Raw genomic sequence first — 284880 nt, forward strand, 5'->3', positions numbered from 1 at the left:
GGCTCACGGGCCCAGTTGCTCCGCGGCATGTGGGATCTTCCCAGACCAGGGCTCGAACCCGTGTCCCCTGCATTGGCAGGCAGATTCTCAACCAGTGCGCCACCAGGGAAGCCCTGTAATTTACATTTTACAGTCAACTCTTCCCCTCTTTACTTCTCCTTTCAGTTTTTTTTTTCTAATTATACCTGAATTTTAAAAATTGCATTTAACCCTTTCACAATTATGGAATAAAGCCGCTGGAGACAGTTCAGGACCTATCCCTCCCTTGAATCACCATGTCATTCAAGGTGGCCCTTTGTGTTTGCAGCCCCTGGATCAGAGCTTCTCAAAGACCAAACGCAAAGGATACCCAGCACTTCTGATGGAAGGACACTCCTCAGCGTGGGTACATGTCCTTCGCAGGTCCACCTGCTGATCAAATTCAGATATTGTCTCAACCCCACAGCCGTCACTCAGGGAAAGATTGTTGAGGTCATAAGAGTTAGATAACTAGTTCCAGTAACACGATTCTGTTTGCTATTTCCTTTCTCCTAAGCCGCAGTCTTGCTGCTGCTTATTCCTGTGACTCTATTCTTTTGCTGGGAAGCCAAGCCATCAGACCAAAACAGACAGATGGAGTTAGGAGACCTGAAGCTCTTCCTCAGCCCCCGGTCTTCCTTCTTGCTCTTCTTCGGCATTTGCAGGATGCTGGACCCAGACGCGCCAAGGAAGCTCTGTGGTCAAGTTCACCAGAGAAAAAAATGTCAAGTTGACCAGATGGACCAAAACGCATTGGTTTAGCTGTCTTTGTACCCTCAGGTGAACAACCTTGTTTCTGCTTCATAGGTTAGTGAGTGAGATTCGGGGGAAGAAGGAGCATTGCCATCACACCAGAGCAGCAACACTTACTCAGCTCTGCCTTCGCAGAAGGTGGCTCTTCTTGGGCTCATAACAAAGACATGTCACAATGCCACCACAAGGCTCAAAGCATGCTTCTTCCTTGTGCTCTTTGTCCTCTGCAGTGATGGGGGAACCCCATCCCTTAACCAGGAAATATTGAAAAATTCAGCATCGCGTGTGTTAGCATATTACTAGGAGGAAGCTAGAAGGGGTGATTAAATGGCTTGGTGGTGAGTCATTGGTAACCCTCTTTGTGAAACAACCTAAATATGGGGCATACTATGATCTCCTTCTATAAAATATGGAATTAGCTATTAAACACATACATTTATTTGAATTCAGGGTTTCACCAAAATCAATGTACTCATGAAATCACTGATGTTTATTGGTTGCCTAATTTTCTAGTATCTGCTAAATGGTTTTGATCTAATAAGGAACTGTAGGGGTCCCTTTGGTTCTGAGTGCTATACACCAGCCCCTAGGAAGCTGCTGGGCTTCATGATAAAAAGAGCTGGAAGTGAATAACAGAGCTGCCATACGAGCTGCCAGCCCTCACCACGCTGAGCTCTACACTGATCGGCCACTTAGTCTGCTCTTCTGCTGTTTCCTTACCCCTCCCCCTCGCCCCCCACCCCATTCCATAGCTACTTTCTCCCTAAGTAATTAATAAATTATTAGTGCATTTTATAGACACATTCCCACTGAGATGTCAGTGACTTATATGTTCCCACAAGCTCCTGCATTTTCATACAGACAATAGGAAAAGGGCAGCACTGAACTGAAAATATGGTACCTAATCCTAGAATGTTAGACATTGGATCAGCTGAGTAAGAGTATATAGTTCTAGAAGTCCTCGACCCTTCGTATTGAATGGAAATTTGGTCTCCACGTACCATTGGTGGATCCTGAAAACAGACAGAACCCTTCAGAAAAAGCACATGAGGAGAAGAGAATTAACTTGACTAAATTATGAGATCAGCTTTATTCCACCCAGGCTGGTGGGGGACACAGGAGAGAGGGTTGATGCCCTTGGACTGTTGGAGGTTGTCAGAATGGCTTTGTTCTCTTGACAGCTCTTCCACTGGACCAGATCCAGACCTGGTCATGAAGAGACAGGATGAGGACCAAGTGGCCCAGATGGTGTTGGAAACAAGAGCATCACATTGAGTTTAGGCCTGATTGGCACTAAAAGTATTCAAAATGAAAATATGGACCCTAATATATTGGGAATATTGTTCACTCTAAAAAAAAAAAAAAAGAGAGAGAGACTTCTGTTAGATTTTAGTGCCCTGAAGACCATTTTGTCCTTCCTGAGAAAATGGATGCTTCCTCTTTTCTGATAATAAAAACAATGTATCTGACTAGCTTCCTCTTTTCATTGCTAGGAAGCTCTGTCCCTAGAGTTACGTTTTAAATTTACAAAACACTGTAACTACCTCATAGGTTTTTATTTACATTCTTTTTCTTAGTTGACTCTCTACTCTTTTTTTTTTTTTATTGGAGTAAAATTGCTTTACAGTGTTGTGTTAGTTTCTGCTGTACAATGAAGTGAATCAGCTATATGTATACCTATATCCCCTCCCTCTTGGACCTCCCTCTCCCCCACCCCCCCATCCCACCGATCTAGGTCGTCACAGAGCACCAAGCTGAGCTCCCTGTGCTATACAGCAGGTTCCCACGAGCTATCTATTTTACACATGGTAGTGTATTTATGTCAAACCTAATCTCCCAGTTCATCCCACCCTCCCTTCCCCCCCCACCATGTCCACATGTCTGTTCTCTATGTTTAGGTCTCTATTCCTGTGACTCTCCACTCTTATAGTTTCCCCTTTTTATAGTTCATGTACATACATATAGTTTATGTATAGAACTTTTATAGTTTATGTTTCTTTATGTCTATTCTAATGTAATTTTATGCATTAGTATTGTAAGCTGCCTCAAATCATTTGTAAGTTATAGAGTGGTTTAAAGTGTCAACTACCTCAAGTCATTGGTAAATGTGGAGTGTCAGCTTTCAAATCGGATGACTCCTTGGAAAGAAACTTATGAAAGAAGTTAGTAAGGTTTAGCACGAGGTTTTCTAAGGACAAAGAACATACCAAAAGCATTTGCCCTGGGCGTGCACACCGTTGCTCTCTTTTGCCCACCCCCATTCCATAGTATTCCACCCAGAAGTCCGAGGTGCCTTTGTCTGGGAAAGTAGCAGGTTGATTCTTCACCCTTGAGTGAGAAAGTGGGAAAAGGAAAAATAATATCTACCTCTCCCCATAACTCACTGGAAAGACCCACCTCTCCCCAGCTGAAATTTATGCATGAAAGGCTACATTCCTTCTGCTTTATGGGCTATGGCCCTGGGTGTCGAGAGGCTGGATGTGAAAGCTTGACAGAGTGGCATCGTGTGACACATGAATCTAGGACAGAAGTGTCCTGCATTTCCCTAGAGCATTCTTCTCCCATTTTCTTCTGTGATTTCTGTGTGCTGGGAGAATCATTAGGTCTTGGGCTCTGAGCTCTTTCCTCTTACCAGGCCTGATAGGGACTTAAGTGGGAGGGAGAGTCAACATAAAGGTATTCCTCTCTTCCTTCTTGAAGGGGGTGTGTTCTGGGCTTGTCTGCCTGCTGGGCAGCAACGTGCTGCAGGATTTGCTGGTGAATCAGTGGCCTGTACGCCTGCCAGCGAGCTCCTGTGGCTCAGATATTACGATTATCTTTCCAAACAGAACAAGAAGTGATTGAGCCACGGTTACACCAGAGGAAGGGCTCCCTGGGGCTGTGATGTGAAGAAGGAATCACAGGTAAGCCCCAAAGCTGTGATTTGATTCCTTAGAATGTGTCTTACTATCATCCTTACTACCTGTTAATCTGAGATGATTTTTCCCCTCCCCATGGGGAAAACTCTGATTTCAATATCCCATTTCCTAAAGAAGGGTAACTAAAGGAACAGAGAGTGGAAAAAACAATGAGCAGATACAACAGAGTTCAGCTTCTCGGTAATTATATAAACCGAGATGTTTGGTGAGTCTCAGACTAGAGGTTTGCTGACTCAAAGCACAGCCTTCTCTCTATCGATTGCAACACGGTAACCCCTATTCTTGGGGGTGTGCCTGGGAGATGGATTGACTGGAATAAAGAAGGCTCGGCCAAGGGTAATTGTTAAAAATGTCAATCTCACGGCTTCCATGAATTAGTCATAGATTTCCCCTAGCCATCTCTTGAAATAAAAATATTCTTGATCAGATCAAGTTTATTTTCACTTTAGGATGAATTAGTTTAAGCTTTGACCTAATTGGTATATTTCCAGGAAGTGCTTCCCAATTTACACTCCTTCCCTAGACTCTAAAAAATCCACAAACTGACCCTTTTAATCCTTTCCTCTGCTCCCTCCCCAAATAAATATAAAAAAAGCGATACACTATATTTTCTGACAGTCCTTGAAAATTAGTCATTTTTCTTTTCCCTTTTCTTCTTTTTCATGAAGAATTAATTTATGCAAACCTGATATTCTATGTCATCCATCCAGGCCAGATACTAAATAATGAGAAGTTACCAAAGGAGGTATAGAAAGAAGGTCAGGGTGGAGAAATGCGGAAAAATGATGACTTTGGCATTTCCATGGAGAAATCCATTAAACTAAACCTGATAATAACACACACAGGCTGGAAATTACAGAGACAAGAGAAGTAACAAAAATAGATAAAAGTACATTCTATAATTTATCAGAGTATGAGCACAAGCCTTTTGTTATGTTCTTAATAAAACCACTATTAGTTATTCAACCATAACCCAAATTTAAGAAGATTGTATATTATATAGCCACATATAGTACTTTATTCAACCATTAACAAGTAACAAACTTTGAGCAAATTATTTAGCTTTTCTTATTCTGGTCACTTGATTTGCAAAATGGTAGCCATGAGCATGAAGCGTTCAAATGAGAGCCTGCCTGTGTTGAGTCTTAGAAACTTGACTTTCAAACACTCCTATTCTGTGCATGACCACAAGTTGATGGAAATTGTTGCCGACAGGCCTCAAAGGTACATATGTCTTGCTTCTCTAAAAAGACAGTGTATTTCTTTATTCCTTTTTAAAAGCAAGGACAGGGTTCCCATCACAGGGTTTATCTCTTGTGGTGCTGAGGGTTAGGCGAGCACAATACTGTGGCATCCATATGCCCTTTGGTGTCATTCATTCCACAATTAAAGGGATACAAATATCCTCCTAGGAAAAGTAAGTGAACACATTCATTCAAACTAGGGTGTCAGTGACATTTTTTAGCACTTTGGCTGGGAGCAAGTGTGAACTGGATGAAGCAAGAGGGTACTGGGTACGGAAGGACATGAGCAGTGGCGGCGGTGTGTCCCCAGGGTGAACGACCCGGAAAGTAGAGGGATGGCATCCCTAGGACAGTGTCACTGAATTCACAGTTTTGCTTACGGCCGCTCCTTAAGAAACCACGTTCTACCCAGTCTAAACATATGTCTCCGCCACTTTCAAAATAGTCTGCCTTGTTCTCTTTCTAAAGGTCTTTAGCAGGGAATACCCATAGCTACATAGAGTGTGTCTGAGCAGAGACGTGCTTACAGGATGTCAAGGTCTCCGTAGTTCTGGACTGGATACACGGTCTTGAGAGCTATGAAAATAATCTTAGGAACCTGGAGGGATGGTGCAAATGATCTAGATCATCCTCTCTCCCATGCCCAGCTGGTTCTAGCCTTGCTGAATTCCACCACTGTAGTACACAGAACCGGGCGGGGCGGGGTGGGCGGACGGGGCCTCTTACCACGCCCCCTCCCCGGCAAGCCACAGATAATCTCATCAAGGCTCCAGCTCAACGGCAGCTGAAAACCTGCGGTCTGGCATGTTGAGGCCAAAAATCCATAAGAATTAATAAGTGTGAAAGTGCCCTGGCATTTCATAGAATTATAGGAAATTTCCCATGCACAGTCGGTTGAAAGAATGAAATGCAAAGAGGTGAACAGCCATGAGGTATGTAGCCCTAAAATGTGCAAAATATAGTTAAATCTTGTTGATGAAGGTTATCTGGTCTTCATCGTGTCTCTGGGTTCTCAGTGAGAACGTCAGTCTTTAATCCCCAGAGGCCCACAAACCATGGAAACGCTAGTGGGGTTTTTTTGTTTTGTTTTAAAGAAAGTCTTTTAAACTAAAGACTTTAAATAAAGTCTTGAAGATAATTTCCTTATCACTTGCTTCTTTCTCATAAGACAAAATTTTTAAAAACCTGATCATAAGAATTCCTTTATTATTAGGGATAGTAAATAGGCATTTACTCTAAATTTGTGGTGTTAGGACAGCTTTGTCACAACAGAACAGATTCACACCTGCAAAGTTTTGGGTAACGAGGTTTTGTATTAAGCAGATTATATTTTCCATGACGACCTTTCACACTTGTGTTTGTACGTTAGCCTAATTTTGCTTAAAGACATTCCTATGCTTAATCTCTTAAGAGAATCGGGCTAATTATTTCTAAGAAGAGAAAGACATATTTCTTAGGCGTATAACACTCTTCTACATTGTCGACCAAGATGCCAATTAAGCAAGTAACTAGCAGAAGAAAAGACACAGATAGCATAGAATTTAAAAAATATTTAGGTTAGAATTTTATTATATGACCATGTGCACCTTTAAAATTGATAAAGAATTTTACAGGTGGTCTTGATAAAGAATGGTTTAGTCAAGAAATGTAGTTAGTGTAACTGGTTATTCATCTGGAGGAAAATGAAAGTAAACCTCTATTTTATACCGCAACCTAAAATAACTCCAGAAGGACTGAGAGTTTAAAAGTATATAACAAACAAATGAACTAACTCACTTAAAGAAGTGTTAGAAGATAATATAGGAGGCTATGTTTACCATCTTTTTATAGAAAAAAAATTCTTAGCATGACCCCAATTTAAAATCCATAGTGGAAAGGATTGACAGAGACACTCATTGACGAATGTCTTAAACTTTTGTGCCGAACAGGACAACGTAAAAAGTTAAAGACCAAAGACAAATGATAAGCACATATTTATAACACGAGTGACAAAGAGCTGATATCCATGCTATGATGAGCTCCTAGAAGCAGTTCTTAAGAAATAGGTGAACATTCCAATAGAGACACTTAGGACAATGACTTAAATAGTCAAGCCAGAAAAAAAAATATATAAATGACCAATAAACATCTGAAAAAATGCTTAATTTTATTAATAATCAAAGGCATAAAAATTAAAGCAATTAGATAAATATTTGCCTGTCAGTTTGGCAAATATTAAAAAGATGTTGGGGCCAGTGTGATGAAACAGGCATTTCTACACCTTACCAGGGACTGTAAATGGTACAAATTAGGAGGGCCATTTGGCCATGTCTATCAAAACTCAAAATGTAATAACCTGGAATTAAAGATGCACAAGACGAAGGTTAACAGAAGGAACATTTGAGGCAGATTATAGGAGTCTAAATAACAAATTTGCCCTGATAATGTGTTAGATTTTTGTCTGTACATAACGTAAAGCCCAGAAGGTTTTTGAGTGTGGATTGGCACGATATTTGCAGGATAGGTAGAATGCCAGGAAACTGGCTTTATTTCTAGAAAAATCATTTGGGGACTATGATTGGAAAATGTGCTTTTAACTATTAGGAAATTATGATGAAAACACTGTTAATATGCTTAGGGAAGCTTAAAGAATGAATGCTTTTTGGTAGATTTGAAACAATTGAGGTTTAGCATTGTGAGCACTGAATGAAAAGTCAGATATTGTTTTACTCTTATTTAAAAATAGATCACGCAAGGACAGTTTGTAACATCTTTAATCTGACCTTTCACCCATGAAGACCCCACAAAGCCTTTTCTGTAGGTTCTTTCCAGTAGGCCTGACGAATTGTGCTTTCTCCCTTGAAGAGCTGAGTTTCCTTGGACACTGGTGACACATTGTTAGGAGGATAGCTTTGAAACATATATTCTTCTTTTTCCTGAATAAAGGAAGCTTAATTGTCAGGAACTCAGATGGGGATCATGTTAATAATCATGACTCTATTAAAATCATGGCCCAAGCAACAAAACGAACTGGGCCCGGAGTCCAAGAGAAATAACAGGTTCTTTGGGGGAGAGAAACTTAAGGAAATAGTCAATACATTCTTTTTATTTAGAATTTAAGTTTACCCTTCTCATTTTACACAAGTGTAAAACCAAAATAATTCCCACTTAATTGCCAAAATAATCAAAGCAATACATATGAAAGCATTTTGTAAATGAGAAAGAATTATCCTATTTCTTCTTATGTAAATATCCCCGCCCTTGAGTGTGGTTCTGGTACTTTTTTCAAGCAAACAGTCCAAGAGGAAGGTCAAATTCTCTGGGCTTTACTGATTGTCAGTAAGCAAATTCGAGTGGGGAAGCTGGGAAACAATGACCTGGGGATTCCAGGAAGGCTGGGTCCCCAGTTGCTAAGCTGAAGTCTTGGCTGAAGAAAGAGCTTGGCACCTTTTCTGGAATGCCGTTAATCACGCTTTAAGGGCTTGGTGGTAACTTGTGTTCTACTGAACCATGAGTGACAGGAGCAAATCCTCAGTTACAGGGGGTTGGAATAGAGCCAACCCTTGAGGCTGGCGGTCAGGCTTTTTACAACAGAATTGAGCTAGACTTGTCTGTGAGTGATAAACTCAACCAGTACACCCGAAACAGTATTGGGTGACGAGCTAAGAATGACAAGTCATTCTGTATCTCTTCTAAGAAACAAAGCAGAGATAAATGAATTAAAAAAAACCAGAATCCTTGTGAGGAGGGAGCAGACAGCTGAGCTAGGCGGACAGCACCAGCAACAGGAGAAATGCTCTCTAGCTGAAGTTCCGATTCGTGGCAAAGGACAGAGGGCCTCGTCAAAAATGTATCTCAATTTTTGGATGGAAAAGAATCAGATAAGAGGCACGGTCACAAACTGGACTCCGAAGGGAGATCCATTCAATGAAACATCGGAGAGTTTAAATAGGGCCCTTGGAACAGAGAGACCCCAGCAACCGGGCAGTTGTTTTCAAAAGTAGGTCTGATCATGGCTCTTGGAGTTTCCCCGAGTGGGTGGCACGAACACCCTGCCTGGGAAATTGGAGGCGCTCAATACACAAGGCTCTCGATACACAAGTGATTGGACAAATCAAAGTTTAGCAGATTGGTAAAGTGTCGCGAGGAAAGGGACAACTTAGCTAAGTAATTCCTTTTGTCTCTTCCAGCCTTATAACTCCGTAGTTCTTAAAAAACCTACCGCTATTCTCAACCGAAGGGCTTAATTCTTATCAGGTTCTCAGCCCATCTCAAAAGATGTTCAGGAATTAGAATAACCAGTATGAGGAGGACACAGGAACAGAGTCCAGTAAAAAAATTTAATCTTTCTAGGCTCGGATGTGATGACTGACAGACACTACTGAAAAGAACAATTACATATACAAATAGAAGCTGGGAAATGGGCATATAATAATGGAATCTGAATGTGAACAGATCTGAGTGCACCCTATTTTCTTGCTTACTTTATAGAAAAGGAAACTGAGTCCAGCAAGTTTTCTTTTTTAACTTTCACAAATTCTAGCAGATAAGGGACAATGCTGAAGTTAGGGTCTAATTCATCTAGGTCTTTTCCCACTAAGTTTATTCAACATGAACACACTAAAAACATGCTGAAATATAAAATATGTGTTTAAAATTTTACTGGGAACACATGTTTGTACAGACACTCACTGAACTTTTAAATAACTTTAGAGTCCTTCCAAAAGAAGTTGGTCTAGCTCATAAAAATTACCAAACCACCAAACATTTTTCCATATATGACACTGGTTATCTTTTCTGTCTCCCACCTATATTCCCACCTGTCTTCTCTACCGTATCTGCCTACTGAAAGGAATGCAAAGAAACTCTTCTCAAAGGCAAATGGCCCAAGGACTCCCATACAAAGGCAGATCCCAATGAAAATGTGACCAAAAACTTATAAAATAAGAGGTAAAATAAAACCAAGATTTTAAAGGTCCTCTGCCTATTAATCAGTTCTATCTGAATCCTGATTTCTTTCAGATCCCAGCTGGAGATCTGTTCTTTCCATTTGTGTGTGTGTGTGTGTGTTATGCATGTGTGCACATGTGAGTCCAAGGCAGAGAGGAGGGTGACAGTTCTACTGGGAATTCTTCTATTTATAGAGGAAGAAACATAACCCCATAAATATTGATGCCAGGAAAACAGCCCAAGAGTTTAACTCTGCCTAAGAATAGAATGTTGCTAAAAATGCTGGAAAATGTAGGTGAGAGCAGTGCCAGTTAAGCACCACTGTTGATAAGGAGACAGCTGTTGATATAAATAAATGATATTTGGATCCATAAATACATAACTGGAAGATTGAGGAGACAATGGGCAGCTGTCTCCAGAGGCGTAATAGCAAATTCTAATGATTGTTCTCTAAAAACTGAAGGACAGGGATTATCAGGAATGAATTCACTTGAATGAATTCAAGGAAGTGAGGGGAGTCCCACCACGGCCACGCCTTCCCATGAATGCCAGGGCCTCCCATGGACGCTGGGGCCAACACAGCTGTAGGTCAGGCATCGCTGGCCCCCAGCTGCACAGAGAGACGTGTGTTGTAAACAAGCACACACACTCTGATGACAAAAACAGCTTCTCGTCTATGGCAAGGGAACATGGATTCTGAGAATTTTTTTTTAAATAATCAGGACCCTTCCAGCTTAGAAGGGACGTGCTGAAAATACCACGGGGTTTGCCTCTAGTGAAGGCGAAGTTAAGTTGGATTTAAGATTACACCTCCTCAACACACACACACACACACACACACAATATTTCTTGACCCTCTTTAGAGTCAGATAACTGAGTTACTGTAAAAATGTATTTTTACTACCTCGAAGCTGGGATCCCTCCATTTATACAGTGCTAGCCATCAACCCAGGAGCACCTTTTATTTGATCAGTTAATTTGACTCAGATTGAAGTCAAATTCTGACACAATCCAACAAGTAACTACAAAAACTGGTGGTGAGATTGAAATGCTAGTCGTACTAATATTAGCAGCTATCGATCATTGAGGCTCACCACCTGTCAGGCGTTGTTCTGAGTCCTCTATATTCAATTACTCATTCAATTCTCCGAAGAACCTCTGAATTAGATACGACTTTCCCCATCTTATAGATGAGCAAACCGAGGCATAGGAAGCCTAAAAATATGTCAAAAGGCGTCCGGTTGATAAACGCCAGGACATGAAGCCTTTGCAGGCTAGCCACAGAGCCTGTTTTGACCCATGCACCTGGAGATAACGATTTTCCTCCTTTTGATTAGTTGTCAAATACAGCCCAGATAAATTTGGATTTCAGAAAAACAGCTGTAATTCTGGACAATGAATAGTGTCCCAAATATTGTGTGGCACATACTTACACTAAAAAATTATTTGTTATTTATCTGAAAGTCAATCTTCCAACCCTACCCCAGAGGGAGCTGAGTGTACCAAGGAAGTAAAGAAAACATTTTGATAAATTTGACGTTTCGTCCCAAACCTCAAAGGAGAATTCAAGTCACAGTATTAGCCTCGGGGCAGAACTCTTTTTCCCTCTCCTAGAAGCGTCTAGAATAACAGCTCTCAAAGCTGTCTGGGGGTCAGCGTCACTTGGGAAGCTTTAATAACACACATGGCTGTGCCTGATCTGCATAAGATTTAGTAGGTTTACTGTGGGATGGGGGCACCATTATTTTCAAATGAGCCCCTAAGTGTTTCCTTGTCTCCTTCCCAGCTCCTCCTCCTCCTTTTTCATAGCCCGGCTATTCATGACTGGCCTATAGACCAATAACTGGGAATCACTGGTCTGAAACCCTGATTATAAGTTCCAGTTTACCATTTCTAGCCAGTCCAAGGAGACAGCCCAGGCTCCACCCTCCAGTGTGGGAAGAAGAGAGAATAAACAGGCTGAGAGGATGAGAGAGTTTCCTCACAATGCTTGGAGCTGTTACCCAGGCCTCCTCACGTTGGGTTTGCAGCCTCAGGCCTGGATGCCACATGCGAGAAAGAGATTTTTCAAAGAGAGAGAGATGGAGAGAAAGAGCCATATGAGGGCCAGGCCTCCCGTTTGGAAGCAGGCCCTGGCACAAGAGAGAGGGTAGATCATGTTAAAAATGGTCCCTGGAAGTGGAGGAAAATTGGGAAAGGGGCTGGAAAGAGCACACGCTCCGTCTGCAATGTGGCTGCACTCCAGGAAGGTACTGGGAAATAAATTTAGCAGGACGTGGCAATTCACCAATAAATAAACAAATAAATATATAAATAAAAACAAATAGAAAATATCCAAAGGGCACAGAAAAAGAAGTTCTATTTCACAAAACTGTTCAGCTATTTTACATATATATAAAATTTTCATTATATGTGAGTGTATATATATATATATATATATATATACATAATACAGATATATACACATTTTATTATGTGTGTATCTATATCCTCATGTTATAAAATATGTTTCTTTCTATGAGGTCAAAAATATTTGAAAAACACCACTCCAGAGCCAAACATCCATCACTTTTGGAAAGCAGAAAGCACAGACCAGAGGGAATAGGGCTCAGAGCAGGTCTGGGGAAGCAAGATGGGGAAGAATGATCTGGAGACTGGACAGCTGCCCAAAGAGAGTTAAAGCAGTCGATTTAGGGGGAGTCTTGGCAGGCAGGTGGGTGGGAGCATGCAAGGACCATTCACTAAGGGGAGAAGGTAAATACAAAACGGGTATGTGTCTCATGGTTTATTTTTCATGCTGCCCTAGAAAGCCCTAGAAAGAATCTCTGCTGACATGTAGGCCACATCTGTGGGAGTCGTTACCCTGTCTCTAATGCCTTTTCTCTTTTCTTTTTTTAATCAATATTTTTTTTAAATTGAAGTATAGTTGATTTACAATGGTGTGTTAAGTTCTGCTGTATAGCAAAGTGATTCAGTTATAGGTATATATACATTCTTTTTAAAAATATTCTTTTCCATTATGGTGTATCCCGGGACATTGAATACAGTCCCCTGTGCTATACAGTAGGACCTTGTTGTTATCCATTCTATACATAAAAGCTTACATCTGCTAATCCCCACCTCTCACTCCATCCTTCCCCACCTGTTCTCTTTTCCTGTAGATCAGAGAGCAAAGCCTGAGGCCGCACTTCTGGGATGGCAGGGCGTGTATGAAGTTTAAAGTGCACCCAGGAAGCAAGGTAAGGGCTGGAGAACCAACCCTGGGCTTCTGTGCTGCTGACCCCAGGCACTTATTCCAATGGTGGGTTATTGAGCTTGGGAATCATAGCTCTTCATCTTTTCCTATGGAGATGTAAAGAGAAAGGGAATTTTATGACCATGACTACGGACTTTTGTCTAAATTATTCTGAGATAACCATGAACTTGAGGACAATTTGTTGCTAACCACATCAACTATGCAGAAGGCCACAGGGAAGTATTCCTTCATGTTCTGTCAATACTGGCCAATGAAACTTTAAAAAAAATTTTGCCAACAAAACCCCACACAACATAAAACGTACCATCTTAGCCATTTTTAAGTGTAAAGTTCAGCAGTGTTAAATATATTCACACTGTTGTGCCACAGATTTCTAGAACTTTTTCTTTTGGCAAAATTGAAACTCTATACCCACTGAATAACAACTCTCCTTTACCCCCTCCTCCCAGTCTCTGTCAACTGCATTCTTCTTTCTATTTCTATGAGTCTGACTTCTTTAGATCCTCATATAAGTGGAATCATATAGTACTTGCCATTTTGTGATTGGCTTATGTCATTTAACATAATGCCCTTAAGGTTCATCCATGTTCATAGCGCGTGACAGAATTTTTTTTTCTTTTTGAAGGCTGAATAATATTCCATGCCTAATAAAACTTCTGGCAATGATGGAAGTGTTCTGTGTCTACACTGCCTAGACACAGTGGTACCCACTGTGGTAACCACATGGTAACCACTAGCCACATGTGGTTATTGAGCACTTGAAATGTGGCTAGTATGACTGAGAAATTGAGTTTTTCATTTCATTTTATTCTAATTAAAATTAAATTTATTCTAATTAAAATTAGACTGTCACATGTGGCTAGTGGCTACTACATTGGACAGAACAGTTCTAACTCGTGATTTTTTTCATTGCCCCCAAATAACCCGTGTGTAAATGATTAAATCTTGTGACCATCACTATGGGCTGAGTTTTGTCTAAATTCTTCTAAGATACCCATGAACTTGAGGACAGTTGGTTGCTAATTACACGAACTATGAAGAAGGAAATTTGCTGGATTGGTTCACTATTATTTTTATGCTGAAATACTCAGAGTCTGTCTTTATATTAATGGTTCTAGGGTCCTTGGTTATTTGAATGCTTGTCTTTACTGAGATGAAAAGAAAACCTCAGTGAAATATAAAAGGCTGGATGTTAAATGCACCCAGCTGCAAAGTTAAGCAAGCCATGATTTTAAAATAGCCTGTGTTGAGTCAAATTTGATCACTTAGATCAAACTTAAACTTAGAAGAGAGTTCTGGAGAAATTTTCTAGTAGGTTTATAAGGAGAAAAATTCACTAGTTCTGCAGTGGGAGTGGAAGTGATGGTGTCTCCGGTGCAAAAAAATAACCAAATGCTCAGGGCTTCTGATGAGCCCAGCTAGGCCTTACCTCCGTGTGCATTTAAAAATTCTGGCTTGAATGACTTGTTTTTGTGCCTCAGCCTTGCATGGCACACACGTCTAGTCACAGACTGTGACTCCAGCTGTTCATGTCCTGTCCAGAACCAGGAGGGGCCAGGGGAAGATGAGAGTTCCTACGCTCTGGCTCTTCTCCTTCTTCATGATCACCGAGGGCTGGAATGGCTTCCTGGGGGTGAGTTTGTGTACGTCCCGTTTTCTTCTCTACCACCCCCCCTCTGTCCTTCTGGCACTTTGAGCGTCCGTCACTCTCTAGGCAACTGCAATGACAAAATTTCATAGACTTGGCATCAGAAGTGCTGGGTTCTTGTCTCAACATTACCAGCATTAGCTGTGTGGCCTTGGATGAGTCACTTCATCTCTTGGAGCTTAGATGACCTGACTGCCAAAACCAGGATCTTGGACTAAGCCATACTGGAGATCTTTTCTAACTCAGCGCATCCTCTCCTATGGCCTCTTTGATGGAGAAAAAGCATATAGATCGACATTAGCAGTCCTTGGCCTCTTCCCTACCTATACTCACTTTCTTTTTTTTTTCTGATAACCTGTTTTTTAATTGAAGTAATAATTTACATATTTTAGTTTAGTTTACATAGTTAATTTACAATGTTGTGTTAGCTTCAGGTATACAGCAAAGTGATTCAGTTATACATATATACATGTATACATATATATATTCTTTTTCAGATTCCTTTCCATTATAGGTTATTATAAGACTTTGAGTATAGTTCCTTGTGCTATACAGTAGGTCCTTGTTGTTTATCTGTTTTATACATAGTAGTGTGTATCTGTTAATCCCAAACTCCTAATTTGTCCCCCACCCCCCTTGCCCCTGTCCCCTCTGGTGACCATAAGTCCGTTCTCTAAGTCTGTGAGTCTGTTTCTGTTTTGTAAGTAAGTTCGTTTGTATCATTGTTTTAGATTCCCCCTGTAAGTGATATCATCTGATATTTGTCCTTCTCTTTCTGACACACTTCCCTTAGTGTGATAATCTCTAGGTCCATCCATGTTGCTGCAAATGGCATTATTTCATTCTTTTTTATGGCTGAGTAATATTCCACACCTATGCCACGTCTTCTTTATCCATTCATCTGTCGATGGACACTTAGGTAGCTTCCATGTCTTGGCTATTGTAAATAGTGCTGCTGTGAACATTGGGGTGTATGTATCTTTTCAGATTAGAGTTTTCTCCGGATATATGCCCAAGAGTGGGATTGCAGGATCATATGGCAACACTATTTTTTAGTTTTTTTAAGGAACCTCCTATTGCTTTCCATAGTGGCTGCACCAATTTACATTCCCACCAACAGTGTAGGAGGGTTCCTTTTTCCCCACACTCTACTCACTTTCTTGATGCTTTCATCTGGGGTCATGGTGTTAATGTTCTCTGCATGCCAATGACTCCAAAATCTGTGTCTCCTTCTCACACCTGTCCCCCAAACTCCACACTCACGTATCTACTACCTACTTGGTATCTCCAGTTGGGTGCCAATATCCCCTCAACACAGTATGTCCAAAATTAAACTCTTGGGTTTTTTCTCACCAAACCTGCCCCTCCTTGCCCATCTCAGCAAATGGTATCACTGTCTCTCCAGTTGCTTAGGCAGAAAACTTATTATTACGCTTGACACTTCTCATAATCCATGTCTAAACCGTTAGATCTTTTTTTCTGGTTTTCTCTTTAAAATATATCCAGACTCCAAACACTTCTCACCAACTCCATGGTTACCATCCTGGTCCACACCTTCATCATCTCTCACCTATATTATTTCGATAGCTCCTGAAATGCTCTCATTGCTTCGGTGCTTGTCTATTCCCAACACGGCCGCAGGATTGAGCCTTCTAAAAAGTGGAGCAGAGCACACCTCTCCTCTGTTCAGAACTCTCCAGTGGGCTCCCATCCCACTCAAACAAAAGCTAAGCCCTTGCCACAGCCCAGAAGGATCTACAGGACCTGCCTCCCCAGAGATACTCTCTGACGTCACTTCCTGCCCCGCCTCCCGGACTCCACTTAGCTACTCTGGCCTTCACGTGCCAGGCATATTCTTATCCCAGGGCCTTTGCACCTGCTCTTCCCTCCTCCTGGGAAGTTCTTTCTCAGGGATCCTCACTTTCCTGCTTCCTTCAGGTTTGTGCTCAAAAGGTGCCTCAGCGATGTCCCGTTTTGCCCCCCTCCCCCACCATCCCTGGCTTGCATTTTAGATCCATGATTGCAGTTTATCTGGGAAATCCAACAAGGCCTTATGAAACACAATATGACCAAGCCTCGCTGTAATTATTCTTTTTTTTTTTTTTCTTCTTAACAGAGTGATGATGGCATCAAAACAAAGCAAGAACTCCTTTTGAATAAGAAAAAGCCTCTAGGTGAGACTCCCTCAGATAGCATGGTACAGCACACACTGGAGCCCAGAGAGCAGGGTTCAAATCCCAGGAGTGCTTCTGATGGGTTTTATGATCTTTGGCACATCGTGAAATACCTCAAATCTGTAAAACGATAATTATAGTAATTCCTCGTGAGGATGAAATAATATAATAAAGGCATAGTATCCTGTCCCATAACCAACCAGTAGCTGCTCCATACTCTTTCTTTCCGTCTTCATCTTGATCTCAATAATGTGATGAATGACACAGACTTCAGTCTAGGAATGAGTTGTGGTCTGAAATTTGATTTGCGGGTCTGATGTTTCAAGCATTGTGTATATTTCCTCCTGGAAACAATGGTACACACAGATGGTGGTTAGATTCCTGGGTCAGTCCTCAAAAGCCTTTTTACGATGCCGTGAATCTGCCATCCAACAATGTGCTAATAGGGCCATAGACCTTACCACATTGTAGCAAGGCTACAATTCTTTGGGAAAATGAAACCAGAATTTCAACTTGGAATGCCATGGAAAGGTAAAAGCACAAGTATACATTGAACTGTTACCAGTGCCAGGGACTATTCTAAGCGTGTTAGATGAATTAAATCCTCACAAAGATCCTCTGAGTTAGGTACAATCGCCATCTTTATTTTACAGATAGTGAAACTGACAAGGCCGGTGGGTAGGTGGGGCAGGATTCAACGCCCAGTCAGTCTGGCTCCAGAACCAGAGCCATTAATCTTTCCCCCCTTCCCCACCTATTACCTGCTTGGGCCACGGGAGTGGATTATCCCCTCAGCTTACATCCCTTGGAGTAAGTCGCAAGGCTGGGACAGAGTTTCCGGCCTTAAGGAGAGCGGGGAGGGGTGAGTTGGTGGCAACTACAACAGGCAGTTGTTACAGTCTCCTGTAAATGTCCTGGGACATGGTGCAGCTTCTGGATTTCCTTCTGAGAAGCCTAGGGATTGATCCAGCTGCTTTTCTTACCTATAAATCTCCCAGCTCCCCCGGACCCTTAAGAAATGGGACAGTCTCATAGAAGCTCCCCATCTCACCTGTGCCTGTAGAAAGCACGGTCCCGTCCTGAGAGATCTAAGGGATTCTAAGAGGTTTCACTGCCGATGATAACAAAATGAGACCCAGGAAAAAAGGATGTTCACCTTTTGCCTCTTTTTCTCTGAGGCCCTTCACATTCTTAGCCTGGGGTCCACAGAGGACCTTGGGAGGATCTTGAGACCCCGTGGAACTTCATACAGAGTTTCATGTGAATGTGCCTAAGTGAATTCTGGGTGGGATTCCTCTTCTCTCCCAGCCCCAAACACCTAATGGCCTCTTCTTAGGGAAACAAAAGGTATTGCTCGGAAACGATAAGGTGGAGGTGAGGGTGCATCAAGGCTCAAGTAAGGTTTGGTTTGGTTTTACTTGTGCATTTCATCTCAGTATCAAACTCAGCTAATTAGTGGAACATTTGTACAGGAGAAGGAAGGGCTCTTTGGAGAGGAAAGAGGGGACTCGGGGTTTTATATCAGAGATACGTCCGGGAGACCAGAGCTGGGGGAGGAGGAAGGGAGAGTGACCAGGACTTTCTCACCTCTTCTCCCTTCAGTCTTGACCCTGAAACTTGACTCTGGATGTGACCTGAGAAGTATGTAAAGTCAGGAGGGCGATGCTGGGGTGGGTCAGAGAGCACATAGCAGCTGGCCTGGCAGAAGTCAGAGGAGAGAGGTGTCTTAGGCACCTGTGGACGGTCTGATGCTTTGCTCGGGATGCTCATTTTTTAGTCCATGTCTGGATGAAGTGACCAAGCCATGTCCGTGACCCTCAGGCTGAATCTGACAATTGCTCCAAGGTCACTTGCTCTGCAGTATCTCCCTCCCAGCCTGAGAAAAGAAGGCTTTGACTGTCTCTCTTTCTCTCTAGGTCCAATCCAGGAATACGAGCTGCTGCTTCAGGTGGCCTATAGAGATTCCAAGGAGAAAAGAGACTTGAAGAACCTTCTGAAGCTTTTGGAGCCTTGCCCTTTTTTTTTACCTGGGCTGGTGAAGATTATCAGAGCAAAGGCCACCACGTGTGAGTCAGTCTCTGGTAACTGGGAGTGGAGATGGGGAAGGTGGTGTGTGAGTCGGGAGAGGTTAGGTTATGCTGGGGAATCAATCCTCCCCCCAATATTTGTGGCTGAAAAGAATAAATGCTTGTAAAAAATATCTGGCCAACAGCACTAATGACCACCACAATGGGGTTAGGAGAAGTTAAATGATTTATCTAAAGCAAGAGTCCTCAGAGTGTGGTACCCAGACCGACAGTAGCAGCAGCATCAGGGAACTTAAAAGAAATGCAGATCCCTGGCTCCATTCCAGACTTACTGAATCATAAACTTTGGGATGAGACCCCTCGCAGAAGATTCTGATGCATGATCGCGTTTGAGGACCATTTACTGCACACCACTGTGCATATTTTCACAACAGTATCTGGTGACTTTGCCCCCCCCTTTTTTTTTTTTGTCTATTGAAAAGGAAAGGTTTTTTAGTGGGAGTTTTAGGTCCAATACAAGCATACAGGATTGGTTAATAAAATTTTTCATCATGACTCTCAACAAAAAGGTCTCTCTGCCTTTGCCATATTGCTAACAGGGACTTTGGGGGAGTGATGCCAGGTGGATGGGAGCCTCCGATAAGACAGTGGACAAATACCATCTAGAACCCTTTAAATAACTCTCAGGTCGACATATCCTCTTCTGCTTCTTTCTCCATTTAAGTGGTACCGACTGGGCACACATCCTTTTTTTGGATGCTAGCCCCAGACATTTGATTTTTGTGTTGGCTGGGTTTCTGATCCAACCTCAGTATCTATTGAGTGGGACGTTTCCTTAACCTTAAACATACTTGTTTCCATCTTGTTTTCATCCTTTATAGCTTTTGGAGAGAAATATCTCTAGCTTTTGGTTCAGATTCTATATCAGAACCAAAGATGAGAACTCAGCCATAGCCAATTTATTAAACAGGTCCCGTGAGACCAAGCTCTATTTTTTGTGCAGACTGTGGCATCCAGAACGGGGTCCTGCGCTGTGCCTGTGACGACGGCTACTCCTGGTTTCCCCCCTCGTGCCTTGATCCCCAGAAATGCTACCTTCACACGGAGGGATCTCTCCAGAGCTGTGATTGTCATCTCAACAACCTCACCCAGAGTGTCCATTTCTGTGAGAGAACAAGTAAGTGTGTAAGGATACCAAGAGGGGAGCTGGGGCCCCTCCCACCTTCACATGTGACAGAGAGAGAAGGACCACTGGGTCTGTGCCCCAGTGTTTCTCTTTGCCTCCCAGAGAAGGGCCAGTGTTTACAGGGAGTTGGAAGGGCAGTGATGACGTACCCTGCTAGGCTTGGCTGGACACAGCGAGAGCTTCGTAAGTGCAGAAAATTCAGAAATGCAAGCTGATGTTTGGGCGCCAACTCAGCCTGGAGGTACATCCAGCTCACCTCGACAATTCTCCGATTCTTCTGAGATTTAGGGAGATTCCCTGAAATTCCAAGTAGGGGAACAGCTTGAGTAAATAACGTTTTTCTTCCCACCTTCTTTTGACTTCTTTGGCCAACATCAATTTCCAGAAAATAAAAATTTAGAGGTGCGCAAGCAGGGAGGGTTACCTCGTGATTATATTGAAAGAAATTCTGTAAATTGCCAACAAATATGTGTGTTGAATGAATTGCCAAAACTAAACAAAAGTTGAAAGTCTAGTTTAGGAGCCAGTGGAAGCTGAGGGAGCTACTGCTGACTTAGGTTGATGTTCAGTGGATGATGGGGTGAGCCAGATGACGTGGGCTCCAACAGCTTGAAGGACTTTTAAGAAATGTCCCCAGAGACTAGTCCAGTTATCTTGAAGCTCCAGATTTTGGTAGAGTGGCGCAAAGAGTGAAGGAGGACCTGAAATAGCCCAGCTTTCCTGGGTCTCCCTGGGTCCCTTTCCCAGAACCACAGCAGTTCAGGTTAAGGTAACACTTATTTATTTATTTATTTTAAGAATTTTATTGAAGTATAGTTGATTTACAATGTTGTGTTTAATTTCTGCTGTACAGCAAAGTGACTCAGTTTTATATACATCTATCTGTCTATCATCTATATATATACTTTTGCATATTCTTTTCCATTATGGGTTATCAAAGGATATTGAATACAGTTCCCTGTGCTATGCGGTAGGACCCGTTGATTATCCATCCTATATATAATAGTTTGCATCTGCTAATCCCAAACTCCTACTCCTTCCCGCCCCAAGTAACACGTATTTATTAAACACCATCTTTATACCCATATCTGGGGCAAATTCTGGGAGGTCACCATGAGGCATTTCTCTTGCTGTCGCTCAATTAGCAAGCTACTTGGGGAGGCCAGGCTGTTAACACATGAAAGAAGACAATGTGATCTCTTCAACAAATTTTGATGAAAGCCTACACTTTGAAAAGTGGTCTAAGTCTGATCCATCTTTGGGGGATACAAAGATGGATCAGACAGGGATTACACTGACAAGGAGCTTCCTAAAGTAGAGTGGGGACGTACATACGTGAGGTGTGTTCACAGATAGATGTGTAGGTGAAGAGGCAGGAAGGGAGGTATGGATAAAGTACTGTAAGAATTTAAAGGAGAGGAAGACTCTTTTCATCTGGGGCCCAGGGAAGGTCTTGCTAAAGAGGCGCATTTAACTAAGTCCTGAATGAAAGATACACAGGATTTGTCCATCCAGAGGTGGGGAAAAACCTGTCCCAGAGGAGAAAAGCACCAGTGATGGGTAAGCAAGGGGTAAGTTGCAGTTAGCAAGTAGTGATTTTTTTTTTTTTTTTTTAATTTTTAAATAGGGACAACGTTTAAGCTCAGGGCCTAGACTGGGATAAGTGACTGCCTTTTATAACCATGTGAGTGGCTACTCATTTACCTGCTTATAAGGTCATCTTGATTATCTCACTTTCCCATTATGTTCCAAATCCACAAAAGAAAATTCCGGTTTTATGGATGCTTCCTATATTACTTTAGGTGAACATTCATCATAAAAAGAAATTGACAAATAAAGAAGAAAAAAAGGAGTTGAAGTGCCACTGTTAAATAGATGGGCTGAATTAGACTTCTGTAATTTTAAGCTATAATATATCAAGTGAGTAATTTTTATCTCTGTAAATTTCTTTTTATTTTCCATAGAGGTTTGGGGTACTTTCAAAATTAATGAAAGATTTACAAAAGACCTTTTGGATTCATCTTCTGCTATATACTCCAAATATACCACTGGAATTGAAATTCAAGTAAGCACCTTTTACTTATTACAAAAGAAATCGTTGGCTAAACATAAGTTCAGATGTTTCCAATTCAACATATTTATTTAACACATATTCTTAATTATTCATTTTCAATGAGTTATTACATAGCAGTTAATCACTCTGCCCATAAGTGATGTACTTTGAACATTTTCTTTCAAGGAGCGTTAAGCAGTTGACTTCTTCCCATTTCTTTAGTGTTTAGTTTTGCTCATTTGTTAGGGTAATATTAAACCAAGCCATCTTGATTATTTTCTTTTTTCTTTTCTTTTTTTTTAAGTACTAAGGATCTTTATTCTCAGGTCTGATATTGAATCTGTGGCTGCGGATAATGTCACTATTTTGAGAATAAAAGGTCCCATTATCTTCATTCTTTGCAAGTCTTCAGCCACAATGTTACACCTTATTCTCATAACAAGATAAGTGAATCAAGCCTTCTTGATTATTTTCTGATTTTTATTTGTCAAAAGAAAGTTTTCATGATCTAAGCTCAATTGTTAACATTTGGGATTTGTTCCTTAAAGAAGCCTCTCTTGTTAGAGGCTAAAGAGAGTTACTGACCACAATTTTGGACTTCACAATGAAGTCACATAAAACTACCTCTACCTAGGATGGTGGTTCAGATGTGGTTCTAACTGAAGACATGCACAAACACTTTGCAGCTAGATTCAGTTTAAGCATCTATTGAAATCAATGGCTTATTTAGGGGAAGGAGAAAATAGATTTTGGGTGAATTTATTATATTATCTGGCCCCCGACCCATCCTCTAGTCTAAGCAGTTCGTTCTACATTCTTTATTAGCAACCTCAAAATTAAATTATATGTGTGTGTGCAGGCGTGTGAGTACATTATGTGTGTGTAATAATTAAATTATAATAATTAAATTATGTGTGTGTGTACATTCTCTGCTATCATTTTAAATGTATTTCTATAACATGCAACTACCTCTCACCATATCTCTTTCCTTTTCTTGGTGCTTCTGTTGGTTATTTATTGTCTGCGACCATTTTTTGCTCAAATGTCTTTCTTGTGCGGGACAAAGATCAACATATTGCTCTTTGCTCTCTTTGTAAAGCTGAAAGAAGCGTACAAAAGTATCCAAGGTTTTGAGTCAGTTCAAGTCACCCAGTTTCGGTAAGTAATACAATGGTCTTAGAAGGGCATCCCTGGAATCATGCACCCGTCCTGCAGGATGCCTCATGCTGTTTCCAAGTGACCTTGACAGAAAATAAGTCAACTGCTCTTTGAAGTAGGATTCTTACTAAAACTGGATAAAAGTCTGTGGTGCTTTAAAAAATCTTGAGGAAAGCCTATATTCTCATTTAAATGCCTTTGCGAATATAAATATTAAATGGCATTCTCGAAGCTATGGATCAGAAACTAGAACTGGAAACCCGCATGGCTTGGAAGGAAGCAGGAGGACGTGGTGTGCATGCATGGGAAGGGGCGAGTGGTGGTGACAAGGGTTGTGGGTTGCGGAGGGATGGGTTTTCTCCTGCCATAAACACAGAGGGTGTGATGTTGTATAACTGGGGGCCAGAAGGGGCTCCTTGGGTAAAATATTATATTTTCGTGTAGATATCATGTATGTACCACAGTTCAAAGCCCAGTAGTAATTGTCTACAGCAAATAAAGAGATATTTAGTAAATTAGCCTTTTGTTTATACTTTAGTTCAAAAGTTATTTGGTTAGTTACCTGTGTGTGTATTGATTACCAGCTATTTATAGTCTGCTTGATAGAGGAAGTGACTTAGGGGTCAGAGAACTTAACTTCTTATATACTTTTTTCACAGCTAAAGAATAGCTATAGGAAATTTTCAGTAACTTTTGCTATAAATATACTGTCCTGGACATTATCCTTTAAGCCCTCTCATGTACCTATAAAAAGGCTCACATGTATAATATTCTTTAAAATTCAGTGCTAGGAAAAACACTGCTTCTTTTTTCTTATATCAAGGTCTATAGAATTAATCTAACTTCTGTTTTTGACTTTGCCGTCATTGAATTCATAGACAGCATTGAAACTCAATCAACAGTTTTGTATTCAATATTCACATGTTTCTTTTCCTTGGTCCTGGTTTTCTATTTATATTTCTAATTTATATTCCATCATATATATATATATATATATATCTTACAAACTGTCTCCAATAATTTATAGACAAAATCACAGTAAAAGTAGACATAAGTCTATAAAATACAACTATTTTGGTTTTACTCTTTACATACATGATCTAAAGTAAATCTTAGTCTCTCACAGTCTCAATTTATTTATCTGTCAAACAGGACTGTTAATACCTGTGGAATTTGATTTAACCTCATTACATAAAATGAAATAATAGAAAAATACTTTTCAAACACTATAGAAGGGCCGTATCAATGAAAAGACATTGTGATCATCACAGCATAAAAGGGTATTTGGGTTTATTTATTGTGAGTTCAATGTAGTTCAATGTTAGTTCAATGTAGTGATTAAGAATTTGAGCTTTAGAGAGCCAGAGGTTCATATCCATCAATTAATAATTAATGACCTGACCCAACTTCTTTAGGACTCAGTTCTCTTATCTATAAAATGAGAATAACCCTAACCCTAACCCTCATGGAGTTGCAGGATTAAATTAATCCATGTTATCTCACTTGCTTTCATAACTTCAAATACCATCTGTATACAGATGGGTTCTAAATTTATTACTTGACCTCAGTCTCTCCCCTAAACTCTGGACTCCAATATCCAATGCCTATTAACATCTCCAGGTGATTTTCTAGTAGGCATGTCAAATGTAACATGTCCAAAATGGGAGTCCTCCAACTGCCCCCCGTCATAAGCTTTCATCTCCTTCTCCCACTGTCTTCCCCATCTCATTTCCAGAGATGCTGTTCTTCTAATTGCACAGACCCAAATCTTAGAGCTCTCCTGTCTTAATTTATTTTACAATAAATTATACTTAATTATTGAAGTATAATTTACATACAGTGATATGCTCAAAACTTAATTGTACAGCTTTATTAGCTTTGACAAACACTAATACACGCCACCTCCTATCAAGACAGACCATTTCCATTATCCCCAAAGTTCCCTTGTGCCCCTTTCCAGCCAATCTCCATGCACATTCCTACCTCCCTACCAGAAATAACCACTGATCTTATTTCTATCACCATAGGTTGGTTTTGCTTATGCTAGAACTTTACCTAAATGGAATCATCTAGTATATAGTTTTTTTGTGTGCCTGGCTTCTTTCACTCAGCCTAAGGCCTTTGAGACTCATCCTTGGCTTTTTGAGTATCAGTGATTCCTTCCTTTTTATTGCCCAGTAATAGTCCATTGTATGAATATACTGCAATTTGTTTTTCAATTCCTTGGGATCGTTCTTGCCTGGTTTCTTTCTCCCACACCCAAAATCTGCTCCGTTAGCAAGTCTTCTGGCTCTATCTTCAAATACAATGTGAAACTGACCAGTTCACTTCTCCCCACACACACTGCTACTCAATCAGTTCAGGGCACCACCCTCTCCTTCCTAACTAGTTTTCCTGTTTCTCTGCTTCCTCCCTTCACCTATTTTCTACACAGCAGCCAGAGTGATGACCTTAAATTATAAATCTGATCATGCCATGCCTTTTCAAAAAGAATAAAACATTTTAATAAAAGATGAAATTCAGATTCAAAGGCCCTATTCCATCTGGCTCCTGGGTACCTCTCGAGGGTCATCTCCTATCCATCTCTCACCTGCTCATTGAATTTTAGTCATGTCAGCCTTGAAGTCTGTCAGACTCACAGGCATTTTCTTGCCTCCAGCCCTTCTCAGGTGCTGGCCATGCTGTACCAATTCTCTTTGCATCACTGGCTGTTTCTTTTCATCCTTCAGGTCTCGGCTTCAAAGACACTCTGCACAGAGAAGCCTTTCCTGACCAGTCTTATCTAAAGTGGGCCTCACGTCTACTTGATATTCTTTTTTTTTTAAAGATCTATATGAAGAAAACTTTATTTTATTTTAAAAGTTTTATTGGTGTATTGTTGATTTACAATGTTGTCTTAGTTTCAGGTGTACAGCAAAGTGAATCAGTTATACATATACATATATCCACCCTTTTTTAGATTCTTTCCCCATATAGGCCATTACAAAGTATTAAGTAGAGTTCCCTGTGCTGTACAGTAGGTCCTTATTAGTTATCTATTTTATATATAGTAGTGTGTATATGTCCATCCCAATCTCCCAATTTATCCCTCCCCCCACCTTACCCTCTGGTAACCATAAGTTTGTTTTCTACATCTGTAACTCTATCCCTGAACTTGTCTCTCATAACACTTAACAAAATTTGGAATTTTATATATATATATATATTTATAATTATGATTATATATATATATATATATATATATATATATATAGTGGTTATTTGTTTCTTACTTGCCTTGCCTTCTCCACTGGCACGTAAGCTCCAAGAAGGCAAAGACCAAATCTGTTTGATCTATTCCCACGGATCCAATGCCATTCCCACACAGAATAAGCCTTGAGTGACTGAATGAATGAATCTCATTTTTCTTTCCACGTCATCATTGTAGAAATGGAAGCATCATTGCTGGGTATGAAGTTGTTGGTTCCAGCAACACATCTGAACTGCTGTCAGGCATTGAGCAGGCGGCGAAGAAGGCTAAGACAGGCCTGCATCAGCTGTTTCCACTAGAAGACAACTCTTTCAGAGTGTTCGGAAAAGGTAACACTGGATTCCCGTCCTCTGTAGGCAAGTAGCTTAGGGGAGCCTAATTAGTAGATTGTATTATATATTGGAGATGTTCCCGAAACAGAATTGTTCTCAGACTGACTTTTAGTAGAAACAAGCAGCTGTTTCTCCTCCCAACCAGGATGAAACTCAATTTCAGCTCACTATTTCAGACTCTTGCTCATGGGTGAGCTGACCTCCAATTCTTAGTGTAAACGTCACACAAGACTGATTCACTGCAGGCGCTGATGGAAATGATTCAGCAATAGTTTCCTGGTATACATGCTGGAAGAGCCCTGGGGCTGATGAAATTCCTAAATCATAACCCAAGGGACCCAGGAAAGAAAGCATTTTTTCCAGGTCATTCACATACACCCAGACACACAAACACACACAGATATACATAGACACACACACCCTACTTCTTTTCTTCAGATGTTTAAAAAATTCTTTACATTCAGCTTTAAACCTCTCTTACCAAGATCTGTGCCACTTTCAACATTTATTCAACAAATATTTACTAAGTGTCCAAAGTGATTAGGCACTTAAGACACAGCAGTGGGGAAAAGAAACAAAAATCATAGCCCTTGTGGTTCTTCCTTTCAAGGCTTCCTCTTCCCAGTCCCAACATGGTAAGAATATATTATGAAAGGCCAGCTGCAAGAGGAACTAGTGGCTGATCACGATGTGAGAAGCCTTTAAAGGGGTACAAAGTAGGACATGTCACCCCCAAATGGCAACTGCTTATCTTTTAACCCTATCATGCCTGCTTTGTCCCATAGTGTCTTGAAGATTTTCTGGTTTTCTAGCATTCCCTTAAAGAGTGAAAATATTTCCTTGGAGGGGTCACACCTTGTCTTATTTTCACCGAATACTTAACTATTTGATAGCCCATTAAGTTCAGATTGTTGGCATAGATCAGACACCTGGAGGGAAAGGGGGCCAGCCTTGGGGAGGGTAGGACATCAGGAAAGAGGAAAAGGGGCTGATGGGGTGAAGCTGGGCATCAAAGACAAACTTCTCCTACTCCTGAATTTTGCCTGGGTTTTGTCTGAAAACATGACTTAAAAAGCAGTGCTTTATGGTTTATAGAGAGTGTCAAAATATTCAGAGACATTTTTCTTCTTTGTTTCCCTTCTTTTCCAGCCCAGTGTAACAGCATAGTCTTTGGATTTGGGTCTAAGAATGATAAGTATACTCTTCCCTGTAGCAGCGGCTACTCCGGAAGCATCACGGCCAGGTGCCAGCCCTCTGGGTGGCATGTCCTCAGGGAGACGTGTGTGCTCTCTGAGCTGGAAGAACTGAAGAAGGTAAAAAAAGCATTTCCACCTTGCAGATTTGCCCTGGTTTTGAGTTTCACAGTGGGTGTCTCCTAGTGAGCATGGCTGGGTGGAAGGTAAAATGTATCAATTTGTCTCATTGGTCAGAAGTCAGTGACATCAGACCCTGGGAAACCCAGGGAGTGTAGGCGTGAGTAGTGAGTCTAGGTAGCAGCCGAGAACCTCAGAAACGTCAGATTGGATGGTTTTGGGGGGAGGGTGCTGCAGAGGTGTGAATCAATGCTGAAGAGAGCTGAAGATGGCAGAACAGCAACTAAGCTGGCCTCAGAAAGCCTGGGAATCAAAGATCCAAGTGAAGGTATAAGTCAGAAGCTATAACCTTAGTACATTTGTCAGAAACCGGGGTAGGGAGTGAGTCAGCCATATAGAATGATAGAACTTCAATGGCTCTCCAGGGCCATGCGCCTTACCAACTTCCTTCTATAGATCAGAAAAGGGGAGACTAAGGGGCTAGTGGTCCCTCTGGTAGCAGTAGTGTTGAACTAGAAACATGGTCACTTGATTTCCAGCCCAGTGCTATGACCTCCACATGATGCTGTCTTAGGAAGTTTCAAGTACTTAAGATGTAGTAGATAGAAAGATGGAAGCAAATGGTGAGGAGTTAAACTCAAGTCGTGGAAGAGGAACTCCAAGACCAGTTCACAGACACTATCCTGCAAATAGTTCATAGTGAGCAGAACTTCAGTCCCAGCCAGAGACCCTGCTTTGGAAGCAGAGAACCCCACAATATTCACCAAGGGACTGTGGAAGGTTTACTGTTCTCTTTCTGGACCTCAGTTTTCTCATCTGTAAACTGGGGAGGGAGATTGGAGCAGATGTCTTCTGAGGTTTATCCTTGTTCTTGCCTTCTTTGGTCCAGTTTCTGGACACGAATCGTAGCTGGGACTAGGTCACCCCAGGGTGTGAGGACAGTCAGATCCCAAGCGCCCTAGGCAGAAAACAGCTCTGTCAGCTGAGAAGAGTAAAAAGGAAAACAGGGGGGATCTGGGATCCTGGGTTGATGTGCTTTGAACAAAGGGAATATCCCTCTTGGCTGCCTTCCAAATTAGCTCAGTGTCGTGGAAGCAGATGGGAGCCTCAAGGAAGAAGTAAAACCCCAAATCCAGTGACCAAGAGTAGCAAAATCTCCACGTATGTCCCTCTAAATCCTCTATAGGGATTTCTCAGCATAGTATAATGGATATAACATAGGATTTAGTGCCAAGTAGACCCTACCTTTCCACTTCCAGCTGGGTACTGTTTGGAAAGTCACTGAATCTCACTGAACATCAGGTTCTGTATAATCAGGGCAACAATTTATATAAAAGTGCTTCTTAGTGAATCTCTTCAAGTTTCAATTTCCTTAATCATAAAATGAAAACAATCATGGTACCTCCTTTAAAGGGTGGTGTTAAAGATGAAATCAGTGAATCCCCAGTAAAACGTTTAGCACGCTGTATGGAAAATAAAAAGCACTGAATGACAGCCATTATATTGTTGTTATCATTGTTATATGATTAACCTACATTATAATGCACCATACAAATGCTGGTTATTCGTGGCCATGAAATCTGATTTAAGTCTGATGAAGCACAAACATTTCATTGCTTTCTAGAACATAACCATTTCTATTCCTAGAATTTCAGTGTGATTGCCAGCAACGCCACTGAGGCAACCGTGTCATCCTTGGTGCAGAATCTTTCAATGGTCATTCAGGAAAACCCATCAACCACAGCCGGGAATCTGGCTTCTGTGGTGTCAATTCTGGGCAATATCTCGTCCCTGTCCCTAGAAAGACACTTCAATGTGTCCATTTCGACAATGGAGGTAAGGTCTGCCTGAGCTTGAATGGCTCACTTTAAATGCTCAATCTTGCAGGAGGAATGGCAGAAGCCCCAGTTGATGGGGTGCTGCTGAAAAGGACCAAAGAGCCATGTAACAGTCTTGATGTGAGCTTCACTGCTTCCTCTGCAGTGTACAAGCAAACCCCGGGATCAATTATGTGAGTTCAAAGTAAGAGGGAGCTGCCTCCAGGCAGACTGCCTGGACAGCATCTGGCTGAGGGGAAAGCGTGAGCCTCTGCCCTGAATGACGCTGAATGACACAGGTGCCAACTTTTTAATATTTAATATTGAGTCGGCAGTTGTTCCTTCCCGTGGCCATAAGCTCTGACTTTAGTATATCATATTTAGTATATTTTAAGAACTCCATTTTTTCGACTGGGGAATTCATGATTTAGTTTGGATATTTAAAAATTAACTTAAAAAATTACTCAAATGAGACATGCTCACTATAAGATATGCAAAAAAACAAAAAGAAAAATAAGTGATATGTAATCTTGTCACCCTAGAATAGCCACTGCTTACATTTTACGTGTCACCTCAGTGCCTAGAAAATTGACAAGTGACACATAGCAGGTACTCAATAAATATTTGTTAAATAAATATCCTTCCAAACACTTTGGATGTGTGCATTTTATATGTTAAAGTGTATAATATTTTACAAAATTGGGTTATATAATGTATACTGTTACATAATCACACAATCCTGCTTAACTGTATATGGTGAACATAACATCAGAGATGACATTAAGTGTGAATAAGTTAAACTCCCTGAATCAAAGATGCTCAGATTTGTTGTTTTTTTTTAAAGTCTGACTATGCATTGTTTACAAGAGACCAACTAAAACAAGATGACACAAAAAGGCTAAAAATAAAATGAAGGACAAAAACAGAGCAGCAAACACAAACAAAAAGAAAGCAGAGGTTGCTGGGGCAATAGGAGAAGCTCACTATGGGATTCGGGCCAGAAGCCACAGAGGGCTCAGTGAGGGTAAGACTCAGCCAGAGGGATAGACGCCCGTAGCAGATGCCTGGGAACCAGACCCGTAAGAGTGAATGAGGGTCCTGGGTGAGAAAACGCTGCCTTTCAGGTATGTTTGGAAAAGGAACCTGGTTTTTGTTGTTGCTATTATTTTTGTTTGTTTGTTTGGCCTTACTGCTTGCGGGATCTTAGTTCCCCAACCAGGGATCGATCCTGGGCCCTCAGCAGTGAAAGCACAGAATCCTAACCACTGAATTGCCAGGGAATTCCTTGAAAAGGAATCGCAAACTGAGACTGACCCTTAAAACCCACAACAATTCAATACTTCCTTGTTGCATGTCCAGTGTTTAAGGATTTTTGCTTTATATTCTCCTCTATTAAAGAAAAGTCATAAGTACAAATGAATTAAAACTTGAACATTCATGACATGAGTTTAGAACTTCTGATATTAGCAAAAATAACATGATATGGGAAAGCAATTACAAGTAACGTCTCACTCTTGGACCCTCAGCCTGAGGAGTCATGCAGTCCCATTTGCCATCTCAGAAGGAAGAAAATGCACACTCTGCAGGATTCTCCTCCTCTACGCCGAAGCCCCAATCCGAGTATGAGTTCCCGGGGGTGATCACACTGGAACTGACATGATTCTGCTGACCCCCATTTCTTAACCCAATGCTTCCACCATGTAGAGCACCAGAGCTGAATTTCATTGCTGAGTTTTAATGTGGTCCTCAACTGAGCCAATTCTCTGGGCAATTTTCCTGAGCTTAAGACTAATGACTATCCACCCGTAGTCCTCTGACCTGTGTACTCAAAATCCAAACTGACTTTCACCCTTGTATTTCAGAATGTCATCAGTATATCTGACCACATCCTTAATTCTGCCTCGGTAACCAACTGGACGGTGTTACTTCAGAAAGAAAAGAATGCCGGATCCCAGTTACTAGCGTCACTGGAAAACATCAGCGTTCTGGTCCCTTCGACAGCTCTGCCTCTGGAATTTTCTCGAGAATTCATTAACTGGAAAGGGATTCCAGCATCCTCAAATCAAAGCAATTTGGGTTACAACTATCAGACTGAAATGTTCCCAAAAAATACCTCCATTCCCATCAGAGGCCATGCATTAATTAGGTCAGACCAATTCCAGGAGCCCCTTCCAGAAACTATCATCAGCATGACCTCCTTGACCCTGGGGAACATTCTACCTGTTACCAAAAATGGAAATGCTCAGGTCAATGGGCCCTTGATATCCATGGTTATCCCAAACTATTCCATCAATGAAATTTTCCTGACTTTTTCCAAGATAGAATCAAATCTGAGCCAGCCTCATTGTGTGTTTTGGGATTTCAACCATTCGCAGTGGAACGATAATGGCTGCCACCTAGTGAATGAAACTCCAGACTCGGTGACGTGTCGCTGTACTCACCTGACCTCCTTCTCCATGCTGATGTCACCCTCTGTCCCCCGTGCCATCGTTCCCGTTGTGAAATGGATCACCTTTGTGGGACTGGGGGTCTCCATCGGAAGTCTCATCTTATGCCTGACCATCGAAGCTCTGTTTTGGAAGCAGGTCAACAAAAGCCAAACCTCACACACGCGTCACATTTGCATGGTGAACATAGCCCTGTGCCTCCTGATCGCAGACATCTGGTTTATTGTTGCTGCCACCGTGGACACCACGGCAAACCCTTCTGGAGTCTGCACAGCTGCAGTGTTCTTTACACACTTTTTCTACCTCTCCTTGTTCTTTTGGATGCTTATGCTCGGCTTCCTGCTGGCTTATCGGGTTATCCTCGTGTTCCACCACGTGGCCACGCCTTTGTTGGTGGCTGTCGGGTTCTGCCTGGGCTATGGGTGTCCTCTCATTATATCCATCATCACCATTGCAGTCACACAACCCAGCAATGGCTATGAAAGGAAAGATGTGTGTTGGCTTAACTGGTCCGATCGGAGCAAACCTCTCTTGGCCTTTGCGGGTCCTGCCCTGACTATTGTGGCTGTGAATTTGGTGGTGGTCCTGTTAGTTTTCACGAAGCTCTGGAGGCCCGCTGTTGGAGAAAGGCTGACTCAGGACAGCAAGGCCACTGTCGTCCGCATGGGGAGGAGCCTCCTCGTTCTGACCCCCCTGCTAGGGCTCACCTGGGGATTTGGCATAGGAACAATGGTTGACAGCCAGAATCAGGCCTGGCATGTTATTTTCGCAGCACTCAATGCATCCCAGGTGAGAGCGATAAGAACAACCTATTACATCATCGGGTAGTTGGAATAATTGTAGAGAATTGAGCATGGGAAGACCATTCTGGGGGCGATCTCATTTCCCTGCCTCTAGCAGGACTATTATAACCCAAATTGCCTGGCAACAGTGAATAGCAAAAAAAAAAAAAAAAAAAAGATCCAGTCTTCCCAACAGTTATTCTCATACTGAAGCAGAATATTAGGCTTCTTCAGTAACCCATTCCAGGGTTTTAAATCTGTTAGAGTTCACATAGCTAACGCTAATCTCTCTTGCCGTTGACCCAGTCCTCTTTGTCTTGTGCTGAAGTCTGTTAAAGCACACAGGGAAAGGGAAATAAATCCAGAGTGCTTTTTGAGTCTGAATGGTGCAAAGGAAGTCCCTAATGTGCCAGAAAGCAGGGCCTGGCCAATGGTAGGCAGCACTGTCTTTGTAAATAAAGTTTTATTGGAACACAGCCATGCCCATTCGTCTACATAGGGTCTGTGGCTGTTTTCCTTACACGGGCAGAACTGAGCAGTTGTGAGAGTCTGGATGACCTGCAAAACCTGAAATATCTACTCTCTGGCTCTTTACAGAAAAAGTTTGCTGAACTCTGCTGCCAAGGATGGGTTTTACATGCCACGATCAGAGAGTGTTCAGAGAGTAGGTGGGCAAAGCAATCCTTAGGTTTTGGTGAATCTGGAAGAGAGCCTTCAGTCTTGGTTCAAGAAATATTTGCTGGGTCTCCTCTGGACAATGACTTAGGGTAGTGGGGGTTAAACGTTTGAGCTCTGGAGTTAAATAGCTCTGGGCTCAAATATGTCATGCTAGCCAACTGTGTGACTGCTAACAAATTATTTAATTTCTCTATACCTTAATTCTCTCGTTTGGTACACAGGGATAATGTTATTACCTGTATCTTAGAGTAAATGTGAAGATTAAATGAGATCAGTTAGCACTTAGTGCAGTGCCTGGCACAGAGTAAGCGCTCAGTAAGTATCTCCTGAATCCAGTTGGTTCTCCACCTACTGCAACAAACCAGGGTACATTTAGGTGGTGGCACAGAGGGCAGTCATGGAGAGCACACACCTAATGGTGACAGGTTTAGGGAACTTCTGTCCAGGGCCCTTGGTGACATGCTGTCTGAACAGGCACCAACTGAGGGTCCTCTGCCTGGGAGGAGGATTTCAAGGTCCAAGAAAGACTCTGCCAAGGGTTACCCAAGGGCTGGATGGACCTGATGGAAAGGATGCTGATATAGTCAACTTCCTCTACTTGGCCTTGGGGTTGGACTTCAGTGACTGCTGACATCATAGATGCTTAGTTAACGTTTGTTTAATGCCTAAAGAAAGACTAAGACATAGAAGCAAATGGAAGTTCTTTGTTTTGGGTTTAGGATGACACAAAGGGGAAAATGATGCTCCACGTGTGTTTCAGACTTTATTCACGCAATAATTTATATGTTCAACCAAAAAAAAAAATATTTGCATACTTTATGTTAATCCAGGCATCGTGGAGTTTACACAGTATCCTTACCTTCAAGGACCCACAGTCAACAGGCGGACAGACAAGGAAATAATTTCAATGTTGGGGGATATAATAGAATAGTAATACATATAAATGCTTTCTTTACTGGAAAAGGAAAAGATAATACATGTGCCTTATTCCTTTTTTTAAGGGCTTTTTCATCTTATGTTTTGGAATGCTCTTGGATAGTAAGGTATGTGTATTCATTTCTCTCTTTCTCCTTTAACCCAGGCATCTAGTCCCTCCCTTTCAGTTCTAGGGCCTTTATTCATATATAAGAAGTTAGACTATGGGTACCTGCATAATAAAATTCTATAATTTCACAAAAGGCAGGTTCAGTCAGGAGACAAAGAAACTAAACACTCATTGCTGGTAATAGAGCTGTAGAGAACTAACCACAACATATAATAAGAACATTGTAGAAAAAAAAGGGGAAACTTGTTTTTACTTTTAAATTATGATTTGGCATAATTAACCAGCAGAAAAACTTTCCTTAGGGGTGAATTCCTTTTTGCTCCTTTACTTAATTTATTCATTCACTTAGAATATGCTGAAAGGTCTATCTATTTGTATGTTTCTAGAATTTTATATAGTAAATATTACATAGCCTCTAACATTAAATAGAATTCCTAATGAAGGATGACCAATGTAAGTAAAAGATAATAGAAAAAAACTTAAACATCTTTCATTATTTTTCCAAGCTTTGAGCAATTCTGCAGAGAGAGGTAAAGACAATAAGCTAATAAATGTAGCCTCTGTTTTAATAAGAAGATAAGGATATTTTATAATTATCATAATTGTTGCACATGCCTCCAAACCCCTGTTTACAAAGAATCAATTTGCCTCCTTCTTGAGTGGACTAAATAATTCCATTGTTTGCACCATTCACTTGATAAGGATACTCTTCACTTCAAAGATAAACTTCGATTTAGCCATTATTGCCAGTTACTAATGTCTAGACTCTGAATTATTATGGTTTTTGGTACTGTTGCTCTTTGTTTCATTCTAGATTTGTTTATAGGTAAAGAAAAGAAATAAAAGAAAAGAAATCCTTTCATCAGATCCACGTGCTTATAGCCTATTAAACGCTTCCGGGAAATACTACTACTAAATAACAATTACACTCTGCAGTTTTGTTCTTGATTTGCCTCTGTATGATTGCCTATGTGTAGTTCCTCACTATTTCTTTTTTGCCCTATAGCTGCGACAGCTGCTACTCAACAAGTTGTCTCCTTTAAGCTTTTGGAACCAAGCATCAAAGGTAATCATCTCCTGCAGCCGTGGAGGCAATTCGTGAAGTTCCAGTTTTGCACTTTTTTACGCAGTTCAACGGCAAGCCCACTTTTGTGTAAACCCCTTGAGTTTCTGTTACGTTATAATCCTGGTATCTGGCACAATGTCCAGCACGTGGTCAATACCCATTAAAGAGCTGCTGAATGAATGAGTGAATGAGTGAATGGATGAATGGATGCGAAGGTGTGGAAAGCTTCAAGGATGCTCAGGTATGGGAGTCTGTGGTGCTCTTGTGAGCAAATACTTTTCAACAGTGTTGCTTGCTATAATCTGACTTGTCTCCCAATATCTAGAATCAGTAGGGTCCTTTTCTCTGCCTGCCTGTCTAGATCTCCTGCAGACCCCTTTTCCTTCTCCAGAAAATCAGAGGGGGAAGTCTTCATTAACTTCTAATATGTAAAATGATCTTTATGAATTTTCTCTTATGCTGGTGTACCTGACTTTGTCCCTTGCGATTTTAGCTCTTCAGTCTACAAACTGACAAGTTTGTATGGAAACAAAGCGTTCTTGTTTTCATTCTTCGCCACAAAAGTGCAATCCATGTAAGGAACAGTATAGTTAGGAACAAAAGTGCTTGCCTCTCGGTGTTGTATTTTTGACGTTAACTCAGACTTTTGTCTTTTAGCAAGACATGGAGGGCCTTTCAGAAAGGGTTCTAAAGCAGAAATTTCTGTGTGTGATAAAAATCAGCTGATTTAAGTGCATGAAAAACTACATGGATATTTAGAGATTTTTAACAAGGGATAATATAACGTTTTGAAATAAAAAAAAAAAAAACAGTGAGGAAATTAGCCTCTGGCATTTTTATAAAATAATTTTCCTGGGTCTGCATTTCATAGGAGAGGGCTGTGAGTTAGGAAGCTGTGACCCAGGAGCTGGCAGACCTGCCCTGTATTTCTGACTCAGTAACCAATTGGCTGTGTGACCTCAGGAAAGTTACTTAGTACCTTTTGGTTTCAATGTTCTCAAGATGTAAAAATTAAGTGTTAGACTAGTACTCAAAGCAGAAGTTCTAATATTCTGTGATTTTGGTTTTATGTCTTGAAGAACTAAAATCCCTTGAACCAGAAAATGTGAAACTAATGAATCATTCTCTACTCTTAAGAAAAGGAGGGAGTTACAGCATGTGTGACTGCATTAAAGTCAAACCCTTAGTTAGTAAAGCAAGACAGGACACTCCCCACCCTACAAAGCAGGAAGTCAGAATTTTTCTCATTGGAAGGCCAAAGAGAGAAAAACACTGAAAAGTAAAATACACCGAAACCAAAAGTAAAGATGCCTGACAGTGGTTTATCTCCCTGTTTTTAATGTAAATTGTTGACCCTTTTCAGAAGGCAGCAGTGGTCAGTGACGGCTTTGCAGCTTCTGGATTTGTACCCCTTCTCCAGTTTCACTTTCAAATTAGGTGACAAAAATGAGATTTTGTTTTCTGGGTAGGTGGCTCATTTGCTTTAAAGTAAATGCACATTTGGCAGAAGAAAAAATGAGTATTTGTAATCTTCTGAGAGAGTTTGAATGAAAAAGCAGGCACCTAAAAGAATACTTTGAATGCCTAAATGACTTGGTTTTCTTTTGTGCAGCAAAACTCATCAGATTCATCTGTCCAACCCAGATTCAAAAAGACTTTCAACCCATTCCAACACAAACGTGAGTTACAACAAACCAAAGGTTCTAAGGGGTAAGGAGAAAGAACGTGAATCCATCATGGGCAACTCACTTTAGAGTCCAATCAAAATTCTTTGAATTTCAGATAAAGTTCAAGTGTCGGAACTTGAAAAAGCATTATTTCCCTCCCAAAATGCCCAACGTCCTCATCCAGAAGCTTTGGGTCCTGTTATCACTGCCACCAACCAGCCTGAGGGCTTTTAATAAATCTCTTTACCTTTTTGGACCTTTGTTCCTCATCAGTAAAAAGAAAAACTAAGAGATCACTAAGTTTCCTTCCAGCAGTAACATTCAGTGATCTCAAACCAATCTCATTCCTCAGCGTCTGAAAATACAGTGCTTCTCTTCTCAAGTGAGAGATGTCTGACAAATGTAAGCTTCTATGGCATTAATAAAATGCTGTACACCCTAACCTCTTCCTAACACTGTCCAGAATTGTAAGGAATTGCATAGGCTTATTTTCATTTTGGTCTTATGCTTGATTCCAACATAGTAGCAATAATTCTTATCCTCTTTTTCCTTTTTTAGGCAACTATGTACTTTCTTATACTGGAGAGTCCTCAAACGACATCACGCTAACTCAGTTTTCATCATCTGAATAAGGCCGGGAACCCTAAAATCAAGGAAAATTTTTTGGAGCAAATTGACATTAGAGCTAAATGTCAGTGAAGAAATGATGCTCAATATTCAATGGATTTTTCTGATTTCGGAGTCTGAGAATATAATAAGGAACTCGCAGCAGTTTCATGACAGCCACCTTTCTCTTCAATTAAATGGAGAGATTTACTTCCATGGGGTTTGATTCAAAGGAATTGCTTCATAAATGTAGAAGATTAGGTTTTTGTCGGAAATTATGTCAGTTGTACTAGCCTCTCACTGCCACAAACTATGGTTTCCTTTTTTCACAAAATAGCATTATTCATGTGACATTTCTAATCATCTGAATTGGAGTAAGGAAATGTCATGAAATCACTTTAGATACATTGATGGATCATGTTCACTTTCTTATAAAAAAGTCACTGGTGAAATTTCCTAGAGAAAAGGCGTTTTCCTCCAAAAACTTCCAGTTGGATTTTATGCTTGTTCTTGTTTTTTAGGTACAGTCACTGAACTTTGAAAGTTAATCAGAAACAAAATGGAAGTGTCCATTTCAGATAGCTTCATAGCCGTTACTTAGGAAGTATAATGCAGTATTTTATATATATATAATGCAGTATTTTTCAGTTTACAAGTCACTTTCATCTGGTCCCCCATCCAATGACGTGAGGTGTCCAGGCAGACCTAGTGCAGAGATGATGAAATAGAGGCTTGGACAGGTGAAGTGACTTCCCAAAGTGAAGCCAGTAAAGGGCACTTTTAGGACTTCTGGTTCCTAGTCCATTTCTACAGCCTCATAACAGCCTTGAAAATTACCTGCAATCCTAAGCAAGCCTTATGAGGTTAGATACAAGATTCATCACTCCCAGAATTCTCTCTATGTAAGAGGAAAGTTGAGGGAGAATTTGGTTGTCAGCATCCAGAAAGACCTTAAAGCACCTGGTTTTCTTTCATAATACACTGTAGGCACTTTTGGAAGTTATTTGCATGTATGGCCGATGCTACTTTTGGATGAGATAGAGAGCAGCAGGGGAAGGCACTATAGGAGGCAACATTTCCCTTCCATACTGCCATCACTCTGGGCTCACCTGAGTTTCAGTCCTGACCACAGTGCCCAGAAGAACTAAGCCCTTTGATTCATCCTTGCTTCCAGAGTCTCCTAAAAATCTGCCGTGGCATTTTTAAAGCAAGTGTTGATTTCTTTCAATAACAATTGCGATGATGATGATGATGGTGGTGGTCAGAAGTCATAAAAGAAGAAGCAACATGTAGAGAGTGCTTACTATGTGTCAGGCATTATTCTAAGTGCTTTGCATCTATTAACTCATGTCATCTTCACAATAAGCTTGTGATGGGGGAATAATACTATCCCTGTTTTACAGCTGCTGAAACTAAGGCACAGAGAGGTGAGATGTGAGCAGGGCAATGTGGATGGCAAATGGCTATGCCAGGGTAGTAGTTATGGAAGTTGAATTACAATAAGAAGAGGGTTATATAAGTCAGCCTAGCAGGATTGGATCTGCTAATTTAATTGTAATTAGAATCCTAGACTCCTTGGTCTGCAAGGGAGCTCAGGCATCATCTAGCTACTATTTTACAAGTAGCCTTGATGTCCTAAGTCTCAGCAGCCTGTGATTACAAAAGTAAGTCAAGTCCACATTTACTGCTATCTGTAGGACTATACTAGTCAGCTCAGACTGCCATAACGGAACATCACAGACCAGTGGTTTAGACAACAGAAATTTATTTTCTCACGGTTCTGGAGTCCAGGAAGTCCAAGTTGAAGCTGCCGTCGGGCTTGTTTTCTAGTGAGACTGCTCTTCTGTCTTGTCTGTGTCCTCACACGGCCTCTTCTCCATGCACATGCAAATAGAGCTCTCTGGTGTCTCCTCCTCTTCTTATAAGGACACCGATCCTATCAGATTAGGGCCCCCCCCTTATCAGCTCATTTCACCTTAATTACTTCCCTACTGACCCTGTCTCCAAATAATCACATTGGCGGTTACAGCTTCGACATATGAATTTTGCAGGGACACTATTCAGTCCATAACAAGTAGCTAGAATTTTTATTTGCCTGTTTAATTGAAATTAGGGTCTTTTGAAAGTGTGTTGGATCACATACCATATATCATGTTTGTCTAACCCACTGACTACATACACATTCAGCTCAGCTCCCTTCCAGAATGCTACTGAAACAACAATAAAAGAATTAAAAAAGGAGAAAGACATTGGAATATTTTCTATGGGTGTGTAAAAAACTGCCACAAACTTAAGGGTTTAAGACAACCTGCATTTATGTTCTCACAGTTTCCCTGGGTCAAGAGTCCAGACACAGCTTAATTGGGTCCTCTGCTCAGGGTCTCACAAGACTGAAGGAGCTAGCTGGTCTACATCTTTATCTGGAGGCTCGACTGGAGAAGAATCCACCTCCAACTCATTCAGTTTATGGGCAGAATTTATTTCCTTGCAGCTGTGGGAAGGAGAACCTTGGCTTTTTGCTGACTATTGGCCAGAGGCTACCTTGGGACACTAGAGGTCACCTACACATCCCTGCCACTGGGATTTTCCAAAATGGCCACTTATGTCATTAAGCCTGCAAGGAGAGTCTCTTAGTCCAGTCTGCTTTTAAGACAGAGTCTTGTACAATATAAGGTAATCAGGGGAGTGACATCCTATAACTTTTTCCATATTCTATCGGCTAGAAGTGAGTCACAAGTCCTGGCCACACTCAAGGGAAGGGGATTTCTAAAGGTGTGAACAGCAGGAGGAAGGGATTACCAGACCTGAACTACTAAGGATAAGGAGAGAGGGAGGAAGCAACAGCAACAGAACGTTGGAAAGCAGGTGGGGTGAGTGCAAACTGACTTAGCTGGCCTAAGAAAGCTAAATATGAAGCCAGAAGCGGGGGCAGCCAAGAAGCAAGCTGCTTTACCCTGCAGAATCCCCCAAGAGACTTGAGACTTGGCAGCACCAGTGTCCGTAAGAAGTGAAGTGAAGGTGGAACTAAACCGTACAGTTGTTCACAGTCAGTTTAGGGAACAGACTCTCAGATGCCTCCCTCACCCCAAGCAACCAAGTAACCATCCCTTCCTCCATCCTAGCAATAGAATATATGGATATGTGGGGAAAAATGGGATTTGGGGACTGAGAGATTCCAGAAGCATTTGAGGGAGAGTTTACCATCTCCAAAACAAAGAGATTCAGTGAAAGTCAACATATAACACCAGCAGCGAGGCTTACCTCCTCCTGGCAAGAGACTGGGATGGTCCTCTCTGGAGAATCTGATCACAAGGAGAAAACACTGAGAGATACTGACTCTGGGTGTTTGCTAATGAAATGTTCACACAGCTCACCCTACAGTGAAGCCAAGAGCCATCATACGCACTTTGTTCACAGACCTTCCAATCAGCTCTTCAATGTCCTACTCTGAAAAGTATAGCCAAACTGTCACAGCCCACTAGGCTCTCTAGGAAAGCACCCAGTATTAAATGCACAAGCCAAAACAAACAGAAAGAGCCAGTATGGTGTCACCTAGAATCCAGTTCTATGAGCTCGACTAGAAGATGAAGGAGAAAACAGAGAAAGGCAGCTTGGGCAGGGGCAGGGGGGTGGGGGGACATGACTAGAAAGAGGGGGGAAGGGCAGGGATCAATACTAACCTCCAACAGAACATTGCCTTTATGAACAGGATGCTATAAAAAGGCATACTGGGGTCACAAAAAGAATCTTTGGAACTAAAAATAGAATAACATAACCACTAAAATACTTCAACTGAGGGGATGGAAGATAAAGTTGAGGCAATGACCTGGAAAATAGAAATAAAAGAAAAAGATGTAAAATGAAAGAGAAAAAAATTAGAGGACTAGACCCAGAATTTCACCATTTGAATAGTAGGATTTTCAGAAAGACAGACTAGAGGAACAAAAGGAAGGGCATCATTCAAGTAATAAATAGAGAACAATTTTTGGTCACATAGGGTCATGAGTTTCTCTACTGAAAAGGCCCACAGAATGCCCAGTATGATAAGTGAAAATAGACCCACAGTTAGACATGCTATCATCTGAATGTTTGTGTCTTCCCCAAATTCATATGTTAGTACCTAGTCTCCAAGGTGATGGTGGTAGGAAGTGGGGTCTTTGGGAAGTGTTTGGGCCATGAGGGTGGATGTTGCATGAATGAGAGTCGGGCTCTTATAAAAGAGGTCTCACAGAGCTCCCCAGCCCTTCCCACCACCCGAGGATGTAGCAAGAAGCCGGACGTCTGCAACCCGGAAGAACCTTCACCAGATCTTGTACTTCCCACCTCCAGAACTGTGATGAATAAGTATTTGTTGCTTATATGGCATCCAGTCTACAGTATTTTTCTATAGCAGCCCAAATGGACTGAGACAACATTATTGTGAAATTTCAGGTCACAGAAGAAAAAAAAAGAAGATGCAAATATTTTCAGAGAGAAAAAGTAGGAATTACCTTAAGGGTCCAAATCAGAATATTATCAGGACTCTTCACAGCAGTAGTATAAGCTAGAAAACAATGGAAAATGTCTTCAAAATGTTGAGGAGAAAAGATTGCAACCTAAAAGCAATTAAGTGTGAGGAAGGATAAAGATAGTTTCAGACGCAGAAATTCTTGACACGTTTTCCTGCAATACTTCCTTTCCCAAAGGTTACTGGGGAACAGACTGCACCAAAGGCAGCAATAAGCCCAGAAAGACTTGGGACACAAGATGCAGTAGAAGAGAGAGAGAGGGGGAACATCTAGGGTGGGAATAAGGGGGTCGCTAGCCAGACAGCAGTCGTGGGGCAGGTCCAGGCTGGACCCACAGGGGAGATTGCTCAGCAAGGTGAAATTGATAGGATACCTGATATACTTGAGTGTTATTTAGAAGAGACCTACACACTTTGAGGTAGGTTGGGGATGGATTTTTCATAAGACCACAGAAATCTAAGCAAGTAAAAAAAAAGTTACACCTAACAGAAATAAAATGTTGTGCAGAAAAAGAAGAGCAATTAAGCATACTACCTGGCTCAGCTATGAATACAGCATACAGAGTGCCAATAACGTGAAATGATTTTGATATAACCAAAATAATAACAATATATTGGGAAGGTGGAGAATAGGAAGTATATTTGAGAGGATGGGAAAAGAGATCTAAATATTCATTCTTTGTTTTTGGAAATCAATAAAACTGAGAAACCAAGAAGTATATAGTCATGTTATTTAGAAACATAGAAATAAATATCAAAAGAATCAACTAAATCAGTTAAAAGAGTTTGTCTCTGAGAAGCAGGGAATTATAGAGTTATTTGACTCTTGAAATCATATCCATGTGACTTCGGTTTAATGTGTGTGTATGTATAATTGGAGACAGCATGGGACATCCTGAAATAGGAAGTCACCTTGATTGATTTGATTGGCCACAAGCTTATGTAGCCTTGGTCAGCTGCTTCAGGTCTTGGAGATGCCTATGAAACATTCAATTTGTAATGTCCAGTAGGCCACTTGGCATACCAATCTATTGTTCAAGGGAAGATCTGGGCTAGAGATACACTCTTAGGGTCTTCACCCTGGAGATTATGGTTAAAGCCATGGGACCAGATGAAATCACGTAGCAGGTACAGGGAAAGAAGTGAGTAGGTCCAAGCATTGAGCTTTGAGGGTACCCCATCATTTAGAAGTAAGGAGAGGAGGAGGATTCAGTAAAGAGGAAGGAGAAGGGCAGCCTGTGAAGTAGGAGGGAAACCAGGACAATGAGACCCAGAAGCAAAGAAAAGCATTTCAAGGAGTTCAAGGACAGCAACTGGGTTAACTACTGATGAGAGTCAAGAAGGATAAAGAGCCCGACTTGCCCATTGCAGTTTGAATGTGAAGATCATTAATGTATGAATATAATAGGCACTCAGAGTAAGAAATTCCACTAGTGGAAAGTTTCACATTGAATACAGAGAACGGAATCGTGTTTAGATGTTGCCATTCCTCATATTGGATAAGCTCTTCCAGATCTGCAACTAGCTATTTTAGAAAGATTAATTTTCTCCCTGTTTTTTTGGATGCTTCCAGAACAAATAGAGGGGCTGAGGGATGGTCATTTTGTCGCACCTAGAATGTTTCCCAGCCTGATGCAGATTTTGGTAAAAGTCCCAAATCTATTTCTTTCTAAATGATTCTTATGAGGAAAGACAATGTGCCTTTTGTTAAGAAGGCAGCAAAACTGTGCTGTACTTACCTTTATTAAACTTCAGGGGGCGGGCTCTGACCAAGAAATAAATCCTGGACAAATTGCTCAAAGCTTAAATACACCTGAGATCCAGCCTGGAATGTGGCGAGGTGAAAGGCGTTTTAATCCAACTACTCTAATTAGGAACAATTTACAGTGTTGTTACTGTGTTTTGTCTAGTAAAAGAGATTAGGGAGCTAAGAACATAATAACTCTGTTTGGGGTTGGGAAACAATATCTCTGTTTCCTGGGTTTAAGCCCAAGGGTGCTGACGAATAGTTGAAGGCTGCTTTTAAGCAAAGCAGGAATTAGCCATGGTTGGCAGGGGATTTTCGCCTGCTAGAAAACCAGTGTTTTATTTAAAATGTAGGTTGTCTTAACAGGATATACCTTGGGTAACTTGGGCAAATGCAAGTTAATTCAAGTATGTGGCACCAAATAGATTGGGGATATTCCTAGATATTTGGATTCATTGTTTACTTTGGGGGAAAATGGTTTGGCAGATTTTGTACAGTTTTGTCATACATGACCTTCCATGAACGAATTACCCTAACTCTTCAGGGCAGAGGGAACAAAACAAAAGAAACATAAAATAGTGACTTCATTCAGAGCAAAGATTTACTAGGTCCTCAAAGATTAATCGGGAAAGATCAGGGCTGCTTGCAATTTATTCCTCAGCCTCTCCTTGCTTCCAGGGCTTGCGTTAGTGTTATGCAGTCCAAGCTCATCATTACTGCTCACTGCACAGCAGGCCAATAAATCAAGAGACAAGGTGTTGGGACAAGGAATAGTGACCTTATTCGGAAAGCCAGCAGACCAAGAGGTTGGTGGCCTGGTGTCCCAAAGACCCATCTTGCCCAGATTTGGGTGCTAGTTTCTTTTATAGAGCCAAGAGGGGAAGGTGAGGATGTAAAGCAAAAAAAATGTTAAGTGTTGCAAATATTTCCTGGTTCCGGCCAGACTCCGGAGGGGATGTGTTGATTTCTTCTTTCCTGCAGCCATTCCTAGGTTGGCCTGGTCAGGATGTTTCCTGTGAGCCAAACAAAGGTATTTTAGCTTAATCCTCAGGCATGGGAGGCAAGGTTCAGCAGGATGGGCCATTATGTATACTTTAAGCCTTAGGCAACATCCCTTTAGTGATTAACTTGTAGCAAAAGCAATAGAATACAAAGATTAAAATAAAAGAGACAGAGTCAATATGGAGTCAGATTTGTTCTTCCCTATTACATTATTGAAAGAAAGGGTAGGAAAGGGAACAGCGGTGACCAAAGCCCTCGGGATTCCAGTTTCTGTGCTAGACTCAGCATAGATCATGCCCTTTAATCCTCAAAGCAACACAGTAAGTTGCATATTACTTTCCCCCTTCTATAGATAAGGAAGCTGGGACTCGGAGAGTTTGGGTAAGCTGCACGCAGCAGGAAGGGTCCAGAGCACTCCACTCTGCCTCACTTCCCTTGTTCAGAAACCCTCCTGGCTTCACTCTATGCAAGCAGCAACCATTCCTAATATTTTGTGAATAGAGATTTATTGCTTTGGGATAAATATTGGACCCTCAGGCTGTACCATGAAGTACTTTATCCAGACACTTGACTCCAGATTCTCCTGATAACCCGGGCAAGGTCAGGGAAGGGTTAGAACTTGAGAAAAGGACAAGTGATGGGGGAAGAGCCCACTGATGACCACAAACTCTTCTGTAATTTGTCTCCATTTCACCTGGCTTGATCCTAAAAAAAAATGTGCCCATGTACATTTCCTTGATGGGCTCCGTGGGGCTTATGTAGAGGGTTCTCTCTGGGATGGAGTCCTTGGGAGGCCCACCTCTAGTTTGCCTCAATCACTTCTCTGTGGGTCAATTTCCCATCGGTAAAACCACAGATCTGCATTAATTAGATAAGCTCAGAGATCCCTTCCAGTCCTGACTTTCTCTGATTCTGTGTCTCCTCATAGGTAACACCCTGGGAGAAGAGAAATTTATCACCAAAGAGTACCAAGTGGGTTTGGCAAGACCTTATCTTGCTGGGTAGGAATCACAGATAAAGCATTGCCAACAGTTACTTTTATGCCAGCCAGATGGGAGGCAACACCCCTCTGGAATTCTGACCTGACACTTGAAACCAGAGCAGAGGAGTGCCCCAGTGTGATGTGTTGCCAAGGGACACATTGCTTTTATGGATAAGGTTTCCTGGTTCTTAGATCTCAGCCATGTCCCCCAGTAGGGCACGGCAAGGCAGCTGTGGATTCCATGACAACACACAGCCAGGCACTGCCAAGAACAACTCTTTGTGGCATGAAAGTTTTGCCTGGTGCTGGTGATAATGTGACTTTGTTTTCCTGAAGTAGGCTGGGTGTGGGGAGCCAGCGCCACCTGTCCTCTATGTCACCTGATGCGGGGAATGTTATGCAGCCCCCCTCCCCATCAGCTTTCAAAGGAATATGGAAGAAGTCACATTCATGGAATCACTTTCAAAATTTATGTTGACAATTTTTTGCATATTAAATTCTGCAAACATGCAGTGCACCTGCCCTGCTTTCTTTTAGACTAGAGCAATGATTCCCAAACTATATCTCCAACCGGCAGCGTCAGCATGACTGGAACTTGTTAGAAATGCCAATTCCTGGACCCCACCCCAGACCTCCTAAATCAGAAGCTCTGGAGTGGTGCCCAGGTAGCGCTGTTTTAACAAGCCCTCCTGGGAATTCTGATGCACACTCAGATTTGGGGACCACCGACTTAGAGAACTCAAAAGGGGAATGTTTCAGGCTGAGGGCAGGAGATTAGGATCTGAATAAACCTTGCCCTGTGCAGGAGGGTAGGGCAGGGAGTGAGGACTTTTTTGTTTCATTTTCTAATGACAACACTTCCGTGAGCCTCAGGAATCAAGACAGTCTTGGTACTGGTGCGAGCAGAGAAGTGTTAATGATCGATGTGTAATGTAACAGAACTGATAAGAAAGAAAAGGGGTTGAGGCCTGGCTCCAACACTTACTAACGGTATTAACTTGATTCCATTCCCAAAGCCCAGTTACTTCATCTGTAAGCTAAGGGTAATAACTCTTTGTAAAGTTATTGTTGGGAGTTCATGAGAGAAGCCTAAAAATTCTCAGCATACTGCCTGGTATTTGGTAAGCCTCCAACAAATACCGGCTATTACTAATATTAATAATGCTGATGTTACTAAAGCAGCATGAATTCTATATGATATTGTCACTGCCCCAAAGTAGTGCACTTAGAGGAAGGATACAATCTTCAAGGTCCAGAGACAAGGGTTCAAATCTCAGTCCTGCTATTGACCACCTTGGACAGGCTATCTTATTTCTAGTTATTTGTTAAAAATCGGAAAGATGACAATTATCTATTGTCATCATGTTCAGGCTTGTTTAATGCCTGAATACTATAGGAGTTCAATACATTTTCTTTTTTCTTCCTCTTCTTTCAGTGGGAAAAGAAACCCAATATTCAAGGGTATGAAGGTCAGTGTGTCAGTGATTTAACCATGCAGAACATTCATATCGGAGCATTCTGTCGAGGTGGCTTACAAAATACTTGTTTAAAGCTGAGGAGAAAGGCTATGGGCAGCTGTGAAGGAGAGAAGGACCCTGGATGTGTATTTCTTTTTCTTGTTCATTATCCTATAGAAAAGTTTAATGACCCTTGACAAGTAGAAAGAAAAATAGTCCAGATCAAAGAAGGCTTTACAGGGAAGAATCCTGAAGACTCACAACCAAAAGAAATGTCTAATTATTTTTCCCTTGTTACTATAAAATAGACTTTAAGAATATCAAAAGCATTACCACAACTTCCGCTTAGGACATTTCCAAATGTACAGGCCTCTCAGGTTCCTAAATTACAATGCCTTTCTAGCCCATCTCTCTTTGCTTTTTGTTTTTTACTTTAACGAAGACTGGTCACCAGCCTCAGATGTCTTTTTCCAGCCCCTCTTCCCTCCTGCCTCTCCCCCGCCCAATGTGGCATTGCAGGTGCTGGGAGGGGTTATGTAGTACAGTCACAGACATTTGGTTGAGTGTCTAAATGAAACAAAGTGTACATTCCAAGTATAGAGCATAAGATGTATAAGAGGTGTGACTCTGAGTGAGTGAGATTGATTCTTTGTTTCCCAAAAAGGAATTTTAACTTTATTCATTTGAGGAAGTTGAGTACCGTGGCAGGAAGTATGGAATCTGGACTCCAAGTTTGCACTGTAGCATAGCTCTTGCACTTAGCCCTGTGTCCTCTGGCAAGTGATTTAGTCCCTCCAAGGCCTCAATTTGCTCAATGGTAAAATTGAGACAGTGATAGGAACTGCCTATAGGGCTGTTGTGAGAAGTATCGATAAATGAAATAACACATGTAGCAAAATTCCTGGAACATAGTATGTGCTCAATATATGTTAGCTATAATCACTTTTAGCTTTTATTTTATTATAAATAAAAAAATACATAAGATAGGATATAAAAATCCATTTCCTTATTTTACTTTTGCCTCCCCAGTACCCCGCCCCCGATTCCCCCACCACACACAGTAAATAATCATTGTTTTTGGAATATATCTTTCAAGACTTTATCCTTCCACACAAATGGGATCCACTTTACATGTGCATGTATTCTCCCTTGTCAGCTCGTGTTCGATGTTTACTTCAAAAAAATCACAGAAGAGATTTGGAAAATTTCTATGAGACTGAACCAGGTATGAAATACAGAGGGAATAGATCTCATAACATTAGAGCTTTGGAGTTATACCTAATTTTCAAAATAAAAACTGCCTTGTTCTACTTGGCTACTGAATTATTCACAAAAAAATGGGTCTGGATACATGTTATTTTCTCAAAAAATTCATACCTTTCTCAAAGTTGCTGATATTGTCATCATAGCAGATATTTAGAAGATTGTGATGCTGGCCCTGAAGGTGGGGAAATGTTAATTCTGCACACACATACCCTTCTTCTCTCATCTCCCTGCCAGCCCAATAATGCTGTAAAGCCCCAAATCAAAGTGTTAACTCGGATTCTCCCTCCAGCGCAGCTGATAAACCCATGGTCATGTGCAAAAATACACTGTAGACACAGAAATGGGCAATGAGTAATTTTGTTCAAGATCTGACATTATCTTGGCAGGGACCAGCAGCTTCTACTGCCAAGAGGTGAGACTTCACTATTGAAGTCCAGCTCTTCCTTTGCAAACGTTTCTTTCGGATAAACAACAGTACATGATAGCATATGGTTCCTACATGTGCTCATTTATCTTACAAGATTCCCAGGGGGAAGAGGGGGAGCAAGCAGACCGGGAGTTAGGGTCCATATGTATCACTTTAAGACATGGGTCTGGCTCCTGGTTGAACAGTTGCCTAGATACAAGTGCATTTTTCTTGTGCCATCACTTAGTGATGTTCATAGTTATCACCTCCACCTTGTCCAGTCCTCTCAGAGCACATCTTATTAAAAATCAGTGCTTTTAGAGTCAACAAGACTTCTATTGCACATCTTCTGTGTTCCAGGTACAATTGTCAATACTAGTTTCTTAACCTAGAAAATGTCACTTAACCCTCCTTATAGTTACCCTTTCGGTACTGTAGATGAAGAAACAGAGACCAAGTTCACCTAGAAAGTGACAAAAGTGAGATTTAAACCCAGGGACTCTCTCACCTCAAAACCCATGTTCTTCCTGCTCCGAAAACTATTCAAGACTCAAGACTCGCCGAAAGGCTGGTGAGGGAGGGATTACCAAGATGCCTTCTGGGATCTATCACATTAGTCTACTTTGGTTAATGTCTTCCTGTCAACCTGTTCATTCAGCCTCAGCAAGAAATGTCATCACTTAGCCACTAACATACTGGCCGTGGACTTCCTGGTTGATGGTTCTACTGGTGGGTCTACCTACATCCTTCACAGTCTGTGCAGCCATTTCAGGCATCAAAACTCCATCCTCACTTCCCCAACCTTAGTGCCCACAATCAATGGAGAGACAAGAAGGTCAAGAAGTTTGAACTACCTCCTAGGAGCATGAGGACGCACTCTCAGGAAGTCACACTTCCAGGCTGAATTTCTTGAATGAGAAGGTAACTGTTGTTCTTCCCCCCAGAGTGGAAAAGTCAAAGACAGGCATTGAGAAGCCCCTAGGAAATCTTCCAGTTTCATTCTCAGCTCATCTCCAAGGGAGATAGGGACAGGGGAGAGCTGTCCAACAAACAACCAAATATGTAAAACAAAGCAAAACAAAACAAAACAAAACCTTTATTGGATGTTGGAGGCATGAGGGGGAGAAAAAAAAGTAAAAAGGAGGGAAAAAAGAAATCACTTCTGTTTCTACTGCTACTGAGAGCACGTTGTGGAGAAATTGCAAAGGGTTCTGTATTCCTAGAAGGAAAACAATGTGCAGACACTGGGGATTACTGTACGGAGGACACTGACCTTCCTCTTTTCTTGAAGAGCTTATGAGACCACACAAGGAAAAAGAGATTTGTACTGGGAGAATCTCTTTACTTTCTTCCATTTGTCAGAAGTAAAATATCAAGGTGGAAAGGAGAGGAAAGGAGAGGAAAGGGCCATCTTCAGAAAAAAACCCAACAACAACCCTGAAATATCACAGTTACCCTTAGTTCTAGGATAAGGAATAAAACATGGTCTCCTTTTTATTTTCATTTTATGAACTCACCATATTTTCTTAGTTGGAGCATTTCCTCCTTCCAAATATATCCTGTAAATCTTGGGACAGATCTTTCCTTTGTATTTAGTTGAAGCTCAGTCAGGGGATTTGACTAGGTTTGGAGCCATCATGCACAATAAACTCTACCATACATATTCAACCCTCAGAGTGTGCAGATGATTCCGGCAAAATTAATAATTGAGTTGTTTGTAAAGGGCTGAACACTTGTGTGACCTTTATTAACATTAGTAGTCATGCAGACTTTGTAGTGAGCAGTCAAACTTCAAGCTTCCAGGCATGGGCAGGGAACAGGTCAGCTTAGAAAAGGACATTTACTCTCACATACTTCTGAAGGGAAGAGAACATTCCTTGAGTTCTTTCACCTTTACTCCAATGGGCAAATGGGCTTGTATTCTTAGCAAACACCACTGAAGACCAACCCATTCAGGAAAACAAACATAACAGTAGCTCTGTAGGTCTGAAATGGTTCTGCTTGGAAGTGTATGAGCCCAGGTCTCACTTTGAGTCTTTCCAAGATTTATTCATCCATTTGACAAAAATCTGTTGGGCACCTACTATGGACCAGACACTGTTCTAGGTATTGGCGATACAGTGGTGAACAAGATGGAGAGATGAGGTTCCTATGTGCCTCTCACCATCCATGTGGGTACAAACCCATCACAAGTCTACAACTTTTCAGCTTGTCTGGTCAGTCTCTCCTAGGCTCTGCTACTTTTCGAGAGGTTATTTTTTATTGATTTGGAATACTTGGGCCCTGTCAATAAATAATCTGATATTCATCTACTTTTATGCTCTACTTCCAAAGGAAAAACTTACCACTCCCCATGTTGTTTCATTCAACCTAGAAAGCCCGCCCACTGTCCCTTCCACCTTTGCAAACCTCCTTGGTTCTTCAAGGTTCAGATGGCAGCCCACGTCCTGCTTGAAAACATTTCTGCTTGCTCCTGCCTGAATCGACTCCCCCCTCCTCTGAATCTTATCGTACTCAAGTAGCCACCAAGATGTTACAGGAGGTATTGATTGCATAGTTTTTCTATCACTTGCTGTTTTTTTATCCCTATTAACTTTGTTTCACCTGCTGGATAATGCATTTCTCACCAGTGAAGACTGTGCTTTATTCTTTGATGATAGCTAACTCATTGGTATTAGACTTGAATATCAATTGCATATATTTGATACATACAATGGAATATTACTCAGCCATAAAAAAGAATGAAATAATGCCACTGGCAGCAACATGGATGGACCTAGAGATTATCATACTGAGTGAAGTAAGTCAGACAGAGAAAGACGACTATTATATGATAATCATTTCTATGTGGAATCTAAAAAATAATACAATTGAACTTATTTACAAAACAGAAACAGATTCACAGACACAGAAAACAAACTTATGGTTACCGAAGAGGAAAGTGGGGGAGAGATAAATTAGGAGTATTGGATTAACAGATACACACTACTATATATAAAATAAACAAGGGCCTACTGTATAGCACAGGGAACTATATCCAATATCATGTAATAACCTATAATGGAAAAGAATCTGAAAAAAATACATATATGACTGAATCACTTTCCTGTACATGTAAAACTAGCACAATATTGTAAATCCACTATACTTCAATAAAAATAAAGAAATGAAATGCATACCTTTGAAGAATACATTTTCATTTGTGAATTAAAAAGCTTTTCACAACATTGTAAATCAACTATACTTGAATAAAATAAATAAAAATTTTTTTTATTGGAGTATAGTTGCTTTACAATGTTGTGTTAGTTTCTGCTGTACAGCGAAGTGAATCATTTACACATATACATATACGTTACAATTTTCTACAGGAAAGCCAGGTGATCAGATAAAAGCTAAATAAGATTTAATTGATTATCCAGATGTTGAAAACATAGAAAAGAAACCACCAGAAGAGTGACCTGCATCTTCTCAATACTAAGCTACTAATTCATGAGCTAATCCTAAGTCAGCAGTTGTTCACAGGCATCTCCCTCTTCATGCAATTTGAAAAATGGGCATCACTGTGGTCAAAATAATTTTGCCTTCTATGTCATTCATTTGTAAATCTGGAGTAAGAAGAAAGTAGCTCTGGGTGTGGGAGAGAAAATATGGCCGGAGGAGATGCAGAAAGTAAAGCTCATTCATTTAATATGACTGTATATTCACCTCAACACAGCGCAATCCAGAGCCACTCACAGCTCCCTGTTTTGTTTTTTAAACACACAAATAAGCACTTCAAGCAGCTTTTTGGTGTTTTCCCATCTCAGTCTCCCCATTGTTTGCCAAGTCCTTCTGGACAAGGCAAAATGAAACGTATTTCCTTCTTGGTGATTGTTTGGTCTGTAGACCTGTGTGTGCGTGTGTTTGTATGTGCACTGCCCAGCTGGTAGGTAGACAGATTTCCCCCACGCCCTTGGCCTTTGAATAGAGCAGAAAGGTGGAGATTGTTTTTTAACTTAGTAATAACAATGCTGTTACGAAGCAATTGAGAAAATACCTAAGGCTGCATCAAAAACAGCTGACTTAGATGTGACACATAGCAGCGGTGATTGTCATTAGAGACAGGGTCAAAGACAATTTTTATGGGTCCTCAGACCAAATGACATTGGGGCAGATTCTGTGTTTGAGGGGGTGGGGCGTGACATCTTATTTCCTGAGTAGGATATGCCAATTTTTTTTCTGTATTTTTATAGTCTTTTTTCAGATGTTATGGTATTTTCCACTTTGCGTGAATGTGTGTGTATACCTGAATATATTGAAGAATATTTTTATAACTTATTTTTTCATTCAATCTTTTATTTGGATGGAAAATAAACTTGTGCTTTATATTTTATTTTGTTTCATTTTGTCTGTTTGTTTTGCTCTGCAACAAATGGCAAAACCAGAAATGGTGCCAGGTGAATGATCGTGAAATCAGTACAGATTAGGTGTGGAAACCTTGGAGTCACTGGAAGCACCTCCTTTAAGTGTCAGTCTTGCTATTCTAATGTCTTGAATAGCAATGAAATATGCCTTTTGAGTATGAGGGTTGGAAGGGGAGCAAGTGGTCAAACTCCAGAGTAAATAGAAGAAAAGAAGCATAATTGGGATTCTGGGTCCATAAGGTGGCAGATGCCTGGGTCACCATCCTAATACTGCACTCTGGGATCTGTGTGTGGCCTGGAAGCTATAGGACCTATGGAGAGAGGTGAGTTCTACTGTGGATGCCCTACTTCTATGGCTCCAGCTAGAGTAACCTCTCATTGATTTTGTAAGTTTCTAGACTGGAATTTGCTGTGGCACTTTGGGTTTTAGGGGGTGAGAGGACACCACTGTCCTATATGGTAGCTTAGCCTTTATATGTTTCCTTCTGTCACCAGATTCCCAGTGTTTTGAGTGTGAGACCACATGGCTCATGCACCTCTATAGCCCCAGCCTTGCACACATTCCATGGGGTTTGTTCAATGAAAGAAGGAATGAAGAATAGATTCTACAGGTGGAGAAACAGAGAATTCTTGCTGAGAAATTCTCTGCTCTCTACAACTGACTTTCCAAAGTGACTTTCCATTCTTTGACTTTAAACATTGCCACAAGTCCTGGTTTGGGGCTAAACGTAATGGGAAAGAAGGAGAGGCTTCTGTTATTCTGTAAGAAAATTCAGAACTTGAACTGGGGAATAAAAAATACATTTCATAGAAACTAAATTTGTGGACAATTTGAAAAATCATTAAAGCAGAATGTAAATATATCATTGGTTAGCTGAAAGACATCTCACACACACACACAATTTAAAAGAAGTACAAAGACTATGCTCTATAAATTTCCCCATGTCATAAGTAACTTTCAAAACATATCTTTAGTGATCTGCATGCTCCTCCATCACGATGTTGGACTATATTTAATTTAACGAATTAAACTCATTTTGGGGGGGCTCTGTAGCAAAGAATTAATCTCACCCAGAGAGAGATCTGGCCTTTGACCTCGGCTACGGGGAGGTATTCTCTTGGCCGTTGGAATGTCCTGCCTGATAAGAATGTCTTTGTTTAACTTGGGGTCTTGTGCTAAACTGGACAGTCTAACGGTGTGATTTATAATGGGCCCTTTAGGCCACACAGCATTTGCCCCACGTGCAGAGGGGCAGGAGACTAAGTAGGATGCACCACACAGTGACACAGGCAGCCGCTCAAGTCTACGCGATTGAGCCCAGTAAACACTCTGGACACCCAAGGATCAGGTGGCCCTCTCTGGGTGGCAATACTCTAGGCATATTGTCACACATTGTTGCAAGGAGACTTCACGCTGTCCATGACTCTACTGGGAGAGGCCAAATGGACACCCCACCTTTGGAATTTTCTGCCCTGTGCACATTTGCCCCTGGCTGATTTTAATGTGCAGTCATTCACTGTAATAAACCATAACCATAAGTATAACAGCTTTCAGTGAGTTCTGTGAATCCTTCTAGCGAATGATCAAATCAGAGGGTGACCTTGAGAACCCCCAACTCTGCAGTTGGCATCAGACATGAGGGTGGTTTTGTGGACTGTACTCCCTAACTTCACAGGAGCATTAATATTTCCCTTTGTTCTAAGTTGTCAATGATTTTAAAATGAAATATGAGTTTAAAATAACATTTTGTAGAATAAAGAAAAATTTATATTACATATACATCATTTGTAATATGCATTAGAAAGGCTAAATGTGTTAAGATATGGCTCTTAGAATTAAGAAAATTAAGCAAATTGTTTCAATTTTTTATAATATAAAATAATATAGTAATGTATAGTATGCACTTGGATATGTATCTTTGATCATTTCTTTACATTAGATTCATAAAAATAGAGTTAATTGGTTGAAAGGCCTGGACATCAAGCTTGAAGGATGTGGAGCTTTGAATGTGCAGCAAGAGATGGGGAAGGAGGGGAAGAGCCTTCCAGGTGAGTCAAAGAGAAGAGGCTGATGCATGGAGACAGGGAGGCCAGTGAGAGAATGATCTGGGCTGAACAGAATGAAAGCTTGGACAGGTGAGTATTTGAGGAAAAGTATTAAGAAGGTAAATCTTCTTATGATAGTGAAGTCATCCAAGATGCTTACAGGCCTGCAAGGCAGGAGAAATTAAGACTTTCAGGCCTTGCAAGAGGCTAGCTGTTGTTGAACCTCATTCCACAAAGGATTTGAGGGAGCTGAAACTCCCATCAAAACCTGTTTAAAAGTTGATCATTCCAGACCATCCAGAGGAAATAGGTAGCAAGCAGATCATTTGTCACATGGACAGAGTCTAGACTCAGAGGCTTCTTAATAAAAGGGTAATTACTAAGACCTCAAAATTCTTATAGTTCTTACACACAACTTGAAACAATGATAGGCTTCCTTCTGAAAAATGATAGTAAGGAAATGGTTCTAAACTTTTCTGTTAATGTGTATTTGCAGGTTAAACCAATACCCATTTATTAACTCACATTCTGTATGTCACGGTCTGGCTTGGCATGGCTGGGCTCTCTGCTCAGGCTGAAATCAAGGTATTGGCTGGATGCATTCTCATCTGGGACTTGGGCCCTTTTCTAAGGAAAAGTACCCATTTTCTTGCTGGCTATTGGCTGGGGCTGCTTTCAGTAACTAGAGACTGTCTCAGTTCCCTGCTCCAGGGACCCCTCCATCTCACACTTCTGATCTCTGACATCCTCTTCTGTTCCAAGTTGAAGACAACTCTCTGCTTTTAAGGGACTCATGTCATTAGGTTAGGTGCACTGGAAAATCTTCCTATCCTAAGGTCAACTGATTATTGACCTCAATTACATCTGCAAAAATCTCTTTTTCCACATGAAATAACCTAATACAGGAGTAACACCAGGGAGTGGAGACCATGGTGTCCTCTCAAAATTCAGCCTACCACAGGATAGACTAGGAGAAGTCTTCAGTCTTCTCTGAAGGAGAAGTCCTTCAGAGAAGGACACTGCAGACAAATGTATAAAGACTGGCAGAGCTTAATTCAGAAGTTCTCAAAGGATAAGCCAGTGATCAGAGTCCCTGAGAAGATCATGAGGTCAGAACTATTTTCAAAATAATATTAAAATACAACTTGCCTTTTTTTACTCTCGTTTTCCCACATGTGGGTCTGTCTAAAGGCTGCATGATGTGTGATACAGCACAGACTGAATACAGAAGCAAACATGAGGGTCCATGTCTCCTATTAAAGAGGTTTGCAAAAATATAAAACAGTGCCACTAGTCACTCAGTTTGTTTTTTTATTTGGAAAGCACGATTTTTTTTCACACACAAAATTTTTTGTTAACATGTAATGGGTTTACTACTGCCATTTAAAATGAATTACTAACCCCAATGTTCAAGCAGCATTATTTACAATTGCCAAGATATGCAAGCAACCTAAATGTCCATCCTTTATGAAGGGATAAAAAAGATGTGTTTTATATATATATATGTGTGTGTTTATATATATATATATATATATATATATATGCACACACACACAATGGAATACTACTCAACCATAAAAAAGAACAAAATTTTGCCATTTGCAGCAATGTGGATGGACTTGGAGGGCATTATACTTAGTGAAATAAGTCAGACAGAGAAAGACAGATACTGCATGATATCACTTATATGCGGAATCTAAAAAACACAACAAACTAGTAAATATAACAAAAAAGAAGCAGACTCACAGATATAGAGAACAAACTAGTGGCTACCAGTCGTGCAGGGGAGGGAAATACAGGGGTGGGGGAGTGGGAGGTACAAGCTATTGAGTGTAAAATATGCTACAAGGATGTACTGTACAACATGGGGCACATAGTCAATATTTTGAAATAACTGTAAAGAAATGAAATGAATTACTAAATATATATACTTTAAATTCTGATTTAATTCCCAATATGGTTAATATTGATAAACATTAACAGCACAATAACAACATAAACACCAAAAAAACAAACACCAACAAAAGCTCTAATTTTTTTTTTTTTTTTTTGCCACTGGTCCAGATTTTTATTAGTAACACCAAAAAGGGTAATTTACTATCCTGAAACAGAGGAAGAAGAAACCAAATCAAACATCTGTCAAGATAAAGTTGAATAAAATCAGGCTCAATGGGGAAAGACTGAGGAACCAAGTCTGAATGAAACACCTACTTTTAAAATATCTACTTTTAAAATATGTAACAATGATTTAGTAAAAATTAATTTTACTTTTATTAATGTACAATAAAAATTTTTAACAATTACCATTTGCTAAATGCTGGCTATATGATTTTTATGTAATCCTTACAACAGTCCTATAAAATCGACCTTAATATCCACTTTTGGGGATATTCTGCAGATACTGAATTAGGATATCACAGAGGGTTTAAAAATTGCTCAAATATATGCAGCTAGTAAACTGTAGAGCTGGAATACAGATTTCTATGAATCCAAATTCAACATACCTTCTTTTAGCTACCTAGCCTGTGACGGTATTTTACTACTTATATTAAATAAACATAATGTCCAGATATGCTCTGGACATTGGGACATTTGAAGGAATAAATACAGGTAAAAGCTCTAATTTTTAATGTAAAGAGTTCCTGAGACTAACTGGTGTGAGAAGTGCTAGTTTCACCAAAAGAAACGTTTTGAGCAAAACTTACTAGGAGAAAATGTATTTTATCACATTGTTTCATTTGGATAGCTAGACTTTTTTTTTTTTCCACTGTTAGCATTATGGGGGAGAAAAAGCTCATTCAAGTGAGTTTTCCATCTGGATGAGGTATTAAATATTTCCTCACTTCATGGGAAGAGAATAAAAATGTCATCAGCAGACTGTATTCTTCCTGGAAGTTGCAACCCTGAGTTCCAAGAAGAGACAGTTGGAACTACATTTGGAACCAAGGTCAAGTCTAAAGTGAGCCTACTTTGGGCTCCTAAGTAACCAGGGAGAAATATATTCTCTTTTCAAGCATGTATGTCCCTTAACCAAGGTCTCACTCTCAGCAAAAGGCTGTCTCCTCTCTAGTTTTCATGCTCATCTCTCTCTCGCTTTTTGACTATATTTCAAAGGATTTGAGAAGTGATAGCTGTGTGAGGCTGTGTGCAGACTACAAGGACATTGAATAAGAAAGTGGTATAGGCTGGTGGTTCCCCCATTGTGTAGGAGTGACAGCATGGTTCAAATACTAGCTTCGTCACTTACTAACTGTGTGACTGACTTTGGGCAAGTATTTAACTTCTCCAAGCCTCAATTAAAATGTACCTATTCACACCAACTATGCTGATGGCGCATAGTTGAATCAGTTTAACTTTGATCGTTAAATGTGTTGCGAACACCCATGTGGCTAGGCTAAGGGCACAAGAAGTGATGCAGGTGGAGTCTGAGGTGTAGGGAGCCTTTACAATCTAGCTGGGAGATTTCCAGATTCTTCTTATTTCCAGATTCTATGCTAATGCCTCCACCTATGTAGGAAGCCTTTTGTAGTGAGGGCAGGCATCCACGATTCTTTCTGATCTTAAACACCAAAGAGGATCCTCCTCTTATATTCCCTGTCTCAGAAAATGTCCCCATCATTTATCTCCTCGGTCCCTCTAGCCACCTTGGGCATTGTCTCAGCTCCTTCAATTTCTCACCATGCTCTCTATCAACCAGTCTACTAGCAAATCCTAAATATTTCTCCCATCTGCCCCCTCCTCTTTATCGCCACTGCATCCACTAGTTCAGAGAAGGACTCTGGAGATGAATGTACAAAGCCCGGCTTGGCTTAAGCCCTGGGTTCTCAAGGCCAGGTCTGGGGATTACCAGTAGTCCCCAAAGTGTCAAGGATTGAAGAACAGTTCAAGGTTGTAATGCTCTCACTTTGTTCCACTGCCCTTTACAGGTGTGTTATACTGTTGTTTCTGCAAATATTTTGTATTATATCAGGACTTTGTGTGATAAAGTCATGTGTAAATCACACAAGCTAATAATTGACTGCAGACCTTTAAGATTTTCACTTTATATTTAAAATTATACTGCTAAAATCATGTTGTTTGAAAGCCCCCTCCCCTCAAACTAAGAATAAGGAAAAATAGCTTTCCTTTTCAAATTTTTACTAAGTCCCCTGTGGACCCATGAATCTATTCTTTTATAACTTACCTTTCTGAGACTGACATGCATATGAAAAATCAATTTTGTGTTGATCGCAGCCATATTTCCTGATGGCGTGGTTACATATTTGCCTTAAAGTTTCAGAGACATAGGAGCAAAGGGTTGAAATAAATGTATCATTTGCCTTCAATGTGAATTGTCCTAGTAAATCTCAAAATGTTTGCTTTCTTGAGGGTGGGACTTAGTTTCATCAGGCAATCCACGTCTTATCAGGAGTTTTCTGTACTTTTGGGTCAAATAAGAGCACTGGAGAAAATAGCCACATTGATGAAATAAGAATGACATTTATGAGGAATGAATTAATTATCCTCCATTAATAATGTGTCATATTTATGGTTTTGCAAAAAGATTAGCTTTAGGGAAAGAGATTACTTCCACTTTTCCCAGGCTCAAGTTTTGTTCTTTCCTTTTTCCTTCCAGAGTACGGAATGTCCCTCAGCATGGAAACAAGCAGACCAGGTAGCCAAAATATCATAGCATATTCTCATTGAAACAAACAGGAAAAAACATGCTTGGAGAGAGTTTTGCTTGTTTGATGTTATGGTGTCTGTTGAGATTTTTCAAACAGAAGTTTTGAAAACAAATGTGTTCCACAGTCTCCTACCTCTGAAAAGCAGTATTTATTCCTTTTTCTACAGGTGTTTTCATTCCCATGAAAACTGAGATATCTTTTTCTGAATCGGCAATTAGATTGTTACCCTTGTATCAAAACTACAATGAGGTACAACCTCACACGGGTTAGAATGGCCATCATTAAAAAGTCTACAAATAACAAATGCTGGAGAGGATGTGGAGAAAAGGGAACACCCGTACACTATTTAATTCAGCAAATTTTTAGTGATACTGTCTGTATATGTGGGATCATGTTAGGGATACGGGGGAGATAAAGAATAGAGAGAAAGACTTTGACTACAGGAAGCTCACAGTTTATAAGGGGAATAAGAGAAGGAATCAGACAAGAACAAAGCAAGAAGAACGTTCTTTCCAGAGGAGACTAGGAGATTCCAAAAGGGAGGTATCCTCTGGTTGGGAGGATCAGTTAAAGCTTCATGGAAGAGGAAGCAACTGAGATTAATTTTGAAGAATGCATAGGATATCCACAAACGAAAATCAGGCTGACATTGTGGAGAATGAATGTGTACCAATGGGTGGATTGACTTGAGCAGGAGAAGAGCATCCAACTTAGAAACCTATTTAAAAGTCTAGACATGTTGTAATGATGGCCCAAAGTAGGGAAGTGTTAGTAGAAACCGAAAGGGGAAGACAGATAGGAGAGACATTGCTAAGATAAGACTGTCGGTGCTTAACAACTGCCATTGATCATGGGGTGAAGGAGAGGAATGAGTGTCCAGCCCAAGGGACGGGAGGAACGGCCATACTATTATCAGAAGGGCTAAACGTGGAAGAAGTGACTTCATTAACACATTTGAAATAGGCTGAAATTCCAATATAGCAGGCAAAATAACTTGAAAGGAGAAAATTTGGTCTTTGCAAATAAATAGAACTACCACTGAAAAAGCTTATAACTTTCGTCTTAGTCCTTCTTGGTAATTTGAATGGTATGACAAAATGGCCTTATCTTCCAAACATATTTATTTACAGATATAAATATTAGACTGGATCCTAAAACACCTAATTAGAGATGTTCTTTAAAATTTTTCTTTTTAAAATTCACAGGCATCTTTGTATGAAAGTTTCTGGGCATTTTAACAAAACAAATAAAACCTATGCCTTCTAACTATGTAATTGGTTTTTATTTTAAATTCAAAAACAGAGTGTTTTGATATTACTGGTGCAAGTTTTATAATCCATTTCTAAGATCAGCTTTGGCCAATGAAGATATTTGTGACTGCGAACTCTTACACTCTCAATAAGAGGAACAAAAATGATATACACAGGAAAAATAGCAATTATTAGAACTGAAAAATAAAGCTGAATAACTGGAAAACAATTCATAGTATTTAATCACTAAAATAGACCACTGGGCATTGGGTGATATTATTAAAAGAATAATATTGTGTCTAATATTTATCCAAGCATAATGTTTTTGTGGCAATAACAGGACAATATTTACAGAAAACAATGGAAAATTTCTAGGTTAAGTGGAAATGATTTCGAAATTTGATGCTAAAATAGCCAAACACAGATTAAAAACACAGATTAAGAAAATAATGAAACAAATGATCAGTATCTAGAATGGAAAATTGTAAAAGGGATTGTTAATCAACAGTAGTAAAATAAGAATACTTAATATATAAAATTTTTAAGAATACATATCTCAAGTCAACTGGATTATATTAGTAATAAAAGTCTTCTTGTATGCCTACATTTATTGTACAAATTATTTAAAACTACTAGATGAAGAAATAAAGAAGTGAACATTTATAAATGTTTCATTGGCTTTTACATTCTTTGTAAAGCTAAGTTTTGGCTTTTGTAAGAAGCTGAAAAAAAAAACTTTTAATTTTAGGCATTGATTTAAAGTTTGCTGAGAATTGTGCTCAGATGAAGAAAAAACACGTTTAAGCCAGAAGAGAACTCAACATAGTTTGAATTTGTTACCAAGAGACAAAATTTCAACTTGTGGATAACAACAGCATTCTATGAACCAATTTAAAGATTATATATGCCATTGTCTATATCTGCCAAAAGGGGGAAAATGGAAGAAACCAATATCAAATTCAGCCATGCAACTATCCTTAAATACGTCATGGCAATGCTAACTGAATGCTGTTAAAGCAGTAAGATTTAATTTAGACAAGATGTCAGATGTATAGCAGAGTTAAGTTAAATAACAGAAGAGTTTCAAATAAACAGCCAACTGTGGTCTTCAGCAGAAAATTAAATTAATTTTGAACGTGAGCTTCCCACGTTATTTTGTTATTTGGAATGAACTTTGTTTATTTGGTATAAGCATTTAAGCAAAACCTTATAAAAAGAAAAGATCAGAGTTTGGCCATTTCACTTTAAAAGGGTTACAATTTTTTTTTAAGGAAAAAGTGTTTTTATAAATCGAAAGAAACTGCATATAACCTGTACAAGTAAAGTGACATTCCAATAAAATATTAGAACAAGGAAACAAAAATGTGTACATGAATATAAAGAAGATTCATGTACAAATAATCCCCAAATGTATTTCTGTAAGGATGATTTCCTGGTCTTTATGGATCATGGCATGCTCCTATTAAAGAGAGGTTTGGGCAAATGCAGCAACATAGTGCTATTTTCAGTTTTCTTTATACTATCCCAGCTTTGAAAAACTTGAAAGAAAAGGCAATTTTAAAACATCATATGGATCTAAATTTTGCCTTGAGATGGCTAAAATCAAAATATATGATAGCAATTTATATGATAAAATATAGAATTTTCTTTGATAATGCTAATTTATCATATGTGATTCTATTATAATATTTGAACAAAATATATAAAATTCCTGATTATTTCTCAATCTAAGCATTTCTTTAAGACATCTATTGGCAATTCTAGTTGCCTCTTCCCCTACAGAGCAAAATTTTCCAAATTTAAATCAATTTATAAAACTACCTAGAAATGATGATGACTCAAGAAAAGTTGTGTGAGGTGACATTATTATTAACATACCAAAATCTTGATAACAACATATTTTGCAATTTTGTGGACATTAAGGCAAGAAAAATAGATTTTATGAAATAAATATATAATTGGAAAGTTACATGTATCTTTATTTTATGAAGCATCCAAACATCCCTGACTGGTCAAGAGAATACCCAGAAATAGGTAATAATAACTTTCAACCATCTTTGATATTTTGCTGTTTTTTCACTCATTTAAAAACCATTGCTCAATATATATTTTTAATATTATCATCGTGATGCATATTTGTCAAGGTAGATAGTTGTTGCATTATTTCTGAACAGTTTGTCAGTGTGTTGATCAGTTTTATGTGTCAACTTGGCCAGGCTAGAGTCCACAGATATTCAATCAAATACTGATGGAGGTATTGCCCTGAAGGTATCTTGTAGATATGATTTACATCTATAATGAGTTGACTTTAAGTAAATGAGTTTATTCTAGATAATCTGGGTGGACTTGATTCTATCAGTAGAAAAGTCTTTAGAGCAGAACTGAGTTTTCCTGAGCAAGAAGAAATTTTGCCTGTGGGCAGGGGCTTCAGCTGGTGCCCGAGTGTTCAGCCCATGCTTCCTGATCGCCTGCCCTACAGCTTCTGGACTCACCTGCCTACCCAACTGCATAAACCAATTTTTCCAATAAATCTCCTAATATACATCTCCATCAGGATCTGTTTCAACAGTGGAATGCTGAATGATACAATTAGCTTAATTGATAATTTTTTAAATATTGGCACACAGAGTATGTGAGTCTCCACATGTCCACTACTCAGCTCTCTAGATGGAGGGACAGGCCTACAAGCATGGTACTTCTCCCCAAAAATGTCTTCTCCAAATCTGACCTGAAATAGCTACCTTTTCTCTTTCCTTATCTTCTCTTTACTGTGTCTGTTCTGTTTTGCCCATTGGTAGGATTTTGACCATTCCATTGAGAATCAAGATATCTTCTCTGACCTCCTCTGTTCTCTAGATTTACCCAGTATTCCCGCGAGCCCAGATGCTGATGGTCCAGGACAAATGCTCCTCAGATGTGAGAGTTGGGGTGGGGGGTGCAGCAAAGCCCCTCGTAAGCTAATATCTTTGACCCTTACTTGTGAATTAGGTACTCCTTAGGCTCTTATTTTTCACCCATAACCATTCAGCTTCTAATACTATTTTGCCTTCCTTGCTACCAATTCTTTTCCAGTGGCCCAAGAAGAATTCATCCTTCTCCTTTCTTTGCTGTCAGCAGCTTCATTTTGACACCTCCAGGACACTTGCATATGGAATTGGGTGAGGCAAGTAAAGGTTTTTGAAGCTCAAATGGCCACCCTTCCCCAGGAGTGTGGGACTCTGGTTGGTGTGGGTCCCTGTTCTCTCAGTGTCTTGCCCACACCTTCCCTTAGTTCTGGTGACTCTTCAGACACTGAGTTTTTTTTTTGTAAAGTAGTTGTTTTGTTTTCCTCCAGTTTTACTGAAATATAGTTGACATACAGCACTGTATACATTTAAAGTGTTCAGCCTAATGATTTGACTTACATACATCATGAAATGATGATCACAACAAGTTTAGTGAACATCCATCATGTCCTAAAGATACAAAATTAAAGAAATAGAAAAAAAATGTTTTCCTGTGAAAAGAACCCTTAGGATTTACTCTCTTAATTTTATATAATCCATACATCAGGGTTAATGATATTTATCATGTTATGCATTATATCCCTAGTACTTATTTATCATATAACTGGAAGTTTGTACCTTTTGACTGCCTGCGTCCAATTCCTCCCTCCCCCCTCCCCCCGGTAACCACAAAGCTGATTTATTTCTCTGTTTGGGTTGGGGGAAGGGGGATGCCTGGGATTTTTGTTGATATCAGGATTTGATCCAGAGTCTCTAATAATGACAAAGGATCATAAGACATAAAATATGGAAGAGTAGGGGCTTCCCTGGTGGCGCAGTGGTTGAGAATCTGCTTGCCAATGCAGGGGATACGGGTTCGAGCCCTGGTCTGGGAAGATCCTACATGCCACGGAGCAACTGGGCCCGTGAGCCACAACTACTGAGCCTGCGCGTCTGGAGCCTGTGCTCCGCAACAAGAGAGGCCGCGACAGTGAGAGGCCCGTGCACCGCGATGAAGAGTGGCCCCCGCTCGCCGCAACTGGAGAAAGCCCTCGCACAGAAACGAAGACCCAACACAGCCAAAATAATAATAATAATAATAAATAAATAGATAAAATTTATTTTAAAAAAAATATATGGAAGAGTCACTGCCTGGATTTCTGCCACCTGTAACTAGGGATGCTTCATTTTGTTCCATATGACAGTAAAAGGAAACCTCTCATGATGATAAATATAAAAGTGTGAAGAGAAATACTAGCACAGTAAGTCCCCTACATACGAACCTTCAAGTTGCAAATTTTCAAAGATGCAAACGTGCATTTCGCATGTCCAATTACATAAGTTAGTTCACGTGTGTGGTGTACATGGTCATGTGCTTGAATCCTCTACAAGTGGTTGTGCTTTTGTGTACTTTACTGTACAGTACTGTATAGAGTACAATAGTACAGAGTCTTTATTTCAAGCCCAGGATGTCCGGAAACAAGCATAAAATCAGCGGTGATGTAGCTGGTACGCTAAGAAGTGCCAGCTGTTGTACTGTACTACTGTACTTTTCAAGGTAATGTACTGTAAGATTAAAAATGTTTATTTTTTGTGTTTGTTTTTGTTTGTGTTTGTTTGTTTTTTATGTATTATTTGTGTGAAAAGTATTTTAAACCTATTACAGTACAGTACTATATAGCCGATTGTGTTAGTTGGGTACCTAGCCTAACTTTGTTGGACTTAATGAACAAATTGGACTTATGAACACGCTCTCAGAACTGAACTAGTTCATGTGTAGGGGACTTATGTATTAAAGAAAAGTGAAGCCAAAAGTTTTCGAGTACAATTCAAAGTGACTAGAATTATCACCCCAAAATATTCATCTCCCTCCTCTATTTAGACCAGTTTCTCTCAAACATCAGACTTCAGTGTTAAAATCTTTTTTATCCAAAATAATTGATTTTCTGCATAATCTTATTACTAAGATTGTACTTAATTTTTGTGCTTATTTTTCTTTGCACATGGACAAATACATAGGCTGCATGGATGGTTTCAAGAAGCCACTGGTTCATTTATTTCTTTTCTTAATTTATTCAGTATTTACTATGAGAGTCAAAAAGTAACTCTATATTTTTAAAGTACAACTAAGTGTCCATGAGTAAGTTACACAACTTCTTTGAGCTTTAGTTTCCTAGCAAAGATGGAAGACCTCATACCCACTTTTCAGAGTTGCTATCAGAATTGAGTGAAATATCATTCAACCTAGTATAGTATCTGGTACATGATAAGTACTCAGAAAATGATAGCATTTTTTCTTGTTGCTGTTGTTATTTTAGAAATTTTGTTTTTGTTAAAAATACATTCTGCATTCCCAAATAAATGACTATGTTTTGGAGTAGAGTTTGTTTGTGACTTCTAAACTGCTTTATCCTCATTTCTATCCTATTTCCACCTGATATGGAAGTATGAGGGGAACAATTGAAATAATAGTAGATAGTAAATTTTTCCAAATGACATTAAAGTTGTATGCAGACTCTGGATGACATTAACATTCTGAGGTTAAAATGTTTCTAAACTTAAATAGTTATGAAATTACTTAATCGCTTAGACTGTGAGCTTCTTGGGTCTCTAGTCTTGGGAACAAAACCTGCTCAGAGGGAGACTGGGCTGGATTTGTCACATCTTTGGTGCTGTTGGAAGGTTTTCTCCCTAAGGTAGCTGGGGATGATTAGGAACAAACACTAAATGAAGAAGATTCTTTGTGATTCTCAGAGGAATCAAGAACATGTTTTTATAAATTCCAGTTGATGTGAAGAATTAAGATCTGGGAACATTGCTGTTTCTGTGAGAAGAAATGACAGCTTATTGAGGCAGAGAGAATGAAAGTTATCCCCTGGGAATGAACTGAGTCATTAGCTTTGTGGCCATTTCAACAACGATAAACCAGAGGAAGTGATTTCAAGCCAGGGCTGCCCACGCCTTGGTGTGAGGGTTTAGTCCAGGGAGATCTTGATGGCAGCTTAGTTTTCCCTACATTTCTCATTCCAGAAAGAAAAGGAGCTGGGGGAGAATACCTCATGTCATTTCCTGAGATGCTCAGTATTTACAGAATACATTTTTTGTAATCTTGGCCCTAGTAAGAGTCAGTATATTCTGGAAATAATACAGAACTCTCAAGACCTTGCTGAATTTTTCTGTGTACTTTCTATCTCCCAGCTTTGGGTTATCTGCAACCATGAAAAAGAGGCTTTCTAAGCTTTCCTAGCCATCGATAGAAACCAGTCGTTGCTTCTCTTTATTCATCTTAAAAGCCATCTGTCCTCATGCCTTTTCTTTCTCTTATTAATTTATTTATTCAATAAGTATGCGGCACAAAGAGGGATACAAAGCTGATTAAAAGATGCAGTCAAGATGCTTACAATATAGAATAAAAGATAAGCCATGCATATGCCAGGAAGATACGATATACAGAGGTGAGGAAGAAAAATAAAATGTTGCTGTTTAAATTGATAAAAGTACAGCAGCCTTCTAAGGGAGTAGCATAAAGATGGAAGCTTATTTTAGAAGATACTTCACTTGGATCATTTTGGAGGTGAAAGCTGAAACCCACTGGGCATTTGGATGAGTGAGTGCAAAACAAAAGGGGAGATGAGTTACTCTGTATCTTGAGGGTGAGAAGAATTAGGAATTTATTCAGCAGTGAGAGGATGGGAAAAGGGAGATGTCAGAGGCTCTGGGAAGGAAGAAGAGCCCAGACATATGAGATAGATAAAGGCTTCAGGAGAACGTTAACCAGGAAAATTCCACGTGGGGTGAGGCAGAGGGACTATAGGACAATGATTCCAGTGATCGATGTAAGTTGTTTTCTGGGTTTTGATATAATTACCCTCTTTCTTTTCTCAGACTGTCAACAAAAAATCTGTTCCACCCAGCAGCCTTATGCTAGTGAGACTCTGGGGAAATGAAGGATTTAGGGTTCAAAGGCAGGAACCAAGAGCTATATGCTGGCAGCAAGCCATTTAGTGCTGGTTTCAGCACAGCCTCCAGTGAGGATGGCTCACAAGAACTCAACTCTCTCCCCCACCTCCTTCTTTGAGGATCCCAGAGGAATGCAGGGTGGGAAGACTGGTGGTGGATTTCCCACAGTGCATGGGATGGAAATTCAAGCCATTCCTTTTGCTATCGTATAGGAAAGGCTGAAATCATACCAAAAGATTGTGTGTTGGGAGAATCAAATAGGTTAATATGTCAAGGGCTTGGCATATAGTAAACTCTCAGTGGGTTTGGAGTATTATTAATTTTATTATTATTTGAACAGCTGGGTTATGAAATCACAAACAGATAATATACAAGACCGGGAAAAGTTACTAAATGGTACAAACAATATGTGTTCTAGAATTTTAGTGATGGGAGAGATTACCTCTGGCATCATTTATCAGGGAAAAGTTTATGGAAGAGCCAGACTTCATGCTGTGCATGTGGACTTATGTGAGACTGAAGGATGACTCCACCTGAAAGCCCAGCTCTTTGCAGAAAGGAAAAGACAAAGCTTCTTGGAGGGAGGGAAGGAGATTCATTTGGGTCTGGAGCCAAGGCTAAGTACAGAAGAGCAGAAGTTACACTGGAAAGGCAGACTGGGCATAGACTGGGAGCGTTTTGAATAGCAATACAAAGAGCAAAGTCTCTTGATAGGTAGCGTGTATATGCAACACAGATGTCATGGACAGATATTTGAGAAGCGAGTATCAAAATCACAGCACTGCCTTAAGGAAATTCACCTGACAGCAGAGTGTCAGTGGCTGGGAGGAGGGAATCCAGGAGAGGAACCGCTGAGGATAGCTTTTTTTTTTGTCATTCAGGCTGGAAGAGATAAATGAAAACATGAAGTGATGGCAGGGAATATGCAAAGAAAGAGACATATGGGAGTGGTCTGTCTAAATCATAATCAGCTGGTTTTGGAAACTGATTTGGGGTTGGGGAAAGGATGGGGGGGCTGGAAAAATAAAGATAGAAGCAAAGTTAATTATCACACCCCAGATCTGAACCTGAAGAATTAGAAGAATGGTGGTGCCAAAAGCAGGACAAAGGATGTGAGATATTTTGGGAAACGCCCTCATTTAAAGAGGAATGAAGAAAAGCCAGATTAGGAGGGAGGAAATGGGAAGTCCTAGGATAGAGACCCCGGGCAGTACAGATGCAGGGAAGGTGAGAGAGGAGTTTCAAGAAAGAATTGGTTGACATGTTAAAAGCTTCAAGTTGAGAAAGAGGAGACTTGAGAAAAGCCCTTGTTAGCCTACAGTCATTGGTGACTTTAAGAGTCAGATTTAGAAAGAGGGATGGATTACTAGCAATTCAGAGAGAGGAGGAAGAGGCTGGGTGATTAACAATTGTTTTGTTTTTTTTTTCATAAGTTTGGTTGAAAACAGAAGGGAAAAGATAGGATGGTAATTCAAGAGTAGGCGGAGTTAACAGAAAGTTTGTTGTTGAAATGTTTTTGGAGTAAGAGGTATGAACACCTTTTTAGGCAAAAGGATAAAGGAGCAAGTAGAATGGGAGAGATTAATATGCTAGAAGAGGATTGTTACAAAGCACGTGTGAGAGGTCAGCTCTCAAGAGCTCAAGTAGGCTACTGGGTTCTGCACATCCTTGTCAAGCAGCTATGAGGATCCAGCTGTATTTTGCAATGGGAATATCTCTTCACTAACGTATTGTGGCCTTCCCCATCAGTCACAGAGAGAGCAGGGAGGATTGGTAGGTCCCCCAGGACCAGTGGCATAGTGGAACGTCAAGGGGGAAAGATACAGGGAAGGCTGACAAAGAGAATATTTAAATAGCTTTGCATGGCATCTGGTTTAATAGGAAGGTAGTTGTAGCTTGAATAGTTGGAAGCTAAGGAAGGAGGTGTAGAAGAAGGGCCTCTTAATGAAGGCAGATGTCCCATGAAAGTGAGGAAGAGGCAGTAAAAGGGTGTGCTCCCCACCAAAAATATTCAAACTTAGAATCATGTATTTTCAAATTAGAGCAGTTCCCGATGGTCACATTGTGGCAGAACATGGCAATTCGCTAAACTGGGATGCAGGTCATTGGCATGGAGGAGCTCAAGGAGGTGAGAGACCAGGGTCTTGAATGTGAGGATGCAGAAATCCCAGAGAACGGTTGCAGAGGAAAGAGTCAAAGCATGAGCTAGATGTCAGCGATCAAGGAACAGTGGAAAAGCAAGTGGTGATGAGTAAGTACGAGGGGGATGGAGGGGAACAAGGAGGGGGAAGGATTTGTGCCCAGGGGCACGGGGTGGGGCAGGTGTGATGACCAGGATTCGACACCCAGGGAGATTGAAAGGGAACTGGGGGCAGAAGCTCCTGAGAAGGGAGAAGGCTTTAAACCCAGACCCACATTGTGTGTGCTGATGGGGCACGGAAATGCCTCAGGGTGACAATCTAGGGTGCAGAGACCCAGGAAGCCCTGCATCACCAGGGGCTGTAACATCATCACAGTAATATCTCCTGGATGATGGGTGATTTCCCTTTCACATCTTTAAAGAGACATGGTCTCTGTTTATTCATCTTTACATCGGAGATGTTGACTAGCAAGGCTGGAAGTGAGTCTGAGACTCACTTACCTCTCATTCCCTACCAGGTAGGAAAGTCAGAGTTTAGAGAAATTTAGGACACATCTCACAAACCCACAGCTTCTTCCTTTATCACTATAACCGCCCCCCCGCAATTTTCTTCAACCCACACTAGTTTGTTGCTAAAACTCCATAGACCAAACCAACCAAACAAATGAAACAGGATTTATGCTCAGAAGCAGAATGCCTAAGTTTAGTTTTTAAAAACAAGTTTCTCTTTACATCATCCAAATAACATGATTTCTCTTTCAAACTTCCTAAGATACATACATACATTTTTAAAGTACGTTGTCTTGGGGAAATTTTTACATGTATTCATGGAGGTTTTACAGGTTCTCTTGTGAACTACATCAAAGAGCAGGTGGTAGACTGATGAGCTGTCAGTAAACATGCAGGTGACTGTGTACCTGAAGGGGGCCCTGAGGACCCTCGAGGTTTTGTTTCACGTGGAAGAAGTGAGAGAATCTGAGATCTAGCCAAGGATAGTACTGCAATTCCATCAAGGGTTGGAGATAATTCTCATTTTCCCAGAGTTCTTTTCCCTTAATTTTTTTCTACCACAGTTGCAGGTGGAGGGTGTGAAAAGAATGTGTCTAGTCTATGACTCAACATGTCTCTATTTTTTAAAATAATATTTTAGTGACTTTTCTTTTTATAAAGACAAACTATAGAGAAAACTCAGCATCTGTATTACATGCCAAACAGAATTAAACTATTAATATTTTGTGAGTTTTCTTTTTTTTTAATACCAAAGACATAGAATAAAATGCAAAATCTTATATCGCCTGCTTAGTCCTATTCCATACCTTCTTTTTCCTGGATTGTATAGTGCATTTTTTCCATTATATATCATTGCGCATATATATTTTTGAAGCTGGCTTTTTTCATTCTGGCCTTTTTTTTTTTTTCACTTAAAAAAATTATCTATCCATGTTGACACATATAGATCTAGTTCACTATTACTGGAAGAATACTAAAATGTTTTATCCATTTCCCTACTGACGCACATATAGGTTTCTTCAGATTCTATTAATAATAATCATGAAATTGAACACTCTTGTATTTTCTCCTTGTATATATAGGCAAGCATTTCTCTCAGATATATAGTAGTATATATCCAGAATTTTGAACTCTCCTAGATACGCCAAATTGCCCTCGCAAATGATTTAAGTAACACGCACTCAGCGGTGTGAGTTCCTAATTGCCCCCCTAAACAGCAGTGTATGAGAATTCCTAGTTCCCCAAAATACTTGGACTTAGCTCTCCCTCCCTTCCTCCCTCCCTCCCTCCCTCCCTTTCTCTCTCTCTCTCCTTCTTTCTTTCTGCCTTAATTTTTCCTAACACCTTAAATTTCCAGGGAAGCATATGACAGTGGTTTTACCTAAGGCGAACATTTATTTTCCAAGAACAATCCTACTGATGTTTCGTGCGTATATTGTCTCCTTGACAGGGTTGATACTATGGAACACACGTTTCCTCTTTATCTCTCAGTGACACAATGAAAGTCATAGAACTCCTTAGGAGTCGCCTCTCAGTGCTCCGTCTTCGATGACAAATGTGATATTAGTATTTGGCAAAGAGAAAACAAGGCTAATGGAACATGACTAATTTCACCTCCAATGTAGGTGGAGCCAAAGCTGGCGGTACTGACTCTCTTTTCAGGAGACACTTCGAGCTTGTGCAGAAAGAGACCCGTGTTTGCAGGAAGTGATCTTTGAGCATCCAGCAGACACACTTGTTCTGTTACTTACCATGATTGTTCATACTTCTCACCATGCCTCCCAAATGAGGAACCATTCTTCTCAGGAAAACATCCAAACTTCCACATTGAGCTCTCAGGTATGTTTTTTTTTTCCCTCAAAATAATGGAATCAATGACAAATTAATTTCAAAAGTGAAAAACAAAACAAAACATAAAAGCTTTTATGTTGACCTGCTTATCTGGATCCAAGAGCATTAAGGAGCAGATTGGATTGATTGACCAGAACATTCCTTAGAAATAAATCGCTTTACATATTTGATATTAAAAAATGTATTTTGCAAATCACATCAATTAAAAACACAACAAATACCAAAATTAAAGAAAAACCAAACCACACAAATATATTGATAGTAAGATATTTCTGGATGGTTGTCTATGTGGTTACAGATTCTGAAAATAACATTTTAAAGAATTATCAAACACCCGAAATGTGTGCCCTTTGTTTATCAAGGTCCTCTTTCCTCCAAGCTACTAGTTTCAATGAGTCCAGCTTTGGCACTTTTTCCTTACCTGGTAAATCCACATCCAGTTACATTTTGTAACATCCCACTTTGGGCTTTGCCTATACTTCTGCCCTTCCCGGAACTCTGTACCCTCTTAATTGTTCAGCTGAGGCAGTTTCTCTATTTACTTTGGTAATCAACATGCTTCATTCTTTCCCTGAGGGAAAAGAGTTCCGCTCCGGCAAACTCCTAACATGACTTAACTGTATTCACTGATTATCACCTGACTTCCGTTAAAAGATCATTATCAAAAGGTGAAATCGTCACTCTCATACAAATATAAAATGAGCATGTGACAAAGTTTTTATTTAACTCCTCTATTAATGAAGGGATGGTAAGACGTTAAAGCTCATTCAAAGACAAATCTCAAGAGCAGACATATTGGTGCAGGCAAATCAGGAACGCTGAACCGAATTGGCTCATAGATGCAAAACTGACTCATAGCCTATAGAGCATTAAAATGCCATGTTTGGGATAGTCATTTCTACAGTGTAAAAATCAACGGTATCTCTACTGGAGAAAGGTAATTTGTGTTTCTATGAACAAGAATCATCTGCATTTCTATCAGTTTCCACATCTTTCAGAATTATAAAACAGCCAGAATAATCAAAGGTATAGACCTCTATAGATTCAGCGCCTCACAAAGGGTCTGCAGACGATACTCAGCGTCCTGTTGACAGGACACCCCGTCATCTTTTTCCACTTTAACGTCTTTCACTATGTTTCTCGACTATTCCATCTTCAGTGGAAGTAACGCCTATTAAGTAGGAACAAAATTGAGACTCCATGAAGAAAATTTAAACCGTTGGTTTAAGGAATATCTTTGCTTTATTATAGATCTCTGCATATCCTAAATTACAATTAACTGCACAAAACTAGATATTCAGAATAACGCACTTTTACCTTATCTTTATAGATGTTAGATTATGCATCTCCACTACTACAGCTCGTGCTCCAATCCGACAGCCTCAGCTGAGGCCTCTCAGCTCAACACAGCCCTTATACATACATGAAGTGACCTTTTGGTTCATAGGAACTATGAGAAATGACCAGAATACACTAATACAGGCTCGGAAATTCTAGCAGGAACATTGTCACAAAGTATTTACAACCGTGAAAAGAAAACTAATTAGGTGACTTTCAAAATGTTTCCAATTCCAAGCAAAACACAGAAGTTAATTTCTGTGTCATCACAACAGCTCTGTGGCACAACCTTCGACCCCCTTCTGCATTTTGGGTTTTAGAAAACACCAGTTTGATTTATCAGGGAGCACAGGAAAGGCACCGGGGAGTCATGGAGGGAACAAGGAGTTTCTAGATGCTTCTAGATGAAACGGTGACCTGGAGAGTCACCCCCCTCCATCCCTCTGTCCCTCTACGCCACAGTTTCCCAGCCTTTGCTGGACCCTGTGTTTCTTCCCACCTCTCCATCTTTACCTGTCCTCCCTTCCCTCCTCCTACATTCCTCCCTCCTCTTTCCCTCTTTCCTCTCCTCTCTCCCACTTGGCATCCCCCCACCCCCTTCTCACCTCCAACCACTTCCCATTTTCCTTCACCCTTTCTTTTAACTTCAGTCCTCCGTCCTCTTGGCATGTCCAGAGCTTCAGTTTCTGAATAGAGGTCATTTTCTACTCATTATACAGTCCCTGTAAGAACAGGGATGGACAGCACATGACAAACTGTGGTGTTTTAATAATAGCCCTGCCGTATTGCCTGTGAAATCGCTCCACTTTGTCTGCCGGAGTTTAAACTGTAAAACCATAACAATCATCTTATGTTTTCCTCTGAGTCATATGTTTTCCCTTTTTCAAAAAGTGGAGAGCTGTAATTAATAGTGCGCTTCCTGCTAATGCTCACCTTACACAAATAACGCCCTCGTGGGTCCTAGGTCTAGGGGTGTAATGCTGAAATAGACGCCGTCCATGACTTTATGGAATTTATCGCCCAGCAGGAGGCGTGGGCAAGTAACAGACCTTCACCACTTCGAGTTATGCGTGTTCCGGGAGAGATAAGCATGGTTGGCTACGGAAGAACACAGAAGGGGCCCAGGAATCAGAAAAGGACTTTCTAGAAGATGTGAAATTCAAAGGATTAGGGGTTGGTAGAGGGCATCCTTCAGAGAGCGAATTCCAGGAGAGGATAGAGGTGGAGATGGAGAGAAGGAAAAGGGGGGGTGAGGAGAGAGAGGGGGAGGTGGGCTTTGAGGTCAGGTGCAAGAGGATAGCCAGTGCTGGTCCTGAAGGGGCTGTGAGCCATGCTCAAGCATTTGGCCTTTATCCTTAGGCTACTGGAAGAGTTTAAGCATGCTGATAATTTCATGAAGACAGCAATGGAGAGGTTGCTCTGACTTCGGGGAAGAGAATGGATGGGGGTGAGGTGGTGGACCAAAAAGCACTGAGGAGACCACTGGTGGGATTTTAACCCAGGGGTGTGTTTGTGGTCTGTACCCGCTCACACCCACAACCCAGCTTTTCGCCCCCCTTTTCTACCAGCTTCTGAGTACATTGCTCTTCAAAGGCTGTCACCCCTCAGAACAAGGTGGCAATAGTCCAGGCCTCTTGATAACACAGCTTGTTAAAACCAACACGCCCACAGTTCCAGCCTGCTTCCTATTGGAACCGAGCAGGACCCTATGGGGCCATCCCAGGGCGGACCCCTCCCCCATGGCCTCTGCTTTAGCTCCTCTCTGCAGTATCCAGATAATCGTATTTCATGCATATTTCCTGAGTTTTTCAGATGCTAAAAACAACCACCAGATGGAAGAAATTAACTACTTGATGATCATGAGCATGTAGCCCCCCGGACCTTCTGGCACCTAATGATTGATAATGTTCACCCCTGTGACGCCAGCCCATCAGAGAATTGTGCACGAGCTGATCACATACCCTGGGACCCCCCTCCCTCATCTGGCCTTTAAAAATGCTTTGCTGAAACCCTTCAGGGAATGTGGGGTTTTGGGGACATAAGCCCCTCGTTCTTCTCGCATGGCCCTGCAAAAAAACCTTTCTCTGCTCCAAACTCCAATGTTTCGGTTTGTTTGGCCTCACTGTGCGTCGGGCACACAACTTGCGTTCGGTGACACAGTGGCAGGATGGGCTTCACAGATGTACCACCTACATAAGCTGCAAACAGCCCTGTGCTCAGAAGGGCCCGCACTTGGTTTAAGGTTCTGCTGTCATCTAGAAATCCTTAATTTCTGAAGGAGTGACCTCACATTTTCATTCTGCACTGAGCCCCACCAGTTATGTAGCGGGGAGTCCTGCTTCTAGCAATCTACGGATGTTTGCCTTCAGAGAATTCTTTAAACCCTAGGGTAAAATGGCCCGAGGACTTGAGGAAGTGTTCCAGAATTAGACACAGACTGTCATCAGCGTTTCCAGAGACAGAGCTGAGAGGGTCTTTGCCTCGGCTGGCAAGCAGACCCTTCTCAGGCCTGTTCCGGCCTGCCTCTTACCAACGGCTCTGCAGCATCGCATCTGGAGTGTGGCCAGAAAATTCTTCAGCTCGGTGGAAGAGGATGAGGACATGCTTGACTTTTGCAGAGTTAAACACTTGGAGAAACTTCAGGAAGAAAGCACTTGGTACAAGGTAAAGCTAGCTGGCCCATCAGCCCCCTGCCTGCTGCCCTGCTAATCCTCACTTCCACGATTCTTAGCATGTTTATTCTCTTCTTGCCAGTGGCCAAAGGACACATTTAAATGTCTTATTTCCTCTGGGGAGCCTGGAGAGAGGCAACAGGCACCTACTACAGGAAATCATGCGGAGAGGATCTCTTATTTAATACGGTTCCCAGATTACTTCCCTTCCCCCAGCCTCCACCCCCCACCTCCAGCCACACCGAGTCACCCAGTTTCTTCCTGCAGCAGAGACTAGACGGCAGTTCACCTCTGCACCCTGAGGTCCCCGTGAGCCGAGGAGCTGAAGTCTGGTCTTGGGCAACCCCACCCTCTCCGCGGCTGTGATTGAAGGGGAGGCCCTTCAGTTTCACCTCCCCAAAGAAGTTCTTGGGAAGCTCTCCAGTACAGGGTTAAATTTCAGGAGGCTGCAAAGCACAGACGAGCAAGGTAGGTTCCTGCACTCTTTTCTTTTGTCTTGTACTGTGAACCAAGCTGTTCTGAAGCATGTGTCCACATGGCTTTTCCAGTTGGCTGCGTGTTTTCAACCTCTGCGTCTGGTTGAGGTTTACTCATTTACAGGATGTGGGGAAAAAGAGTGAGAGGGGAGATGACTCTTGGGGGTTTTGCTTCTGTACATCTTTGGATACAGAATGCCACCCAGAATAGTACCTAGAACACGAAGCTGATTCTTCTTTTCTTTGGAGGGAAATCCCATTAGAAGTTGCATTTTGGGGGCTTCAGTCTATGAGAAAAAAGTTTACCACCTGCCTTTCCTTTTCAACAATGTAGACCCTTCCCTTGATTTTTTTTTTTTTTTTTTTTTTTTACTCCTGTCTGAGTTTTTCCTTTCAGTTAAAGATGCCTTAGAGCTGATAGGGTATTTTCTGACAGGAATATAAACAGGTGTTTCTAATTTCGGGAACCTATGAGTTATAAGAAATCAACAAGCACTGTGTTCAGGACCAGGTGGAATGCCATGTTATTTTCCAGAATTTTCTATGAAACAATTGTTCTTCCTGAAGCTTCCTGAAACTAGATGCAAGTGTCTCTCAAGTGATGGCCGAGAAGGCTGATTTTATTTGCTCTGTTATGATAATTGTCTGCAAGGATGCTGCTCCCCTTAGCTGGCTGCTTTTTCAGTCATTACTGGGGCTAGAGATGACGTGTCCACTGAGACCCAGAGGGGGGTCTAGACTTATTCAAATAACACTACATGCTTCTTTGACTTTTTTTTTTTTGCCTCTTATGCTTTCATTGTTTCATCTTCGTCCTCACAAGCCACCTTTCCTCTGGGAGAAATATTTTATAGCGACTTCATAGAATACCAGTCTACACCTGTTTATTTGAACATTGACTGTTCTTTCCTAACTTTATTTAGTTCAGATGCTCAAAATTTCTTGCCGCTTCTGTATTTTACCCCAGCAGAGTCTCCCTCCATTCCATCCTCCATACCCTGTTACAGGGTTCTTGGGAAAATGCAATTCTGATAATGTCACTCTCTTCAGTGAAATATTTCCATTGCACCCCATTGCTTACAGCCCTGCTTCCTAAAGGGTAGTCCAGGGACCAGCTGCATCAGGCATCATTGGGCAGCTTGTTAGAGATGCAGATTCTCTATCTGCTCCCCAGATTTACTGAATCTGCATTTTAACCAGGTCCCTGGGTGATTCACATGCATTAAAGTTTGTGAAGCCCCAACTTAAGGAAGGTAGACAAGACCTTCAAGGTCTGGACCTTATCATCCGGCCAGCCTTACCTCTCACCCTCTGACTTTCCAGCTGTACCCAATATCTTTCATTTCCCCAATATGAGAGAGCTCTAATGCCTACCTATGTCTGTGTGTGCTGTTCTCTCTGTCCCCGATAATTTCATTCATCTTCTCCACCCAACTACCCACTGCAGCCTGATTTTTCCTCCCCCCTCCCCCATCCACTTCACCTTAAACTAAATGCCCATCAAGTCTGCGATTTTATGGCAACTTAGCGAAGTACTTCTGCCATAGCCCTTAGTACGCTAAATGATCGTTGCTAGGTTTATTATTTTCATCCTTGAGGAGTTACTGGAGATTGACTTCTGAATCCATAACACTTGAACCAATGCCAGGTACATAGCCTTTGCTCAGTGTTTTTGAATTCATGAATGAATGAATGGATGAACAAATGAATGGATACATTGTCTGAAGAGGCCCAAATCATCCCCAGATTGAGGTCTATAGTTTGAAGTCTTCCAAAGAGATTGCCACCCTCTATAATATTTTTCCACACTCTCCTTTATGAGACTTGCTGGATTCATTTTTTTCACCAAATATTTTGAGTACCTACCCTGTGCCATACCTTTTCGAATCTATTTCTTTATGTCGCTGTGAATAGTCTCTCCCAGGAGGTGTTTCTCTATCAGTGCCCCTCATTCGCCACCACTCCAAGTCAGAGACTTACTCATTTTTCAGCAAATAGGTACTGAACACCTTTCCCATACCAGTTACCGTGCTACCTGCTACAAATACGATGACCAACGACACAAATGCGAGCCCTGCCTCCATGCAGCTCCCCATAGAGAAGATGTGCCTTTTATCATCCTCTGTCTTGCTTTTCCTTAGAAAGTCTGAAGGAAAACTGAAAGCCTTATCTTTAACCAAAGCTGGCACATCCAAGTAAAGACAGCAGGAGCTTGAAGGCAGAGTGATTTAGTAGAAAGGAAGCTGGGCTGTGTTTCAGCACCTTGATTTAGTCCAGCACCTGCAATTCCCTAGCCAGGTGACCCTGGGTGGGTCCACATCCATTTGCTGGACCTGGATTTTCTCAGGTGGTGAACAAGATGGAGAATTAGAAGGAAAAGAGGCCCCTGCCTTCATGAGTGTACAGAGAAGATAATATCCAGGGAGCCTCTGCACTCACTTCTGTCATGTTACGTGATGATTTGAAGGGCAGGGCTCTGCCGTTCTCTGGGTCAAACTGGCAAAGAGGAGATCTTAAGGGAGACATTTCATGATTATGCCCATGGGCTCAGCTGTGACATGAATGTTGTCCTTTGGCACCTTCCATCAAACACTATGTGGCAATGGCTTCCAGGGAGCAGCGCCCTGCAGCTTAGAGGAATCCACTTGGTATTCATTGTTGGGTGGAGAGCTGGTTTGAAGTAGGGCAGCTGAGGAGGAAGGCAGTGTCATCCTCAGGCAATCTCTGCTTTTGGAAAGCAGTCAGGAGAAGGGAAGGAAGTAGCTCCACCAAGTAGTGTAGGAAAAATCTGGAAACTTATAGACACAGAGCAAAGAAGGGATCCCTGACCCTCACTGTGGCATAGTTGTAAGGACTCCCTTTCTGATTACACTTGGGTTCTTTCGAATTTGTGTTCATTTCACCTAGAATCAGAGGTTGGGGGCTGGGCATAGTATTCTTTGTCCCCGAGCTTTGCACCCCCATGGGGTGCATGCACAGCTGCGAGGAAACAAATACTTTCTATTTGTTCTCCAGATACAACCACCAGGCTTAGGCTGCAGCACACTCTTTAGGCACTCGCAAGGCTTCACCCTTTCCCTGTCTGAGCCGTCTCTTCCTGCGCCATCATTGTGTGCCGCTTCCCAACGAAATGCCTTCCAAACCTTCTGAGTTCCTTCTTGCTTCCTGTTCCTCGTGCAACTCTTTGCCTCCAAATTTCCTGCATACCCACCTTGTGTATAGTTGCCTCCCAGCAGACAGAGTGTTTTCTGATGGTCATTTCCTAACTCCTCAAGTTAACATTAATCTCTATCAGTAAGCACACCTTGTAGCAACAAAAAAAAGAGGCTCACCTGCATGGGAGGTTTCTAATGACCTACTGCAGATCTTGGGATGTATCGGAGATCAACCTTGCCTGTACCTGACCAACATTTGTTTTTTCATCAGAGGCATGGAGTGGGCTAGAAAGAGGTAGACCCATCTCCTTCAATAAGTGGTTGTATCTCATCAAGTCTTAGATTTGTTTCTGAAAATGCGGATAATATTTACCAAGCAAGGTTGTAGAGAAGATTAATTAGCTTAAGCACCTAGTATGTTGCCTCAAAAAATACATCAGCTCTGAAAAAAGGAGGCTGACCAAGAGAGTGAAAGTGAGAAAATTGTCATGTGCAGAATAGTTGAAAGAACCAGAGGACATTTGAAGTAACAAGTAAGTCTTGCAGCCCATGAAGGTTGCCTTCAAATATTTAAAGATGGCTCAAGGTGGGAAAAGGGGTCAACAGAGGATGGATCAGTGGAAATTATAGGGTAACAGGTCTTAGCTCAACGTACAGAAGGATTTACCCACCATTTGAATTGTCTAAAACTGGGTGAGCTGCCTTGTGGCAGGGTGAACACCCTGTCCTGGGCAGTGTTCCAGCACCTTGGAAGACCATGACCAGGGTGTTCCCAAAGGGATGCCCGTACTGGGTGGAGTCTGGGTGATGACCTCAAGGTCCTTCCCACTCAAAGCTACCAAGAGTCTCATGATGTCAGGGTTCCAGCCCAAGCCACAAAATAAAAGTCTGCAAAAAAAAGCATCAGACGACAGAGTAATTGGGGCTGCCTTTTGACTAGCTAGCCCTACCCATCAGCTGAGATGCTTTTTAAACAGGGTCTTTGCAGCAACAGTCAAAAGGTTGGATTTCCAGGAAAAAGCAAAAAAGAAACGAGAACAATGAGATGGGAAAAGTTCACTCCAAACCGCTCTTCTTGGGTTACTCTTTAACTAGATCGTGGGTTACTTCTTGTGCTGCAAACACATTCCTATTTGATGGAAAATTGCCACATTTTGGTACATTTTCAGCCAAACTGGGATCAAGCAAGTTAACAGCAAGACTCTAAGCTTTGTCCCTGATTTTTTGCTCTATGTATAAAATGAAAACACGACGATATGTCTATGTATTCTTTGCCACCCCGAAATCTAATTTTAAAAAGTGCAAAATAAATGGTTCTACCATCCTCTAAATTATGGGGACTGTGAATGTGGTATTTGACTTTGGGGGGGAGAGGAGAGCTGGCTGCAGCTGGCTGCCTGCTCTGAGTCAAGTTCATCAGCCATTGTTTTCCACCCACCTTTCCTTTTCTGCTAAATGAGCCACATGGTAACAGCCTCTCTGCCTGCTAAGGACCTGGAGGCTTTTACAAAAGGGAGAATTTAGCTTAGGGGGAGAGGGGCCTGCACACATCACTCACTGCTCCAGGTCCCCTCGGAGGCTTTGCTAATGCTTCATCCTTCCAGAACTCAGAAGAACTTTCTGGTCTTGCAGTTTTGGACCCTCACATCTTTTCTGCAGTTGCTTGGGCAGCATCTCCACGTGCTTTTCATTTCTTCCATCTTTGTTTTGAAATCTCAGGGAAAAGAAGCTGTCCTTCTTTCAGTAGAAGTGGATGTCAGCAAATGCTGCATTTTGTCAAATTGAAACAAAACTACAATATATTTTATTCTCCAGGTTTACCCAGGCTCACTTTCTTGAAAACAAAATTTTTAAAAATCCCTTGAAATATAATCAACTATGCAGGACAAAATCACAGAAACCGGTGCAGACCCGCATGTTTATTTTTAGATGCCGGCCCAGCACGGCAAAGCAGCGGTCTAACGTCCAAACTAAGGCCCTGGGAATTTCCTCTAACAAGCCTGTGCTTCCGGGCATTGTCACAGTACAAAGGGCAGCAGGGGGCCTGAGTGCAAAGCTCCGGGTAACCCTGCCCCCATGAAATCTGGAACTTATCGTTCCCTCGGTCTACATGGTACTCAGTGCTGGGGTCACCATGCAGGTCGTCCGGCAGCTCTGCAAATGAGTAGACGTGTATGATTATTCATCTAAAAATATCCCAGAGATCAGTAATGGCATTTCGGAAATAAAGTTTCAGCTTTCTATTTGTAGTTGAGGATCTACTCAACCCTCACCCGTGTCGTGAAGTGGATTCAGGTCTAGCCCAGAAACGGGGTTGTCATGCTAAGATCCTGGGTTAGATTGCAATTAATAAAGGGGTTTTAAAGCATATTATAGTTTTTAAAAAGTATAGATGCATGTACACACAGCGCCAACACACACACACACACACACACAGAGGAAAAGACACCTGAGTCACCTAGATCTTTCCTATTATCCTAGACCAGTTTCTGATCCTTGATTTATCTACAAAATGGATGCAATAAACCTCACATCCTATTAGTTTTGGGAGAAATAAGGTGCAATATTACAAATAAACTGACCCAAACTAGACTTTTGCTCAAAGTTTTGCATTTTGGTCTTAATATGCTTTGAGCTCCTTCCAATAAATTTTTGTAAGAATATTTGCCATCAAGTCTCCAGGGGGTTTTGTTGTTGTTTGGGGGGTTTGCTTTTTTGTTTTTGTTTTGGTTAGGTTTGGTTTTTTTCCTCCTTGCAGAGGAGGAAGCCTAATTTGTTACTTAATGGACACACTTTACTAGGAGAGGTTTCATGCCTTTGTCAAGCGCTCCCCACTCCTGGGAAGGTCACTGCACTATGAGTCAAGGTTGCAATGCTCAGGCTTGCGTCTGGGGGTTACTACGGAAGAGGAAAGGTGGGTCTCAGGTCTGTACACAGTGGTCCATACCCACCCTGTGTGGGGTCTACCATCTGCATCCCAGCAGCCCGCTATGAGGATGGGGCCCTTGCACAATCAGAGACCCCAGGGGCCAGGGGACGTGCACATAGAAACGCCAGCCCTGAGCCTGGACAAGATAGTCGGGCTTTGCCAGCAGGTGGATGGCCAGGCCCCCTCTGGGGTCTGCAGATGCAGGAAAAGCTGTTCTAGCCCTTTGGTGAAAAATGCGCAAATGTTAGTAAAAAAAACACCTTTATGGATTGTTTTGTTTGCAAGTGTTTATTATCAGACACCCCTCAGGGGTTCACAGGGCAGGTCACGTGGGGCCTGGGAATTTCCTTCCACAAAGGCTGTGCTTCCTCTCTTTGTTACTCCTCAAAGGACAAGTGGAAGCATTGCTCCAGATCCTTACTTAACCCTTTCTCCAGTCTGCCTGCCACACTGCAGACAAATCCTGCTGCCAGCCTTTGAAGGAGCAGAAAGATTTCAGACTTGGGTTGTGTGTGGGCACCCACAAGTGCATATGCAGAACAGGCTTTGTGTGTGTGAGAGTGTGTGTGTGTGTGTGTGTGTGTGTGTGTGTTGGTGGAGGAGATAGGCAATAAAGCATAAAACTTACTTTTTTTTTTTTTTTTTTTTAAAGCTCTCATTCAATATCACAGCATACACCCAGTCATTGTTCAGACCAGGTAAAATTTCTGCTTTATTTACCATAATAGACTTTTGTACTAAAAATGCTGACGCAATTTCAGTTCCCTGTCCCCAGGGCGGGATCCCTCTAGAATGATAGTTGCTCTTCCCCTTTGGAGTTGGGCTAAAGCAGGGGCACGATGAGTGGAAAGATCTTTCATGAACCAAGTTCTTTATGGAGCACATGCTACGCACCTGAGCTCCACCAGGAACCGAGGGAAAGTAGAAGTTCTGCCGGCAAGAAAGTGCAAGCACATCTGAATTTTTATACCTAAATCCAGACACACACACTCATGCGTTGTACGGGAGAGCACAAAGCAGCCAGGGAACAGTGTGATCTAAGTCCAGAAATATCAGAAGAGGCACCTGAGCCCTCGTGCTGCTGGAGACGCTAATGATTCCCAGACACATTTCCCCACCCACGCATGGGGGACACACACACGTACGCACGTGCACACACACCTCACTCTCGGGAGACAGCTTTGCCATCTCAGAGGAAATCGCCTCTCACCACCAGCTCCACGAAAGTATCTCCTCCCACACCCATCTCTTCCTCCTCCTTTCCTGCCTCAAGGGAAGAGACGGCCCTTCCCTGCATCCAAAGCTCGGCTCTCACCTTCTCCCACCCTCCCAGTGGCCTCACTACACTCCCCTCTGATTGGCTCTTTCCACTGTCATTTAAATCTGCTTAAGACCTCCTCATGGCAAAACAACCTTTGCCGACCATGCAGCTACTCTTCCATCTTCCTTTCCTCCCCGCCAGGAAATGCATGAAAGAACTGTTGATGACATCCTCGTGTCATCATCAACCATTCACCCAGGAAACCATTCTGTTCTGTCTCCTCATCTGCCCGACCCGCTGGGGCACCTTAGCTGCACCTTGGCACCTTAGTCTTGCCGAGACTCTCACTTCATTGTCTACAACATGTGACCTCATGGACTACCACCTCCTCTGCTCTTGTCCTGCCTTCTGGGATTCCACAGTCTCCTGGCTTCCCAACTACTACTCAGTTTTCTTTGCAGGTTCTTTTCCCTCTGCTGTTCCCTCCACTTCCTGATGGCTGTGATCTGGACCACCTTCCCTTCTCCATCTGCATCACCACCCTGCTGCAATTCATCTCTCTGTCCAGAGTCCTCTTTTCTCCCTTCTCTGTTAAGTAATCTATTGATCATCCAAAGCCTATTTTATTTTTTTATACAGCAGGTTCTTATTCAAAGCTTATTTTACATGCCACCAGATTACTTCCTTTTTACAAGTCTCTCTATCCACGTGCAGATCTGACCTCTCTTCTCGGAATCGTCACAGTCCTTCGTTATAGTGCTTTTTGTATTTGTATTCTCAGTAGTTGTTCCCATGCACTTCTTTCCTAGGACATAGAGATGCCATCTCATTGATCTTTTTATTCCTAGCCTCCAGCACAGCACCTGGCACATTGGGTTTTCGATAAATGTTTGATAAAGAGTTGGGAACATCAGAGTGTCATTTAACAAACAGACATTTTGGTGAACTTATCCCTGAGCTTAAATAACATCTTTACTGTTTGAGGGTAAAAGTATTAGTAAATTTTCATTTAAATATATAATTAAATTAAAAATATAAAAATTATATTTAAATATAATCTTTAAAGTTAAATTACTCGCATTTAGACTACTAACAATATTTCACTTTTCCTTGAAATCAAAATCACAGTTCCGAGCACTTCCTATCTGAGTGTTCAACCTCTGTTTAAAAGCCGAAAGGAATGACAACTTGATTTCATGTTAAATTTATATTTCCCCTCAGGGAAAATGTCTGAATGTGTCCTGAATGACACCGTATTTTCGTGCACCTGAAGTGGGGTTGCCAGGTGGAACAGAGCTAATATTTTGTCAAGGTTTTGCCACTTCACTGTGCAACTGGCATTATGTAAACTTTCCACAGCTGCACCTGCAGGTCCGTTGAAGCCACAGAGATTGATTTGCCGAGTTGTTTGAAGGAGAACCAGGGGGACCCCAGGAGAATCAGCCTGATCACTGAGTCAGGGCTGAATCCACCCAAGGTCCTGTCTCCCGGGAGCACGTAGGGCAGGGATGGGTCTCAGAAGGCAGGGCAGAGGCTCATCCAACCCTGGGCGGTGACAGTATTCTGCATCCTCCCTGGGGCTATGAGGAGAAAATATGAGAACTGCTATTTATGTTGGAAAAGGTCATCCCTTTAAAATCTCTATGTTAGGTTTTTGTAATAATGCATGTAAAATATTAGCACAAAACAACGGAAATTGGCATGTAAAATATGAGAGATACAAAGCATCGTTTGTCCAAGTGTGGTCTAGAGATCACCAAGAGGTGAACGGACTGGGGCACTGGTCATTATGCAAATTGCCAGGCTCTACCTGGATCTATTAAATCAAGCCTGTGGGGGGTAGTGAGGCTGGGGGTGGGAAGGACATTTTATTACCCATCAGTAACAATATTTAGGAAATGCCTGCCAGCTTCTGTTTAGAAAAGTGTCTACACTGGGCCTCCTTACCCTCGGTGCATCCCACCAGGTAGGTTAATGAGTTTGCCATCTGGGCTCATCTTTGCTGCGACATCCTTCCTGCTGAATTTGTAGCCCTTCTCTGGGCCACAAGTTTGGAAGAGAATCCTATACCGCTTTGTACCATCCTTCACACCATCATGTGTTTAACACTGTGTATTTAAATCTTGGCAGCTCGTCTCAGAGCACGAGATAGTATAGAGGCAAGAGCTGGGTTTGGAGTTTGGATTCTGCCTCAAAATTCTTCCATGTGACCTCCAATCTACGTTGTTTTTTAAACGGGGCTTGGCAAGTTGATTAACCTTTCCAAGCCTCCCTCCCTTGAGTGGGAATAGCTAACCAGTTCCCAGATTGTTGTGAAAATTAAATGACATCGTGCACACACAATTTTTTTTAAAGGCACTCAGCACAGACCCTGTGACAGAGTAGTTTCTCAGCAAGAGAGAGCAATTAAAAATAACAACAAATAAACAACAAGCTCCCACTGTATAGCACAGAGGACTATATTCAATAACCTACAATAAACCATAATGGAAAAGAATATAAAAAAAAGAATGTATATATAAATGTATAACTGAATCACTTTGCTGTACAGCAGAAATTAACACATTATAAATCAACTATACTTCAATAAAAAAATAACAACAAAAGTTTCATCAACACCAACCACTGAGGAACAGAGATGAAGTAATTTGTCCAAACTTACATAGCTAGTAAATGGTAGAGCTAGGACATGAACCCAAGTAGTCTGGTGCTAAAGCCCATGCTCTTAACATTTTATAGCACCTCTAATAATGTGCCACCTGGGGAGTCATTCCTAACAGACAGTGATGGAGCACCAGCCTACACTGTGTTAGATGCTAAGCACACAGCAGTAGACAAACAAGGCCTTGCCTTGGCCGTGAATGTGGGGGCTAGGAGAATCATAGGATAGAGGAGGAGCTCACAAATAAACCTTTCTAATGCAGTTCAGGAAATGCCTTGATGGGGGAAGTGAGGGGCAGAGATGTACACAAAACTAGACGGAGTCAAAGCAGATTCTTGCCTGGAATGACCTTGACTGGGGCCTTGAAAGACAATGGGTATTAGACCAATGAAAATGGGGCTAGGTGGCAGTTCTAGGCAGAGGCTGGAGGGCACAGTGCTTGCAGGGCACTGAGGGGCTTCAGAGAGGGGAGAGTAGGAAGAGAAGAAAGTGATGGAGAGAAGTGAAGATGGGTGTGTAGACAGAAGCTATAATTATTCAGGGTTTTAGCTGAAGATAGTTGTATGTCATTTTAGAGAGAGGAGAGACTTTCCACAAACTAATCCAGCAGCTCTCTATCTGCCAGTGTTTCTCTAAATGTAGGCAGAGCTTCTGATTCTACTGGCCTGGACCTGGAGACGAGGTATCAGTACTTTTGCAAAGTGAGAACCACCATGGTAAAAATAATCATGCTATATATCTCAGTGATTAGTAAGCTTTTGTGTGCATCAGAATCACCTCTGAGAATTTGTTTAAACACTGCTGACTGGATCCTACCCCCAGAGTTTTAGATTCTGGAGGTCTGGAGTGGGCTCAAGAATTTGCATTTCTAGGGAATTCCCTGGCGGTCCAGTGGTTAGGACTCCATGATTTCACTGCCAAGGGCCTGGGTTCAATCCGTGGTCAAGGAATTAAAATCTCACAAGCCGAGCGGTGCGGCCAAAAGAAAAAAAAAGAGTTTGCATTTCTAGCAAGTTCCCAGGTGGTGCTAAGGCTGCTGGTCTTTGGCACTTTACAGAGCAGAATCTCCGAGTGTGAAGCCAGGAAGCCAGGAACTTAGGCCATAGTATTTGGGTGATTCTTAAGCTGCACTAAAATCTGAAAACTCCTGTGAGGAATGGTGATTGAAATCTCTTATCTTCTTTGCTGTAATGCTCCTTTAACTTTTAAATATTTCTGTAGCTTAAGAAAATCGCACCCCAATATTCCTGATATTCTGGTTCATTTTGCTCTGTAAATGGTCAAAAAATGGTGACATGTAGGGTTCTTTGGAATTTTAAAAATCAGCCCTTTGAAACGTTTGTTTGCAAAGCAGGAAGTCACTTGCTACCCAGGGCAAACACTCAGGTGGAGGGTTTGTCCCTTTGGAGGCTTTAGCTCTGCAGCTTTTGATCAAGTTTCTCTATGTTGTTTTTTTGTTTTTTGTTTTTTACGTGTGTGTATATATATATATATATATACATGCATCTATTATCTATCATCTATCTATCTATATCTATCTATCTATATAGAGAGACCAAAAGTGTACTGTATCAATGAATACTAGTAATGCCTGCTGCTCTTAAAATATGAAATATTTAGTGATCTAAATTTGATATCTTGGAACAGCAAGCCACTGTGCATGTACTGTACCTGGCCTCCAGTGACCCAGCCTTTAGGTACGTTCTTGAGGCAGAGACAGCACTTGCATTACAGTAAACAAAACAAATAAACAAACAATGAAATCACTACACTCAAAAATTTGTATTGATTCCCTGGATAGTTACTTCCTTAAGTTAGCAATAATCTTAATTAATTTATTAGATTTTATTTATAAATAAGTGAGGAAAAGGTAATCCTTAAAGTTCTTGTGATGTTTAATTTTTTTTGAATTTTTGAATTTTATTTATTTATTTAAATTTTATTTAATTTATTTTTTTATACAGCAGGTTCTTATTAGTCATCAATTTTATGCACATCAGTGTATACATGTCAATCCCAATCTCCCAATTCATCACACCACCATCCCCACCCCCCCACCGCTTTCCCGCCTTGGCGTCTATACGTTTGTTCTCTACATCTGTGTCTCAACTTCTGCCCTGCAAACCGGTTCATCTGTACCATTTGTCTAGGTTCCACATATATGCGTTATTATACGATATTTGTTTTTCTCTTTCTGACTTTTTCACTCTGTATGACAGTCTCTAGATCCTTCCACATCTCAACAAATGACCCAATTTCGTTCCTTTTTATGGCTGAGTAATATTCCATCGTATATATGTACCACATTTTCTTTATCCATTCGTCTGTTGATGGGCATTTAGGTTGCTTCCATGACCTGGCTATTGTAAATAGTGCTGCAATTAACATTGGGGTGCATGTGTCTTTTTGAATTATGGTTTTCTCTGGGTATATGCCTAGTAGTGGGATTGCTGAATCATATGGTAATTTTATTTTTAGTTTTTTAAGGAACTTCCATACTGTTCTCCATAGTGGCTGTATCAATTTACATTCCCACCAACACGCAAGAGGGTTCCCTTTTCTCCACACCCTCTCCAGCATTTGTTGTTTATAAATTTTCTGATGATGGCCATTCTAACTGGTGTGAGGTGATACCTCATTGTAGTTTTGATTTGCATTTCTCTAATAATTAGTGATGTTGAGCAGCTTTTCATGTGCTTCTTGGCCAACTGTATGTCTTCTTTGGAGAAATGTCTATTTAGGTCTTCTGCCCATTTTTGGATTGGGTTGTATGTTTTTTTAATATTGAGCTGCATGAGCTGTTTATATATTTTGGAGATTAATCCTTTGTCCGTTGATTCATTTGCAAATATTTTCTCCCATTCTGAGGGTTGTCTTTTGGTCTTGTTTATGGTTTCCTTTGCTGTGCAAAAGCTTTGAAGTTTCACTAGGTCCCATTTGTTTATTTTTGTTTTTATTTCCATTACTCTAGGAGGTGGATCAAAAAGGATCTTGCTGTGATTTATGTCAAAGAGTGATCTTCCTATGTTTTCCTCTAAGTTTTATAGTGTCTGGTCTTACATTTAGGTCTCTAATCCATTTTGAGTTTATTTTTGTGTATGGTGTTAGGGAGTGTTCTAATTTCATTCTTTTACATGTAGCTGTGCAGTTTTCCCAGCACCACATATTGAAGAGGCTGTCTTTTCTCCATTGTATATCCTTGCCTCCTTTGTCATAGATTAGTTGACCATAGGTGCGTGGGTTTATCTCTGGGCTTTCTATCTTGTTCCATTGATCTATGCTTCTGTTTTTGTGCCAGTACCATATAGTCTTGATTACTGTAGCTTTGTAGTATAGTCTGAAGCCAGGGAGTCTGATTCCTCCAACTCCTTTTTTTCCCTCAAGACTGCTTTGGCTATTCGGGGTCTTTTGTGTCTCCATACAAAATTTAAGATTTTTTGTTCTAGTTCTGTAAAAAATGCCATTGGTAATTTGATAGGGATTGCATTGAATCTGTAGATTGCTTTGGGTAGTATAGTCATTTTCACAATATTGATTCTTCCAATCGAAGAACATGGTATATCTCTCCATGTGTTGGTATCATCTTTAATTTCTTTCATCAGTGTCATACAGTTTTCTGCATACAGGTCTTTTGTCTCCCTAAGTAGGTTTATTCCTAGGTATTTTACTCTTTTTGTTGCAATGGTAAATGGGAGTGTTTCCTTAATTCCTCTTTCAGATTTTTCATCATTAGTGTATAGGAATGCAAGAGATTTCTGTGCATTGATTTTGTATCCTGCAACTTTATCAAATTCATTGATTAGCTCTAGTAGTTTTCTGGTGGCATCTTTAGGATTCTCTATGTATAGTATCATGTCATCTGCAAACAGTGACAGTTTTACTTCTTCTTTTCCAATGTGTATTCCTTTTATTTCTTTTTCTGCTCTGATTGCCATGGCTAGGACTTCCAAAACTATGTTGAATAATAGTGGTGAGAGTGGACATCCTTGTCTTGTTCCTGATGTTAGAGGAAATGCTTTCAGTTTTTCGCCATTGAGAATGATGTTTGCTGTGGGTTTGTCGTATATGGCCTTTATTATGTTGAGGTAGGTTCCTTCTATGCCCACTTTCTGGAGAGTTTTTATCATAAATGGGTGTTGAATTTTGTCAAAAGCTTTTTCTGCATCTATTGAGATGATCATATGGTTTCTATTCTTCAATTTGTTAATATGGTGTATCACATTGATTGTTTTGTGTATATTGAAGAATCCTTGCATCCCTGGGATAAATCCCACTTGATCATGGTGTATGATCCTTTTTATGCGTTGTTGGATTCTGTTTGCTAGTATTTTGTTGAGCATTTTTGCATCTATATTCACCAGTGATATTGGTCTGTAATTTTCTTTTTTTGTAGTATCTTTGTCTGGTTTTGGTATCAGGGTGATGGTGGCCTCATAGAATTAGTTTTGGAGTGTTCCTTCCTCCGCAATTTTTTGTAAGAGTTTGAGAAGGATGGGTGTTAGCTCTTCCCTAAATGTTTGATAGAATTCACCTGTGAAGCCCTCTAGTCCTGGATTTTTGTTTGTTGGAAGATTTTTAATCACAGTTTCAATTTCATTACTTGTGATTGGTCTGTTCATATTTTCTATTTCTTCCTGGTTCAGTCTTGGAAGCTTATACCTTTCTAAGAATTTGTCCATTTCTTCCAGGTTGTCCATTTTATTGGCATAGAGTTGCTTGTAGTAGTCTCTTAGGATGCTTTGTATTTCTGCGGTGTCCGTTGTAACTTCTCCTTTTTCATTTCTAATTTTATTGATTTGGGTCCTCTCCCTCTTTTTCTTGATGAGTCTGCCTAATGGTTTATCAATTTAGTTTATCTTCTCCAAGAACCAGCTTTTAGTTTTATTGATCTTTGCTATTGTTTTCTTTGTTTCTATTTCATTTATTTCTGCTCTGGTCTTTATGATTTCTTTCCTTCAGCTGACTTTCGGTTTTGTTTGTTCTTCTTTCTCTAGTTCCTTTAGGTGTAAGGTTAGATTGTTTATTTGAGATTTTTCTTGTTTCTTGAGGTAGGCTTGTATAGCTATAAACTTCCCTCTTAGAACTGCTTTTGCTGCATCCCATAGGTTTTGGATTGTTGTGTTTTTATTGTCATTTGTCATTAGGTATTTTTTGATTTCCTCTTTGATTTCTTCTGTGATCTCTTGGTTATTTAGTAACGTACTGTTTAGCCTCCATGTGTTTGTGTTTTTTACATTTTTTTCCCTGTAATTCATTTCTAATCTCATAGCATTGTGGTCAGAAAAGATGCTTGATATGATTTCAATTTTCTTAAATTTACTGAGGCTTGATTTGTGACCCAGGATGTGATCTATCCTGGAGAATGTTCCGTGAGCACTTGAGAAGAAAGTGTAATCTGCTGTTTTTGGATGGAACGTCCTATAAATATCAATTAAATCTATCTGGTCTATTGTGTCATTTAAAGCTTCTGTTTCCTTATTTGTTTTCATTTTAGATGATCTGTCCATTGGCATAAGTGAGGTGTTAAAGTCCCCCACTATTATTGTGTTACTGTCGATTTCCTCTTTTATAGCTGTTAGCAGTTGCCTTATGTATTGAGGTGGTCCTATGTTGGGTGCATATGTATTTATAATTGTTATATCTTCTTCTTGGATTGATCCCTTGATCATTATGTAGTGTCCTTCCTTGTCTCTTGTAACATTTTTTATTTTAAAGTCTATTTTATCTGATATGAGTATTGCTACCCCATGGAAATCTTTCGATTTCCATTTGCATGGAATATCTTTTTCAATCCCCTCACTCTGTCTGTATGTGTCCCTAGGTCTGAAGTGGGTCTCTTTTAGACAGCATATATATGGGTCTTGTTTTTGTATCCATTCAACAAGCTTGTGTCTTTTGGTTGGAGAATTTAATCCATTCACTTTTAAGGTAATTATCGATATGTATGTTCCTATTACCATTTTCTTAATATGTTTTGGGTTTGCTTTTGTAGGTCTTTTTCTTCTCTTGTGTTTCCCAGTTAGAGAAGTTCCTTTAGCATTTGTTGTAGAGCTGGTTTGGTGGTGCTGAATTCTCTTAGCTTTTGTTTATCTGTAAAGCTTTTGATTTCTCCTTCGAATCTGAAAGAGATCCTTGCTGGCTAGAGTAATCTTGGTTGTAGTTTCTTCCCTTTCATCATTTTAAGTATATCATGCCACTCCCTTCTGGCTTGTAGAGTTTCTGCTGAGAAATAAGCTGTTAACCTTATGGGAGTTTCCTTGTATGTTATTTGTTGTTTTTCCCTTGCTGCTTTCAATAATTTTTCTTTGTCTTTAATTTTTGCCAATTTGAGTACTATGTGTCTCGGCATGTTTCTCCTCGGGTTTATCCTGTATGGGACTCTCTGCACTTCCTGGGCTTGGGTGGCTATTTCCTTTCCCATGTTAGGGAAGTTTTTGTCTATAATCTCTTCAAATATTTTCTCAGGTCCTTTTTCTCTCTCTCCTACTTCTGGGACCCCTATAATGCCAATGTTGTTGTGTTTAATGTTGTCCCAGAGGTCTCTTAGGCTGTCTTCATTTGTTTTCATTCTTTTTTCTTTATTCTGTTCCACAGCAGTGAATTCCACCGTTCTGTCTTCCAGGTCACTTATCCGTTCTTCTGCCTCAGTTATTCTGCTAGTGATTCCTTCTAGTGTATTTTTCATTTCAGTTATTGTATTGTTCATCTCTGTTTATTTGTCCTTTAATTCTTCTAGGTCTTTGTTAAGCATTTCTTGCATCTTCTCGATCTTTGCCTCCATTCTTTTTCCGAGGTCCTGGATCATCTTCACTATCATTATTCTGAATTCTTTTTCTGGAAGGTTGCCTATCTCCACTTCATTTAGTTGTTTTTCTGGGGTTTTATCTTGTTCCTTCATCTGGTACATAGCCCTCTGCCTTTTCATCTTGTTTATCTTTCTGTGAATGTGGTTTTTGTTCCACAGGCTGCAGGATTATAGTTCTTCTTGCTTCTGCTGTCTGCCCTCTGGTGGATGAGGCTATCTAAGAGGCTTGTGCAACTTTCCTGATGGGAGGGACTGGTCTCTCTATGTTTTTAGAACAACTTGAATCTGAGTCTTGATGGAATGGGCTGTGAATGTGGAAATGTGAGATGTGGAATGTAGATATGTGGGTGTCTTTGAGGGTAGCCATGGCTAAGGCCAACATGTGTCCCAAGGGTTGTTATTTCCTCCTTCATAGATAAGGCAGGAAGAGACTGGGAAACCCAAAGTCACCTAGAACAAGAAAGGAGGGAAAGTATAGATTGGGAAAAAGAATCCTGGATGTTTAATGTTTCCCTTTGCCTATAAAAAACAGAACCCCCCAAAACTACCACTTTTTTAAATGTCATGGTCACAAACTAAATTTCTCACACCAAAGATTTAGAAGAAAATATTCATGTGACCAAATTAACAATCTTTAGTACAAGTGAGTGGTGAATCAAAGCAAGTCTCCCAGGCACAGAAATAACTACAAATCATAAAAATCCAAGTTCCTCTGAGGGTTTTATTACCAGTCTGGTATATTAAACTCTTCTATGTGGAGTATTGAGATGCAAATGCCATTCTGAATATTTGGAAGCATCTCTTTCATCCAAAGTAGAATCAATTCTATTAACTATCTCGGTTTCAAAAAGAAGAAATGGGCTAAATATATGCTTTAAGATTTTTCAGTACTACACAATTTTTCGCCTTCATTTACCAGGAAAATTAATTAGTGGAGTTCCACATTCTATATCCTTACAATAAAATTCAACCTTTACTGAAAGTCACTTTGGAGTTTTGAAACAATGAGGTCAAAGGGAAATTACTAAAAATAATCGGAATGAACTGTGATTGTATGAAAAGGAAATAAGCAGAAAAGTACTTTCATTGAGTCCAAGAAACAATAAAATTTTATTAACTTGCTCTTTCCCCTCATTTGTTTAATTTTCACCTAGGGATTTTAGTGGAAGCCCCCCAAATACACCAGTTTGGTTGTCTAGTTACCCTGTGCCTCCCCAAGCTCACAGGTGCCCAGTGCTCTCACATTTCCTGATGTCTCCCCCACACCTGTGAACTCACCTGGGTTCCAGCCCCAGCTTAGCCCTGCCCGCTCGTGTTCGATCCAAATGCCTGGAGCTTGGCCACTCAGCTGACTATATTATGGGACGATTCCTACACATAGAAAAGAATCACTAGTTAAACGAGGGAAGAGTGGGTCTCTTTTGCTTTGCAGTCATCTGATAAACGGGGGAAGAAAAGGAAAAATAAGGTGAACTTGGGGGAGAGGTAAGGTCCCCTGCAAAGCCCTTTGTGGTGGAACAGGGTGGGTGGTCTCTAGGACAGTACTTCTCAGAGCTTAGTTTGCACAGGAGTCACCCAGAGAGCTTGTTCATAATGATTCTGGACTCCACCCTGAGATTCTGGTGAGAAGGTTGCAGGCAGGACCAGGAAGTCCTGGTCAGTGGACCACGTGGGCTTCTTAAGCATCCTCCCCATGAGAATCACTGGGATCCAGTCCAGGTGCCGATCGGTACCCACCAAGAGGTTCCCTCTTATGGTGGGAAGAGCAGTGGGCCCCAAGGTCTCACCCATGGATCTGAGGTGCAGGGGAGGAGAACAACAAAAAAATAGAGAAATAGATGAGCGTGACTTGGCAGTCAACAGGTGGTGGAGTCTAAGACCAGCAGAAAGGTAGGGCAGGAGAGGAAGATACTTTGAAGGCACCCTGAGTGTTGTCCTTTTTCTAGCAAATAGTTTCCAGAGCAAGTATTGGAATTTGTTCTGCAGGCTTTCCATGGTTGAAGAGTGTACAGGCTTCCCAAACACAGAAAATTAAACTATAAATCATGTTGACTCACAAACTACATGTCATAAAAAACATTTCTGGTTGTCGATAATTCGTACTATCACCTCAGAACTAGGATGGTAACTGGTGGAGGGCACTTTGCTTGGGAAATTGGGATACACATTTGAAGGCTGGCACTGTCATAGGCTGACCTGCTCTGGTTAATACAGATAAGAAAAATTGAGGACCCAGTAGAACACCCAATAACGTGAGATTTGAGCTAGTGAGGCTGGGGAGGGATGGGGCAAGGGTTGGAAAGGGGATTTCCAGTAACTTGTTAGAAAGAGGGGCGTGATGCCACCTCCACCAACACATGTGAATACACACACATACTCCTTACTGCCTTTATGTTTCTACATAGCATTTTTGCTCATCTGGTACATAACTTATTTGTTTGTTGATTGTCAATATTACTGTATCAGTCAAGGCCACACCAGGAAGGAAATCACTCTCAAAGGTTAACTGAAAAGGTGAAGGCATTTTGTCAACAAGCTGCTAGCAGCACCAGGAAGCCCTTGATCACCTCCCGTAGGGCAGGAAGGGCCCAGAAGTTTTGGGTGAGGTGTCAGAGGAGCCTGGCAAGACCTGTGGATGTGGGAGAGGGGGTTCCCCAGAATCCATGGCTGAGGGTGGAGCCCCAAAAGGAGGGGAAGAGTACATCCCTGGCTCCCCTTTCCTCCCATCCTACAATCTCCTGCTGGCATCTCCCGCTCTCCCAGATGACAAGGCACTGCAGGGTGTGGGGTGGGTCCCCCGGGGCACAGAGCAGGGCAGAGAAGGGTGGAGATGAACCGAGAGGCCAGCCAGCACATTCCTCCAGCTGGAATGAAACTCCTCGGGGACAGTTGTGTTAGTTACTGCTTATCTTCAAGGTCTCCATTAGTGTCTGGTGCACAGGTTTTCAACAACATTTGGTGAAGGAATGAATGATGCATGACTTGGAAGAAGAGGCATATTGAAAGAATTCCACAGAATGTGTGATGCAAACCCCACACACTGTCCCTATTATGATACTTAATTCATCCTTGCTCACAATGCTTTCATGCGAAGGGATATTTTGAGGGGCAGGTACAGCAGGAAGACCTGGATGTAAGAATGAGAAGATGCCTGGCATCTGATTATACACATATTATACTAATAAGTTATCAAGAAATTCACTTTGCCCATTTCTTTTTTTTATGTTTTTAAAAAATTTTATATTAGAGTATAGTTGATTTACAATGTTGTGTTAGTTTCATGCCCACTTCTCAGGCTTACTCTGTGAGCAGCCACACTTGATTCACAGTAATAGATGGGCCCCAATGCTGTACATCCAACAGCACAACAGCAGGGGTCTGAAGGTTCATGCTCTGGTTTCTACAGACGCTAGAGGCATGGGAGGGTTCACCCCCAGCCAACCTTACCCCAGGCAGGACAGATAGGCCTAGGACATGGGCTGCTCTGGTTCTATCTTCGCCAACTCAGAAGGTCTGAGGCTGAGCTTTACAGACTTTCTGTAAAATGGGGATGACAATCGTCCCCCCCTTTCAGAGATGTGAGGCCCAGCTGGGTCCTGACCCACTGCCTGGCAGTGTATAAACACTTAGTAGTAGCCTTAAGGATTGTTTCTTGTCTCTGCTCCTGGGAGAGGCGTGGGACATGCGGCAGAGGCTCTGTTTTCTGCGCTGGATCCTTGATCAGGGAGAGGGTCAGGAGGGAACAGGATAGCCTGTCCTGGAGGAGGTTTTGCCCAATCTCCAAAGCAGGGCTTCCTGCTTCCTTCCTTCGGGATTAAGTGGAGCGAAAGCTGGTTTCCCTTCTGACCCCCAGTCAGCACCACACACACACTTTTTTTTTTTTCCCGGTGGCTTAGGGTGGCTTAGAAGTGTGCTGAGAAAGAGACTGTGCTGTTCTTCCTTCCCCAGGGTCAGGGAGATGTTTCCAGAGGGAGCTGAAATGAGGAGCAGGTGGGGGACTCTGGGAAGATGAGCTTCCCTTGGAGAAGATGGGCAATGCCTTTAGAGTCTGGGGGTTCACGTGGTCTTCCTTTGCCAAGGGCTCGCCTCCACTTACATTTGCTGGTGGCAAGTCCTTCCTCCACGCTCTTCGGGTCTGTATCACTAAAATGACTGCTCCAAGTTAAAACAGAGGAGGCTGATAAAGAGAGAATGAGCTACCCTTTGACACCAAGGTCTCCTGTGGTTGCATGACAAGCTCACAAGAAACACTCTGGAATCCGGGGCACGAGGGTGGGTGGTGGGGAAATGTCCCCCTGGGTGCAGGCAATAAGGTGGTACATGTCTGGAGAGAACTTAAAATCAATAATAAAACCAACTAAAAGTCTTTTTTTTTTTTTTTAAATGATCACCATGCAGTGGCAATTCCAAACAATGTCAGTGACAAAATACTCTTCCAAAAAAAACTTTTGTTGGTCTAAGTTCTAAACAATTGCTGTCATCGCGGGTGAGTTTCAGTAATAGAATCTAAGCTGCTAGTTATCATATTTGGATTACTTATTTTTTATTAATTTTTGTCAGAGTATAGTTGCTTTACAATGTTGTGTTAATTTCTGCTGTACAGCAAAGTGAATCAGCCATACGTATACATATATCCCCTCTTTTTTGGATTTCCTTCCCATTTAGGTCACCACAGAGCATTGAGTAGAGTTCCCTGTGCTATACAGTAGGTTCTCATTAGTTATCTATACATGTATAGATGTAGTGTATATATGTCACATGTAGTGTACATGTAATGTATATATGTCAATCCCAATCTCCCAATTCATCCCACCCCCCTCCCCCCCCGTATCCATATGTCTGTTCTCTACGTCTGTGTCTCTATTTCTGCTTTGCAAATAAGTTCATCTGTATCATTTTTCTAGATTCCACATATATTTAATAAAGACTGTGTTCTACATAGAAGTTAATTCAGAAAACTCAGTCATATACTGGCTCCTGGCACAGAGGGACTCCACTACATGTTCTTGTTCCAAGAATAAGTTACTAATGGTTTGGAACTGTCTGAGGTTGCTTGAAGTGACTCTATCCCCTGGAGCATGACATATCCCTGCATTTGAACAGTAGGCTAAAAATAAGTAATATTAGCACAGTAATTGTATAGACAAATAAACGGAACAAGAGTTGCTTCAATTCTGTCATTCTATGGGACTTCATAGAGTTTTGATTTGTGTTTAAAATTGAAAACAGTGAAGGAGAGTACTACCCGCACGGTGTACTCTTTTTATTTGACAACTACACATTTTAGCTCACACCTTAATGTTTTACTGAAAATTAATATTTAAGTGAAAATTTTTTCTCTTTTTTAGTTGTTTTAAATCTAAAGAATTAATCAAGAAAATAAGGACCATCACTGAAAATAATGTTCTCATATAAAAGAGGGTAGAGTTAATAAAAAATCTGGTCCAGATGTCAAATATACTAGATGCTTCCATCGTCCAGAATTATGAGTGCAGGCTGTTGCCTTCTTCAATCGGATTTTACAATGCAGAGAAGTGTGTGTGTGAGAGAGAGAGAGAGAGAAAGACAGACAGACAGAGAGAGACAGAGAGAGGGAGGTGTACACGTGCATGTGTGCGCCCGTGTGCATGTGTGTATTCATGGGTTTAGGGAACAAATTTTCACTCTTTGTCGTTACATGATTCCTGGGAAATTTTATGATGTCAACCATAGAAGTATACTTAAATATTGCTCCTGTTAGTATACATAAGTATCCCTGATCAGGCATTTGATGTATAAGGTGATTCTGGCACTTAAGAAGGGACAATATGGGAACATTTCTCATGTAGACCAGTAAGTGATCCAAGGGCTGGAGCTCATTCATAAGAGTGCCCTTGTTTAGTGAGGGTCCAGCCGGTTCAAATAAAGAGTCCCAGGAAGAGGCATGTGTGTGAATATCCCACTGGGTAAAGCACAAAGTCCAGATCTCACTGACCCTAAGTAAAATGGAAAATGGAACAACATTTGAGGAATTCAGGAAAAGACTAAAAATATCAATATATGTTGTTTTCCCTCTATTAATGTTCCAGGTCAGACAAGGTAAACTGAAGGGGTGTGGTCCTGGAATCACCATGTAATTGTTAATAGGTAGCTATGTTTTGTGTACTATGCATCAGGTCTAAAAATAGTTCAGTGGTCCCAAGAGGCCAGCTTTAAATTATAGGTGGTGATGTAGTTAGGAATGGTCTTGAACTTGGAAACCTGGACTTATTGCTCTGGGATAGGTCGTGGAACTGTGGGGAGCTGGGCAACTTCCATGCATCACAGTGACAGTTTGCACAGTGCTGGGCCATTGCCAAGGGCTGTAGCAGCCACTGTGAACACCTTTCCCTTCATCTCTTAACTCCATCTGTCCCTGAAACACTCAAAAGGTACAAGCTAGAATGCAGGGCAACTAAACTTTGGGTTCACCAACTTGATCACCAAGCACACTGGAAGGTCAGACAGGGTCTCAAGAGTTTGCCGTCATGGTATGAGATGGAACAGACCAGTGAATAAAGGAGATTCCAAAGAGATGGGTTATGCACAACTTAGATTTTGGGAGACAGAATTTCATAAAACTATGGGTAGGGCACTCGAAGTGAACAACTAATGCTTTTCCTAATATTAAAACAAGCAAGTTGTTTTGAACAGGAGCTAGTTTACTGAGTAATATGTGTAGTATCTGGAAAGTGTGTGCCTTACCATTTTCTTTAAAAGAGATTCGCTTCAGGTAAAATAAAAAGTGGTGCTCGTGGTCTAACAAGGTCTTGCTAATGATGGAATAGCTCATTTCCCCAGGGCTCAATCACAAGCCATCTGGTTTTCCAGCATTCCACATCTCTAGGCTTTTAAAAGCACATTCTTCCTGCTCCCCAAGTAGCTGAACTTCAGAAATGTTGATTAATTTCCATTTGTGCTTCATTTTCCATTCTCACCACTGTTCTCCCAACTTTATGCTTCTCCTCAGCGAGCTTATTTTAGGCCCCTTCTTGGGGCTGGAGTTCAGAACCATTGTTGTTCACAAACACAGGCATCAGCCCAACCTTTTCCGAGTTCTTTCTCAAACAAATGTTGTCATTGTGCCTGACAGTATGTATTCTTGAAAGAGCATTTTAAAAAGAATACATCATGGCTCTGAAGAACTGAGGGAAGTGGTGGTGGAGGGACCCCACTGTTAAGACATGAAGCAGGAGCCATGGAGCAGGGACTCAGGAGGGAGGTGGGATGTGTCCCTGGGGGACGGGGGGTGGCCATCTTTAGCACAGGGATGGCCTTCGCTGGTTGACCAGAAGGTGATATTGACCTAGTAGTGTTACCTTTGTATTGTAGGTCTTGGGAAATTTATTGAGCACCTCTTATGTGCTGGGGATTTCTAGCTCTACCTTAGAAGTTATTTTTACTCTTTGGCTAAGATGGTGGAATACCTCCCCATCTATGTAGGGGGACTCCTGCAACCCTACTGGGGGGGCCTTGGTGGGCATGGTGTGTTAGCAGCCAAAACCACGCCGTGACCGTGTCCTTGAAAGCACTGGATTCTCCTGACGGTATAGACATCCTAGCCCCTGAAAAAGGGATGAGCCGTAAAACAAAATCTCCCCTTGATTCAGTCATTAAAAATGTATTCGTTGAATACCTACTATGTTCCTTGTCACAGCTACGCAGTATTTTCATATTTTCTATTATAATCTCACCTCCAAATTAGTTATTTTAACTAATAATTTAAAAAACTAATAGTTAAAAAAATAGGTTTTAAGTGATCAGTTCTTGAGTGTCCATTTTTCTTTCTTAACTACATTATCTTAAGTTCATGGACGTCACATGAATAAAATTTGGTGGTGGGTCCACAAACTTGAATGGGAAAAATATATCTTTATTTTTACTAACCTCTAATTGCAATTTAGGATTTCCTTTAATTAGGAACCTAGGTAACAAGCCACAGCAGTATTAGCAGTACCTATGACTTTGTCACCAATAGAAATCGCAGATATTTTGGTATCACATTACTATGTTTCAGACCCTCAAAAATCTAGTTTATTCCCATCACCACATGAAATGTGTGATAGTTATTAAAGCTGCCTCATTAAATCTTTTAATTGAATAAATTAAGAAAGAAGTAAATATATTACTAAGTCACATCGTTTTAATATTTTGGTAACTATATTTCAATATAATTATTTTCTCTTGTAATCCTATGTATTTTGTTCTATACATTTAAAAGCATTATTCTGAGAAGGAATCATAGTCTTCACCAGATGGCCAAAAGGGTCCATGCCCCAAAATCTTTTTTTTTTTTAATCCTACAGTCCTTTCATCCAGGGCCAGGGAGATACAAACTGTTTCAGTCTTTATATGTCTAGAAATATCTTTACTTTGTCCTCATCCGTGAATGTTTTTTCAAGTGTGGAACCAGGTGAGGCCACTCTGGAAGAAAGTACAGGTAGAAAAGGATGGTGGGACCATGGACAAGACTTGGGGCAGACTAAATTTAGAGGGCAGGTAGAGAAAGAAAGGGCACCAAGGGGATTGAGAGGTGGGAGGAACCCGTGGGGTAGGAGGAACATCAGAAGACTGGATGCCACAGAAGCCTGAAAAAAATGGGATTTCAAGGAGGCAGGAGCAGCCAACTCTGTCATATGGTGCTGCAGGGTCAAGGAGGATGAGAACAGAAAATGGACCATTGACCATGGTGATGTGGAAACCATGGTGACTGTCATGAGAGTCGCTAGCGCAGAACTAGGGAAGGAAGATGGAGTTGACTGACTTGGGAGCCAAACAAGAGGGGTGAAGAAGTGGAGACAGAGTCAATGTATTCAGCTCTTTGGTCAAGAGTTGCTGTAAAGGGGAGCAGAAAAATATTGCAGTTAATGAGGAAAGAGACAGATCTCAAAGGTTTTTCAAGAGAGATTCTAGAGCATGTTTGTGTGCTACTGGGACTGATCCAGTGCTGAAGATGAAAGAGGAAATGGCACCCAGAGCCGAGTGGAGGAAGAGGCAGGTCGTTGGCAGGAGCAGGGCTGAGTCATCCTCTCAAACCAGAGGGCAGAAAGGGCAGTTCAGGTGCAAGAGTGTGGGAAGTTTGCACATAGGAAGATGAGCATTTGATTGATTCTGTTTTCTCAATGAAGTAGGAGGCAAGACTACAGCCAAGAGTGAGGAGAGAAGAGAAGATGTGAAATGGTGACTTTGAGGAGTGAGAAAACTAACATAAATAAGAAGGTTGTCGGGCCATGTGACTGTAGCAATTCCACCAACAATTAGCAGGATAATTTTAATAAAAAGCTGTTTGTCTGCTCTCAGGCACAGATAAGAACTGCTCTCTGAAATACTCCCCCTTTCCACTATCCCCCACTTCTCTCTAACCCCATTGTCCTCTTTTTAAAAAACTTTTTATTGGAGTGTAGTTGATTTACAATGTTGTGTTAGTTTCAGGTGTACAGCGAAGTGAATCTGTTATACATGTACATATACATAAATCCACTCTTTTTTAGATTCTTTTCCCATATAGGCCACTACAGAGTTCTGAGCAGAATTCCTGTGCTCTGCAGTTGATCCTTATTAGTTATTTATTTTATATATTGTAGTGTGTATATTGTCAATCCCAGCCTCTCAATTTATCCCTCCCCCCTTACCCAATTGCCTTCTTGTTACTAAAACCTCTTTGATGACTTAAACTAATTCATACTTATATGCAACTCATTGGAAATGGACAATATGTCCACCTTTCAAAGGCATTTGAGTCAGAGCAGAGGTTGTTCCTTCACTTAAAGCAATTTGTCTCTAAAAGTGTAAGTTTAGGAATTAGAGGCAGGTGGACATAGGTTTTTCTATTGCTTCTCAAATCCTCCCACAGAGGTGACAGTCTACACTGCTGATGTTACCTGGCGCCATATTTTTCAGACCACTATGGTGCCCTTCACTACACTTTCAGTTCAGCTGTATCCTAATACAATAGAAAGAATCATTTAACATTCTTTCTTGAAAGAATATAGGCATTGGGATAATTTATTTAGAGCATCATTTCTGGCACTAATTAAATTGTGGACCAAGCATCATAAAGAAAAGACTACAGGTTTAACACAAGTTTAATACTGTCTCTCTCTACTCAGAAATCATCTTAGGCATTAGATATAGGGATCAACCCCTTACCTGTACCTGGGGAATTGTCTTAATTTAGAGGTAAGAAGAAAGGGTATCTGAGTATCCAGAGGGGGTTGGGGCAGGCGCCAAGGCACAATGTTAAGAGTCCTGCCTGGGAAGGCAGGAGATACCAATTCTAATTCTGGTTCTGACACTAATGGGTGTTGTGACCTTGGTGAAGCCTCTCAACTCCCTCTAGCATGGTCGCTAGAATGAATGATCACCAGGTCCCCTTGACTCTCAAATCCTGTGATTCTGATTTTTCTCTTGGCATGTATGACTCTTCAGCTCATATTTGTCTGGTGGTTTTAGCATCATGGCTATTCACTCATTGACTTGATAAATTCTGAGGAAGTCACCTCTCCAATCAAAGGCAAAAATGGGGGAACCTTTGTTTTGGTGGCAGAGGAAGTGTTGAGGCCCTGAAAACAGTAAAGAGCCAGGGAATCTGGATGGAAAGTGCCCTTATGGGGACTAGGGTCTGCCGGATGTTAGCAGATGCCCTCACTGCTGCCTGAGGCATATGATACCTGCCGATGCGGAGCACCTGCACCCAGGACACACAGTGAAGGAGCACAAGTTAGAAGAGGAGTGACCACCCGTGTTCATGTACAAAGGAACTTGCACACTTGAGACCAGATGCAGCTTCCTTCAAAATAGCTTCCTTCCCAGACAAAGACAAGAAGGAATGCCCATGTCCTCAAATACCTAGCTCTTCTCCATGTTGCTGAAAGTGAGGGTAGTGGGGATGGGGGCGGGAATAAAGGAGGACGAGTCAATGACATATGTGGTCCATCAATAACTCTGACATCCATGTGCATCAAGGCTGCAGCATGTGGCTGACATATGGGCAACAGTATGCACTTCCTGCTACATGGATGGGATAGTGGGTCACCTGTAAGAGCCAAAGGTGGAATCTAAAAGCTAGGGATGATTGCCAGGCCATTGATGGTCAACCCTGCATAAGAAAAGGTCAACAAAGGCCAAGAGAAGGCTGTTGATGACACCTCTACAGATCTGTGTCCTGAATCTGTCTCCACTTTCCCATATGCTGTCTCTCCCTCTTCCAAGAAAAGGCAGGGAAGGTAGTCTTGGCAGTGGTCCAAAACAGGACTTCACTTGGAGGTTGCTTTGGATTTCTGACCAAAGCTACGACCATCACGGGAGACTTAAGAGGGTGGGTAGAATATGGCAGTCAACTGTATTCAATTGGTCCAAAAGATGGAAAGCTCTGGGATCTACCACAGCAAAATAATTTACGTATCTGAAAGATACTTACGCCAAGAAGGCATAATAAATCTGTCTATTGGTGGAATGGATCCAGTAACAGCAAGTGCAAATAAAACCTGAGAGGCCACAGCTGAGTACAAATATGACCAACTCCATTTAGCAGAGTCTCTGCCAAGATATACACACAAAAGATAAGAATAAGACCATTTGTATACCATAAAACCGCCCAATTTTCTGTCGGTTTCTTCCTTGCATAAGGACAGGTCAGTGCCAGAGGGGAATTTTCCTGGCCTCGTTATAGAAATAACAAAGGAAAGCCGACCCTGAGTCACACTGGGTCAAAAGCGTTACCAACATCTGGTTGTGGATTAAAAAAAAACAAACAGGGCCTACCCTGCCAAGACGTGGAGGTGTGAGTGTTTTACAAGTAGAATAATTATGGACTTTGGTGTATACTTCTGCTGTGTATATACTAGCATCGTGGCATTCTTACCTTTGCTTACATGTTACACTTTCAAATACGCTTCTTTAATGAACCAAATAGGCATCTCTCCCCTCAGGGAGCTTACACCCTAGTGGAGGGTTAGAAGGTGGAGACAGCCAATAAAATAAATAAGTACATTATAGTGTATTAGAGGTGATATGTGATATGGAAAAAATTCATCAGGGAAGGGGGTTGGGAGGACTGAAGTGTGACATATGGTGGTCAGGGAAGGCCTCACTAAGGAAGCAATGTTTGAGCAAAGGTGGGAATGAGGTGAGGGAGTGAGACACGAGGATACCTGGGCTAAGAGCATCCAGGCAGAGAGAATGGCCAGTGCCAAGACTCTGGGATGGAACAAGCTGGCTCACAGGAAAGCCAGCATGGCTGGAGCAACGTGGAAAGAAGGAGAGGAATTAAGGGAGGATATGGTGGGAGGAGCAAGGCTGCCAATGGTGTAGACCTTACAGGCCACTGAAAAGACTTTCACCTTGACTGTGTGAGATGAGAGCACGGCTGAGCACAGGTGGACATTACATAGCTTATATCTTATGAAGACCATTTTAACTGCAGTCTTACACAGAGACCAATTAGAGGTAATGATGATCATCCAGGCAAGAGGTAATGATGGTTTGATGAGAGTGATAGCAGTGGAAGGGGTAAGAAATACCCAACCACGCGTGTATTTTGAAGGTAGACAGGATTTGTTGACAGATTAAATATAAAGTGTGCAAGGGAGGACTCAAGGATGAGTCTTAGAGTTTTGGTCTGGCTAACCTGGAAGAATGGAGATGGGCTTTACTGAGATGGGAGAGACTGTTGGAAAAGCTAGCTTGGGAGGGAGGATCAGGAGTTTCATTGCGGACGTGTTCAGTCTGAGAGCCTATTGAAGATCCAAGTGGATTTATCAAGTGAGAAGTTGGATATACTGGTCAGGAGTGCAGGAGTGAGGTCTGTGATTGAGGTAGATGTTTGGAAGTCATCAGCACAAAGATTTAAACCACAAAACTGGTAGAGATCACCTGGGGAATAAGTGTCAACAGAGAAGAGTTCCAAAGACTGAGCCATGGGACATGCCAATGTTAAGAGGACAACCCAACAATGGAATGAGATGAAGCAGTTTCCTTTTGTTTGCCTTTTTAAAAAAATTTTACTAGAGTATAGTTGACTTACAATATTGAGTTAGCTTCAGGTGTACAGCAAAGTGATTCAGTTGTACAAATACATATATTCATTCTTTTTCAGATTCTTTTCCCATATAGGTTATTACAAAATATTGAGTAGAGTTCCCTGTGCTATGCAGTAGGTCCTTGTTGGTTATCTATCTTATATATAGTAGTGTGCATATGTTAATGCCAAGCTCCTAATTTATCCCTCCCTCCCCACATTTCCCCTTTGGTAACCATAAGTTTGTTTTTGAAATCTGTGAATCTGTTTCTGTTTTGTAAATAAGTTCATTTGTATCATTTTTTAAATTAGATTCCACATATGAGTGATATCATATAATATTTGTCTTTCTTTGTCTGACTTACTTCACTTAGTATGATAACCTCTAGGTCCATCCATGTTGCTGCAAATGGCATCATTTCATTCTTTTTTTATGGCTGAGTAATATTCTATTGTATATATGTACCACATCTTCTTTATTCGTTCCTCTGTCACTGGACATTTAGGTTGCTTCCATGGCTTGGCTATTGCAAATAGTGCTGCAGTGAACATTGGGGTGCATGTATCTTTTCAAATTATGGTTGTCTCCAGATACACGCCCAAGAGTGGGATTGCTGGACCATATGGTAGTCCTTTTGTTTGCTTTTATGGATCACCTAGGACATGCCAGCACCGAGTGAGGAGCTGGGCATACGATAAATAAGACGGGGCCCGGCCCTCAAGGCACTTACAGTCAATGAATTAAGCATTAAAATGATCATTTGAGTGCAGTCTGGTCCCTGCAGAAAGACACATACCTGATAGTTTGGGGTCAGGGAGAAGAAACACATGGCCCAGCCGGGGAGAGCTAGGAGGGTCCTTGGAAGAAATAACATCTGCAATTTAACTGGACATTAAAAGTTAGCCAGATGAAGAAGGGGGAAGGGCAGAGGCGTGACACAGCCTGGAGCATGCTGGGAAAGACACATTTATTTGGTGCTGACATTTCTGCCTGAGCAAATAGCTCTGTCTCCAATGAGGTTATCCCCTCAAGTCCTAAGAGACGCCTCATACTAACGCAAACATAGATTAACACGACTAGTGAATTAGTTACGCAGGCTGCACCATCGCAGTCTGGTTGAAGTCTGGGTTCAATTTGCCACCCACTACAACATCTTAGAACTCAGGAGAAGGGCTCCGTCCCAGCCAACGACAGGGCAGCTGTAGCTGCGACAGGGCAAAGTCTTCCCATCAGCAGTGAATTCTGGGTTGCAGACGAGACCATATGGTGGTCCCGTTTTCTATTTGTCTTTGTTTTCGTTGTAAAGTGAGTGCCACGAGCACAGAGTGTTCCTAGCAACAAACAGGACGATGGATGAGAGAGGAATTGCTCTTCAGTGAGGCAAAGGGACAGCCGCCTTGACAGCGCCCTGTCTCGTGTCAGAGTTGATGGCGTCCCACAAACCAACGCAAACAGGGAAAAGACAGCGCTTTCAAAGAAGCGTTAACCCAGGAGCTGACTGACAGCAGGGCGTTTTTTAAGGCAACATGCATCCGAGTCAAGGTCCCCCACGTCGTCACTCTTTCTTGAAGTATCAAGGTCTGCAAGCTTTCCTCTCCTGGGGTGGGCGAACTCTGCCACCAGACATTCAGTTCTCTCTTACAATTACTTTCCAAAGCCGTCAGCCTGCCAAGTTATTTTAGTGTCCTTTACCCCCATGATAATGTACACGTTCCTCCTACATTTTCTTCATTCCTTCCAACACAGCTGGTGTCATTCATCTACATCTATACTAATCCACTCAAGATACCCCCAAAGGAACCACATCTCATGACAAACACAAGAAGGTATATTTTAGAGGCACCTTCAAAGTGCCAGTCTGTGCGGAACCAGAGGCAAAGCCAGCAGAAAACAAAGGCAAAGACGGTACCAAATCCCTACATGATATTACAACAAAAACCTCTTTTCTGCAGAAATAACAATAGCTAACACACATGCTCACTAAGTGCCAGGCACTGTTATAAGCCTTTATACATGTATGGAACTCAGTTAATCTTCCCAACAACCCTGAGGTAGGTCTTATTATTACTCTAATTTTACAGATGAGAAAACTGAGGTACAGAAAGATCAAATAACCTGTTAAGTTTCTGAGGAGCTACTAGTGGGCAGATCTGGTGTCCACACGCTTAACCCCAGGCTACTTTGCGTTTTCAAGACTCAGGTGTTTTCTACTACTTAAATTTAATATCATAAGTTTTTAGTGTAAAAAAGAATCTGGAATGTCTTTGTCCATTTCGTATAGAAAAAGTCAATACCACAAATATTTAGCATAAGAAATTTGGAATACATTTGACCCTTGAACAACGTAGGGGTTAAGGGCACCCACCCCCGCGCACTCAAAAATCTGTGTATAACGTTACAATCAGCGCTCCGTATCCTGGTTCCACATACAAGGAGTCAACCAGATAACTGTGGATCGTGTCATACAGTCATGTGTAGTTAGTGAAAAAAATCGGCGTGTAAGTAGACCCACGCACTTCAAACACACGTTGTTCAAGGATCAACTGTATTCTAAAATATGATTTAAGCTATTTGGCTCTGTGTGTATGTGTCTTAATATTCTTCTTATTTATTTATTTACTTATTGGTCAAGGGTAGTATGTTATTTATTTTTTATAGAATTACTTTTTAAATTGAAGTATAGTTGATTACTATGTTTTTTAAAAATGTATTTAAATTTATTTTGAAATAGAAATTCACAGTTCTTGTTTGTGGGTAAGATTAGGCCATGTTTTCTTATCTATAGGGATGTTATTTTGCTTCTTATTCTTTTTTTAAAAATTTTTATTGGAGTATAGTTGCTTTACAATGTTGTGTTAGTTTCTGCTGTACAGCAAAGTGAATCAACTGTATGTATACATATATCCCCTCTTTTTTGGATTTCCTTCCCATTTATGTCACCACAGAGCACTGAGGAAAGTTCCCTGTGCAATACAGTAGGTTCTCATTAGTTACCTATTTTATATATAGTAGTGTGTATACGTCAATCCCTATTCCCAATTCATCCCACCCTTCCTTCCCCCCTTGACAACCGTAAGTTTGTTTTCTACATCTGTGACTCTATTTCTGCTTTGCAAATAAGTTCATCTGTATCATTTTTCTAGATTCCACATGTAAGCAATATTATATGATATTTGTTTTTCTCTTTCTGACTTACTTCACTCTGTATGACAGTGAGTATTTTCTATAGAATCAAAAGATTTATTTTTCATAGTGATTCACACTTTACTATACGTAATGCCATTAAAACTGGATTAAATAATAAGGCCCTTTACTGTGCCACTGACAGTAAATCCAGAGGTAAAGTACATCCACAAACGTGCCACATGTCCAAGCACACCCAGGGCTCAGCAAGGAGAATGACATCACTGTGTTTTAAACCTATTACAATGCACCCCCTGAGCACAGCCAGGCCCAGGCTGGCAGCAGGGAGGAAGTGGAGGGTAAGCTCTCAGGGGGCAACCAACAACGTCTTCCACAATGGCATGGAGTGGGCTGGAGGATACAATTGAGAATCAGTACCGAGAAGTAGAATAATAATATTTTGAAGTTTCATCTTCTTTTTGCCAAAATACTTCACCATTGTCCCCAGCCTGAGTACGACTGGTGGTTGCTGACTTGCCTTCGGGGCGATAGCGCTGGCTGGAAAGGAAGGCTGGCAAGGAGGGAGGGAGACGGTGTGGGACAGGGAAGGCCCGTGAGCTTGGAGGATTCGAGCCCAGGTCTCCAGTTCTGGAGCTCTTCCTCTATGCCAGTCTTTTACCAGAGCCTATATAATATACGGCTTCAGCAGTATTATTATTCCACTTTCACACATAATAAAACTGAGTCTCAGTGAGGTCTCATAACGTGTCCAAGGCCACAGAAATAGGAATCAGTGGCCCTATGGTTTGAATCCCTACAGTCTGACTCTGGGGTCCCGGCACTGACACACAGTCCTGACACTAGGAGGGTTTCTTTCAATGCGGTCTGGGGACGGCCTGCGTCAGACTTAATGGAGCACTTACAATGCAGATTCCTGGGCTCTAGGACAGCCATTCATCAGACTTCCTGTGGGCAGCGTTTTAGAGTAGGAAATTGAAGATCATTCCCCACACTGAAGTTTAAGAACAATTAGATGACCACCTATTACTTCCCATCTGTGTTCTGACCTTGGGCAAGTCACTGTTTCTCTTTGGACCTCAGTTTCCTCCCTTGTAAAAAGAGGATGAGTAAGGTCACTTTCGGCTCAAGAACTCTGATTCTGATTCTAATTCATTTTTAAAAAAATTTTTATTGGAGTATAGTTGCTTTGCAATGTTGTGTTAGTTTCTGCTGTACAGCAAAGTGAATCAGCTATACGTATACGTATATCCCCTCTTTTTTGGATTTTCTTCCTGTTTAGGTCACCACAGAGCATTGAGTAGAGTTCCCTGTGCTATGCAGTAGGTTCTCACTGGCTATCTATTTTATACGTAGTGATTCTAATTCATTTTAAACCCAACCACCTGACTGCAGCCTGCCAACCTGCCTTTTTCCAGGTATCTCCTTATCTTTAAACATTAGTGTTATTGAGATGATATTTTAAGTGTTACAGAATTTGTAGTTAGATGCACAAATATTCATAGAGTTTCCCTGGAAATCTGGATGCCCCTGAATGTGACATATTTGAAGTGCAACCCTCCCTTAAGCCCAGGGCTAGGACTAAACAACCTCACTAGGTCTTCTCATATTCAAGATTTTTTTAATCTCTTATTTCTTAGTGCCACTAGAAATGAAACTCATTGATAATTTTAATTTCCCTTCTGAAAACACAATCTCATTTAGTGGACATCTTTCAAAGGTTTAAACCAGGCATCCTACACCGGCCATGAGCTCGAACACATTTGGGGTTCTCTCTGGTTTCATTTTCTGAACTTTTTCTTGGAGAAAGGGAAGCAAAAACTAGGGCATTGGCCAAACAAGTCCGGCCACTCAGTGAATAGGTTTCCAGATAAGAATGACCTGAAAGACTTCCCATGGGCGTGAGGGAAATCGCATACGCCATCCAGGGAAGAGGACCAGGAAATCACTTCTTGTTTTCAAACAGCGGCTAGCCATCGGGGATGACCCTGTGAGGCTCGGGGGACCACGGCAGGAAGGCACTGGTCAGCAGCGAGACTAAGCTCAGCTTGGAGCTGCCGGACCTGCCTGAGCCCTCCCGATGAGTCCTGTTTGACTCTCCCTTCACCGAGCATGAGGCTGTGGGGTGAATGGCCTCGTAGTGGAGACCTGGAAGTTTGTTAGACGTCTGATCAGAGCAGGAGCCGGCCTGGGACAACGGTGCTGGGCAGGTAACAGGCATTTCTCCTAATGGGGGTCTGTCTCCCTTTGTAGCAAGACCTCAGGGGCAGCTAGGTCACTCTGACACTCCTTTAAGGCATCTTTCAGTTACGACCCTCTGCCTGATTTTCTTTTCTGTAGCTGTGACATGTATGTTGGGAGCACAAAGCATGTCTGGTCAAGGGCATTTTGCATGCAGGCTGTTGGTTACGTTGGTGAGACTGCGTTTAGGGAGACTGAGTGTCAGGCAGTGAGCTGGGATGCTTTTAGGATTTCCTCTAAAATAAAAAAAGCTTTCCTTTTCTTTTTCTTTCTTTTTAATGAGTTATCCCATCCCTGAGCCAGAAAATACCGTAAAGACCAGAGCATTTTTGAATTGCTATGTGAGTGTTTCCATGCCAGGCAGCAGGGGAGGCTACCCCGAGTGTAGCAGGAGGGGCACGGGTATCCTCAGGACCCAGGCAGTCCTGGGAATGTGAAATGTAAGATGCTGCCCCACCCAGACTGAGGGGAAAGGGGTTTGCAAGTCAGCGCTGGGAAGGATGTCAAGAAAAGTGCTGGGATCAAGAGCAGGCAGGCTTGTCTCGAGTGTTCTAGAAGGAAGGAAATGCCGTATGATGTGTGGTTTGCTTAAACCATTTTTTTTTTTAACATCTTTATTGGAGTATAATTGCTTTACAACGTGTTAGTTTCTGCCGTACAACAAAGTGAATCAGCTATACGTGCACGTATATCCTCATATCCCCCCCTCTTGCGTCTCCTTCCCACCCTCCCTATCCCACCCCTCTAGGTGGACACAAAGCACGGAGCTGTTCTCCCTGTGCTATGAGGCTGCTTCCCACTAGCTATTTTACACTCATGCTAATCTCTCACTTCGTCCCAGCTTACCCTTCCCCCTCCCCGTGTCCTCAAGTTCATTCTCTATGTCTGCGTCTTTATTCTTGTCCTGCCCCTAGGTTCTTCAGAACCTTTTTTTTTTCTAGATTCCATATATATGTGTTAGCATATGGTATTTGTTTTTCTCTTTCTGACTTACTTCACTCTGTATGACAGACTCTAGGTCCATCCACCTCACTACAAATAACTCAATTTTGTTTCTTTTTATGGCTGAGTAATATTCTGTTGTATATATGTGCCACATCTTCTTTATCCATTCATCTGTCGATGGACATTTAGGTTGCTTCCATATCCTGGCCATTGTAAATAGAGCTGCAATGAACACTGTGGTACATGACTCTTTCTGAATTATGGTTTTCTCAGGGTATATGCCCAGTAGTGGGATTGCTGTGTCATATGGTAGTTCTATTTTTAGTTTTTTAAGGAACCTCCATACTGTTCTCCATGGTGGTTGCATCAACTTACATTCCCACCAGCAGTGCAAGAGGGATCCCTTTTCTCCACACCCTCTCCAGCATTTGTTGTTTGTAGATTTTTTGAGGGTGGCCATTCTGACCAGTGTGAGGTGATACCTCACTGTAGTTTTGATTTGCATTTCTCTAATGATGAGTGATGTTGGGCGTCCTTTCATGTGTTTGCTGGCAATCTGTGTATCTTCTGTGGAGGAATGTCTATGTAGGTCTTCTGCCCATGTTTGGGTTTAAACCATGTTTTCTTGTACTTTGTAGAAAGCCAGGCCACACCACTTCACTGCAGCCCAGTTTTTCCCTTCATAAAGGGCTAATGTTTGGGGCCTTTCATTTTTGAATTACGCAAGTAATGCATGACTATATTCGTACTATAATAGACTATGGCTAACAATTTTTCAAGCCCCGCACACCCGATATGCATTAGTTTTTTCCCCTCCCCAATGTTATCCCATCAGTTGTTTGCTGTGTATATTACCAGTTAAATGACTTATTTTTCTGTCTTCCCAGCTCTTAGGACAAGTCAGGGCACGTAGGAGTACAAGAAATTCTCATTGTCAGAGCCATGTATTGGTCTTTAACAATACCTTCCTCTCACTGGAAAGAAAAAATAATACATGGGGAATGTGAACAGCTCTTTTAATATTTAGAAAAGTTTGAAAGAGTTTTATTCATTTTCAGCATTATTATTTTTGTGTTGGTTTTGGCTTTGGCAACTAATAGTATTCATAACAATTTCCCAGGGATTAAATTCTAGATTTTTCAACTAGTAGTTTGGGCTTCTCTCCTGAAGGCCATCAAAGGCATTCTGTTCTGGAAAATAAAAGAAAAGAAAATTAACCGGATAGATAGATGGATGGATGGATGGATAGATAGATAGATAGATGATAGCTAGTCAGCTAGATTAAGTGGTTGGCTCTGGGAAAATGGGGAGAGCGTGGGAGAGATTCCCTTTTTATTTAATGGATGATAGTTGGGTTTAACAGTTGGGTTCATTTTCTATTTCTTTTGGCTTTCTGTAAAAAGGTGGCCTTTTATTTTTTTCCTTCCATACATTATTATGAGACAAGTGAATAAGAAAAAAACACTGTGAACAAGTCGGTATGGGTCATGGAGAGAGGATCTGGAATGAAGTTGCATGAGCAATGTCAAGTCCAAGAATAATCACAAAATACTTTCAGTTGCTATTTGGCATTTTCTTGCCCTTCCCAAGGTTTCTCTACCCCAAACTAGAGGGCCAGTTGGCCCTGCTGATTTTGGACATTCTCTGGTGCTTTCTTGACCATCCTGTTAAATTCGCCTGCCTTGACTCTTTCTCGGGGTAATTCAATTAATCATTTCACCCTGCTGCACAGTGCTAGCCCCTGATAGAGACCTCCTCATCCTTCACCATGTCATAGGTAAAGCAGGTAGCTTGTTCCCATTTTATGGAATACAAAAATGAGAGGCTCAGAGGTTTCGTTGTTTGCTCAGCATCTCTCAATTAGTCTTTTGGGGGCACTGAAATAAGAAGAAGCCCAGATCTCTACCTTTCCAACATAAGGATAAAAGTCATGTGGAATAGAGAATGAATGTGATTGGCTAGATTCTATCAACTTGGTAGCAACATGGATTCCCAGTTGTGCTGGAAGTCTGTAGACAGATTAAGCTATTGCCTGGTCCAGATTTTAGCAGATTCTAATGCCTGCTGTCCATTGGTATCACCCCCAGAAACTTAACAAAAAGAAAACGATGCCCAGACACTTCCCTGGAACAACTGAGTCAGAATCTCTGGGGAAAGGGCTCGGGCATGGTTTTTTGTTTGGTTCGTTTGTTTTTAAACCTCCAAAGTGATTCTGTTATGCAGTGAGGGTTGAGAACCACTGAGTCCAAACTGTAAGAGATAAAGTCTAAATTGAGAAGCAGAAGTGATACCGCTTCATGGAGCCGAGAAGTTGGGGCCAGAAGTGCCGGCAGCTGTGAACATCATGTATTAGGATTCTGGCGGCTCCTATATATGAGAGGAACAACCCCCTCTCATGTCTGCAGGTGAGAATGAAGAGGCATCTCCATTCCCCAGACAATGGCACTGCCTTTCAAGTTTAAATCAGAACAACCCCACTGGCTTCCCTGCAGATTCAATGGCTCCCTGTTACTTGCAGAGTTTACAAGATCAGATGAAATGTTCTAGGTAAACAGGACGTGCTCTTCTACCGCCAAATGACTACGGGGGTGGGGGTCATCTATTCTACTCAATGTCATTTTAACATGTGTCTCATTTCCCAGAAAAAGAAATACTAATTATCCTTTGCATGATCCGTCACTTTCTGGATTGATCTATAGATGGATAGACAATAATTCAGAGCTGTTTGTTTTTTTTTAATAGATTTTATTTATTTACTTATTTATTTTTGGCTGCGTTGGGTCTTCGTTGCTGCGCGCGGGCTTTTCTGTAGTTGTGGTGAGCGGGTGCTACTCTTCGTGGCGGTGCCTGGGCCTCTCATTGCAGTGGCTTCTCTTGTTGCAGAGCCCGGGCTCTAGGTGCGCAGGATTCAGTAGTTGTGACATACGGGCTCAGCAGTTGTGGCTCATGGGTTAGTTGCTTCGCGGCATGTGGGATCTTCCTGCACCAGGGATCAAACCTGTGTCCCCTGCATTGGCAGGCGGATTCTTAACCACTGAACCACCAGGGAATCCCCAGAGCTGTATTTTAATCAGAAGATGTGTCCCTAGAAACTTCCTCGCCGACATTTCTCAGTATAATCCAAATTAGTATCACTCATCGCTGTAATCTTTGTCTCCTTTATAAGGAGTACTGGGTGGGGGGGGGGCACTCAGCCTCAGTTTCCCCAGGTCCTGAGAGTTTCAACACAGAGTAGGTGCTGCAGGAAGGCTTGTTGGGTTAAATATCTGTGTTGACTGTGGAGGCGCTATGAATTCACACGTTATTTACCAGCTCAGCATTTCAACTCATGTTGTCTGATTCTAGTGATGATGGTTAAAATAACTGGAGTCTTGCTTATTTCCTAAAAGATAATCACAAAGGTGAAACCTTTAAAGTCACAGCTTAGTGGAAGCATTTACGTTGATAGGTGTGCAAAGAGCTGTGGAATTACAAAGACAGAGAATCCTTTCCTTTAATCAGCTTATACTCAGAATGGGAGGCAAGGCACAGGCCTTGGGAATTTTAATAATAACAGGTAATATTTACTGAGTACTTATTATGTGCCAGGCACTGTGTTCAGTGCTTTACAAAGACTGTTAAGTCATATAGTTATTCCAATAATCCAATACCTCAGGTACTATTATAATACCTACTGTATAGACAAAAGGACACACAATTTAAAATAAGTTGCCCGAGGCACACAAAGCTGGCAAGTAGTGAAGTTGGGATTCCAGCTCAGGCGGTCTGACTTACCAGTCCAGAGACCTAATTACTATGCTGTGCTCCAAAAACCACAATAGTGCTGCAAAAAAATCCAAATGCCAGGGCCAGCAGAGTAGCGGAGGAGAGAAATGTAGTGTATTCCAAAGAATGATGTATCTCTCGAAAAGACAAGAAAAGAGGCATGTGCTATAAAGGGTAAGAGCTCAGATTCGGCAACAGAGTTGGCTACATACTGTGTGACTTGGGGTGTGTGATTTAATTTACCGAAGTCTCAGTTTCTCCATCAGTAAAATGGGGATATTGCTACTTCAAACAATATAGGATTTAAGGATTAAATGAGCCTAGTACATGCAGAGCGCTTAGTCTAATGCCAGCATAAAGCGAGGGCTTGATAAATGATAGCAATTGTTGTTACTAAGGGAATAAGCAAGACCTGAAATAATGAGTAAATCTCAGAAGGGAGGACTGGGTCATTTCAGCTGCCAAGAATAGTGTGAGAAGAAGCTAAGAGGTAGCAATCCATTCAACCAATATTTGTTGTTCATATTTAGGACACATTTTGCAAAAAATGGTACAATAAAAGCTTGTGAGTAGGTCAGGCTGTTCTGTATCCAAGTGTCATGGAAGAAAAATGTAGCAGGGCTGGGGTTTCCTTAGGTGGCGGTGACCATGCTTGCCAGGTGAATTAGCCCAAATATTCTCTGGGCATTTGAGAATGTTCAGAGTACTTGAATGTGGTACAGTAGCAGTCTGTGAAAAATAGTGTTCTAGGCAAATGAATCAGCTGATGGTACTGGATATTGGACAGGGAGGAAAGGAGGGAGGGTTCAGGAGATTGCTGCAGTCATCCCGGTGATAGTGATAATGACGAGATAGTAATGTCCACACCAATTTGGAGGCCGAGGAAAAGAAAACATGGCAGTGGAGGTATTTACAGGACTTAGCAAATGGTGGAATTGCTCCTCCCACTCCTGCCCTGGATTCTTGTAACCAGGAATACCTGTGGGGTTGTGAGTCTGTGAAACTGAAAAATGAAGCCAGCAGCTGGCAAACCTGGGAAGAGGTGGGTTAGGAGAGAAGAGACACATTAGTTCTGGATGAGCTGAATTTAGACCCAGGTGGAAATAGTCCAGTTGGAAAGATGCTCCTAATATTTAGCAAAGAGATCAAGGTGGAAATAAAGTTTGGGGACTTTTCATGTAAATTAATAATTAAAACTATAGATGTGGACAAGCTCCCTAAGAGAAAGGGTGTCAAGGGAGATCATCCAAGGACCCAAGGGAGGTTTGGAGGGCCTACAGTGAGACAGTGTAGGATGAGGAGGATGGAATCATAGGAGGAGAGAAAGGAGCAAAGACTGGAGCGAGGAGAGACCCCAGGGGAAAAGAGGGGACTGTGAAGGAGGAGGTATTAAGTGTGGTCAGAAACCAACAAGAAACCAGGGAGGACGAGCGCTAGTGAAGAATGTCACACTTTAGAAAATACTTTTTTTTTTTTTTAAACATCTTTATTGGAGTATAATTGCTTTACAGTGGTGTGTTAGTTTCTGCTTTATAACAAAGTGAATCAGCTATACATATACATATGTCCCCATATCTCTTCCCTCTTGCGTCTCCCTCCCTCCCACCCTCCCTATCCCACCCCTCTAGGTGGTCACAAAGCACTGAGCTGATCTCCCTGTGCTATGCGGCTGCTTCCCACTAGCTATCTATTTTACGTTTGGTAGTGTATATATGTCCATGCCACTCTCTCACTTTGTCCCAGCTTACCCTTTAGAAAATACTTTTCATAATAAGGTGAGGACTAAAGTCAGACTATCCAGATTAAGGAAATTTTGGAATGGCCGTGACTTCTCAGGCTACTGTATTTGGGGGGGAAAAATAATACTTTTTTCATTTTAAGTAGCACACTTACATACATTATTCTTAAAGTCTAACAAAATGGAAATTTAAGAGAAGTGAAGTCAATGGCTAGGGACACCAATGCCTCATGTCAGAGATATGGAGTGAATGGGGGCTGGGAAAGGAAGGAACACAGAGGGCTAAGATGGCCCTGCCGAACATTAAAATGTTGGAATAATTGCAACCACAAGGTAGACAAATAACTGCTGCCCCGGGGCCCCTGGAGTGTCCGAGTGCCCCCTCCCACCTCTGCCTCGGTCACCCAGTTGCTTGCCTTGGACCCTTGCACAGACCTCCCCACTAACTGGCAATGAGGGCCCTGAGGCCCCTCCTCTTGCAGCGACCAGGGACTGCTCTGCTTGGGCCACTATTGTTGTCATTAGAATACTCAGTATTATTTTGAATCTCACCTCGTAAAGAGTAGAACCACAGAACTGTAAAGGTTTGGACCAACACCCAAGCCCCCTGAGGCTCTATACAGCCTGGCAGCCAACCCCAGGGCCACCCTCCATGGCAGTCGAAATGCATTGTTTTGCCAGGGCTTAGGGAAACCCCTCCATGTGGTAAATGAAAGTAGCAAGATGGTTGAGATAAGAGCAGAGTTAGGAACTTAATGTTTTCATGGAGATGGCAATCTCTTGCTCAAAGGTTAAAATCCTCCAGTGATTTATAAGGAAAGAAGGATAAAAGGTTATCAATGCCACACACATGTGCAGTGTGTTTTAGAAAACTTGACCCCATTGTGTACAAACAAATGTTCCTCTGTAATCTGATAGGACTGAGCTACCCTGACACAATGCTACTGCAGGACTTTATTTTAAGGCAAAGGAAAATTAAATAGAAAAAAAAAAATTTCAAGGCAGTTCTTTCATTGGTATTGTGTTTCGTGTTTGTGTTAAATAAATATTTAGCTTATAGTTCTGCATGTGTGACGGATGAATCATCTCATTAGATAAGGTCAGCAAAGGTAAGTTTTATCACTTCTGTGTTTGAAAATACAGATCTGTGAAGGCGGGCTCTTAAAGTAGTCCTTGAGGACTTTTAATCTGCACTTCTGCAATTCGGGAGGGAGGTTATTGATGACATCCTGTCTTAATTGCAACCCTGAGCAAAGAATAATAATCTCAGTCAAATTTGCAATGGAAGTCCTGAAATTTCGTACTACCATTCATCATCTGCCATCAAGAGGAACTCTGCTTTGAATTATTCTCTAGTAGTAGTATAATATAGTATGTGCCCCAGAACATAGGGAACAGGGCATAGGAAGATATACCATTGGCTTTTTCAAAGGATACAATACCTGTCCAGTTAGTCACACACAGGCCAAGGGTTAGTAAGATGCATGGCTTCCCCTGTTAGTGTCCTAGCATGCAATGCAATTCTTCCTTTCTTAAAAAGAAAGCCACGCATATAACATCACCTTCTGTGCATGACACGGAAACCAAGCAGTTTACCTATGGGAAGAATCGCTACTCTCTCTCCTCCACTTTTTAACCAAATATCTTGAGTTTTATGTGCCCACCATATTCACAAGTCCTGACCTCCCATTTATAGCTGAACAGAGCAGGGAATCTCCAACCAGGAGGAAGTCGTTTGCCTGAGCATTAAAGGGTGGATAGAATTTGAATCTGTGGTGATTATGTTGAGGCGAAGGGACAGGAAAAAAAAGGGAGATCAAGAAACCAAGTAAATGATGACAGGATTACTTTGGTTTTGCCAAACACTAAAAGATAGTTTGACCATAATAACTACCCTTCCCCACTCCCAGGATTAAGTCTCAAAGATTAATGTTCATATTATTACTTTTGCATGAACACTGGGAAATCTCTTGCACTATTTTAAATCATGAAAAAGCAACCAGCTACAGTAGTGAAAATATGATAGATGCTTATGAAATAAGCCAGCTCCAGGTCACGAGGGCCTTCAGCATCAGCAAAAGCCATTGCCTTTGTTCCGAAAGCAGCTGGGAGCTGAACAGAGGTAACACATGAGAAGAGCACTTCCAGAAGGTCAATCTTGCATCTACATAGGTGATGGGCAGAGAGGAAAAGAATCCAGCCATCGCAGTGGTGCACGTGAGGGGCAGTGAAGGCCTGGACTGTGTAGTCAACCAGAGATGGGAGAGATAAGTGCAAGAGATAGTTTTGATTAGGCTCAGAAGCCTAAGTGAGGTTACAATGGATTTGAAATAATTGTGAGAAATTTTAGACTCTTTGAACAGTATTGGGACCTTCAGAGGCCAATTCCTCCACCCCAAATTTGAAATCACCAGGGACCATCAGCTCCCTGGCTTTGCTGAAAAGAAAACTGAGACTCAGAGAGGTGAAGTGACTTGCCCCAGTTCACGAACCAATCAGTGCCAAAGTGAGGCTAGAATTCAGTTGCCTGGTCTAAGGTCCATATAAAGAAAGTTTTTCATTTATTCTTATTGATATCCCACTGAGAAGATCTCATAGGCCAAATGGTACCTTTTCCCAATGGAATAGATTGCAAAATTTATAATTTTGTCATCACCACATATCAACTGTGCAATCTTGGCGAGCTACTCAGCCTTCTAACCTTCCATTTCCATTTTTAAATATGGAATAATTAGGGATAATTTAGTGGTATCACAGGATCATTGAGTGGGTTAAATGACATAATCCTTGGAGAGAGCTTAGCACCATGCCTGAAACAGATCCAGTAAATGACAGGGATCTATCACCATCAGCATCACCATCAGCATCACCATCATCATCAGCATCATCATCACCATCAGCAGCATCATCACCATCAGCATCATCGCCATCATCAGCAGCATCATCATCACCATCAGCAGCATCATCACCATCAGCAGCATCATCACCATCATCAGCAGCATCATCATCACCATCAGCAGCATCATCACCATCAGCATCATCACCATCATCATCGCTGATAATTATTCTCCACCATCCTATCACAAACAACTTGTCTGACTGTAGGACAACATTATTATCTATTGATAGAATTTTAAGAATCCTTGGTTGAGCTCTTCAGTCCTGACTGATTCAACCCCTAGCTGCCTTTGAGACACATAGCCCTTGCCAGGCCCTACTTTTCTCATCTAAAAAACTAAGAGGTGTGTGTGTGTGTGTGCATGTGTGTGTGTGTGTTAGTGTGTGTGTGTGTGTGTGTTTGTAGAGGGCTGGCCAGAGTGCTTGAACTAGAGATGAATTCTCATTTGTCTTTCAGTTTTAAACTGTGTATGTTTTATGCTCTATTCAGACACACCAATAATCCATTTTTCAATTTTCATAAAAACATTGCCAGAATAAATAGTAAATACTGGGCAGCAGACCAGAGGGCCACACTCACACTTTTTGAGTGATAAAAAATAAAAAGATGTATCATTTTTATTGAATCCTATATTAGTTTGCTAGGAGCACTGTCATAAAGTCCTGCAGATTGGGTAGCTTAAGCAACAGAAGTTTATTTTCTCACAATTCCGGAGCTTGGAGGTCCGAAATCAAGGTGTTGGCAGAATTGGTTTCTTCAGAAGCCTCTCTCCTTGGCTTGTAGATGCTGTCTTCCTCTGGTGTCTTCATGTGGTCATTCCTCTGCATGGGTCTGTGTCCTAATCTCCTCCTCTTATATGGTCACTGGTCATATTGGATTAGGGCCCCACCCATATGACCTCATTTTGACGCAATGACTTCTTTAAAGACCCTGTCTCCAAACAAGGTCACATTCTGAGCTGCTGGGGGGTTGGAATTCAACATATTAATTTTGGAGGACACAACTCAGCCCTTAACAAATGCAGCTGTGACCAGGCATTTTTGTGCTTCGTGGGCACGATCTCTAATCTTTACAACAATGCTGCAAAGCGGGTACTGTGATCCCCATTATTCACATCAGGAAACTGAGGCTCCATGGGGTTAAGTGTCTCACCAACAGTTACTAAGTGATGGAGCTGGAATCAGAACATAGGCCCGTTTTGCATCAAAGCTAGTGCTCTTTCCGCTACAGTCTATTATAGGAAGGAGAGAATCACTGGACCCCTAATGTCATTACATTCATTTTCTTTCCAAGTCAGAGCAAAAAATAGCTCTGCCTTCTCTGTTGATGGTGATTGCTCAGGAGAACAATGCACTCCCAGGGACCGTGGCTGAGCCTTCATCACAGTGGTTGGACAAGCTGACCAAGGCAACGTCCACAAGGAGTTCAAGGGACAGCTAAACATCGCCCTTTGGGCTGCTTTGTTCCCTTTAAACAGAGACAAGGGCCTCTGCTTGTGCTCTTCTCCTTTGCCTGGGATTCTCTTTTCTTGCCCCGTTATACATTAAAGCATTGCCCATCCTTCAGGGTCTGGCTGGCGACCTCGGTCACTCCCAAACTCACCCAACTTCCCCCTGTCCAACTTCGTCCAGTCATCTCATCCCTTCACACTGCAGTTCACTTTGGAGACAGGCCAAGTTGGGGGCGATTGTCACTCTGTTACTTACTAGCTGGGTGGCCTGGGTCAGTTCGGTAACCTCTCTGAGAGCCTTCACGTTCTCATCTATGAATTAGGATTAAAACACCTACCTCACAGGCTTATTGTGAGAGGCAAATTAAATGAATGAACATATTAATTGCACTGAGGGCTGTGCCTGGTACCTAGTAGGCATTTAGTAAATAGCGTCTTTTAAGCTTACATTTTTTCTTCCAGTTTCTGTTTCATGCCTTCCCGATGAGATTGAGAACTTCTTAGGGACAAGGACCATGTCAATTCATGAATGCGTAGCACGAATTTAGGCCTACAGAAAGTTCTCAATGTTTGTTGGTTCGTAATTGTGCACCATGATTGATTCTACGTGAGATATATAATACAACCTCAAATAACAGACTTGGCTGCTTAATTGCATCAAAAACTATTGGGTAGATCACATTTGAGTCCATACTCCCATGGAACCATTCATTCATCCACCATTGATTGACTGCCTCCTAAATGCATCCCCCTTAAGATTCTGTTTCTACATAGTTTCTTTAGTAGACAGAGGACTATAGGCTGGTGATGGAAAGTGACAGGAGTGTGGATAGAGCAATGGGATGCTGAAAACGTGGACCTGCAGACCTCAAACCTCCCTCTGCATCAGAAACAGCTGGGACAGATACAGATGCTCAGCTCCCTACCCTGCCAGAAATGTTAATTCAATTGGTCTGGCATGATATTAAAACAACAAATAAACCAATGAAAAGAGGAAAAAAAAAAGAGAAATTCCCCCAGGTGCTTGTTCTGATGTGCAGCCAGGGGTAAGAACCATTTAAGCAGATGATGCTCAAATACTCCAGGGAACTTCCTTCCAGGGTGGTGGTACCCAGGCGATGTTAAGGGGAGGGGCTGTGCTCAGGGAGCAAGCCAGGGGCAGAACCCTGGACTGCAGGAAGGACGAGGCACCTGGGCAGAGGCTGATCAAATGTGGGCTTGCTTTCACCTATTGCCTTCCTTCTCCCCAGGAGGAGCCAAGGAGAGTATCGAGGCTGGGGTCCCCAGGGGAGAGGGGCCGAGAACACCAGAGAGCACAGGAGGGCGGAGCTGTGTAGAGCTTAGGAAATCATTTCCAGAATGAGTCTCACGTTCTGAAATCTTTTAAGAGGCAGATTTCTGCCTCTGCTTGTCTCTGAAATCATTTCCAGAACGAGTCTCACGATTGCCCTATTTATACGGAGCTTGGAATCATAAATTGATGATGACATTGGGTCATCAGACCACACAGATGTGGCCATTTCAAGAACAGGCTTCTAAACTTGCAAGGTGTACAAGCCTCTTGACTCCTCCTCCCACCCCTTCGATCAAATCGCGGCAGCTCAGGGCTAATGAAGGGTTTCCTGGAAACCAGTTGATTTGAAGCACTGGTTGTTTCGAAGATTTGGGAGAACTGTTCCCTGATGTGTTTCAGGTCAGTTTCACAATGAATGTTCCTGGTGCACATCCCTCCAAAAGAGAATGTTGTTAAAGACTGCTCCAAGGAACCCAGACCCTCGTCCTCCAAGTGCAGTGATGCTGAGAATCCTGGCGACTTCTTCCCAGCATATGAGGCATATGATGTCAGGGTGCTTGATTTCCCTCCCCCTCTCTTCTAACTTCACAGACAGGAAAACAGAGTCTGAGGAGCCAGGAAGTTGCTCATCACCCCAGGGTTACTACTGAGGATGAGGTCATATCTCCCAGCTTTTTCTAAGATACAGCAGGCTCATATAGGTTGGTGAGTTTTAGTAGACAGTGTCCAGCATTTATAATTTAAAAGGAGAAAGAAATTGGAAATGACATCAGATATTTTTCTTTCTCTTTCTGCCTCTGCTTGTCTCTGAGTTTCTTAGTTGTGGTCTGCCATTTACTCCAGGAATTTGGAATAAATATAAACTTCTCAGGGATTTGCAATTAAAGGGGCCCTACTGAAGATATATTGCCTTGATGTGGGGTGCTACTCTGGGCTTTTCGTTGGATGGATTTAGATTCTCTTCCCTGTTAGCCAAGTTAAACAGCCTCCATTAGCTTCCTCACTGATGAGAACAGCTGGACGGTTACTGAGATGTTATTGATATAGGTGAGAATAGTGTGTCTTCAGAAGGCTCTCCCCAAACATGGCAGGAGCCCTAAAAACTGAACTGATCTTCAGCTGGTATCACTGTTCAGATTGGTCAGGCTCGCGCCATATTGGTTGTCAAATATTTCTCATATTACCTCTCCCTCAAAATGATGGCCTTCTTCTTTCAAGTGGTGGACCCGCCCTTCACCCTTACCATGTAACTGATGACTGTATGTAGCTGTTATCTCTCTTCTGTATCCAGAGAACATCCCCTCCCCACAGTTCTTCCTACATCTGTATTTCTACTGAATTGTGATTTTGTGGCCACAAAATAGGTCAACAGAGAAAAGGATGTCAATTTCATCAAGAACTATGTCCAGGGAGGTTGGGGGAAGATGGGGACAGTGGACAGTATTGGACAGTGGCTATTATACAAAAGGACCAGACATGACCATTTAGGTTGTGACCATTTATTTGGTCATTATCATGACCAAGATAATCCTTGCTAACTGTGACAAAGGCCAACATTGGGAAACGAGAGAAAGATGTGGAGTCAGCTTGAATTCCTTTAATACCTGAGTCCCTCCACGGCTGTCACGTACTAAGGGAGGCTCATTAACTATTCAGTTACTAACTCTCGTCTCCTTGCCTCAAAATGGAACCAGCCAATACAGTGCACTAAGTCAATGCCTAAAAAGATTAAATTCCCTCCAAAATACCCGATTCATCCCCAAAACAGCTGTTCTCCCCAGGCTAAATCAGCCTGCTCCACACTCACAAAAGCCTACTCCCTTCAACAAGGAATGAGTGGTTATGTTTTCCCTGCAGTAGATGCATCTGGTCTTAAATATATATTCCTGTTACCCAAATTGCAAAGCATTTTCCAAAAGCCATTGCGTTGTAGAATTTTAAAAATGTATTTGATTGCCAGGGCCTTATTCTTCCTTCTTTTCCACTGGGGAAGAGAAAGAGGAGGCAGTGACAGCTGGTGATTGAAACACAATCCTCCCTGGCATGTAAGTCTTGGCTATCTCTCCATGTGTTATCCTGGCCAGGTCCCCTGGTGCCCCCGGCAACGCCTGGACCAAGGGCTGTCCTTCTTGATGGCTGCCCTCTGGATTCCACTAAGGTCAGGGTGAAACCATTGCAGCCGGCATCCCTGGAGCTCTGCATGGCTTTTAGTCACATCTGAGCCTCAGAGAAGTCTGCGAGAGAATTAGAGGAGGTCTAAGCATCCCCATTTCATAGATGAGCAAACTGGATGCAGAGAAGTGTCAAGGATGCAATTAGTTTGTAGTCATCCTGGATCCTAACCCATATCTCCTTAGTCAAGTATTCTTTTCACAAAAACACATGGACATAAAAATGTCAGTAAGGACAGGAATCTACACAAAGTAGTGTGTCGTGGTCCTCAGACCCATGAGAGGTGGGATTATTCCACGTGATACTCTAACTTTCAAATGCAACAATGATTAATCTGGTCGCTGAAAAACTTTGTTTTCGTTACCAGCATTGCAAAGAGATAGCTATTAAAAATCAATATATTGAGATATATTATATATCAATATTCCATATTATACACTCTAAAAATCTCTAAAATACAGCTTGTATTTTTATGACTAAGTCCAGGATTTTTCATACTAATGGGTCATAGCCCATTAATGTGGGTCATAAAGTCAATGTAATGGTTTCCTGCCAGAATTAAAAGAAAAAAATAGTGTAAGATAATAGAATAGAATTGAAAATATCAGAGTGTTTTGCACATAGCAAAGGAAAGTACTGTTCTCTGAATCCTTTTGTTCATATGCTATGTACTGAACCACAAGGTTAAAAGTATTTTGTACTGAGTAGTGTTTCCCTTTTTCTTGCTTTCCCTCTCTTTCCTCTTTCTCCTTTCTCTTTCCTTCTCTCTCTCCTTCTCTATGTCTCTAGGAAAGGTACCCAAACATCTGCCATCTTTGTCCTGTTTGCAGGTACCATCCCCAGCCCTCCCAACCCCCATCCTTCCTAACATCATCCTTCCCTCACCCGGGGTCTGGAGCAGACACTGTTCTCTACAGTTGATGTATTTATGCTCTTTCCTTTCTCCCCTTCACCGAAAAGGTCCTTTTGTAGTGCAAACTTTGAGACAGGGTTTGCTAGTTCTTTCTGGGGTTGATAAATGAATTACTGTATCTCTAAACCATCTTATTTCCATTTCAGGCAAGGCAACTCAAACTTGAAGACATGAAATCCCCGAGGAGAACCACTTTGTGCTTCATGATTATTGTGATTGTTTCTTCCCAAGCTACACTGAACTTGAATTTAGAGTCTATTGTTTATCCTTCGGTGAGTAAATCCTGCTGTAAATGTCTGCTGTGAGTAAATGTCTGCTGTATTTTCCCTGTCACATTTTTCTGATTTCCTGGGAATGTCACAGACGGAAATTGCTTTAAACAAATGTTTAGGGTCTTTGAGAAAATGTCACAAATGGTGGGAGGGGGTGGTGAACATAAATGGATGTTAAGGTATCTACTGGGCTACAACTTGCCACACTCTGAAATCAGTGATAGTGTCAAGGGAACATCCTCCTGGCTTCCCTCCTTAATGAATTTGCCACTTCTAGGCCTGAAGCTCTACCCTGTGAAACTGACAACAACACCTATAAAGCAGATTTTGAGGACTGAGCGGGACCTATGTTCTCAAAGGATTCACTTGAACACGAGCATCAGACTACAACACATTTCAAAAGGTGTTAATTTGTGTCTGTGTTATAATCACAGACTGATATAGTTGAAAGGGCCATAGATATCATCCAAGCTTTTTGCTAACAAATTAGCCAGGTCGTTTACCTTTGGGAAGTTAATGGGAGTTTAGCTTAACTCAAGAGGGTGATAAGTACCCCCTTGTTCCTTGTGGGAGTCCTTGGGATCTTCTTTCCTTAGGCTACTCCATGCACCAGAGACAGGACGTGTTACTGGTTATGAAATCTCACGAGACTGATGTGATTCTCTCTGTGTCTCAGTTTTCTCATCTGTAAAATGATGAAAATAAGAGTATTGATTTACTCATCTTTATGAGAATTAAATTAGTTAATATTTATAAGATGCCTTAGAACTGTGCCTGATACATTTTTTCAACATCTTTATTGGAGTATAATTGCTTTACAGTGTTGTGTTAGCTTCTGCCATACAACAAAGTGAATCAGCTATCTGTGCACATATATCCCCATATCCCCTCCCTCTTGCGTCTCCCTCCCACCCTCCCTATCCCACCCCTCTAGGTGGTCACAAAGCACCGAGCTGATCTCCCTGTGCTATGCGGCTGCTTCCCACTAGCTATCTATTTTACATTCATGCCACTCTCTCCCTTCATCCCAGCTTACCCTTCCCCCTCCCTGTGCCCTCAAGTCCATTCTCTATGTCTGCATCTTTATTCCTGTCCTGCCCCAGTTTCGTCAGAACCATTTATTTTTAAATTCCATATATATGTGTTAGCATATGGTATTTGTTTTTCTCTTTCTGACTTACTTCACTCTGTATGACAGACTCTAGGTCCATCCACCTCACTATAAATAACTCAATTTTGTTTCCTTTTATGGCTGAGTAATATTCCATTGTATATATGTGCCACATCTTCTTTATCCATTTATCTGTCAATGGACACTTAGGTTGCTTCCATGTCCTGGCTGTTGTAAATAATGCTGCAATGAACATTGTGGTACATGACTCTTTCTGAATTATGGTTTTCTCAGGGTATATGCCCAGTAGTGGGATTGCTGGTTCATATGGTAGTTATATTTTTAGTTTTTTAAGGAACCTCCATACTGTTCTCCATAGTGGCTGTATCAATTTACATTCCCATCAGCAGTGCAAGAGGGTTCTCTTTTCTCCACACCCTCTACAGCATTTATTGTTTGTAGAATTTTTGGTGATGGCCATTCTGACCAGTGTGAGGTGATACCTCATTGTAATTTTGATTTGCATTTCTCTAATGATTACTGATGTTGAGCATCCTTTCATGCATTTGTTGGCCATCTGTATATCTTCTTTGGAGAAATGTCTATTTAGGTCTTCTGCCCATTTTCGGATTGGGTTGTTTGTTTTTTTGATATTGAGCTGCATGAGCTGCTTGTAAATTTTGGAGATTAATCTTTTGTCAGTTGCTTCATTTGCAAATATTTTCTCCCATTCTGAGGGTTGTCTTTTCGTCTGGTTTATGGTTTCCTTTGCTGTGCAAAAGCTTTGAAGTTTCATTAAGTCCCATTTGTTTATTTTTGTTTTTATTTCCATTTCTCTAGGAGGTGGATCAAAAAGGATCTTGCTGTGATTTATGTCATAGAGTGTTCTGCCTATGTTTTCCTCTAAGAGTTTTATAGTGTCTGACCTTACGTTTAGGTCTTTAATCCATTTGGAGTTTATTTTTGTGTATGGTGTTAGGGAGTGTTCTCATTTCATTCTTTTACATGTAGCTGTCCAGTTTTCCCAGCACCACTTATTGAAGAGGCTGTCTTTTCTCCATTGTATATTCTTGCCTCCTTTATCAAAGATAAGGTGACCATACATGCGTGGGTTTATCTCTGGGCTTTCTATCCTGTTCCATTGATCTATATTTCTGTTTTTGTGCCAGTACCATACTATCTGGATTACTGTAGCTTTGTATAGTCTGAAGTCAGGGAGCCTGATTCCTCCAGCTCCGCTTTTCTTTCTCAAGATTGCTTTGGCTATGCGGGGTCTTTTGGGTTTCCATACAAATTGTGAAATGTTTTGTTCTAGTTCTGTGAAAAATGCCATTGGTAGTTTGATAGGGATTGCATTGAATCTGTAGACTGCTTTGTGTAGTATAGTCATTTTCACAATGTTGATTCTTCCAATCCAAGAACATGGTATATCTCTCCATCTGTTTGTATCATCTTTAATTTCTTTCATCAGTGTCTTATAGTTTTCTGCATACAGGTCTTTTGTCTCCTTAGGTAGGTTTATTCCTAGGTATTTTATTCTTCTTGTTGCAATGGTAAATGGATGTGGTTCCTTAATTTCTCTATCAGATTTTTCATCATTAGTGTATAGGAATGCAAGAGATTTCTGTGCATTAATTTTGTATCCTGCTACTTTACCAGATTCATTGATTAGCTCTAGTAGTTTTCTGGTAACATCTTTAGAATTCTCTATGTATAGTATCATGTCATCTGCAAACAGTGACAGTTTTACTTGTTCTTTTCCAATTTGTATTCCTATTATTTCTTTTTGTTCTCTGATTGCTGTGGCTAAAACTTTCAAAAGTATGTTGAATAATAGTGGTGAGAGTGGGCAACCTTGTCTTGTTCCTGATCTTAGTGGAAATGATTTCAGTTTTTCACCATTGAGAATGATGTTGGCTGTGCGTTTGTCATTTATGGCCCTTATTATGTTAAGGTAAGTTCCCTCTATGCCTACTTTCTGGAGAGTTTTTATCATAAATGGGTGTTGGATGTTGTCAAAAGCTTTTTCTACATCTATTGAGATGATCATATGGTTTTTCTCCTTCAATTTGTTAATATGGTTTATCACATTGATTGATTTGCATATATTGAAGAATCCCTGCATTCCTGGGATAAACCCCACTTGATCATGGTGTATGATCCTTTTAATGTGCTGTTGGATTCTGTTTGCTAGTATTTTGTTGAGGATTTTTGCATCTATGTTCATCAGTGATATTGGCCTGTAGTTTTCTTTTTTTGTGACATCTTTGTCTGGTTTTGGTATCAGGGTGATGGTGGCCTCGTAGAATGAGTTTGGGAGTGTTCCTCCCTCTGCTATATTTTGGAAGAGTTTGAGAAGGATGGGTGTTAGCTCTTCTCTAAATGTTTGATAGAATTCGCCTGTGAAGCCATCTGGTCCTGGACTTTTGTTTGTTGGAAGATTTTTAATCACAGTCGCAATTTCATTGCTTGTGATTGGTCTGTTTATATTTTCTATTTCTTTCTGGTTCAGTCTTGGAAAGTTGTGCTTTTCTAAGAATGTGTCCATTTCTTCCAGGTTGTCCATTTTATTGGCATATAGTTGCTTGTAGTAATCTCTCATGATCCTTTGTATTTCTGCAGTGTCAGTTGTTACTTCTCCTTTTTCATTTCTAATTCTATTGATTTGAGTCCTCCCTTTTTTTCTTGATGAGTCTGGCTAATGGTTTATCAATTTTGTTTATCTTCTCAAAGAACCAGCTTTTAGTTTTATTGATCTTTGCTATTGTTTCCTTCATTTCTTTTTCATTTATTTCTGATCTGATCTTTATGATTTCTTTCCTTCTGCTAACTTTGGGGTTTTTTTTGTTGTTGTTTTTTTTTCTCTAATTGCTTTAGTTGTAATGTTACGTTGTTTATTTGAGATGTTTCTTGTTTCTTGAGGTAGGATTGTAATGCTATAAACTTCCCTCTTAGAACTGCTTTTGATGCATCCCATAGGTTTTGGGTCGTTGTGTTTTCATTGTCATTTGTTTCTAGGTACTTTTTGATTTCCTCTTTGATTTCTTCATTGATCTCTTGGTTATTTCATAACGTATTGTTTAGCCTCCGTGGGTTTGTATTTTTTACAGTTTTTTTCCCTGTAATTGATATCTAGTCTCATAGCGTTGTGGTCAGAGAAGATACTTGATACAATTTCAATTTTCTTAAATTTACCAAGGCTTGATTTGTGACCCAAGATATGATCTATCCTGGAGAATGTTCCATGAACACTTGAGAAGAAAGTGTATTCTGTTGTTTTTGGATGGAATGTCCTATAAATATCAGTTAAGTCCATCTTGTTTAATGTGTCATTTAAAGCTTGTGTTTCCTTATTTATTTTCATTTTGGATGATCTGTCCATTGGTAAAGTGGGGTGTTAAAGTCCCCTACTATTATTGTGTTTCTGTCAGTGTCCCCTTTTATGGCTCTTAGCATTTGCTTTATGTATTGAGGTGCTCCTATGTTGGGTGCATAAATATTTACAATTGTTATATCTTCTTCTTGGATTGATCCCTTGATCATTATGTAGTGTCCTTCTTTGTCTCTTGTAATAGTCTTTATTTTAAAGTCTATTCTGTCTGATATGAGAATTGCTACTCCAGCTTAGTTTTGATTTCCATTTGCATGGAATATCTTTTTCCGCCCCCTCGCTTTCAGTCTGTATGCATCCTTAGGTCTGAAGTGGGTCTCTTGTAGACAGCATATATGCGGGTCTTGTTTTTTTGGGGGGAATTATTTATTTATTTATTTATTTATGGCTGTGTTGGGTCTTCGTTTCTGTGCGAGGGCTTTCTCTAGTTGTGGCAAGTGGGGGCCACTCTTCATCGCGGTGCGCGGGCCTCTCACTATGGCGGCCTCTCTTGTTGCGGAGCACAGGCTCCAGACGCGCAGGCTCAGTAGTTGTGGCTCACGGGCCCAGTTGCTCCGCGGCATGTGGGATCTTCCCAGACCAGGGCTCGAACCTGTGTCCTCTGCATTGGCAGGCAGATTCTCAACCACTGCGCCACCAGGGAAGCCCCGCGGGTCTTGTTTTTGTATCCATTCAGCCAGTCTACGTCTTTTGGTTGGAGCATTTAATCCATATACATTTAAAGTAATTATCGATATGTATGTTCCTATTACCATTTTCTTAATTATTTTGTGTTTGTTATTGTAGGTCTTTTCCTCCTCTTGTATTTCCTGCCTAGAGAAGTTCCTTTAGCAGTTGTTATAAAGCTGGTTTGGTGGTGCTGAATTCTCTTAGCTTTTGCTTGTCTGTAAAGGTTTTAATTTATCCATCAAATCTGAATGAGATCCTTGCTGGGTAGAGTCATCTTAGTTGTAGGTTTTTCTCCTTCATCACTTTAAATATGTCCTGCCACTACCTTCTGGCTTGCAGAGTTTCTGCTGAAAGATCAGCTGTTAACTTTATGGGGATTCCCTTGTATGTTATTTGTTGCTTTTCCCTTGCTGCTTTTAATATTTTTCCTTGTACTTAATTTTTGATAGTTTGATTAATATGTGTCTTGGAGTGTTTCTCCTTGGATTTATCCTGTATGGGACTCTCTGAGTTTCCTGGACTTGATTATTTCCTTTCCTGTATTAGGGAAGTTTTCAACTATAATCTCTTCAAATATTTTCTCAGTCCCTTTCTTTTTCTCTTCTTCTTCTGAGACTCCAACATAATTCGAATGTTGGTGCGTTTAATGTTGTCCCAGGGGTCTCTGAGACTGTCCTCAATTCTTTTCATTTTTTTTCTCTATTCTGCTCTGTGGTAGTTATTTCCACTATTTTATCTTCCAGGTCACTTATCCGTTCTTCTGCCTCAGTTATTCTGCTATTGATTCCTTCTAGAGAATTTTTAATTTCATTTATTGTGTTTTTCATCATTGTTTGTTTGCTCTTTAGTTCTTCTAGGTCTTTGTTAAATGTTTCTTGTATTTTCTCCATTCTATTTCTAAGATTTTGGATCATGTTTACTGTCATTATTCTGAATTCTTTTTCAGGTAGACTGCCTATTTCCTCTTCACTTGTTTGGTCTGGTGGGTTTTTACCTTGCTCCTTCATCTGCTGCGTATTTCTGTGTCTTCTCATTTTGCTTAACTTACTGTGTTTGGGGTCTCCTTTTCACAGGCTGCAGGTTCGTAGTTCCCATTGTTTTTGGTGTCTGTCCCCAGTGGCTAAGGTTGGTTCAGTGGCTTGTGTAGGCTTCCTGGTGGAGGGGACTTGTGCCTGTGTTCTGGTGGATGAGGCTGGATCTTGTCTTTCTGGTGGGCAGGACCACGTCCGGGGGTGTGTTTTGGGGTGTTTGGGAACTTAGTATGATTTTAGGCCACCTCTCTGCTAATGGTTGGGGTTGTGTTCCTGTCTTGCTAGTTGTTTGGCATGGGGAGTCCAGCACTGGAGCTTGCTGGTCGCTGAGTGGAGCTGGGTCTTAGCGTTGAGACGGAGGTCTCTAGGAGAGCTCTTGACAATTAATATTACGTGGGGCCAGGAGGTCTCTGGTGGACCAATGTCCTGAGCTCAGCTCTCCCACCTCAGAGGCTCAGGCCTGACACCTGGCCAGAGCACCAAGACCCTGTCAGCCACACAGTTTTTAATTCTTCTGATTTCCCACAGCTCTACTTCCCATCTGTGATTCAGCCAGTCTCACAGCTGCTAGTGTTGGAGGCTCTCCTGCAGAGGCGGGGGGTGGCTGTGGCTCACTGCGGGGACAAGACACTGGCAGCAGAAGTTCTGGGAAGTACTCTTTGGTGTGAGGCCTCCCGTAGTCCCGATAATATAGTTTTTACTTCTGCGGTAAATCTTTTCAGCAGCAGTGAGCAGAGCCAGGAATACGCTTGGTCAACAAAATAATGTTGAACACAGTCCTCTTAAAATCTGACTGCAGCATCAATAAAAGTAAAAGTATAATGATGGAGCAGAAAAGGAAATTATAAAACAGAATTTTGGAGACAAGAAGACAAATAGTCAACCAGCAATCAGATTGGAAAACTCAGGAAAGCTGAATCTTAAGCCAACAGTGGAGAAAGCTAGCTTAATATTCATCAAAATGTCCAAGAATTGATGAAACTCTCTGAAAGTGGGGCATGAAGAGAATGCTGATACAAGGAGACTGGTTGAAGGATGTGTGAAAAGTGGTGGGGTCCCTATATCCCCTCTCCCATGCCATGCACCTGGGCAAGTTGCCCTTCCTCCACCCTGGCAGAAGTCTGGAAGTTTATTCTCTGGAGAGGGTAAAATGCAGGGTCCCTTTATCTGATACACTCGAATATAGTCACAGATGTATTCTTCCAGAAGCAGAAACACTCACGACTGACTCACACAGGTTACATGAGATTTTCTCCAACAGGCATTCGGAAAAAAAGAAAAGAAATAAGAGTCCTGACCGCCCTCCATCCACTGGCCCAGTAAACTCCTTGTGCCTGATACATGTTTAAAAAGGCTCTATCGGTGTTTGCTATTATGATTTCTCCTCTTGTAATAGTATTTTTTTCTACTGACTTTTAAAAATACTTTAGTGCTACTTTATCCAGTCTGTCACTATTGTTAGAGCTTCGCTGGTAGATTTTACCATGATAAAATGTCTCTTTTTGCCCTGTTTGGTACTTTTCAATTTTAATTCTTTGTCTTATATTCCAATGGTCAGTTCTGTTTTTTTTTTTTTTTTTTTTTTTTTTTTTTTTTTTCTCATTGTTGATCCAGTAATTTCACTTCTTTTTTTTTTTTTTTTTTTAAATTTTATTTATTTATGGCTGTGTTGGGTCTTAGTTCCTGTGCGAGGGCTTTCTCCAGTTGTGGCAAGTGGGGGCCACTCTTCATCGCAGTGCGCGGGCCTCTCACTATCGCGGCCTCTCTTGTTGCGGAGCACAGGCTCCAGACGCGCAGGCTCAGCAGTTGTGGCTCACGGGCCCAGCTGCTCCGCGGCATGTGGGATCTTCCGGGACCAGGGCTCGAACCCGTGTCCCCTGCATTGGCAGGCGGATTCTTAACCACTGCGCCACCAGGGAAGCCCCCAGTTCTGTTTTTTATTTGTGTTTACCTGATCTTTGTTCTTTATTTTTTGTTTAGCTTTCAGTATGTTCCTTTGTTTTACTGGTTCTCTTATAAACAAGGAATGTTTGAGGTTCTTTTTTTTTAATCTGACTGTGATTTGGGGAGTATAATTTATTCACATTTGATGTCATATTTAAAATGCTTGCTCTTACTTTCAGGATGTTGTTTTATGAGTTTATGCATTTCCTTCCTCTCTTCTGTTTTTGTGTCTTTCTTTGTTTGGACCTAGGTTTTGTCTTTTTTGTTTCTCTCATGACTTGGGAGGTATACTTTGTATGTCTTCTTCCAAACTCTGATATGCAAGATACAGCCCATGCAATCATATGCAGCAGCTTGCTCTTATAAATAGAGGAGGGAAACATTACTTTTCCTGTGAGTTTGCACAGTCAGTACAGAGCTCTACTTACCCCAAGCATGTGGGGAGAAAGCTGGAGCCTGAAGTGACCTCAGCAATGGGGTCAGCCTTACCTCTGTTCCAGAGTTTCCCAGTGTTCCTAGCTGCTGCAGTGCCCTCCCACTGGGCCAGCTCGGCCCTCATCACAGCATCCTTAACAAAGCCCCTCCATCTGCCTCGTGGCCCAGGCTGATCAGGGGATAGGCCTCCCAGGACTGCGGGTGGAACTTTAAATTTGTCTTCCTGAAAGCTCCCACCACCATGCCAAAAGGCCCCAATTGTCCCCCCTAGATCTGCCTTCAAGATATAATGTCTTCATCCAGCCTAGAGGCTGAAGACCTCCATTGGAGAGGTGCCCTTGAACCTGCCTTATCAGCTCATGCTGCCCTAAGCTGCCACTCAGCTCCCACTTCTACCATTTTAAAAGCAACATGGGGTGATGAGCTTTTAAAAAAAACTGTGGTAAATACAAAATTTACCATCGTCACCATTTTTAAGTGTATAGTTCAGTAGTGTTAAATATATTCACATTTTTGTGCAGCCAATCTGCAGAACCATCTTGCAAAACTGAAACTCTGTATCCAGTAAACAATACCTCCCTAGCTCTGCACCCCCTAGTTCCTGGAACTCACTGTTCTACTTTCTGTCTCTGTGATTTTGGCTACTCCAAGTACCTCATACAAGTGGAATCATACAGTATTTGTCTTTTCATGACTGCCTTATTTCACTTAGAATAATGTCCTAAAAATATATCTATGTTGTAGTATGCATCACAATTTCTTTCCTTTCTTAAGTCTGAATATGGATCCATTGTATGTATACCCTACTTTGATGATCCATTTATCCATCAAATGGATCGTATGGTAGTTTTTTTAAAATTAATTAATTTATGTATTTATTTTTGGCTGTGTTGGGTCTTCGTTGCTGCTCGCAGGCTTTCTCTAGTTGTGGCGAGCGGGGGCTACTCTTCGTTGCGGTGCGCGGGCTTCTTATTGCGGAGCATGGGCTCCAGGCGAGCGGGCTTCAGTCGTTGTAGCACGAGGGCTCAGTAGTTGTGGCCCGTGGGCTCTAGAGCACAGGCTCAGTAGTTGTGGCACACGGGCTTCGTTGCTCCGTGGCATATGGGATCTTCCCAGACCAGGGCTCAAACGTGTGTCCCCTGCATTGGCAGGTGGATTCTTAACCACTGCGCCACCAGGGAAGCCCCTAAAAAAGCAGTTTTCTTCACCCGATTCTAGACCTGCTAAATCGGATTAGGGGAGGGAGGGAGGTGATCTTTATGCTCACAAAGATTTGAAATGCTCTGCACGAGAGGATTGAAACGTACCTTGATTTTAACCCACAACTGCTGGCAGCAAGTCCTTAATTTTTTAACACCCCTGGAAAATGGGAGAAATGAAACCTCAGCTTGGGAGAGCTTCCCAAAGGTGACCACCAGTAGTCACCTTCTCCTGGGCTGAGTTCCCCAGCAGCAAGCCATGAAGAGTAGACAGAGAAAGCTTCCCGGTGGCTCCCCTTCCCCACCCCCAAGCCCCAGGGAGGATGGAGGCAGCAAGGCAGCGGAAGAACCTTTCCTTCTGCCCAGGCACAGAGCCAGAGAAAGCTCCAGGGCAAGCCACGCAGGAACCAGCCCTATACATTGACTTTGTTATTTCTTGGTTTCTGCACATTTCGGTAGACCTGAAATAATCTCATTGCAAACGAAGCAGCACCCTGGGCTTTGGAAATTCTAATCATCAGCCATCATTCCTCTGTTCATTTCTTCAAGAACATTTGTGAACTCTCAGGTCCCTCCACAGTTCCTGTGAATGTGAATACTAGTCGTTGAAAAGAAGGAGGGGGTAGAGGAGACAATAGAGAAAGAAAGAGAAAAGGCACTAGTTAAGAGATACTGGGTCACCGAGAGGAACCCAGTTCCCCCACAGTTTCTGGGGTATCTCCTGATAAGACGATGCCATGCCTACGTGGATAAGCGCAAACTTAGGATGCAGGCTAGCTGGGTTTGAGTCCTGATTCTGCCATTTCAAGGCTGTGTGACCTTAGGCAAGTTATTTGACCTCTCTGCGCCTGTGTTTTCTCATCCGTGAAATACAGATAATAACGGTATCTATGCCTTAGATTGTCATGAGGATTAAATAAATAAGCACACACCAAGTACTTAACAGTGCCTGGCACAGGGTGTTGAAGAAGTCTTAGGAATTATTATTTTTGTTATCATTATGATGTGAGATAACTAGGAAAAAATGGTAGAGACCACAGATGGCAGAGCTCTCTCTCTCTCGGGTGGTGTTCATTGGTGTGTGGGGTTCATGGTAAAGCACACACCCTGGAGGGCAGGGGTTATCTGGCTCTTCTACTGAGACTTAAGGAAGTTTGGATTGGGAAACACATCATAGGAAAATTCACTTGGAAGCAGGGATGTGCTAGGAGCCCCATATCAGGTCAAGGTAAGGTTATAAGCTACGGAGTTGGCAGTGAACTCAGCAGCAAAGCCAATCAATGTCAGTTCTTAAACAAAGAAGCCACATGATGACAGTAGATGAGCTTTATGGAGATGAAGCAAGTGGCAGTATGCAAATAGGGGGGGTCCATGTAAATGGTGCCCCCAGAACAGCGTGATGCCCTGTCCCAGAATGGCACTTACTCTGTCACCAAAACTATTCTAGTGTTTTACATTGATTAATCATTTGCTCCTCACAACAACCTCATGAAGTAAGCTATTTTTATCCCTCTAGTTTAGGTGAGTACTGAGGCACTGAGAGGTTAAGTAACTTGCCCACGGTCACACAGCCATTTTATGGCAGAGTTAGGATTTGAATTCAATTTCTGCAGAGTCCTTATGCTTAATTATTGTACTATATGATCTAACTAACATTTATTAAGAGCTTACTATGTTCCACGTTGCGGTTGGCTTATTTCTCATAACAATTCTATCAGGCCAGCACTATTATTATTCCATTTTACAGAAAAGAAAACTGAGGCTCAGAGAGGACGAGTAACTTCCTCAAGGTCGCGTAGCTAGTAAGGGCCTGTACCCAGGCATTCTGGCTCTAGAGCTGGCTCTCAAAGCCCCCGCCTCAGAAGGCAACCATCGAACCATCTAGGAGAAAAAGGGCCAGAGGAGGAGAAAATAATTTCTAAGCGTGCACAATCTAAACAGCCCTAATGCTGCAGAAATATTGCGGTGGGGACAGGCTGAGTGTGGAGGAGAGGTCGTGAGACTCGTCTAAAAGGTCATGCGAATGACTCAGGGTTCAAGTCTCAGTACAGTGGAGGACAGCACCATTTATATTTCTTGACAAGCCTCAGGCTGCAGGAACTCTGAGAAACTCAGATAGGCTGATTTCTTCCGCTCCTGCATCTAGAGACTGGTCTATAAAAAGTCGATGCCCAGATCATACCACAGAGACGAATCCATTTCATTTCCCCGACCCTTCAATCACCGGTTGCCCGCCATCCCCGGGGCACAAGATGCTGACCCGGAATCTGCAGCCCTACCCTCAGCTTGAACATCCCGGGGCACGTGAACAGAGAACCATCGTGAAAAGACGTCTCTAACACTCACTGACTATTTTCTAAAATGTTCTTTCAGCTTCTCCGTGAACACGAACTAGCAGGGGAGGACCCAGTAAGGCAAAAACGAGCCGGTATGTAACCCTTTGCTTGGCCATTTTTCTAGTAAATCCCATCAAATGACATTTGTTGTAACTTTCTGAAACACTGGGATCCACATAATTCAGTCTCTGAGCGTCTCAGGGTTCAATTTCTAGAAGTAACTGCAAAGGAACTGCATTCTCTATCAAATGACATTAAAGGGATCTTATCAGCACATTCAAGGCTCGTGTCCTTTCCCATCACCTCTCCTCAGAGCCTGAAGATTTCCCCGAGGCCCCTTCCTTCAGCTGCCCTCCACCACCACCAAAAAGCCTGCTTCTCTCTTCTCAACCCAGCAGCCTTGCCTTTTTTCTTTTTTCTTTTCTCTTAACCTCGTCTCCTCTCACTCAGCACTTTATTTTGTGGATCAATTGAATCGCTAGACCCAAGTCCTTTTCTGCCTGTCACTCCAGTTTCCCACTGAATTCCAAAGAAGCTGTCTGGAAAACACAGGCCTCTGCCCTTTGGAGGGTTGGGGGCAGGTGAGAGCTGTGAGCACCTGCATGCTGGTCCTCAGTGTCTCCTCCCTCGTGTGGGACCCTGAGCAGGTGGGTGCATCCGGAGGCTGCGTTTTCCAAGGACCAGCTCCTTCTTCCACCACAGCAACGTTGCAGAAGCATCAAGCTGATTTTCTCATTTCCCTGCAGAAAATCCTTCAAGGGCTGCCGATTGCTTTGGAGATAAAATCTGATTATCCGCTCACTGGACCCTATGTGCTTTCCCACTCACTGTCCTCCTGCTGCTTTTCACAGAGTCTGTATCCCACCCACCCCACTGCCCTTTGCTTGTCTGGGGGACTCAATTCACATAGGCTCCTGCCCTGGAAGGTCTTCCATCAATTCCCCAGACAGGGAGGGTCTGTTTTCCTGGGTTCCCCTTACCCACAATACATCCTCGTAGCCCAACATTTATCCCAATGCATTGTAATTCTTTTGCTTCCTGTTTGCCACTCCCAGGAGACACGAGCTCCCTTGAACCCTCTTCCTCTCTGCAGCCTGGCATGTAGCCCAGTGTCCCAAAAGATGAGTGAACAAATAAAGAGAAGGCGTGTCTCTGTCATAGCCGCCCCTGTGTGAGTTCAGAGGATATGTTCCTTTTTGCTAAGAGTCTGCTGGCTTCGTGGCTGGGCCAACCGTCTAGAAACTTCTTCACTTGTAACATTGGGACTGAATCCTTTTCCAGGCGTGTTGGGACTTGGTCTGTTCAGTCTGGTGGTCTAAAAGAGACTTTAGGCTGCCAGAGGGAGCAGGCTTGCCCCGAGGGCAGGATAAAGGCGTCCGGTAGAGCCCTTTACAGGGCCATAACAAGATCAGCCTGCTGCCCCGTGCGTGAAATGAGAATTCAACCATATTGTATTAAGCTCTTGAAATGCTCGCCGCAAGTTCATACCATTGGTCCTCTCTCTTTCCCTTCCTTCCCTTTTTTTTCTATTTTAACCTTGTTTTATATCCCTGTGGGATCCTCACTTGCCCTCCTCTCCTTCCCTAAAGTGATCTACAGCACAGACTGTACTTCCTGTGCTTTAAAACAAACATTATCACCTCTACCCCCTCCCTGACAACCCCTTGAACCCTCCCACCCCCATGACAGGAACAGGACCAGAGATGTCCCCACTCAATATTTTGAAAGACTTTCCTTCTTAAAATCAAACCACTTGAGCTAATTTCCAGCTCCAGGTTCTGTCAGCTTCTTCCAGGGTTCAGGCTGCCACCTGCCTCGGGACCAGGTTGGTGACCCTACACCTGGAAAAGTAACATCTTTCTGCACTTCCTGGCCTAGCTATTTATGATCCTTAGTGACAGCATGAGAGGTTAGCCCTCAGAGAGGAAACCACTTCCACTTCTAATGATTTGACATTCCAAAATTTTTCCAGACGTGCTTTCATTAAAAACAGTCACGATGATGATAAATCACCATGAAAACATGTTTTCCATTTTTTATACATGGTTTGGGCCTCTAGGGTCACTTTGGAAGTGTTAATGACTCAACCCATCATCTGCAGAAGAGGGATTGGCCTTGGTACTTGTACAAAATCACTGGAGTAAGAACTGGTCATGGAAAAGCCCAGGCACTAGGCCTCAGATACTCAGAATATAAGTTGCAATTAAGAGCATCGCTCTCCAGGAAAACTAGGAAAGCAAGCAATAGGAAGGTTACATTCAGCAGATGGCACACAGAAGTGTCTGTGTTCTGGAACCTTCATGCCAGAAAGGGACAAACAAAGTTTCCAAGAGAAAGAGAATTCTCAAAAGGAACTTCCTTTTGAGGCACTGGACCAACTCTTTAGAGCTTTAAAGTTTGATCCTTTAAAGGTAGGATCAATACTCACATTTATTCTCAGAGCTATGGACTTCTTCCTCTACCACATATTATGTATCACAAATATATCACACACATCCAAACACACACACATATATATACATACATACAAATATACAAATATATTTTTACTGTACAGGGTTGTTGAGAGGATTAAATAATATTATGTACTTATTTTTTAAATGTTAATATAGTTATCTGGGGGGTTATTTGATGTTTTTATTTGTTTTAATGGTTTTTAAAATTAAAAACAAATTTAATTGATTGATTTATAAAAATATTGCATTTGACAGAGCCTGAAATATCCCTGGCACAGAGAAGGTTTTGTAGCACTACTGAAGGCAGGAGGTTGGATGCCACAATATTAGCATTTTAGGAAAACTATTTCAAAACTCTGTGGGGGCAGAGAAACCTTCACCAAAAACTCGGAGGCCAGAGGCAAGAAGAGTATGAACCTGCTTGTTAGTGGCTATTGGGGAGCAGAGGGAAATAAGCATCCGTCAAAGCCTCCAGAATTCTGTCCTGATTCCACCAGGAAGTGGATTCTATACCAGCCGAGAGGCTGGCACAGAGAAGGCATTGGTGGAAGTCATCTGAGGTGAAAATTTGCCAGATGGTTACGGTTGAAGGAATTAGGTGAAGAGGTTAGTGCCGGGAGACCAGCAAGGATGCTCAGCAATGTGGACCGTCATCGGCCCTGGTACCTGGAATGACGTTAGGAAAGGAACATGGCGAACGCTTGTGAGAGACATTTTGAGAATTGGGTCAAAAGGACTTGGGGACAGACTTGACATGGGGGTGACAGGAGGGATGATCTATATGATACTTGGGGGTGCACAGACCCGGGTGACTGGGGAGGTGGAGGCCACAGGTAGAAGCCGGAGCTGGAATGAAAATCTTATTTTGGAAGTACAACAGTCAGTGGGAAATTTAGTCTTAAGGGCGATCTTCACAGGGGACTGAAAGCAGAAGTTTCTTGGGAATTCCCTGGGGGTCCAGTGATTAAGGCTCCATGCTTCCACTGCAGGGGGCACGGGTTCGATCCCTAGTTGGGGAATTAAGATCCTGCATGCTGCATGGTGCGGCCAAAAATAAATGAAGTGCCGGGATGGACTGATTTTAAAGCTTTTTTTTTTTTAAAAAAAGAGGCTTCTTAGGTTGGAAGTAACGCAAATGTGTCCTCAGCATCAATTATGAAGTTCCCCATGTCAGATTTCTGAGCTTAACTGGGAACGTGTCTTGGGTCCTGGGCTGAAGAGTCCCCACTGGTTCTTCTTCTTTGGTTTCAAAAGGAATGGCTGGTAGGAGAAAGGGAGACCCAGGATGTCCTAAGCCCGAGCTGGAGGCACTTAACATCTTCACAGATTCAGTGAGAGCAAGGTTCCTACCAGATTGGGTTGCCAGCTGCCAGCTCGGATATCCTGACCTTTCTGCAGACCTGCAGCCCGGCCGGGTGTGCTGTCTCTTTTTGATCCGTGTTCAGGAAATGCTGTGCATTCTCCAGGTTGAGGAACAGATTTGGGGATTTTCCTGGCTTTAATCTTTCTTATGATAACTTGTGGCATTTCGTGCTCTGAGCAGGCAGTAATGGTGGCAAAGTAAGAAGAGAAGGCTGGTGCTCTCTGCCTGGTGGGGATTTTTTTTGCTTACCTATCTCAAAAGTGAGACCTGATTGACTGGAAGAGAATTAGGTTTAGTTGACCTACCAGCAGATGGCTGCATAGATGATAATCCTTTCACTTATTATGATCAGTATTATTATTTCTACACGCTGTTTCAGAATGGCTATTATATGCCAGGCAATTTGCTGGGGGTCTTCATACCCCGACTCCTTAACAACAAATTCTGCAGAGAAAATAGTACTCCTAATTTACAGGTGAGCAAAGCATGGCTCACAGGGGTTCAGTAGCCTCCCAGGTGAGAGGGCATTTACCCCAGCTCTCTCTGGCTCCAAGTCCTAGCTCATAGTTAAGAGTCAGAGTTTTCAACATGACTTTCTGGATCTTGCCTGTGAGATTCCGTGCCATGATTTTTTTTTTTTTTTTTTAGCAAAGAAGTGTTTTTAATATTTAATTAGTATACATTTATTAAGCACCTATTGGGCACAAAAAACATAAAACATGCTGACTGCTGCTATCAACTTTTAATCTGGTTGTAAGGATAGGATATGCACGCACCATAAGTTAAATTCAAAGTTTGTAATATCAAAAGCAAAGTCATCCCATACCGGGAGCCTGAAAAAGGCAAAGCTACTGCCTAGAAAATGGTAGGAGCTACAGAGAGATAGATCTGGGCTCAATGTAAGTTTCTAACAGAACTAACTAAAGGTGGGTTGGATCGTCTTATATGGAGGTGAGTTTCATGTCATGCAAGGTATTTAAGCCAATCTGAATAAGCACCTAGCAGGAGAGTTTATAGAGGGCATCATGCCATCTGATGAGTGGTTACCCAAGATGATCTTTAAAATACTCAAACAACTTCACGATGCCTTGATTCTGTGAGTCCTCAGGTCACTGAGCATGCATAGGCTCAGAGAGTGACCAGGAAAGAATTGATTGAGGTTGAGGCATGAAAGAAGGAGCAGAGATGGGACAGAAGAAGGGAGGGAGGAGGGAGCTCCAGGCAGAGGGAATACGAGGAGATTAATGACGGTCTGGGGCTTTTTCTTACGCATATATTGCAGAAGGAAACTGCGTTCTCTCTAACCACATTTAGAGGAAGTTTACGCAGCTGTGATTCTTGGAGCAGTTTTGTTGAGTGAGGGGCACTAGCATCACTTTACATGGGGCTGACTTTGATGATTTGGGTGTATGATGAGCTAGTAGAATTGATTCTTTTCTCCAGGCCTGACAGCCCATTGTTTTATGCCACAGTGCTGCCCTCCCTCTCCCCCATCCATGCCTGCCCCCAAGACCATAGCCTGGGGTTCTGGCAGTTTTCCTCTGTGTGAACAAACCTTTCAAAACCTAAAGGGAGAACAGGATCTTTGACTCTCTGCTGACAAAGGTACAGCAGATCCAGATGATGCTGCCAAGTTGGTACCTACGAGAGCATGTCAAGAAAAAAGCAGAGCAGCTAGCTTTTAATATTTACCTGCTACAGGACTAAGGGGGAGAAACGAGAGCCAAATCTTCAGTGATAAAGACGCATGGGCCCCTTTGGTCAAGAGAAAACCACACGAACCTCATTTCTCCTGAGTGATGTCAGCAGGCTTCACTCTCTTGCAGGTGAGAGATTCATTTATACATTGACTTAGGCCCCAACTTCTGAGAAGCCATAGTTCCCAGTAGAGTGGCCAGGCAAAAATAGTCTTGTTTGCTTAAACAGCTGTGATGAAGACCCAGAACTGCTTGTCACAGTTTGTGGCCAACTTTCCAGAAATGTCTCTTTAAGATAAGTGCAGTGTGGCGGGCAGTGATTAATGGGAAAGGAGAGGGGAAATCCTGGTTGGTTTGTGCCTCCCAGGCCAGGGATAGGCCTGCGTCTGTGACACTGATGACCCCTGGAATGTGCTACCTTCCACTGGGGCATCGGTAAGTCAGAAGAACTCAGACAAACAACACCAGGGCGAAGGAGCCCGAGGCAAAGAGAACACATTGAACTGTCTGGAATCAGGTGGTCCAGAGGCAGCAGAGAAGCATGGAAGGGCCTCTAAAATACACACTTACACAGAGCGGGAGGAACCGTCCTGCTCCTCCTGGATCCCTTGTAGCCTGGGGCAAGCCCACCAGCATCACTTTCCGAAGCTCTGAAGTCCTCAGGTTTGGAGGAGGTGAGGTAGACAGGGCGTGGCCTTTCGACCCCAAATCTTGGGCCCCTGACCCCACCCTACACAAGTCATACTGATCTTGAGCATCTGGGCTTCTTCCCTTCTCAGATGCTCTCCCTGGGCATTGCAGGGACCGGAGGCCCAGTGGTGTTTCTGTGTTCTGCTTGCCCGTAACACCATGATGCTTTGGGTTCAGGGCCAAGCCAATGGTCACTGGTAGGTCCAGCCAAGCTATCTCTGTCTTTGAAGTTATTAATTACTGCATGCCCACCCCACCTCCAAAACATCCTTTATTCTCTTTTCCTGAGGAACACATGGCACCATTAGGGGAGAAATGATTCTATCAGTCACACTGTCAGAGTGAGGTAATGGAAAGAACCCCGTTCTAGAAGTCCAGAGACCCAAGTTCTGGGCCTGTGGATGCCACCAGCAGTCAGCAGGAGCTGGGGCAAGTCATTTACTCTTTGGGGGAGTCATTCTTCTCATGCCTGAAAGCAGAGACTTCTGGGACTAACTTATAAAGATCCTACTTTGACTCACCTGGGTTGAGGCTCCACAATATCTGTGTGTGTAGAATCCCTACGCGTGGATAATCACCGGTCAGGAGTGGGGACCACTGGAATAGATGATTTCCAAGGGCAAGCCTGTAGCCTTCTGAGTTACTATGGTGTTTTTGAGCCTGTTTTTAAGAATTGACCATTTTTCAAGAAGACATTTCTTTCTCTATTAAATGTCCCCCATCCTTATCAGTCTCTATGGAAGACTGATGCTCGGACCGTGGGCTATTCTAAAACCCCCTTAGAAGTTGTCAAGAACATAAAAGGTGGCTGAGGGGAAGGGGGTCTTAGAGGCTGGTGCTTTAATTAATATTTGCACAAATGCCATAGACTAGAACTCGCTAAAGTCACAGGAACTGTCCTCTTAGTGGTATTTTAAGCTTTTGGCTCAGCTCCTTGTAGGATCTCAGCGGAAGAACCACCTTGGCTTCAGTGGGGAATGATGACATCCAGGAAGCACCATGTGCTTTTCAGGCACACTGCTCATTCTCCAATTACGTCTGTAAAGAGCGGAGAGAGGTGGGCTCAGGGATGGGTGATACTAACGACCCTCAGGCAGGCATTGAAATCATGCTGGGATCAGACCCTGGGAGGCAATAATGCAGGTGATGGAGTGGGTGCTACGGGATTGTTACTGACCTCACTCATCTCAAAAGCAGCCACCGTCCAGGAAATCCTGTTTACATTCATTCCTGCGAGGAGAGTAGACTGACCACAGCAAAGAGGATCCTGGAGCTTCTGAATCCTCTGGAGGGTATAAACATTGCTGCATTACTTTTCAGGAAAAAGAATGTGCTCTAAAACAGACCCTATAAATATCATGCAGCCGCCCTCCTTGCAAATGTTCCCAGCAGGACACATACTATGTCTAGGGTTAGGATCACTCAGATTAAGATTAGCAGTCCTTCCAGGAAGCTTGTTTGCATCACAGAACCGTTTGCAAATCAGAAAGAAAACAGGAAATTTCAAGCAATGCCATAATATCGTGACAAACTGAGATTCCGCACTGGGTTTTAAAAGTCACTGTGTTCTACTTGTAAATACATTTTTATAAGGAGGAAACATACCTTAAGATGCATTCCTAATTTTAAGAAAATGTGCACAGACATTTTTTAATTACAAGTTAATTACAGCAAGTTGAAGGATGCCAAAATGAAATAATTCTCAACAAGGTTGATAAGTAAAACCAAACTCCTAGGCAAACATAGTTTACAGCTGTAAGTGGACAAATATTACCATTTTCTACAATAAACATTTATCAGTTGGAGTTTCACATAGTAAACTTACTCCATTTTAGTGTTTCTCATAAATAATCCTTGGAATATTTAAAACAAATCTGGTGATATTATGGGGGAAATTCTTTGTCTTTTTAGAAAACAGACATAGAATTTTAATGTTATGGTTTTATATATATACATATATATATGTATATATATGTATTGTACTTCCAGATTTTACTTATATTTTAAAGTAAAAGTCTTGCAGGTATTCACTAATCTTTTCCTTATTTGACTGACAAGATAAAATAAGCCACAGCTTGTCTTCTCAAGGCATCTGTATTAAAAATTCTCCTATTTTTTGAAGGTTCTTCATTAGTTACTAACCAAGCCCATGGCTTCTGCTCCAGTTATATATTTCAACCAGGAATGAGCCAAAGATTCTGGCCATGACAGAAAGGTGAATCTGTGACTCAATTCAGAAATCGCAGGTTTATCAAGAATTGATTGGACATGAATTTATTATGTGCTGGGCTCCATGCCAGATGGAGTGGGTAAGGCCATGAGAAGTGAAAGAAGCAGTTCCCGCCCTTGAGAACTTAAAACCAACAGCCCAGACATGATGTAATAGTGGTAATTATGCAGGAACATTCCAATAGATCTATTGTCTGGCTTGCCTGGATTGGGAGGCAGACGCATCTAGAATGCCAGCCGGGCAACCAGTCTTGAGACAATTTGGAAGACCAATGAATTGCTGAAGATCTCTTTTATTTTAATTTCCAATTTGCCAATTTTGCTTTCGTTGAGTACCTAGCACGTGCTGGACACCAGAGATACAGAGTAAGAACAAAGAGCCCACGCTGTGCACACAGGCTAAGAGCGAAGGGAATTAACTACATGACTTTTCCCAGAGGTCTTCAAGCCGTGTGTGCATCCTTCAGTTCTCAAAATACATGCATGACCATTGAATGGTGTCAGAAACGTACTGACTCATCCTGGTGAGTCAGGACCGGGGCTTTTATTGTCTAGACGGTTGCCAAGCCTCCCTGCTGGGTCTCCCTGCTTCCATTCGCGTCCCATTCGAGTCCATTCTCCACACAGTCACCCTTGGCCTTGGACACCAAGGGAGGTGTGGGAATGGAGAGGACGGACAAGTCCTGAGCTTGGCCTGTGAAGCTCTCAAATGGCCAGAGACCACAGCGCTGATACAAGCTACATCTGTTTCCTTTCTCCTCTAATATAGCAGAGTCGTAGAGAGGAAGAATCATGAAGGGAGGGCTTGGTGGTGATCAGTAAACAAACTTCTTTTTCTCTAAAAAAGTTCATTAGAAATTCTTAAAGGCTGATGTGTCCGGCATCCACATGTCCCCGTCATTAGCTTTTTTTTTTTTTTAATTTTAATTTCTATATTTATTTATTTATTTAACCGCACCACACTGTATGCAGGATCTTAGTTCCCCGACCAGGGATCGAACCACCCCCCTGCAGTGGAAGTGCGGAGCCCTAACCACTGGACCCCAGGGGATTCCCAAGAAACTTCTGCTTTTTGTTTTATATTGGAGTCTAGTTGATTTACAATGCTGTGTTAGTTTCAGGTGTACAGCAAAGTGATTCAGTTATACATGTACATATATCTATTGTTTTTCAGATTCTTTTCCTCTATAGGTTATCACAGAATACTGAGCAGAGTTCCCTGTGCTCCACAGTAGGTCCTTGTTGTTTATCTATCTTATATATAGTAGTGTGCATCTGTTCATCCCAACCACCTAATTAAAACGTCATTGGCTTTAAGCGCTGAAAGGTCCATCATGTTCTCTCTCTGCCCGCCACAGTGAGTTCTCACAGCCTTCGTATGCTTTCGTTCCAGTTGTCATGAGCAGTCCTGCAGCCCAAGAGTTCACTGTTGATGTTGAGGTCAGTTTTGAAGATGCCTCCTTCCTGGAGCTTAGCAAAGCTTACTTGAATAACCTCAGTTTTCCAGTTCAAGGGGATGACACTGACCCAGCTACCAACATTTTGAGCATCGAGGTGACAACAGGTGGGTAAAAGACACATTGCTTGAAATAGGAGGATTGGGCCAATCAGGAGAAACGTTGCTCTGAGCTCCTTCCTTTTAGAGGGGGATGTGGGGTGTGGAGGGGGGTAGCCTGGGAAGAGTTGACCTCAGAGAGGAGGCAATGGGATGGCTGGGTAAGGAAGATTAGACTTACTGACCATGATACTCATATCTAAGCACCCCAAATTTTCTCCGTTCCCCTCTTCCTGTGCCTCCCCCACCCACTCTTCCAACAGCTTACCTTATGATCCTTTCAAGAAAGGCATGTTTTTGATCAAATTTTTTTAATTGGAGTATAGTTGATTTACAGTGTTAGTTTCCACTGTACAGCAAAGTGAGTCAGTTATACATACACATATAGCCACTCTTTTTTTAGATTCTATTCCCATATCGGTCATTACAAAGCACTGAATAGAGTTTCCTGTGCTATTCAGTAGGTTCTTATTGGTTATCTGAAAGGCATTTTTAATCACAGTACACAAAACTGAGGATTTTTAAGGCCAATGTGTATCAAGCACTAAATGCGGTTAGGTGGTCCAGGGGTGGTCGCTTTTGCCATCCTCTTAAGGCACATTTGTATTTTACATGGGAGTCAAAAGTTCTGCTAATACCACCTCCACATCCATCTCAAAAATAAGTAAATGAAAAACAACAACAAAAATAAAACAACCAAAAAAATGCTTTTCACGTCAGCGGGAGAGAGATTTTGACAAAGGGGATCTTGTTGGTTCCCTTCGAATTACCCCCGGCCAATGTTCACCACACTCACTAGCAGCCTTGACTTCCTCCATCGCTTTTGCTTCTGCTTCACCCCCTCCTGCTGCTGGAGCACAAGACGGGAGCGATGTCCAAGGATTCCGGGGGACTTGGTTGTCCCTCCTATTTCAGGAACAATTATTTGATGGCTTTCCTTTGGGTGGTCACTCTGTGGGCCTTTGCCTAGATGCCCACCTGCAGAAAAAACAGCTCATAGTGATGTGGCTTTAGTCCAGTTTTAGACATAAATTCCAAGCCCTCTGTTTTCAGAGCATTTTTCAATGTCAATTTTTAATGGGATTGGAGTCTGTTTGGGCTGTTCACATTTGACTTGAAATGTAAAAGGCACAAGTTTAGAATTTTTACTTACACTCTATATTTGTTATCTATTGCTGCGTAATAAATTACCCCCAAACTTAGCATCTTAAAACAACAAACTCGGAATTCCGTGGCGATCCAGTGGTTAGGACTCCGCGCTTTCACTGCCGAGGGCCCGGATTTGATCCCAGGTTGGGAAACAAAGATCCCACAAGCCGCACAGCATGGCCAAAAAAGAAACCAAAACAAAACAAACAAAAAGCAACAAATGTTTATTATGTCACACAGTTTCTGAGGGCCAAACATCCAGGAAGAGCTTAGCTGGATGGCATTGGCTCTGGGGTCTCTCATGAGGTGGTAGTCAAGCCGTCAGCCAGAGTTGCAATCATCTGAAGGCTCAACTGAGCCTGGAAAACCCACTTTCAGGCTCACGCATGCGGTTGTTGGCAGCCCTCAGCTCCTCACTAGCTATTGGCTAGAGACCTCAGTTCCTAATCATGTGGGCCTCCCTATGACATGTCCTCATGCAATGCAGCTGGCTTCCCCCAGAGCAAGTGATCAGAGAGAGAGAGAGCGAGCATAGCCAAGAGGGAAGCCACAGTGTCTTTTATAACCTAATCTCAGAAGTGATGCACCACCACTTCTTTCTATATTCTCTTGGGCACACAGACCAACGCTAGTACAACATGAGAGGGAGTTATAAAAGGGTGTGAGTACCCAGAGGCAGGGATGGGTGGTGCCATCTTGGAGGCTGGCTGCCATACTCTCTAGTCCGGGAATCTGTTTAGCACTTCATCATTGTAGGCAGCCCCTGGGATAGTCAGAGCTGTCATCTTTTAGGTGGCCGTGCCTAACAGCAAGGTGACATGTACGGGAGTCATGAGAATCTCATGCAGTACTACTGAACTTCCCAGAAGGGCAATATGGAGTGGAGTTAGGGTTTCCTACAGGTATAAATACTTGTCATCTATAAACACAAAGGCGGTAACTACCTTTTCTCTCCTCATTGTTCTGGTTGATGACAGTCTGCAGACCTACTGGAAATGAAATCTGGTGCTCCTGTGAGAAAGACTATAAGTGGCCTCAGGAGAGGTGCCTCCACAATCTCACTTGTCAAGGGCATGATGGCTCCCCTTCAGGGCATCATTGCAGTTGCCTTAAGGGACTGCCTCCCAAGGGACCTTTTTGCCAACTCCAGGGAGGTAAGTAACTGCTCACTGAATGTTTGTTTGTTGAGTGGCTATTTGATATCAACTCAACCAAATGCTTCTCTGTCCTGTGTGTACTCAGATGCTGACATGGGATTTTTAAAATATTGCCCTGTGTTCTTCAGCAGATATTACCCTGCGAATGTCGGTCAGACTCAATGTGGGCTTTCAAGAAGAACTCAGGAACTCTTCCTCTGCCCTCTATAGGTCCTACAAGACTGACTTGGAAACAGCGGTGGGTTTTGGTCCCAGGAGGCTCTTAACCAACAGACTCTGAGCTGAACTGAATCTATTGCATTTACAGTGGGTCGTTTGCTTGAATCTGTCAGAATTTATGAATGTGAATGTTGACATTATTTCTATACCTCTGGGATGATGAATTAAGAAGCGCTCAAATCAGACAGTGTTCAGGGGATGATTTGACATCATCTTGACCTATAGGTGGAACTTCTTCCCAGGATAGAATTGATTCACATAAAATTTGGTGGCATCAACTCACAGAAACCTACTAAAAGGTCCAAGAAGCTGGTCTAAAAGCACCAGATGGTACATTTCTATTCATCTTCACACATCACATGGGTGAAACCCCTAACATCTTTTGTGCAGACCAGCCCAAGTCTGGCACAGAGGATTCCACACCACTCTACACTGGAGGTCCCAAGGCATTCACACTTAAGGCAGATTTAAATTTACTCATGTAGATAGGTTCATTTGTGTCATATTGTAGATTCCACATAACAGAAACAGACTCACAGACCTAGAGAACAGACTTGTGGTTGCCAAGGGGGAGTGGGGGAAGGGGAGGGATGGATCGGGAGTGTGGGGTTAGCAGATGCAAACTATTATATATAGGATGGATAAACAACAAGGTCCTACTGTACAGCACAGGGAACTATATTCAATATCCTGTGATAAACCACAATGAAAAGAATATTAAAAAGAATGTATACATATGTAAATTTACTCATGCAAAAAAAGAGGATATTCTCTCATTGTAAACTGTGTGCCAGACACTATTCTAAGTGCTTTACATTGGATTAATTCATCTAAACCTAAATGCTTTGCTTGAGTCAATTCATTTGGAATAGATCTTCTCAACTGGTGTGGTACAAATTGCTACAGGTGGGCTGAGGTAATGACTCCCCTTAACTCTCTGGGCAGCCAACCCTCTGCCTCAAGCCAGGAGCAGCCTCCTGCTTACCCAGTCAAATATTGCCATTGTTCATGGGCGCCATGATGAAACTCTGATACAGAAGAGCTGTAGGATATCTGATTTGCATATCCAACATGTAATAGTTCTGCACAGCATGAGAATCCTCCTCATGCACACACATGACACACTAAAGTATACACTTTTGAGGAAAAAAGGAGAATTACAGATTAATCTTTGGATCCCACCCATCCAGCTACTTAACACAGCACTTTGCACATGGCATCCGCCCTGTAAATATGACTTGATTCAAATTGAATTTCCTGTGGGCTTGGAATTCAGGGAAACAAAATGAAGTAAAAACATCAGTAAAAACCACATTGGCTCAACCAAAGCTGTGATATGTTAAGTGAGGGATCCGATCCGGCAGTGTGGCAGCTGCAAGAAGGCACCTCGAAGATTTCCAACTACAGGAAATGCAACTGACTGAGGGCCCCGGCTGCTGCCGCGTGGCAGTGCTTGCTGCCTGCTGCTAGTGAATGAGCAGGGCAGGTCTGTCTAGCAAACGTGGGACTCCTTTGAAGGCTGTACTGAACCTTCCCAGGCTCAGTCTAGGATGATTTCATCCAGCCTCCCCTCCTGTCCAATTTCACTCGGGTCTGATGGCTCTCCCTGCCTTCCCCACTGCCTTCCCATTTTTTTCCCCTAGGCATTTCCCGAAGTAAATTTTTTGCACATTTACTCTGGTGTTTGCTTCCTGGAGAACCCAGAATGACCTAGGTAGATAGGAATTACTTCTTCAAAGATCTGCCAGGGCTAGCGCTAACAAAATGTACAGGAGAGCATTTTACCCAGGGTGATAAGAAATAGACACTTTTTTACTCTGTTTCAAATTGTTGACCCGTCTCTCAGTGGACCTTGATCCATGACACTTGTCTTGCTTTATTTTCCAGTTCCGGGAGGGTTACAGTATTTTACCAGGCTTCAAATTGGTGACAGTGACAGAGTTCAGGTAAGAATGCTATAACTGGGTCATTTTTATCCAATGGCAGATACCAAAACGTTAGTGAAAAAGCAAAAGCCCGTTAGAAGGGCACCATCTGGGATGCCCGATGGGAGCAGTCCGGTAAAGGTGAAGACAATATCAGATTTCCAGGCCTTAAAGTGAAAGGAAATACTAAGAACAGCAGCTCACTCCTTAGAGATGTACCTACTTAGAAGGAAGGTGAGAAAAAGACTTGTGTTCATTCTATGCACGCAAGAATTTTGCAAACAAAGATGTGGGATACGTTTGCCATCTAGGGAAGTCAGAAATACAAAAATGAAATAAAGTCATGCATGCAATGATGCCTTTATTAAAAACAGTTAACCAGCTAGCCATGGCCACAGAGTTGCACACTGTCATGTGAATGCACCCCTGTGGAGTTAGGCACCGGGCAGCCCTGAGTGTGTTTGCACAGTGTTTCAAAAAGTTAGTTGCCAATTAAAAAATGAAGAATGTTTACAGAAACATTGAGGACTTTGGCTTCACTGGGTATTCAGCATAGCTGGTAACCTGGGCCAGCAAACTGTGTGACAACAGTCTCTACCTTGTGGCTTATATCCTTTGACCCACTTGTAGGATTCAATTCGCTCCGCCCCATCTGGCTATCCCAGTCATTGATGTTACCCATCCGCAGACATTTGAGGGTTCGAGCCCTGCCTCAGGCTTTCAGCTAGAGCTTAGAAACGGGTTGGATTTCAGTGGACCCTTGAAGATAAAGTCCCCGGGCTCTTCCTGCCATTTTGTTTTCTTATGCAAATAAACCATAAGGATCTAGACTCTTCCAACTCACTTACTGCTTTACTGAACTGAGTGGTCTCCATCCAGGCCTGGCAGTGTGGTTGTGGTGTATGAAGTCACGACAACAGCAGCATCACCTGAATTAATGCGCAAAGCAAACGAGCAGGTAACACAGAACCTCAATCAGACCTACAAGATGGACAGCAGTTCCTTCCAGGTTACTTACAGCAGTAAGTAGAGCATCGCTACATTTTTCCAATATGTAGATTCTACTTAGATATGGTAACAGCATTTATCATGATGCTTAAACCTGGGAAATCACATTACAGTGTCCTCCGTGGAGAGAGACTCTCCAGTTCCTGGCATAGAGGTTTGGTGCCTTCTCCCCATCTTAGGCCAGTTCAGAGCCTCCTTACACTGCTAATATCACTGCGACTGGGGAAGGGGTTGGCGGGGGGGGTGTCCCAGGAGGGAGAAATTTTACAAGGGGGCCACAGAGCCATCTGGGTTTATGGAGTTTTTTAAATTAACAGACCCCAAACATCCAAAAAAGTAGAACTAACGTCGTGGTGGTGGAAGTGGGGGATATTCATGAAATGCATTGATATTGACTAGGGGGACCGTTGTTACTTTAGAGCAGTAGTTCTCAAAGTGTGGCCTCCAGACCAGCGGCATCGGTACCATCTGGGTACTTGTTAGAAAAGCAAATTCTTGGGGCCACCCCAGACCAACCTGGGCCAATCTGTGTTTCGGCAAGCCCTCCAGGTGGTTCTGATGCATGGAAAGTTTGAGAAACACTGCTTTGGATCAGATGTAGCAGTGGTAAGAGTCCTGGTATTGTAGATGTTCTCCCTCGTTTGACAAATGGGGTATAGAGTTGAGCTCTGTTGTGAAATTAGGTGGGTGGATCGATTGTTACTTGGGGGATAGAAAGGGGAGCCAACTGAGCAGAGATTTGGTGGACCAGCACTGGCCAGTAGGTGTTCTGTCTGACTCAGGTCCGTGGTTCCAGAGTGAAGGTGACTCCCCTTTGGAACAACACAGGTCACCATGGGGAGGGCACTGCAGGGATTGTCTGAGGCACAGCTGGAAGGAAAAGTGCCCCTTCTCAGGAGTCAGACCATCCTTACAACAGGTTCATACTCTTTTTCTTTACATTCGCTGCTAATATTTTTAGGCATCGGATCATTTTTAAAAATAAAATATTGAAAGGGATATACACAACGGTAAGAAAGTGCTACAACATAAGAAAGAGAAAAACAGCAAGATAAAAATTCAGAATGAATAAGGCAGCAACCACATAGATGAAAACTGAAAAATTCAAGGCAGGGAAATAAGTGGCCTCCAGGTGCGGACTCACATGGAAGTAATCCCAGCATCGCCACCCACTTCCTGACCCCTAACGCCACCCCACCAACCGGCAGATGCTTTGGCCTGAAAAAATTTTTTTCTTTATGGTTCTGAGGGCACAGGAGACTAGCAAGCTCTAGCATACATGAGCTTCAATTATGATGACTCTTTTCCCAAAATTTCAATTGTGCTGAATATAGTCAGCCATTTACAGGAATAAGTATCCAGCACTTTTCCTGATCGGTGGCTGACAGTCAGTCCAAAACCACAAAAGTGCTCTAGTGTCTGTGGCTTATTCTTCCAAAGAGCCATGAAGTTGTTGTGAATGACACTCGATGCCCCTTTTTGCGAGAGAATCTACATTCATCTCTGTCCTTGATATGCACAGCCTTAGACCAATGACCATGAACTATGTCACATGCAACTCCACCCCCCGGGAGCTTAAATACCAGCCTGCTCTCCATAGGGTTAGTGGGGTTTATCCAGAATACAAGTATCCAAAAAAGTCAAGTAGCTGAGTAGGTTTGTTTGTTTGTTTTTTTTTGGCCGCGCAGCATGTGGGACCCTAGTTCCCCGACCAGGTATCGAACCTACGCCCCCTGCATTGGAAACGCAGAGTATTAACCACTGGACCACCAGGGAAGTCCCTGGGTGGGTTTTTCTTAAATTATAATTTTATCTGGTGGCAGGAGTAAGGGGTGCAGGGGAGAGGAAGAGAAAAAGAAAGAAAAATGCTGAATGAGTGAGGTGGTATCAGGAAATTATTTTTAAGTCCATCTTCATGAAACAGGAAAGGCACATGGCAATCTTCAGAATAGTCCCTTTTATTTTGCCATATATTAATCCTCTGGTGATGTTTGATCAATCAGCAGGGTCCCTTAACCAGAACACCCCTTTCTTTAATCACTCCCAATATATTTATGATCAGTTCCATATAACCATGGAAAACCGGCAGTTTTCCTGATCATTGTAATTAGCAATGGTACTCATGAAAAGCGGGCACTGTTATTGTATCTTGTCTATGTTAAACCCAGTGTGTTAGACATTTTTCATCTTCATACATCCTGTGAGGAAGATACTATTATCACCATTTTACAAGTGAGGAAATGGAGGCTTAGATTTAAATCATTTGCTCAAGGCCACATAGTAAGTAACATAAGTTTGTGTGCCTTCCTGGTCAGTTCATTACAAGAAATATTCACAGATGGCCTTGCTTCCTAATAGTTGAATGTGATTTTCTGAAATCTTATTTTATCCAGGAGCCTTAAAAACGGGATAAGAAATATTTAGATACCTTGATATTTTGACCAGAACATCATAGCACCCTAAATTAATTGTACGGTATTTTAGTCCCATGTTTACAGTACGAACAGGGTGTGGTGTGAGCAAACCAAAAGAACCATCCAAAAGAGGAATTGCCAAACCTCCTTCCCCAGCTCCTCTGATTTTCTCAACACATGGAGCTCATGAAGGACATAGCACAGCTTAGAGGGAAAAATCTGCATGTTGTGTAAACAAGGGACAGCCATAAAAACACACACAAAAATAGCAAATACTGTGTTTTCATTTCTGTCTGTGAATGACTTAATACCAGGGTTCCCCAGAATTTTACTGTGAAAACAATGAGAATAGTTACTATTCCTCAAAATCACCTCCCGTGGTAGTGCTCACTGCTCCTATTTTCCAGACAAGGGAGCTGAGGCTCAGAGATGCTAAGCAAGTTCCCCAGGGCCACACAGCTATGCCTGGTACAGAACCAGGATTCAAATACAGACATGTGTATCCAATAAGCTCCCACTCTTATGGGCCCATGGGTGTTGGGTCTTTAAAAACATTCTTATTTCCCAAGCATACTTTATTGTAAAAAATTAATTTATTTTCCCACTCTTAATTCATCAAAGACACAGGACAGAGCTTTCAGTCAGCATGAGGTATCAGTTATCAGTAAGAAGCAGTTGATATCTTTCAAATCAGTAGCAAAGAAACTTGATGTTTAGGTTAGCTGGGGTGGCTTTTTCATAAGGAAATGTGCAATTTTCTACCAGACTATTTAAAAATTTTTTTGCATTTTTATTTTATTTTATAAATTTTATTGAAGTATAGTTGATTTACAATGTTGTGTTAATTTTTTTTGTACAGCAAAGTGGTTCAGTTATACATATATATTACACATTCTTTTTCATATTCTTTTCCATTATGGTTTATTACAGGATATTAAATATAGTTCCCCGCACTATACAGTAAGACCTTGATGTTTATCCATCCTGTATAGAATAGTTTGCATTTGCTAACCCCAAACTCCCAGTCCATCCCTCCCCTCCCCCACTCCCCCTTGGCAACCACAAGTCTGTTCTCTAGGTCTGTGACAGACTATTTGAAATATTGAAAATAGCTTTGGGATCCCCATTAGTACCACTGAGGACTGTTAAGTGTGCAAAGATCCCAAACTGGGAACCATGTCCCTAGTAGCTGGCAGACTGTCACTCTGGGGCCTCAGATCCCAGCTGCCCAGGGATGGAGTGAGGAAGATGCGTTGCCTCATTCATCGCCATGGAGACCTCTTGAAAACCCCAGTGGTGGTGGTATTCAGGGAGTAGCATTAATTCCATTTATTTGCTTTGGGACCCTAATACCTTTTGTTTGGGTTTCCAGATGAAACGAAGCTCTCCATCACCCCAGAAATCATCCTTGAAGGGGATACAGTAACTCTGATGTGTGAGAACGAAGTTTTGTCCTCCAACGTATCCTGGCAGCACGTGGAAACAGGCTTCGACATCCAGAACAGCAGCAGATTCTCCATCTACACCTACGTGCTCAACAACATGACCTCCGTGTCTCGCCTCACCATTTACAACATCACTCAGGATGACGCGGGTGGGTTGCCATCCAGTAACCAGGGTGAGGGAAGGAATGAAGGGCTAAGAAAGAATCAAACCATGGTGGTGTGTGTAGATAGCCTTTTCCTCTTCAAAAAGAAGTCAGCAAGCTCAACTTTTCAAAACTGAAAATTAATCCCATGACGAATGAGCCAAGCAAATTTAGCCTTGGGAGACAAATATAATTTTCCACATTTACTGAAGCTTATGAGTTGGAACCTAAGATAAAAAGTAGACTCCTTTTTTTAACATTATAAAAAAATTTAGAAGAGCCTTGTTGAGGTAGAATTGACATATAATAAGTTGTACATATGTGAAGTGTATAATTTAATAAGTTTTGACATGTGTGTACACCCAAACAACTATCACCACAATCAAGGTAGTGAACATATGGGTCCCTGCTCTCCCCCTCCCCATTTTCTTGTCCTCTGTTTTAATCCCTCCCACTTGTCCCTCCCCAGCAACCACAGAAGCATAAGTTTTATACCTGACATTCTAGAATTTAATAGCCCCATCGTAACCCAGATGTCAACAGGAGCATCTCTTTTTCTCTGAATGAGAAACTGGGCTGCAGACACATGGGTTCTATCATATGTTTGTTGACTCTGACCTGCCACAGAGTTAAATAGAATGCCAAAATTATCCACGAGCTCCTAATTCTCCAAGGTTTTCCCATTTTCCCTTTCTACCTCTGAAGCATCCCCACACTTTTTTTCTTACTAGCGAGGACTCAGATTTCTGCTCTTTGCTGAGAACAGCTCTCTACTCTTTTACCTTATGGCATCAGAAATACCTGCCTTGACCTTCTGCACTTCCTGAATGTTCCTTTAGGGTTGTGTAGACCAAGTCTCAGATGCTTTTGAAAGTGATGTTTCATGAAGTACCATCATGACACATGAGATGAGGCTATCATTCTTCTAAGGAAATAGACATATGTAATAGTAATAATAAATGCCTTTGTGTATTTGATACAGGTGAATATATTTGCAAACTGACATTAGATATTTTTGAATATGGGTCCAGAAAAAAAATAGATGTTACATCCATCCAGATTTTGGCAACTGAAGACATGAAGGTGATGTGTGACAACAATCCTGTGTCTTTGAGCTGCTGCAGTGAGATGACGGTGAATTGGAGTCAAGTTGAATGGAAGCAAGAGGGGACTATAAACATTCCAGGTGAGACTGTTAGAAGCCCTTTCCCAAACAGGTTTTTACCTCTTGGCCAAGTGAAAATAGGAGATGCTGTCAGTGAAAGAGCAAATGTCAGGTGGCTGGGTTTTTTTCCAGACTGAAAAAGTATGAGGTTTGATGCCAGCTCCCGCTTAGCCATTCTAAAACAAAATTCCCAAAATATATACACACAGGTTTCATGCTTGGGTTGTAGACAAGATTCTGGCAGAGAAGACCCAAGAGGGAGTGACAGGATGATGTAGGTCCGTGGTGTCTTGCCTACAGACAAGACAAGCTTGTCCCCACTGCCCTCTCCTTTCCCTCTTCAGCAAAGAGCCAAGGATGAGGTCATTGGCTTTGCTTTGGGGTCTGACTCTGAGTCTCATTCCTGTGTCTCTCCTCTTGGTGCCTGTCCTTCCCACTTCTCTGCCTTTGTAACCACGTCTCTTTCTGTATTATCTGACTCCATGCCTCTGGTTTTATATCTCTCTCTGTCAACCTGTGTGTCTCTCAACCAATGTCAATTTCCGATCCTGTTTGCAGATCTGAGATCTCACTGGAAATTCCCCACCTTCCAGTTTATACTGGTGAATGATAAGAAGAAGAAGAAATTAAAATAGCATTGGTGATTCTGTTTTGTATACTAGTTTATGATCAACCAATTTTTAAAAGATATGTTATCACTTTTAATCCCGTTTAAACTTGACCACAAGTTTGAAGCTGGCATTTTTTTGCCTCCCATTTTCAAATAAGGAAATCGAGGTTCAAATTAAATGACTTATCCAAGGTTGTCATAATTAGGAAAAGAAAAGAATTGGGACTCACCTTGTTTCACAGCCTTTGCCTTGGTCAAACTATATCACACATGCCTGGTGAGCCAGCACTAGAGTGAGTTGATCAGGCAGAATTTGTATTGAAACAGAAGACTGTTTTCTGCCTAGAAACCTCACATAACAAGATCCAATCTTTCCCTTAAGAAATGACAGTATTATTTGCTCACCTTTTTTACTAAAAAATCCTTAAAGCAAAATGTGGCTTTACCCATGAAATACATCAGTGTGGTGGAGCTTTTATTTTATAAAGCCATTGCTATCAGACATTATTAAATCATAAATAAAATAAGGATCAATTTGGATGTAACGTTTTCTGAGCACATCTAGTTTGAAAAGCACATTTGTTTTCTACCTTAAAGTGCTCCAGAGAATGGGAAAAGCATCTGGTAACTGTTGAACATGTTGACATATGGTCCATTTAGTCACTTCCCTAATTTTTAAGGAAGAGGAGGTGTAGGCATCCTGGAGGAACTGCCAGATGGGAGAAGGACCTTGCACAGTTCCCGGAGTACTGACTTAGACGCTTTCAACTGTGAGAGGTGAAAAGCCTCGCCATCCGGCAAAGGAACCAGGAAGTCTGCTGTGCAGATGCTCAGGAACCTCTCTGTGGCCACCCCTGCTACAGACATTCATAAGGCCCAGGGTGGGCTGAACCGACCGGCAGAACAATGGATTTCCTGCCACAGGGCTGGCCGCCAGGGGACGGCAGGGTTGTTTCTCTGATGAATTTAGCCCCTGCTTTCAACACCCTGCCCTCCTTCCGCCTCCCTTGCGGTCCCCTCTCTGCGGCAGTCTTTCTCCAAATTCCACCAGTTCTTTTATCACCCGTTTTTCCAGCTCAGCAGAAAGCAGTCTAGCTAGTTAATTCACCCCAAAGCATCTAGAAGTGAATGTATTACATCTTCTCAGATACGGTTGCACTGGATTTTCAAAGCACTTCTGGCAAAGGATAAGACAGAAAGGAAGTAATCTGCAGTGACAGAATTTCTAGCTTTTAGAAGGCGGTCTTTTTCGAATAGAGAGGGCTTTCTGGGGCTATTTCAAATCATGGGACATGGGTTGATGATATAAACGGTAATGGTAACAGAAGTAATAGTATTAATAGTACTACTACTAGTAGTAGAAATAACAGAGGTACTAATAGTCATTAGTGCAGCTTCTAGTTTGCCTGTACTTAGCACTAGCTTTGCCTGTACGGGAAGGTACAGACCACTTGGGGAAATTTAAAGGCAACAGCGTTTGTATTCTCACCGTAGCTCTTGTTATGTGATGATGAAAAAATAACAGAGTCTAATTCCCTCTTTGACAGAACAGTTTCCAGACGAGTTCGTCAACTTCTTCTTTGCCCTGCCTACCATGCTCCCTGGGCCCATGGTCACGCAGAGTATGCATAAGAGATTTGAGTTTTTACAAGAGGGTGTAAAGTCAGCTCTCTTGGCTGACTGTCAGGGTGTAGATGACCACATGGAAGAGCTCCCTGAGTGACTCATGGTGGGGAGACAGGCTCAAACGCCACGGTCTCCCTTCTTGTGTCTTTTCTTCCCAATGACCCCACTGACATTTTTAATTGTGTGTTATTATTTATGCTTCTGTGCCATCTGAAATGTTATGTTTGTAGCCCAGTAGGGCATAAGTAAGAGATAAGTGAGGCTTTTTTTTTTCTTTATTGAGTAGAAATCAGTCTTGTGGCCTTCAAGTCACATTATAAAGGGCCGCTAGAAACAGGCCTGCCTCGGGGGCTGAGGCGAGACCTAGAGAAGCAGCTAGAAGTGGCAAACAGCCCCGTCAGAGGCGGCCTCTTCCAGCCTGGCTGCCCCTGAGGGTGCCCACAGTTGTTTTTTGAAAAAGACCAGCTGTCAAGGTTCCACCTGAGAGCCACTCATTCATAGTCTCCACGTTTGGGCTCCAGGCAATTTAATTTTCTTCAGTTTCACAGGAGATGTTATTGTGAGAACCACGGATTTCATCCCATCCCTCATGTTACGCATGAGGAGACTGAGGCTTTCCGTGAGCTGCCCACCATCTCCCCGAGAGCACCAAGGGTTCCCCTCCTCACCCACCGCTCTCTCTCCTCCCCCTCCACGCCTGTCTCTGTGTTCCTAATGATGCCGTAGACAAATCTGATTTTAAATAGTGATTTCTCTACTTGTAGGAATGCACACAAAATTGGGCTTAAAAAAGGAAAAAGAAAAAAAAGAACTTGAGCCCAGTCTTCTACTTTAGAAAAATTAGCCTTACAACCCGTGCTTTCCAATAAGATAGAATCTGATCCTCAAGAGCTGTCATTCCAGCTCTGCCCTCTTCCTGCTGCAGAGCAAGTTGGGTCATCCTGACTCTGAGAACTTCCATCTTTTTTTTCTTTTTTTCTTTTTTTTTGGCTGCGCCGCACGGCTTGCGGGATCTTAGTTCCCTGACCAGGGATTGAACCTGGGCAGCGGCAACGAGAGCACTGAATCCTAACCACTAGATCGCCAGGGAAGTCCCAGACCTTCATCTTTTAAATAGTGACAATGGTACCCACTTTGCGAGACTTTTGAGAGGAGAAAAAAAAAGAAGATAAATGTCAACAGTTAAAACAGAGTTGCATACTTTGCATCTGCCACAATAACTGCTTTCTGGTAAGGATGAAAGCTTTGCAAACCATGCCTTCACGTATCCTCAGTGTCGTGAGAAATTTTCACTGGATATTATTTAACCTTGAGCAGCAAACTTGTAACTGCCTACCAGCTCTACTCCAGAAAACAGAGCGCGAACTTATAGGCTGCATTCAGTAACTTCCATTGTTCTGCAGTCAAGGGAGAGGAAAGATAAAGGATGGAGTGAGGTCCTGGAGGAATGTAGGTTTTCCAAAAATAAGTAGAGGGGTGAGCCTTGGAGCTGAAAGGGACATTTGTACCTATGAACTAGGAGGTAATTTACTCAAGGTGGGAAATCAGTTTGGTATTCTGAACAACCATTTTGGGGACTGGGGAGAAAAACTGGTGACTTATCAATCAAAATATTTTAAATATCATTGATCATCCAGCCAAGGCTGGATGGAGTTCATCAGAAGGGTTTTTTTTTTCTTTAATTTTTGGAAGATTGCCAGTGTTTGAAGAATGCCTGGCAGAAGTACATGGCAGAAGGCAGGGTTGGAGGAGAGAGAGTGAAGGAACAGGAGTAGAAAAAATGGCCAAGAGGCTGTTATAGAGCCACAGGCAGGATGTGAGGATGGCTTGGAGGGCACAGCATCTTGGGAATGGAAAGGAAGATAGGGAAGAGCAGCTATCCTGAAGGGTAAATTGCTGTTACCCTGAGAAAGCATGACGTTGAAGCTTCCACTAAAACATATATACTAATAAGAAGGAAAAAGTTATGAAAACAGGTCTCAAATGAGATGAATATCAGAGGTCCATGTCCTGTTTCTTCCTCCTTTCAACAATAATAATAGTCAAAATAATCTGACATTTTTTTCCTTCCAGTTGAAGTCATATCCAAACACATGGCTTCTTTTTTTATTTTTCACACTCCAACTACCATCATGAAGGGTCTTTGTTAGGGGTCGGCCCCAGCCAGGCACTGTTCTAAGTGTTTACCCAGTAACTCCTTTTACCTGACTACAATCCCAGGTCACAGCGGTTATTATTTATTCTCATTTTACATCTGGAGAAACTGAGGCACAGAGTGATTTAGTGACTTTCCCAGTAGTAACACCCTGCTGGTAAGTAGTAAAGTTGGAATCTGCAGCCGGGCCACCTGGATCCTGAGGTGGCAGGGCTAACTATTACACCATCCTGCCTCTCCATTCAAAGAGAAGAAATCGAATGAAATAAGAATTCTTTTTCACTGATTTGGCTTCTTTGTTACCAAATCAGACAGTCAGCCAACTGTGACAGTAAAAGAACCTCTTATGTTGTTGCAGGAAGCCCTGAAACAGACACAGACTCTGGCTGCAGCAGATATACCCTCACGGCCGATGGCACTCAGTGTCCGAGCGGATTGTCTGGAACCACAGTGGTCTACACGTGTGAGTTCATCAGCGCCCACGGAGCCAGAGGCAGTAAAGACATAAAAGTGACATTCACCTCTGTGGGTAAGGACTCTTTTTTGCCTTGCACTTCAAACTAAGGGCTGCCAATCAGCTGGGAATATCCATGAGCAGTAAAGCAGGGCCTTCCATGGTAGTGAGAGTGTGATTGGGGTCAACGACATAATGGGATTTCCATCTCTGCCATTTAAATTCTTATGAAGTCTTTTAAAGCAGGAAGGGTAGGGGTAAGAAACAGCGGTTGCAGGGAAGGAACAGCCTGCATTGTACTAGAAATACAGAAAGTGGATGGGAAGTAGGGTTTCACACTCAGATTAGCCACTGAATGAGGATAACACCGCTAATTTCCCACTTTTTCCTCCCATAATCCCATTCTCCCTCCCTTGAATTCCAATAGCCTGGCTCACTCCCCACCATCCTTCACCCCCTCTTCCTCTCCCATTTCATCTTTTCCAGAGAGAATGCTGCAGGAAGATTTAAGAGTCTGGCATTTTGTGATTATTTTACAGTTGTAACAAGTGGGTTTTAAAAAATATTTTAAGTAATTCTAGGCCTCTTAAAAGTATCATTTCTTCTGCTCATATCATAAAGCATTATGACTTCATCCCTATCTGCCAAAATGGGGCAGACAAACGTGTGTTTCTACCCACCCATCGTACAAAAACAAACTATTATATTTCGATAAATCCTCAGTTCCGCCTTCTGAACAATTTGGAGAAAGGACTGAGATAAACATACTTGTTACTCTTGTTTCCATTTTCTGCTATCGTGACTTAGCACTTTGACAAAGATCCAGATTCGATTTATCTGAAACATTATTGCTATAGAAAAGTTCAGGGTCTTTTGAGGTATTTGCGGTTTTCTAGAGTGAGAGCAGTTATACTCTGCAAGTTTTAACTCAGAGAGTTGTGTTGATTTTGTGGGCTTTTGGCTGTCTCAGGGATATGCTTAGTCTTCGCTGAAAACCACTGGTCTGGTAGTTTGATTCTCATCTGAGAATCAAGAGAACCAGATTGAGGCTTCCATGCGCCTTTTCCTTTCCACCCTCAGAAACAACTCAGCCTTAGAAAACCATCTCAAGATCCTTATAGCCAGGGAGGGCAACATGAGGGGCATATGAATCCCTTCTCTGTGACTTTGGGGCTGCATCTGAACATTTGAATACCAACTTCTGGAGGGTACTATGGAAAGCCCTGATTTCTTTTGTTTATGACTAAGAATAAGATTTCACACTGATTGGAAAAGCTGGCCAGCATCTGTGGGCTCAAGGTATGACATTGTTCACGTAGAGAAGACAGAGTGAATGGCATTTTGAAATGACAGCTATGCTCAAAGACGAGTAGAAAGAGAACCAGAGGCAAAACCAGTGGAATGTTCATAGAAGCTTTTATATTTATAAGGGTCTTGTTAACAGTTTCAGTGACTAGTTCCTTACGAACTTACAAGGAAATTCTCAGAAATAGGAGTAAATAGGGACTTAAATTAGGGTGCCTGTACTTCCCAGCCCAGGTATAATTATTTGGGCAGTAAACGCTGTGATCCCTGTACTTAACATGTAATTCCAAAAACCACTCGTCTGCTTAGAAAGCACTGGCTGGGTACTGGACCCAGTGCTAATGCTGGGGATGTGAAGACACAGATGAGAGGGTCCTACTCTTAAGGGGCTCACATTTTTATGGAGAAGAGATACAGAAGAAAGAAATTAAAATACAGTATGGTATTTTTGGAAGTTATTTTAAAAGAGTAGAGAATGATGTGGTTATAAGAACTGAGGCATTGAGTCCCCCTTGAGGTGCCTGGAAAAGGTTGGAGGGGAGTTTGGGTTAAGTCAACACCGTAGTTTACAACCTTTTGCCCTGCTGATCATTAGGAGATAATTCCAGCCACAAAGGGGAAGTGCACGAGTTCCCAAGGCATGTGATGGAAATGGGTACAGTTCAGAGCACCACCGAGAACAGCCTAGAAACAAGTAAAGCTCCGGAGCAGCAAGGTACCAATCCCGCATTGACCCAAGTAGAATCAGGACAGCCCATGCTTTCTGTCTCTATGTGAAATTTCACTCAGGTGTTGATGTCACCAGAAAGACTAAACACTTTACTTGTTATTTGTTTTCTTTTGTCTGTTTTGTTTGCATCCTTTTAGCCAACCTAAAAATAACCCTGGACCCAATTTCTGTTTCTGAGGGACAAAGCTTTTCTATAAAGTGCATCAGTGATGTGAGTGACTATGATGAAGTGTACTGGAACACTTCTGCTGGAATTAAAATATACAAAAGGTTTTATACCACGAGGAGGTATCCTAATGGAGCAGAGTCGGTGCTGACAGTCAAGACCTCGACCAGGGAGTGGAACGGTGAGTGAAAGCCCGGATACTCTGGACCCTGATGCCTGGACCCCTGGAAACACACTGTAATCATTACCATCCATGGAGGGCCTGCCCTGGGCCATGCTTGTGCCAGCCACTCTATATGATATATGTACTCACACTAAATGCAACAGCCTTCTGGGGGAAGATGTCACTATTCCCATTTTACAGATGTGCAAAGTGAGCCTAGGTTTCCACAACTTAAGCTGTAGAGCCAGGATTAGAACTAGTCTCTTTGAGTCTAGAGTCTGTGCTTTGACATTAAGAGGAATTTTTTTTTATTGAAGCATAGTTAATTTACAATGTTGTATTAGTTTCAAGTGTACAGCAAGGTGATTCAGTTTTATACACACACACACACACACACACACATATATACTTTTTTAGATTCTTTTCCATTATATGTTATTACAAGATATTGAGTATAGTACCCTGTGCTATACAGTAGGTCCTTGTTGTTCATCTATCTTATATACAATAAGTCCCCTACACATGACCGAGTTCCGTTCTGAGAGCGCACTCGTAAGTCCAATTTGTTCATAAGTCCAACAGAGTTAAGCCTAGGTACCCAACTAACACAATCAGTTATATAGTACTGTACTGTAATAGGTTTGTAATACTTTTCACACAAAAAATACATAAAAAACACAAAAAATAAAGAAAACATTTTTAATCTTACAGTACGGTACCTTGAAAAGTACAGTAGTACAGTACAATAGCTGGCATACAGGGGCAAGTTCGCATCTTTGAAAGTTCACAACTTAAAAGTTCGTATGTAGGGGACTTACTGTATTAGTGATTTGTATATGTTAATTCCAAACTCTTAAGAGGATTGTTTTTCTAAAGTATTTTTACCAGACTCTTGTGTTTCACCCAACTGAGGTATAAAAATTCTGCCTAAAGATTTTGTATGCCTGGTTCCAAAGGGGGAAAAAACACATTTTTTTTCCCTACTTATCCCTAGACATTGTTTAGGTTGGGAGGAAATGCAAATTTTTGAAAGAAAAGGGAATTTGATAGAATTGCTTCAATAATAGCTGACATTTCTTGAGCTGTTGCTATGTGATAGATATTGTTTTAAGTAGTTAAGTGTATGAATTAATTTAAAACAATAAACCTAGAGGAGAGTGCTATTATTTTCTCCATTTCACAGATGAGAAAACTGAGGCCCAGTGAGGTTAAGGAAACTACCTGAGGTTATACATCTAGTAGACAGCAAAGTCAAAGGGAAACAGAGACTGTGTTGCTACAGAGGCCAACTCTTAACTACTCTATTCTAAAGCTTTCATTCATTATAAGCTTAATCAGTCCAGATCCTGTGAGTTCTTTACTTTTTCATATAAGACCTAGGCAATATTGTAGAAATAACTACTTATTATCTGGCTGGACTTGGTAGATACAATCAGGAAATGGGAGTATTTTTCTCCTGTGCTGAACTCACGCAGGTGAGTTGCTCTGCCCAACTGACCTTTCCTACTATCAGGCAATAACTTAGGAAGAGCTGTGGCTGGTCCCGTCACACTGAACTATTAAACAGTCTCAGACTCAGGTGCTAAAAATCATCTATTCTCATCTAAATCACCTACACTTTTATTTTCTATTCAATGTAAATTTCCCCTCCCTCCCAATGGGAATCAGAAAGCGTTTCCTCTCTGTTCTTGTTCTACGTGTTTTCCCTCTGGCTAGCAGCTACTCTGGCTCCTCCAGAGTCAGGGCAAAGAGAAGGAATGTCAGGAACATTGAAAGGTCCTACTTAACTGTAGATGCCGTTATAATCTTCCACTGTCCCGATGACAGCTGATCCAATGGTGGTTCATCCTCTGATGGGCTCTGGTGTGAAGTCCAACAGGAAAAGTTCCTTTCATGAAGCTCAACCCAAGCCCTGTCCGCAGTCCACTCTGCTTCACCAAGCACTGGGCATGCAGGCAACTCCTGCTGCAGCCTTCTCTCTTCACTCCTGCAAAGTCGGCCCGCTCTCCTCTTTAGACTTTTCTAGATAAGAGTCAGACATCTAATCTCAGAGTCCACAGACCAAGCTCTCCCAAGAACTCGCAGTCAACCTCTCTCCCTCCCTCCCTGCTCCCTCCCCACATTCCTTAGTGGTGCCATGAGGTCCCAGACCAGAGGCACCTACTCCCTTAAAGATGGGGAGAGGGAGCCTCGCAAGACCACAGCGCTCCATCTCCCTCTCACTGGCAACTTTCTTCAAAGAACTCCCCAGCCCAGCACACACCAAAATTCGCATTCCGCCGCCCCTGCAACCCCGATTAAAGAAAGAGCCTTGGAGTAGGTATTGTGAACCAGATTTGAAACTCAATTCCACCCCCAACAGGCTATATGACTCTGGATACGCCACTTGATTTTATTCGAAAGTAAGTGAATATTTAGGTGGCGATGAGTCAGCCCTTCAAATGCATAGCGAACCCAGGAGGGGAACCGATGGAGCATTTTCTAGTCCAGGGCCCCGGGTGGCGGCGGGGGGGGGGGGGGGGGTGCTGTGCCTGTGCCCGTGCCCCAGGCTTGACAAGGAAAACCAAGCCTCTTCTCAACTTTCTCAGCAAATGTCTTTTCGGAGCGATGACTTCGTTCCATCTCCTCTTGGCTTCCTTCCACTCAGGAACCTATCACTGCATATTTCGATACAAGAATTCATACAGTGTCATGGCCAAAGATGTCACCGTCCACCCGCTGCCCCTAGAGCCCGATATCATGGTTGATCCTTTGGAAGCTGTCATTCCATGCACAAGCTCCCGTCACATCAAGTGCTGCATTGAGGAAGACAGAGACTACAAGGTCATTTTCCAAGCTGGTTCCTCGTCCTTTCCGGCTGGTAAGATGCCCACTGCTGAATTGTAAGGACACATGATTCCGTATATGTGGAGTCTAAACATTTACTCTTAAAATAGGGGTAAAGAGACAGAGGAATTGCTTCAGAGACATAACGTAACAGAGGGCAGCCCATGAGGCTTTATTGCCTTCTATTTTGCTATGTGACCAGTGGCTCATTGGTTTGTGACAAAATCTTGAGAGTCTGTGAGGGTGGAGCCCACTGTTTTTAGTGACAGCTGTTGAAGACAGTATTAAGTTACCGTCACAAGCCTTCTACGCGCTCAGTATAGTAGACTCGATATTCTGATCACCCCTCCCTCTATACTATGAGTCAGCATGCAATAAAAGTATGGCAAAAATCCTTTTAAATGCACAGTTGAGCAGGCAGGAGAGTAAGAGAAATAACCAAGGGTCAAAAACATAGAAGAAAAGAAAAATAGAGGTGATGCTTTAGCTAATTCTGGAGTTTCCCTGAGGGCATCTGCCAATATCAGAAACCTCAGAATTCTGAATTTGAATTTTAAGGCTCTGAAGTGTATGAAAGAAAAGGGCTTGCTCCCAACACAGTAACTAAGGCAACCCACCACATCAGCACAATGTCAGGACACTCAGACAATGACATGCTCAGTAAAAGAAGAAGCTAGAAAAACAAAATTCATCTGCCAGAGTTAAGAGCTTGGCCTCAGTGCTGGGTGGGCAAAAATTTCCCCTGAGAAGTATAACTGTCCTGCCTTCATTCAGGTTTGGGGCTTGAGTTTATACTACCTATGTGGTCCAATAACTCCAAGCTGAGGAGTAATCAACTTAAAGTAGCCCATTGGTAGCACTCAGTGGTACCTGGGCAAAAAATTTAAATCCTCTCTGGTAGAATGTACCCTCCATCCAGATCCCTCAGGATTCCTGTAGATTAAGGTCAACCAAATATGAACTCACAACCGCAAATCGTAATGCATGGACACCTTCACGAGGGATTTATAAGCTCATTCATACTTCCAAGGACTGTTCTTTGGGACCTATGCTTAATACAAAACATAACAGTAGGCAATGAAAAGGAGATGAAAGAAGTGGGGCATATATATCAATATCTAGAAGGGCATATGTTGTAAAAGACAATACATAGAGCATTAAATATACAAAATGAACACTACAGATAGAAAGAACAATGGAAGTTCAGAAAAATGGGGATCCCCTAAAGACAGGACAATTTAGAGAAGGCTGCATGGTAGGGGGGATATGAAATCAATCTGGGTACCGAGCTATTTAAGCGTTTTAACATTCTTGTTCAACACGCAGGCATTCACTGCTTTCTTTGTGTCAAATACTGAGCTAGGCACTGGGAGATGCAAAGATAAATAAGACCAGGTATCTTCTCTCCAAGAACTTAGGGTCTGGTGGAGGAGACAGATCTGTAAAAAGATGACCTCTAAACCTATGCGGCAAAAGCAGGATAGGATAAAGGCACAGAACATGATGGGATTTCGCTAGGTAGAGGGAGGTTGAGAAAGCATTCTGATTGTCCGGAACTGGGTGGGCACAGATTTGGAGCCATGAATGGTGGAGGTAAGGTTTTGGCTAGCACACATGCCAATGTGGGCTTACTTACTTCTAGGCTAGAGGCATTTTGAAAACCACATTAAAATGAATGTGGCACATTCTTGGGAAAAGTTTGGACAAGTTTATCCACATTGGATGATTTTAACAAAATTTGTGCTTTGAATACTAATGTTTTGACTTCATTCTTTCATTGTACCTTAGCAAAAGAAGTTAATGGAAAGCAAGTGTGCTACAAACACCATTTCGTGGCAAACTCAATTTCCTGTCCAGAAAATATGGATGTGTTTTGTCACATTACCAATACCGCTAATAATTCAGTCCGGAGCCCATCTATGAAGCTTAATCTGGTTCCTGGTGAGAGCATTTTAAATTATTTTAAAATGTTATAGTCACGAGCAGGGATTCATGTATTCATTCACTCCCTCATTCATCCATCAATAGATATATGTTAATCACTTTCACGTAGCAAGCCTTGAGCTAAGCATGGGGCTTTGAAAAGCAATAAGCTATGTTTCTTGGCCTCAAGCCTAGGGGAGAGATAAATGTGATTTTAAAATGTTATCACATATAATGTGGTAGATTCTAAACTAGAGACAGTTGTGGGTGGCTAGAAGAGGCTGCCCGGTTTAACTCTGCTAGTGATTAGGTGGGGAGAAATTGATCAAGAAAGCCTTGCAGATGAAGCCATATTTCCGTAGATAAAAAGAATCAGAAACTGTGTAAAAAGAGTTATGTAAAAAGAATCAGAAACGATCTGTCCCATCCTTTGTCATCACTGAGCCAATATCCCCCTAAATACTATTTTCAAGGTAAAAGGTCGTGATTTGTGGAGCCATCTCTGTAATAACCCATACTGAAGAGCTCTCCTCAGTAGCAACAGAGGGGCAAGTGGGTAAAAGATGCTCCTGGGCTTGCATCATAAGCAATCCCCTCCCCCCAGAAATCTTCTCTCTGATAGAACCCGTGATGTCTGTAGGATCCATGGCTCTGTTACCAAGCTTGTTTGAGTTTACTGAGGGATTTGAGGTCCTTCTCACATCTCTTGGTATCTGAGCCCTAGACAACAAAGTAGGAAGCAATTTAGAGCTCCCTACCTCTCTGAGTCACGGTCCTCTGGACCCCACCAAGCACACCTCTTCCAGGGGGCCGCCAAAGTCATTTCTCCACTGTCCCCCCATCTTAGCCTAGGCATCATCATGTTTTATTCACTTACCTTTGTTCTGCTCTTCTGTCTTCATACCAAGTCTGATTCCTCTTCTTTTTCCTAATAGAACATTACTTAGGTATTCCAAGATTTTACACAATGGCTAAGAACTCAATTCATGCTAAATTTAAAAGATGATGAGAAGGGGGGTCTGCTCATCAGAGAGTCAGGGTCCCCTGGAGACTAGAGATTCTGCAATAAATGCCATTTTCCCATTCAAGTCTGTCTTGAGTAGAGGTAAAGAAAAGTCATCCTTAAGGGAAACCAGAAGGAATAAATGCTTAGGAATATTGCCCAGAATATTCAGGTCATGGGTGCCTGGAATTCCTACCACTAATTATATCCTTGGATTAAGGTGGTGCTTCTCAAACTTGGCTGCACCCTAGAATCACCGGGGAAGCTTAAAAAACTGCTGATGCCTGAATTCCAGCCCAAGAGGTTTTGATCTACTTGGGCTGGAGTGAGCCTGGACATTGGTATTTTCCAAGCTCCTCTGGCGATTCTAATACACCAGAGTTGAGAATCCCTTGGATTAAGTCATTATGTCCCTAAGACCCTTGTTAACCTGCCTATCTTTTATCTGGATGAGTACACATCAAGCTCTCATTATTTTCCATGGCTTAGATTTTACAGACATCAGAGAGAAGATTCCTGGAGGTCAGAGGTGGGAATGAGGCATTGAGGAAATAAATTCTGTTAGAAAAAGCCAGCGCAGATTAGAATCGGATTTGCATGGAAAGCACTAAGGGGCTTTAGAAAATCAGGGGCAAAATAAAGAAACTGGGCAACTCCGAAAAGGTCACTAAAAGGAAAAAAGGAGATGAGTTCAAAGATCAAAACTCTACCTAAGCCTGACCCTATTTCCACTATCTTTTCTCCTCTTTTCAATTGTTCTTTTTATGTCCATTTTTCCAATGCAGGGGAGAACGTCACATGCCAAGATCCTATCATAGGTGTTGGGGAACCCGGAAAAGTCATCCAGAAGCTTTGCCAGTTCTCGAATGTTCCCAGAATCCCTGGGAGTCCCATTGGGGGGATCATAACTTACAGATGTGTGGGCTCCCAGTGGAAGGTCAAGAAAAACAACTGCATCTCCGCCCCAATAAATACTCTGCTGCAGCTGGCTGAGGTGATTCTTAAACCCTTGACTCCGAACTCTTGGTGGGGAAATGTGTCTAGCTGATTCTATTTCTCAGCACTTAGGAAAATGAGCTTTGAGCTGCTTTGTGTTGCTCTCAAAGCTATACTTATTTAATTGCAAAGAAGATGCAACCCTAGAAATGCTGATATTTTGCTTGAATCCAAATATGGAGGCAGCGAAATACGTGTTCTGCTCTAGGACCAGCTGTACAGCTTCACCTTGACTTCTTAATACCTTGTTTCCATTACCGCCAAGATGGAAGTCGTGTTATCCCCTCTAACTGCTCTCCTTTGAAGAATTTTTATATCAAGCTAATAGCGCTAATCTTTTCAGAAAGGGGAGCAACACAAAAAGTAAGGTTCATCAGTCAAAAAAAAATAGTTTGGGCTTTACGTTTTTACAAGTCTGAGATTTCCTTAATCCTTAGAGGTAAACTATAGTTATAGAAAGGCCTAGCTGACCTCTCTTACCTAGAATAGAGGTTACTGCCATGTGGTAGGAAAAACATGTTTCACTTCATCAAAATAAATATAAATTACCTCTCATACTTAAGTTGCTGAAAGTTCGAGACTCCTAAAATTCCATGAGTTGCAATAAATGAGGCAATTAGTGGGGTTATAGCTCATGGTAATATCTTCAGACCATGAGCTATATTTGGAGCTAACATCTGGTTAGCTCCAAATCCTCGCATCCTGGGAAGAAGGACTGAGAAAAAGGGGTGATATTGGTTTGCATTTTATCTAATTATCTCTTGTCTTACATCAAACTCATTAAAATACCGACTATGTATAAAGCATTATTATAGGTGTTATCAGCGTAAAGAGGCCAAATCAGAACTTGACCTCTGATTGGATACGGAATGTAGATGTTATATATGTATTAATTTGGGCTAGGATAATCAGGAAGTTCTGCTTGAAAAACTTGGCATCTGAGTTAGACCTTGATGGGTAAAGCATCAGGAATATAAACTATCCCAATTGAGGAAGATAGAAATTATAATTTGAACTCAACATTGGGCCCTGGTCCCAATTCTAGATACTACATACCCTTTTAATGGAAAGGGGGCATGCTGACCTATCATGCTCCGTCTAATTTATCCATTCAACATATGTTATTGAATACCTACTACATACAAAGTTAAATGACTATGTTAGGGGTTATGGGATATGAGAAGGATATAAAGAAATGCAACACATGGTTCCCATTGTTAAGGAGCTTATCATTTAATGGGAGAGAGATTGAAATTAGAACACAGGATGACACCGGTAGAGAGGTCACAAATGTAAATTCTGTTAAGTAAAACAAATACTTCTGCATTCAGAGGAAGAAACTCCCCTGGGTTAGAACACTCATCAAAGTTCTTTATGGAGAAGACCAACTTTTAGTTCATTCTTTAATTATAGTGAGGAGTCAGATAGTTAGAAAACACAAATGTGATCATTATAGATAAGGTGACCATATAGTTTATCATCCAAACCAGGATACTTTTTGCTTTTTGGTTTTTTTGTTTGTGTGTGTGTGTGTTTGTTTTATTGAAGTATAGTTAATTTACAATGTTGTGTTAGGGAAAAGAATCTAAAAAAGAATATTTCAGATTCTTTTCCCTTATAGGTTATTACAGGATATTGAGTATAGTTCCCTGTGCTATACAGTAGGTCCTTGTTGGTCCTAATTTTCCCTCCCCCCCTTTCCCCTTTGGTAACCTTAAGTTTGATTTCTATGTATATGGGTCTATTTCTGTTTTGTATATAAGTTCACTTGTATCATTTTTGAAAATAAAAGAGGGCACTATTTATAATTACACTGGGACATCAGATATAAACCAGAACTGTCCCAGGAAATTTGGGATAGAAACCACTCTCATGGTCAGCGAGGTAAGTGATGAGAAAAAGCAGAGTGGCAAATGTGCTTTCATCCAGACAATCAAGTGACAATTTTATGCAACTTTAATCTAGTTCTCTAGCAATCATATCTACTTCCCTTCCTTTTTCTTTTCAACTAGTCATCAGGTTGACATATACTCTACTGTTCCCCCTCTGTGTGTGAGGTCTCGTGTAATATTCCATTCTGAAGAGCAAGCACAGTTTAAGAGATAAGTACATTACCTTATGGGATGTACTTATGAGAATGGAGGAATCAAAAAGGAAACTCAGATGTGAGAGATTTTTGTCATGGATGTATCAGCAGTATTTGATGACTGATGGGCAAGTTTTTTGGTTTTTGTCTGTCTGTGTCGGCTTTTGTTTTACTAGGCTTTGATGAAGAGCCCCTCTCAGGATGCGAAGCTCCCTTCATACCTAAAGAATCTTTCCATTAGCACAAACCAGGTGAAACTTGAAGTCAACTCATTTCCTGGGAGCCTGGGGGCCATTATTAACATCCTTGATTTGCTCTCAACAGTTCCAACCAAAGTGAATTCAGAAATGATGATGGTGAGTTTGCTTAAGCCTTGCAGGAGTTTGGGGTCTTGTCTTTTCATCCCTCAGGACTTGGGGTCAAGGAACATAACTTCTCTCCATTGCAACTTCTTCTCTGTCTTTTCCCGAGCAACGCTTTGCCAGCTCTGGCTTTTAGCATATCAGTGAATATTTTCAGTGTACATTTTGGGATCTTAAGAAGATTTCTTTAGAGAAGGTCTGTTTTAGTTTCTTCATTAAAAGAGAATGAAGTCTTACCTGCTTTCTAAGAAAACTAGGAATGAAAGGTTTTCAGAATATGTACGAGGTGGGATTCTCAATGGTCTCTCACAAAACATGATCTTTGAAGCAATCAGCGTTCTGAGAGGAAAGAGAATTCACCCACCAGAGTTCAAATGAAGAGACTTTAATGAAGGGATACTTACGGAGGTAAAACCAGGAATTTAAAAAAAAAAAGGTGTCAGGCACCCAGAGACGAGCTACATTTAGAAGCCCTTACTACCCTGAGGACTAATGCAGAAAGGAGAGGAAATAGTGCACCCATAGCCTTGGAGGAGGGATCACTGAGCAGGAGTTACAGTATTGGAAGTAGGTAACTATCACCAAAGGTGTGCTGAGAGTGAAATGAAGGTGCAGTGGGTAGCAGGAAAAATATATCTCAGCTTCTTTCTTCGCTCACCCTCTCATCTCCTGCCGATGCTTCTCATTGGCCAAACCCAACCAGAGGTAACTGGCAAGCAGTTTGGGTACCAGGAGTCCAAGGAGCTTATACAGATTTCCTAGCGCTGCTGTAACAAACTGCCTCATTCTAACCTCTGACTTTGTCTTCACATGACCTTCTCTTCTTCTCCATTTACCTTCTCCTCTTCTGTCTCTTATCAAGATACTTGGATTTAGGGCCCATTTAGGTAATCCAGGATGATTTTTCTCTCAAGATCCTTAATTACATCTACAAAGACCCTTTCTCCAAATAAGGTTTTCTCCAAATAAGGGCCACCATTCAACTAACTGCAGGGTTCATCATTTCAGAGAACAGAACAAGGCAAAGAAGGGCAGAGAGAAAAATCCATTTCTCTCCATGGAGAGAAGCCACAAATGACAATTCCAAGTTTATGGGAGAGAGAATCAAAATGTTGAGCTAAAAAGAAAGATGCCTTTAACAACAGTCCCATGGCTTATTTGATGCGCAGCATTTGAGAGGGTCTTCTGAGACTACCTCACCCTTGCTGGTGAGATACCACCCACCCAAAAGCCTTTACGGGCTTGAGATTTAAAATAAAATAAAACAATTAATAAATATCTCTGTCAGCCTGCTGAGTCGACCTTAGTGAGAGGTGGGGGTAGTTCTCACCGTCACGACTGCTAAATGTTTAGTAAGTCTCGCAGTTGTGAGGACCCATCCCCTGCTAATTCCCTCCATAAGAAGGTGGATCACAGTACTCCACAGCCTGTGATGCTACATTTTTCTCTTCTCTTTTCTTCCTCCTTGTACCCACTTAACCAGTTTCCAGGGAGATGTTCTCTTTTTTCTCTCTTATGATTGAAAACATTCGGTTGGTTTGATCCCATGCCTTGTCAATTACAGCACGTCCTCTCCACGGTCAACGTCATCCTCGGCAAACCCGTTTTGAATACCTGGATGACATCACAACAGCAAAAGACCAATCAGAGCTCACAGTTATTGCATTCAGTGGAAAGATTTTCCCGAGCCTTACGGTCAGAAGATAGCACCATCTCCCAACCTAATGTTCAGATGAAGAGCATGGTCATAAAATCTGGCCACCCCAAATCCTATACACAGAGCTTTGTTTTCTTAGACTCTGACCTCTGGGGCAATGTGACCATTAATGAATGCCAGCTGGAACACCTGCAGCCGGATTCATTTATCGTCACCGTGGCTTTCCCAACTCTCAAAACCATCCTGGCCCAGGATGTTCCAGGAAAGACTTTTGCAAACAGCTTAGTGATGACAACCACTGTCAGCCAGAATATAACCACGCCATTCAGGATTTCGATGACTTTCAAAAACAACAACCCTTCGGGCGGGGTACCAAGGTGTGTCTTCTGGAACTTCAACCTCGCCAACCACAGAGGGGGGTGGGACAGCAGTGGGTGTTATGTTAAAGAAGTCACCGAGGACAGCGTGTCCTGCAGCTGTGACCACCTCACATCATTCTCCATCCTCATGTCCCCTGATTCCCCAGACCCTGATTCTCTCCTGAAAATACTACTGGATATCATTTCCTACATCGGGCTGTGCTTTTCCATCTTGAGCTTGGCAGCCTGCCTCGCTGTGGAAGCCGTGGTGTGGAAATCGGTCACCAAGAACCGGACTTCCTCCATGCGCCACATCTGCATCGTGAACATTGCCGCCTCCCTTCTGGTCGCCGACGTCTGGTTCATCGTGGCCGCCGCCATCCACAACTACCGCTACCCACTCAACAGGACGGCCTGTGTGGCCGCCACCTTCTTCGTCCACTTCTCCTACCTCAGCGTCTTCTTCTGGATGCTGACTCTGGGCCTCATGCTCTTCTACCGCCTGGTTTTCATCCTGCATGACACGAGCAAGTCCATTCAGAAGGCTATTGCGTTTTCTCTCGGCTACGGTTGCCCTCTGGTCATCTCCGTCATCACGGTGGGGGCCACCCAGCCCCGGGAGGTCTACACAAGGAAAAATGCTTGTTGGCTCAACTGGGAGGATACCAAGGCCCTGCTGGCCTTCGTTATCCCAGCACTGATCATCGTGGTGGTCAACGTGACCATCACGGTCGTGGTCATCACCAAGATCCTGAGACCTTCCATCGGGGACAAGCCAAGCAAGCAGGAAAAAAGTAGCCTGTTCCAGATCACCAAGAGCATTGGGGTCCTCACACCGCTCTTGGGGCTCACCTGGGGTTTCGGTCTCGCCACCGTGTTCCAGGGGAGCAATGCTGTGTTCCATATTGTATTTACCCTCCTCAATGCCTTCCAGGTACGTTCTGCAGGGCAGTGCTCTCAGGAAGGATCTATAATGATAGAAACACAAACAGGGGTAGGAACGGGGAAGGACTTTTGTTCATAGGAGGCCCTAGCCCTAAAGAACGGTAATGACAAGAACTCAATGAAATAGAAAGGGCACATTCCTCTGTTCCCATGGAACCTCATGCCTCTTATCGCCTGCATTATAATTTAGTTGCATATGCACCTCTCTTCTAAATGCCCTGGTAATACAAATAGGAGGAAAGTCCCTTCCCTACACTGGATTTTGCTATTTATCTAACATTATCTTGATGCCGTTTATTATCTCCTAAATGAAAATACCACCATTAAACCAAACAATCTCTCCAGTTAATTTCCACAAGCATTAAATGAGCTCTGCCTTGGTGAGGTCAGGGGCAGCATCTGTCTTATTTATCAATACATTCCTAGTGCCTGCAAAGACCTTGGCACAGCCTAGGTGTTCGGTAACCATTTGGCAAATGAAATGAATGCTCTGTACCACATAATGGGTTCTCAGGAAACATTTTTCTGAAGGATGAAAGAATGAATGCTCTATGTAAGGTAGACATTTTGCTCCTTTATGTGAAAATGAAAAAGACATTCTCTTTGCTCTCCAGCCGCACGTAACTATAATACAAGCCACATTGTTAGGAGAGCTTTAGCAGAGGTACAGACAACAAGCCTTTGGAGCACAAGGAAGGGGATGCTTAATTCTGATTCAACCAGTAGATCAGTGGTAGGCCTAGGTCCCCATGAGCTGGTGAGGATCCAGGGCATCTGGAGGTGATGTCAAGACATTGCCCTAGATGCTAATGCCAAGACCATGCAAATCCTAACTTCTGCTACTGGGTCCATGGCTCCAAACTCTAAGGCTCATGTCTAATGATGTTTATAATATGCCTTGACTAGAAGGGACTGATTATTCCACCTCATGCCCTATGTTCTCATCACAACTACATGAGGGCTACTGTAGACATAAGACGTATGTTTAATAACATAACCAGCAGGATCTCCAGCGCACAATTGGGTGGAAATAGGGAAATTGAAAATATCCTTATGACATTATAACATCAAAGGTCCCTTGGTGTGGACCTACTACATCAGTGTCATCTACTGGGCCATAAATGCAGATGTGGAAAGAGGTAGTACAAACTCTATGGCAGGTGAACAATACTTCCTATTTTGCTAGACTAGAATATGATTAATATAATTAATATGATTAAAATGCACTTCTTCCCAATTCTTTTTTCAGGGATTATTCATTTTACTCTTTGGATGCCTCTGGGATCAGAAGGTAAGAACAGTGACAGTCATGATCCTAGAAAAGTCTAAATTGCAGTGACATGTTGAGTTGACAATGGCTTCTTTTAAATGATGCAGGTACAGGAAGCCTTGCTGAATAAGTTTTCACTGTCGAGGTGGTCTTCACAGCACTCAAAGGTAAATACTTCCTTTGTAGAGACTTTCACAAACCCCTCTCTCTCCACTACCAATTATAACATAGATTATTCCACTGTGTTTGCTTCTTACCTGATTCTGCCTATTAAACATAGTCATGGAACGGAACTAGCATTAAGATGCTGTCCCCACATCTTTAAATAGAGGTTACAAATAGCACAGATAATATCAACTGGAGTTTAAAACCAAATTTCAATGAGAAGCACTCTTCTGGGGAAACTCAAGGCCATAAAGAACAAAATTTGAAGAATAATGATGAATAGAATTTTCTGTAGTTCATCTTGGAAAATAACTATTGCGCTTAAATATATTTGTTTTCATATGTCAGAAGATAATAAACCCTATCAAACAGTAAAAAATGTATTTGGAAGCTATTTCCCTAATACTGGTGGTGATATTACAGTGTTTCAAAAGGTGGCTCCCCTGCTTAATTTGTCTGAAATAGAAATTCATGTTCATCCAGGCTCTCTCCTTAAAGTGAGATGAAAGATGCAGTCAGTGACCACTAGCAGGCAGCAAACGAATCATCCTACAGATAAAAACTGGGCCTTGGTCTAACACGTTTGCTTTGTAATTCTTTTTTTATTTTCTAGTCAACATCCCTAGGTTCATCTACTCCTGTATTTTCTATGAGTTCTCCAATATCAAGAAGATTTAACAATTTGTTTGGTAAAACAGGTACGTGCTGACCTCTAGATGTTTCCTGGGTTGACCTAAACATATTTGCCCTGGGGGGAATCTCACACCCCTACTGTCCCACTGCCCACTTCATGGCATTGACCCATAATGGCCTTATTTGGGGCAGAGGTTAAATACTTGCTTATATTTTCCCAAACAACCAAGAGGTTGGTACAGAGGGCAATTGCCTTCAACCTGTGGAGACCTCTCCATAAAAACTGTATCCACCATAAAACTGGGAACTGTAAATTGCTGGCCTGGTCAAACACGGAGTTCTCTTCTATTCCTGTTATATAAGAATAGGTAGGTCATGTTTATGCGTTACAGTGCAGCGAAGAATATATTTAGAGAATCCTACCATAGGATCCCATGCTGTGAGTTTCATTTCCCTTTTTTTTCCCTTTTCTTTTTTTAGAGTGTGCTTCTTTTACACATCGACATTTATAAAACTGTGCATACATATGAGGGATCACCCAAGTTAGCTGTTCTATTAGGGGCATGGCGCAGTGAACATTTCCTCCTTGTAGACATAAGATAAAGAATGTTAAGGACTTTGGGCAGTGGGTCTCAGCTATTCTGGCAAGCTGAAACTCCTGTCCCATGTCACCACCACCTCCTCCCCTTTGGAAAATAGGCACCAGACTTCCTTTCAGCTCCTCAAAACTGAACAAATCTCACAAATGAAGAAATGTATCAAATGTATCAAAAGCCTTCCTGACTAAGGCTTTTCATATAAAGCAAATTTTGAGAATGCCTATTAATTATTGAAACTCCAGAGAACTCAGTGTTTTGAGCTTCATTTTGATGCATTACTCATGAAACTGGAGGACCTTCACTTTTGATTGGACCTGTTGTGAAATGATCAAATCTCCAGGGTATGTTAGAACGATTCCCTTTGGCCAGCACTGTCCCTGGATCATGTTTACCATTTGCATGAAAGCAAGAACAGTGAAAACTCTATGAAACGATTCCACAGAATCAGAATTATGCAATATGTAAGGTCAATAAAATGTGTTCATTGTTTCTGAACCAGTCAGATCAAGAGTTGGGGTCTTGTTCCCGAGGTCCCGGGGCCTGAGAGCCCTGGCCACTGCCACTCAACCTTTCAGGGTCATTAATGCAGATCCAGGTTGGCCTACTTGAGGGTTCCATAATCACTGTAACTTTGGTTTGTGTTGTCAGCAGCGACAAAGGGCCCCCCAGGCAATGAAGGAAACCTTGTTAGCCGTGGCAGTCCGCCCATCTGATGGTAGGGTGGGCACTGTGTCGCTTCCCCTGCCCAACACACAGCCCCTACCGTCTCCGTGTTCAGTCCCCACCCCCCTGCTGACAGGAGCCTGTGCAGTAGCTCGCGGGCCACCCGCCCTGCTACACACATCCTCAGCACTTTTGTTGGCATTCTCTGACTCCTGCTGCTTTTTCAGTCCTGCCTTTTCTTCTCCTGTAATTTTCTCTGTTCTTTCCTTTTCTCCCTTTCCCCAGCTCAGCCCCCAGGCCCCTCCCAAGAGCTTCCCAAAGTCACACCAACCCAAAGGGACCAGGGATATTCCCTCCCACGGATGCCCCCAGGCCAGTGCATGTGGTGGCATGCAGAGGGCTGCCCCTGTCGCAATCTCCCTGTCTTTTGTAGAAATCTGGCTGCTGGTATGATGTGAAATAGTTAGTGCTTGTCTTGTCGGCTGCCACGCATGCTTGAGAACAGCTTTGTTTGTTCTCCAGGACTTCTGGGTCTGGGGAGGAGGGCAGGCATGTGTTCCTATCCAGGCATGGCCTGAGCTTACCTGGCTCCTGGAGTAGAGAGCCCCCTGGGCGGTTAGCAGAGGTTCACACCCCAGTAATCATGAAGACTTGGCCTTCCCCTGAGCTGCTGTTCTGTTTTTCAGGAACATACAATGTTTCCACCCCGGAAATAACCAGCTCATCCCTGGAAAACACATCCAGTGCTTATTCATTGCTCAATTAAGAACAGGAAAATCCAGCCCATGGAACCTCTTGGGGAACAGTGGACGGTCTCTGAAAAAGAGATCCTTTCCAAGCCATGGATAAAATGTTTTCTCCGCAGGCTTCTGGGAGCAGATGCTGAAGAGACTTTTTCATTAGGGAAGGGGCTTTCTTTTGTAAATACAGACTAAAAGGAATTGTTACATTTATGTTGCAGCCCTACCCCCACCCCTCGTGTGATACCGAATGTGTATAGTATTTAAGTGAAACTCAAGCCAACTTCTCTGTCTATATTGTAAAATAGAATTTCAGAGACATTTTTACTTTTCACACCCTGGGCCCAAAGATAAGCTTTGATTAAAATAATAAGTGAAAGGCTAGGACCTAGGAAATACTTCAGTGAATTCTAGGAAGGAAGGAAGGAAGGCAAGAAGAAAGGAAGAAAGAAGGGAGGGATGGAGGAAACTAGAAGGAAAAGAAAAAAATAGAGAAGAACAACATAAGGACCACATTTTAAGATTTCCATGTTAATGACCTAATACAATTACTGCTCAGGTGCTGCAACACTGAAAATTCAAAAATGACTCCAAAATGGAAATTGAAAATTAGCTGTGGAGAAACTTCAATATCTTCCTGGTATTTCCTTAGTTAAGAGGGACCAAAAAAAAACAAAGGCAATGAAAAAATTAGGGAGGAAATTATATCAAAGATGCTTTCAAGTGGATGATAATATTTACAAGAAATTCATGGAAGAAGATATGATTCTCCTGATGCTAAACACATACATATATGCTACTGTATGTTAAGGCTGGAGCTAAGTGGAATGAATAGACAGAGAAAGTGTGATGACCATGCTTTATTAGATCACAGCAGACCAACTGCTGATTACACTTTTATAGTTTAGCAGAAAAGCCTTATGTTTTGCTTTGTTCCACTTTTTGAAAGCAAAAAATATATATTTTTATATCCATTCATTTCCAAATGTGATATACTGCACTGAAATACAGAACCCCCCTCAACTGTCATATATTTAACAGCTTTAACCAGGTACTTTTCTGTGCATGATAGAATAGATTTTAATGACCTTACAGCATTGTATATTATTATTGTTGTAGTTACTGTGGATTTAGGGGCCCTGGGTGTGTTGTATAGCTCTCTATGTATTAATTCTTTCAGTTCCTAAGTTCCTAGACCAATATACATTAAGAGTTTTCTACTGTCTAATTTGTGTTTATTCCAACCACCTGGAAATCTTCTAGAAAGAAATTTTACAACCGGCTAGTCTGTGCTCCTGATGACACTTTACCTTGATGAACAGATGGTGAAGATTGTTTGTGAATTATGTGCATGTGTGTATTTTGCTTGTGTGTGTGCATTTCATAAAAATACAAAGATTACAATAGCATCCTTATCAAAGTTAACCATGTAATGCCGCGGAGCAACGAAGCCCCTGTGCCACAACTACTGAGCCCACGTGCCCTAGAGCCCATGCTGCACAACAAGAGAAGCCACCGCAGTGAGAAGCCCGCGCACCGCAACGAAGAGTAGCCCCCGCTCGCCACAACTAGAGAAAGCCCGCGCGCAGCAACAAAGACCCAACGCAGCCAAAATAAATTAATTAATTAAAAAAAAAAATGTTAACCATGTACTGTAGCCACAGCAACCATACATTCCAAATCAAAGTCGGATCCCAGGGAGACAGTGAAACAGAATAAAAATGTGGGGCTTCTCTGAAAATGTGGGTTGTGTGGTCTTCATAAGGACAAATTTAAATGGGTCCAACCACCAGGAAGAAAGGCCAAAAAGAGTCCGAGATTCAGCAACCATTTATTTATTGAGGTTCGAAAGAGTATTCTGTAAATGTTTTAACTCTTTAAAATCCCTTCCATTTATTTTAAATTTTAAATTCTATTTTCATCTCTCTTTTCTTTATGGAGAGGGGGAGGTGAGACAGAAGTCCTAATGTTTCAAGGAAATGAACTCTTTTTTCATACATATTCACAAACGACGCAGACATCTATGCCCACATTTGCCTGCAAATTGTCACATCATTATCCCAGCTGAATAGTTCATTATTTAAAGTCCCTAAAGGACATGATTGTCAGGCTTAAAATTTTTCAGGGAATGATCAACTTTGGGCAGAGTTTGGTACTTAGAAGACAGACCCAGAGGTTAGGTTGGGGGATCAACTGAATTAGGTTTAGCCATTAGGGAAAGAACGGCTTTGCTGATTTGGTTTCTGGGGTTCTATCAGTGAGGACTGAGGCAGGGTTAGACCGTATGTTAGCATGGCCCCGTTGATGTGATCGGCCAAGGAAAGCACAGCACACTGGAGGCTGTGGGTCTCATGTTCAAAACCACAAAGGGACAAGAAACACTGACCTTCCACCCACTTCTGTAGGGATCCTTTGGGAATCATTGTGTTTGACTTTGTGAAGGGGACCTCTGTAATGACAGGAACCGCCGGCAGGGCTTCCCAGGATGTGGATCTGGCTCTCTGCCCACGTTCATTAACATGGGGGGTGGGGGCGCGTTCATTTACCCCCAACACACACACACACACACACAACAGAGGTGTGCATGTACCTCCCACCTTTCCAGTCACAGCGCCGGATCCAAATTCCAGGAAAGCTATACGAACAGAACATTGGAGAAATACAGTAAATGCTGGGTTTCTGTTCAACTGCAGGACACATAGTTCAGCCACTGCTCTTTGCCAAGAAGATCCTAAAATAAGCAACAGAATTCAAAATTGTAAAAAAGAGTGGTCCGTGAATCTGTAAATTACATGAAAGCAGGAGCTGTGCTTGGCCCCAGGGTCACCAGTTCTCAATCAGCAACGATTCCGAGGCTTTTCACAGCAGATTTCCGAGGCAAGGGAGAACATGGGCTCTGGTTTTGATACAAAGTGAGATATGGGGTCAACTTCACTTGGAAAGTGGGCAATCCTTCCCCACGTCCCTGAAATCTCTCAGTGTATAAAGTCGGTTCCATGGGCCAAAACCTTCTTGCATTAAGGGATGTTCTATTAAGTCAGTTTCTTGCAAAGGGATCTGTGCTAATGCTTCAGAGGTTGTGAGGTTGGAGCATTCACCAATGAGCAATGACTATAAACTACAGAAATATTCTAAGCCCTGTATAATATTCTAAGTCCAGTGTAACACATCATCTCTTGAATGAGTCATGTATCTGCCATCCTCCTCCCCATGCCTTACCGTTTACTTGGAGAAAGAGGTAAATACAGGTCCATGGGGATTTCAGGATGTAGGTTGCTAAGGCCAGAAATTAAGAAACACTGTGGGAAGTCATAGCCCTTTGTGGTTTGTCTAGGGACCTTCAGAGAGGTTGGAAGACTGAAAAAAAAGTTTCATGGAGATGAGAAAGATTATAGCAACCAGCAAGAACAGAGGTGGGGGAAGGAGTTATTCTGAGGCGAGTGGAACAGAAAGTCACAACCATTTGAGAAGACAAAAGGAAACAAGTGTGGTCATAGAAATGCCATGTAGGTGGAATGCATTTTATTTGTGGCAGGTGAAGGTGATGTCAAATGGGGCTCTGCATCCCTAAGAGAAAGTCAATAACCCAAGCCAACAGAACTCTGATTCCCTGAGTGTCCAAAATAAAGGAGGGGCTTTCAGTGGATCTGCCTCTCTCACGTATTTTTTGAACGTCAGTGAAAATAGTGTCTCATCATTTCAAAGATGTTAGCTTTGAAATGAGATGCTATAGGTTTCTAAATTATGACTTGGGATTTTCAGTCATGTCTTAATAGCATGCCAGCATATAGCTCTGTGTCTTTTCTGTGCTTGTAACAATAAAAATCTAACAAGATCGAGTGAAGTTTTCTTTGTATAAATTATCTGTGCTCTTGGAATAGGCTACTGCTGTTGTTTCAGGCTTCCCCACGTCCACAAGAATTTAATTCCATCTTCTCCAGTGAATGGTCACATCTATTCTCCAGGTATGGGGGCGAGGGTGAGGGGTGTCAGAAGTTCACAGCTGAGCTCAGTTGGCTGGCAGAGCTGATGTCTTTCCTCACACCATCTACACTCCCACTCAGCATGGGGAGTCCAGAAGCTTAAGAGGCTTTAAACAGGGGACCTGGAAGTAATGCTTTCAGGACCTGACTGTCTGGGAGACAAATAAACAAATGTCTGTTCTGACATTTGGATGTGGTTTGGTTGGAATTTTCATGGACAGCCAAAAACAGAGCCCCATGGGTTCTATTAGCAATAGATATTTCTGCAACACGGTCCTGTATTTCCTATATTAGTTTTCTACTGCTTTGTAACATATTACTGCAAACTTAGAAGCTGAAAACCACACCCATTTGTTATCACGCAGTTTCTGGGCATGGCTTAACCTGGTCCTCTGCTCAGGGTCTCACCAGGCTGAACTCAAGTTGCTGGCCAGGGCTGCGGTCTCATCTGAAAGCTGGGGTCCTCCTCTGAGCTCAGTGATTGCTTGGCAGAATTTTATTCTTTGTAGTTAATAGGACTGAGGTCCTTAGCTCCTGGAGGCATCCTACCATCCCCTGCCATGTGGTCTTCTCCCAAAAAGGCAGTTTGCTTCTTCAAAGTCAACAGAACAACTTCTATGCTGCTTTGAATCTCTGTGACTTCTTCAGTCTCTGATCTCCAGACCCTCTTTTAAAGGACTCACCTGATTAGGTCTGGCCCACCCACGATAATCTCCCTTGAGATTAACCCAAAGCCAGGTGATTAAGGACCTTAATTACATCTGCAAAATTCCTTCACCTTTGCCCTGTGATGTAATCTACTCATGGGAGTGATATCTCATCAGAGTCACAGGTCCTGCTCTCAGTCCAGGGGAGAAGATGATACAAGCTATTTCTTCAGATTGTTTAAAAAAACAAAGTTAGGGATTTCCCTGGCGGCACAGCGGTTAAGAATCCGCCTGCCAATGCAGGCGACATGGGTTCGAGCCCTGGTCCAGGAAGATCCCACATGCCACGGAGCAACTAAAGCTGTGTGCCACAACTACTGAGCCTGTGCTCTAGAGCCCGTGAGCCACAACTACTGAGCCTGCGTGCCACAACTACTGAAGCCCGCGCACCTAGAGCCCGTGCTCCACAACAAGAGAAGCCACTGCAGTGAGAAGCCCACGCACCACAACAAAGAGTAACCCCCGCTCGCCACAACTAGAGAAAACCCAAGCACAGCAACGAAGACCAAACACAGCCAAAAATAATTAATTTAAAAAAAGTTAAGGACCCAGCCCTGCTCTGTAGAATCTGTATGAGGCTTAAGCTGCAGATATGTGACTTGCAAACTTTCCTTTATCCATAAGCGTAATCACACTGAGAAGGGTCTCTCTGGCAGTATCAGTAATAAGGCTTGTGTGCTGCAAATATGTCAACGTTATTCTGTCTGCTGAATATGCAAATGTGACAGAAGGCACCCTTCCCAAGGGGATGGCTTCCAGCTGTGTGGAAGTTCAGGGGAAGTGCCGCATGGGAAAGCTTGATTTGTCCAGATGAAAAGAGGCACACAGCTCCGTAGCAGACAGCCTTCCCCACGCGGTGTGCGTCTGGTGTGGCAGGTAGAGAGAGCCCAGGAGCTCTAATGTACTCAGTCTAATGTACGTTTGACATTTAGGCCAACAGGGCAGAGATCTGAGCACACAGGTGCTGGCCTGTTCTCTAAGCTTTTGTTCATCTGACCTCCCACTCCTTAAAAACCAAGTCAAAATGCTCCTGCTATGCTGGGCACTTCTCATCCTTCAAGTCCCCCACCCCCAATGAAGTGCTGCCACCTGCAGCCCGTGCCTGGAACTGGAAAAGTTTTCATACCTCAGGAGACGCATCCATCTCTCATGGGGTTAACCTGCCATCACATTCTTGCATGGGTCACAGTACTCTGTCTGGAATTTTCTGCTCTTTTGCCCTGATGTTTTCCTTTCCTTTTTTTTTTTTTTTTTTGTGGGTGTGGATATTTTTACATTTATTTTTTGGCTGCACCTAACGGCACGCAGGATCTTAGTTCCCCGACAAGGCATGGAACCCGTGCCCCCTGCACTGGAAACATGTCATGGTCCAGCCATAACCACTGGACCGCCAGGGAATTCCCTGCCCTGATGTTTTTCTTTGTAAGATAATGTATACATCATTTAAAAAGGAAGATGTTTAGTTTTGTATTTTGAAGAACTTTCCCCCTGGCTTTATGAAGTTTATTCATATAAACAGGAAGAAAAGCATGCTTCCTACGAATACATTATGTGAAAAGGAATGCAGCTGTCTTTGAACTATTCAGGAATGCTGGGAGAGCTGCACGGTCTGGTAGAATGATAAGTCACGTGTATTTTACATTTTTTAGGAGCCACTTTACAAAAAGTAAATTGATAAAATGAATTGCAGTAATACATTTGACTTAACCCAACAGATCTAAAATCTTAACATTTCAAGATGTAATTTATGTAAACTTCTTAATGAGATATTTTACATTCCTTTTTTTTTTTAAATACTAAGTGTTCATAATCTAGTGTGTGTTTTACACCACAAGTGCCCAGCACATTTCCAGGGCTAAGGAGCCACATGTATCTAGAAGCTACTACATCGGGAAACACATATTTAAAGCATAAATCAGAGATAAATGCGTTCTGCTATTCTGCTTCCTTTCTCTATATGAACAGCAGGGTAGGAAAATGAATTTAAAACAGGCCTGTACCACATCATCCGGGCTGGTCTTTGCAGAGATGCTTACACATATGGGAGGTGGAGGGGGCATAAATCCGTAAGGCCCCAAATACTTCTCTTCCATATAACTCCTGCTCCTCCAAGCTGACCTGAAAGCCACACTGTTATAAACTGTCCTTGGAGATTACTCCAAGGGGTATCAGCCCCAGAAAATTGCAGCCTCGCATGTTTCCCAGAAAGGAGGAAGGACCGGGAGATCCGCATCAGCCTTCTTTCTTGGAGGACGAGCTTACTGTCTCATTGGTGTGGCGTAGCAGAAAGAACACGGCTCCTGGACAAGAAAGACACCTTTCCTCACTCCCCTGGGCCTTTCACTAAAGTTCTCTGGTCCTTGGTTTGCTCATCTGAAAAATAGGGATCATTCTAATTACCTCTCAAGGCTGTTGTCAGGCCCCAAAACCATAGTTTATAGGAACATGTTTTGGAAACTAAGTATCATGCAAATAATAGATTATTTCCATTATTTCTTTGAAAGGCAGAGAGAGGCTGACCACAGGGGAGCTTTGGGGAGGGGACAGTAAGCTCTGATGACCCTAGTGAGAGTCCAGGGGCATTCTAAGCCTGGGTGTCGAGGGTCATCAGGAGAGCTCTGAATTAGGATGGGTAGGGCACGCTTCATCTGGTACCCATGAGGGAGTGAGATGGCACTCAACAAATGGTTGACTTTGAAGATTTCCTTCAAGCTAATCCAATATGTGACAAGATGATTTTTCTTAAGAGGCCCAAAGCACACATGCAGGTTGGCAGTCTTTGGACAATGTTGCCCCAAGACATGCCTTTACATTGACCTTCTGTGCTTCCCAAAAGGGTCCAGTGCCTCTTCTGGAGTCCCGGGCGTGACTCAGCCCCTGGCACACACAGCCCAGTGGGCATATATTGGGCCTCTGTTGCCCAACAGTGTAGGGAGGACCATCAGAGGCCCAGGCCTGCCCCACGACCCCAGGTGCCTTCAGAACCTTCCTGCAGGTGGGGACCCACTGGAGCTCAACTTCCAGCTGTGACTACTTCAGGGCCCTTTGAGCTCAGGTCCCAGAGGATGAAAGTCTGGGGAAGTGGGAGAGCCTGTGATGAGTGGGTCCCCAGGGGAGGCCTGCTCTGAGCACTGTCTCCCCAGCATCAAATGGGCCCACGTGGCAGACTTCAGGCGCCCTTCCTCCCAGGAGAAGCAGCATCGCTCACAGACCACCTGCCCCTCTGGAGGCTCATTGCAAACCATCCCTTATCTCTGCCGGTGTCAAGCAGTGGCCAAGAGAAGAGAATGGAATTGCCCCCTGGGCCAGGCCTGTGACATAGCACCCCCCCCCGAGTACCCCCATCCGTGGTACTGAAAGAGTGAGGTGATGATGAAGCCCCTGATTACTTCCCATTTACCAACCTCACCACCCCACCTTTCCTTATGTCCTGGTAGACAGATGTCTAAGTTTATCCTCTGGCACATTCTAGAGAGGAAACAATTTTCATGACTCTATTCTTAGTGAATATGGAGCAGACAGAAAAAGAAAGAAGAAAAGATGGGCACGATTACTAAAGCCCGCCCTGTGCCAGACCCCTGTTCCTTGTCTCCGAATACTATTTTCCCATGTGGGCTGTGTGTGGTCTACACATCTTGTCTTGTCTATTTTCAGCATAATGATCTAGACATCTATTCTTTCCGTTTCACCTGTAAACTTTGAGATGAAGAGCTGAAAGTTCATGAGTGTTCCCCCTGCAAGAATGGGCCAAGGATGGGGGTTACTCAACTCCGTTCCCACCCCAGGGTTTTTATTTTTTAATGCAGAGCCAAGTCCCAAAGGAAGTATGCTGGTGACTATTAGAAACTAAATAGAACAAACCCAGGAGTCCAGAAAAAAAAAAAAAAAAGGCTTTTCTCAGCATGAAAAGAAACAGGAACTGATTGGGCAAGTCCTGGGCAGACTGCTGTCACAGCCCACTTCCCAGGATCCAGGGATGACTCCGGGCCCCGCCTTCTTGGGAACTAATTTTAATGGGTACCATCCTCGGTCCTCCATCCTGCCAAATAGTCCCAACCTCCAGCAGCGGTGGCAAGAGGCGTTTGGTTTTGATTAACCGAGGAAATTCGTACATCCCTTTACTGCTTTTCTGGAACTGTGAGCGCTTCCCATGCCCAGAGGCACTCTGCTCACAGCTGTCCTGGTCAGGGCAGTCCTGACGGGATGGCCAGCTGGGCTGATGAGTGACAGTTGGCCTCCAAGCTCCGGCTCCTCCCCAGCGGCCCGCCAGCTTCTCCTGAGGCTTGATCGCCACCTGGTGGTCATTAGAGGAAGCGCCTCCCTGAGCCCCTTGACAGAACCTCAAAGCTACTGTGGACCCGTGGATGAGAGCCTGGAGGGCAGCGTGCAGAGGACAAATAACTCGAGACTGTGAACAGAATGACAGAAACTAAGCACGAAAGAATCACTCTCTGTCCCCACCTCCTAACACTTCTATATCAATATTATGATCCTTGCAGGAGGAAAAGAAATGATGTAGAAAGAGATGCCAAGGTATGGGGAGAGCCAGCATTCCAGGCACATAGTTCCAGTAGGTGTGATGGGCTTTACTGGCAGGTGTACATTCCTGCGAGATACTAGCCAGGATAGCTCCCTCCTTCTGTTTTTTCTCCTTCCTCACGGACAGAATCTTATTTATAGATCTAAAGGCAAAGCTAAAAGCAGCCCCAGAAATCACCCAGTCACCCCATTCCAGACAGGAGTGTGGAAGGTAGTTTGAGAAATAAAAATGGGTGCCTTCCATGCTTCACAGGACCTTCACACTTGCCCATCAATGCACCTTCAAGAGGATGAGCCACATCCCTTTCATTCACCCACAGAAACCTACTGCTGGGCTGGGCTTTCATTTTCAATCTGTGTTGAATCCGCAGCTGTCCTAGGGCTAGTGACACGCCAGCCAGCAGCTGGTTTAAGTTTCTAGTCTAGCCTCCAGACACACGATGAAGAGGAGGCTGCAGGCTCTGCCAGCTGAAGTGTGATCCAAGAAGATTCAGGAGAAGTAAACAGTACCACTGCCGAAAGGGCTGGCCCTTAGGGCAGAGGGGCAAGCTGACCTGGCCTTGCATAAGAGGCAGATGACTTCTGACTGCGGGAGAGTGTCATATGCCTGGGATATTACTCATACCCTCAGGATAGCTCTCAGCCTTTCTCCCTTACATGGGACACCCCTCTAACAGAAAACAAAATCACAAGGAGAGATGAGGCTTAACATGTGCCAGGCTCCAGGAGAGGGACACAGCAAATGACATGAAATTTACCCTCCACTGAAAATGGCTGTTAACTATCTATGTTAAGTAACATTTGAGTTCTTGCCATGTGTTTGGTGCTGTCCTAGAATCTCATTTAAGCTTGACAACAACCCCTTCTAGGGTTGAGTAAATATTCTTTTTCTCTTTATTTTACAGATGAATAAACTAAGCACAGAGAGGTTAATCCCTTGCCCAGGGTCACACAGTTCAGGAATGGTAGAGTCAGGTGTTGAATGCAGAATGTCTGACCTAGAATGTGTGCACGTCACCACCACACTCTGCTGCTTCCCTGTGATGCACGCAGACTCCCATGGCAGGGAGAGCTCTGAGCACAGAAAATGAGAGAGCGACAACGTGGTGACAGAAAGGATGGAGAAGTTAAGGCATCTTCAACCTTAATCCTGCTTTATAATTTCATCTCAGGGCAGCCCAGAGCATAATGACCAGTGTTCTGGGCAAACATGGAACTACTTCCTTTTCTGGTCTCTGATGGAGCATGAAAGGATGCCAGCTATGTTGCTTTATTGAAGGTAGAGCTGCTCCGCCGTGGGAAATAGCTACATTGACCCTGGATGAAGCCATGAAATGGAGCTTTTGACTTTGCCACATGTTGCCCTGTCAGTAACCCAACTCCTAAGTGTGTGTGGCCCACAGTCTGCCCTTACCTGTCTGGGGGAATCTATCAAAGCACCTCCATACCATCCAGACATTTTTAGCTTATGTCCCAGTGTTCTCAGAACCACATTAGCTGGCAGATATTTTAGGGCAATAATTAATTTTAATCCATCCACAAATAACTTAAATTTCATAAAGGCCTCTCAGACACACCAACACAAAGGCATGTTAGCAATTTGGGGCCAGTTATGCCTTCTGGCTCTCTTCAAATTACATGCCATAGGACATGGCTTATACTTTGCAGTTCTACTTTGTTTCTTATATTTATCTCTTTCAGATTTCATAATAACTCTCAAATAAGAAGCCAATACTTGGAAATGATAAAAGATTTATCTAAAGACACAGATAATTAGAACCAATTTAAAAAAAAAAGAAAGTAGATCCTCCATTAGCCAACTGGTCGACTCCCCAAAGGGAGCAGCTTGACCGTACCTGCCATTTTAATCTTTACTCTTCATGCAAAAGAGTTTCCATGGGGTTCCACTGACCAGTGGTACTATTTTTATTCTTGCCACAGACAGAGCAAGCATTCTCAGAATGCTGGATGCCATTTAGACACATAGGAGGAAAATACGATTTCCTAGGGATGAAGTGTATTCCCGAGGCTGTGTCTGAACACACGTGGACCAACTGACATTGGTCCTAATCAACTTGGCTACATCGTGATTTCCCGTGTGATGGGCAGACTGAAGCAGCAGCTGATTTGCTACTTGGATTATTTGAATTCTCAGCTTCCGTTTGCAGCGTGAACACATTGTGTTGTTCGTTAGTGTTGACTGACAGCCGATTTGGTTGCGTAAAAGTGGTGGGGAAGAGCTTGCGTTCTGGAGCCAAACTTTCTGCTTTCCAATGGTCAGCCCAGTATGTCTTAGCTTTGTGACCTTGGGTAAAGTCTCTTGTGACTCTGTTTCCACAACACAAAAGGGGATAATAACTGGGCAGGTCTAACAGATTATTGTGAAGAGTTGCTTCTTATAAAGCCCCCAGAAGAGTATCTGGCACACAGTGACTGTTGAATGAATTTAGCCAGGATTATTTTGTATCAAACTGTGTGTATGTGTTTAGAAATTATACACACACAGGAGAGAGAACCCAGATTTAGATACAATCTCTACTCAGGATCCAAATACATACACCCTCCACATTTTTGCATTTAATTCATCATTAGGAGTTTTTGAAAGTAACCCTGAAGATACTTGACATCCAAAATCATCATTTTGCCAAGGTCTGACTTTAAAATCATGCCCATTATGAAGCCAGAAAGGAAGAATAAGTCACTGAGCAAATAAGGGAGACTGATTAACTCACCAGCATATGCATCTCAATTCAAGTTTATAATCTTAATGTAATATAAGATTTTATTTAATCCTTAGACTCATCCCCGTTATTTCCTCTCTTTACAGATGAGCCAATTATGTGCTGCAGCAGTTGAGTCACTTAAAGAGCTCTCTGTTACAAATAATGAAACCACAACTCAAACTAGTTGAAGCGGGCATGGACATTTATTAGCTCCTGTAACTGGGGAAGATACTGGATTGGTACACCTTCAGGCTCAGCTGGATTCAGGGGCTCAAACAATGCTCTCAGAGTTCTTTTTCTCCCTTTGTGGCTTTGTCTCCCTCTGTGTGTTTATTTCATTCCAAGACAGATCTTCGAGGAAAGAAATCTATGGGGCCTATGAACCAGAAACTCAGATCTAAAAGGAAGAGAAACTCTTTTCTTCCCCATCAGTACATGTGTCTACAGCAGAGCAAGGAATTGTGATTGACTTAGCCTGAGTCATGTGCCGACCCCATAGAAACCATCTTAACCATGCGGACTACGTTTTCTGTGAGCAACACAGATTCAAAATAATGGCCACTTAAAATTCAAGTTTATTTCTCTAGCCACAAAAGCATGTAGGTAAGCAGTCCAAGACTGGTATGGTGGGCTCGGATCCACGCAGTTCTCAGGGATTCAGTACTTCCTGTCTTTTTGTTCTGCCCTTCCCAGGGTACCACATAGCCCCACATGGCAGCATAAAGAACAGGGTGGGGGAAGCATGAGACATTTTCAGACTTTCAAACTACTCTGATTCAGCCCCACTACATAAGACCAAGGAATCCAAGTACCCGCATACAGAGAGGGCTTCCCAGTTTTTCACATTGCTCATCTAAATCCCAAATCCCACACTGCCTAAGGATGTGATATGCTTATTTCTCTATCCACCTCCCCATGACAGATGCCTACTCATCCATCAACACCTCAACTCCTCAAAAGAATAAAGTATCTGCTAATCCTCCTGGTATGATGGAGAACTTCAGGCTCAGAGAAAAGCTAATACACTGTCTGGTCTATGATGAGCCAGATTCCTAATCAATCATGCAATCAACAGGGATGACCATACATCAACAGTGGAGATGAATCAAGATGGTGGGTATGGTGCTGGTGCTGAGAAATATGTTTTACCCTCAGCCTGGTACCTCCTTGTCATTGTTTTAGCAGTTTTCATTTCTAATACTAGATCAAAATTCTAAGTTACCCTTGAAATTTGGGCTTCTGCTTCCTTCAGAGAGAACTCAGGTGTACAGGAAATGTTGTCCTCTGTTTAGGATGGGGCCTCTCCTCTGAGCTGGACCAGATCTAAGCCAGGCATGGCCCAGAGCACATTTCCTTCTAATAAAACAAAAGAAAAACAATAGCAGCAACCACAGTGCCTGGAGCTCCCTTCTAAGGAAAGACACAGGGGTGTGGAGGGAACACCTTCTCCAACCCCAGCCTGAAAGTCAGTTGCGGATTTGCAGGGCTGTGAAGCATGTAGAGAAGCAAAGCTGGAGGTTATTTCCAATTTGGTCTTTGGAGATGAAGACTGGCTGGGTGGCCAGGTAGCTTCTCATCTACTCCGAAAATTAAACAGCACACTTTGCATATATTTTTAACTCTACCTTCTTATCCATAATCCCATTTTATTACTCTTTAACCCTGTAGATGTTAAAGTGGGCTGGGAGGAGGTAGTCAACTATTACTTCCGTTTGACAGATTAGGAAACAAAGACCAAGAGCATGAGTGATTTTACAATTGCAGAGCTGGTTAGATGGCCCATCCAGGCCTGCAGCCAGGGAGCCTGATGTCCAGACCTCTTTTCTATCCACTAAAGCAGCAGTTCTCAGCATCAGCATCACCTGGGAACCTGCTAGAAGTGCAAATTCTTAGACCCTACCCCAGATCTACTGAATCAGAAATTCTCGGGGTGGTGCCTACGATCTGTGTTTTAACCAGCTCTCCAGGGGATACTGTTGCACCTCAGGCTGGAGAGTCAGTGCTGGGAGTCGAGGTTTCACCTGCTCCAAACTCTTCTCACACCTTTGCGTTAAAGGAACTCTTCTTAACCCCTCGCGTTTGTTTCCAGAGTGGTCATGAAGTATGTACTTAGAAAGCTGGTAACCTAAAGCCTGGACCATTCAGGCTCCTTGAAATATTTAAGTAAACTTCTAGAGCCAGCTCTCTGTGGGGCTTGTGCTGATTGGGGATGGAAACCTCAGCTTTCCTTCTTACTTGATCTCTCTTGGAACTGTCTTGCCTCGGATAGTTTTGTTTCCTAGGAACCACGGAAAGAAAGTGTGTCTACAAATACTTCCTTTACATTCTCTTCTACCTGATACTTTCAATTTGTTAATAATTTTGTACACGAACAGTATATAAATATACTTTATTTTTAAAATATTTTATTTATTTATTTATTTATTTTTATTTTTGGCTCCGTTGGGTCTTAGTTGAGGCACGCGGAATCTTCGTTGCAGTGCGCGGGCTTCTCTCTAGTTGTGGTGCGTGGGTTCCAGAGTGCATGGGCTCTGTAGCTGTGGCGCATGGGCTCAGTAGTTGCAGCACGTGGGCTTAGTTGCCCCGCGGCATGTGGGATCTTAGTTCCCCGACCAGGGATCGCACCCGCATCCCCTGCATTGGAAGGCGGATTCTTTACCACTGGACCACCAGGGAAGTCCCTTAAAATGTAATTTAAAATTTTAAAAGATCTGAGAAAGAGGTTTTGGATGATTCTCCCCCTCCATACACACACACACACACACACACACACACAAATTCACATGCAATTCTGGACCCCTTGAAGGTACTGACGAAATAGTTATTGAATTTATTAAAGACTTTCCCTTAGAATCAGAGGAGGAAAGTAAATGCTGCTGCTAGGAGGAATCTTTATTTGAAATTCTTTAATGCACAAGACCCTAAAAGAATAATAAACCTATTGTGTCTGATGGAAAACAGGTATTTGAGTGTTTGATTCTAGTACAAAAAACATATGCGTTTCATTGTATACATCTTACTTGCAGTAGAAAGGAGAGAGTTTCTATATCTTAGTTATTCATTCAATTACTGGCTCATTTATTCGTTTTTACTGAGTGACCATGCATGCCAGGCCAGGCAGACCCCCAGGCACTGGGCTAACACAGTAAAGGTGGGTCTGCCCACGTAGAGCTTATGGTCTACGGGAAAGACAGTCTGTTAAACAAGGGATTTACAACTAAGGGATAAGAGCGTCATCATAGGACACACTAGATACATTTGGAACACAGAGCAGGGTAACAGAACCATGTGAGGGTGGGGACAGGAAAACCATAAGGGTCACACAAGAGGCTGGAGGCAAAGCAAGGCCGATAGAAGCTGCCCCAAACTGCAATGAGCACGGGAAGGAAAGGGTGGGCCCAAGGGCAGGAGGTGCTTCTACAGCCTAGCTGATGTCAACGGGCATCACTGCCTGGCCTTTGGCGAAGGATGGAGATGATGGTGAAGGTCAAGAAAACCATGCTGGCCGTGCCTCCGATCATCAGGCCCAGGAGGCTGCCGTGCACCTGCATGGCCTGACATCGCTCCCCAGTGTAGAAGAAGGCGTGACCAGAGACGCACCTGGGGAGACAGGACACAGGGGCATGTGGGAACGACCTGAGCCCCAAGGGCTTCCTGACAACAAGACCAACACAGCAACAATGGCAGGGGACACTCAGCAGTTACACGCACCTGGCCTCGTTCAAAGTGCTTTATGCAAGTCAATTAATTTAATCCTGGAACCCTTTGAGGCGGTGGTTATTACCAGGCCATTCTCATCATCCTTATCTTACAGAAAAGTTAGATAATTTGCTCAAAGCCATGCAGTTAGTAAGTGTCTCACTCTTGAAGTTTAATCTCTGAAGGTCTGTCTCCTGACCCTGTCCTCTTGGCTACCATATGCAAAGTTCAGGAGGAAGGTTTGGGACACTTAAAGAATGTGTTTTCTGACACACAATAGTGACGGTTCAGCAAACACCACCAACGGATGCTGAGATTAGTGGGTGAGGGTTTGAGGAAAGGCAAGATGTCTGCATGGTCTCCGAGTGTCTCTCCCAAGACATGTGTTAATTAAAGTGTGAGGAATGGTAACTTCTCAGGAGAGAGGGCTGGCAGACACCCTCTTGGCCAGAGGACAAGGTTAACATCACCGGTAATAACACATATTGACATCTGGTACCCCTCACATGACACACTGAGAGGGTCATATCACGTCTTGGTTCTTCTTACCCAAAATGTACAACCTCAATATAACCATGAGAAGACATCAGATAAACTCAAATTGAGGAACAATTTGTAAAGTACTGATCAACGCTCTTCAAAAGTATCAAGATAATGAAAGACAAGACCAAGGACCCGCTCAGGATTGAAGGAGCTAAGGAGACATGAAAACTAAATGGAACACGGGGTCCTGAATTGGATCCTGGAACAGAAAAAGTGTATTGGTGGAAAAACTGGGGAAATCTGGATAAGGTGTGTCGTTTAGTTAATACTATTTTTAATAATATTTACCTGTGTTAATGCTCATTTCTTGCCTTTGCTAATGTACGATGGTTATGTAAGATGTTGACTTTAGGGTATGGGGAACTCTGTTGCATTTTTGAAATGTATCTGTAAATCTAAAATTATTTCAAAATAAAAGTTTAAAAAGGAAAGAACAAAGTAGAGATCAAAAAGAGCTGAGAAGAAATGTAGGTGTTTTGAGCCAAGCAGACCGGCTCCCACATCTGCTACTATTCTATCAAATGAAACTGATGCTTCTGTCATCACATACATCCTTTGATGAAATATTTTATGTGAATAACAAACATTTTAAAAAGAACTATTAAATATAGCAAACTGTGCAGACAGACAGACCTGGATTGCAAGTCTAAGCTCCAGCATTTACCATCTGGGTAATTTCAGACAAATTACTTACTTCTCTAAGCTTCAAATTTCTTATGCCCTAAACGGGGATAAGAAGGGCCTTTATGTCACAGGGTGGCTGTGAGGAATAATTTAGATCATGAATACATACTGCTTGGGGGAGCACGTGACACATAGCAAGCAGCCCCCAAATGTCAGATATTCTTATTATTATTGAAAACATAAACATGATAATAGTACAATTGAACTAATGGACAATAGAAATAATCATTAATAACAATAATAACATTTGCAGTCAGGGAAGGTTTAAGCTTGGTCCTGAGTCCCTGTGGTGGAGCCTTGATGCTATAAGCTCTGGGTCGGGACTTCCCTGGTGGTGCAGTGGATAAGACTCCACGCTCCCATTGCAGGGGGCCCAGGTTTGGGCCCACATGCATGCCACTAGATCCCAGGGGGCCCAGGTTTGATCCCTGGTCAGGGAACTAGATCCCACATGCATGCCACTAAGAGTTCGCATGCCATAACTAAGGAGTCTGCAAGCTTCAACTAAGGAGCCCACCTCCCACAACTAAGACCCGGTACAACCAAATAAATATATAAATAAATAAATATTAAAAAAAAAAAAAAAGCTCTGGGTCATTTTTGAGCCCTGCAGTGGAGTTCAAAATTCCAACAACATTCAAGGTGCTGTTGACAATGTCCCAGAGGTAGCAAGGGGATACACGTGAAGAGACAGGAGATTTGGGACTCTTCTGCTCTGGCAGGACCCCTGCTCTGTCCTCTGATTCCAGGCACAGCTTTGTGGAGTCAAGGACCGACACGGTTGACCATCTGATGGCGTGGATGCCCTGACCTGAGAACTGTGCCTTTTAGCAGGGTAAGCAGACATAGGGCTCCCCTCTGCCGACACACACCTACCGCCCCAGGCCACAGAGCCTACCTGCAGCTTGCCATCCCCTTCACGTTCACACAGATGCCTTCGTTTTGACAAGGGTTCGGGTCACATGGGTCTCTGAAGTACTGTGGCCAGTTGTGGTCCTCCATGGGGCCTGTGTTGTCCACCGACCGCTTCTGTCGGCTGCGCTGCCCCTGGTCCAGGCTGCCCAGTAGGGCTTTCTCTAAGGAGGCCTTTCCCGAACCTTCTTCTGAAGCCGGCTGCTCCTGGCCTTGGAGAACGAGGCTTTGGGGGATCAACCTGCTGTCTTTAATGCGAACTTCAGTCTGGTTAAGGTGGGTGATATCTCGAGGAAAGAGACAAAGGGTGGTGAGGAAGATATATGATTAAATCTGACAACAATTCACTTCCACTCCTGGAGAAAGCTCCCTGGGCTGCCTCTCCCCTTCTTGGTCATCACCTTTAGTGACATAGAAAAGTGGCTTTGAATCCAGCAGATTTTCATAATGCCAGCTATTTTATAGATTGATTATTTTTTATTGAAGTATAGTTGACTTAAAATATTATATTAGTTTTAAGGTGTATAAATAGTTATTTGACATTTTTATAGATTACACTTCATACAAAGTTATTATAAAATATTGACTATATTCCCTGTGCTGTACATTACATCTTCGTAACTTATTTCATACATAGTAGTTTGTACCTCTTAATCCCCTGCCCCTATTTTGTCCCTACCCCTACCCCTTTCCCCTCTGGTAACCACTAGTTTGTTCTCTGTATCTGTGGGTCTGTTTTCTTTGTTCATTTGCTTTGTTTTTCAGATTCCACATGTAAGCAAAAACATACAGTATTTGCGTTTATCTATCTGACTTATTTCACGAAGCATAATGCCCCTCAGGTCCATCCATGTTGTCGCACATGGCAAGATTTCATTCTTTTTTTGCTATGTTTATGTTTAAAGTAGTCCAATCATGCTTTTATTTATTTAACTTGAGAAGAGAAGCATAAAGTGAGTATGGATAGACTGATTGAAACTAAATTGAAGTCAGCAAACTGTCACATTTGATAAGTTATACAAAAAGGTGACACTAAAATTTTAGTTTCTCCCCAGGACAGTTAAAATCAAGATGGGAGTCCTTGAATAAAAGAGTAAAATGTGGTTCTCTTAGAGCACATCTTTTTTTTTTTTTTTTAACCTAGTTCCCCCAAAAGATCCCCACCTTCCATGAGATGCTTTTAAAAATCCATGTAAAGTCAATAGAACACCCAGAACATAGAATTATTTATTCAGGAAAACCAGCAAAATACCTTCAAAGTCCACAAACATTATAAGGTCGTCATTTTTAAGGAAACTCCTCCTTTTCAGCATTTGGTGGGAGATGATAGCATCCCAGCCCCAGTCGATGCTTCTAAAACAGGCACAGCTGTTGTCATAGGACCCCATGACAGATGGCCTGTCCCAGATGACGGAGCCATTTATTGCTGCAAAGTTACAGGTTACAGAAAAATCACGTTATCGCTTTACTTTTCACTTTCCATTTGTCTTTTTTTTTTTTTTTTAATGCTATTCTTGTCTGCTTACATTCTTTTTATGTATGTATGTATGTATGTATGTATGGCTGTGTTGGGTCTTCACTTCTGCGCGAGGGCTTTCCCTAGTTGCGGCAAGTGGGGGCCACTCTTCATCGCGGTGCGCGGGCCTCCCACGATCGCGGCCCCCCGCTGCCGAGCACAGGCTCCAGACGCGCAGGCTCAGCAATTGTGGCTCACGGGCCGAGTTGCTCCGCGGCATGTGGGATCCTCCCAGACCAGGGCTCGAACCCGCGTCCCCTGCACCGGCAGGCAGATTCTCAACCACTGCGCCACCAGGGAAGCCCAACCAAAATTTTTGAAGCAGCTGCTAGATGCCTGGCCCTGTTTGGAGTTCAGCAGTGATCAAGACAGGAAGAGTCCTGCTTTCATGAACCATGTAGTGGGGAGGAGAGACAGGTGCAACTTGGGTGAGGGATTTCACCTTGCTGGGCCTCTGTTTTCTCATCTGGCACAAGGTGGCCATCCCTGGTTTCACATCAACATGATCTCAGGCACAAACCTCCTTGTTTTTCCATTTTGTCTTTAAGTTACTTGCTGAAACAACCGGCCCGCGGTCCCCAGGACTGCTGCGGCTTCGGCCGCCGGGGCCCCTCCAGAGCCGGCCGCCGAGGCCCCTCCAGAGCCGGCAGCCTCAGTGAGGCCGCCCTCCCCTCGGGCTCCGGGGCACTTCAGTGACGGCGGAGGGAAGAGACCCCGAGCCGGGAGTTCCAGCTCTGCGGAAACGCGGGCTCCGTTCTGGGCGAGGAGGTGGGACCGCTCTGCCCCGAGGCCTTCTGGGAGGGAGGGCGGCGCCGGGGGAGGAGCCGCCTGGAGCCTCCAGGAGCCCTTCAGGGGGTCCTGGAGGGGCGGCCCGGCCTGGGGGCCCCGCCCACTGTGGCCGCAGCCCAGGCCTTTTTCCTGGAATCCTTGGCTAGTCCCTATCTTTTCCAGGCGCCACTCCCCTTCACCTGCTGGTGGACGCTTTGGCCAGGTAGACCGGCAGCAGCCACGGGTAGACGGCGGGCTCGGCCCCCACGGGCCTCCATTTGTCTTTAATGAGTATAGAGAGCTTTGTTTTTATTGAAGTATAGTTGATTTACAATGTGTTAATTTCTGCTGTACGGCAAAGTGATTCCGTTATATGTATATATACATTTTTTTTTACTATTCTTTTCCATTATGGTTTATCATAGGATATTGAATATAGTTCTCTGTGCTGTACAGTAGGACCTTGTTGTTTACCCATAAGAGCTTTGTTAATCAGAAAAAATGCGTTGGAAAAAAATCAGGTTATTTACTCTTTCCAGGACAATTAAAACTGAGAATTGGGAGGGGGGTGGAGCAGAGAACCACCCCTGTGGAGGGCCACTGTCCACTACTGAGTGACTTCTCAATGAAGGGGAAGAGAGAGCTATAGCTTCTTCCTTTTAAGGCTTAAGTCTCTTCTTTTGAAAAAAAAAAAAAAATAGTTTGCCCATTCCTTTATTCATGCAAGTTTGTTTCATGGACATACTGACAATGAGTAATATTTTAGGACTCAGTGCATTAGTCCTGCACAGAGCCTTGCAAATTCTGAGTATTTGATAAATGATTACCTGGGTCTGTCTTCTCGGACTGAGCTCAGTGAGGCAGGGACTGCCTAGTTTGCTTGTACTCTAAGGAGCTGGCAGAGAGCTTGGCACCTTGCAAGCCCTTACTTAGATGTTTGTTGGATGAATTCAGGAAAGAGAGAGAGAGATAAGATGATGCTGAAAATTTTCACTTACATAGAAAACAAACTTCTGGTTACCAAAGCGGAAAGGGGGTGGGAGGGATAAATTAGGAGTTTGGGATCAGCAGATACAAACTACTGTATATAAAATAGATAAACAACAAAGTCCTACTGAATGGCACAAGGAACTGTATTCAACAGCCTGTAATAAACCATAATGGAAAAGAATATGAAAAAGAATATATATGTATATCTGAATCACTTTTCTGTACACCAGAAACTAACACAACATTGTAAATCAACTACACTTCAATGAAAGAAAAAAGAAACAAGAACATTTTAACTTAATGCTCCAACATGACATTGCTGTAGATGTGCCCAAGAAGGAAATGCGAGGGGAAAGTTAATCTCTCCTATACAGATGAAAACTGTGTCTGTTGGCCCTTCCAGGTGGAGGGGCGGGTCTTCTAACCACCTACCTGTAGATGTCTGGGACTTGGAGGTAGTGAACACCATGCTGGAGGACATTCTCTTCCTGACATCGGGTTCCTGGTCAAGTATTGTCATTATCACCTGTCTGTTCTCCACTGGCCACTCCAGGACAGCATCATTCTCTCCACTACACAGATGAAAGGCAAGTCCCAAGTACCCAGAGCTCCCGGAGCTCGTTCTGCCATGAGGGTACAAGGTCAACCCCAAACCGTAGCCCTCTGAATTGTAGAATCGAGGGCTCTGAAGCTTGTCCCCTTTAACCGTGTTCTGCAGGACTTGAGAGAATTTCCGGACCGTCCAAACCCCTGCGGGGCATGGGGTTTCTGTCAAAGTGATGTCATCCAGGTAAATTCCCCCACTCGAGTTCTGGGGGTCACCCTTTGTGCCCTGGAAAAGGTAGCGAAACTTCTTTTCCTCTCTTAGTGTAACATGGGCAATTTTCCAATTTTGGTCAAAATCTCCTGAGGACAGAGAATAAAATTGGTGACAACTGTGACCAACATTTTTGGAGCACTTACTTGGAGCCTCGTACTGTGGCAGGTGCTTTACATGAACGATCTCATGTAATCTTCACAACAAACACAGGAGAGAAGAACTGCTATAAACTTGTTAAGGAACTTTTCCAAAGTCACATATCTAGTATGGGAAAATAGCTAAAAAAGAAAAAAAAAAAAAAAAAAGACACACTCTGATTTATCATAAAAGTCTTAATCATGCATCTGTTTTCCATTATTATTCCATTCTGCAGGTTCTGGGCTTTCCCCTGGGTTTGTTGGTATAAATGCACCCCACCCCCTTAATGTTAGCACTGAATGCACAAGTATTGGGCTGAACCATATAAAACAGACCTTTGATAAGTCAAAAGTCAAACAATGGCAATTTCATATGTCCATATTTACAGTCCTTGGTAACACAGCAAATTCTCAACTCTTAAAGGGCACCTAGCTGTCATCCCTCTATTTGATAAAGATGCTCTGTAAATTTCAGCCAGAAAAGTGAACCCCTCAAAACCATGATTTGTAGCATTCTCTACCCACAGAGTGACCTGGGTAGAGACAATTTGGGCCCCCGTTCTTCTGAGTAGCCTTTACTAAGGAAACCTCCACCCTTCAAGAACAGCAGCTTCTTCTAGAAGTACACAAAGAATGTTTCCTTTATCTCATTTTAATTGAGAAATTCTTTGTTGAATGGAAAACTAGAAAAACACGTCTCTCCTTTTCTATTTATGAACGAACCGCCACCACAATAAAAGAATGTAAGTACTTAGCTTTTATAACCCTGGATCTTGATTTTCAGCCAGATTACTCTCACAACCAACTAACTACCTTAGCATTTTAAGGTTTTCATGATCTTCTTATAGAAATACGTAAAGTATCACTAAGGAATATATAAGTGATTTTAGTGAAGTTAATGTATACAAGTCGCTTGCTTGCCACCAACTTCACAAGTAGGTTTCAAGTTACCTCAGTGTATTAAATAATGGTATCATTCCGTTTGCTGAAACAGATGCAGAAACACTTATGGTCCACTATTTAACCACTTCTCTCCAGCAGCATCAATTCCCGCTTCCCTTTTACCTTCCAATCTCCACCTTTGAATCACCAATTTTCTCTATTCTGGCTTTCTCCAAAGCTCTAGTGAAAACTAGATTTTTATATTCTGATTGGCCTTCTTTTTCCTTTCCCTGATTGGCCTCTTACAATAGTATATGTCAACCTCACCTGAACCCGAAATTTCTGAATGGTTAAAACATCCATTGAGTGGTTAAAACATGCCAGGCATTATGCATTTCAAAGAGGCAGAAGGGAGGTGGAGGAAAGGAAGGAAGAGGAGACAGAGGAGGAGGAGTGGGAGGAATGACGAGGGGGAGGAGGATGAAAAGGGAGAGGGAGGGGAAGGAGGAGAAACAGCACAATCCCCAATATGAAGCCCAATCAGTCCTCGCAGGATGCCTTTAAGTACCTTGAAAGGTCTTCACCTTGACCAGCTTGCGAATGTTGCCCGTACTGTCATCCCTCTTGACCCAGACGATGAGTCTATCTGAAGGACTTCCTGTCGTTTTATAGAAAAACTGCAGGCATTGCTGCTTCCTCTTTGGGTAAAGAATCCGAGACTCCAACAGGGCTGCCTCCTCTGCTATCCCCAAGCTGGTATTGAAGTACATGAAGTAGCCGGCACCTATGGAGAGAGGACCCTAAAGTCCCATCTCTGGCCACAAATACCCCAGGGTGCCCTCAGCCCAGGCAAAGTGAAACAGTGAGCAACAGCCATCGTCCAGGCAACAAAGGCTAGAACTCTTCTGGGGAAAATAAAAAGGTTGTTTGTCGGTAAATATTCTGTCTGTCTCCACGGACAGAATTGCTGGTCAAAGTCACAGCTCTCCACTGCCTCTTTTGATTGCCTTTGTTCCCAAGGTTGTGAAATGTACACCTCTGACTTAAGGAAATACAGGCTTTAAGCAAAGTTTATGGAATTTAGTGTCTGTGAGATGAATTCCATTTTCTTCATTAACTTCGTTGTTTAGAGATTCATTCCAAGGAAAAGAGCTGGCCTCCTAGCTGTATAAGAAACTGTGGGATTCAAAGTTTTAGGAATTGGATTTTAAATATTCACAATGAGAAGGGTTCAGTTTCACCCTTTTGTAGCCTAATAACTGGGTGTACTATCAGTGGTAAAGAATCACCTTTACTGTGTCCTAAGAAGGGGCATTCAAGGCATATTAGGGACCAACTGAGGATTTCTCCTGAATGTAAAGAAAGCCTTGGAAGAACACTAAAAATGAGGGGATAAAGGGTCTACATTTATGCCAGAGGCTGGGTTTGCCCAACTCACGTATTGCAAAATTCTCTTCCCCAAAACAAGCAGGTGGCTAAACAAATACATCACTTGGAAAACCAGCACACTTTTTCAAAGTCAAGGGCAATGAACAATTCTTGCATATAAAGAAGTCATCTAAACTTACTCCAATACTCAACCTCTTACCAAATGCTCCACTCAAAACATTTCATCAAGTAAAAATGAAGTGAGCATCTACAGTTCCAGGTACTTTGACAATATGAGTCCCTGCCTCACCCTGCCTCACATATGGGACATGAGCAAGGATGTTTAAATAAGCTTTCCACAAAGCTGAAAAATACCATAATGTCTTTAATATATCATCAGGGTAAATTATATTCGCCGGTATGTTCTTCTCAATACTTTACCTTACTAGCCTTAGACTTTTGTGTCGTGAATTGCTGAGGGCTTGGGTTAAGGTAAATAAGAGCTCACAGGGCTAAGAAGGTCTCCTGGTGATCCTTGCTCAGGAATTCCACCAGGTGAGGTCAGAAGTATGAAGTGCAAGTCCAATAACTCAAACTGAGGAGTCAGGAGACCTGAATTCTTGCCCTAGAGCTGCCACTAACTGGGTATTCATTCATCTCTCTGGGATTCAAGTGGGAAGTGGCTTCTATCCTTCGAGCTCTTTGAGTCTATGCATCTACCTGAATAAGGCAGTGCTCTCTAGCAGAGGAAACCCCGTCCCATTATGTGCCTCCTGTGGAAGAAGCATAATGGCTGGTCAAGTTAACCTGAGCTGGTCAAGTTAACCTTTTCTAGTTACTTCTCTGGGCTGTGGTCCTTTCCTTTCCTACTAAAATGCTAGAATATTCTTTCAACAGATTCCTCTCACACGGAGATCACCTTTCTGTTTAGCTGGAACTTGCACATTAGCCTAGCAGCAAGCCCACAGGAGAGATTAGATTAGAGGCTATGATGGAAATTTAAAGAGAACTTCAGGCGTAGATCACCCTTTGGAAACTGGAGATTATATGTTTAATAATCTGATGTGTAACAGAGACTTTCGCCCTTTGCCAAGGCGCGAGGAAAAGTGGCAATTGTTGATAACCTCTGACATTCACCCTGTGGCCTGGCATCTGGGTGATAAGTTGGGTCTCTTCTGTGAAGGAACTCCTAGCAACTCTCACACAGGCATGGACTAAGGGACTTGATGATAGTCCAGTCTTTAAAAGGCTATTATAATCTATAACCTCACCTGCTTCCAAATAGGGTTGGTACAATTTCAATGACAAGCACATAATAAAAGGGTGTTAAGATAGAAATTGAAAAATAAGTAGAACCTCTGGAGAGAAAGGGATGATGGGGGAAAAAAGTAGGGAGTAAGGCTGCTGGTCTGCCTTTGAAGATTCTATATGCATTATCTCCTTACATGCTCGCTGTGAAGGATCAATAGCTTAATGGTCAGAGAGGCTTACAAAAAGCCAAGAGACTTAAACAGCAACAACAACAAAAAGAACTACCTGGGGTCACCATTAGCAAGTGCTGGAGCCAGATTTTAAACCCGGGTCTCTCCTGACTTTATGTCTTTTTCACTGCACAAACCATGTACCGGAACTATCTGAAGCTGTTATCCAATATGGCAGCTACCAAACATATATGGCAATTGAGTACTTGAACTGTGGCCAGTCCAAAGTGAGATGTGCTGTAAGGATAAAATATACACCAGATTTCAAATACCTACTGTAAAAAAGTGTGAAGTATCTCATTAATAGTTTTTATATTGATTGCACATTGAAATGTTAAGATTTTGGATATATGGGGTTAAGTATATTACTAAAGAGAATTTCCCTTGTTTCTTTTTTATGTGACTGTTAGAAAATTTTACATTACATATGTGGTGTGCACTGCAGTTCCACTGGAGGACACTGCTGTTAGAGACATTGCCCTAATTTACAAAGTAATATATATATATATTTGGCTGCACTGGGTCTTTGTTGCTGCCCGCAGGCTTTCTCTAGTTGTGGCGAGCGGGGGCTATTCTTTGTTACAGTGTGCAGGCTTCTCATTGCAGTGGCCCCTCTTGTTGAGGAGCAAGGGCTCTACACACGCAGGCTTCAGTAGTTGTGGCACACGGGCTCAGTAGTTGTGGCTTGTGGGCTCTAGAGCACAAGCTCAGTAGTTGTGGCACATGGGCTTCGTTGCTCCGCGGCATGTGGGATTTTCCCAGACCAGGGATAGAACCCGTGTCCCCTGCATTGGCAGGCTAATTCCTAACCACAGCACCACCAGGGAAGTCCCACAAAGTCATATATTTTTTAAAATTAAAAAAAAATTTTATTGAAGTATAGTTGATTTACAGTGTCGTGTTAGTTTTAGGTATACAGCACAGTGATTCAGATAGATAGAGATATATACAGATATATAGAGAGATATAGATATTCTTTTTCAGACTCTTTTCCCTTATAGGTTATTACAAAATATTGAGTAGAGTTTCCTGTGTTACACACACTATATATAAACTAGATAACCAACAAGTACAAAGTCATATCAACCATTATGTCTGTATCAGTTTTGTCATCGCTTAAATGAACCCTTCTTTTGCATGCCCAGAACCTGGATGCTTTTAATTGCGTTAATAATAAGGATATGAGAAATGGTTTTTGTCCCCATTCAGAGTTCCAGGTTTGATAACTAGCCTTCCAACTGAGGCCAAACATGCTGGCTGCCATTTCCCCTTGAACCTGGTGAACCTCCTCAATGTACTTCCTTGCTGCCTTCACTGACCTGTGCATTGTCCCACCAAGGTGTGATCCGCTTGTCCAGGCTGAGTGCTGTCCTCATGGACCCAGTCAGCATCATTGCTGGTACTCTGAATCATCCCACAAATGTTTGCCTTCTCAAAATCACAGTGGTCCAAAAGGGTGTGAGTTGTGGCTGCAAATGATATTTTTGTCACCTGGTTAAAAATTTAAGGCCTCTCATGTCAAATACCTAATGACTTAGGCTACTAAGATGTCATTGTTTAGCAGGATCATGAGCCTTTCGTTGTCTTGATTTTTCTCAGTTGTAAATCCTACCGTCATGCATTAGATAGCAGAACCTGCCAACACAGACGCAGCCCTACACACTTCACAGAGTCAAATTTTAAAAAGGCTTAACAGCATGCTTTTCTGTAAATGCCAACCATCGACTCCTTTAGATCAAGAATGAGGTACCTATTATGCTGGGCTTTGTTCTTAGTAGATCTTCTCTACATACGTATTGAACAGGATTAAAGAATGTGTCTCTGAAGACCAGTGGGGCCATTTTAGAAAACATCCCATCTCTGAGCATTAGAGGACTCCAGGAACCACTAACCTGGACAAAGAATTTAAGATACAAAATACTTTCAAGCCTATAACTATCTTAGGCTTTACATAAGGATGCACCCTTCAAAGGGAAGCTGAAGGAGTTGGACAATTCCAGCTCCTTACATTGGTCCAATATTTTCACTTTACAGAACACAAACACATAATTGATTTTCATAACCATCTTGTGAGGTAGGTGTTACAATTTTTTCTAAGGGTAGGGAAACTAATGTCCTTAATGAAATGGACAGATTAACAAAATTAACACAAAGGAAAATGTACAGGAAACCCGTAAGGTCAGGGGGTTTACCCAGTCCTCAGGCCCAGAGGTACTCACTGCAGTTGTACATTCGGTTCAGCCTCTCCAGATCGATAGCACTGAAATCCAGGCGCTGCCCAATGATGGAGTTAAACTCAGGGATCTTGGCTGTGATGGTGGGGACACTAGCACTCTTGTTAAATGAGAAAGGCTCATAGTGCATCAAAGATTCGTAATCATAGGGTGTGTTGAGGTCTGTGACGATTTTGTCATCGTAGATGTTAAAGTTGTGCTGATAACCTGTCAGGGAGGGAATCCACAGGCCCTGATCAGTCATGTCATTTCCCCATCCTACCCTCTTTGACTAGATACTCAAGAAGAGACCAAAATAAGGGGGGGGGGCAGAATAATGCATCTTTGATTTAAATATATACACATATTTAACATATTTTATAATTTGCACAATGTATATAAAATTAATATATATTAATTTTTACTAATAACATTGTAACGTACTAATATATTATATAATAGTACATACAATTATTATAATGGATATTAAAATACATGTTATAATTAATAATAAATATATACATATTATTAAATATGTGCATAATATATACATATATTATAATGTAAATGTAATGTAAATATACAATGCATGTTATTAAATGTATATTTAAATCAAAGATTCATTTTTATGCATGTAAATAAATAAATAAAGGTGTGTGTGTATGTATGAGGCTTTAAGAAAGAGAAGATAAGATATCAGAGTGGAGGCAGATATTCCTCATGGTAGGAAAAGGAATTTTTGAATTCAGGAAAATATTCAGGATTGATTCATCTTGCTAACAGCCAAGTACCTCATCCACCAAGAGCTGTACCTGGCCAGCTCTCCAACAATTTAGGAAAAAAGAAATCTAAGGGGCAGAAGGAAAGTTTAGCAGCTGGCGAGAAAGTGGCATCCTGTCAATCAAGGCTCACACTCTCCTGTTCTAGAAATTGCCCCATGGTGAGAAAAACAAAATTGGAAGAAAACTGACTTTGCTTTCAAAATAGAAAATGAAAATATTTTAAATGAGATTAGCATAAGTAAGAGAATGTGAAATGCTGAAATGTGAAATGCTGAAATGAGAAACCACCCAGATACTCTTTTAATCCAGCAGCCATCAGGAATTTACTGGTTCAGCTGCAATAATGGGAAGTTCACAGGTTTTTAATTCCCTTCTTAGGGAGTGATAGAAAAACTGAATGAGAATACTCATAACTCTCCCAGTCAAAACTTCCCACCTTCATCATCTCCTTCTCCCTTTCTAGCTTCCCATCCAACTGTTTTTAATAATTGGAAGAAAATGTGACCAACTTTCAAAGACTTCAACTCAGGTACACTCAGGATTGGAGAAGTGTGGTACAGCCTGGCAGTGGTCCCCAGATACTTTTGGAAAAGCCCATGAACCCCTTTGATCAAAACTTGTTTTAACTATAAAACGACAATACTGATGTTACATCCTCCCAACTCACAGGGGTTTTATGGGGACTTAATCCAAGAGGGATCGAAGCATTTCAAAGGTGGGACAGAACTGCAAGAAATAAATAACCCAAACAGGGAAGGAGGAAAGTCATTCCTTCCAGAGCACGTTGTCCTAGGATGGCCGTTAAGGGGGTAAAATTATAAAAAGCATCAAGGTGGTGTGAGGACTTGGGCGTGGGTCTGGGATCTCCTGGTGACTCTCAGTGGTATCTTAAGCAAGGCACTTTCAATTCACTGGCTGTTTTCCTTAACTTGCAATAAAATCATCAGGTTAGAATAGATCGTTTTATTCTTTATTATCCAAGGATACTTATCAGAATGCTTTACCAAATAAATGTTTTTAATACATTTTAAAATTAAACTCAACACATTTTTGTCATGCCTACTATTTACTGGGAGCTGTGCTAGGTGGGTGGTGGCCCCTGGCAGTGACTAGGACAGGCATGGTCCTTCAGGGAACTCACAGCCAAGAGCTTAAAGAGGAAGTGATCTTGTAAACCAGAGCTCATGGGCAAAACTTTTGTGTAAAGGGTCAGATACAAAATACTTTTGGCTTTGCAAGATGTATGGCCTCTGTCACAACTACTCAACTCTGCTGTTATAGCACAAAACCAGCCATAGGCAGTATGTAAACAAATGGCCATGGCTATGTTCCAATAAAGCTTTATTTACAAAAGCAAACAGATATGGCCCACAGACTGTAGTTTGTAGACCCCTGCTAGACCTCAGAAGTGTTTTGCTTAATAAAAGGAAACAGATCCAGAAAACACAATTCTGACTTCAGAAATAGAGATGGATTTGGGGAGAGAACTATATATATTGCCAATAGAGTATCTTCCTAGGTTAAATAATAAGATTACCATCAACTGAAGATGAGATGCAATAAAGTCATAAATTACCCTGAGCAATAATACTGTCCTTGCTTATGATCTAAATTGGATTTGATGTCTCATTTGAGAAGAGTTCTCCAGTGACTGCAAGCAGTTTAGATATACGAAATTACACCTAATGAAAACACAGACAGGAAATGAGCAAACATGGTGAGTCATTTATGCTCAACCCAAAGCTGAGCATGTCTGCAAATTATCCATGTAAGTGTGCAGGCTCCCTCTGAGAAAGGGGACCTCATATGGTCTAAAACTATCTTAAAAGCACCGAGCATTGTGTTCTTCAAGACTTAAAAAGGCGAATGTTTTCTGCTTCCTCATGTCATTTTCAGCAGAGTTAAGTACATAAGAGAAAGTAAGAAATTCAGGCCTCTAGCAAATACAGACAAAGTCTAATGGTGTCCGGAGCCTCACAAGCAGAGATTCGGTCCTTTGATCTGCACTCTCCTGTCGCATCTACACAGACCCAGATATAAGGCAATTACCCCTGGGAGACAAATATACTGTTTTTGATCTATTATTTCATACTTGGGTGAATACTCTCTAGAACTTCTCTAGATTGTACCGGGGGACAAAGAAGAATATTACTTGGCCTCTAGCTCAGTGGTTGAATGGTAGGATGGGTGGGAGTATATGTGTGGGTCCAATCCTGGTAACAGATTAGGCTTGTACAAACCACATAGTTTCCTCTCCTCCCACCAGTACTCTACATTCATGAAATATCAGAATAGGAGGTGCCGGGAGGGACACAGATTGAGAAACCCCAGAGGTGATTTTGATAGGATTAGCCATCTGTACCCCTGCCTCCTGTGAGATCCATGGTTACAGCTTACTCCAAAACGAGCTAGTTCTGGCAGAAGTCTTTTGGAGACTGATATTTAATTTTAAAGTATGGCCAGTTCTTCCAAGTCCCTAAAATTATTAGAGACGCACTGCCATCTGTGAACTCATATGTTAAATTGGGATCTAAATGAAACAGATAATTACAAGGCAATGATTTGCCTCATGAAAACCATGTGTGGTCATAGTTAAGGCACTTCCAATACATTAAAGTTTCATTAAGCTATCACTGCCAAAAATAATGCTTTTCCTCTTCCTGAACTAATTCCTAATCAAAAACGAGGTGTTGGGACTTCCCTGGTGGTCCTGTGGTTAAGATTTCACCTTCCAATGCAGGGGGTGCAGGTTTGATCCCTGGTCAGGGAGCTAAGATCCCACACGCCTCACGGCCAAAAAAACCAAAACATAAAACAGAAGCAATATTGTAACAAATTCAATAAAGATTTTAAAATCAAAAGAATCTTTTAAAAAAAACTAGGTGTTTTCAGAAACACAGCATGGAATTTTCTCCCCCACCCATTGGGAAACTGAGTTATAACATTTTCAGCAGAATTGTTAGAATAACTGCATAATAATATGTGAAATAAAACTGTGTTATCCTTTACTGTGTTATCCTTTATGGGCTGGGGGCAGAAGGAAAGAGGTGCTTAGAAAGGAGAAAGAAAAGACTTGTACATTTTGATTAATCAGAAAAACTATTAGCTAGAATTAACACAATTGGGAGTGCAAATTCAGATAAAAGGTGGTTTTGTTTTGTTTTGTTTTTTGCTGTAGTTGTTTTGTTTTTAAACACCTATTGTTGATTTGGTAAAGCACCAAAAAAATTCTGGAGTATGTCTTAGGATTATCATACAGTCAACTAAACCTCATATAGCTTTCTAGAGCTACACGAGATTTCACATGCAGAAAAAGGACCCTGACATCCTCAGAGACCTAATTCATTTTACTCACTAAGACAGGAGAATAGAATTTTAGATAGATTTTCAACAAAAACACTGAAACAAAGCAAGAGCTTTTGATTATCAGTTAACCCTACATTTAGTTAACCACCATTCACCTTTCCCTGAGACACTTATATGGGATCAGTTGTGATCAGATGAGCACAGTCTACAGGAGAGGTCATATTTTGTGTTCCTTCTGGAGAAACTGAAGCTCCCATTCACGCACAGGTTTGGCCTGGTCATCCCAGGGTTGGGCTGAGCAAGTGATAAAGATAATAGCACCTTGGGTTCATACACACCTGGAAGAATTTCATCCCACCAGATGTTCACATAATCATCCCGGTCCATCCTTGACTGCTCATGGTAGAACCCCAGAGCATGCAGGATCTCATGTTCAATGATGGCCTTATAGTCACATCCCTGGCCAATGGAAAGGTTCTGTCCTACGTGTCGGTTGCCAACCTCAGACCAGCACCTTTAAAGAGAAGAAAGACATTTTCTTCTAGAGAATTCTTAAGCAGCTGTAATTCATAGGATTCCAAAACACAAATTAGGTTAGGTTTGAAGAAAGTTAGGTTTGATTTCAAAAAGAAACTATTAATAGTATTCTCATCAACATAGGGCACTGGTGAAAAAAGCAACATTCCCTGGAGAGAATATTATGCAGGCTTTAAAAGTGACAGGCCATTATAAAAGTGGCCATTTTTTAAAGTGATAGGCCATTATAAAAGTATGCCTACATACTCAGAGGCAAATCAATCCTGATAATGCATCAGGTAAAAAGAAGTAAAAATTGGCATTTTTCTTCACCTTCACAAACCCATGGGGCAGTCCAAAGAACAGCACTATTGCTTTTATACCACAAAGCTGTCTCTGAGCAGTGGCTGTGGTTGATTTACATCTTCTCCTTTACATTTTCATGACTTTTCAAATTTCCTATAATGAGCAGGCATATATTTTATGATCATAAAAAAGAACCTCATTAAAAATGCAAGCTAATCAAGTTCATTTCTTGGGGTATTACCCAATCTGCAGCATTATAACCACACACAGCAGGTGGCCTAACTTATGTCTGAAGGGCTCCAGGCAAGAAGGACCTATAAATTCCCTCAGAAAATAGTGGACTCAGGAACTGCTAGCAGATACTCTAAATTCCTCGTGTGCAGCCTCTTTCCCTCTTTTTCCCAATTATTTTTGTCTTTTCTCGTAAATCTGATTTTCCACCTCAACAAGGATCTATACCTTAACCAACACTCAACAGAATAAGAGATTTGACAATAGTTTAAATGCTACCAGTGAATTGTGATTTCCTTGGTGACAATCACATTAAATTACCTGCCATTGTTTTCCCAAGATTGCTAACATCATATAAGTTCAAATGCTAATAGGCTTGATTTCTACTCCAAGATGGATCTTAGTTATTTTCTAACAACTTTATTAAGGTATAATTTACATACCCTAAAATTCACCAATCTTAAGTGTACAATTCAACGATCTTTAGTTAATGTACTGAGTTGTGCAAACATCACCATTATCACCTTGCCTGACGGTAGCATTTTATTACCAATTCAGAGTTTACTCGGCAAAATATCCACAGTCCAGAGGAAACATTTATTATTTATCTTTTTTTAACATCTCTCCCCAGAAGAAAGGTGTAAGTTGCAAAATACCATAACTCCACCACTCTGTAAATCTTTGACCTTGTCCTTCTGAAAGAGCCCAGTTAACCTAGAGCTTCAGAGGACCAGGATCCTGAAGGGTTTGGGGCACTTTGGGCCAGCCCCTTTCCTGGACCCTCTTCCTCCCTTTTCCTCTCCCCTAACTTAAATGTAATAGAGACATCTCCCGACCACAGGCAATAAGAGTCTCCCAAATTCGGGTTTTCCCTCTCTTTCCACCTCCCATTTGTCCTTCCCTTTCCTCTGCCTCTACATCCTTCTCCTTTCTTCATCTCTCTGACACTCAGCTTGGTTCTTCCTGATGCTTCACTTCACACTATGTTAGAGGTCCTGCTTCTGCAGTCACCATAGCGTACTAGAACTATTCACTTGTTATTACTCCACCACCCCTACTTGCCAAGCTTACACATTTTGAGGTCTAAGACTCTTCTCGAGAAGCTAAAGCATGTGCTAACTTCCTTCTTTATGTCTGTTATCCATCCATGATTAACAAAATCCCCACCTTCAGAACTAGACGACCAAATCCAGGCAACACCTAGAGGCCATGTTGGGAACCGCAGTGTGAAGAGACACCTCCAGCTGGGCCTTGAAGACACAGACCTACAGAGTCACGGCAGATGGTGGCTTTGCTTCCCAATTTCATCTACCTCAGACTGGTTGACATAAACACCGCTGAAGACAAAAGTCTTCTTTCTTGATATACCATTTATTTCTTCTTAGAAATAAGTAACTCTCAAAAGCAAATCTACATCTAGAACTTTTCAAAGAGGTCCAGCCATCAGAGTACTATAATTTAAAACAGTGCCATCAAAAGGATGCATTTTATACTTTAATAAACCTGACTTTAAAAAAAAAAAAGGACTGTAATTTAAAACATAACGTCAACCCAGGAAAAGAACTGAGATGAGTCTCCCTGGTTCCCCGAGGTATCCAAACAATTCATTCTCTACAGAGCACATTAAAAATGTGCTGCCACTTTAAAAAATTCACAGTGAAAGATTTGATTTTGCTTTTAGTTTCTTTCCAATTTCTGCTTTTAGCCTTTGAAAGAGATGTGTCACTTTTTATAATCAAAGGACGTGTGATTTTCACACTCTTGTAAAATTTCATACTAACCCATTAAATTTCTGAAAGATGATGTATGAGCTCTCTCCTTCATAGGGCTTGAAATCCACACAGGACTTGAGGCGGAACATTTCAAAGGCATAGAGAATAGCTCCTTTGGCATTCAGTGCTGCAGAAATCAATAAAAATATCAATGAGCCTTAGCTAGCTCTTGGATAATATATATAACCTATAAACATAGAAAATCATGCCACCACATGAAATCCGCTGGGGTCCATGACAGATTTTTTTTTTATATAGTAAATAGATTCCTTGAAAACTAAAACTGACAAATTATTTGTGGATATAAACACTAAGTGCATATGTTAAATACATAATGTATATATATCTACAAAATAAGAATACACTTACGTATGTGTGGCTGAACAAAATCATAACTTCCCCACTTTCTCTCTTTTCTTATCCCCCATTTAAGCAGAAGTTCTGAGTACCTTCCCTCAGGAGAGCCACATGGCAGAGCACAAGACAGAGGTGATTCAAGCGATTTCTGTCTTCTGGATAAAGTACTTTGGAGAGCATTGAGAAAGGGGTTCCTTCCCCCAATCTAAAAAGACACCACCTCTGTAAGGTTTATGGCTTCTGAAAGCATAAGAAGTACGTGTAATATTTACGCTGCTTCCCTGTAGGACCCCCAAGAGATGGCAAGCCTAGACAGGCAGCTCTGCAGGCAGCCTTAGAAAAGATTTCTGTAACCCAAGTTTGGAACCAAAGCAGCAGAAGTCTTATGGACCTATAGATGCCTATTAGTAACCTTTGTGGATCAATGACCAAAGATCAAATGTCATTCCTTTTGCCTAATCTGCACGTGTACATACCTTGGTATTGCATAAGACAAGGATGGGTGGGAGAGAAAGATACTCCAAAGGAAAGGAGATTGTTTCTTACTGTGTGTGTGTGTGTGTGTGTGCGCGTGTGTGTGTGTGTGGTTTTTAATCCCATCAACTTGTTGGAGGTAGGTCTCTAAGTTACAACTTAAGCTAAGTTCTATAAAATTAAATTATAGTCTTGCACATTTGATTTTTGGCATTCTCTCAAAGAGTTTATAATTCTTGGCAGTTTACCACATACTTATCTCATATTTTTCTGGCCCTTATTTAATAAACTACTGAGTTGGAGACTCCGCCACTCAGATGTCATAAAATCATATTAAGGTCATTAAAGAAAGTCATTGGAATAATTAGTAAATTAATTGTGGAAACAGCACACACAACAACAGCAAGAGCATGCATTAAAACTATTGGACAATGTTCACGGACTTTTACCTATTCTTACTGAGAAACATCTATAATTTGAAGATATGTACCTAAGACAGCTTGGTTGTTACAAAAGTATAAGGAAAAAAGTTTGATTATAATGAAAGTCACACTTTCTATAAGATTGTGTTGCTTTTGTTATCTTCAAGCCAAATAGTGGAAACACTGAGAGTGGTTGATTTAAAAATCACATCTCTTCTGCCTTCCCTACATCTGAGTAGGTTGTGAAAGGGGAATTAAGCAACTCTGTAATAATTTTGTAAAAACTGTCCTGACATCATGCAAAAGAAAAAAATGGAAATAAAGCCCACTTGAAGTCTCCTTCTTCACCATAAAGCCAACCCTGAGTGCACGTCTTCTGAAAACCACACTTGACGTTTTGTGTGTTGTCTTTATGTAGGTGGTTTCCTCTCCTTAGGACACTGAGAGAAAGGACCTTATCCTTTGCCTCATTGTTTCCTAGTTCCCAGTTCTTTACTCTGCCCTGACATGGTAGGTTTTACATGGATCTGTCTTGAACAATCATGTTAGTTTTGAAAACCACTAGTTCTTTTTATCCCTGGATCAAATAATACGAGAAGAGTTAATTTCAGATACCAATGACTACATATTGGAGGATTAGCATAGGAAAGCTAACTATATTTGGTTTAAGAATCCTTTGAGAGGGGAAAAGTGGGGGGAAGGAATAAATTAGGAATTTGGGAGTAACATATACACACTACTGTATACAAAAATAGATAAACAACAAGGACCTACTGTATAGCACAGGGAACTATACTCAATATTTTGTAATAACTTATATGGGAAAAGAATCTGAAAAAGATTCTTTTTACATATATATATAAAATGAAATCACTTTTCTGTACAACTGAGACTAACACAACATTGTAAATCAACTATACTTCAGTAAAAATAAATAATTTTTTTTAAAAAAGAATCCTTTGAGAGAGTTTTTCATTCTGATAATAGGGGAGGAATTTGAATCTGAATAACCCTCCCACAGATAACAATTATAAACTTTAGGAAAAATTAAGAAAGGAAACTCTTTGAAAGGAAACTCTTTAGGCACTGGAAAATGCCTAAAATGGGCAGAAACTGAAGGAGAGTTTATTCTTGAAAGAAGGAAATGTCATTGGTTAAGATTCCGATTGATACAACTTTGTACATGAGAGCATGGCTTAATATAAATATTTATAAATATAAATATATAAGTATTTGAACAATACCAACAAACACCTTGACCTATTTGACACTGATAGGCTAATATGACCTAAAACTGTAGAATACAGGTTCTTTTCAAGTGCACATGGAATATCACCAAGCTAGATCATAAAATAGATCACAAAACATATCTCAGTAAATTTCAAAAGATTGAAATCTTAGGGAACTGGTTCTCTGACCTCAAAAAAATAAACTGGAAATCAATAATAGAATATCTAGAAAAATTCCAAATATTTGGAAAATTTAAAACACACTTTTAATTGACCCATGGTTTTAAAATATCACAACTGAAATTAGAAAATATCTAAACTAAATTTGAATAAAGATACAACATATCAAAATATGAGGAAAGTAGTAAAAACAGTGCTTCAAATAAAATTTATAGCTTTAGATGTCATATTATAGCATTGTATTTTATTAGGAAAACCAAGAGTTAAAAATATGATACAAATTTCCACCTTAAATGTAAAAAAAGAAGGGCAAATTAAGCCTGAAAAAAATAGAAGAAAGGAAATCATAAAGACAAGAGCAGAAAGCAAGAAAATAAAGAGTAGAGAAGCAAGAGAAAATTAAAAGTCAAAAGTTGGTTCTTTGAAAGGATTAAGAAAATCAATACACTGCTTTTAAAAAAGAAGGCAAGTCACAGACTGGGAGAAAATATTCATCATATATACCTGACATAATTTATCTATAATATAGAAAGTTCTACAAATAATGAAAAGACCAACAATATAATTTTAAAAATCATGAAAGAGTTGGACAGGCACTTCATAAAAAAAGATATGTAAATAGTCAATAGCACATGAAAATGTGCTAAATATTATTAGTCATTAGGGAAACTCAACTTAAAATCACAGTGAGATCCCATTTCACAACCACTAGAATGGCAACAATTACAAAGATTAACTCCACCTATGTTAGTGATAAGGTGGGGCAAATGGGACACAGATATTGCTGGTGAGAATGAAAAATGTCACAGCCAATTTGAAAGACTGTTTGGCATTATCCTATAAAGTTAAACATATATTTACCATAGGATCAAGCAATGCTATTCCTAGACATTTACCCAAGATAAATAAAAAACACATATCCACGCAGACTTGTACAAGAATAATCACAGCAGCTTTCTTCACGATAGACTCCAAACTTGAAACACCCTCACATCCATCAACAGAAAAATGGATAAACAGTTGCAATATATTCAGACAAAGGAATACTACTGAGTAATGAAAAAGAATTAACTACTGGCCCACCACAATACAGAAAAATTTAAACATGGTAAGCAAAATAAGCCAGATACAAAAGAGGACATACTTTGAGATTCCAGTTATCTGCAAATCAGTTGTAAATCAGGTAAAACTAATCTATAGGGGAAAAAATGAGAATGGTAGTTGTCTCTTGGGGAGTGGAGGTGGGGATTGGCTGGAAAAGAGCACAGGGGAACTTTCTAGAGTATTGGAAGTGTGGGTTGCATAAGTCTATGCATTTCTCAAAAGCCTGGTTTGTGTATTTCACGCTACGTAAATTTAACTTTAATAAAGGAATTTATACAAATGTCAAACTCTAATTAGAATGTTTTGCTTTTTGCAATGGTATGAGCCCAGGCACCTGAACTCCTTTTTTAACTTGAAGGTGATTCTCATGTGATGTTACTTGAGAGCCACCACTCTATCCTCACAGCTGCTACCTTATTTCAGGCCACCTGTCTTCAGTTTTGCTGTCTATTCATCTGTCACCTACCTTGCAGCTAAGGAGACCTTGCTACTCAAGGTGTGACCAGGGGACACACCTTGAGTAGCTGAATCTGGCATGTAAGAGATTCAGTAAGTACGTCTATGTCTTAATGGGAAGGTGGTGGCACAGGTGAGACAAGTAGGAAGAAAAATCGTCATGGGGAAGAAAATCCATTTTAAAATGAATGTTTCTTAAATCATGTCCCAGTAAATAGGGATACTCCTTGAATCTCCAAGTGCACTGTCAAACACTGGGGAAAAACAACTCAGCTCAATTTTCCATAAACTAACTGAGAACAACAGCACTTGTTACTATGTAGCTTTTCTCCAGAAAAGGCATGGGAGGCAGCACTGATAAAGAGTGATGGAAAATTCTTGAACCATAATCTATGTCTCCCGAGAAGGGGAGCAGCACAGCAGCTCATTAAGACAGAGTAACATTGTCCTAGCTTCCCCTCTCCTCTTGAATCTTCCCCATCCACAGAGGATGGGCCTCCCAGACAGGCATTGCATCATGGTGGCTGCTGAGCTGTCAGTCAGCGGCTTGATGTCAGCCAGTGTCCACACGTGGCTTCTAATATTTATTTATTTCCACCAATTACTACTTTCAACAATGAACAAAATGCAACTGATTTCAGTCCTTTATATTAAGAGAGAGTAAAGAACAGAAATTTTTAATACAGAGGAACGAGGACAATGAACATATGAAATATAGTCTTTTCTACTTCTCAAAAGTGTGACATGTTTGTCTTGCAACAGAAAGGGAAGAAATCAACATGTTGAAACTAGTATCCTGGTACCATATTTAGATTCACCTAAACAAACTGTTATTGCAAATGCACATTTTTCATTGCTATGATGTCAAATTATATTTCATTTTTGTTCTTCGTGTTGCTCCTGGTCTGATTAACATGTTAGTGTGTTCTGCATTTTAAAAATCATTATTTGATACTCTGTATCTCAGACTGGTTACGCAGCATGCGTTCAGATGTAATGTCATGCCTCTCATACCGTGAGATAAAGAACTGTCAGAGCTTAGAAACCCTCTTATACGTTGGCAGTTACTCCAAGTCTGAAGCTGATGATCAGGAGGAGAGGTGAGAGAGAAGAATTCAACTCAAAGCTCCTAATGAAGAACAATTAATATTACCCAGACTGTCGGCCAGGATGTAAGGGATGGGGAACTTCCACCTGGTGTTGGGGTCTCTCAGGCCATTTCTGGAATTCTGCAGAAACAAAGGCAAAGGTGACTGGACGGCTGGTCTCCTTGGCTTCCCCCTTCTCTAAACTCTCACACCACAAACAATCTGTCACACAATTCAAACAGTTTAGTCAATTTGTCTTCTGATTATATTGTAAAAACAATAGAAGTTCATTATAGACATTTTAGAAAATTCCAGAGAAATTTTTAAGAACCAAATAAAGGAGACCTACAATTCCTCAAACCTGAAATAGCCACTTTCAATATGGTGGTTTATTTCCTTCTCTCTCATGCTTCACTTATTAGGAAAATTGGATGGACAAACAATTTAATAATTATAGACTCTTTTGTACTGTTCGCTAATGTTTTCGTCTGTTTTTGTTTACCAGCAACCACAGTGGAAGTCTTTGTGGGTACAGATTATAGATGAGATTCTTTCATCTCAGTGGCTGGACACAGAGCAGAAACTCACCATCCTATGACACAGCCAGTCCTGGGGGGAATGTTATTGTGTCCCTAGCAGATACTCACCGGTAGAAAAATGTCCCCCTGAAAGAGGTCCAAGCCTGCAGCTAGACATGGATTTTAGAAAAAGAAATATTTGAGTGAGAATTACTAAAAGGCATCTCTCAAAATAAAGTGAATCTTTTCTATTGTAAGTCTTTAGTTGTTAATCTTTATGTGGTGAAACTCTTTTGAAACAATGCAGAAATTTCTTCTAATTGAACAAATGTAAATAGCCAATAAATATCAGATATTGTCACATTCTCTATTGTCATTTTTGGAACAAGAAACCTAGAGGGCATTATGCTTAGTGAAATAAGTCAGACAGAGAGAGACAAGTACTCTATGCTATCACTTATATGTGGAATCTAAAAAATAAACGAGTGAATATAACAAAACAGAAATAGACATAGAGAACAAACTAGTGGTTACCAGTGGCAATAGGGAAGGGGGTTGGGAAGGGCAAGATAGGGGTAGAAGATTAAGAGGTACAAACTACAATGTATAAAATAAATAAACTACAAGGATATATTATACATCACAGAGAATATAGTCAATATTTTATAATAACTATAAATGGAGTATATCTATGAAAATATTGAATCACTCTGTTGTACACCTGAAACTAATATTATGGTGTAAATCAACTATACTTCAATAAAAAAAGAAAAGAAATCTTGTCCAAGCATCTTAAAAAGTAAGAGACAAGTTAGAAGGAATCTTTTTGGTCATTGACTTCAAAACTCTCACACTTTGGGGGTCGAAATGGGACTCCCTGAGACAGGAAATGAGGTACCAGGTGGTGAGCAGCTGAGTGAGCTATAGAATTTCTGACTTCCCGTCCAGGGTCCTTGCTGCTATTGTACTATCCTTCTTCCCCATCCTAGCTAAATGGATTGATTTTGCTCTTCCCCATGAAAAAACAATGGTGCCCTCCAAAGCCAAGCTCAGGGTGCTGCCCTGATAATAAAGAAGACCTGGCAAATATGGGTAGATCCATTCAAAACCATAGCTCCAAACATCTGCTGTCAGGACCTTAGCAGAATATACTTTCTCCCTGATGGCATTGGCCTCAGAGTGTTTCTGAAAGTAAGATCCTTAAAAGGGAAGATCCTGGTGGGGAAACTAAGGGCATTTAAAAGAATGTCACTTCTTATTACAGCCCTAAAGTTTGACAAGCAGCCTTCCCTTGAAAACACAGACTACTTCGGACAGAATCATCAGATCATACTTCATTCTGAGAACAGCCCCTGATTTACAGCTGGAAAATCAAACTAGAGGGCAATTACCACAACCTCACATGGAAACAGGGATCTCATTTGGCAAAGATTACAGCTCATTCAGGAGCTGGGTTCAGGCTCTGTAATGACACCGTGGAGGTGTTATTATGAGGTGGCTTCCTGGTTGTGCTTGTTAATGACTAACTAAGGCTGCCCCTGCATCACTCCTTTCCTCATGCACATATTTCCTAGATTTGCTTAACCTCAGGACCCTAACCTAGTCGTATAACAGCACAATTAAACAACAACAAACAGCAGTGATGCCACTGCCTCACAGGCAGCAGGACCCAGGTTTTGAATTGCCTTTTCAGTAGGGCTACTATGGTCTGGTCCATCCATACTCTTGCCTAGGTTGGTCCTGAGCAAAATTATGCATTCCTTGACCCCTGGCCTGGATGAGGGAAGGCCTCTTCCAGAGCAATGTGAAGAAGCCTACTGGGACCTTGGCCCCAAGGGCTGGTCAGCATGGATGGGGTCACAGAGGAGTGAGAGAGTGCAGTAGGAGAATTTCACGAAGAAGTACAGATCCATTGAAAGCAAGCCCCAGCCTGTTCACTACTCAGTTTGTTTATGTAGCATATACTTATTAAGTGCCTAATGTGTCCTACGTATTGTTCTAGATGCTGGGGATATAGCGGAGAACAAAACAAAGCACTCGGGGAGATGACATTCTTGATTGGAGAGGAAGGGGATACAAAGAAATAAATAAATGTAAAGTATGGCTGATGGTGAAAAGCATAATTGAAAAAAAACCCCATGAAACGGAGTAAGAAGGAAAAGAGTGCTGAGGTGAAGGAGGGTTGATATTCATAAATGGTGGTCAGGGAAGGCCTGCCTGAGGAGGTGGCATTTAAGCAGAAATCTAGTGGAGTGGGGAGTGAAGGAAGGGAACTGAAGGCAGAGGCAACAGCAAATAGAAACATCCTGAAAAGCCTTGATGGTTTAGAGCAGCCTTAATAGGTGGGAAATAAATCTAATCTCACTGGTGTTGAATCCTCTGGGGGATTCTGATGCTAAAGTTTGAGAAGCACTGCTCTAAAACCTCAAGGCTTTCCTGCCTCAGGACCTTTAAGATACAGCAGATCCTCTGAATTACAGACACCTTGACTGCCTGACTTTAAAGAGAGATCGTTTGATGCCTGGCTCTGAAGTCTTGAGACCCATTCACCCATTTACTTTCCTCAGTGATTTCTACTTTGCCCCTGCAGTCATTCTCAAGGTTTTCCAACTAAATATCACCTAGACTGGCTTCCCTGTAAATGGGACAAAGCCAGAGGAATTTACCCCTAAGGTATGGGATTTTTTAGTTTTACATTCTTCATATAGGACTGAGCTATTAAGCTATGAGTCAAAAGACTGGGAGGTGAGCTCTACCACTGCCATCTGTGATCTTGGGTGAGTCAACTTGACCCAAAGGAGCCTCCTGTTCCTTCCTGCAAAATGAAAATAGCACTCACCCCATTACAGAATTTGACAAATAAATATGCAATTGGATATGAAAGCTTTTGTAAACTATAAGGTACTTATGATGATGAATATGGAACCTCTGTTTCCCACCAATTCTAACCAAAGATACCCAGAATGTCGCGGCTTCTCCCTCATTTTAGAGACAGGATGAGAGAGAAAAGAGAGACGATTACTTGGCATCTCTCTCCTCTCAGTAATGGACGAGACCAATGGATTTCTTCAAGGAATGTTTTTGTGGACAAGATGTCGAAACAGACACTTTACACTCTTCTCCAAGTCCCAAGCAAACAGTTGTTAGTGAATATGATGGGCCAGTAAAGGGACTGGGGTTTTTTCCCCACTAAATATAACCAAAGGCATGTTCCTTACATTTTTCTTTAGCAAGCAAAATAATCATCCATTTTCCCTTCTTTTTTTCTTTTTTCAAAATGAAAACTGGAAGAATAAATTTTTTACCAACAAAAATCTTGTTATATATTTCTAGATCCACTGAGCACTCACTAGTTCTAGAAAATTTGGTCTAACCATTATTCTCGTTCCACGTCCATTTTCAGAAACTCTGCAAATTCTAACGAGGCACAAATGAACAGTTCTCTCCTAAAGTTACCCAATACCATATTATGAAGATTAAGAGATTTTCAGCAATTCTATCACAGGATTTTAAATTATTTAAAGGCATTAATGATGGCAGAAATTACACCCACCTAAATTGATTTCTGAAATATCCTTCTGTTCATCAAACTCTCCATCATGTACTGTTAAAAGTGGGGGAAAAAATTGTTACCAGTCTTGCTGAACAAAAGAGAGAAAGTTCAGAAAACACTCTATGCATTTCAGTTAGTCCTTACCATTTCCTTTAGAAAGATGCTTAATCTGAAAAGAAATAAAGATACGGTAAATGGATAACATATACTACAATGAATATTTCTAAATACCATGAAGAGCAGAACCTACTTACCGATACAGCTGCTATGTGGGCAAAAAACAAGATGAAAGAGAGAATGCAAGCAGATCTCGTCCAAATCATTTTTGCAAGTGAACAGATTTTAGCAAAGACGCCTTGTGATAAGTACTTGGACCTTGCTCTGGCTGTTATATTGGAAACTTTGACCCTTACATATGTTCTGTAGCATTGAAGTCGTCAAAGAAAACGTCTTTGCCCCATTTGAGGACAGATACTAAGTTTAACAGAAAAGCTCAGGTTCCAGAGACCAGGTAAAAGTTTGAAAAAGTTAATATTGAGATAAGCATATACAAATAAATGACATTCCTATACACTAGCAATAACTGTTCATACAATATAGTAGGTAAAAGATCCATTTCACAATAGAAATAAAAATAATCTATAAAATGATCATAAATTACTTAAATCTAATAAAAATGAACTAGAGTTATATGTAAATGTTATAAAGCAATTATCAAAAAATAAAAGAGCTATCTATACACACATATACATATATATTTATATATATGAGATATTCATTGATGGGAAGACAGTATAATAAAGATGGTCATTATTTTGATATTAGTCTATAAATTCAATGTTATTCTAATAAAAATCTTTTTTAAAAATTTTAATTGAAGTAGAGTTGATTTACAATGTCATGTTAGTTTCAAGTGTACACCACAGTGATTCAGTTACACATATTTTTGGATTCTTTTCCGATATAGGTTATTACAAAATATTGAGTAGAGACCCTATGCTATACAGTAGGTCCTTGTTGGTTATCTATTTTATATATAGTAATGTGTATATGTTAATCCCAACCTCCCATCTTTCCCTCCTTCCCTTTTCCCCTTTGGTAACCGTAAGTTTGTTTTCTATGTCTGTGAGTCTCTTTCTGTTTTGTAAATAAGTTCAATGTATCTTTTTTGTTTTAGATTCCACATATAAGCAATATCATATCATATTTGTCTCTCTCTGTCTGGCTTATTTCACTTAGTATGATAATCTCTAGGTGCATCCATGTTGCTGCAAATAGCATTATTTCATTCTTTTTTATGGCTGAGTAATATTCCATTATATATATATATATTATATATATATATATACATACACACACACACACACACACACACACACATACATACCACATCTTCTTTATCCATTCATCTGTCGATGGATATTTAGGTTGCTTCCATCCAGATGAGCTTTTATCTTTCCCTTCCTTCTTAGTCTTATCTGCACAATATACACTAATGGTGACTTTGGAATCAGATGGATAAGAAATTGAGTTCCACATCTACCACCGACCAGGTGTGGCATTTTGAGCATCCACTTTCCATGTGTAAAAAAAAGAGTGGTACCTACTTCACGGGTCGAATGTAGGGATTCAATGAGACAACAAGTGCAAACCACAGGTACCAGAAACATAGGAAGCACTCAGTAAACTATAGCTCTTTCTATCCACGTACACAGCCTCCTGGCAAAAGTCAGGCAGTAAGGACACTGCTCAGCACCCGCTTTGCTCAGTGGAACCTCGGAGTGGGAGCATAGGTCTTCAGCAGATACAGTTTGTCCCTGGTAAGTTTCTTTTTATGATCTTCATTGGAGGTGTTAATTAGTTACCAGTTATCTGCAACCCCAGGCATTTCTTGCCCCAGGGTGTCAAGTGAGCAAGGCTGGAACCTCAAGCCTTAGGTTTGAAGGGCTTATGGCTTTGCAGTGAAAAAATAGATTATGCACTCCACGGGGCAAGGTCCATGTTTTATTTTCTGTATCTGCCCTGGTGCCTGGCATATAGTAGGCAATTGGTGATTGCATTGGGTGAAATACAGTAAAACAGCACTTTTCGAAGGTATTGGATGTAGTGATGTGTTTTGAGCTCAGTGAGGGCATTTTACAAATTGACCAGTTGAGAAAGCAGAGTGAAGACTGGAAGAAGAAAGCCATCGGCAGGTGGAAAGAGGGAAAACCCTCCCCTAAGCGTTGTCAGACTCACTCCAGCCTCCTGAAGTCCAGGCCAGACTTGCTCGGGACTGACGTAGGAGGCTGGCAGCGTCCTCTCACCCCAAACCCTTCTCAGGAGTGTCCTCTGCCCTCTGCTTCCTCCACTTTCTACCCTCTTTCTAGATGCCTGTTCCTTCTGCTTCACTCACAGAACTCTGCCCTCGGCTGTTAATCTCTAACACAACTGCCTTTGTTCTTCCTCCAGGCAATCAGCCTATTCACCGGGTCTCAAAGAGGAAGAGTTGGCAAATTTTTTCTGAAAAGGTCAAAGAATAAATATTTTAGGCTTTGCAGGCCAAGTGGTCTCTGTAGTGACTATTGAACACTGCTGTTGCAGCTGGAAAGCAGCCACAGACATTAGCGTAAAGGAATGAGCATGGCTGCATCCCAATAAAACTTTATTGACAAAAACAGGTAAAGGGGCATAACTTACTGACCCCTGAGTTTTAGACAATTGACTGCCTCCTCAAGAGGGTGGAGATGGAGATGGTGATAACACTTATAAAAGAAACAGCAGTAGCAGCAGCTGACATGCACACAGTTTTTACTGTGGGCTGGGTACCCTTCCAAGGATCTAAAGTGCAATTACTCACTAAATCTTGACAATAATTCTATGAAGTCGGCAGTATCTATCCCATTTTATAGATTGAGAAACTATATATATACAATAGAATATTACTCAGCCACAAAAAGAATGAAATAATGCCATTTGCAGCAACATGGATGGACCTAGAGATTATCATACTAAGTGAAGTAAGCCAGACAGAGAAAGACAAATGCCATATGATATTGCTCATATGCGAAATCTAAGAAAAATAAAGACACAAATGAACTTATTTACAAAACAGAAATAGACCCGCAGACATAGAAAACAGACTTACGGTTACCAAAGGGAAAAGGGGTTGGGAGGGATAAATTGGGAGTTTGGGATTAACATATATACACTACTATATATAAAATAAACTACAAGGACCTACTGTATAGCACAGGGAACTATACTCAATATTTTACAACCTATAAGGGAAAAGAATCTGAAAAAGAATATATGTATATGTATAACTGAATCACTGTGCTGTATACCTGAAACTAACACAACACTGTAAATCAACTATACTTCAATGAAAAAAAATTAAGAAATCTGCCCAACATCACACAGCTCCTAGAGATGCTCCTGAAATTCCACCTGAATTTTTTAGAGAGCTTTCCCTACCTCAGCCTGAACCCTGGCAGCTCGGGGGTGAGGCCTTCACTATCAAGTTGTAGCAGACTCAGCCGCATACACCCCAGAGCTCCACCTCCAACAGTTTACTAAGAAGACTTTGCTTTTTAGGGAAGCAGTTCCCAAGCTATAGAGTTTTTCAAAAATCCCCTGGAAAGCTTGTTAAAGTACAGATTCCTGGGCCTGGGATAGGGAAATTCTGATGCAGGTCAGAGGGTGAGAACCAGGAATCTGCATTTTTAGCATGCACCTCCATGATTCCGAGGCCGGTAGTCTGTGGAATACACTTTGATAAACAGGGGTCTAGAGAATTTCTGTTAACTGGATGCTTCCACTCAGAGTGTGGTTATTAGGTAGCTTCCCCTGGTTCCCTTTTTATAAGAAAAATCAAAAGATCAAAGCAGCCTCCAGTTTTCTAGTGGGGACATATCAGATATTAAGATTTAGAGATTTTCAATGCAGAAAGAAATCCACTTCAAGAACACCCACAGGAACAACCTCTCTGGGGTATAGCTCAAGAACCCACATTTTTAACAAGCATGAAGGTGAACCCTGTATGGAAAATGTGAGACCCACTGACCTTTACAGCAGCTCTGTTTGGGGCTGTACGGAGACCAATCCGAGCGGACCTCTTTGGAGAACCAAGCAGAGACTTCTTCCTCTCCTGGGCACTGAGATCCCTGATAAGCTACTCTCCACGTCCAGGTGGACATTCAGTGGGCTTTGATTTCAGCTTTTCCTCCTCTATAGGATCTAAAGAATACATCATCACCCATCTTTTATGGGGTGGGGAAGAATCAGACAAGAGGCTTACTCCATTTCTTCCCCAATTCCCTTCTTATTTTTTTGAGCCCTCATAGAGTACTTGAAATTGAAGCAGACTCAGATGAGAGCTCCAAGAGTGCCCGCTGATTTCAGGAAAAGTCTCTAACCTCTGCTAATTACAAGGGTTATCACCATCCAAGATGCCAAGTTGGACCATGGCATCTGGGAGGAGAGACTAAACATTGAATTGTTTCATCAACAGTTTAATCAACAATTCCCTTGAATTGTTGATTCAAGGGAAGATACAAAGCAGGGAGGGATAAATTGGGAGATTGGAATGGACATATACACACTACTATATATAAAACAGATAACTAGGGCTTCCCTGGTGGTGCAGTGGTTGAGAATCTGCCTGCCAATGCAGGGGACACGGGTGTCGAGCCCTGGTCTGGGAAGATCCCACATGCCGCGGAGCAACTGGGCCCGTGAGCCACAACTACTGAGCCTGCGCGTCTGGAGCCTGTGCCCCGCAGCAAGAGAGGCCGCGACAGTGAGAGGCCCGAGCACCGCGATGAAGAGTGGCGCCCGCTTGCCGCAACTAGAGAAAGCCCTCGCACAGAAACGAAGACCCAACACAGCCAAAAAAATAATAAACAAATAAATAAATAAATAAATTTAAAAAAACAGATAACTAATAAGAACTTACTGTACCGCACAGGGAACTCTATTCAATAGTCTGTAATGACCTATATGGGAAAAGAATCTAAAAAGGAGTGGATATATGTATATGTATAACTGATTCACTTTGCTGTACAGCAGAAAGTAACAAAACATTGTAAATCAACTACACTCCAAAAAAAAATTTTTTTGAATAAAAATAAAGGGAAGACGCAATTGGGATGGGCTTTTCTCTGAAAGGAGACATGATTCTAAAGAGGAAGAGGTCTAGACGTTATCTACTGTCAAAAGACAAAACTAAAACAATATGTAATGAGTTTGATGCCCTTTATTGAAGGGGAAATAATCCCTGGGCTGTGGGAGTAGAAGGCCTCACAAGCAGTGAGGCACTTTTCCCAAGGGATTTGGGGCAGGAGCAAGTTTTATAAAGAGTTCGAAGAAGCAGTCAGGAAACAGGGCATGAGTGGCTGGGGTTGCATATCTGACCTAATTTAGAAAGATCAAGCGACGAGGAAATAAGTGTAGACCCCGGAGGTGGCTTGGCATTTGGGGCTTGGCTGAATGGATTTTCCGCGTTTACCATCAAGCAGAGCACTTACAAGAACATAGAAGTTTGGTTTGCTGACATGTCACCCTGGGCAGCAAGGGCTCCATCTTGAGCCTAGAAATTTATTTCAACACCACTGTCCCTGAAGTTAGGGTACAAGAAAACAGGCTAAAATTGCAAAAAGGACACAATTGTTGGATGCAAAGTCCTTCCTGATCATCTGAGGATTCCGAAGTGTTTCAAGGAGGCAGACAGTGTTAGTCACAGAGAATAATGCCAGAGATACAAGCTAGGGGGGAGGCAAGTGTGGACAGATGAAATTATTCAGAAAGAGATGATGTTGGAGAAGAAATAGGTGGCGCCTGGCTTGGGGATTTTTCTTTGTCCTGGGAAGTCATTCAGTTTTGAGGTCATCTAATGGAAGCAAGATGATGGTAAGTCCTATGTTTAACTTGATCCAGAGAACAAGGGGATCAGCCCTCTGAGAAAACAAATGGGAATTGTAATCCCATTTCCCTTTGAAAACCGCAAAACTGTGTTTGGTACAGCTGATTCTTTTATGCAAGTGGCCAGCAGGTCCATTCAGGCCCAACTGCATTATCTGCCACTTCAACTGGAATCTGATTTAGCACCAGGGGAAGGTAAGAGGAGGGCCTGTGTGGGAGGCATTATTGGAAATTCCAAGGATGATTGGTCAAAGTCAATCAGGAGACTTCCTGAATTAGGAACAGGTCTGTTTATATTCATAGGCTGAATCAAATTTTTAAACATAAGTTGATATTCTCATTACTAATGGGGAAGATTACAGTGGCAGCCATTTTCCAAAGCAATGCCAACTAATGAGAACAGCTTTGCACAGACACGCCAGCAAGAATGTCAGCCACTGATGCCCTGTAAATAAGTGGGCTAAAGGACCACACACCAGGAAAGGAAGAAAACTACCCACACCTCGGTTTTACAGTTGAATTTCTGGGAAGAGGAGTTTGTAATACCTTACAAAGTTCCCCACCTTGAATGGTATTTCTTGTTATTCAAGTAATAGCAATGATTATGATAACAGCCAGATGACTTTTTAGGCACTTATTACCTGGCAGGCACTGTGTAAAATGCTTTACATAGGCTATTTCATTTAATTCTCATAACTATCCCATAAGGAAAGAATTGTTGCCCTCATTTTATAAAAGGTTGAGCTCAGAGAGGTTATATATAGTACCCAGAACCTGAAAAGCCTCAAAATAGAGAAATTAGTTTAATGCTGTGTTTCTCTTTCTAGGGCAGTTTCTATTCTCAGTTGCTTAGTTAAACACCAACATGCTGTGTTCATTCATTCATTTGTTCATCTATTCATTCATCCATAAAGTTATTACTGGGTGCATCCTCTGTGCCAGGCATTGTGTCAGGCATTGAGGAAACAGTTGTGAACCAGACAAACACTGTCCTTACCCTCAAGGAGCTTAGACACAGGTGAACACCATGGGGAGGCAAGCATTTACCAGCATTTTACTAGATTCCCAAGTAAAGATGCCTCAACGGGTAAGCAGATAAACAAATTGTGATATATTCACAGATCACTATAGGACACTGTCACCAAGGAATGTTACTGCACAATTAAAAAGAATCGTAGGGACTTCCTTGGTGGCACAGTGGTTAAGAATCTGCCTGCCAATGCAGGGGACACGGGTTCGAGCCCTGGTCCGGGAAGATCCCACATGCCGCGGAGCAACTAAGCCCGTGCACCACAACTACTGAGCCTGTGCTCTAGAGCCCGCGAGCCACAACTACTGAGCCCACACGCCGCATCTACTGAAGCCTGCGTGCCTGGAGCCCGTGCTCCATAGCAAGAGAAGCCACCATAATGAGAAGCCCGCGCACCGCAACAAAGAGTAGCCCCCGCTCACCACAACTAGAGAAAGCCCTCAGGCAGCAACAAAGACCCAACACAGCCAAAAATAAATAAATAAATAAATTTATTTAAAAAAAAAAATTGTACTATGGGTGCATACAGCAACATGAATAAATCTCCAAAGCATTATGCTAAGAGAAAGATGCCAGATATGAACCATATGCTGTGGGATTCCACTTATATAAAATACTAGAAAAGGCAAAACTATCGTAAAAGAATCCAAATCAGCAGTTGCCAGGGGCCAAAGGTTGGGAATAGAAAGAGACTGACTACAAAGGGCAAAAGGGAACATTTGGGGATAACAAAAATATTCTATGTCTTGATTATGTTGGTGGTTATGCAGCTTTATAAATTTGTCAAAACTCAAGAAACTGTACTCTAAAATTGGTGAATTTTATTGCAGACAAGTTACATCTCAGTAAAGCTGACTTAAAACAATCAGGGTCCTGGGGTCCTCTTCCCACCCCTTCTGCTTACATACCAGAAGACATCAGGCAAAACACTGAAACTGTGTTTCGGTTTATTCTTTTATAATATGGGGCTCATAAGACCTGTTCTGCCTCTTTAATTACTAAGTCAAGAGAATTTCAAATGTGCAGGAGAAAGGCTTTACAGTGTATCAAATCCCATGTAAGTATGAAATTTAATTGTTCTTGTTCCCTCACTGAAAACTATTCTATCTGGATTCTCAGAGGCCTAGAGTAAGTTTAATTTGATAGGTTTCATGACATTTGGGGTTTTGATCTTCTTATAAGAAGGGCAGCCTCAGAGGCTGTGACGGGGCTTTAGTGTCCTGGGTCAGCATGTTTCAGAGGAGAACCAGCCATCTGTTTTGGATTTGGACCATCAAGTGGCTGAGCGGATGGAAACATCTTCTGAAGTTTTTTGCCAATGACCACACATCCCTACATCATGAGCAAATCCATGTCCCCTGCCTGGCTGGATGAGAGACAAATGCTGAGGGTGGATCCAGGGAGCCTGGTCACAGAACAAAACAAGCAGTTGATGGTTGGCTGTATGGTCAGAAAAGCTCCTTGATCCTCATCCAGGGATTTATCGCTTTAGTGCTGACTATTTTCCTAAGAAGCAGAAACGTTCTCTTTCCAATTCTGAATGCAGTTCTCATGCCACCAATTTTTATTTTATTTTATTTTACTTTATTTAGTTTACACTGTTCACAGTAAGAAGGAACGTGAGTAGCACAGAAAATCCAGCTTTGGCATATGACCCATCCAGCTGGTATTCAATCCAGTTACCAAAATTCTCTTGGTCCCATGCTGGATGCTGAGGAGAAAACAAGAAGAATATTGCATATTCTTTGTCCTCAAGGCCTTTAAATGTAACTTTTCCTGACAGTTAAGCCTCTTCATATAGTGGGTAAGGAAAACAAAAACATTTGGAACATGAAAAGATGTCCATTATGAAACATTTAATAATTAAACTATTTTAAAATATGAAAAAGAAAAAAAATCACCACCGATCGCACTCTTGACATATAGTCTGTTTCCTTCCAGTTTCTTACTATTTATATATGCATATTTTATAATAATATAAAATTTTATCCACTGACATATTGGCCACCAGTGCTCTCAAGCAGTCATTGAGTTGGAATGACATTTATTTTTTCTAAATTATTCTTCTCTAGAATGTTCATTTGTGCTCAATCCTCCCCCAGCAAATATTCACCAATGCAGAGCCCCACCAAAAACATGGGGGTCCCTGGATGCCTCAGCTTTTTAAAGGATCATGTCTATTAAGTTTTTCTATATTCATAATTAATACTTATTCAATGCAAAAAGTTGAAAGACACAGTAGGAAAATGCTAACTTTAATCCCACCACCAAAAATAACCACTGCTAGCATCTTGGTATATGTCTTAGATTTTCCCCCATGCTTATTTTTCTTTATAAGAATGTTAGTTACATTAGGTTTATAGACTGGCTTATAAATGTTTCCCCATGTCAATAGATATTCCTCAACAACACACTTCTCAGTGGCTCCATATAATTCCATTGAGTGGATGGATGGGATGTAACCAGCCAAGCCTGTGCTTTGTGTGGAGGTTATTTTCAGTTGATTCTTCTGATCACAGGCAATGTGGCAATAAATATCCTTGCATTTGCGATTGCATGTACTTTCAGCTATTGCCTTAGAACAAATTCCAATAAGTAGAATTGCTGAGTCGGAGTGTACGGAGTAGTTTTACGTTTTTAAAGGAATATAATTACTAAAGATCTCCAATTTTCCCACCCTGTAAAAGCATGTCACAGAAAGGTGAAGGTAGTTTGAACTCCTTTAGCCAAAGACTCTGAGAATGCAGGAGTTAACTCTTAAAGAGGGAAGCAAAGTAATTGTGCTATGGTTTGGAGGCTTAACAAAAGGCAACACAATAGTGAGGGATATTAGGACTCATAACATGGGCAAAGCAATGTCCATTCTTATTCTTTGTTAAATGCTGTGATACAAGTAATAATACATTTACCAAGAGCAGAAAATGTGTTTCCTGTAGTAGACCCTTCCAATGGGATAATGGCTATGAACACAATAGACATGGCAGGTATCTTAAGGGACAAAGAAATTCACCTTGTATTACCTGTAGCTGCAACCAGAACAGAGCCAGTTTTTAGCATCATTAAATCACTTAATCTTCACTCAAGCCCTTTGATGTATGTTAGGGTTGACTGTGCCTGGTCCCCCCATCAAATTCATGTGGTGAAGCCCTAACCGCCAGTGTGGCTGTATTTGAGGATGGGGTCACTAAAGAAGTCATTAAGGTTAAATAAGGTCATAGGGGTGGGGCCCTGATCCCATAAGAAGAGACACCACGGAGCCCACTTTCTTGCTCTCTGTATGCATGCGTTAAGGGAAGGCCAGGTGAGAAGAGAGCAGGAAGACAGCCATCTACAAGCCAGGAAGAGGGCTCTCACCAGAAACGGAATTTGTTAGAACAGTGATCTTAGACTTTCCAGCCTCCATTACTGTGAGAAAATAAATTTCTGTTCTTTAAGCCATCCAATCTGAGGTATTTTACTATAGCAGCCCAAGTAGGCTAATACCCCACGGAGACTATCATCATCACCTATGTTATAGATGAGAAAACGTCGAGAAAAATTAATAAGTTGTACAAGGTCACACAGTAAACAGTAACCAGCTTTTAAATCCACCTCTGTCTGATGCCCATGTTCTATCTGCTTTATCCCTTTGACTCTCCAGTAGGAAAAATTGGTGACTATCCTTCAAGTGTGATTTGAGACACTCTATGCAGCCCTTTTAGGACCCAAAACATGTCCTTAATCAACTGCTTCTGTTCCTGAAAGACCACCATTGTTCCAAAGTCTCCTCTCTTTTTTGCCCCCCTCCTATGAAATTCTGAAACCCCTAAATAGAATAATATTTTAGCCAAGGAATCTGACATGTAGCCCCCTCTCCAAAGGTACAGCCCACCTGAAATTTTAGAACATGTGTCCAATTATCTAGACTCAATAAGGAGACCAACCAGGCCTGATCAGTTTGCCCACCAATGCAATCATATTACAAACAAACGTCAAACAAGGAGGCTTGAATCAATAAGTGGTCATCATTAAAACTAAATGTAATTATTATATAATTTAGAGCTACTTAATTCTGTTGTAATTACATCTTAAAATTCTGTTGTAATTACAGGCATGATGAAAGTTTACTAACAAAACTAAAACAAAGAACAAAGTCTCCATTATGTCCTTGACTTTTTCTTTTTTGAGTCTCCTCAACACTAGCAAGCCAGGCACAGACTTTCTCAAATGCCCTTGTCGTCAATTAAATATCCATGCAGACATACACACTCACAAAAGATTTCAGACTATACGTCCTGATCCTAAAAACATGTAGACAACTTATCTATTAACTTTTTCAGCCATTCTTTACTCAAAGAAACCCCTACCTCAGTTACAATACACCCAACTGCCCCAAAGTAGAAACTTGGGAACCATCTTTGCCTCTTCTCCCTTATAGCAATCAATTTCAGTAAGTTCTGTGGATTCAGCCTCATAACCAACTCTCGAAACCATCCGCTTCACACTCTTCCCACCCCATCACAGGTTAGCATCACTAATCCCTTCTAAACTGGATCAGCCTCCTAAGTACCCCCCCACCCCCATTCACTTAATCTAGGGTGAGAAACTTCAAGAATGTTTAAGGACTGCAGAACAGTAAGACATTACTAAAAATTTTCTTTTTTTATATTTGCCATACTACAAGTATCTCTATGTGATCTTTTATGTTAATGCTGTCTTCATGAAGTGTCTTAAATTCTTAGCAGGACTTCAGATTTGTGATGCTTTATGATTTGAGGACAAGTCACTAACTTCTTGGAGCTTTGGTTTCCTTATCTGTAATACCTTGATGATTAACATCTCAAATTCTAAGGTTCTATGATGTCTTGAAGAAACTTACCAACCACTTCTAAGATGTTTTTTGCTTTCATAGGGATTCAGTGTGTACATTGGTGGGGCTAGTGCAGGGTCCCCAACCCCCGGGGACCGGTTCCTGTTAGGAACCCGGCAGCACAGCAGGAGGTGAGCAGCGGACGAGCGAGTGAAGCTTCATCTGCGGCTCCCCATCGCTCCACATCGCTCCCCATCGCTCCCCATCGCTGGCATTACCGCCTGAACCATCCCCCCCCGCCCCCGCTCCGGCCCCCGTCCATGGAAACATTGTCTTCCACAAAACCGATCCCTGGTGCCAAAAATGTTGGGGACTGCTGGGCTAGTGTATTTAGACTGTTTTATACTTCCTGGCTGAAATCTGTCCCTTTGGTATTACATGGTCCACAAGAGGGCGCCCACTTTCTAGCAAATTGGACATTATAGCCTTGGCTTCACAGAAATCTTATTCTTAAATCTCAGAGAAACTCCAGCAAGCACAAGATGACAAGCAATTTACAATGCACGTGTAACTTATTTAGATATTTCAAATGATAATTGTTAGTAAAAATAGATTTCAATTTAGAAACATGAATGTCCTCACAAATGGGATGAATTTGTGATTTTACCCATGATGTTGGAGTGATGAAATATGTAAAATTCGTATGAAGCTAGGCTTGAAGTTCTATTCAACGCTATAGAGAATCCCCAATTCCTTAACTTACCAACTTCTTACTCAATGGTCGTGCCTCCCAGTTATTTTTGCTTGATCTACCTCAGAGGGTTGTTGTGGAGATTAACTCAAAGTATATGAAAATAACTTGAACTAGTACCTAAATGTAGGCTACTGTTATTAGACAGGAGTTTATTGCTGAAAAATCAGGACTTGGGGTGTGTGTTAATTATCTAAATTATAATTAGATTTTTTAGGAGAAAAAAGGCCAAATGAAATCATAAAAGATTCAGTTTTTCTTCTTGAAATGTATTTATTTGAAATTCTCATCAAATAAAAGAAAGATGCTCACGTCAATAGCATGTTTGCTGTCAGCAAAATCATCCTTTTTATGCTTTTTATGGTGATTATCAAAATAAGGCCATTGGGTCAAACATTCCCATTATAAAAATGATTCAAGGCAAAATTCTTTACAAAAACAGCAAAAATCTTTTGGAGAACAACTAAGCAATTTTGAAGGGAGATTCTTTCAAACATTTAGAGAAGTTGATTCAAAGATGCTCACTTATGGGGTTTAGGTAAATTATAATGGGGTTTGGTGATGGAGAGTGGTGATGATGAAGGGGGTGGGGTAAAACTGACAGGGAAAAGGCAGGGGAAGAGAAAGGAATTGGGGGATTTAGTGGAGGGGGGTGGAGAGAGGATGGACAAATTGATAGTCAAAGGGACCCTGCGGGCAGGCAGACATTAGGTCAGCACCTCAGACACCAAAGAGCAGCTGCCAGGCAAACCAGACACCAGAAGGACTTAAAATACCTCATCAAAGGCAAAGCAGCCACTCAGGAGGCTGGTCAGGGCATCAGGAGAAGATGTGAGAGAAGACATTCACAAGGACTTCTTATATGAGGTTATAGAATTAGTAGAAAGAACATGGGCTTCTTCCATATGGGTTTGAGTGACTTTGAGAACATGAATTAATGTCTCTGAGGCTGTTTCTTCAACTGTAAAATGAGGATAATGATTCCTACCTCTCAGTGTTGCTGTAAGGATTTAATAAATTAATACAGAGAAAGCCACACATGGGAAGTACTACAAAAGCATCATCAGGATGTTCCTACCTTCTCTTCATCATCATTTTTATATTCATCATTATCACTATCATCATCATCAATATCATTGTCATCACAGTTTTTCTTCTAAGGCCTGATGATGGAAGCCCCGAGGTAGATGTACCTAGTTAAGGCTTGTATGCCGTCCCATGCATGAAAACAAACTTAAAACCAAAACTCTGATAAAGTACAATAACATACACCAACCCTGTGGCCAAGCAATTCTACTCCTATGTATTTACCAAAAAGAAATGAAAATATGAGTAAATAAAAAGTCATGTACCCAATATTTATTGCAGGTTTGTTTTTCTTTTTTTTCTTTTTTTTTTTTTTTGTAGTAGGAGCATTTAACATTAGGTCTATCCTTTTCACAAAATGTTAAGTGCACAAAACAGTATTGTTAACCACAGGCACGATGTTGTGCAATAGATCTCTGGAACTTAATCATCTTGCATAAATAAAATTTAATTCCCATGAAATAGCAACTTCTGATTTCCCCTTTCCCCCAGCTCCTGACAACTACCAATCCACTTTCCACTTCTATGAGTTTGACTGTTTTATATACCTCATATAAGCATAATCATGCATTATTTGTCTTTCTGTGATGGGTTTATTTCATGTAGCATTATGTGCTCCAGTTTCATCCATTTTGTTGCATATTGCAGGATTTCCTTCCTGTTTAAGGCTGAATAATATTTCACTGTGTGTATACACTACAGTTTCTTTATCCATTCATCTGTCGATGGACATTTAGGTTGTTTCCATATCTTTAGTTATTGTGAATAATGGTTCACTGCAGTTTTAATCATAATGGCCTCAAACTGGAAGCAACTCAAATGTCCATCAAGTGGTGAATTAATTTAAAAATTGTGCTATATTCATCCAGGGAACAAACTACAGATGCAATCGATAACATAGATGAACCTCAAGCACATTGTATTGAATGAAAGAAGCCAGACACTAAGGAATGAATACTAATGATTTACTTAGATGAAGTTCAGGAATAGGCCAAACTAATTCATGGTAAACAGGAGTCAGAACAGAGGTCAGCCGGGCGGGGTGGGGGGGAAGGGGATGGTAGAGATTGACTGGAAAGGGGTCTGGGGGAACTATCTTAGGCTGTAGGAATATTCTAATCCTATTTGGGGTGGACATTTCACAGGTATACACGTTAAAGTGCTCTTGTAAGCTTTGTGCATTTGATGTATGTAAATTAAACCCCAATACCATTTTAGTTCTTTGGAAAAATAAGACAAAACAAATCAAAACAAACAAACAAAAAAAATCAAAACAAACAAGACCATGATATTTAACGAGCCCAAATGAGCTCACAAAACAAAGCCGAGCTACCAAGATATACTGGAGACCGCACACACAGAGATAGCTTCCCTGGCAAAGAGACAGAAGCGATGAATAAAGTAAGAGCAACTTTCCAGAAGAGCAGTCACATGCAAAGCCATTCAGAAAAATAATCAGCTGACAGAGGCCACCCGGCAAAGTCTTCCCTCTGTGACAGCCGAATTGTCATCAGGCATAATCAAGGTCTGTGAAAAGGGTTGGAGGGGCACATCCTGAGAATCTGTGTATTTTCTATTAAAGTGTCTATTAACTTGTCTATTCACCCTGCAGCAAGGTCCTCTGCTCGCCCTGCAAAGTATGTCCATAATCTGCCCACTTTTCATGGCCTTTGCTGTGGCCACTGCAACCCAAGCCACCATCCTCTCTAGCTGGTTATGACAATAAGCTCAGTTAATGTGTCCCAGCTTCCACCCTCCCCCTCTGCAGCCTGTTCTCAGCACGGTAGCCAGAGAGACGTGGTTCACACTCCCCAGTGGTTTTCCATGATCCTTTAAGAGAAATGCCCGATTCTCACCTTGGCCCCCAAGGTCTATGTGAACCTGCTGCTGCCCACCTCTCCAACCACAGCTCCTTGCCTGGGGTCCCCCCACCCCACTCTGTGCTCCAGACACAGTGGCTTCTTACCATAGCTTCGACATTCTCATCTTGTCCCAGGCGCAGGGTTTTCTAGTTGTGCCTGGAATGATCCTTCTCCACAGCTTCTTGCTTTGACTTCACTGAGGTCACTGCTCTGATGGCCTCTACTTGGAGGTACCTTCCCTGACTCCCCTTTACAAAATGACACCTCCAGCTACCACCTTTCCTATTAACCCAGATGATGGCTCATTTTTTATGTCAACTTGTTTAGGCCAAGGGGGTGCTGAGATTTTTGGTCAAGCATTATTCTGGGTCTTCCTGTGAGGGTGTTTTGGGATGAAATTGACATTTAAATCCCTATATTGAGTAAAGCAGACTGCCCTCCCTAATGTGGGTGGGCATCATCCAATCAGTTGAAGGCCTGAACAGAATAAAAGGCTGAGTCTCCGCCAGGTAAGAGAGGATTCTCATGCCTATTGACAGAGAGAGAGGGAGAGAGAGGGAGAGAAAGGGAGAGGGAAAGAGGAATCTTCTATCAGTTCTGTTTCTGTGGAAAACACTGACTAATACAACTTGCTTAGTTTTTCCCACAGCACCTATCACCATCTGATACACTGTCTATTTCTGAGTTTATTTGTTTATTGCCTATCCCCCTCATGTAAGTTCATGAGGGCAGGAACTTTGTTTTATTCTCTGCTGTATTTCTACTGCCCAGCACATAGTAGGTGCTCAGTAAACGCTGAACAAATTGTTCTATTTGAAAGGCTGTCTAAGAAAACACAAAAGGCTTTCTCTCACAGCACCAGACAACTACAGTGGGGATCCTCCACTTTTGTTATTCATGAGAAACCATAGGGACCTTTTAGAGATTTGATTTTGTGCTTTTAAAATATGATTTTGAGAAGAGGTCTATAAGCATCACCAGGCAACCAAAGGAGTCCAAGGTACGAAAAGGTTAAGAACTTACCCTGCTCAAGGAAAATGGCTTGAGGGCAGGAATGACATCTTGCTCGTCAGTCACAGCACTTAACACAGTTCAGAGGCTCAATACATATTTATTGAGCAGAGGAAGGGATGGGGCCCCTGGGTGAGCCCAACAGTTCACAGTGGCTGAGCATGGCCTTCGCGCCAGACGCCCTGTGAAACGCTGCCCACGCCTCTGGCACTTAATTGTCACAGTAACAATCTTTTGAAGACAGAACATTATTCTCCTCAACTCACAGATGAGAAGTTTAGAGACGTTAAGTTTCCAAGGTTAAACACCTCACAGATCCATCTGACCGGGAATCCCAAGTTCTTATCCACTGGGCTCCTCTTCCCTGGGCTATGCCAGCACTTTCCCAGCTGGTCTTCCTGCCTGTGTTCTTGCCCTGCTCCAATCCATTTGCAGTGCCACTAGCTCACCCCACCCCGGCCTGAAGCCCCTCTGAGGCTTCTTGACATCATCCAGGTGCCATCCCACGGCCAACTGTGAGCTGCCTTCATTTACCCTCCAGGGAGCCCCCTCCCCACCCCGTGGTCACCCCTTTCACAGCCCATCTTCACTTGTTATTGTTTTGGGTTAACTTCCTGCCTTCCTAGCTAGACAGGATCTAGTCTGTTTTGCTCATTTAAGGCAAGCACCTCACATAGTGCCTGGGCCATGTTGATCATTAAGTGATGGATCCAATCTATGAGTAATAAAGATACGATTGTCTACTGTGAAGAATCCATCTATCTATTTTCTATGAAATGTCTAGAAAAGGTAAATCTATAGAGAAAGACCGTCATGTTTGCTGGGAGTGGGAGTGTGGAGTGACAGCCTACTGGGTAGGAGGGATCTCTTGGGTGTGATGAAAATGTTCTAAAATTCTTAAAATCATTGAATTTTACATTTATAGTGAGAGCACTTTATGACATGTACATTATACCTCAATAAAATTGTTAACAACAACAACAACGAAAAACACCTAGTGTTGGCTAGCAAAGAATCAGCCAGTTCCAGAGATTTCTCTGATGGCAGGAAAGATACCCCCAAATTGTATGTAGCTTAACATTTTTGTAAAAGCAATATGCAGCATCAAAATTCACTGTTTCATAGGAAACCTTAACTTCTCAGTGGAAGGTATTTCACTACTTTGGATTCTTCAGGATCTGTGATCAAGTTTCATGGCGAGAGATAAAGAAGCCCACAGTCACATGATCATGAGAATTCCAGTACCGAACATTGAAAAAGAAATCTTTGTGGCTTAGTTTGCTCGAAAAGCAGCACGATGTGCAGAAGTAGGAAGATGAGAGTAGAAGTTGTTTCTCCAATTTCGGAGCCCTTGGGGCAAAGTTGCTAAACAGTCACATGGCTCTTAGAGGGTAGAAGGTCTCTGATTTCTCTTCTGCAAATTTAGCAAGAGTTTGGAGCTTGGTAGGCAAACATGGAAGAACATAGGTGGAAATAGGCGGGCCTGGACCCCAGTCATATTCCAGGAAGGAGCCGCTTCTTTGTCCTGATCTGGTCAAATGAGATGGGGCAAGAGATAGCTTGCCCAGGGGCTGTGGCTGGACCTGGAGTTGCCACACGCCATGCTCTGGTCCCCAAACAGAAAAATCACGGTACTTCTCAGGCTCAAGGTCCATGGAGAGCTCAAGGCTGGCTGCCCCAAAGCCCCTTGATCCTATGGAATCTAGGACTGCCTGAGGGTGGGGGTCAGAGCAGCAAAGCCAGCGGGGGAGAAAGTTCCACTTCTCCAGCTCTGGGTTGTCTCTTGCTGGGTGTTTGCTCTTTGGCACTAGAATCATTGGTGATACCTGATGGCCATGTAGTTGGTCTGCATCATTTTATAAGATGGAAGAAACAAGCCTTCTCAGGAGGAAGATTGATTCAATGACAGAGTACTAGACTGGAACACGGAAGACCTGAATTCAAAGGCTAGAGCTACAACTAATCAGCTGTGTGACATTGGGAAAATCAGTTTTCCTCTCTGACCACCTGACTGTCCATTTGTAAAATGAGGGGTTTGGGTTAGATGGATTTGAAGGTCCTTTTGACTCTGATACTAAGAATATTAATGACTCGAATTTCCTAATCATGGTGCCAGGGATACTTGCATTTATTCCTTAGAGGCAGATATAGTTTTCACTGTTTATGAATAAGGAAACTAGGGATAAGGCAGGCTAACGGAACTGCTCGAGTTCAAAGTGCTTGGAAGCTGAATTGCTTGGACTTGCCCAGCTCTGTCTACACTGGGTCCTAAACCCCAACTACACAGCAGAGTGTGAGGGAATGTTCCTCATTCCCTGGCTTGGGGGCACCACAGACATTTCCAGAGGCCACTCGCTGCTACAGAAAAGCTGTAGTTTTTTCCCCCAATGTTATATCTAGAAAACTTTTTAATATACAGAAAATTAAAAGAAATTTACAGAGAACACTCTTATGCCTATTTTCTGCTAGCTCTTATTGATCACTTTGTCACCTCTCCAGCCATCTAGTCATCCCTCTGTCCTTCCATCAAGCCATCTTATTTTTTGTGGAATCCTTTGGTTTTGATTAATTTTGAGAAAGGTTGCTCCTGTCAAGTTCTCTCAGTTCTTTCTCCCTGGTCATATACCATTTAATCATTACAAGAGCGAATGCAAAAGAAATTGGAGAGAACACCTTCTACTCTCTACATCATCTTCCTGTTGCTACACATCATGCTAGTCTTTGAGCCAACTAAGCCACGAAGATTTCCTTTTTAATGTTTTGTACTGGGATTCCCATGACCCTGTGACTCTGGGCTCCTTTATCCTGCCTTACAGATGAAGAAACAGGCTCATAAAAGTTAGCAGCTGGCTGAGTGTCACTTAGCTGGGAAGCACTGGAGCCCAAGCCTCTCTGGGGCTAAAGCCTTGACTCTTACCCCTATGCTCTCATACCCTCTGACATGGCACTTTTCCAAAACATAAGCATTATGCTTTCACTTTAACCGATCTTCATTTATTTCCACTGGGGATTTTCTCCGTAGGCAATTAACAGCTTTTATAGCCAAACGAGACAAAACAAAAACAACTCAGGGTTCATTCACTCAGTTATGACACGATATTCAAACATGGTATCTTAAAAGAGAATAATAAATTATATGGCCCTTCTCTCATAAAGTTTAATATTTATAGTTTGGTTTTGTGTGTGTGTGTGTATGTGTGTGTGTACTTGTGTGTATTCCGTAATAGCTGTTGCTTTTACAAACCAATGCCTTTGGAACTCAGTTCACAAGCTTGGCTGTTTCTTTTTTATTTCTTTTTGCTTGCTTGTCATGCTCTTGAAATGGAAAAAGAAGTTTCATCAGGGTGCATCAGGGTAAGTGTCGGCACTGGTGTGATATGGGATTGTTCAGATTATTCAGCGTGGATCTCAAGACCCAAGCTTATTATCCTCAACCTATCAGCTCAGCTCAAACAGGTACACAAATTCTGTTGCCAACCTGATTGAGTAGTGGGGTGACATTATGCTATGTGAAATAAGCCAGTCACAGAAGGACAAATACTGCATGATTCCATTTATATTCCATTTATAAAACAGCCAAACTCACAGAAGTGGAGGGTGTCTAGCAGAGGCAGCAGGAACCAGGGCCCAGTGTGCAGAGGCAGGGTAGCACCATGGATGTGTGGCCAGGCTGTGGACCTGGATTAAGTCCAAGGTCCAGCTCTGGCCGCTGCTAGTTATATGGCCTGGGAAAATTACCTAACCTCCCTCAAACCATATGTCCTCACTTATAGTAACATCTGCCTCACAGAATTATTGACTGGGACACAGTAACATGCCTGGCACACACGGTATAGATTACCAGGCAGTGAGCAGTCCAGCTTGACAGGCACCAGGGGTCTCTAAGGATGACAATTCAGAAGTGAGCTTAGATTACAGGCTTGGGATCAGATAACAAACATTCTATTCTTCTTCATAATTTTGATTTCTGTATTAACTCCATTTTAAAGTCTGTCTTTTCTCTGAATATGGTAGCCCCATATAAATAGTATTATTCTTGATCAAGTGACTTTAAGAGTCTCCTTACTGAGAGATTTTTTTTTTAACATCTTTATTGGAGTATAATTGCTTTACAATGGTGTGTTAGTTTCTGCTTTATAACAAAGTGAATCAGTTATACATATACATATGTTCCCATATCTCTTCCCTCTTGCATCTCCCTCCCTCCCACTGAGAGATTTTTTAATCCACAGTTTAGTCAGTTTACCTTCTGAATTTGCCATCTCTTTACTTAATTACAAAAATGTTTGCGGGGGGAGGGATTCAGGAGTCAAGATATTATTGTCTCCCAAGGCAATATTGCAATAATCAAAGAAGATGAACTGAATGATCATTTCAAGTATTATGGGATAATTCAGTGTGAAATATGGGATCTGGTTAACTCATTTTTTTTGTTGGATGTTTTTGTCTTCACCCACGAAGTTTCTCTTTTCAGGGCTTTTAAGTGAACGTTGCCTGCCAACAGAGTGTACAGGACAGAAACAGAAAACAAAGTGTTGGCCTGAATTCATAAGGTCAAGGACGAAAGTCAGAACACTGGTAAGAAAAAACTTTAGCAATGTTTTTGGCTGAACCCAAGCTATTTGGGACCTTCTCTCTCAAGCAATGCCAAATAATTGATGTTGTAAAAAAAAATAAATCCCACAAACCTCTTTGATATCATACATACCAAACAATAAGATTGTTGACTGCATTTTTCCTGTTTTATTTCATGAAGATACACCCTGAGTGCTCTGTTCTGGGGTACAGTCCTTGGAATCTGTTCAGTAAATACTGATTTTTAAAAATAAGATATATAAATTTTCCATGGCCAAGAAAAGATTTCCATGTAATTTAAAGACCCTTAAACGTGGAAAGCATTGTACTAAGTGCTTGACGTGAGTTATCTCATTTAATTCTCCCCACAATGCTATGATATAGACACTCTATCTTCCCCCAAGTTACAGAAGGGGAAACCAGAGAAGTTAAGCAACCTGTCTGACATCTCTAACCCTGAAGGGTTAAAGCTCCATCCAATCCAGGCAGGCTTTAAAGGTTTTATGAGCATCAGCCAAGTGGTTTAGGGCAAGTCACTCAACCTCTCAGAAGTTTAGTTTGTGATGTTAACTGGGTACAATGATACCTGCCTTGCAGGTGTGTCATACAGATTAGATATAATATAGTACATGTAAAGTGCTTAGTACAGGATCTGCATCACAACAAATTCTTCATACAAGGAAGTTATTTTGGTGTCCTCTTTCTGTTGTTCTTATAAGCTATACAAAAACTAATGGGACAAGAAATATATTCCTTCTCCTAATGCCTCGATGAGGGTAACAATGAAAGGAGGACTCAGTGAGGACACTGGGAGGCCGTGGGTTATGGACCCTGTGAAGGACCCTAAGAACACTTACTGCAGTTTGGCCCAGGTCTGTCCAGCCAATGGAAGATGGGCTATTCTCTGTGCCATGATACTAGGCAGAGGGGGTATTTATGGACTGAACACTGGAGAGCCTCACTCAACCTATAAAAGGCATCCTTCCTGGATGCCTTTGGGATTCTCAGGGAAAAACTGAGCTCACGCCTATAGTAATACAATAGCCATTACATGGACCAGGTACAGAGTGCTGATGCCAGCATGTTACACATTGTCTCATCCACACAGAACCCAGGAAGTAAGGATTATTTTGCTTATTTCATAGGTGAGGATACAAACCTAAGTCTATTTGACTCATAAGCCCATGATCTTAAAATACTGTGTTTATGAAGAAAGGCTGGTTGTAAGGGGAAAACAACCAATTCAACGTGCTGTAAGCAAAAGGGGAAATCTCATTATGAAAGTGGTATCTCACAGATTTCCTGAGAAAGGAGCCAGAACTGGAAACTAGGAAGTTGTGGGCTTGTGCGATCTCTCCCTCCCTCCCTCCCTCCCTCCCTCCCTCCCAATCTCTCTCTCTCTCTCTCTCCTCATCTTTTCCTTCTCTTTCTAGAACACCCCTCTACCCTTCCTCAACCCTATTATAGAACTAGCTACTCCACACTTCTGAGGTTATATGCTATTGGTCCATGCTCTCATGAAGACTTCAAGTTCCCAGGAGAAGAATTTTTTTTTAAATTCTTTTTCTTTTTTTATTATCCATGTGGGGTGTGAAAGCTGAAGAAGGGCCACAGAAATTCGTGAGTTCAGCCTACTCTTACGTCGGAGTCCTGTGTACCCCTGAAAGCTGCTTAGGCGTCTGTTTAGACGTCTCAGGGCAGCCGGCTTTATTGTGGGAGTCCTGGCTGTTAAAATACCCTCCCTTTTACTACTCCCACCTCTATTAATTCCCCTGCACGGGTCCCCCGCTGGCTGAGGGAGCAGGTCCGGCCCCAGGGTCTCCCCGTCCCTCCCATCCCAGCCTCTGGCCCATGAGCTCTAGTCATCAATGTTCCTCTGAAAATGGACACCCAGACCAGATCCAGACCAGATCTGGCCACCCTCCATGTCTGACCTCCAGGCCAGATTTCAGTGCCATTTGGTCAGCCCAGCACCTGGTGGCCAGTGCCCGGAAGGACAAATTGCCCCAGAGGAAGAGCCACCGGGGGTCACTCAGGGGACAAAGGCAATGATGAAGGGCGAAGCGCGAGTGAAGATGCGTAAGGACCCCGGGAGGGTCCCAGCTGAGATGCCAGGTGCAGAACCTACAGGTCCCTCCCCTCTGGACTCAGCTCAGAGTCACAGGTCCTGAGATGGCCTTTCTGAGGGCGTGTGGCCAGAGCCGAGGGTGGAGGGGAAACTGTGAAAAGGGGGCTCCTTGAGGGGGCTGAGGTCTCTGAATCGGCAGGTGGCTTAGTGAGGGGAATGGGGACCCAGTGAGGGAGGAGGCTTATCTGTGGGTGGACCATCAGTGAGGGGCCCCCATGAGAAGACAAGGCTCAATATGAGTGATGAAGGGGAAAACTATAGGTCTTTTTTTATTTTTGCCAACGTGGGGGGCTCAGTGGTGCAGCCTGGGCCCTTTTCCACACACTCCCACCCCTCCCCCTCCCTCCTCTTCCCCCTTCTCCCTCCCCCTTTCCCCTTTCCCTTCTCCCTTGGCCCACAAGCCTCTGCATGGGCTATGGTGGGTGGTGGGGGAGAAGTGTGAACTTGCAGAGAGCATGGAAGCTCTGCACAGAGGTCAAGGGCAACGTGTGTGTGAGGGTGAGTCAGGACGGAAGTCGGAGACCCCCACGTCCCCTGAGTTTAGCCTCATCCCCCAGAACCGGCGGGCCCAGGGTCTCCCCCTTCATACTCCCAGGAGAAGATGTTTATTGGTCCAGCTGGAGTTGTTGCCACTGGTTGAGGACTGATTGAAGGATGGCAAGCAGGAACCATCCCTGTGAATTGCAGGGACTAGAGAAAGGAAACTGATGCTCGGGATGGATAAACACTAGACAAGGCATCCTCCACACCTATACTGCTTTCCTATAAGATGCTCAAGCATTTATTCATTTCAGAAAATTCAACTAAACATGACCTGTATTAACATAAGCCTTGAGGAGTGTGTAATTAAGATGATGTTTGGTGCCTAAACACATGGATTTAGGCAGAAAAATTAGTAAACCTAGAAAGTGCCATTTCAAGTACACTAGGCCAGCTGCCTGGCAGAGGCCCTAACTATTGTCTGGTTTCTACTGTAGTGCCGTCTGATGGGGGGACAAAGCAAGCCACCTACATATTTTAAAAACTCTACTAGCCACATTTTTTAAAAAACTGAAAGGAAAAAGGTAGAATTCATGTTAGTAATATATTTTATTTAACCCAATAGCCAAAATATTATCATTTCAATATGTAATCAATATTATTAATGAGCTATTTTACATTTTTTGTTCTAAGTCTTCAAAATATGATATGCATTTTATATTTATAGCATACCTTAATTTGGATGCAATATTTTCATTGGAAATATCTGATCTGTATTTAGATTTCCTAAAATATACAGTTGATCAAGTAGAGTTGCAATTACGTGTTCCATTATTTTATGCTAGCTCTCATTATTAAGTGGAATAAAATTAATTTAAGGTTTTTATTTCTCACTGAGCTAATCTATTGTCCAAATTGTTTCTCCTGTGTAGAAAGGATCATTGGTAAAAATGGCCCTGCTGAGACTGTGGGCTTCTACCCCAAGCAAAAAAAAAAAAAAAGCTGGAACCTCAGAGCTACATCTCTTCACCCCTTTGCTTGGTCTATGTGACAACAGGTAAATTTTTTTTCATAGATTAACTGACCTGAGAATGTTGGAAATTTTTGAGATTTTGTTGTTATAATACTTTTTTTTTTTTTTTCATTGAAACAACCAAGTTTCCTTAGGAGAAGCTTTTTCTTTGCTCCTGACATTCTATAATTGCATATAGGGGTTCAGAAGATGCTGGCAGTTCAAATCACTGGTGACAAAATGCAAGCAGCTGACGTTTGTCCCCTCTTGGTAATACTTAGGGACAGCAGGTATGGGCAAGGAAGAGACAGCCCATGTAGAGAGTCCCCAGGCCAGACTTCCAGACTGAACAACAGGTCAGGAGCTATCGGTAGAAGCCATGTGGGTAATTAATGATCTAGGAGTAAAATCATGTCAGGACAACACACACCTAACAACATCTAGTCTGGTGCCAAGGAAAGTCTCGTGCCAGAAAACCCAGCTCCAGTTCCTGGGATGCCAGCCTTCTCATACTCTCCTCTCCTTGGTATTGCTGAGCCTGGTGGGGCCTCGAGTCTTATTCTTTTTCTTATTAGTGTTTTGTTTTGAGGAAGGAAGAGACAGCTCCAGCTCCCTCTTCTTGGCATCCCAGCCTTCATCCCGCTGATCGAGCTGCAGCCCCTTCTGCTTGGTGGCCTGGCGGTGGTCCCGGCACTGGGGCTCAGCCCTAGGAGAGGGGAACCAGCTCTCAACCCCCAACCCCCGTGGACTGGACAGCCTGCCCGGCCTGCAGAGGGGCCTCTCCTCTGCCCTCTGCATGCGGCCTGGGCACCTCCGCCGTCCAGTCGAGGAGAAAGGCGGCCAAGTTCAAGCATTTCCAAGTGTACCCTTAGGGAGGTCTCAGACACTAAAGAAACTCCTTTGAGGTGGAGAAAAACAGGGTGCCCGGGTGGGATGTCCATAGAATCAAAGACAAGCACATAGTTTGAAGTGCTTGTCAGTTTTAATGACAGTGGCTGCACCACTGAGCCCCCCCTACTCATTTTTAAAGTGCTCACATCCACAGAGCAACCTGCGTATTATGGGGAGGCTGTTTTCCTTCATTTATTTTTTAATTGCATTTTTTCCTAATTATAAAAGGTATGTCTGTTCATTGTAGGAAAATTTAAAGTACAGAAACAGGTAGGGAAGAAAATAAAAATTATAATCACGTATGTATTGTATGTATAGATGGATTTATGTAAAGAATAGTTAGATGATATATATAGATAGATGATAGCTACAGAGTCTTAGAACAGGTGATAAATGGAGAAATAGAGGAATCGATCATCATACACACACGGACGATGGGAAGCATACAAAAACACTGTTTTGTATATGAGGCCCAAGGTGAGTATGTGACTTGCTTAAGGACACCGGTGAAAGCCCATTCATGGAGATAAGATTTGAGCCAGTATGAGGACAAATGAAATTTGAGAGGATAAATGATCATACAGGCAGGACAAACAGTATTGTAAGTGCAAAGCATGATAAAAAGCACAGTTCATTCAGAGGACAGCAAACCTGCTTGTTGCTCAGCCTTTGTGCCCCCAACAAGCTGCAAGTGACCTCTCCATATTCAGACCACAAAGCCTCCCTCCTCTGACCTGCTCTTTTGACCCTTGTCACTTTCTATCTTGTATTAGTGTTATTTATGTAAACAAGTTCTCTCCTCTCCCAGACAGGGAGCTTCTTGGTGTTCAGCACTGTACCTGAAGTATCTTTAAATCCTTTCCAGTATCTAGTTCAATGCCATGCACGTAGTAGGGCTCAAAAATATTTGTTTTTGTTTAAATTTTATTGAAGTATAGTTGATTTACAATGCTGTGTTAAATTTCTGCTGAAAAATATTTGTTGAACGAGAGATTTACTACTCAAGAGAGGCTGAATCAAAAGTTGGATTGTTCCACTAGGATACCTAGGATATTCCGAAAATTGTCAAATACTGTCTAAGCTTCTTTTGAAATTCTTCTACATCCTTCCCTTCATCATCCTAGTCCAGGATCTCACCTACTTGCAACATGAAGGATTAAGAAATTCCTTACGTGATCTCCTTGCCTGCGGTCTAAGTGTGTCAAATCCAACCTGCACAGCTTCACTGCCACCTCTTCCGCTACAGGAGTAACCTGGCTAAAGCCTTTGTTTCATCTTGTCAATCCCCTGAGGAGTTCACACTCATCTTCTTGCCCAGCTCACTGTGGTCGCGCACCCACTCAGCCTTATTCTCCACTTCTCTCCAGCGTAAATGCTCTGCTCTGCCAGGCCACTCATCCCTCCACTGTCTCTCCACCTCCTCACATCCACACGCAACCTATGCCCATTTCCAACTTGGTACCTTCACTCCAAATCAAGAAGATTTCTCCCTCCTTCATTAGCCAGGTCTTAGTTATATTTTAGGGTCCAGATTAATTTCCCCTTAACCAGGATTCCTTCCCTTTAAGTCCTCTCTCTAACTGTCACAAGGGAAGTTCCTCATAGGAGATGATGAATAGAAATGACTTACACGCGATGTGGTTGACCTTTGTTGTATTTGTCTGCTCAGCACTGCCTGCCCACTTTTCCTGGTAATAACACTCACTCCACATTATTTGGAGGAATCCCTCCTCCTCCACTTCAGTTATGCTGGGGCTGTGTATCACATTCAGCCACCCACTGGTTACTAGGGAGGGGCTGAGATTACTCAGAGAAATTCAGTAAAGGAGAGCCAAGGATAGGTCCCTGAAGAATGCTAGCATCTAAAAGGCATGCAAGAATAGGAGCTTAGAAAAATCGTGAGAAGAAATGGTCAGCTAGTAGGAGAACCAGAAGACAGGAGCAGCAGATAAAACAAGAGAGAAGAGTTATCAAATACCAGATTAAGTGGAGGTAAGATGTGCATTGAGAAGAGGCCATTAATTTAGCAGCAAGGATCTCCGTGGATGAGAGCTGATTCAGTACAATGATGGGGGAAGAAGTCTGAAGAGTGGATGAGGAAGTAGAGACAATTATATAGATGACCTTTCAAGTAGCTTAGAAATGTAGCGAAGAAGAAAGACATAGCAGACATTAGAAGGGCCTCTAACTCTTTGTGTGTTTGTTTAATAAGGTCTGTTTGAGTATGTTCATGAGGCAAAGAGAAGGGAAGGGAAGGAATAGAAAAAACTTAAAAATACAGGAGAGAGCATGAAAGATGCAACAAAGAATGTGGGAATGATGATCGAGTAGGAGACATAAAGGATTGGATGAAGGGTCTATATGGAGGGATAATACTTCCCACAGAAGGCTGAACAGGAAGGCAACAAGGAACAGATGTAGATGTATATATGATACGTAGGTTTGAGAGGTGTGAAGACGTATACCCATGGTTTCAATATTCTCTGTGAAGTAGAAGGCACATCCTCTGAGGGACGGGCTGAGGTGTGATCGGAACTTGAAATTGTCACTGATGGAGAAGAACAGGAAGAGATGGCTAGAGTGTTCTAAGGGCTCAGCTGGAGATAGAAACCTTAGAACTTCTGGTGTTAACCACCTACTTATCTGTGGGCTTAGCAGACCAAGAACAGGAGTGGAGAAGACAGAGACCAACCCAAGGCTGGGAATTCTGGATTATATGCTACAGAAGGACCAAGGGGTGGAAAGTTAAAAATAGTGGAAACAGGGTGAAAGAAGCAGTGTATCATGGTGTTGCAAACAAAAGAAGAGAAAAGAGTGTTTTGCTCACCATCTAATTCTAAAAAGATTAACCTGCTGCAATCACTGATGCACAGTGCACTCTGTGCTTCAGACAGAAGAGATTAAGGTGATGAATGAACTTCTCTGTGCTTCTGACAGGAAATTAAAGATCATAACAGGATGGTCTGTGCTTTGGACAAGCAGGCTCCTTAGTTAGATGTATCTCAGGAAGAATTTTAATGAACCCAGCTTCTTGTATCTTCCCATACATAGAAAAGCACTATAATTATTAACCTGAGACATCTGTTCTTTGTGATGAGCAGTCATCTTTTGCCAAGATGTATGCTTGACTGCATGTATTCCTAAGCCCCAAAAATCATATATAAACTAGCCTTGCCCCCCACCTCTTGAGAGCAGTTTCTAAGAGCTACTGAGAGGCTGTCTCCCGAGCTCAAGTCCTCAGTAAGACCCTGAATAAAACTGAACTCACAACTCTCACTTTGTGCATTTTGCTTTCAGCCCACAGTGTCCAGATGGCAGACAGATGGAAGATAGTGAAACCTTCAGGCAGGTGATAGGTGGGAGGGAAAGAAGTTGAATGAGAAGAGTTCTTGCACTCAAATACCTGTGTGATGATCCAGGAACTGGGAAAATGAAGAAAGGGAGCTATGGTCACATGGTGGTATGTTAGAGTCTTAGAGAGTCCAGCAAACAGTGTTGCTGATGCTGAGGTCCATAATGGTTGGAGGTTATTGAATGTAGGGGATGATGGCAGGACTGGGGAGAAGACAGAGTCTTGGAGCCAGGACCCAAGGTTCTGCCTCTACTCCCCAAATCTTCTTAATTATGATTTTGAATATTATTAATGTGGAACACCACTTTTAAGAGAAAGTCTCATGGGTTACTTCTACAGATGACTGATCTCATCATAGGCAAAGATTTTACTAGTTTAACTTTCCGAAGATAACTTTATTTTCAAGAAGGGCATTTCGCTATCACCCCCCCTTCCCAAATGAACTGCCCCACAGATAGATTTGCTATAGATCTCATTTTGGTTTTCAAGCAATGCTGCCCTCACTCGTTACTTTACTATCGCTTGTATGAATTACTTATTAACACAACCAGATTATAGGTTCCTAAATTTCATCTCCGTCCCTCCAAGAGCCGTAACTTTCAGGTACATAATTGATACTTAATTCTATTTGAATGCTTGGTTGAGAGAAAAAATTAACAAATGTTAGAAAAGTTCTTATCTTTGGTGAGTGTGTGAGTAGGAGATTCACAGATAAATAGGCATTTTAAAAGGCAGAAGGGCCCTTATGGATGATAGCCTAATTCACCTGCTTCATTTTAAATATGAGGAAACTGAGGGTCAGGAAAGAGACTTAACTTGCCCAAGGTCACACAGCTGGCTTGAATACCTTTCAGGAATCTGAAGGGGGGCGGGGGTCCATGAATCTTGTACCATGTCCCATTTTCAAATTTGTGCCCCACCACTCTTATCTGAGATAGTTTTTGTATAATCTAAAACAATCATTATAATGATTATATACTATATTATTAAAATTATAACAATCATGTGTAATTATAATAATGTATAAGTTTGAAACAATAGATTTTTCCAGAAAAATCATATAATATTTTTTATTAATTAACTGCCTGACATACCTCTCTAATTTTTATTTTCTGTAAGGTAATGAGGACTTTTTAAAAACTGAAGTATAGTTGATTTACAATGTTGTATCAGTTTCTGGTATACAGCAAGGTGATTCAGTTTTATATTACATATAAGAATATATATATTCTTTTTCAGATTCTTTTTCCCTTATAGGTTATTATAAGATACTGAATATAGTACTGTGCTATACAGTAGGACCTTGTTGTTTATCTATTTTATATATAGTAGTGTGTCTCTGTTAATCCCAAACAATAGATTTTAATAATCTAAATAATCTAAAACAATATAGTTTCCACCCCAAACTAGCCATTTCAGTGAAAAATTGGTAAAAACAACGCAAACAACAGTTGGTTGGATTTCCTCGTTTCATCTTCATCAACCTGAGACCACTGAGTTGGCAAAGACCTTGGTCACTGGCTCCTCTTTCTCTGCCCTTTATAGCTGGAAATAAAGGAAACTTACTGCTCCAGGAATGCTACACAGGCTTTCTGCCCATAGATCTGTGCGATCCTCTTTGGTGTGTCTCCAAAGAAGTCAGGGGCGTCAATGGCGGCGTGCAGGGCATGGAGAGTTTTGAGCACGTTCAGATGGCCCGATTCAGCTGCGAAATGAGCGGGGGTCCAGCCCACATCAGTTACCAGGCAGGGCCTGGCCCCGTGTTCTATCAGGAGCTGCAGCACCTCCCTGTGTCCTTAGATGTCCCAAGAAGAAACAAGAGGTTAGGATGAAAGTGTCTCTGCTGGACCAAGGCCAGAGCTAGCCTAGGTGGCACAAAAGAGGGGGAGACGTTTGCCCTTGAGGTCCCTCCAGTTTCCTAGCATCAACCCCTCCTCCTTTCTCCCTCTTCTTACCAGGCACTCAGCACCCCACTCTTACCCCGTGGCTCCCACTCTCAGTCTGAGCCCTCCAAGGATTCCCTCTGTTCCTTCCAGGACACCCCCCTCTCCTGTCCATTCTTGCAGACCCTGCCCAGGAATCTTGCTTTTTCTTCCAAGTCACTCTACCCTGACCTGTGCTAACACCCCCAAGGCTCGCTCTGCTTTCGGCAGTCTCAATGCCGACCGCAAAACCAAATATTTGACAACGACGTGGATGCACTTTGAGGGCATTATCCTAAGTGAAATAAGTCAGACAGAGAAAGACAAATATCATATGATCTCACTATATATAGAATCTAAAAACAAAAAAACTGAGCTCATAGATACAGAGAACAGATTCGTGGTTGCTGTGGGTGGGTGCAAGATGGGTGAAGGTACAAAAGGTACAAACTTCTAGTTATAAAATAAATGTCATGAGGATGTAATGTACAGCATGGTGACTATTGTTAATAATACTGTATTGCATATTTGAAAGTTGCTAGGAGAGTAGATCTTAAAAGTTATCACAAGGAAAACAATTTGTAACTATGTATGGTGGCAGATGTTAACTAGACTTACTGTGGTATTTCACAATATATACAAAAATTGAATCATTATGCTATATACCTAAAACTGATATTATGTTGTATGTCAATTACATCTCAATAAAAAATACTTTAAGTCCCACTTACATGAAAGCTAGCACAGATTAATAGCACAGGTTTTCTCGTCAGAGAGATGTGGGCTTATACCTGACAATAAATACCGCTTGCTAACCATGGCATCCCAGATGAGAAACAAACATCCGAGGTTCAGTTTCCTCATTTACAAATTAAGGATATATTCATCTACCTTACTGAGTTCTTGTGAAGCACAAAAGGATCACAGGCGTAAAGTACACAGCCTAGCATATAGCAAATGTTCACTGACAGGTGCTTTAGCATAGCTCCCATCACTTTGTACTGGAAAATTCTCCCAACTGATTTCTCTGCAGCCAGGCTTGCTTCCCACCAACCGATTCGCCATACGGGAGTCAAAACAAATTTTTAAAAAGCAAAGTTGACTGTAATACTTTCCTAACATCCTTCAATGGTGTTCTATGGCTGAAGGTCTTGACAAGCCCCTTGGCTGAGTTTTTGCCACAATCCTCCTCCAGTTCTATAACTGAGCCTTGTTTGGCGTGCCCCAGCCATGAACAGGACAAAGTTCCTGTCCTGCCCTCAAGAGGGCAGAAGGCTAACATTAATTGAGAGTCACTACGTGCTAGGCAGTGCACATTCGCTATCTTACTGAATCCTCACCACAAGATTCCAAGGCAGCATTACTGCTCTCATCATACAGATGAATAGACTAAGGCCTGGAGACGTTAAATAACTTGCCTAAGGTGCTACAACTAATAAGTGGAGGTGCCAGGATTGTAATGGCCCCCATTCATTCATCTGGCTCCCAAGAAAGGTTCTTTCTACTACCCCACACCGACTGCCCACTGGGAACCTCGTGAACAGCGGTCTCGAAGGGATGGATCTACGTAGGCATTGCCTACTCACCCTTGATCGCAGCCCAGTGAAGCGGGGTTCGGTCATTCCAATCCACATCCTTGTAGTTTGGGTCACAGAGACCTTTCTTCAAAATCTTTTTCACTGAATTGTAGTCCCCAGCAGCTACAGCTTGGTGGAGTTTTGTCATGTCGGACAGTTTGGTCAATTCCATGACCGAAAAAAAAACTGTGGGAAAAGCATGCCACTTAGGAAATTCTCTGCAACACTTTATTCCTAGGGAGTGATTCCATAGGGTTCCTGATTGTTTACTTTCTTTCTTACCTCATACCTTTGCATCCAGGGTTGCTTCATGTGTATGCCCTGCTGAGTGTGTATTTGGATCTTAGCTACTGTGGTCAGTGCTTGCCAATCCCCTATCCCAAAACTATCAATGGTTCCTTTCTGCCTATAGGATTACAGGCTAAGCTCATGGGCTGACATTTGCTAATTGGCCTCAAACCTCTTCCCAGTACTACTTCCCACTCCTACTCAAAAGTGCTAGCAGTGTGACTCTCAGTTGTGTAATTCTGTGCCTTATCTTTCTCATCTAAAGAATGGATATAACTAGCCAGGGTCTTTTGAGAATACAAGGACAATCCACGTGAGCAGTTTATACTGGATACAGAGCAGGTACCCCATGGAAATTAAATATTATCGCTACACTAATTCAGGAGATGGACAAGATGAAAACATACAAATAAAATGGCTAAAAATTGTTTACAACATTAAGACACAAACCAACAGTTCTCAAACTACAGTCTATAGATATTTAGAACTCCCTGGGACCCTTTTGGGGGATCCATGAGGTCAAAGCTATTTTCATTATAATATTAAAATGTGATTGGTCCTGTTCCCTGTGCTGATAATTGGTCTGATGGTTCAAAAACAATGATGTAGAAAACCGCTGGTGCCTTAGCACAAAGCGAGGCAATGCCACCAAACACCTAGCAGTCAAGGTATTCTTCACCACCACACACACAGAGTTTCTGTTTTTGTTTTTGTTTTTGTTTTAAGGCTAAATTTAGTAAAGAAATTAAAGCAGTAAGAATTATTTATATTAAATTCTGACCCCTGATTACGTGACTTCGTAGAAGTGTTTTTATCATATTGTATAACGAAATGTGTCAACATTTGGAAAGTCTGCATAACTCCATGAATCAATATTTTTTATATGACAAGTGTATGACGTTACCAAATCATGCATGGGTAAAGAGATCTATTCAAGACAGGCCAATGAGTTTTAGTGAAATAGAATATGAAAAGTACATTGCGATCGTTTCAGATTCCAACTATCCTTTAAAGCCCTACCACTTGTCCAATTCTGGTGTAGCATCAAAGAAGAATTTCCACAATTATCTGAAAAGGCTATAAAATATTCTTCTTTTTTCCAACTTTATATATGGGTAAAACCAGATTTTCTTTATATACTTCAACCAAAACAACAAGCTGAATGCAGAAACAGATATGAGAATCCAGCTGTCTTCTATTAAGCAACATAGAAGAGATTTGACCAAAAAAAAAAAAAAAACTAAAACAATGCCACTCTTCTCACATATTTTGTTTTAGAAAATATACTTATTTTCATAAAACTATTATTTATGTTATTGTGTATTAGGTTTATTACAACTTTTGTAAATGAATCAAGAAACATTTTAAATTTTTCTCAGTTTTAATATCAAATAGGGTAAATACTGATAGCTATAATCCACATCAAAAAAAGCTCTCTGGGGTTCACAGTAATTTTTAAGAGTAAAGGAGTCCCAAGACTCAAAAGTTTGAGACTTATTGATATAAACAAATAAGGGGCTGAGACAGAAAGGAAAAGAACAAGGAGAGAGTCACTTGAGGTGAGGCCATGGGGAACGTCTCTCTGATCTCAACATGTGAGGTCTCAAGAAGAGGTTGGAGTCAACCATACAAAATGTGGCCTAGCAGCAGCAGCAACCAGGAATTTGTTAGAAATGCAAATTATTGGGCCCCAACTTGGACCTACAATATTAGAAACTGGGGTGGTGAGGGAGCAGTCAGTGTCATAGTAAGCCTTCCAGGTGAGTCTGATGTACGGGAAAAGCAAGGAGAGAGAGACCTTCAAGATGGCGGAGGAGTAAGACGTGGAGATCACCTTCCTCCACACAAATACATCAGAAATACAGCTACATGTGGAACAACTCCTACAGAACACCTACTGAACGCTGGCAGAAGACCTCAGACTTCCCAAAAGGCAAGAAACTCCCCATGTACCTGGGTAGGGCAAAAGAAAAAAGAAAAAACAGAGACAAAAGAATAGGGACGGGACCTGCACAACTGGGAGGGAGCTGTGAAGGAGGAAAGGTTTCCACACACTAGGAAGCCCCTTTGCGGGTGGAGACTGTGGGTGGCGGAGGGGGGAAGCTTCGGAGCCACGGAGGAGAGCGCAGCAACAGGGGTGCGGAGGGCAAAGCGGAGAGATTCCCGCTCAGAGGATCGGGGCCGGCTGGCTCTCACCAGCCCGAGAGGCTTGTCTGCTCACCCACCGGGGCAGGCGGGGGCTGGGAACTGAGGATCGGGCTTCGGAGGTCAGATCCCAGGGAGAGGACTGGGGTTGGCTGCGTGAACACAGCCTGAAGGGCCTAGTGCACCACAGGTAAATGGGAGGGATTCTGGGAAAAAGTCTGGACCTGCCTAAGAGGCAAGAGACCATTGTTGTGGGGTGCACGAGGAGAGGGGATGCAGAGCACCACCTAAACGAGCTCCAGAGATGGGCGCGAGCCGCGGCTATCAGCGTGGACCCCAGAGATGGGCATGAGACGCTAAGGTTGCTGCTGCCGCCACCAAGAAGCCTGTGTGCAAGCACAGGTCACTATCCACACCTTCCCTCCCGGGAGCCTGTGCAGCCCGCCACTGCCGGGGTCCTGTGATCCAGGGACAACTTCCCTGGGAGAACGCACGGCGTGCCTCAGGCTGGTGCAACATCACACTGGCCTCTGCCACCGCAAGCTCGCCCCTCATTCCGTACCCCTCCCTCCCCCCAGCCTGAGTGAGCCAAAGCCCCCTAATCAGCTGTTCCTTTAACCCCGTCCTGTCTGGGTGGGGAACAGGAGCCCTCAGGCGACCTACACACAGAAATGGGGACAAATCCAAAGCTGAACCCCAGGAGCTGAGCGAACAAAGAAGAGAAAGGGAAATTTCGCCCAGCAGCCTCAGGAGCAGGGGATTAAATCTCCACAATCAACTTGATGTACCTTGCATCACTGGAATACCTGAATAAATAACAAATTATCCCAAAATTGAGGTGATGGACTTTGGGAGCAACTGTAGACTTGGGCTTTGCTTTCTGCTTCTAATTTGTTTCTGGTTTTATGTTTATCTTAGTTTAGTATTTAGAGTTTATTATCATTGGTAGATTTGTTTATTGATTTGGTTGCTCTCCTCCTTTTTTTTTTATGTATAGATATATATACTTTTTTCCTTTTTCTCTTTCTGTGAGTGTGTATGTGTATGCTTCTTTGTTTGATTTTCTCTGTATAGCTTTGCTTTTACCATTTGTCCAAGGGTTCTGTCTGTCCGTTTTTTGTTGTTGTTATTGTTTTTAGTATAGTTTCTAGCACTTGTTATCATTGGTGGATTTGTGTTTTGATTTGGTTACTCTCTTCTTTCTTTTTTTATTACTTTTTAATTTTTAATAATTTTTTCTATTTTAATAACTTTATTTTATTTTATTTTTTCTTTCTTTCTTTCTTTTTTTTCTCCCTTTTCTTCTAAGCCATGTGGCTGACAGGGTCTTGGTACTCCAGCGGGGTCAGGCCTGTGCCCCTGAGGTGAGAGAGCCGAGTTTAGGACATTGGTCCACCGGAGACCTCCCAGCTCCACATAATATCAAATGACAAAAGCTCTCCCAGATATCTCCATCTCAACGCTAAGACCCAGCTCCGCTCGACGACCAGCAAGCTACAGTGCTGGACACACTACGCCAAACAACTAGCAAGACAGGAACACAACCCCACCCATTAGCAGAGAGGCTGCCTAAAATCATAATAAGGTCACAGACACCCCAAAACACACCACCGGACGCAGTCCTGCCCGCCAGAAAGACAAGATCCAGCCTCATCCACCAGAATACAGGCACCAGTCCCCTCCACCAGGAAGCCTACACAAACCACTAAACCAACCTTAGTCACTGGGGGCAGACATCAAAAAAAGCAGGAACTACGAACCTGCAGCCTGTGAAAAGGAGACCCCAAACACAGTAAGTTAAGCAAAATGAGAAGACAGAGAAACACACAGCAGATGAAGGTTAAAACCCACCAGACCAAACAAATGAAGAGGAAATAGGCAGTCTACCTGAAAAAGAATTCAGAGTAATGATTATCCAAGATCTTGGAAATAGAATGGAGAAAATACAAGAAATGTTTAACAAGGACCTAAAACAACTAAAGAGCAAACAAGCAATGATGAACAACACAGTAAATGAAATTTAAAATATTCTAGAAGGATTCAGTAGCAGAATAAATGAGGTGAAGAACGGATAAGGGACCTGGAAGATAAAATAGTGAAAATAACTACTGCAGAGCAGAATAAAGAAAAAAGAATGAAAAGAATTGAGAACAGTCTCAGAGACCTCTGGGACAACATTAAACACACCAGCATTTGAATATAGGGGTCCCAGAAGAAGAAGAGAAAAAGAAAGGGACTGAGAAAATATTTGAAGAGATTATAGTTGAAAACTTCCCTAATATGGGAAAGGAAATAGTCAATCAAGTCCAGGAAGTTCAGACAGTCCCATGCAGGATAAATCCAAGGAGAAACATGCCAAGACACATATTAATCAAACTATCAAAAATTTAAAAAAAGGAAAAATATTAAAAGCAGCAAGGGAAAAACAACAAATAACATACAAGGGAATCCCCATAAGGTTAACAACTGATCTGTCAGGAGAAACTCTGCAAGCCAGAAGGGAGTGGCAAGACATATTTAAAGTGAGGAAAGGGAAAAACCTATAACCAAGATTACTCTACCCAGCAAGGATCTCATTCAGATTCAACAGAGAAATTAAAAACTTTACAGACAAGCAAAAGCTAAGAGAATTCAGCACCACCAAACCAGCTTTACAACAAACGCTAAAGGAACTTCTCCAGGCAGGAAACACAAGAGAAGGAAAAGACCTACAATAACAAACCGAAAACAATTAAGAAAATGGTAATAAGAACATACATATCGAAAACTACCCTAAATATAAATGGATTAAATGCTCCAACTGAAAGACATAGACTGGCTGAATGGATACAAAAACAAGACCCGTATATATGCTGTCTATAAGAGACCCACTTCAGACCTAGGGACACATACAGACTGAAAGTGAGGGGATGGAAAAAGATATTCCACGCAAATGGAAATCAAAAGAAAGCTGGGGTAACAATTCTCATATCAGACAAAATAGACTTTAAAACAAAAACTACTACAAGAGACAAAGAAGGACACTACATAATGATCAAGGGATCAATCCAAGAAGAAGATATAATAATTGTAAATATTTATGCACCCAACATAGGAGCACCTCAATACATAAAGCAAATGCTAAGAGCCATAAAAGGGGAAATCAACAGTAACACAATCATAGTAGGGGACTTTAACACCCCACTTTCACCAATGGACAGATCATCCAAAATGAAAACAAATAAGGAAACACAAGTTTTAAATGATACATTAAACAACATGGACTTAATTGATATTTATAGGACACTCCACCCCAAAACAACAGAAAACACTTTCTTCTCAAGTGCTCATGGAACATTCTCCAGGATAGATCATATCTTGGGTCACAAACAAGCCTTGGTAAATGTAATAAAATTGAAATCATATCAAGTATCTTTTCCGACCACAACGCTATGAGACTAGATATCAATTACAGGAAAAAATCTGTAAAAAATACAAACACATGGGGGCTAAACAATACACTACTAAAAACCAAGAGATCACTGAAGAAATCAAAGAGGAAATCAAAAAATACCTAGAAACAAATGACAATGAAAACAGGATGACCCAAAACCTATGGGATGCAGCAAAAGCAGTTCTAAGAGGGAAGTTTATAGCAATACAATCCTACCTCAAGAAACAAGAAACATCTCAAATAAACAACCTAACCTTACACCTCAAGCAGTCAGAGAAAGAAGAAGAAGAACAACAAAAAATGCCAAAGTTAGCAAAAGGAAAGAAATCATAAAGATCAGATCAGAAATAAATGAAAAAGAAATGAAGGAAACAATAACAAAGATCAATAGAACTAAAACATTGTTCTTTGAGAAGATAAAAATTGATAAACCATTAGCCAGACTCATCAAGAAAAAAGGGAGAAGACTCAAATCAATAGAATTAGAAATGAAAAAGGGAAGTAACAACTGACAGTGCAGAAATACAGAGGATCATGAGAGATTCTACAAGAAATTATATGCCAATAAAATGGACAACCTGGAAGAAATGGACAAATTCTTAGAAAAGCACAACCTTCCGAGACTGAACCAGGAAGAAATAGAAAATATAAACAGACCAATCACAAGCAATGAAATTGAGACTGTGATTAAAAATCTTCCAACAAACAAAAGCCCAGGACAAGATGGCTTCACAGGCGAATTCTATCAAATATTTAGAGAAGAGCTAACACCTATTCTTCTCAAACTCTTCCAAAATATAGCAGAGGGAGAAACACTCCCAAACTCATTCTACGAGGCCACCATCACCCTGATACCAAAACCAGACAAAGATGTCACAAAGAATGAAAACTAGAGGCCAATATCACTGACGAACATAGATGCAAAAATCCTCAACAAAATACTAGCAAACAGAATCCAACAGCATATTAAAAGGATCATACAACATGACCAAGTGGGGTTTATCCCAGGAATGCAAAGATTCCTCAATATATGCAAATCAATCAATGTGATAAACCATGTTAACAAACTGAAGGAGAAAAACCATATGATCATCTCAATAGATGTAGAAAAAGCTTTCAACAAAATTCAACACGCATTTATGAAAAAAACCCTCCAGAAAGTAGGCATAGAGGGAACTTAGCTCAACATAATAAAGGGCATATATGACAAACCCACAGCCAACATCGCTCTCAATGGTGAAAAACTGAAACCATTTCCACTAAGATCAGGAACAAGACAAGGTTGTCCACTCTCACCACTATTATTCAACATACTTTTGGAAATTTTAGCCACAGCAATCAGAGAAAAAAAAAGAAATAAAAGGAATCCAAATCAGAAAAGAAGAAGTAAAGCTGTCACTGTTTGCAGATGACATGCTACTATACATAGAGAATCCTAAAGATGCTACCAGAAAACTACTAGAGCTAATCAATGAATTTGGTAAAGTAGCAGGATACAAAATTAATGCACAGAAATCTCTTGCATTCCTATACACTAATGATGAAAAATCTGAAAGAGAAATTAAGGAAACACTCCCACTTACCATTGCAACAAAAAGAATAAAATACCTAGGAATAAACCTACCTAAGGAGGCAAAAGATCTGTATGCAGAAAACTATAAGACACTGATGAAAGTAATTAAAGATGACACAAACAGATGGAGAGATATACCATGTTCTTGGATTGGAAGAATCAACTTTGTGAAAATGACTATACTCCCCAAAGCAATCTACAGTTTCAATGCAATCCTTATCAAACTACCAATAGCATTTTTCACAGAACTAGAACAAAAAATTTCACAATTTGTATGGAAACACAAAAGACCCTGAATATCCAAAGCTGTCTTGAGAAAGAAAAACAGAGCTGGAGGAATCAGGCTCCCAGACTCCAGACTATACTACAAAGCTCCAGTAAACCTTTAGGCAGGTTTATGCAGAAATCAACCCCATTTGTTTTGCAATTGAGTTCATACCAAGGATATTCCACAACTTCTCATGGGGAAGTTGCAATTCAAGTAGAAGTTTTCAATGGAATACAAACAGAAGATTTTTCCAAAAAAAAATATGTACAGTGCCAATAAGGATATGAAAAGATGCCCAGCATCATTAGTCATTAGGGAAATGCAAATCAAAACCACAGTGAGACACCATTTCACAACCACTAGGATAACTATAATTTAAAAGACAAATAATAACAAGTGTGAGGATGTGGAGAAACTGGGACCCTCATACACTGTGTTGGGAATATAAAATGGTGCAGCCACTTTGGAAAGCAGTTTGATAATTCTTCAAAAGGTTAAACATGGAGTTATCATACGACCAGTAACCCCACTCTTAGGAGTAAACCTAAAAGAAGTGAAAACATATGTCCACACAAAAACTTGTACACACATGTTTATAGCAGCACATTACTCAATAGCCAAAAAGTGGAAACAACTCAAATGTCCATTAACAGATGAATGCATAAATAAAATACGGGATATTCATACAATGGAATAGTATTTGATAGTAAAAAAATGAGGAACTGATACATGCTACAACATGCATGAGCCTTGAAAACATGCTAAGTGAAAGAAGCCAGTCACAAAAGACCACATATTGAAAGATTCCATTTATGTGAAATGTCCAGAATAGGCAAAGCTATAGAGATAGAATGTAAATTATTGGTGGCCTAGGACTGGGATGAGTTGGGGGTGGGAAGTGAGCTAAGGAGCATAGGATTTCTTTCTGGGGCAATGAAATGTTCTAAAATTAGGTAGTGGAGGGTGATGCTTTCACAACTTTGAATATACTAAAAACCACTGAACTGTGTACTTTAAAGAGATGAATTTTATGGTATGTGAGTTATATCTCAATAAAGCTGTTTACAAATCAATGATACTATTAATTAGAAGCTTTCTTACAAAAATTTATTTGTAGAAAACAGATACAATTCACTAGCCTACCACTAACTACGAAAATTTAGCAAAACTTCCTACACTAGAATCCATGTAAATTTGATTAAGTGCACTTGAATTTCCATCTTTCTTATGACAGGTGTCTCAGTGTAAAAACTGGCCAGTAAATATAAGTTGTAATAAATATGAATGATCTATAATAACTGCAGTAAAGATCTAAAGACAGAGGAAATGTAAAAATACTTACTGTCTTTTGAAATCTGCGGCGCTCAGTGTTGCAAGGGAGTCCTAGCTGCCTACCTTGTTGTGTTCACACCATGGAAACTGATCCCGCCCGCCTCATTAAAGCCTGCCAATCAACGTCAGCCTCACAAGGTGGGGACCGTCTAGGGGCGGGGACTGCTCCTCTGCTTGCCCTGATGCTGTTCAGCAATTCCATTCTGCTTCTGTGGTCCAAGAGGGGTCTTTAACAGGTTCTTCTGGAACAGCATTTGATTTAAAAATATGAAAATGTTAAAAACAATCGCCAGTCCCCAAGACACCACGAAGGAGGTAAGCTGTTTGTTAACCCCCGTGGAGTGATGGAAACAGCGTGCGCCCCTCACGTTCAGAACCCGCTATGAGATCTCAGGCAAAGCCCTTAACTTTGCTGAGCCTCTTTTTTTCTCATCAATCAAATGAAGTTTTAACACCTTTCTCATAAGGCTATGAGAGATGAGTAGCTGAAATAATTTATAAAGCACCCCGCACAGGGTGGAGGAAGGAACAGGGGGAGGGAAGGAGGAAAACTTTAGGTGCTTCCGTCTTGCTTCCTCTTTTTGCTCCCTTAGTCTAAGCAGCTGGTATCTTAACGATGATGCTGGTCTAAGAGACCTTCTCCCTCCCTCCCTCCTTTCCCTCCTCCCTCCTTTCCCTCCTCCCTTCCTTCCTTCCTTCCTTTCTTCCTTCATTCCTTCCTCTTCCTTCTCCTCTTCTTCCTCTCCCTCCCTAACCCCCACTTTCATTCCTTCTCCCTCTTTTCTTTTTTTCCTTTTTCCTTGTATTTCTCTCCATTCTTTCTTCCCACCTGTATTTACTGAGTGTCTTATATCTGCCAGACACTATGCTGGGCCCTCTGGAGAACAGGGCACTCACTCTTCCTGTCTTCTTTGAGCTTAGAGTTCATAGAAAAAGACAGACAATAAGGAAGAAAACAAATAAATGTCTACATGTAAAATTACAACTTGTATAAGTCCCATGAACAAACAATGTGCAATGGCAGAGAATAACAGGAGAGGAGGTGATGGTGGAGGTCCTGAGAGGGTGACCTCTGCGTTGAGACTTGGCATAAAAGAAGAGGCCAGGAGCTGGGGAAAGTGTTCCAGGCAGAAGAAAGGAAACAGCTTGGCCTAAGTGAGGAATAAAGAAAAGGAGGATGCAGCTGGTCTATGGGGTGTGGGGCAAGAAGAAAAGACGAGTTTCATATAGGCAAGGGCTATATCATTCAGGGTCTTCTACAGTATGTCAAGGAGTTTGGGTTTTTTCCAAGTACAAGGAGAAGTCACTGAATGGTTTTAAGCCAGGAACAAGATGGTGCAATTTATATGTTTTGAAAAGTAACTTTGGCTTCTACATGGAGAACAAGGCTAAAGGGACACAAGGTTGAAAGCAGGAAGACCACCAAGGGGGCTACTGCCCAAGTCTAGGCAAGAAAGGAAAGTGGCTTGTGTATTTGGCAGTGGAGATGATGGAGAGAAGAGAATGAATGAAATAAAAAATTATTTAGGAGGTAATATTAACAGGACTTGTCAATGAATTAGACATGAGCAGTGGGGGAAATGGAGGAATCAAGGATGATCCTTGGGTTTCTGGTTTAATCGACTTGGTGGGAAGGCGGTGATGTTTGGTGGTGTGGTGGTGACCAGGGAGGGCCAAGTCTGGGTAGTAGAAAGGTAGTTTAAATTAAATGTTCCAGTTTGAATGTGTTAACTTTGAGATACTTGTAACACATCCAAATATCAAATAGGAGTCCAGAGTTCTGTAACTTTAGGGCTAAAGATACACATTTGGGTGTTGTCAGCATATAGTTGATGTTTAAAGGTATAGGTCTATGTAAGATAAGATTAAGGATAGCAGGTACAGAGAGACCATCATTCTGAGATCTGGTAGCCAAGGAACAACTATTGAAGGAGATTAAGAAGCACTGCCAGGGAGGCAGGAGGAAAATCAGGAGAACATAGCTTCACAGAAGCTAAAGTAGAGTGTGGTTGGAAGGAGTAATGATAAACCACGTCAAAGAGGGCAGAAGTTTAATGAATGCCTGCACCTGGGCCTGGGAAGGTGAGAGTCAGGTTCCATTTGTGACTTCTGGATCATATGTTCCCTTCCTCCTATAACCATCTTGTAGGAGCTTCCATGGGGTCTTCTAGGCAGGGAGCAGGACCTCAGTTGACATCTGGGATCATCCCTAGGGTCAGGAGAAGAAGGATGTGCTGGGTCTAGGATTCCAGCACTGCTGCTGATCAGCACAAGCTGGAAATGTGTGCCGATGCAGCGTGAGACTTATGAATGCTTGCCAGGTAGGATTTCCAGGTTGGCTGTGTTTTCTCTAAGGTGATATTTCGCCATCGTGTGTCCTTCAGAGACACAGCTGTGGTTCTGATCTCAGTCTCTCCTGGTCCTGTACAACTTGAATGTGGGTCTTTGTAGCTCCATCATATGCTGACTTTTGGATGGGCTTCTATAAGGGATTTGTATTACTGTCTTGGTACCAGGTACCCCTTCTACTGAGTAGCGTTTGTCCATATATTTCATCTTTTCTACCATCTCCTGTGGACCTGCCTCTGGCTCAACTCCCTTGAGGAAGTCTCTTCCATTTTCCCCATCAGATCCACTCTTCGCTACTCATTACCCCAGGAGGCTTACCTGTATGGACAGTACTCATGGGCTCCTGTGCCCTCTAGCTTCCAGTTGGCTCTGGCCAATTTCCAGCAGGAGATTGGAGGGTGGATGGAAAGTGGGGTTGGAATATTTGGTCCCTTGGTTTCCTGCCTGGAGTTTGCTTCAGCAGTCACAGCTTCTGTCAGGTGGGCTTCTCCACAGAGTTACCAGGTCCCAGTAATTTCTTTTTCCTCTTGCTCCTTCAGGTCCATGGGTGGTAAGAGGCGCTGCACTATGCCCTGTGGGGTTCCTTAAATCCTGCTCTCACTTTTGGAAACAGTCACTTTATCAAACACTCACCAAATAATCCAGTTTGAGGATGCCACATACTTCCTGTCAGAATCCAGACCAAAAAAGTAGGAATTCTACAAGCAATGGATAAGCCCCAGCATGGAGGCCAGAATGGTTTAGTGTAAAGTGAGTTGAACACAAGAGACCTAAATGAAAAGGAGTTTGAGGCCAGATCCTGGAAGGCCACAAATGCCACTTCAGGGTATCTGGACTTTATTTCTCCCTGCGCACAATGGGAAATGTTGACAGTTTCTGAATGGGGAAGTAAGATAATTAAAAGTCCATTATTTTTAGGGAAGTAATTTTGCCACAAGAAGGTATAATGTTTTCTGGGGTGAGGGACACCCATGGAAGAGGGAGAAAGAGTTAGAAGGCAATAAAAATCCATATATTTTGACAGAGAAAATATGTTTCTAGGGATTTATCACAAAGAAATAATTAAAAACATGCACAAAAATTTAACTGCAAGGATATTCACTGAAGTGCTATTTTAAAAATTACAAATTATAAATAACCCAGTTTTCTAAGAAAAAACCCAGATTTCCACTATAAAGGAAAATAATATACAGACTTTTAAAATGATACTGTAGATGTATATTTATTGGCTTGGTGAAAAGTTAGTATTATACAGCTAAGTTAAAATAGAATATTACTGATTGCGATTGTACCCCTCCTACCGTCTCATTGCAGCTTCTCCTTTGTCTTTGGATGTGGGTGTCATTTTTGTCCCTCCCATCAGGAAACCTGCACAATCCTCTTAGATAGCCTCATCCACCAGAGGGCAGACAGCAGAAGCAAGAAGAACTACAATCCTGCAGCCTGTGGAACAAAAACCACATTCACAGAAAGATAGACAAGATGAAAAGGTAGAGGGCTATGTACCAGATGAAGGAACAAGATAAAACCCCAGAAAAACAACTAAATGAAGTGGAGATAGGCAACTTTCCAGAAAAAGAATTCAGAATAATGATAGTGAAGATAATCCAGGACCTCGGAAAAAGAATGGAGGCAAAGATCGAGAAGATGCAAGAAATGTTTAACAAAGACCTAGAAGAATTAAAGAACAAACAAACAGAGATGAGCAATACAATAACTGAAATTAAAACTACACTAGAAGGAATCAATAGCAGAATAACTGAGGCAGAAGAACGGATAAATGTCCTGGAAGACAGAATGGTGGAATTCACTGCTGTGGAACAGAATAAAGAAAAAAGAATGAAAAGAAATGAAGCCAGCCTAAGAGACCTCTGGGACAACATTAAACACAACAACATTCGCATTATAGGGGTCCCAGAAGGAGAAGAGAGAGAGAGAGGACCCAAGAAAATATTTGAAGAGATTATAGTTGAAAACTTCCCTAACATGGGAAAGAAAATAGCCACCCAAGTCCAGGAAGCACAGAGAGTCCCATACAGGATAAACCCAAGCAGAAACATGCCAAGACACATAGTAATCAAATTGGCAAAAATTAAAGACAAAGAAAAATTATTGAAAGCAGCAAGGGAAAAACGACAAATAACATACAAGGGAACTCCCATAAGGTTAACAGCTGATTTCTCAGCAGAAACTCTACAAGCCAGAAGGGAGTGGCATGATATACTTAAAGTGATGATAGGAAGAACCTACAACCAAGATTACTCTACCTGTCAAGGATCTCATTCAGATTCCATGGAGAAATCAAAAGCTTTACAGACAAGCAAAAGCTAACAGAATTCAGCACCACCAAACCAGCTCTACAACAAATGCTAAAGGAACTTCTCTAAGTGGGAAACACAAGAGAAGAAAAGGACCTACAAAAACAAATGCCAAACAATTAAGAAAATGGTAATAGGCACATGCATATCAAAAATTACCTTAAACGTGAATGGATTAAATGCTCCAACCAAAAGACACAAGCTTCCTGAAGGGATACAAAAACAAGACCCAAATATATGCTGTCTACAAGAGACCCACTTCAGACCTAGGGACACATACAGACTGAAAGTGAGGGGATGGAAAAAGAGATTCCATGCAAATGGAAATCAAAAGAAAGCTGGAGTAGCAATAGTCATATCAGATAAAGTAGACTTTAAAATAAAGAATGTTGCAAGAGACAAGGAAGGACACTACATAATGATCAAGGGATCAATCCAAGAAGAGGATATAACAATTATAAATATATATGCACCCAACATAGGAGCACCTCAATACATAAGGCAAATGCTAACAGCTATAAAAGAGGAAATCAACAGTAACACAATAATAGTGGCGGACTTTAACACCTCACCTACACCAATGGACAGATCATCCAAACAGAAAATTAATAAGGAAAAACAAGCTTTAAATGACACAATAGACCAGATAGATTTAATTCATACTTATAGGACATTCCATCCAAAAACAGCAGATTACACTTTCTTCTCAAGTGCACATGGAACATATTCCAGGATAGATCACATCTTGGGTCACAAATCCAGCCTCAGTAAATTTAAGAAAATTGAAATCATATCAAGGATGTTTTCTGACCACAATGCTATGAGATTAGAAATGAATTAAAGGAAAGAAACGTAAAAAACACAAACACATGGAGGCTAAACAATACATTACTAAATAACCAAGAGATCACTGAAAAAATCAAAGAGGAAATCAAAAAATACCTAGAGGCAAATGACAATGAAAACACGACGATCCAAAACCTATGGGATGCAGCAAAAGCAGTACCAAGAGGGAAGTTTATAGCTATACAAGCCTACCTCAAGAAACAAGAAAAATCTCAAATAAACAATCTAACCTTACACCTAAAGGAACTAGAGAAAGAAGAACAAACAAAACCCAAAGTTAGCAGAAGGAAAGAAATCATAAAGATCAGAGCAGAAATAAATGAAATAGAAACAAAGAAAACAATAGCAAAGATCAATAAAACTAAAAGTTGGCCCTTTTAGAAGATAAACAAAATTGATAAACCATTAGCCAGATTCATCAAGAAAAAGAGGGAGAGGACTCAAATCAATAAAATTAGAAATGAAAAAGGAGAAGTTACAACAGACACCGCAGGAATACAAAGCATCCTAAGAGACTACTACAAGCAACTCTATGCCAATAAAATGGACAACCTGGAAGAAATGGACAAATTCTTACAAAGGTATACCCTTCCAAGACTGAACCAGGAAAAAATAGAAAATATGAACAGACCAATCACAAGTTATGAAATGGAAACTGTGATTAAAAATCTTCCAACAAACAAAAGTCCAGGACCAGAGGGCTTCACAGGTGAATTCTGTCAAACATTTAGAGAAGAGCTCACACCCATCCTTCTCAAACTCTTCCAAAAAATTGCAGAGGCAGGAACACTCTCAAACTCATTGTACAAGGTCACCATCACCCTGACACCAAAACCAGACAAAGATACCACAAAAAAAGAAAATTACAGACCAATATCAGTGATAAATATAGATGCAAAAATCCTCAACAAAATACTAGCAAACAGAATCCAACAACACATTAAAAGGATCATACAGCATGATCAAGTGGGATTTAACCCAGGGATGCAAGGATTCCTCAATAAACGAAAATCAAACAATGTGATACACCAGATTAACAAATTGAAGATGAAAAACCATATGATCCTCTCAATAGATGCCAAAAAAACTTTTGACAAAATTCAACACCCATTTATGATAAAAACTCTCCAGAAAGTGGGCACAGAGGGAACCTACCTCAACATAATAAAGGCCATATAGGACAAACCCACAGCAAACATCATTCTCAATGGTGAAAAACTGAAAGCATTTCCTCTACGATCAGGAACAATAAAGGATGTCCACTCTCACCACTATTATTCAACATAGTTTTGGAAGTCCTAGTCACGGCAATCAGGGAAGTAAAAGAAATAAAAGGAACACAAATTGGAAAAGAACAAGTAAAACTGTCACTGTTTACAGATGACATGATACTATACATAGAGAATCCTAAAAATGCCACCGGAAAACTACAAGAGCTAATCAATGAATTTGGTAAAGTTGCAGGATACAAAATTAATGCACAGAAATCTCTTGCATTCCTATACACTAATGATGAAAAATCTGAAAGAGTAATTAAGGAAACACCCCCATTTACCACTGCAACAAAAAGAATAAAATACCTAGGAATAAACCTACCTAGGGAGACAAAAGACCTGTATGCAGAAAACTATAAGACACTGATGAAAGAAATTAAAGATGATACCAACAGATGGAGAGATATACCATGCTCTTGGACTGGGAGAATCAGTCTTGTGAAAATGACTGTACTACCCAAAGCAATCTACAGATTCAATGCAATCCCTATCAAACTACCAATGGCCTTTTTTCCAGAACTAGAACAAAAAATCTTAAAATATGTATGGAGACACAAAAGACCCCAAATAGCCAAAGCAGTCTTGAGGGAAAAAAGCGGAGCTGGAGAAATCAGACTCCCTGACTTCAGACTATACTACAAAGCTACAGTAATCAAGACTATATGGTATGGCACAAAAACAGAAATATAGATCAATGGAACAAGATGGAAAGCCCAGAGATAAACTCACACACCTATGGTCAACTAATCTATGACAAAGGAGGCAAGGGTATACAATGGAGAAAAGACAGTCTCTTCAATAAGTGGTGCTGGGAAAACTGGACAGCTACATGCAAAAGAATGAAATTAGAACACTCCCTAACACCATACACAAAAATAAACTCAAAATGGATTAGAGACCTAAATGTAAGAGTGGACACTATAAAACTCTTAGAGGAAAACATGGGAAGAACACTCTTTGACATAAATCACAGCAAGGTCTTTTTTGACCCACCTCCTAGAGTAATGGAAATAAAAACAAAAATAAACAAATGGGACCTAATGAAACTTAAAAGCTTTTGCACAGGAAAGGAAACCATAAACAAGATGAAAAGACAACCCTCAGAATGGGAGAAAATATTTGCAAACAAATCAATGGACAAAGGCTTAATCTCCAAAATATATAAACAGCCCATGCAGCTCAATATTAAAAAAACAAACAACCCAATCCAAAAATGGGCAGAAGACCTAAATAGACATTTCTCCAAAGAAGACATGCAGATGGCCAAGAGGCACATGAAAAGCTGCTCAACATCACTAATTATTAGAGAAACGCAAATCAAACTACAATGAGGTATCACCTCACACCAGTTAGAACGGGCATCATCAGAAAATCTACAAACAACAAATGTTGGAGAGGGTGTGGAGAAAAGGGAACCCTCTATGCGCTGGTGGTGGGAATGTAAATTGATACAGCCACTATGGAAAACAGTATGGAGGTTCCTTAAAAAACTAAAAATAGAATTACCATATGATCCAGCAATCCCACTACTGGGCATATACCCAGAGAAAACCGTAATTCTAAAAGATACATGCACCCCAGTGTTCACTGCAGCACTATTTACAATAGCCAGGTCATTGAAGCAACCTAAATGCCCATCAACAGACGACTGGATAAAGAAGATGTGGTACATATATACAATGGAATATTACTCAGCCATAAAAGGAACTAAATTGGGTCATTTGTTGAGACATGGAAGGATCTAGAGACTGTCATACAGAGTGAAGTAAGCCAGAAAGAGAAAAACAAATATCGTATATTAATGCATATATGTGGAACCTAGAAAAATGGTACAGATGAACCAGTTTGCAGGGCAGAAATTGAGACACAGATGTAGAGAACATACGTATGGACACCAAGGGGGGAAAGCCGCGGGGGGTGGGGTGGGGGTGGGGGTGGGGGTGTGATGAATTGGGAGATTGGGATTGACATGTATACACTGATGTGCATAAAATTGATGACTAATAAGAACCTGCTGTATAAAAAAAATAAAATAAAGTTCAAAAATTCAAAAAAAGAATATTACAAAAATGAGCAATAATTTAGTTTATATGTATGTACTTGTTTACATGGGGAAAAGCTTAAAAGAACATACTTTGAATTTAGATTAGTTGAATGAGCACTTGTAACTCACAGAAACAAAAGAAACATTTTGTAATTGTCACGGGTAGAGCTTTTAAGGACCTTGATTAGCTGTGGTAACAGTAGGAATGGGAAGGAGAAAATGGATGACACTGTGAGTGTAGAATCAAATAACTTGGCAACCGAATAAAGGAGCCAGGTAACTGTGAATCACAGTGCCACCAGGTGCCTTGGACTTAGCACAAAGCCTCCTACATCTTGATTGGGGTTAGTAGCAGTGTTATCAATGACTCAGGCAAGGAAAAATGTCCTGGAGACCGGTTTGGCAAGTCAGATCTTAGAGTCCAATTACTGAATGAATACAAAAGCCGGTTGTGACATCCACAGTTCCAAGAGTCCATAAGTAAACCAAGTCTACAGAAGGCATTAAGAGCTGCCAAGGAGGAATGAAGCCTAAGCCTGGCATTGGATGATGACTTTTGGAATTGGCTAAAATACTGAATAAAAGATTCTTCATCCCTTCTCCACTTTTGAAACTTAGAAGCATGGCCATCTGGGACCTGCCATCCTCTGGAAGTGCTTCACCTCTGAGGTCTTGTGTTTCAGATTCCATTCTCGATCATGACCTTCTACCACCCCACTTCCATCACGCTGCCTCAGGGTAGTTTCTTCCATCCCACTCAAATCACCAATATTTTTCAGTTCTTCCTGGTTATTCATGTTACGTATATGTATAGTCATATAGATATGAAGTCTCTTTCCCATAGCTGTGTGAGTATATATGTGTGTGTAGTATAGTAATATGGACATGAAATCTCTTTCTCATAGGTGTATGTGTATATATACATATGTGTGTATTGATGTATAGATATATAGGTACATATCTATATATCAGGGGCTCATTCTGCTTGCCAAATACTGTTCTAAGCAATTTACATGCATTATCTCTTTTAATGCTCACTGAGCCCTTGTGATATAGATGATATTATTATTTCTATTTCACAGATTAGGAAACTGAGGGGTTTAAAGTCTGTGTAAATTGCCCAGGGCCTTAGAGCCAGTAAAGGTAGAACTGGATTCGAGCCCAGGTCTGTCTGACTCAGCCCTCTTAATTATCACATTTACCTCTGGAAAAGTATCTGGAAGACATATACTAAGTTGTTAAATAACTACTTAATGAGGTTGGGGTTATGGCGGAACCCTCGTATTCTATATTTTTCTCCTTTGTTTTGTTTGGATTTCCATCTAAAAATTCTATCTTTTTCCGTTAATGACAATTCCCTCATTTTTCACTGCCTCTGGCCAGTCTGCTCTCCCAGTTTCCAACCCCAGATAGCCCTCCTCTGTGGTCTAGTTCCTGGACTGGCAAACATGGCCAGGGAAAGCACATCACCAGACAGACTGAATCCATGACTAAGGAGTGGATTCCAGTCACCATGGGACTCAGAAAGCTTCAAACATCCTCAGGCAGTTCTCATTGCCATTCCCCAGATTTTCACTCTCCTCATGCTTTCTTTCACTCAAACTATAGCCATATGTCTTTTCTTTTCCATAAAATGTCTTAAAAGTAGTCAACACATATTATCTTTGTACCCTTTATTCCTTACTGACTCCCTGCCTTCACCCCTCTATTATACTCAAACTGGTCTTAGGTGTCACCAATGCCTTCCTGATTGGGAAATCCCACAGCCCTTGCTTTAGGCAATTCTATTTAATCAACAGTGTCGATCATATTTTTAAAACTCCTTTCTCTCTTGACTTCTGTAAAACTTCTCTCTCCCATTTTCTATCCTCACTTTGACCAACCTCACAATTTCATTCACGACCTCCTCTTCCTCTTACCTTCCATGAATGCGACTGTTCTTTAGAATTTTTTCTACTTCTACCCTGTCTAAATACTCTCCATACCAATTCCATGCACTCTCAGTATTTTTATCTCTAAATAAATGACTTCTGCCCAGGTCTCTATATTGAGCTTCAGACCTGTATAACTAACCGCTCAGTGTGGTGGCTCACTAGAGGGGAGAAAAATCACATTTTGTAGTATTTGCTGAATTCAAGCCACCCACATGAAGTCACTGCAGAGAGAGCTGGAAAATGTGCACAGTGGCTGTCTCGAGCAGGGATAAGTTGACTTCACACACCACTTGGTACCCAAGGGCAAAGGGTCTCAAACTATTTTTTTGACATACTGCAGAAAATAGCTTTTATGTCAGTTACATATATATGCTATGGAAATCAAATTCTATGCAACAACACTAAATTTTACCATGTGTGATGCACTTTAAAAGTTGTCATGTTCCATTTCATTAAAAAATATTTGTACCCACTCACCAAGTAGATTTCATAAGCCATCAGTGGTTCAAGACCCACAATTTATAAACATCATCCTCGGGTCTTTCAAACTCAGTATACACAGAATTGTGTTTATGATCCCACTTCTACAACCTGTTCCTTTTCCCTAAGTTCCTGTGTCAGTCAATGGCTCCATCATCTACCTGGTTTCCCCAGCTAGAAATCTCACGGCCATTTTGGACTCATCCCTCTGCTTTAGCCCTCATGGCCATTTCTGCCTTGTTCATATCTCTCAAGTAGACCTTCCAATCTCAGTCCCCACTGTCACTAACCTGTTTTATATCACCTTTCACCTAATAGTCTCCTAATTCATCCCCTGCTTTTGGTTTCTCCAATCTCAACTTATCTTTTTTCAGTTCAAAGCCATCTTCTAAAAATAAGTAATGCTACTGCTCTGCTTAAAAACTTTGATGGTTCCCCATTGCCCCAAAATATTTCTTATTCATTCAGAAAACATCTATTGGGCAACTACTGTGGGCCAGGCTCTGTATTGGACACAGGGGAACAAAAATGCCATGGTTCCTATCTGTATACCTGATGCCCTTGTCACAGTGGAGGACTGGACATCACCAAGGTGTATCCTTCACTTCTAGGCTCTGGTGCCTTGGCTCATGCAGTCCCACATTCTGTGGGATGCCTCCCTCTTCCTTCTAGATGAACTCCTACTCATTCTTGAAAGCCTCTGTCTTGGCGAAGCCTTCCTTTTCACAAGTTCCTATTCAAAAATTTTAAATATTTAATCAATGTAATCATGCCCATATCCCAAATAGTTAAATAGTACTGAAGTGCTAAAAGGGAGAAGCCAGAGTCTCCCACCTCAACTCACCCCAACCCCAGCCCAATTCCCCAAAGGTAATCACTCTTAATGATTTTCCTTTTTAGATATCTGGTGATCTCCATGTTTCCAAAATAATATGCTATATTATTATTTCTTGGTGTATCATCCTAGGCACTGTCTATCTAATTTCTACTAGGAGAGTGAGCATTTAGCTCACATCCATCCTGGTCCTATCTTTTCTCTTCTCTAACCCTCCTAATAGAGTTACATCTGTCTACTCAGGCCCTCCACTACATCTCTCCTCTGCAAATTCACTGTGCATCCAGACCTTTACTTTTTGTTCTACTAACTATGGACATTATCTCTTTTGACTCTCGACTTTTTCCAAAATGAGACCCTTAGTAACTCAACCTTTTTTCCACCCTAGTAGGCCTCACTTCTACCTCCTTCTACCTACTTACCTATAGGTACTTCTACATTTAAAAAATCAATCATATTTACATTCTCCTGTATAATCATAGTTCATTCTTCTTTGGCTTGTTTAAAAGGTGTTTCTAAGAGTTGAAAACCAATAAGCATGTTTGCACTATTAGACTAGGTGAATGTTGTTTTCGATGGTCTAGTGGAATACTCGGATCATACTTTCTTCTCTGGGCCTTTCAGAGAAGTATATTTTTAGATTTCAGGTTTAATGGCGTCTCCACCCAATAGCTCAAAATCAATCCATTTTAAATTATATCACACTTACATCATGCCTTTCCTGGACATTTTCCCTCTTGGAGTTTCTAGTTTTAACTTTAATTGTTTTTAATTTTAAATTTAAGTAATTTAATCTTTTAATTTTTTCTTTTGCATTCTGTTACCTTCTAAGGGCCTCGAGGGTTTCCAAGTTCCCAATCATACTTTGAATTTTATAGAATCCCATTGTTTCTTCCAGCTTCATTACTTTAATCAGGTTGGGTTAGTTTCCAGGCCGCCACCCCGGGGGTTTCCCTCCTCGTCTGGCTTGGAGCCTCTTTTCCTTGGATCCTGTGCAGTGAGTGAATGACTTTCACTTCCACCCCTTCCAAGGAGAATTAATAACTCACTTCTCAGAAACCCCACAGTCCTATATTTACCTACAAGGGCTCACTTGCTATGGTGTGATTTCCTTAGCCTCCAGGGATGGATAGTCATCCTTGAAATGGTACCTAACATACAGCTTGCCCTCAATAAACACTATTTGAAAACACTATTGAGCACATTATTACTATTTATTCCAAAATCTTGATTGAGGACAGAGTCATCAGTTTTTTTCATGTTAAAGAGTATAGAAGCACTTCTATATTGATGGGAAATGGGAGTAAGAATTAAGAGATAAGAAACAGGTCAACAAAGAATCAATTTATAAACACAAGTACCTTATTTTTTTCACCACATCAAAACAAAAACAAAGCCCATATCAGATCCACCTTATAATCTGTATGTCTACGTTGACCTGCCATCCTTCGGAATGTGAGGCCCATTCTTTATTCATTTCACTGGACTAGGGTTGCCAGAAAAATTACAGGAAGCCCAGTTAAATTTGAATTTCAAATAAACAACACATAATTTTGAGTATAAGTAGGTTCCAAATATTGTATGGAACCTACTTATACTAAAACCTTTTTGTCGTTTGTCTGAAATTCAAATTTAGCTGGGTGTCCTGTATTTCATTTGCTAAATCTGGCAACCCTACACTGGGGACCTTCTCAGGACATTAACCTGCTAAATGCCAACCAGTCTGACATCCTCAGAGAGAGTGATCTGATTACAATGGGAGGAAGCACAGAGCTGGCATGGAAAGAAAGAGAGAAAATATTTCATACTTGCCTTCAAGACCTGCTTTCAAAGCCCACCACCTGTTTAGGTGTGATGATGAATTTTCTGATTGTGTCTTCTGAATCTTCATCCTGTCTTAAGGTTAAAGGGAGGAAGTCCTTAGAGACCTCTTACGTAGGGTATCATGTACCCTTTTAGATTAATATTCTGGGGCAATTTGTTTCATAGGCGGTTATCCCAGGAAGTACAGGAAATTGTCATTAGGCTGAGATAGTTTAAATTTTCACCTATTGTCAGGTTTAAATAAGTCACTGCTTCTTTAAAGATAATACTATTAGATAGCACTGTGTATGCTCTGTCCTAAGCACTTCACATACATTTGCATTTCATTCTCACAAGGTGCCTCTGACTAATGTACTTTGATTATCTCCATTTTACCCTTGAGGAAGCTGAGAAGCAGAAAGGATAAAGAACTTGCCCAAAGTGACATCACTAAT

General features: G+C 41.7%; 4 protein-coding genes and 2 long non-coding RNA genes across 13 annotated transcripts; 3 read left to right on the forward strand and 3 right to left on the reverse strand.

Annotated features, from left to right (window-relative positions):
- The first annotated feature begins 3373 nt into the window (after positions 1–3373).
- On the forward strand, positions 3374–38699 carry ADGRF1 (adhesion G protein-coupled receptor F1). 3 transcript variants are annotated; one of them, XM_061195001.1, is made up of 17 exons: positions 3374–3447; positions 3600–3674; positions 13024–13101; positions 14661–14751; positions 16883–16940; positions 18857–19006; positions 19971–20144; positions 22118–22218; positions 23306–23364; positions 26792–26943; positions 28096–28259; positions 29907–30095; positions 31939–33312; positions 34985–35026; positions 36035–36094; positions 37707–37773; positions 38320–38699. In XM_061195001.1, the coding sequence occupies exons 4-17, from the start codon at positions 14683–14685 to the stop codon at positions 38391–38393; spliced, it is 2733 nt and encodes a 910-aa protein (XP_061050984.1). In that variant the 5' UTR covers positions 3374–3447; positions 3600–3674; positions 13024–13101; positions 14661–14682; the 3' UTR covers positions 38394–38699. The 3 variants fall into 3 exon arrangements, with proteins under 3 accessions (XP_061050984.1, XP_061050982.1, XP_061050985.1); XM_061194999.1 differs by lacking the exon at positions 3374–3447 and having other exon boundaries at positions 3511–3674; XM_061195002.1 differs by lacking the exons at positions 3374–3447; positions 29907–30095 and having other exon boundaries at positions 3511–3674.
- Positions 38700–45249: 6550 nt separating this feature from the next.
- Positions 45250–74104, reverse strand: LOC133094445 (uncharacterized). The gene is made up of 3 exons (XR_009701466.1): positions 73967–74104; positions 73446–73550; positions 45250–45634 (listed from the first exon to the last, which is right to left on the reverse strand). It is a non-coding gene; the product is annotated as an uncharacterized LOC133094445 (long non-coding RNA).
- On the forward strand, positions 56257–65258 carry LOC133094917 (uncharacterized). Its single transcript, XR_009701525.1, has 3 exons — positions 56257–56273; positions 60799–60837; positions 65173–65258. It is a non-coding gene; the product is annotated as an uncharacterized LOC133094917 (long non-coding RNA).
- A 3332-nt stretch (positions 74105–77436) lies between the features above and the next one.
- Positions 77437–188658, forward strand: ADGRF5 (adhesion G protein-coupled receptor F5). Of its 6 annotated transcripts, none has more exons than XM_061196117.1 (23): positions 77437–77547; positions 77826–78023; positions 128585–128710; positions 140864–140918; positions 150655–150825; positions 152943–153119; positions 153251–153360; positions 155229–155287; positions 156146–156288; positions 160061–160282; positions 161259–161462; positions 166191–166361; positions 168187–168306; positions 168459–168668; positions 171298–171510; positions 173265–173417; positions 175188–175396; positions 177661–177840; positions 179411–180796; positions 182057–182098; positions 182185–182244; positions 182856–182940; positions 184824–188658. In XM_061196117.1, exons 3-23 carry the CDS (start codon positions 128609–128611, stop codon positions 184901–184903), a joined length of 4152 nt encoding a protein of 1383 aa, XP_061052100.1. In that variant the 5' UTR covers positions 77437–77547; positions 77826–78023; positions 128585–128608; the 3' UTR covers positions 184904–188658. The 6 variants fall into 6 exon arrangements, with proteins under 6 accessions (XP_061052100.1, XP_061052102.1, XP_061052101.1 ...); XM_061196119.1 differs by lacking the exon at positions 77437–77547 and adding an exon at positions 184123–184189 and having other exon boundaries at positions 77672–78023; positions 184824–184911; XM_061196118.1 differs by lacking the exon at positions 77437–77547 and having other exon boundaries at positions 77673–78023; positions 153254–153360.
- Positions 188659–193516: 4858 nt separating this feature from the next.
- Positions 193517–229459, reverse strand: MEP1A (meprin A subunit alpha). The gene is made up of 16 exons (XM_061197434.1): positions 229391–229459; positions 229281–229305; positions 229137–229187; positions 225713–225753; positions 225131–225206; positions 219765–219882; positions 217269–217444; positions 212849–213070; positions 211949–212098; positions 208349–208564; positions 206374–206847; positions 203920–204093; positions 202654–202954; positions 200286–200429; positions 196218–196434; positions 193517–193975 (listed from the first exon to the last, which is right to left on the reverse strand). Exons 1-16 carry the CDS (start codon positions 229457–229459, stop codon positions 193517–193519), a joined length of 2913 nt encoding a protein of 970 aa, XP_061053417.1.
- Positions 229460–254268: 24809 nt separating this feature from the next.
- ANKRD66 (ankyrin repeat domain 66) lies at positions 254269–261678 on the reverse strand. The gene is made up of 3 exons (XM_061195003.1): positions 261513–261678; positions 259571–259799; positions 254269–254467 (listed from the first exon to the last, which is right to left on the reverse strand). Exons 1-3 carry the CDS (start codon positions 261673–261675, stop codon positions 254269–254271), a joined length of 591 nt encoding a protein of 196 aa, XP_061050986.1. The 5' UTR covers positions 261676–261678.
- Positions 261679–284880: the final 23202 nt, after the last annotated feature.

This window comes from Eubalaena glacialis, chromosome 7, assembly GCF_028564815.1.
Source record: "Eubalaena glacialis isolate mEubGla1 chromosome 7, mEubGla1.1.hap2.+ XY, whole genome shotgun sequence".
NCBI lineage: Eukaryota > Metazoa > Chordata > Mammalia > Artiodactyla > Balaenidae > Eubalaena > Eubalaena glacialis.

Bases quoted from the DNA above. Each gene is read 5' to 3' on its own strand.
- ADGRF1 (XM_061195001.1), top strand. From the start codon at position 14,683: ATGAGAGTTCCTACGCTCTGGCTCTTCTCCTTCTTCATGATCACCGAG. The intron at 26,944-28,095 runs GTAACACTGGAT...CTTCTTTTCCAG, and splicing joins TTTCAGAGTGTTCGGAAAAG to CCCAGTGTAACAGCATAGTC. The intron at 28,260-29,906 runs GTAAAAAAAGCA...TTCTATTCCTAG, and splicing joins AGCTGGAAGAACTGAAGAAG to AATTTCAGTGTGATTGCCAG.
- ADGRF5 (XM_061196117.1), top strand. From the start codon at position 128,609: ATGAAATCCCCGAGGAGAACCACTTTGTGCTTCATGATTATTGTGATT. The intron at 161,463-166,190 runs GTGAGACTGTTA...ATGTTGTTGCAG, and splicing joins GGGGACTATAAACATTCCAG to GAAGCCCTGAAACAGACACA. The intron at 180,797-182,056 runs GTACGTTCTGCA...TTCTTTTTTCAG, and splicing joins CCCTCCTCAATGCCTTCCAG to GGATTATTCATTTTACTCTT.
- MEP1A (XM_061197434.1), bottom strand. From the start codon at position 229,459: ATGATTTGGACGAGATCTGCTTGCATTCTCTCTTTCATCTTGTTTTTT. The intron at 213,071-217,268 runs GTGTGTATGAAC...CCTCCCTGACAG, and splicing joins GTGGGATGAAATTCTTCCAG to GTTATCAGCACAACTTTAAC. The intron at 202,955-203,919 runs GTATTTTGCTGG...TCTTTCCTCGAG, and splicing joins AATGTTTGTGGACTTTGAAG to ATATCACCCACCTTAACCAG.
- ANKRD66 (XM_061195003.1), bottom strand. From the start codon at position 261,675: ATGGAATTGACCAAACTGTCCGACATGACAAAACTCCACCAAGCTGTA. The intron at 259,800-261,512 runs GTGAGTAGGCAA...GGGACATCTAAG, and splicing joins TCACTGGGCTGCGATCAAGG to GACACAGGGAGGTGCTGCAG. The intron at 254,468-259,570 runs GTAAGTTTCCTT...CCCCTCTCCTAG, and splicing joins TGTGTAGCATTCCTGGAGCA to GGCTGAGCCCCAGTGCCGGG.